We start from the raw sequence: 242128 nt of genomic DNA, 5'->3' as shown, positions 1-242128 counted from the left end.
ACCCAAATATCGACGATACGTCTGACGATGATTACTAATTTACCTAATAGCTCTATCATTCTAATTCTTTAATTTAAATAATTAAAAAAAGGTTCCAATCTGCGGATAGCCTCTAACCTAACCTAACCTACCTATATAGATTTTTAGTGCCACTAGATTATTATTATTTGGTAATGAATGACAAAGCACCTAATAGGTTCGACATAATATATCTGACAATACACATCCAATATCTTTGATAAGTTTTTTTTGCAGTCCCTACTTCAAACCGTTACAAATGACAACTTCGTACCGAGTACTTCCCTGTTATTTCGAAGATATCACAACAAGCAATAACACATTACTTCTCAGGAGGCGCGCTAGAGAGAGATGCACATATAAAAATTCACTTTATGGCACAAGAGAAAAGAGGATAGATAAACATGCAACAGTTTCACATGTGACATAATCTATAGCGAAATGGAGACATCTAAAAATTAACCTTATCAGCTAGGTTTAGAGTATATTTTCTTTAGTGATGTTTTGGTTATAAAGCATTGTGAGCACCGTGAACAAGGAATGAAAATAAAGCTTTCAGAGCGAGAGCGAAGAGTGCAGAATGAGCGAGCGTTTCGCGCCAACAATGCCGTCGCCGCCCATTTAAATACGCCATCTTGTTTGTGTCTCCTTTCGCTTTGTGAAGCAGTGTTTCGGAAAAAGGAAATTACAGGAAATATTTACCCATTTGTTAAGTATACATCTAGATTGCCACCAATTTAATTTTATGTACCCGAATTTCTTAATTGATTCCGTTTATCGAAAATTGAAAAATCTCGTTAAAATCTTCCCGAAGTAGACTTCTAGGAAATTTAAGAAAATTAGAATACCGAAAATATATATCTAATATATTAAAATAACATTACTGTATAAAGTAACTAAACCTTCTCAACATTTCGGGTAATTTATTTTTTTCTATTTAATTCGCTAAATTTTTACAATAGGTAGATACCTAATTCTTGTGTATCTTACAAATTCATCAAATACGTTACCTACTCATTAATAAAAGCTATATATCATCAAAATTCAACTTTATAGTAACTTAATAAGCCTTTGATTATATACTTTTGTTATTTAATTTAATCAAAGAATTGATTCTTAAAAAGTTAAGATTTTTTTATGAAACACTGTCTTCTCTGTGGGATATATGTGAAAAATAATAAATGTTTTACAAACGGTCCACAATTATGAATAATAGTTTTATAATTTCTTTAAATATTATCCATTGTTGCGGAAAATTGAAGTCCATAATATTTTATGTTTTAGGGAGTAGAAAGCTAAAAGTAAAATGATAAAAGAAAACATAGGCATAGGTACATAGAGCACAGACCATTTATCAACCATTCGGTCGCGTCACGTGCGGGTAGTAGTGACGTAAAACAAACGAATTGATCGACAAACAACAACGAAGACTCGACGTGCCCTGAACGCTGAACGAATTCTAATTTTTAGGTATTTGTCCAAACATTTCTACAAGGACAACTTACAATAAGTTGTTTATTAAAATAAAATGTTATTTTACGATTATTTTTATTATTTAACTCAGGAATGTGTTAGCTTAGATACTTTTTTATTAATAGCGAAAAACTGAAGGTACCTACTAACTTAAATTTATAGATAACAACTGATACTTATTTATCGTAATCTTTGTTCTTATTAGTTATAATCTATATCTATATAATCTATACTAATATTATAAAGAGGAAAGGTTTGATTTTTTGTTTGTTTGTTTGTATGAATTGAATAGGCTCCGAAACTACTTGGCAGATTTGAAAAATTCTTTCACTGTTGGAAAGCTACATCATTCCTGAGTGACATAGGCTATATTTCATTTTCAAAAAAATAGGCATCCTTACTAAAATTACGATAACATTAACATTTGTTTATTATTTGATACAATTCTAACAGATGGCGCTGAGTTAAAGGTAGTAGTTTGGCAAGACGACGTTTGCCAGGTCAGCTAGTCGTATATATATCTGTACTTAACCTAAGTATGTCTAAATATCTTATAGAGCATAAACGTATTTTAAAAAAGCTAATGCACAATTAATTATTTTTACGTTGTGTTAAACAGTTGTATTATGACATCATAACTACAAATTTTGTAAAGAAGATAGGTAGAGTCGTGCGAAAATAAAACAGTTGTGGTAGGTATTTGAGGTCGCTGCAGTGCCAAATACCTTTTACGTTCTGTTTTCTATTACATCATTATTTTGACAATAATCTTGATAGGTGATATAAAACAATCATTTTCTGAATACTTATATACCTATATGAAATGTCGGAATTATAAGTATTACTTCGCATAACGATCACGCCGGTTCGCCGCACAGACTGTAAGAGATCTAGTTAAAAACAATCACTTTCAGAAATAGAAGAAAGACTGAAGAAAACATTATGTATGCTTTCGAAACAAGTCGGCCAATATTTAGGTACGTCAGAATTTTTAAGTTCTATTCACAGTAAGCTGTTTTGATTCGGTACCGGCTAAATATAAGTAGGCATTTCAAAAACGACTGGCGCCATACTTTTAAAATAATTTACGTAACATAGCAATAACAGTCCATTTTAAACCGTCATTGTTTTAATTGCTGAGGCAAGGTGAAGGCGGTTCGCCCCGCCCAGTACTTCGCATTGTACACCCCGAACCAATATTCACAATGCCTCCCTTAGTTTCGTGTTTGTATTGTTTATTCGACAACTATGTATTATTACTGTATAACATGCAGGTGTGATGCGTAACACGTTAGTATACAAGATTAATTATTATGAGTAGGTTAAATAAAAGTCTACTGCATTTTTAGTACATCTACTGCAACAGTTTTATCCGAGGACGCAAGATACTCTAATATGAACTCGATTCAAGAGTTTCTGCGAATATTAAAAGAACTAAACAGACATGTAACATTGTCATAGTTATTGGAATCAGCACTTTGTTAGTGTGCCAACTATACCTACCCAACTATCTCGTTAGATTAGATTGCGATATAAAAATAGTCTACGACTATTTCACTTAATTGATATGGATTGCAAAATATTCCTAAAGGAATCCATTCAGAATTAGCTTTTTGCGTTTTAAATATGAAACGTGTTTTTTCATAGTTACCTATATAGACTAGGTATAGCAAAACGTATGATTTTCATTGGTCAACGTGTGACCATACGTCTTTCGGTTTGACAGCTGACAATGCAACGAAACGCGCCATTGTCTTTTGTTGTAAATTGTCACCTCAAAACTCAGGTTAGCTGAATATCTATAAACGAAATTCGTAGCTAGTTACGTAAGTAAAATATTTTCCAGCGTAAACTCTGCGACATTAAATTCGAGGCAAAACTTTGGCGTAATATTTAGAATGTAAATAGCTTTCTTGTTAAATGCCGCCCGCTTCTATATTGAATTACAGACTTTGTGTGGAAAACTGTTCGCAAAATATTTTGGCGTCACAAAGGAGGTATTAACTGCGCGGCGTCCATAATAATTTTGTGATAATTTTATGCAAATCGGGGAGGCGAGCTCCGACGGCGCGGTCGACTTTACTGGCTTGCATGTGTTTATGCCTTATTCAAAAAGATTTTATTACTGTCATATAATTTTTGTTTCGAGTAAAAATTTAAAAAGTCTACGTAAATTGTCTTAATACGCAATATTAATTTGCATGTTTTTCTCACGAGTATGTAAGTGCGTGCTCCTATTTCACCATGCCTCCTGCTAATAGAGGACAAATCTTAGTTTTTAATTTAATTTATTATTCTTTATTACTCAAGATGTCATATGGAATATGGTGTACCTAATGGTTGCAGCTCCTTACAAACATTGTGAAAAAAAAAATTGGCGATTAAAAAGAGTGGCGGAGAGTTTATTGCCAGTTCTTCTCTTCCGGTCTACGCCCTTGATTTAAGAACTGGCAGTAAATGTAAAATTAGAAGCATTTCATGAATATTTCTTTTTTTGACGTTCATAAGTGTTCATACATTATGTTACCAACATGAATAAATGATTTTTGAATTGAATTGAATAACCATTTTCAGTTTTCTGTCGAGAAAGGTCAATCCAATTAAACGATGAAATTAGTTGATTACCTAATACCTATAGGTATCCAAATTCCAAAGTAATACGTTATCTCAGATTTACCACGAGATATATTATGATGTCATAGCTACATACCTATTCCTTACTACCTACGTATACTTTCTACATACATCGTTACCTGCACTAAAAACCTTTAATATATTTTCTTAATATCCTAAAATAACTTTAATAGCTAATAATAGTCACTTAGGTATTCTCAGAAACTATCCCACAAAAACCGATTAATGCATAATATCAAATCCATTGCGACACTTGAACAAGCATTTATTTATTCAGGAAACGATTTTAAATCTTATATTGGTAAAGTAACGTCGATTTTCCTATAAACACGCTTGTATTTTTTAAGGTAACATAACACTAGCGCCCTGCATTCAATGTGTTAGCACCTATTGTAATCCTCTGACACTTTTATAGTTACGATTAACAAACGAAATTAGAACCCAATAATATTATTAAGTGTTTTTTTTTTTTCAAATTATCGCTAAGAATGACGTCCCCTTTCCCGAGTTAATATGAATAAGTACTCGTATTACCACCTACGTTTGTGTAAACACAATAAATATTTTTTTTGGGTGTCGCTTTATCTCCTTCGTAGATTTAAGATAGGAATGTTAAGATACATGGTTAAGATATGAAATTGTCATATTTTGCGCATTGTGTTGTAAGTGCCAATTGTGCTGGATTTGCAAAATTTTTATTTTGTTTCGTAGGTAACTATACCAAAGCTACAAACTTTGGGCCGCACATTTACATATCCATTTCGTGATTATTTGTTTCCTTCTGTCTGTCATAGACAACATTTTTTGAGTCTAAGACATTTCGGAAAACTCACGATGGTCGTCATGTTTTCCTTCAACTTACGAGCGATTGTTTAACGCGCACATAGACTAGTAGAAGGAATCTGAAACTACTTGGGATTCTGAAAGGGTATAGAGTTGCAATCATCAGCACAACGACCACTAAAAGCTGCCAAAGAGTATTTCACATTTAACTGGGGTCTCAACGGTGAAGCACGGTTTGTTGCTATCTTTTTTTAATTTAATAACTAATGGATTAAGTATGGAACTACCCAAAGCATAGAAAAGCTGGTAAAACTTTTAATTCCTACTTAAAATACATGCGCGATGCAAGTTACGTCCCAAGAATTTCATAGGTTGTAATACCTATCTGAACAGCATATAAGTAAAAACTAACGTATAGTTCAAAAAGAAAGTACATTAGCCCTCAAGGATACCCTGTGTCATATTATTGTCAGTAGGTACTTGACATTATAATTTCTATATAACATCATTTTAATTAAATTATTGTTGCACAGTAAGAATACTTTCGGTTTCAGCCTTGGATAGTTTCATATAAGTAGATAGGTAGTAATTAAAATAGTTTTCAATCATTAGTTACAATTTTATTATTAATAAAGTACTTATATGAAAATCAAACTGAACTTATATCATATGTTCAGATTTTAGGTAATATGTAATTGCTTGGTTATTTGGCACCCACTTACAATAACTGCATAAATAATAATTGTAGCGGTTAAGCGCAATGAAGCGAAACAAATCACAGCGGTATCGCAGCAATACATTTCCGTATGAATAATGTAACGTGGCTGATCGAATTAAGCACTCGAGCAACAATGACAGGCCAGGATTAACAGACACTAAGTGGATTACTTGCTTCCGCTCCTTTGTGGGACTCTCCAAGTTGACGCTACTGGTTATGGCCTACAAATGTTTGTGTTAACCACTGCTTACAATGTCTATAAATTAGTAGTCCACTAGTATGTATGAAAGTTGTAAATTTTATTTATTATATTAATAATTATAACAGCACATAAATAATAAAGCCTTAAATATAGTTAATATAAAACAATAAATTAATTAATATAAAAGATGATAAACTGCCTCTAACACCTAAACTTATAATTCTATTCTTTTATAAAATTATTCAACCTAATTAAAGTTTATAAGTTTATAAAAAAAAGTTTCATTCTTTTTTTTTAATTATTTTTATTTTGTGTAAATAAATAAATCTTATCTATGTCTTAATCAAATAAAAAAAAATAACCTAACCAACTATACTTTATACATACATCATACATATAAATAATATGATATACGTAGATACTTATATTATAAAATAACAAAGCCAGTCTCGATTTCGCCTATGTGTCTTATCCTTTGTTTTGATATTGACGTTTAATAACAACTTTTTTACATTTTACGTCAGGCTGTGTTGATCGTTTTTTAATTACTTAAATGCCAATCACGAAAGACCATGAATAACTTACGCACGATGTCACTAAGCGATAATTACTTATTCGATTAAATACTCAAGAGTAATCTGTCGATAATGGCACCAAATTATAAAGAAGCACCCTCGACACTCGGCCTCAATATTGATACAGCTCAATGAGTTACAATGGCTCTTAAAATCCACAGATTAATTCCCATTTGGTCACGGAAGCTGAGTGCTCGAAATAAAAACATTTAGAAGAACAATGCCATTGTTCCGCCGCTGTCGAATTATTCTGTTTTGACAATACGAAAATAGTACATAAATATTTAAACAGCTTAAATTTTAACCCTTGGGAACGTTTTGTCTCGTTTTTGTGCTCCAGTTTTAAGTTTCTGCTGATTACTATTTTAGTAGGCATATTTTTAAACTAATATAGGTTAACGAATTTAATATTTCCTTAAATATGTTTTAAGTATTACTTTATCTAGTCATATTATATCCTAGCATCAAAAACCTTCTGAGCTTTTTAGTAAGTTGGTATTAAAAAGTAATAATTCTTTCGTTACGTACTTAGTTATTTGATTTGGAAGGTATACTTACGACTAGCGTCGGAAAAAACCGATTTCTTTAATAATGAATCGTTCTATGAACCTCACCTGCAATGGCTTAAATGATACCTGTATAAGCCAAAGATTAAACGAATCATACCTACCTATACCTCGCCATCTGCGCGGTCACTCAAATTTCACACCAAATCTTGGTGAATTTAATTGAATTACATGAGGCATGTCCGGCTATTAGACGCATGCCCACAACAATGTATGTTTTGCCAACAATAACTGTATTTTTGAACACAATACATCACATCACCGATGACGGCCCGTCATGATGGTCAGTATTTTTTCTCCACTTGAAAATAACTGTACTTGAGATTGTCTAGGAGTTGCTGGTTATTTAAAAAGCCTACTTTACTAAGAAAATAAGAACATTTTAAATACAGAATACGTAAAAAACATTCCCTCAGACCAATATTAAAATGTTGTCAGCGTGAGAAAGGCGTTAAACGATCGAGAGCAAGCACTAGGTACATTTTGCTCTTATTGCTAATGTTACTTTTTTTTTATTTGCATTGTCTATCCAAGTAGCCCTCATTTCTTTTAATTTTAAGGTTATAAAAAATAAAATAATACTTTTTCTTACGTAAAATACTTATAAAATATCGTAAGAAGTTGAGTATAAATTGATAATAAGGCTTATCAAACGCTTACATTTTCTCTTCAGTGGAAATTATCTCGACTTTAACTAAAGTGACCATGTATTCATTGACACAAAAAAGGACGTTACTTTAATTTAGGTAATAATGTAATAAATAAAAAGTCAATAAAAAAACACTTTATTTAGATAAAGTTAGTTGGCTTAAAGTTTCGAATTACAAAATATAGGTAACAGAAATGTTAAGTTAGTTTATCAGAAGATTTTTTTTTAATATTTTAAATTCTGAATCCTCAAATTTTCATTCGGTTTTTCAGAACCGGACGATTTTGCGTTCCACAGTTCATTTCGGGGTCACTGGGATTTGTAATTGGAAAAAGTCTGGTCACGTTAACTGATAGTAACCTACCTATTTTTGTTTCTCAATCTCAGTTTACATATCATTCGTTCAGTATAACGCTACGTTAAAATCAAATTTGGCTCCTAGACTGCAATGAATTGTATTTGCGCGTGAAGTGTTTATCGAGTCCTGCACAGATAGGATCTTAATCTCGGATTAGTTGAATGTTAAAGAGCATTGTTGGGTCTAAATGCTTCAATTGGGAGATGTTGCCCACCTATACTACACAAAAGGCTTAGTATCTGGGTCAAACTCCCACGCGAAAGAATTAGGAAATCTTTTCCGATAGTGTATCCGGTGAGCGTCAATTGTCGTAATGTTGCCATGTATTTGCATTTCTTTTTTCTCAAATACAAAGGACTATAATTGATTATTAATGTTCAATACGTTTAAGTTAAGTAGCGTTGTGTTCTCTTCGTAGATATTTAGGTTTCCTTGTAGTGTTACTTGCGCTAATAACGAGGGGTTTTCATAACAGAGAGTTTTCAATATTAGTTCATAAAATAGTTCGCTAACCGATTACATATTTACCCCCTGAAAACGTTAATAATGTTGTAACATAACTTAATATTCCTGTATTTTGTCCTCACAAAATTATTAATGACAAAATCAAAGGCCGGCGACGCGGGGTGCGTTAAAATGGGTGTCTATGGGCTTCGATGACTGCGATTTTTGGGTGTCCCGCAGGCTCGTTTGCCCGTTTGCTCGTTGTCTCCTTTTTATATAAAAAAAATCATTCTAGAAATTAAATGTACATATTCTCTTGAATCTTCGAACTATTGTACGAAGTATTGTACTATTGTAGCCAATATGCAAGGAGTGCAATATACAACGACGGCTTCTTCAATTTGAAACGCTTCGCCTGGATTCGGATATTATGTAAAGTTACTTTGTTGTACGAAACCTAAGAGGAGATATCGTAGCCCCCAGTGCAAATTTAACATGCCAAGGCAATTCAAAATCTATTTGGTTAAAATAAAGTCTATTTTATAAAAGCATTTAAACAGCAGCTTCGCTAGTAAGCCGATAGCTTCAGAGACGAATATTTAACGAGGCTTCAAGAACACTATTCTATTTTGCACTGAGAATTGATGTGTATGGAAAGTCACAAATGTCTGCTCAAATGACAATTTGGAGGCGGGTTTCTGTTCGAATTAAAATATTATTTTTAATTAAAAGTTATAAGGACCCAATATACTCATTAATCTCCAGAACTTTATAAATACTTTAGTTACAAGTGTAACGAATAATAAATACAACAATATAACGAAATATTGTTATTTTTTTCATCTATAATGATAGGTATTTGTAAAATGATACTCTATAAAAAAGTTGTGTCCAGAGTTACAACAAACGCTGTGCTGTTCAGTGCTGCCACCTAGTTGCAAGTAGGTTAATTACTAGTAAAGTTTTCATAACTTATTTCAACAATATACAGATAATACATCTTAATACTCGTATCACTCATGTAGCTCCAGTCATGGTTACTATCTATTTCACTGTAATTCCGATAGTATGTATCCTAGACATTACACCAACATGTTTTATTTATTCAAGTAGGTACAAGCCGTGTAAAAGACGGCATATTAAAAAGGTATAATTTAATTTTGATTTTTCAACTTTTGACAATATTTTTCTCATTTTCTCCTACGTGCTAGAGAAATACATCTCTTTAATTTAGCTGTCGCTACGTCAAGCCATAAAAGGTCCAAGCCTTCGTGCAACGTATTACAAATGGACTGGGACTGGGTGTACATATGTACACCTTCGTGCTGACTGTGAATACCTACCTAGTGTACATACGAAGCCATAAATATAGAGCCTATACGTTCCAAAAGAATTCCGACCTCGTGAAACGAAGTAAATGGCATGAAATGATAGTCTGTCATTTTCATTCAAAGAGTTACGAAGCAAAGTACGACAACTTTTAATTCTGTAACAAATCAAGACAATTTTGCTTAGGTTAATTTGTTTTAAGTGCAACGAACATTTATTGATAAATAACAAATGAATGCATCTTTAACATATAAGCCTTTGTTTTAAAACATGTCTATCTAAAATCTGAAATATGGTAATAACATAGCCAAAACTATTTAACGGTGAGGTGTTTCTTTTTAAATCATATTTAAGGTCCGAATTTTATATTTAATTATGAAAACTTATATAAAAAAGTACCATCGTTCGTTACGGTCAGAACTAAATTCAATTTATAGGTATATTATTTTAAGCGTATGAAAAATGTCAAATTCTACTGATTCATAGAATTCAGTGTGATAAGTGTTTTCAATGGAAGCTACAAGATTCGTATTCGTAGAGTTGTGTAGGGAGAAAATAATTGCGAACATTTACATACATGTGATGTCTGTCGCTCCACCGAACGATATTTCATGTAAATGGGAATTAGGAAGGCAGTTACGGGGACGACTCTAAATATTTTGGTTTGCGTTTCAACATTTGTTAACGGATAAACATTGCTATGGTAATGAGATTAATTCTGTTACTATTGATTTAATCTACATACACCATTACAAAAAAAATAAGTTTTAATCTGCTTTCAAAACGTTGAAGGTTTTTCGTTAACTTATGGTGCATAAATGCAGTACAATCGTAAGGACCTGACTTTAATAGCAACATTTTTCACAGCTTGTCAAAATTTCCCCAAAATTCGTTTAGCTAACTAACAGTGTTACGCAGAGCCACCCAAACCTTACAATATATCTTTGGAGGAGTAGTTTCAGTTATAATGTGCCATTTGTAGTCTATAGGCGTATAAAATAAATAATCCAGTTTCAAAACGGAGGTGAAGTATAAAATCAATAATCCAGTTTAAAACAGGCTTAGCAACAAATTCTCTTCAAAAATTCGCCAGTGATTATTTCGGTAGTAATCTGTATCAGAAATACAAAATGCATTAAGCAAAACTAATCAGACTTATAAGAGTTCGTTTCAATAGTTTTCTAATCCGTCTCTCGTTTAGCGCGTTATTAATTTCGTACAGCGCACAAAAGAGCATGTTGCCACAAATACGACACAAAGACGGTGAAGTAATTAATGTTCAGTATTGGTTGAATCCAGCACCCGAGGGGCCTACACAATACGGTAGTTAGAGGGGCGCGGCTTGGGACGTTTAACGAGCAAATTATTTAGTAAATGTTGCCAAATAATAACATTAACTTTCGGGGTCTTCGCATTTCAGTTTTTGTGTGACATGTTATAGTATTTAGATCAATTTAAATCGCAGAATCATTGTGATACGCTAAATTAAGATTTTATACAAATATGTATGTCACAACTACAATAAACATTAAAGTAGTAAATACTAATACATATATAGGTATTATTATTAACCTCTTTTAAGGCCTAGAATTATATTATTATAGAATTCTTTAACGGATTGTTAGTTAAATTTGCGTTTTAAGCGCTTTTTATAGATTCTATATCTATAAAATATTCTATTTATATTCTATACATATATTTTATATAGCTCTTTTCATAGCGCTTCATATACATAATGTTTGTTCCAGTTCCTATGCACGATGAAATATTTTTTATACACGTATAAAGAGCTTTTTACTTAACCTCTGTAGGGGTTAGATGCAATTTGGAGGAGTCAACAATTGTCAATATCACGTGAAAATATCACGTTCGTCGATTAATAGTGAAAAATTCAGCTTAGACATAATACGGGAAACTTCTTACTATCAGTCTAAACTTTTTACTTGTCCAACGTAGGTAGGTAATTGTCACCTGCCTCAGTATCTTTAAATTCTTTCATTTAATTATTTGTTAATCTAAACATTTGCATATAACGTTGTAGTTTTTAAATAAAACATGTAGTTTTGAAATATAAAATGCTTCATACCATGGCGAAGACTCTCATACCTGCAGTCGAAGGTTCGACCCCCGACTATGCACCAATGGACTTTCTTTCTATGTGTGCTTAACACTTGCTCATAAAAATATATTGAGGAAACCGACATGTCTTAGACCCAAAAAGCAACTGCTTTATTTCCATTCCATGTCATTTTTTTTTTGCATCACAGTATGTAGTAGACTTCTGTGATTTCAGACCATTAGATTTCAGTGTGTCATAGAAGTAGGAGTAGGAAAAGTTAAAATAGGCTTTAACTGTTTTTCATATAGTATATGCAATTCACCTAGCCATAGACATTATGTATCTATCACTATCGGTCAAGACAAGATTTGTGTGTTCTGTGGCGCCAAACTTTTATTGAACCGAATTGATACACTGCTATATTATATTAATTGCTGAGATGCTTGCTTAAATCCTATTCAGACTAATTATTTACTGTATAACCTGCTGTGGTGGGACTTCATAAGAACTCTGACCAGAACAAATCTCAATCATGTTGAAAAGTGTGACTGTGAGAAGTAGGGGCTCGTGAATGGCTCCTAATTGAGTGGCTCCTAGTGGTTGATGCGTGTCCATTGTTGATACTGTTCAGTTATGATTAACGAATAATTATTGTCTTCGGTTCAATGAACATAAAAAGTCGAGGAGTCTCCGTATCGTAGGGTGCCCGTGTATTGTTGCTAGTTAATATTTAATTTAGTGCAAATAATGATTGACTTAAGTAAATAGAATACAGAGGATTTATTAAACTATGATAATTCAGTGTGTTATATACAAGAATCAATATATATTAATAGGTATTTAGATAAATTACTATATCAAACGACTGTTAATCTTCCTTTTAACCTTGTCTTTAAATTTTATTCGAGTACATATACTCTATCGCTACTCTTTAATTTTTTTGTAACTGCATTACGTATCCTCCAGTGGGAATAGTAATATTTTTAACTCAACCTACCCCAGGCCGTCTGCTACTCCGATAAACGTGTAGAAATACCAAAAAAAAACACTTGTGGGTACTTCTGAACCTACCGCCTTTTGAAACAAGTTACGTTCCTAAAAATATACGTATTATAGTGATATGAACTAGCATAATTATATATAAAAGTAAATAGCGTTTAAAAATTCCTAAGGCGCTATTTTTTAAGTTCAGATGTAATTGCCAAGTCGTTGGAAGTATTTATCAACGTTGCGCATAACCTCCCGAGGGAACAAGAAGCCCCCGCAAACGGAATAATTCAATAACCGACGGAACGCGAGTCTAATCCCAAAATTAGCAATACGATATCATTAAATAGATTTTGGTCTCGAACAAAGCAGATGTCGAGGGAATACCTAGAAGGGAGTGTTTAGCAAATCATTAGCTTGGCTAATGAAGGGTTGGGTACTTTGTATTTGTCAGCGTTGTCTCCTAAATGGACGTCGCTAAGAGAATATTAATTAACTTGTAATATTCAATAGGACAGACTAGATAAATTGGCTAGAAATACAAGACATAATAAGTATATTTACTAGTAGTAGGGTAGCACTAATTATTATTAGAAGATATCTATTTATACAAAATTTTAATTAACTTTTAAGTACATATGTATTTGTTTTTACCACTTTTACAACGTAGAGTCAAGCTCACAACTGAGCGTTGTATGAAGCAGTTTTTAACGCGCACCACCGCAATGTGGAACCAGCTGCCCACAGAAGAATTTCCGAACCAACCCTATTCAACGACGACGACGGGTTCTTTAAGAAAAGAGTGAGTTTGTGAACCCTCTAGCAGCGCGGTTTAACCCCTGTTATATAAAAATAAAAAGGATACTTCTATATCCTTATTAAGACAGAAATGATAGTGCCTAGTGAACTAAATAGCAATCTCTCGTAAAAGCGTACGCGATTTTGTTCAGGCACACGTTGGCACGTGCATTAACAATGTGGACGTATTGTGTCCACGCAGATTGCTTCCGGGTGATCCGTATCGGATTGCTGGAAAAATGTTGATATTGTTACAACTTCATTGATCAAATGTTGCCAAATTACAAATTGCCACTCGTTATGATATTCAATGTTTGTGCTACGTGGAATTTATTAGCAGATTTTATTGTAAACAGGACAACAAGAGGTAACATTACGATAAATACCTATATAATATAGTATATCCGATTGTAATGAACTGAACGAATCTCGCAGACATCCAATACAATAAATATATCAATGTGGCGTCTTCCAACTCCCTATCTCGAAAACTGAATATCGCGTTATTGAAGCGAATAACACAAGTCAATAAACATTTACAAAGACCAATCGAACCTCCGAGTTTCATATTTCATCGTTTAGTCAGCAATGGGGTGGGCTGACGGAGTGAGGAGGAAGCAGGGAGGGGGAAGTCGACGGAAACAATTAGGCGGGCGCAGGCGCTCTTCCTGCCCTAGTAATTGCCGTATCTATTCGCTTTATATGTTTCGTTATAATTGACAGGCTTGTATTGCAACAATGCGCTTGGAGATTAATAATCTGTGAATAATTTTAATGACTTACAAAACGTTATTGTCGAATATATGTACTAGTATCAGCGCAAACAAATTATAGGTAATTGCTTATTTTCAGTTTTAATATTGTGCATACAGTTTTTTAATAAATCCTAAAATCTACCTACGTAATAACGCCACCGCGGCTAAAATTTAATGCTTAGCAAGTGAGAACAACCTAAACCTAACCTAAGCTAAACCTTTTTGGCTTCTAAAGTGTTTTGATTTTATATAATCTTTAAATTAGATTTATATTTTATATTTAGATTTAAATTAGATTTTATAGTCTCGAATTAAATTATCTTATGTTCCAAAATAAACGTAATTTTTTTTACAAAAAGTGATTCATTTTATATTTATTTATTTAATCATCAATAATTTAGGTTTAGGTTGTCCACGCATGTAATACGAATGTACCATAAATTATATTACAGTAATTGAGAATTTTTATAATCCACGTTGAAAACCGTATTTATGCGACATCAAAGACCGCAACCAAACCCCTTAAAGAAGTTATTCGCAATATACCTTTTTAGCGCTAAATTCTGTAATACGGAAACCCTTTCAGTGAGTCCCGGGGGTAAAGCAAAGCAACATTTGCTTTAATATCTCTCTATCATTACACAATACGGCTTTGTTGGGCTTCATTATTTTGTAATACTCGGATTATCGCAACCCTTTGTCATCAAAAACATTTAATAACGACCAGAGTTTTGATAAGTACATACTTACAATATTATAATATTTATAGTATAATGTATACCTACTTGAATGACTATGAATTAATAAGCGATATTCCTCAAAAAATTCATGTAAAAACAATATAAAACAGAGAGATAGAAAATTATTACGCCTTAATAAGATTTGGAGCAAACAAATTTCCGCTTGCTCCAAATCTTAATAATTAAGTAATAAATATCTTTCTATATCTCCTTACTGTTGGCTTTGACCTCTTTGTTACATATATATGGGTTATATAATTGTAAGCTACGGAGGCGACATAAAATAGTTTCTAATGTGTCATCTTTATCAAGCCAAAGGTAAGACAACATAGAGTGACATTGCTGATACTAGGCATGCATTTTAAGTTCTGTCGTTTCCATGTATCCCGGCAATTTGGAATTTGGAACTGTATATATTCGAATATGCTTAAATTTAGAGTCTCAAACAGTTGAAAGTATTAGGATTAATGCTATTGTTTTGTCATGGAAAATTAATCTTTCTAAGGAAAATGTTACTGCAATAATCTTCTACAACTTTAGAAGAGGACTGACACGGCTTCGGCGTTTTGAAGAGCTAGCATCTGTATTCAGTGATGAAACCCCATGTCTGCGGTCTGTCGAACGCTGGTATTTAGAATTCCAGTGTGGATATAATAGTGTTAGTGTCAAATTTTGCGAAGGACGCCTAAAATCCGCCTTCACTGAAGATAACAATGCTGTGAGACATCTAATTCTCGAAGATCGTCATGAGAGGTATCAAGAGATAGAAGGAACCCACTTTAGAGTGGAATAAATGTTATAATAACTGGTTTGACCGAATAGAAAAGTGTATTAAGCTAAGTGGTTAATATGTACTTTAAAAAACAATAAAAAGTACTATGCGGTTCTAGTTGTGTTTTTTTTCTTCAAATGACAAAGCTGAAAAGACATGCCTCGTAGCTTTGTTAGTATGGATCTGTTTGTTATTGCATATAAAACAAAATTAATTAAAAATTCTTAAAATAAAAGTCTTGCATTCAAACAAACTCAGACAAAACATTTAGGAAACCCCTTGCAAAGCTCACAAGCTACCCGCTTAAATTAAATATTCACATCACACATTTATAAGCCCCTCGCTTTATCCTAACAACCACTTTTACTATCAGTACTGTCAATTTGTATTTGCCTGCAATCATTAATGTGTGGCGTGTAGCGTTTTACTTGCAAGTTGAGCAGAACCACTCCGTCAAATGTTTGAGAACTACCCCGCACCCTCATAACTTTGTAACTGTAGGGGGTGGCGGAGTAACTTTGTGACTAGTGCAAGGTCCAATTATAATGGTTATACGCGAGTTTAACTACATGAGTGAATAGGTGTCAGGAGTAATGCGTCAAAGCGAGCCGTAGGGGAACGGACGTGCCGAGTAACGGGAGCCACTCACTTCATAATGTTACATAATTCAATTGATTCCCCGACACTACCCGCACGCTTCCTTCTAACTTCGTTTATAACGTTTTGATATCGGATACGCCGTTTTGACGCCTCCTTGTGCAATTCTATTTGTTTGGCGATGGTAAACAATGAACGGTAGCATACAGCCTTATTCAGAGTCATACTATTATCATTAATTATTAATTTACTATAAATTTATGTACCTCAATATAAATGCCCGATTAGTTTACGATTGAATAGATGTATCAGGTAGTACCTAAGCTAGAAGCTTGTTGTCTTCTGTTTTCATTAATTGATTATATAAATAGGCCTAGGTCACGTAACGTTATATTATAATATATGGCCGATATATGATTTAGTATTGCTTTGTCATTACAGTATTAAACTGTATGTTCCGTTTGCCTTACTTTTTAATTGATACGTTAAAGGATATGAACCTTTTCAGGCAGTAATAAATTTGGTACATGATTAAAGTATAATTAATCAACAAAATAAATTAGTTAACAAATTCTAGGTTAGTGGTGGTATGAGGCGACGGGTGATGAGAATGTAACATGACCCAGGGGAGCTGGGTATGCTACCTTGGACACTGGGGAGTACACTGGTGCTGAGTAAGATACAGGAGAATATACTTTAGCTGGAGCATATGCGACCTTTGCTGGTGCGTAAGACACTGGAGCGTAAGCTACTGGGGCAGACACTGGGACCTTGGTGGGGGCTGGGATTGGTGTGCCTTCATACCGTACGACAGCATTGAAACCGTGTTCCTTGTCAGCGGTGTACTCTACAATGCGGTGAACGCCATCGGGTTGGACGAGAGAGTATGAGCCGTGGACAGCGTCTCCTTCACGAGCTTCTTGTTGTTGCTTGACGTCTCCGCTGACGCCATCATGGATTGAGTATTGGTACTGGTAGTGGGCTGGTGTTTCAGGCTCATAAGCAACATGGGCTACAGGCACTACTGGAAGTGCGGCCGCGGCTGCCACCAAACCGAAGAATACTACGAACTGAAAGAAAATTATTAATTTAAATGATAGGTAAATTGTAAGGAAACCAATCAAATTAAGACTTATTTAATCCAAAGGAAAATAACATAAAAATACTATTTCGTATTTTAAAAAATAAAGTCTCCTTCAAATAATATTTGCTGTTTCTGAGGAAATAATTCACTCGATAATAACCGATTTCTTTTAAGTTTGATTTATTAAATTTTTAACTCACTTTTGCTGCCATGTTTAATGGTAGAATAGTTATCAGATAATGCATTTTGTTACAGAGACACTGCTTATATATTAAAGTCTTTGAACAAAAGTAGGTTTGAGCAGAGCAGATCAAAAAAACCGGTCGGAGTTATGTCATTACTCATACAAGGTGATTACATTCATTAACAATATTCATTGAAGTATGAAACTAGTACTGTTTAATATTAGCCAAAAAAAAAGTATATTATTGATTAAGATCTCATATTTAGTATAAAACTAGTTATCTGTACTCTCTCTAGTCAAATGCAATACATTTCTAACCTTTGTGATTCTTGGGTTCGTACACTGAATGTTAAGTTTTAGATGTTTTGCTGATTCATCAAATACAGTGATTAAGGAGTGATTTAATTCTGAAAATCTCCATGAAAATCAAGTCTCCTTCGTCTGTAGGTTTTCCTTTTATCTATTATACATCGCAGTTTTTCTTCTACAAGAATTATGTTACGTTTTCCGTTAAGAAAGAAACGTACCATTTCCTAAAATAACGGCTTCGCGCAAGCGAGCCCTCAACCAGTGAGTGTTCATAGGTGGTGAGAAGGCTGCCCTATGTTATCATTGAAAATGCAGCCCGATTTTACCCAGTTCTATAAAAAACACGTCGTCAATAGCAAGTAATAAAACAAATCGTAATAAATCGTATTTTTACCCTTTCTAAATAATATCTCGTTATAACAATTGTTGAATATGACAAACTTTAAAGATTTTAGTTTGATTGACATTCTAAAATACCGCCTTAGTTATATAATCATTTGATCATATTTTATGATAAATAGGCAATCATTTTGCGCATACAGACTTTTTTATTGGCTGTCATAACCCGGACCTCCATTATACACAACCACTGAGCCATGGGTGACTCCATCCACCATAAAATACTAAGGTAATTGAAGATTACACAATCCACATAACCACATTTTAAGATGAATTAAGGTAATAAAACCGGTTGCTTTTTTCCCATCGGCAAGGTTTTGTCATTACACCGTTCAAAAAAAGTTAACAGTCGTTATACTAAGAGCCAAATATATTTTTAGTGGCTTTTTACATTCAATATTATAACTTTCAATGGACAGGGAACAATTCCTGAATTAATTGTCACAAATATTGCACACAAATGTTGTATACTGTTCTGACATACCAACATTTCTTTAAGAGTTAAAATAAGTTGTAATTACTTAGTAGATCTTGAAATCAAACTAATTTAGAAATAAAGAATATTTGTCTTTTTGATATATAAATATTCTCTCTCTTCTTTTTGATGTGAAACATCTATAGCCGCACGTAAAACCGATTTCTGGCGTGGCGACGCATGCCGTGGCGACGCGTCGCCACACTATATGATATACAGTCTAAATGCAGTAGTAAATTTCACATTAAAAACATTTTTAATGAATATAATGTTTATTCAACAAATAGTCATCGTTATCTGGAAAAATTCGTAATATTTTATTTTATCATTATAACATATTTATTTCCTATCACAGTCTGTTCTTTTCTGCATATTACTTTTAAAAAAATAATATCGATGTTTCACATCTGCCAGGCGTCCCGTGACGGCTCACATTTTTTCGTCTAGTTCTTCATTCGTGATGTTGGTGTTGCATAGCTTCCTCTATAATTTCCTGTCTTTGGGAAGCCATAGCGCTTGACTAATACTAAGGCCTTTAAAGACCTTAACTTGGTTGGTACAGCGAGAAGCGGATCGCCTTCGTGGTCTCGTACCACTCTACCAACCATCACAAGCTTTCCCAAGTTATTGGGACGTCTGCGTGCTATATGCCTAAAAATGCTAAAGATCCTTTGCTAATATACAAAAAAATGTTATATTGTGTTTCTTAATCCTAATTAAATGCCTATATTTACAGTGAATAAATTTAGGAAGAAAAACGACTCCTACCTAAAGAGAACTCAATGTATAACTAGACATTTATTTAAATATTTTGGCTCTTACACTAATTTACAATATTGTAATTAGTTATTACTGCTATCTACGTTAATCTCACTTGAAATACGTATCACCTCGTTGATAGATGTTACATAATATTTAATACTAGTGCACTCTTTTATTAAAACATTAAATTTGAATATTTTATAATTATACCGAGTACATATTCTCCTCTATTCTGAGCGGCTGAGATGCAAGATAAAAAAAATATTTAAATTTACTACATAAAAAAAATCGCGTTTGCCTTAGATTTCTGTATCTGTTTCGATATCATGTATCGTTTCGTTCTTGTCATATCTGTATAACATGGGCTTAATGGGCCTCTATGTGTTACGCTTTCAATGCCTGACACACGCCGTCAATGTTTTAAGGTCTATTAATGAGAAAGTATAACACTTGCCTAAATTATCATTAATTTAGTCGAATAATGAAATGTATCGAAATGGACGAAATGTATATGTCTCACACACTACTAGCAGAAATATTTAGTCTGTCAATCAATAAAAATTTATAGTAGGTATTTATCTAAAAAATTACACAGAGACCGCATTATAATACGTTGAATTTGGTCATACGATAAGGAAAATTCATACAATACACTGAATGATTATACTTCGACGCGTTTTTACTTACGAACTAGGTCATATTACATGACCTATGGGACATTTTTATTCGAAATGTTCTTATTTAAGTAAACGTATATTACTTAAAGGTCAAAAACGAAATGATTACACAGACAAAAAAACCTACAAAAGATATATGCTATTGGGTGTCTTTTGGCTCGTTTTCGGATCTAATTTATAATTAAGTACTATAGGTTAAAACTTTTCAAAGTTTTCGCTCTAAGATTTTTATTAAAAGAACTCTTCGATAGATGTCTTGGTTCCTAATATTATATGTGATATATTTTTAATAATAATAACTTATAGCAGTAAACATTAGGACAAATTTAATAAAAAAACCTTACTTTCGTTAGTTTAAATGTATTTATGTTACGAATATTCAGTACGACTAATTGAAAATTAAATCGTTTCTGAGTCATTAAACTTCGAATCTCTTAGCTGTCTAGTAATCACCATATGCTAATCCGTATAAAATGAATGAGAAATCAAATCGAGGAGAGAACATTCGTAAATGTCAGATACATTATTAGTATATTGATCCATAGTAGTTATTGTGTATTAATATTATAATATGTATCCGGTACGTACATCCAAAAAATTTATTTATTCGCATTGTCTGGAAACAAGGTGTGTTTTGTAACGAGTATGCTCGACTGTATATCATGAGATTACTTGGAACCACGACGACTTTAATTTGCCAATATTACAATTAATTACAAGCGATAAATTCCATTTAAGTCGTCTCGATAAACTTTATTTTCGGTGCCATCAAGGCTTGTTAATTGTAAATTTTACACCCTTTAAACTTTACAGAACTAAAAACAAATTGAAACAACATAGATACATTTCGAAAAAGTTTTTTTTTTGAAGGTCCAACAATGGTACATGAGCTAGGCATTTGAATAAAGCCATCTGTGCCGACAAAGACGAGAAAGCTTTTCGTCGCGAATGGAAAACAGGACCTCCAGTTTTTATTGAAAAGAAAATGCACTTTCAGCGGAAAGTAATTTAACAGAAAACCGATATCATAATAGCATATTTGAAAATTATAAAACCTATGTTTGACGTGCTTTACATGAAACAACTAACAGTTAGACCGTTCCGAAAACGATGTTTTAATTTCAAGTTAAGAAGTACTTACTATATAATTTATAAAGTATTGCATCATATTTCTCAGAAAATTATTAAACATTAAATAACACTTGAGGAAGGATATACATAAATTCCTTACAAATTCGAAAGTTTAACCTTGTACCAACGAAATTGGCCACATGTCATATGTCATGTCGTGCAAGGTACCCGTTTCATTCCGATCTACTTACGTATGCCTCTGTAACCTTCACCTGCAAGTCGATTAATAAGTGCACGCCCTACAGCCGCCGGCGAAAATTGTCACCATTGCCGACGAAATAATCAAGTATAAAAACTGGTGCAACTCGTACACAATCATAGTCAATCTTGGACAATCATACCAGTAACAATGGCAGCTAAGGTATTAAAATATATATTTCAATATATTCAATTTAATACAACAAAACAATTTCAGTATTAATTTTACATGATTTAGTCATTTATTTTTATAATTTACTTTGTAAATGAACACAAAAACAGTGTTTAATTCTGTGAAACATAGAGGATATTTGCTAGATTATAATCTTATTTGTTATTTATTTCAGTTCTTCGTCGTTCTTGCCCTGGCCGCAGTTGCCTCTGCCCTTCCAGTGGTTCCCCTCACCAAGGTGGCCTACGCTGAAGCAGAGGCTCCAGCCCACTACGAGTACCAATACTCTGTCCACGATGAGCACAGCGGTGACATTAAACAGCAACAGGAAGCTCGTGAGGGAGACGCTGTCCACGGCTCTTACTCTCTTGTTCAGCCCGATGGTGTCCACCGCATTGTGGAGTACACCTCTGACCACCAGAATGGCTTCAACGCCATCGTCCGTTACGAAGGTACCCCAATCCCAGCCCCAGCACCCGCTAAAGTAGCTTACGCCGCTGCCCCCGTTGCCAAGTTGGCCTACGCTGCTGCCCCCGTCGCTAAGGTCGCCTACGCCGCTGCCCCCGTGTCTCACTACGCCGCTGCCCCCGTAGCACACTACGCCGCTGCCCCCGTGGCACACTACGCCGCTGCCCCCGTGGCTCACTACGCCGCTGCCCCCGTTGCCCAATACGCCGCTGCCCCCGTGGCTCACTACGCCGCACCCGCCAAGGTTGCCTACAGCGCCGCTCCAGCACTCACTCAAGTGACCTTCTCTTCCCCCGCTATCTCTTACCACCACTAAGTACTGATGTGATTTATTTATAAAGTTGTTCTGTTTATTAATATGACTAGTTGTAAATAAATTATTAAATTGTTGATTTTATCGTACTGCATGCTATTACTTACCTACCTACTCTATCTCAGTGTTTGGCAATCACCGCACTGATCTAATCTAGCACAAATACATTATAAATCAAAATTGAAGTTATGCAAACACATCGTAGTGAAATAAACCTATAATATATGTAATGACATGACATAACATCTGATAGATATATTATGGTGGCTGATAATATAATTTCAAATGCTTCCAACGCATAGCTGGAAGGCATATTGGGGGGTTAGATACCCCCCCCCCCCCCCCCGTCAGGTGGACCGCACCTGAATTATTCATAAAGCCGCATAGTGATTTCATCTCATTGAATCGAGCTGCCGGCGCGCGGCCGTGATTACGACAACGATACCTCCGTTCGGTCAGCACTTGCGGACACAATACAGCTTGTCAACTAAGTGCCTGTACCAGCCGTCAGACCTTTTTCAGAATAGAAATAGAAATTGAGCGATGAATCCCTATTGAGCGATGCTACAAAAATAAAACCTATCCTTGATTTTCCACAGAGTCAAAACGTGACTAACTCGTGAAGCGACCAACATTTTATACAGGATAAATAAAGCGGAGAATAGCCGAAAATAAAATCAGCATCACATCAACATTTATTCTCGAAGCGCAGGTAAAAATGAAGAGATTGGTTTTTATCTGTGCCGCGCGCCAAATTGAATGTAAAGTTGATTTCCCGACGGGCCATGCCGCATAATTCCCCACAAATTAAGCCGATACCGATTGACTTGCTGCCGATGTAAATATTTTCGATAAATGCCTTTTCATTATGTCTGCATGAATCGATGTTATTGTATGCAAGCAATATCAGAGTTGTTGTTTGATAAAGCGCTGCGTTTTGTTACTAGCTACCTATATTGGTAGAAAGGTAGTTCATTTGAATAAAATGCTTGTTACGCTTTGTAGATCTAACTAATCTAACCTATAGTATATTAATTAATTAAAATACTTGATTCTTATGTATTTCTATTAATTAAAAAAAATTATTTAATCAAACTTGAAAATCGTATCTTCTGGAAACGGTAGAGTATATTTTATATCTGCAACAAGAGTAAAACATGATTACAAAAAACAAATACCCAGTAGGCATAGTAAAGTTGATAAACGTCAATTTTTGCTTGTATTTAAACTAGGAACAGAGGCCATAGCCAAAAAGTTATTCAAATCACAAACCTATGGGAGAGATGCATAGCATACGAGAATATACAAGGGAACAAAATAATACGATATATCTTTAATTATTTAAATTTAAAAATAAAATTATGGCATAATTATAATCGATAGATACGCTTGTAGGCAACCTCCTTGTATAATTAATGATTATATTAGTTGTTCTTGCAATAGAAATTATAAACCATGTGGTATGAATGTAATCTTTGGTTCTAACACTAAAGCCGTTTCGTTGCGTTATTTCCTTTTCGAAGTGTACCCGGTTTCCCTTTATACATATACATGTGCAGACATGTATATGTATAAAGGGCATGTGTATGTATGTATGTATACGTATATGTGATACGTGTGCATTAGGTCTCGAGAAATAAGTATAGTCCTCTTACAGGTTTTCAATAGTCACTTAATTAAAATGTGTAACTTACCTAAGGTTAAGCCACTTCCTTCGTAGAAAAACTGCTCCCTGACTGCAAAGTTTTAAAATAGGTATGAACAAAGTACCTAGATATAATTCAAATTCAAATTTGCATTCTTTATGTTGATGATTTACACTTTAATTATATTCATATACATTTATATTCTTACAAGATAATTTATTAAGTTGGTATATTATATATCAAGTAGATCATCAGCTATTTGCTTGCTTTCTAAGACATAGTGATTAACATTTGAGTCCAAAAGGGTTTCTTCAGAATCTATAAAAAGTTTAAGTCTGAGTTGGTATTTGTGGTTACTAAAATTTCTTCGAAATAGATAGATAGTGTGTAGTTGACACACTACTTGTGTGGACAATCTTCCATATTTTTCGAAATAGAAAGTTACATATGTGTTATTCCCGTAGTTTTGCCGTGATTGAGTAATAAACACACGTAGAGAGATCTTTCAGCAACAAAAGATACAAGAGACAAATATTTTACGGATGAAATTTTTTCTCAAAAATTACATTTTATTTTCAAGAGGTTGTTTAAAATCCGTTTCGTTATGTTATTTCCTCTTAAAAGTGTACCCGGTTTCACTTTTGTCTGCATTAAGTCTCAAGAAACAAATATAGTGCCTCTAACGCATTAAAAATAGTCGCATAGTTAAGATGTGTAACTCACCAACATCAAATCCACTTCCTTCCTCGAAAAAGAGCTCGCTGTCTGCAAAGATTAAAACAGGTATAAACATATTTTAAAAGTGTACCAGGTTTCACTTCAAATTTCGTGTGCATTAAGTCTCAAGAAACAAGTATAGTGCCTCTTACGAATTGAAAATAGTCGCTTAATAACGATATGTAACTCACCCAGGTCTAATCCACTTCCTTCGTTGAAAAACAGCTCCCTTTCTACAAAGTTTTAAACAGGTATAAACAAAATATATATCATTATAAGCAATTAAATGATGGCTTTTTTTATGTGTGCAAAGGTCACATGTTCGTTGAAGAAAAATAATTTAAACTGAAATCTAAAATATTATATAAAAAGGTACGCCTTGATAGGTGAGACATGACAAATAGATATATTAAATAGATGATGAGCTCTGCTTGCTGTCTAAGACATAGTGATAATATACTCACCGTCAAATAAGCCACTGCCTTCAATGAGTAGGGTATCATTTGAGTTCAAATGGCTTTCTTCAGAATCTATAAAAAGTTTAAGTCTGAGTTGGTATTTATTGTTAGCAAAATTTCTTCGACGTGTGACGTTCAAGTAGTGTGTACACTACCTAATAGTGTGGCCATTCTTGCATTTTTTTCAGACTTGGATAGTTCGTGCCGTGTGACCAAATGCATTCTGCACGTAAGTCCACGGTATATTATTTAAAAGTGTATTGCTAAGAGGTTTCACAACATGATCCAAGACTGTATCTTGATACACTTTGGCTGAAGATTTCACTCCTATTCACAAAATGTAGGTTTGTTACTCTTTGATAAGAGACGCTCCACCAAACCATCACTGACGCAGGATGATGACCACGTTGTACCTTTCCGGCCACTTGAGCACCTTCTTTAGAGCTGTGAGCGTATACGCTAGGATTTACTTATTACCTATAGTGTTCTTCAATCGCGAAATTTTCATCGTTAAAGAGTATATTTCTGTGCTTTTCACCTGCGCGACAGAAGGCCTTTTGATCGATCCACTCTCTTTTATTGTAAAGATAAATTAAGGACATTCTTTGTATATCGACGATAACCACCAAGCTTGTCTTGTTAATACGCGACAGAGTCCTAGCGGGAATCTTCATTTGTCGCTATAAGGGTTTTTTCTGTCTGTAACAGCTTTTGTAGTTCTATCAGCACGCCGCGCCGACCTTTTCTGACGGAGTGTTGTTATATCTGTTAATAGTACGATATAAGTACGAACATACAGCTGATACCAAGCTTTAGAAGTGTTTGGAATATGACCAACGGCTCCATAGCCACTATGTGCAAGGCGATCGTCGCAATACTACTGTCTTTAACACCCAATTCCATTTTGTAATTTGAAAATGAACACGAAAAAGTATGTGATATGACACAAAATCGAAAGAAGTTTTTAAAGTATACGTATTCCAAATTCCAAATAATTAAAGAGTTGAAAAAAAGAAAAACTTTTATGCTACAGTAGTTATGGCCAGACTAGTTAGAGATAAATATTTTACAGATTTTTTTTAAATCAAAAAATACGTTTTTCTCAAGAGGTTGTTGGTTACTAGTAATTCCTATAGTTATAAATGAATGAATTCGTTGCCTTCTTTCCCTTTAAAAGTGTAGACAGTGTCATTTCATATTACGACTGCATAAGGTCGCAAGATATAAGTATATAAAGTGCCTTTTACTGATAAAGAATAGTCAGTTAATTAAGATGTGTAACTCACCAACATCAAATTTACTTCCTTCTCTGAAAAACAGCTCCCTGTCTGCAAAGTTTAAAGACAGATATAGACTAAATAAATATCAATCAATATTAGTCACTAACATATGGCCTATTCTTATGTGTGCAATGGCCACATGTTCGTTGATAGAAAAAGAGAATACTAGCATGATTAGCCAATCGTCTATATATGCCTTGACAGTTGATTAACGTAGCTTACGTTTAATAAGGGCTCGAGAAGAATCCTTATATACTTAATGTCGTTTTGCCGTGATTGAGTATGTAATAAACACACATAGAGAGGGCTTTCAGCAACCATAGATTGCAACTATAGACAAATATTTTTAAAAACATTTTTTTGTAGACATAAGATTTTTTATAATAATAATAATTAATAAATCTATTCGGGTTCGCTCTCTTATGACATTAAAACAATTGTTTTAATTTTGTCAAGAGGTTTTTCGTTAATAGTAACTAGTCCTTTAAATATAAATGTTTAGTAAGGCGAATGTTGTGAACGATGGTTAACGTAGTAACAGACAGGTCCTCAGTTTGATTCGCGGCGAAACAATAATTATTTCGGGCTAGAAGGCAGTGAAAATAAAATTCACCGTATAATCAACATGAAGTAAAAAATAATAAGACACGTATAATTTACCTAGGCTGTGGTGACCCAGGCATATTTTTTGCGCATGAATCTGAAATTAATATTACCTTCCTTAACAATGAAATTAGTACCTATTTAGTAAAACATATGAAAATTAAAACTGAAAATATGATAGATACTTTAAATCTAATCAACTTACACTTCAGGGAGACCTATATAAACTAATTTGAAATTAAATTAAGAGAAAACACTAACCGTCACATGTTTTGTAAGGATTTTCTTTTCTATTCTAAAAAGTTCAACAAATATCTTTCTACGTATATAGCACAAATAAACAAACTAACATATCTTAAAATCGCAAAAGGTTTCGTCGTCCATAATACGGATCTACCTACCTACTTCTTAAACTTCCTAACGTAGAAATAACTTAAAAGAATATCAATAAGACTTACATGACATACAAGTATCGCTATTTGCAGTGCGTTGATAAAAAAAAGTTTCATTTTCGAAAATTAAGCAAATTTTAAACGTATTATAACGTATCTACCTGCAATGAACTTAATATTGGATTACTGAATCGCTTTGGATCGCCTGCACTTATATTTCTGCCAATTTGCATATCTAAATAATTTCAAATGAATGCAAAAACTAATCATTTATCGAAATTAAATTTGCATTACTTTATCAAATGTAATTTATGAAAAAACAACAAAAACAGCGTACCTAAATTGTCATGAAATTAAGGTTATTAAAAGGTACTTATATTAGCGATTTCGACGATCCTTAGAATTATGTGATCTTTACACAGGCTCATCTTCTTCGTAGTCCTCATAAATGTCCTAAGCAATTTGAATAGTGTTAGCGTCAAGCAATAAGATTTAGCGCTAAGTGCTTGTGCTAAGTTGTATGTCAAAAATATGATAAATATATCACTTGAGCCATATTAAAATTGATGACCTATTTACGTAGACATATAAGAAAAGCAATCCTACCATACATTGTTCATAAGGTTTAATCGATATTAAATATAAGCGAAAATTAAATATTACGTTACCATAACGAAAATAAAAATAATCGTTAGTTTTACTGTAGCGCAAGAATACCTAAAGCTAGAAAGACACTATTAGGTATAAGATAACCTCGTGTGAGATATTAAATCCGTATAACACCGTGGCAATCCGCTTATAGCCAAAAATTAATCAAGGACCGGGTTTTGGGGTGCTTTGTACACAAACGAGATCGATACAGACTTCACGAATTCCATTTCACAAGTAAAAGTACAAAGATTTCGGTATTTTTAGTTAAATGTAAATTCTTTGATGTGCGTTGGAGTAGTTACTACGTTTACGAAAGTTTTTTTTTAAATTTATTTAAAAAATATGGCATATGGCATATCTAGCGAAAAGTAAGTCTAGAACAAAAGTTATAGACATCTCGCATGATGTTGAAATATAAACCCTTTCGCCCGTAGTTGCCTGGACATATAGCAAGACGCTGAGACAAGAAATGGCCTTTAAAACAACGATATGGGAAGGACCAAGGAACAAAAGACCGTCCCTAGGAAAGTAAGATTGAAGATAAAGAAATGATAGTAGGAAACGAAAGGATAAAGAAAGCCATGGATGTAAATAAATAAAACGAATTTAAGAGGTAAAAATAAAAATCTACAAGATATTTGGTTCAAATAATATTTATTAAGTAACTAATGCTATCATTCAATTCTCTGTTAATTAGTCTTTAATTTCGGGCACTCGTAAATATTGATAGATTTGTCCTTGGATACTGAAACAACATTTTCGCTCGACGCATTAAACTGTACGCCCCACACCTAAAAATAAAATGAATAACATACAGTCAAATATGTATAAAAAAGTCGAATATTATCTCATTGTCAAATGAGTTATAAGGAGGTGGTGTTACATCGATTCTCTGAAAATATTTTTTTTCGTCTCAAATGACGATAGGCTTCATCGTTCTTCTTGAAGGGTTTTCAAAATAGCAAAAAACTCCTTAGCTCTATATTTCATTCATTGCTACAAATGTTCATTGCATTGTAAGAAATGAAATACTAATTAAAATTTCTTTATATTTTACGTCGTAAATGTGATTAAAGAAAGTAAATGATGACTTACTATATTACTATGATCTTGAAATGTTTTTAAGACCTTCAGACCAGAAGTTGACGCAATGACCACCTCTCCATCACCAGTTCCCGCCGCTATGCAAGCGCCGTCAGGTGAAAAGCCTACATGTAAAACCCAGGTCTTCAGCTCTAAAGTGGCTTGAAGATCACCACTAGCGCTGGAATTTAATAGTCGGTTAACGGTCAGGTGGCAAATAAAATCCTATTTATTTATCGTCGGTGGTCAGCAACGAATTTGCGAGCCTATAAATATCTCTATAAAAAAAACAACGCTATATTGCGAGCTTTGTTTACCACAACTTAAAATGTTAGGTCTTCACATATGAAATTGGCGTTTTATCGTACTGGCAACTATCGCCTCAAATATCTGCTGTTTGGTTAACAATTTCAAAATCAATTTTTTACAAAAATGTTACCATTCCTATTTTAATAATTATAACTGGCTTATATTAGTTTCATGCAAAGTCAGGCACAGAACACTAATTATCCATTAATTTTATTTAGTTATTAAACTCACACATTAAACATCTTAACAAATCCATCGTTAGATGCAGTAACAACTAGTTTACTGTTTGGTGAAAATTCAATACATCTGACATCTTTTGTGTGTGCTTCTACTGTGTGAATTAATTTACCTTGAGTTTCATCAAAGATACAAACATTTCCATCAACACTACCGCTAGCTATAAACTTGCCATCTTTACTCTGAAAAAATTAATCAGCTTAGTTAAAATAATATATATTTTTCTACATCTGCGTGATATAAGCTGAAAGTTTAGTCATCCAATCACTTTGATTACTAACTTGAAAAAGGATATTTACATTAAGTTGATTAAAGAGCAAAGCCATTAGGGATAAATAATATCTCAGCTGCAGCCATTAAATTTCTCACAGCCCAAGTAACGTCATAACCAAGAGCTGAATCCAAAAATATCCAGAGGTTAAAAAATTAAAAAATATTCAACATCACTTCAAATACACTTCTACACTTTTACGAATATATAAATATGTATATATATATAATACAAATCTTCACTTTTTATATCAGTATAGATCATGATTTTTATTAACATTGGTACATGTTATTAAAAAAATTTGCCTACTCAATAGCCTGTGCCACAGCTTGATTATTAGTTACTTATATTATTTGTAATTTTACCTTACCCATGACACACATAAAACAAATTTTGCTCTAGTATCAAGAACTTTTAAAGCATTTTTCGTCACCACATCATAGATAATAAGTTTTCCAGTATGAGTACCTGACACTATCTTAGTGCCATCAGGTGAAAATGTCACCTTCCATGTGTCTATGGAACCAGTTTCAATCTCATGAACTTTGATTCCAGTTGATAACTCCCAAATTATTAGAATTGAGTCTAGAGAGGTTGTTGCCAATGCTTAAAATAGAAATATATGTTTTTCAAGAATTCATTATTTAATTACTTAATCATTTTTTACACATAAACAGGATTATCACAGGAAACATGTTTCACAATTTTTAAGCCTGTCTGTAAAAAAATTCAAACATCCAAAATAATTGGCGGTAATACAAATAAGTCTATAAATATTAGTAAAAATAATAAAACTTACTATATCCATCTGGGCTTATGGCAACTGACACAATAGCCATACTATGTCCCTTGAGTACATGCAATAATTCCAGCTTATTATTCTTTATTTCCCACACTTTTGCAATGCCGTCTAGTCCAGCTGTTACTATATAATCTTTTACTTTTTCACTAAACGTAGCAAATTATAAATCATTATTTAAACAGCAACTATACAAATTTTAAATAATATTTTATAGATGTTACATACTTAGTGTCACCAGTTGGTACAATTTTCGTCCAAGCACAACAGTAAATAGGATCTTCATGTGCATTCTCCTTTTTACAACGAAGAGAATACTAAAATAAATTATAAGTAATATAGGAAAGTTAATAACGGAGTACGGAAAGCGTATAATAAACATTTTACCACTTTAGCCGCAGGCATACTTTACTTTGCAAATATTTGATTATGCCGAATGTTTATACTTATTACTTCGGACCTAGTAGTAATTATTAGAATTCAGATTTCAGATAAGTTTTTAGTTTGAAATTTAATCATAATTCAAATGATTAGCACAGATTACGATTAGTAATATTGTGAGTTATGACTTACAATAAATTTAACTTACCTTTGGCAGACTGACATGATTGACGTATCACGAATACAGATAGAGACGAAAAACGCGGAATGATTTGCATCTAGCTTGTTGTGTGCCACAGCCCACAACTAGTTGTTTGTTGTAGCTCAATATTTCTGAACGAAATCATAAAAGGTAATTTAAAAAATATATGTGCTTTAGGTTCAACTTCAGACAAGGTGGTTCTAGGTGGTTGGTGGTGGTGGAAGGCTATACAATAATAAGAAATGGAAATTAATATACACGACATAGCATTCATCACCAATTTTATAGGATTTAATATGTTGAAGGGTGAATTATTATTACAATTTGTATAGTAAATTGAAACAAATTGTATAACACATCTAATCAATGCAACATTCATTATTTATAAAATGAAACAAAGCATCTATGTAGTTATAAATTATAATTTATAAAATAATTATTAAAACTATTGATAACTATAATGGACAGTCATAAATATTTATGCTTTTATCTTCTGAAACGGAAACGATTTTATTGCTCTCTGCATTAAATCTTACTCCCCAGACCTGTAAAAATAAAGAAAACATAAGTTTGCTAATCTTAAATGATGTAAGTATGTATATGTATTTATTATCAAAGATGACCTGATCAACATGTTCTTTGAATACATGTTGGCACTGCATAGTATCTAAATCCCAAACTCGTACAGTTCTATCAGAACTGCCAGACACAAATCTTTTACCGTCTGGTGAAAAAGCAACAGATAGCACCCATGAGGCATGGCCTGACAAAGTCCCTGCTAAGTTGGCATGTACTCTAAAAACCACAAAAAGAAATGATTATTGTAACATTTGTATAAAAATAAAAATAAAGACTCCTTTCAACACTTTCAACAACAATCATTCTTCTTTTCATTCTTAAACATTAATATCTTATTGTGATGATAAATATATTAGAAAAGGCAATGTTGTTTTCAGAAACTGATCTGTAATAAATAGTTATTCAAAAGTTTTGCCTTACGCGTCATAGAGTTTCATATGTCCATCATCAGATGCAGTTAATAGCAGTTGAGAATCAGGTGAGAAGCACAAACTTCTTATGGGCTTTGCATGTCCTTCTAATGTATGAACTAATTTACCCTGTGCTACATCAAATATTTTTACAATTCCATCTAAAGCACCACTTGCAATGTATTTACCATCAGGACTCTTTAAAAATATTACATATTATGTTTAAAAAATACCATAATTAGTAATATAAATACTTTTTTAAATTTTACACTATAAATTTCAATAAGTATTATACTCACATATGCAACACTCAATGTAAATTTACCCCTAGTATCTAATGTCTGTTCTAATTTACCAGTTTCAACTGAAAATATTAGAATTTTTCCAGCATTGCTTCCTGATACAACATTCTTTCCATCAGGAGAAAAATCTAAAGTCCATACATCTGTTACTCCAGTCTCCATAGTTTTTAATTTCTCACCAGTTTCAATATCCCATAATATCAAAGATGCATCTTGAGAACTACTAGCAAGGGCTAAAAATTATATACATAAGTTCTAAGTAAAGAATGTCACTAGCAATTTCAGTAAAAATGCATACGCAATTTGAAGTGCATGTCTGTTATACATTAATTTAATATGTAGTATAACATTTAAAAAATATATAAAATCCTTATCCTAATCCAATTCTGGTGGTAAAACTTACTTTTGCCATCAGGGCTTACAGCTACTGATATTACACCTAAAGAATGACCATCAAGTTGATGCTTTACTTCTAGTTTTCCATCAATTAGCTGCCAAATCTTTACCATATCATCCAGGCCTCCAGTTATAATATAGCTTTTTGGCTCCTCTTGTTCTGGATTGGAATCCCTGTAAAACAACTTAATTTCAGGAAATAAAATACAATTTATATAATATGTATGTATGCTTAAAATTGTGTGGTTTTTAATATTATACTACTAAATAAAATTGACTATCACTTATATAAAGTCCAGATGAAGGGACATACATAGTACAGATATAAAAGCGGTTTTCGTTAATTATTATTAAGAAGTTATGGTAATAGGTTATGTATACATACTGCGAATGTCCATTATTTTCCTCGTCCATTTTCTTTTCTGGTTTAATATTACTCCATCCACAACACCATATTGAATCGTCGTGAGCATTTTCTTTTTTTAATTGTACATAATACTAAAATAAAATAATAATAATTAGGATTCGTTGCCGGCTTTTTGTTTTATGCAAAATATGTATCTGACTGAATATGACTTACTAGGGTCGTAATGGACATGTTAGTTTAAAATTAAGGTATTAATATTTATATTGAAGTCAGTCAACAAAACGAAATACAATGTTTTGTTGAATATTTGGATCAGAATAACTCACAGAATCTTTACGGTTTTATCAACTTCAATTTAAAAATGAAAATTGACTTTGACATGACTATAATTACCGTAAATAGAGTATAGAACCATAGTCCGTCTACGATAATTACAGTTTCATAGACTTCTATGACAAATCAGTAATGAACTAGGGATTTATTTTTAAAAGCCCCTTAAGTTCACAATTCACACTTCGCAGTAGTTTTCTTCCGTGCTAGCCAGTGATGCCATCTCCTTACGTTAGATTAAATATCGATTTAAAACCCCTTAATGTATTGTTGTTCATTTATTCCGTTTTACAGGTTTTGAATAAGAAATATAAAAACATTTATGGGATGTTCTATATTTTTATAAATCACAACCCATTTTTATCTTTGTAAATTGATATATTTCTTCACAAACAACGGTAATTTATATTCTTATAGAAACGCTCATAGGAAAAAATACATGCTCCTGATCTTAAAAGTCTCTTCTGAGTGACGTCTGTTTTCTTCTTTTCTAAGTGTCCTGTACTTATGTTGCCACATACATCAAAATCGTAAAGAAAATACTACACCATATAGTATGTACATTTTTAGTGCGTATCTACGATACGCTACACATTCAAGTAGTATAAAATAGACTTATGGGATGTTCTATATTTTTATAAATCACAACCCATTTTTATCTTTGTTAAATTGATATATTTCTTCACAAACAACGGTAATTAATTTATATTCTTATAGAAAGGCTCATAGGAAAAATACATGCTCACTCATCTTAAAAGTCTGTTCTGAGTGACGTCTGTTTTCTTCTTTTCTAAGTGTCCTGTATTTATATTGCCACATACATCAAAATCGTATAGAAAATACTACACCATATAGTATGTACATTTTAGTGCGTATCTACGATACGCTACAGACTGATTATAGCTTTTTGATATAATCATACTTTTTGTTTGTTAGTTGGGTTGCGTCTAATAAATAAATTGTATAAAATCTAGCGTTTTTTTTTTAACTTTCTCAGAAAAGTACCCCTTAATATATTCCCGAATAAAGTGCGCTACCTAAAAAGCCTAAAATTGTTGTACCTTATAATATACATTTTATCTATATAAGGTACAACAATTTTATTCACTCGTAAGATTTTTAAGATTTCTCTAGTCTGAGAGTTGCCCTGATGAGTTAACCTGTGGTCATCCGTCATGAAGTGCTTGTGAGTTGTGATGAGTGATGTGTAAAGTGTAAACTGTGGTGTTTCTCCGTTCTCGTTTGTGGTTATTGTGAGTTCTGATGTGACTGTCATTAAAAATTATTTGATTAAATTCGGAATAACTTAAAAAAGATAATATAAAGTTCATAATGCTTCATTACGATTTATCGATAATTAATTAAATTTTAAACCACCGAAGCTTCTGTTTAAGTAACGGTTTCAATATAACCTAGCAACATGGCTATGTCAAAATCTACAAATACTTACAATCGACAAAATTGGGAAGATTCCGTAAGTAAAAACGAATATGTTAAGTATGAAATGTATCCTGAGTCAATTTTAATTCAATTTAAATTTTTTAGGACTTTCCTATTTTATGTCAGACATGTCTTGGAGACAATCCTTATATTCGTATGGTAAGTTGTCGATATACGTTTCATTATTGATTTATATGGTAAAGAAAATAAACATAAGAAATTGATGAAATTTTATTTACATTTCTTATAATATTTCTCATTTATTACAGACAAAAGAGAAATATGGAAAAGAATGTAAAATTTGTATAAGACCATTTACTGTCTTTCGTTGGTGTCCAGGTGCTAGAATGCGTTTTAAAAAAACAGAGATATGTCAAACATGCTCTAAACTTAAGAATGTTTGTCAAACATGTCTCCTAGATTTAGAATATGGATTACCTATTCAAGTTCGAGATGCTGCCTTAAAAATACAGGATGATCTACCTCGGAATGAAGTAAATAAGGAGTATTACATACAGAACTTAGATAGCGAAATGGCTAAGTTTGATCCAACTCAACCAAGCAATTCAGCTCTAAAAAGTAAAGGGTCTTCAGACTTACTTTTACGCCTAGCAAGAACCGCACCATATTATAAAAGGAATAGACCACATGTGTGTTCATTTTGGGTAAAGGGTGAATGCCGCAGAGGTGAGGAATGTCCTTATAGACATGAAAAGCCAACTGATCCTGATGATCCATTAGCTGATCAAAATATTAAGGACAGGTATAGTAATCATTACTGCTAACCATATAAATTCCTTTTCATTAGTAAAATAAACTTTATTAAGGATAAAGTATGGTAAAGAAAGAAATTTTATCCTATAACATTTGAACTTCTTGTCTTCCTCTGGTTTAGTGGATTTCTTATGACGATAATAAGCTTAACATTAGCAATAAGTATATTAAGTAAAGTGATGTTGATTTACCAAAATATTAAAACATTTAGTTAATTACATAATTTAATCTACATAAATGATAAAATAATTAATTGAAAGTTGAAATTTTAAAGCAAGATTTACACTGTATAATTTGAATATACTTTTATACGCCCTGACAGGATAGTAACAAGATTTTACTTGTACATATTTTCGTTTAAATCACACTTAAATACTTTTTAAAATTAGATACTATGGTGTAAACGATCCTGTGGCTGAGAAGCTTATGCGGCGTGCAGCAGCAATGCCTGCATTGCCACCACCAGAAGACAGGACAGTGACAACTCTGTACATAGGAAATTTACCTGAGAATATTACAGAAGATGAACTGAGAGGACATTTCTATCAATATGGTGAAATAAGGTTTGTTGATTTTGGGACTTGGGGATTGTAATATACATTACATAACATACATACTGTAAAATTTTATCATACTTAATATTACTGTGAATTTCTACAAAATTAAAATACTGCTATATTTAAAATACTCTCATTCCAGGCAATTGACCTTAGTTCCAAGGGCACAATGTGCCTTTGTGCAGTATACAACAAGGAGTGCAGCTGAGCATGCTGCAGATAAGACATTCAATAGATTGGTGATAGGAGGCAAGAGACTCACTATAAAATGGGGCAAATCTCAAGGTGAGGGAGAGGCTGAGTTAAAATTAATTTACATTTGGTCTACACATTTTTGTACTATTTATAAATACTGTAATTAACATTAACATTATTTCCTATTAATAGGCCGTCAAGGAAATAATGATAAGAGTGAAATGGCGCCCCCACTAGAACCTGTTCCTGGTTTGCCTGGGACTCTACCTCCGCCACCAGCTTATTTACATCCCTTCCCACCTCAGGTAAGAATTCTTCATAGGACTAACTCAATCTGAGTCTTTAATCATAGGAATTTATTAAAAATAATATAGTACAAAAAACGGTTCAACACAAAGCTAAGCTTGCAAAAGGTACCAATGGTTAAAAAGTAACTTGTAAACCTACTTTCCAGATGCCACCACCAAACCGTCCCAATGACTTCTTCAACCTGCACCACTTTGGTGGGCCTTGGGGTGGTTGGGGTGGACCTCCACTTCCCCCAGGTCCACCTGGCATGCCTCCTGGGCCCCCAGGTATGCCACCTGGAATGCCGCCTGGTCCACCTGGCATGCCGCCGGGACCGCCTGGAATGCCACCAGGTCCTCCTGGCCCACCGCCAGGCCCACCCCTGGCTTTGCATTATCCCAGTCAAGATCCAGCGCGTTTAGGTGCCCATGCGCACGCATCTGCCCCACAAACTTAATTTGTACTACATGTAATATAATAAAATATGACTAGGTATAAGTCTTAATTTTTTTTAATTGAGTAGATGATGGATGTTTTGAAATTTCACAATGGAAGTATCAAAATACTAAATCTAACATGTTGGTTTGCATAAGTTACATTTGTCTGAACATTATGTAGTGAGGTTTTTCCTTTACGAACAAGTATGCATTTTAGTACAGTGTATTTTATAAGGTATAGAAATATATAACTTTTCAAAAATGTCTCAATTTTTTTTACTTTGCTTGTTTTTATAGATGAATCAGTATAGAGATGTAGATTTCAGAGCTATTGGTTTGGTAGTTCCAAATTATTTATAACTAGCGACCCGCCCTGGCTTCGCACGGGTGCAATGCTGATACTAAATACACTACAGAAAATCTGTGAACGTTGTATATAAAAATGTGGGTTATCCATAAGAGATAGACATATACCATCACGGACTTTTCTGTAGACCTTTTCAATGTGTACAATACTTACTGCATTATTTTGATAAAACTCGTAGGGTTCAGCCTGCGTTTGCAATGTAAGCGGAAAAAATCTAATTATTTACGACATCACATTAGATACCTCAAAAATAACAGTACTTCTCCACTATTTAATGGATGTTATTATACATATAAACCTTCCTCTTGAATCACTCTATCTATTAAAAAAAAATCCAAATCCGTTGCGTAGTTTCAAAGATTTAAGCATACAAAGGGACAGAGAAAGCGACTTTGTTTTATACTATTTAGTGATTTAACAGATGTGTATGTCTATTCTCAGTGGCTGCTAGACTTCGAAAAAGCTGCATGTCAACTTGCCTGTTTCTGTTCATTAATTTTTATAATAATAGAACAAATTGGCAAATGTTTCGTGAACTCGTCGAGGACGCCCTACTTCTGCGGATTTCACTAAAGAATGAGGAGGAAATAGATGAGGCAGTCTTGGCATTTACGAAGGTGGTGCAGGATGCATGCTGGAGGAGTTCTGAGGAAGTGGGTCGGAAAAACACCAGACAGCTCTCTGTACCCCACGAAATTCAGGGCATGATCCTAGAGAAGAGAAGATTACGTAGAGTGTGGCACAATAGTCGTCATCCCGCTGACAAAACAGCACTAAACATCTACGCTAAACACCTTAAACAGGCTATAAAAGATAATCTAGATGCTACTATTGAGGAAAACCTGAAGTCGTTAACAGCTACAAAAGACACCGACTACTCTCTCTGGAAGGCATGCAAAAATCTAAATCAACCAACAAACCCTAAACCACCTATACGTCTAGATAGAAGCAAGTGGGCTAGATCTAAACTAGAAAAAGCAAATGCTTTTGCTGACCATCTAGCTAAAGTATTTGTACCAAACGAAGCCACTCCAGGGTCGGATGAAGCAGAAATAGATGATATTCTCCAGCAGGATTTCCAATTGGATTTGCCCTTGAAGACTATAACACCAAGGGAGGTACAAAGAACTATACAACAAATGGAGAATAGAAAGGCACCAGGTTTCGACCTCATTGACAAAAAGGTTCTTTCCGAATTGCCTCGTAAGGCTATAACCTACTTGACAACCCTTTTCAACCGGATTATAAGTGTTGGATACTTTCCAGCGCTATGGAAGGTTTCTCAAGTGATTATGGTCCATAAGCCCGGGAAATCGCCACATGAAGTCTCATCTTACCGACCTATAAGTCTTCTCCCGATTGTCTCTAAAGTACTAGAAAAGATATTACTACGACGACTCTTGCAAGCTATGAATGAAAATTCTGTAACTCCAGATCACCAATTCGGGTTTAGAGCACAACATGGCACCATTGAACAAACTCACAGGGTGTGTAAATTCATAAGCAATAGCCTCGAGCTAAAAGAGTACTGCTCCTCAGCTTTTCTGGACGTTCATCAGGCATTCGATCGGGTATGGCACAAGGGGCTCTTATGCAAGATCAAGTCACTTCTGCCTCATAGTTACTATGGAATCCTAGAGTCTTATATCACCGATAGAATATTCCAAGTGAAAGAGATGGATTGTACATCAGGCTTTCATGATATACTTGCAGGGGTACCTCAGGGCTCTGTACTTGGTCCAGTGCTGTACACCATATATACCTCAGATCTACCATGTACCCCTGGCGTCATTATTGCAACCTATGCAGACGATACCGCAATCCTGGCTTCGAGTAAACAACCGGAAGAAGCCACGTTAAAGCTCCAGCGAAGCCTAAATGAAATAAGCAACTGGTTCGATAAATGGAGAATCGGGGTAAACACGGGCAAGTCAGTGCAGGTGACATTCGCTCTGGGAAGAAGGACATGCCCGCCTGTCAACCTAGGAGGAAGGGAGCTGCCTCAAAGTGATACAGTCAAATATCTTGGACTGCACCTGGACCGTAGGTTGACATGGCAAAGGCATATCGAGGCAAAACGGCTTGAAATAAACTTGAAATACAAGAGGCTGCACTGGTTATTGGGTAGAAACTCGAAATTGTCCATCGACAACAAACTCCTTATTTACAATTCTGTTATAAAACCCGTGTGGACCTACGGAATACAATTGTGGGGAGCAACATGCGACTCTAATAAAACTAAAATTCAAAGAACACAAAATTACATCCTTAAACAAATAAGCAACTCGCCGTGGTTTATTAAAAACGCTGAAGTACATGAACACCTGGGCATACCTACAGTTAAAGCAGAAATAAAATTGTACGCCCAGAAGTACAAGACTAGGCTGGAAAACCATCCTAACCACCTAGCTGTTCAACTCACCCTACCCGAGTGTATAAGCCGTCTCAAAAGACGAAGAACCCTTGAGCTCGGCAACATTGTCTGAGCTAATATTATTATGGTAGATATTCCTATTGAGGAATGTCTCCACCCGTCAGTCTTCCTACAACTCATCTGCTCATAGTCAGAAGACTGATTGCACGATGCGCTCTAGAAAAAAAAAAAAAAAATTTTTATAAAAAATCCTCAAGTTTTAATGCATGCATGAAATAAGTAGTGATGCATGTCCGAACATTAAGAAAAAAATACTAAAGCTAATGCTGGTTAGGAAAATAGTAACAAGTATTTAGTAATAAGATGTTATTCATTCATTTTCTTTTCAATTAAATGAAACTGTTTTTTTACTGGGGCTAGACAGATATTTAATATGCGTTTCATTGACTATAGTCAATCGGATGAACTGTGACATGTCCATTTTTGGATTTCCTTCACCGAACAAGCTATTATTGCGAACATGAAAATACCCATTAGCATAAAATCAGAGTTCAAATGTGCAACTTCAGTTGCAGCTGTTGGGTATTGATTGCCTCTTAATCTTTTATTACAAATTTACGCACAGTTCTTTTTAAGGTCTTTCAAAAAATGCTACGATAATTATTAAAAAAAGATAAAAGACAGTAAGTAAATATTCCTGTTCTATAATGCTGATAATGTCGACAAGTGGTCTTATTTACATTTTCCTAGATTCATTCAAATAAAAAAAAGGGTTCTCACAAATCAGCAGGTTTTTGTTTTTATCAACTTCAACTCATCACCTTATTCAATTAACGACATTAAATATGTCACAAGTAGTATTTATTTATTATTCCACCTTTGCATCAGGTTTTATTTTATGCAAGTAATAACAAATAGTATATTTTATAAAGCGGACCAAAAGTAGTATTTTGGTAAAGTTAATTTATTGAATTTTTGAGTAATTTTATCGAATCTTCTTAGCCCTGTCTTCAATAGATTGTTTTGCCATCACCCCTCTCGGCATACTGCAGGTAGCGTGGTGAACTCGACGCATGGACGCCACTATAAGCAATTTAAGTGAGCATGATAACTTCAACTGTGTTGTTGGTCAGATAAATAGATATAATTGATACCACATGAATCACGGATTGCACCTGACATCAGAAAGTGAAGTAGACGCAGTAGTTGACGATCGCCTCTGAGTTTGGAAAAGCTCCCAAGAGATCAGGCCACTTTACCTATTCTCCAACCATTTTTTAGGCTTCGGCAAGCAGAGCTTTCTTTATTTATTACATACAATGGAAATAATAACTAGTTTTATGCAGTCTTGCGACGCAATATTTTTGCCTTTACCACGTATGAGTATTATAGGTATGAAAAGTAGTATTCTTTAAAATAATTAATGTTTCGGGATAGTTCTCGTGGAATTAAGCGACAGATCGCTGGAATGGCTTGCTTCTGTTCCACAAATGTCGATTTAATATCAGCTCCAATACCCTATAAAAGAACATCATAAGACAAAATACTATGAAAACACCTAAAATTTACAAGCTTTTTATAAAAACTTGCTTTACTGCATAAATCACGTCTATACTTACCAAATGGTATATTATGATAGTGAATATTCACTATCATAATAAAATTAACGTCTAATATCTTGACGGCTACACAAAATGTTTTTTCAACAAAAAGGATGTATTTTATTATATTAAATTGCTAATAATACTAATAAATAACTTAGGTAGGTATGCTGCTGCCCCCGTAGGGAAAGAAATTTTTATATTCCATCGCATAGTTAAAATATTCGTACTGAACGAAACAACAAACAACGAAGTGGCCTAATGAATAAATAATAATAAAACAACATTTTCAGAAATTATATTTATTATTAATCATAAGTTTATAACATGACTTAATCGTTAAAAAACAGTTAAACAAGATAAAACTACGCCTTCACTTACCATTATCTGGGTAAGGACGGTCTGATAATAATTTACAATAAACTAGGCTCAGATATATCTTACAGTGTCAAATTGCTTTACATTTTAATCAAAAATATAATAGGGCTATTACAAGTGTCTGAATAGATTAGCTATCTGTGTAGGTCAGGCATTTTATACTCTGTGACTTTTCAAAATGCCGCCAAACTCTTGTAAATAAGCCTATAGATAAAATCCAGTATGCTTAAAATTTATTGAAAAATGTTCTTCGATTATGGGAACCATTAGTCGAGTGACTAGGTACATTTTATATTATTATATTCTTAAATATTGTGTAGATAAGTCTTGTGCATAATCTAATAACACACGGCAAGATACACACAAAGTTAAGTAACCATTCAAACGCACATATACTACTTTGTCGTTCTACAGCTAGCTAATGTTCGATTTTTTAATCAGACATTACAAGGGTAGACAATAGATTTGGCCGCATAGACTTCAAATATAGAAATAACAATCTTGTCCTTTTTATACAATAAGAGGCACATGGGCAGAAGGATCCTCCGATTTGAAGTTTAAGAAGAATAATTTGACCCCAAATCGAAAACAGAAATACTTCGGTTCCATAGTAGTGGCTCAAGCAAAACGGTGCGTTAATTATAGGGACAAAATATCGTAGTAGCAGTAAGTGTATTAAAATATATAATCTGTATGTATTGGTTCTAAATGCCTGCATTCCAAAATGTTTCTCAAATTATAACTTTTGATCATTACATTTTGGACAATAGAAAAATTGATTTGACATATTCTGTGGAAATTAGTTCGATTTGAGATACATTCTGAAATATGTCATTTATTAGCTAGCTGTGAAACGTGTCCTATAAAAGTTTTAATGAATTAATGTTCTCGAAGGGTCGATAAGCAATATATATACACTGGCCCAAGTGGAATGTTAATTTTGAATAATGAAAAACTAAATTCGAATCTAGTTAAATAATATATTTAGATATTAATACTATAATAATATTTATGCCTCAGAAATGCAGGAATATTTGGGAGTTCTTAAATATTTAAAGCGTCCGTAAGCTCATGTGTTTTAAAATAAATATAGCGGTAAGTAAATCCAGATTTCTGCGCAATAACATATTAAATACTTTTAATATTATTAAATAATCGGAATATTAAATATTGGCAACATATTTCGATAATTTAAATAATTTTGATTAAATTAAATTGAACAAGCGTGCTTAATGTTTTCCTAAATATAATAAAAGGCTTGTCATACATGTATTTATTACTAACACTTAGATTTAAACGATAGGATGTCTCAAGATAGATCTTGAACCTAGGCTTGATCCGTGTTCTGAATATATGGGCCTCTGCGTGTACTGAAGGCCTAAAAAAAATGTTCACGCCTAGATGACACGAATTTCTACTTTGACACTGGCCACATAATCTCAATACATACACAAACTGAAACATGTTTAAAATTTACAATTTCATAATTACATTATTACTCGCCGTGGTCCTTGTCAAAAATCTGAAAAAAAAAAAAACAATTGAACAGGCTCTGAGTGTTGAAACTTTTTCTGATATACTAATTTAAAATATAAAGAAACAAATGCACATCTCTCTTCTCCAAAAACATTGATTGTACGAATTCAAATTAGAAATCATTTGGCTTTATAATATACTAGCTGCCCCCGCGAATTTCGTTTCACAAAATAAATTTAATTTATACTTTAGCCTCAATAACACGTGGTTTTCATGATATTGAATTGTAGCTTATATGTATGACACGTTTGTCGGTTTACCATAGCAGTGCCATCTATTAATTACTAACTCAATCCAGTCGAAAAGTATCGACATCTGTTAAGAATCTTTTAGAGTTAACATATAATTGTGACTGTCAATAATTATAGACAAATAATTTGAAAAATAAAATAAAATAAAATATCTAAGCTATCTTATATCTTAAGTTGGACCAGACTGCTCACGGTGTGCCAATTAAATTTTATATCGGTTAAGTAGTTTAGGAGTCCATCGCGGACAAACATCGTGACAGCAGATTTATATATATATAATGTATATCCGAAGACTCATAGTGTGGCATTGGTTTTTTAATCCTTCAAGTCGATTTAGTGGTTTTTTACCAATTTTAAAAATATGTATTCAAACTTTTAAATTAAATCACACTAGCGACAGAAATATAGAGAGCGGGATATTTAAATTTTATGGACGACTGCAGGAATTTAATTTCCCTTTGATAACTTTCCTTAACTGGTATTTATTTTCATAGATCATTAAAAATACGATTTTTTAATCAAAACAATATAAAATACTTACCCGTTAATATCTGTTAGCATTAGCGTTAATCTGAGCGTTGACGGCGGCGGCGGCAGCGTTCGAAGCAGCGGTTTGCACGTGTTGGTTGCGTAGAATTTCTGTCGTGAATTCTGCTTGGGCCTTTGCTAACGACGCTCCCGTTGAGCGATATATACGGTGGACCTGTGGATTATTTATAATACTTAAAACATATATACATGTAATATAGTATGATTTAATATGTGTATCGACGATTTTTTATCGCACTTTTTTCGCTCAACGCTTTTTCTCCTTCCGAGGCCCATTCATCTTTAACCACTTCATTCAAAATAAAATTATCACTAACATTTCAAAAATCACTTTACATACTTTCACTAAAAATTTTAAAAAAATATCTTGCTAAGCTGTCCTATACTGATACAGAAAACATTCTTATCGTACAAAAATAGTATTGGTATAAATTTGTTAAGTAAAATTAATTAATTAAGTAACGTTTAGATGTAAAAGGAAGAGACTGGCTGCCCACAACACAGGGAATCCTAGTGTGGGGGCCAGTGCACTCTACTTTATAGAAACATTAATGTATTTTGTGTCTTATAAAGTTATTTCTTTCTTTCTTTCTTTTTATAGAACAGGAGGCGAACAGACAGCAAGTTCACTCGGTGTCAAATGGACCATGGATAATTCTAGAAAGCTCTTCACACTATATCAGATAATTATACCCGAGGCATCAATACAATTGTCTACGCGGAAGCTGATTATTAAAACACCTTAGTTTTTTTTTGTTTTCGTTGGTACGCCGCATGCTCGACCCGCTTTCTTTTAACTTTACATTTAACGTTTGAATTGACTGTTCTGATTCTGTGAATTGTTATAATAATTCGTTTTAAAGAAGAAGGAATCCAGCTACGAGAGGAAGCCACAAGGTTGAAGATCTAGATATTGTGCAACGTACAAAAACAATCACGCGTTGTAATTACAACATATATATATAACATACGATATGTGAAACTTTTCGCCAATTGACAGCGATGAAGAAAATCATTATGGTATAGAACATGCAAACTTACTTTAGTCATGAGCAAAATATCAGCTACGACGCAGGTAACGAAACCAATAGTGACAATGAGAGTGACGATTCCCACGCCCACATTCTCACTAAATGATTCGAGGCTTATGATCAGTCCACTGAAATATTTATTTTATCATTAAAACATTGTCCCTCAACATAATAATAAAAACAGAGGAGAATAAAGATTGTAGGGTTGGCTTCAACATTTTTTCCTAAAAGGCAAGTGATCAGGCTTCTGTTTTTTTTTTGTAGTTTTTCCCTATTGTTGTTTCCCTTATTGGTGTTGTCTGGAAGAGACCGCTTATAAGCGATAAGGCCGCCAGTTGCATCCCTTATAATATTTATGCAATGTTTCAATAAGTTTAACGAAGTGTAAATAAGTAAAAATTACTCACCATGAGCCTCCGTTCTTAATTCCAATGGATTGTACCAAAGTGATTATTATTTGAAAAAGGAATATAAAGAAGAACACCATAAAATTAAAAGAGGAGTCACTTCTGAAAGCTTTGTATATCGGTCTGTACCAACATATAAAGCTAAATGGTGTTAGAAGAATGAAGTACAGAATTGATAAGCCAAAGACAGTTATTCCGGTGGTCATTCCGGCAATCATCATGGCCATTCCGCCAACAATGTTTAAGGCCAGTACGAGGGAATGAACTGCAATGAAACAAAAATTATGACTGATATTATCGAACCACGAAATTAATATTAACAGAAAAACACACCAAGTATTTTATGAGTAACATGGATAAATCTAGTTATGCAAATAATAGGAATAACTATTCAATCAAGTTTTTTCTATATTTCTGTGGTCATAGATTAGACAATGATAAGTACATTTTTGCTCAGTATGACTTATTAATATATCAAGTTATTTAAATTTTAATAATACTTATTATGCAAAGAACTCAGTTTTGTATCGCCCTGCCCGGACATACAACGACCACTATTTGGGCCTTGACTTGTTTAGGTTATCGCGGAATGTGGTTAAAAAGTGTATTAAGAATATCTATAGCGCAAAATCACCTACATCATGAGCACACCCCACATACACACCATCACGTACATACCCACACTTTTACACCATCTCACAACACAACCAATTTAGGCTTAGGAAAAAAAATTGAATTACAATTAGTTAAATTTATTAAATACTTTTTGTTTGTTTGTTCCCTTTTGTAAATCTTTTTCTAGTAAAATGTATCATGTATGTATTCCATCTTTGGCTATATTTTCAGTGTATTTTTTTGTAATTATATATTATTTTTTTTAAGCTGTAAGATTACTAAATAAATAAATAAATAGTGCCTTCAATATTCCATAACAATTTAATTGATTGTCCTGTAAATTGAAATAATGAAATTGCATTTAGCATAATTTGACCACAGATTTATATTTTCATCAAATTTAATAATCAAAAACTTACACATCCACAAGTGATATAGATGCCTCACAATCCTTTGAAATTCTAGCGGGATATCCACATTTATGTCTTGATAGAAGCAGGGTTGTACTGGACAGAAAGATGGCAATGGAGGCCAGTTATTTCTTCTGCCTGCCGAGCCAGCACGTAATTCCGCTTCACGTCTTGCTAGTTCTTCTGCTTTTCTCTCTAACTCTTCTTGTCTTCTCTGAAATTTTTTATAAAGAATTTTGGTTCTGGTATTATTGTTACAAGTATTGTAGCGATAAATAATTTCACCAAACTGGCTACTATGAGATAATACATACATAAATATTTATTTTAACCGGTATAAGCAAAGCAATATGGACAATCTACCATAACCGTAAAAGCAGGACATACTGCCACAATATTGCTTAAAATAAGTGTCCATCAAAAAATCTGAACAATGAAGACAGAGCAAGAGATGGGCAGACAATATAAAGAGAATAGGAGGCACAATTCGGACAAGACAAGCTAACATTAGACAAGAATGGAAGCAGCTGGAAAAGGACTATGTATTACAAGACATGATGACTACCAAAACTGGCTCATATCATATATTAGATTAAGCTATGTTATGTAACTTAAATGAGGGTTTTTATACTGATATAAAATAAATAAATAAATATATTATACTGGGTCTCAGAAATAAATGCTTAGTAATAATAATAAAGTGTCCATTATAATATGTACTAGCAAAAATGACAACATTGCAATTAATTATAACATTATATTAATAATGAAACAGTCTTGTCAATAGTGATTATGATAAAATATAGGAATGATGAATCATTAAAATGTGCATTACCTTCAATTCCTTGTGTTGTGCAAGAATATAAGAATTAAATCAGTAATCTAATAAAAGCATGCTATATATTTTTTATGCTAAATTTAGGGTGAGGTTTATGTGCGCTTTTTATTTATATAGGACTGTTTGACAAATTAATATTTTGAAATTGACTACGTTTTTTTTAAATTTGAAAAGAATTATACTTCTACTGTGCAAATCTGCTAGGTGCTATTGTAAAGCAATTTTATATTATATTTTTAATTAATTAGATTATATTTCACACCAATACTATGGTTATAACTTAATAATTTATTGAAATCAGTCATTATTATTCTATCTATAATGATAATGTACAGCTAACTATGTTTTTGTTGAAGTCTATGAATTGAGGAGGGCTATATTATAACATCATAAAACAACAAAAATTAACAATAACAATTTAAAAATAAGAATCAATTTATTAGAAAATTATTGATACTTAGAATATGACAATATTTAATATAAACAGAGTTGGGTTTAACTATTAGATGTCATAATGAACATGATTGCCATTTGCTTACCTGAAAGTCAGCCGTTGTAAAGTTTGAAGGTGGAGCTTGAGTTTGATTTGCTGGCCCAGGTCTAGTATATTGCCCAGTTGCAGGTGGTGAAACTGCTTGCATGATAGCAGGCTGAGTTGGTTGTTGTAGAGGCTAAAAAATGTGTATTATTACACAAATAACCCTATATCACATTGTATAAATAAAATTAATAAAATATTTAATATACTTGATCTAAATGGCAATATATCACAAATTTGGTAAAGTATGGCTGTATTATACTATATATTTAAGCATTGTAAAAATTAAAGGGTATTCTTAAATTTCCAATAAAATTCTGATTGCTACAATTTACAAAAAAAAAACAATTAAATGCTTTAAATATACCTAAACGCTTTACACGCATCAAATTATAATATTATGCCATATTATAATAACATCACTCAGACTCTACGAATAAATAATACTTTCTCGCAAATAACTTTCATATTTTTTACATCACACATCGATGAGCATGAGACTGATTAAATCAGTGTATCAACCCACGAATTTAATAAAAAACTGGAATCTATTTACCGTAGATTGATTTGCATTTTGTTGGCCATCAAATGGGTTATAGTCGTCAAGCCCTTGAGTGACAGCACTGGTATTCCTAGCAACTTGCTGCACTGCAGGGTCCTAAAATAATAAATGTATGATAAATACAAAATAGATAGCGATAATTCCTATAATTTTATGTCTTGATTACTCACAGCAAAAGGATTGTCAATGGCGGGATCACTAAACGGGTTGTCCTCGAAGTTAGACATATTGTTTAATTTATTTACGCCAGTTTATTTATTTATCAATACGCACCACAAAAGAAATACTTTAATCTTAAAAGAAACAGTTTATTTTTAGAAAAATCTGCGACAAATACAATGAAGTCGCTGTAAAAATGACAGTTGGTGATTTTTTTTTTTTTTTTTTTTTTTTTTTTCCCTTTCTTGGCCTGCACGGTTTGTGCGTCAGCCATGTACAAAAGTTAGGAAGTGCATTATTAGGTTTATTGGATAGGAAATTAGTACGGAATTTGGAAAAGGATCAGATAAATTTTATTATAAGTACGTATATACATAAAACATAGGTTATAATTTTATATTGTTATGAAAAATGAAACTAGCTAAAATTTTATATACATCAATATTTATATTAGATAAAAGGACAGAAATAGAAGTAGGAAAAGGAATATTTATGGATAAAAGCGAGGATATAAAAGCGGAACGGTCATGTCTATTGCAGGCAAAAAATATATGGTTAAAATCCCCAACGTCATTGCCACACTCACATGTGTCGTCAGGCAAAAGGTTAAGCCTTGCCAAATGCAAGGGTATGCATGCATGGCCCAGCCTCATACGTATAAGGGTCGAAGTAATATCTTTACCAAGCGTCAAAGTAGAAAACCATGGTTTAGGAGGTATATCCCCCTGAATCATGTTGTAATACCGTCCTTTCGTCTGACTTGAAGAACGCCAAATGTTTATCCAAGAATTTATTAACTGGGATTTAGGAAGGAGAGTTAAATCACAAGAAAAATTTTTGTATGGAACCAGGTCTCCGTCATTGACCGCAGCTTTGGCAAGCCTATCAGCCTTGGTATTGCCAAAGATACCTGAGTGACCCGGAATCCAAGCAAAAGATACAGTGTACTTTTTGATGAAGCATTGATATAATAAATCGCGACATGCAATAATTACTGGGTGATTATTTATATTACGGCTAAAAGGAAATCTTTTCAACGCTTGGAGGACACTTTTAGCGTCAGTTAAAATTATTGACTTTTTAAGCTTCATTATTAAAATGTACTCCAGAGACCTCAGCAGACCAAAGCATTCTCCAGTAAATACTGAAGTCTCTGGAGGTAATTTTATTTTCTGTACAATGTCAAACTGTTGATGGAAAACGCCAATTCCCACACACTCCTCGGGACCGGGTTTGGAAGCATCACAAAAAATTAAATGGTAATGTTTCCATTGGCTGTCACTGTCAATAATATCAGTAAATTTGGCATTTGCAGAAAGATCTTGTTTACTTATACCGAAGTCAAACAAAATAGTAGGATCTAATGTTAATGCATCATAGTTAACACAAAATATAGGAAGGAATTGTGATCTGTGTGTTGGAGCTTGAAGAGCTAAGTATTTTTGGAGACTAATAATAAGGCATGGCGGCGATTTATGAGCCCAGTACGGGTAATTCAAACATTCCAACAGAGACCGTAACTTAGAATAAAGAGGATGATTATATACTTGTAATGCCCTAAACAGGAACCTGTCAGAAAGAAATTGTCGTCTGAGGTGCAGGGGAGCTTCAGAGCATTCGACCTGCAAAGCGTTAATAGGGCTCGATCTCATAGCCCCAGTAATTATTCTCAGAGCCTTAGACTGGATAATGTTTAACTTATGGAGAGCTACTGCATTACAGGGTTCAAGTATAAATGTTCCATAGTCTAAAATACTCCTTATTAGTGCATTATATAGAAGCTTTAAAGAGAAAGGGTGGGCTCCCCACCAAACTCCAGAGAGACAACGCAGTATATTTAGGATCTTCTCACATTTGGCACTTATATATTTGCAATGAGAGCTTCCTGTAAGTTTCGAGTCTAAAATTACCCCAAGAAATGTTGCTTCACTTTTAACAGGAACTCTAATATTATTATAAAATACAGTTACTGATGGAGGAAGTCTCATACGTGAAAATAAGACTATTATACTTTTATGAACTGAAAGGCTTAGAGAGTTATTGTCCAGCCAGACTTTTAGCAACTGAAGGGAATATGTCATAGTATCAGATATGTTGTCAATAGAATTACCTGAGATATATAAGAGTAAATCATCTGCATATTGGAGTGAGTTAACTTTACCCTTAAGGGAGGCTTCCAGATCATGAGAATATATATTGTAAAGTAAGGGACTCAAAACTGATCCCTGTGGTAAACCTTTCCAGGCAATACGGGATTGGTAGGAATCTTCTGACATTACTATAAGCATTCTACCAGAGAGAAGATTTATTATGAAACTTATAAAAATTTGTGGGATATTCATATTAATCATTTTTTGTTTCAGAATTATAAGGTTGACATTATCATAGGCTGCAGACACATCTAAGAATGCTGCTATCACAGGCTTGTTGTATGAAAACGCCAATCTTAAGTCTGTCATAAATATACTGAGACTATCCATAGTACCCCTGCCTTTCCTAAATCCAAACTGGTTTGGAGATAATAACCCGTTACTCTCAATAAACCATTCTAACCTATTTTTAACTAAATGTTCAGAAATTTTGGATATAACTGAAGCTAATGCAATTGGTCTGTATGATGATGGATCATTAATCGGTTTGTTAGGCTTATGTATTAGGATAACTTCGTGGATTTTCCATGATGGAGGAATATTACCTGATGTTAAAATTGAATTAATTAAACTGAGAAAATAAGAAAGGCTGAAGTCATTTAGGTTTTGAAGAAAAGAATATGGAATTCCATCACAACCTGGGGCTGAGTCCCTAAGTTTTGAAAGAACCCCTTTGAGTTCTGAAAGGCTAAACGAAATGAGTGAATCACTACTTCTGTGCTGGGAGAGGAAAGAAGGCTGTGAGTGAAAAGAAATATTATCTATAAATGGCACATATGGTGGAGCTAATTTGTCTAGAAACAAATCAACTGTACTGCTATCCATAAAATGAGATCTAGGAGGTTTAAAGGCAGATCTGAATCTCCGAATATTTTGCCAAACTTCCGATGGAGAAATGTCTGGTGAAATTGAGGCACAAAAAGATTTCCAGCCATTGAATTTTTTTTGCTTTAATAATTTACGTGTTTTAGTTATAAGATTACTAAGAATATTAAAATTTTGTGTTGTAGAATTTTCTCTGTAATTCCTTTCAGATTTCTTTCTCTCTGCTACAGCCGCAGAACACTCACTGTCCCACCAAGGTGGTGATGGAATATACCCATTGCCACTTTTATTTTTAATTGGAAAAACTTCCTCAGCAGCCTGTAATAGGGCTTGTGTTAAAGCTTCAGCACAAAAATGATTATTGCTGTCATTTACTGGAGGTATGGTTGTTAAATTTTGTTGAACTTTATCTCTAAATAATGACCAGTTGGCTTCCTTAAGTTTATATTTAAAACGGGGAGGAGCCTTTGTCTGTTCCCTAATTTTTTGAGGAAATGATACAATTACTGGAAAGTGATCGCTTCCGTATGAAGACGATAGAGTCCACCAGTTTAATGTAGGAGCAAGGGAAGGGCTACACAGGGTAAGATCTGGTGCACTAATACCCTCATGGGGCTGTGTCCTTCTAGTAGGACAACCGGTGTTTAGAAGGCATAAATTATAATCATCTAAGATGTCCAAGATTCTAGCCCCATAATGATCAGACTTAAAACTTCCCCACATAGTATGTTGTGCATTGAAATCTCCCGTGACCAAAATAGGGCGCGGGAGGGAAGATAGAATGCTACAAATATTGTCAAAGACTTCAGTGGAAGGGTGAGGTATATATATATTTACAATACAAATATTATTTACACTAGCAGCAATAATAGAAAATTTATCACTGTGATTAGGGATGGGTATGTGAACAAATGGCACACCTCCTCTAAGAATAAGTGCAACTCCACCATACCCATCTGTTCTGTCTTCTCTAAGACAGATATGTCCTTGAATTCTAAAATTGAATCCAGGACGAAGCCAAGTCTCTTGAAGAGAGACGGCAAATGGTTTGTAATTATTTAATAAAAAAATTAGGTCACTTTTTTTACTATTAATGCTCCGGCAATTCCATTGAATCACCAGAGACTGGTTTTGTGGATGGTCTTGACTGTCCATTAGTTAAAAAACTTTTTGTAGAAGGGGCATCGTTGGACGGTATTTTAATTATGTCAGATTGTGAAAGGTACTGTATTATAGAAATGATGAGATCCTTTGTTATTATTTCTGACAAATCATTATAGTTGTTGAGACAACCTTTAGAAAAGGAAGGAATGTTGCTGTAATCTTGGATAAGCTCTGCATGCGTTTTTTGATCATATCCCTTACTTACATTTTTAGGACGAGCTTTGGGTTTCATGAATACTGTTTTCCTAAATGACTGTGTGGAAGTCTTAGTAGGGCTTGTTAAATTATAGGGACTGGAATAAGAAATATTCGGACCAGAATGGGCCGATGACGCAGAAGCAACAACGTCTGCATAAGATTTAGAAATTGGTGGATGGACTTTACTGGCTTCTGAATATGATATTGACTTTTTAGCCATTGTTTCTTTAATAGCTTTTTGCCTAGCATACTCTGGGCACTTTTTATCCGTTGCAAAATGAGAACCAGAGCATAAGATACACACAGCATCATCCCTTTCAGTCTTGCAACTAATACTTGAATGGTTGTCACCACATTTGTAACACCTTGGAGTGCCTCTGCATTGCATTTTGGTGTGACCAAAACGGCAGCAATTGAAACATTGCAGTGTGGGGTAAATATAAAGGTCTACAGGTAGGGAGTTGTAACATATAAAGACCTTGGGAGGTAATATCTTCCCATCAAAGGTTAAGACTACAGTCTCAGTTGGAATGAACTTGGAATTCTCTCCTTCAAAGATCTTCCTGTTTAACCTCCGAACTTTCAAAAGACTTCCACAATTCTGCGGAAGCTCAATGTTTTCTAAAATTTCTTTTTCATCCCATTCACACGGAACACCTCTCACAATTCCCATGCGGGTGATTGTGAAAGCCGGAATAAAGGCTTTGTATTTATTTGTGTTGAGAGATTTATGATTTAAAAATAAGTTAGCATCTTGAAATGTCTCAAATTGCAATGACAACATATTCCTCCCTATTTTTTTTATACTTCCCTCTACAATGCTTTTTACATAATTTTTTTTAAGGAAAAATCCAAATTGTATGGGGTGAACAGATCCGGTTTGATTTGTTTCCATGATTTTTTGAACATGGACAACATAAGGCGCAGGGTCTGACGCCTGGTAAAGCGACCTAGCAACGCGAGGATTAATTGAAATACTGTTAGAGTGGGCAGCCTCATTTGGGGGTATTTCTGTTGTTTTAACATCAGACTCGACGACTTTAGGAGTTATATTGTCTTTTAAATCATTAGGGAAATTTTGGGAACTTTTTCTCTTTTTTTCATTTCGAACAGATACTCTTTTTCTTTTAACAGACTTCGAGCTATCCGAACAGTCTGTATCGATAATGGAACCTTCCGTTTCCATTCCAGACGCATCGATTGTAACTACATGAGACACCTGGAGGGATGTCCCTCCAGGGTCTTCGGGCTCCATCATGGACGACAAGAGAAAAATTCTTATCTACATATAATAAAATAAAATAACTTACCAGGCTATTAAGACAAACTAAAAATATAAATAATCAACAATAACTACTACTATATACACCTTATAACTTAACTGATCCTGTATTTTTTATTTTAATTTAATTTTCAAAAGTTAAGCCAAAAAAAAGACGCCCGCCTATTTTTACACTTCCCGCGCTTTTTCTATTAATTGTCTTAAAAATCCAGTTGGTGATTTGCCGATTGATCATTGAGTTTGATGAATGGTGACGAAGTGACTTTGACAGTGTTACTTGCAAAAACAGATTACTAATGTATTCACTACGTGTCAGGCGTCAGCTGTTAATTAAGGATATGTATGATATCATTCGGATTTATTCATTTTTTTCAGAAGTTTATTAAAAATTGGTTAAAATAGCATTACAATACAACATACCAAATGTTTTAACCGACTGTAGTTTGACCAAAAGCAAAACTTTAAAAAACCAAGTCACGCAAATCAGTTTATCCTCTGAAATAAGCTGTTTTTTAACAAGTTTTGATTTTGATAGCACCTCATTTCATTTTGTAGATAGTACTATGTTTTTCTTAAGATAAATCTGCTTTCTATTATATTATACAAATACATATATTCAACGTTATTTGCTGTTTGTTAATTTACTTGAAAACTGGATCCAAATTGTAAAATATTTGAAAATTTCTTTGATTTATACGGTTATTGAATTTTAAGTTTAAAGTTACTATGAATACTAATAGTGCCTTGGTGTTTTGATGATCGGCCATCCAGTCAGTTTGTGAATAAAAATATATACTAAGAAACTTTTCTATGTACAATTTTTCAGCTACTGGTTCAAAATAAATGAATAAATCTGTTCTACAAATAATCTAAACTGTTTCGAGAAAAGGATGAATGGCCGTGCTGCTTTTTGATCGAATTGGTGAGGTTACTGAAAAGTTGAGTTAAATTTGCTAATATTATACAAAAAATTTCATTTGCTGCAAAATCTTCCAATAATAGTAATGTGATAATGTATAAAAATATCGTGTAATGAGAAAATATTTATTGTTTTAAACTAGCACGAACCACTGCTGAAAAAAATATATTTATTTTTGTTGTTAATAAAATACGTGCGATAAAACTATCACGTGCAGAAGAATTAGTCTCTTACATTAACACGTTGCCGTTCACTCGCTTTGTAATGTAGATCTTTTTGAATCATTTAAAATTGTCAGTGTGTCAGCTGTCTTTGTTCTGAGATGTCAGTTTATTCGTCGATGCTGTCAAAGTAGGCGGCTGTTTACGTTTTTGTAGTTATTTTGCGATTGTTTCGATCATTTTACTATAATTTATTGTAAATAGATAACTTTTAGTCCACAAGTTTCTTAGTGGATTTTAATTGTGATACCATATTTATTAAATCATATCAGATGTCAAGGGGTGAAAAAATCTGTGTTTTGTGTTTTATCGTGTGAGTGCCAGATTTTATATTGTTTAGAATTTCATGTGATAAACATACGGTGTATTATTACTTCGTTTATTGGAACCTCTCATCTCTTTATGATACAGGTAAGTCATTATATTAGTTAAAAAAATGTTATCGTAGCCTACACGAGTTTATACTTTTTTTTATTTTTAATTATAAATATTAAAAGGTTTGGTAATTGGTATGTCTAGTAAATGTTTCAATACTTGCGTAATGTTGTATGAAATTTTTAACGCGTCTTGGTAAGCTTGTGCTTGGTACGGAACAGCCTGAGGTCGACGTTGAACACTAGGCGAAAGTTGATGCTCTTGAAAAGGAGGAAATAGTAATGCTCAGAATTACTTAACATCTTGTAACAATGCTTTTAAAGTTATAATAATTAAACAGTATTTTCTACCATGACTCTATGACTGTAACATTGAATAAAACTAACCCTTTTTATTATTAGTTGTCTATTTTAAACTATGTAAGTACAATACATTACTGTGTTCATAAGTATATTTTGTAACTTAAATAGTATCTCTTGGATTTTATTCTATTACCACTAAATATAAAAATTCAAGGTTTACCTTAGTAAGTTTATACCAATAAAATTATATTTTATAATAATGTTTTTAAAATCGTTTAATCGTCGTAATAATGTTTTTATCATTTCAATATGCAGCAATTTATTTGAACATTTCTTGTTTAACAGGTACAATTAAATATTATATAATATACTGGGCAAAAGTGTAATGTTTTAGCACACCCAACATTTACTTTCACTGCATATTAATTCAGTACTAGGTTGTATTGCTTGACCAAAAGTGAAATTGAAAGCTAAATTGTATTGTTGATAGATGTAGACCAGTTAAACATAATATGTGAAAATGTTCTTATCAACATATTTTTGGAATTTCCGATAAGGTTAGTTGGTTAATGCTTTTTTTCCTGTGACCATTATTTAAATTATTTAAATAGGCAGTATAAGGTTTAAATTATTACATCTTTTATTAAATAGATTTAAAACTGTTTACTAATTTTAGGGTATATTCAGAAATAAGACTTAACACTAAGTATATGTACACACACCAATATGTCAAGAATGTATTTTGCACTAATTTATTTTGTGCTGGTTCCTGAATGTTATTGTTAGATCTGTGAAATACTCAGCTATGTTCAAATGTCATACTTATTTGAGTTTGAATTATAATACATTATCAGTTATGTTGGACTAAATAAAATAACTTGAATCTTAGACAGGTTAAGTATAAGTGAAAAATTAGTTTGTCATAAGTTTACCTATAAAACCAGCAATACATACAATTTTAGGAGAATAATAAATTAAAATGCTGCCTTCAAAAATGTTTAGATAGATTTTCTAGCTTGGATTAATTTCAAAATAATTTCTGTATCATCAAACATAAGTAGGAAATTTATTAGATTTATTATTAAGCAACTATAAAATAAAAGTAAAGTTATATTATATATATTTATGTAATGATTTATATGAAATTATATTTTTAAAAAGCAAGCCATTTCTTTAAGGTGTTCAATTTCTGAATCAGTGAACTAAGTTTAGTTCACAAGCCAAGAGCCCGCAAATTGTTGTTTGCAAGTAATTTTCACGTTACCAACAAGTTTCAAGCGTGTTTGGTGAAAATATTTCAACCCCCACATTGTACAAAGCAATACTTTTTGTTGTTATATCGTACCTCTAATAGATGGCGCGAGAATATAAGTAAAGCCTACTATGCAAATAAATATTATTATGTATCATCTCACATAGTACATACATCTAATCTACATTAATATTATACAGGAAAGATTTGTTTGTTTTTTAACATTTCTATAGAAAACGGAAGCTATTGTCATTAGAGCAAAGGGATGTAGTAGAGTTTTATAGCAGACATCAATATCTACTAAAAAGTCGGACATTTATGTTATTAAATATGTAATGTTAAGTATTATTATTAATGTCAAACCGAGCGAAGCCGGGATTGAATTTAAATGTATATTATGGCTTGATACTGCTAAAATATCAAGATCTTTAACATCGGCCATATGTTGGTTATGAATATGAATTATTTATTTATTTTGACGAGCCGGTCTTTCCAATGGTACGGTTTGCGTGTTACTCATATATCAAAATTTTCGCCAAATAGCATATAGATGTCAGGTCGCTATATTAAATTCTATCGTGAATCACATATTTCATCGTGTTAAATGAACTAAAACAGATTAAAGGCAGTAAATGTTTGATTCTGCTAATGACCCAATATGTTAACACGGCTCTTGTAATTACTTCAATAAGAATTACTAGTCTGTTATTGTTGTTACTTCCAATATTGCTACTCGAAGAATCTAACTTCAGTTAGATAATGTTACTACTCGGCTACTGATTAGTCGACATGAACTTGACCAAATTTCATAATTAAGCAACACCTGCTTCGGTTTAGTTTCTGCATGGACCGTTTTATTGACCGTGACCCATGTTGAGTAACGTTTTGACCCATAAAGCCTTTTATATATAAAACCTATTTAACATGTAGATATGTATAGCGTATGTAAACGATTGGTTATTAAAGTACGTGATTAACGTAATGCGGATGTAAGTAGGTACCTTTTACGAAACCTTCCTGTTTTAATGTGAAAGGTAACCTTGCTTGAACCTAATTTTCATACATAATCAAGGTTCTAGTTTTTACAATCTTTGACCTTAGGTTAATATACGTTTCTCTTGTTACCGCTATTTCTTTTGCAAAAGTTATTTAATAGTCACATACCGGGCACCGTTTATCGTCAATAAACATCATTTATTTAAAAAATCTACGTTATTTTAGAATTCGAATAACTATCTTTTTCATTGTTGATTATAGTATGGTTTTATCTTTGTCAAAGTATTAAATGCTCGGTCCCGGTGGTTTATAGAAAACGATTAAATAATTATGTCGTCATATTTAGTTTATTGCTGCGGGCCCGACTGTCCAGGCTATAATCACTGGCAGTTTTCGTTTCGTACAGATTTACGGGCTTTTCTGACGTCACAACTTTGCGAATTGCGCCATTAAAGTTATTTGTGTTGGTTCGTCTGTAACCATTACTAGGTTCGAGTTAATGTAATTATAAAGGGATTTTTTTATTTCTTGAGAAATGTATTATTTAATGTAAAGAGTTGGTCTTTCATTTGGCCTTTTTTATTCATTTGTGTTGTTGCGAAGACAGCTCAGCGAATCTTATAAACACAACAGAGACAAAAAGTACTTTTAAAACAGAAGACAAACGGTTACATACCCATGTGTCTTCTGTTTTAACCGTAGGACATATTATATAAGCTAAAAATTATATAAAATATGTGTATCAATTAACTCGGAACATATTTTTCCTAGTTAATTCCTTTAGGCGAATCAGACATACACCGTTTGAGGGCCATTAAATGGTGATTATTTTATGAGTTCATAACGAACAAAGCATATTGAATGCTTAGTTACCAAATTTTGAATGGAAAATAACAGAGGTATTATGCGATGTTAATTAATTTTAATAATGCGAAGCCGTTGCAATAGAATCAAAACTAAAACTAATTAGTAACCTCGAAACTGACGTCATTACGGAAGAGCCAGTAATCTTTCTGTTAAAAGAGGACGGCGGCACGAATGTTATTTGTTTAGTTCTTAAAATATACTTTAAATGCCACAAAGCCTGTACGGATTTGGTTTCTTATAAATCTTTGTCACAGGAAAAGTCGAACGCAACGTTTCGTCTTGCCTCTTTTCTTTATCATTAACTTGCTCGTGATGTAGGATATTGTAGAATATTTAGGTTAATATTTTGAGTCGAGACTTAGACGAGAGAGTGGTACTTACAACTTACTACACGAGCTCTAAGTGTTGACATCTTTACCAAAGTAATTAATGGGTTGGTTGGTTGTTGGTGGTAATTGAACTAGTTATCATAATAAGCAACACAATCATATTTATAAGTCTTATTTTAGTTTTCCAAAGAAAACTTTTTCTTTCTTTTTTACTACAGTAAATATATCTTGAATTGCAATTCTCTTTTATCATGGTGAATACGTATGTATTCTTGGCACGTAGCATTTAAGTTTAAAGCCTTGTCTATACATACTTTCAAAGCAGACACACTACGTTAATAATTTCCATAGTAAAAAACGAACGATAAAGATATACTCGGAACAATTGTGATGCAAGTTTCTTTTGTGAAAATTTTATTTACCAAATCATATTGGTTTTATTCTTATTACAATTTTACTTTTAAATTGGAATTTTGTTTTTCAAATGCGAAACGAAATATTGAAATAATTTTAATACTTGTTATATTATACCTAGGTGTGTTTTTATCGAATCAAATAGATTTTTGTAAATCAGAATTTAATAAACCTCACCGATTAGTTTTTCAGTCCCTAGTTAGCTGTATATTTTTTAATGTTTAAATTATGTATTATACATTTATTACTATACTGTGAGTGTGTAATGATATACCAAAAAACCTTTATATGTTTCCGCTAGTTCTTATGAAAGCAGTATTTTTTTATACAGAAACAATTTGTTTTCATAGAGCTTAGCCGTTTATCATACTTTTTATTTGTTGTATGAGTCTTAATCCGTCGTCAACGCATTATTGTGAGTGCAACACTAAACGAACAAGTATTTGTTATTTAATATCTTTGAGAATTTTCTTTGAGATAATAAAAAAGAAGAAGACCTTTAATTAAATGGTATTATAGTAATCTTTGAAGGTAACTTCTTCGATATCTAGACAATTTATTACGTATATTATATAACCTGTCAGCACATGAATTACCATTTCATAATTATAAACATGAGAATTATGAACGCAGTTCTATGATAATACCTACTGTATACTTCAATGCAATATCATTATCGTAAAGTGAATAATTGCTATGACCTCAATTATGACATGCAAATGCATCTCATTATGTTGCGAATCTATTGAGAATTATTCATAAAACTTATCAGACACTCGCAGCCGAATGTCTGAAGAAAATTCTTTGTTCATAGAATGTTATTAGACAATTTATTGTATGTTTATATTACAATATATGATATTAGTAGCATTATGCAAAATAAAATTAAGTAAAATCACTAACACCATGGCCAGTATCTAGTTAGTAACATGATCGTATTATAACTTTGTTAACTGCAAACCCGATAGGCCTCATTTTGTTTGCCACTAATTGGTCCATAAACACTTATCTAGAACATTCCATTCCTATTTCATTGCCACTCAGAGCCAAATGGGTACAAAACAATTCAAGAGTTATGGACCCATAACTGCTATCAAATTACTCGACGTCTCTTCGATGCAAACGAGCAATATTCTCTAGCCCATGTTGAAAAAACCCACATAATGTTATATTCCGCAGCCCATTTACGAAGGATGCAATATAGGAATTGCATCGAAATTGGTTCGCCTTTATGATGTTATTGTACGTATATTGTTATTATTTTGAACAAATATAACGGAGATAGCTGCGCGAATGACCTAAGAAACTGGAGCGGAGCGTTGAAACATATCATAAATTCTACAATATAAGGTTTCCCCACAGCTAGTTGCCTTTTCGAGTGAACTTCCTTTCGAGGCCGGGAATATGTTCTTTGTTTTGTTGTGTTTGCGAGTTAGCGACGGCAAATTGTAGGATTACAGAACTCCTAAGTTGCACGGTCAACATTACCGTTGAATCTTCTTAGAAAACGGATTTCGGAGCGCTCTTCTGTTTTTTGATTGGCGTAATGTTTATTTTCTAAATGTGGGGGAAACAAGGCGCTAACAATGTAATTTGAATACCGTTTTGTTGTTGTTGTGAATTAGCGGTTTTGTTGTTTTCGCACAAGCATTACTTTTGAATCGCTGTCAGTAAGGAGTATTACGTTATGTTAAGAACTTGTTTACGTAAAGTTTGTTTTTAAAAAACAATATTTTAGACGTTTGCCGTAGAGTAGTGATTTACGTTTGTTTCCTTTTGGGTATCCGACGGACTTCCTCCTGGTGGCGCCGTGTAAATAAGGTGCCGGCATTTGGTTTGCTGGTTTAAAGGCTGTAAATTGTGCCACAAAAACTAGCCGGTGACTGCCATACGTTAGCGAGGCCACCGATTCTTACATATTTATGAGATCGCATAAGAAATATCTTAGCGTTGGACAAGTTGGAAACCGTTGCAACATTAACTTAATTTTCTTAACATTTGTGTTTTTGCGATATTTCTAATGTTCTAGATTTATATTACGTGGTTTTGCTAACGATATTTAAAAGTTAAGTAAGACGTAAGTAATTTTGTAATTTAATTCTTTCTTCAGAAAGAAAATGTTTCCTCAATATAATGTAATATAATGAGTAAAACCGAGTGTAGTTGAACAAAAAATCGATAGGTATTGTTTACCTTTGTGTGTCTTAAAAGTTGAAGCTAAAATAAAAATAATTATTTCTTTAAAAATGATATGTTGATAATTTAAATAATTTTATTATAGCTTAGCATTATGGCCGAATGAAACACAAGAGTAGTTTTTATTTCTTATTCATTCAGTGGTAACATAAAAAAAACTTACGCTTAAAATATTAAGCATTTAACAGGTAAATATAAAATATTCACGTACCGTACTCGAGTGTATAGTAATTGTAAAGTTATATTATTACTTCCCGATACAGTGGAAATTCTAGCTGGTTGCCGGAAGCAATACCCACCTTTGTTTCCCTCAATTTATACCGCACGGTGGAGGAATGTGGCGGGAATGCCTTGCTGTAATCCTGTTCAACAATTTTGCTGTAAATTGTTTTATTACTCTCAGAATTCAATTTGAAATACGTAAATGTAGCAAGTATGTAATGATCTAATGTATTTTTTTAGTAATGTCTGGTGTTATAAAAGATAAAAGGGGCGGACCCCAGTAGGATTAAATCGGTTTTAGCGCAATGGTTAATGTCCAAATAGGCCTCGTGTCAAGTCCGACATCGTACGTAGCGATGAAACTGTGGCTTGGGCTGTGTTGCGAATTTTGAATTTGCCCAGTGGTTGCACTCGTGATTCTCAATCATAGGGTTATACGATCCAACTCCTGCTATACACTCGATTCCTTTCAAAAAATAATTGCGCTGATAGAAAAAATTACGAAAAATCGATATAATGCCACCTTAGTGGATTATTTTCTATTCATAAAAAGTTTTAATACCAGAAGTGGGAGAGTTAAGAAACCTGTTGGAAGCCCTGCTCATCAATAACTAATTTTTAAGAAACGAAGAATGTTTCAAATAGCCACTTCTCCCTTGTATGTTTACCCTTTTGCGTATCATTTTTGTTTAGTCGATAATCCTCGGAATACTTAAAAAACCACTGAGAAAAAAAATAATAACTAATTTTGATTAAATACACATACAGTAATAAAGTAAGCACGACCGATGTTCTAGTTCTAGATGAAGGAGAAACTTACACACTGCGAACATATATTTTAATAATAAATTAAAATAGTCTATATACCCTACATCAGATTTTGCCTAAATTCTGCGTAACCAGTCATGGATACCACAAATATATGTTTCAATCGGAGTCTATTTGAATGTATTGTTCTATTATTTACTTGTTTGAATTGCAAATGAATAACCCGCATGTCAAAAGCAAGAGCAATGATTTAGTGTTAATGTACGAATGTATCATTAAATATGCATTAGCGGTTAAATTATAGCCGCCCATGAATTTGATCACAGTTACAATAAATGGAAATCGTTTCTTAGGATGTGTCGGTAACAAGAAATAAGTATTATTAAACAGAAATTATTTTAAAATGGTAATTCAAATAAAGCAAATATACCAAGAAGAAGGCATTCGGCCAGTCGAAGGAGTTATATAAAAGGAAAATCGTTTGTGGTTGTTGAGTAATATTACAAAAAGTACGTATTAACTCACCTTGCAACCGGTTCGTCGGTCGTCGATATTCACGTGACTTAAAGAATCGTGAATGTAGCGGCATTTTAATTGCCCATGATAGGTTAGAGTGGGCTTAGTCGTGTATTTACGGTATAATTTCATATACCCATACATTGTTAAATTGGAATTACTAAAATTTAATTATAAATAATTTAATATTTTATTATCTCAATTAAATAGGATATGTATACAGTCATAATTTAATTTAAATACCATTGCTATGTATTATTAACGTATTGGTTTACCCCACGAGAACTTTGTAAAACATGTTTTTTCCGCATGACCGGTATGTTACAGAGATGGTTATATACATACACAGTGGTGTTCAGAAGTAATTATGTTATATGTAGACTAATATTACTTATTACTATTTAATAAAAACTAATGTTGAAAATCAAATCCCTACGACCGTAATCTTATATTCTTTCTAACACTACAAATCCATCTCGACGTTGCACTAATACCGCATTGTCATAGACAAGACAATAAACGGCTAGCAGGACATTTGCTCAGTTCCATTTTAAAAGTTACATAACGTGCACTCGGTGCCTTGTAACGTCTTATCTAGGTATCCAAGGGATAACAAAGAACATATGACAGTCTAGCCTTCAGGTGCTATAGCCTGTCACAAGCAAATGGTGTCAGTAGGAATACTGATGATGTCGTTTAGAATGCAGTGAAGGTTCTGTTTATAGTTTCTGAGGTTCATCTCGGCATACAAATGACAAGAACTTTCTCATTTCACTACATAACTGGTGTTTTTGATGACATACACTTACAACGAATATAAATAAAGGTAAACAATTGTAATGTGTTGTAATGTATTATATATTCAGTGTTACGAAATTGTTTATGCTCGATGAATTCGGTACATTACGAGACGCAATATATTTTTTACAGAACAGGGATAAACGGGTAGGAGGCTCACCAGAACTTAATGCTAGAGGGTTCGTAAGGGCATTATCTGCCTTTTAGGAATTGGTACGCTCTTTTCTTGAAGGACCCTAAGTCTAATTGGTTTGGAAATACTTTAGAGTGGGTTCACAGTGGTAGTGATCTCTACGCCAAGACGAAGAAGAAAGTGACGGCACATCGACGATTCAATTTTATATAAACGATTTAATAATCATACTAAACACTGCTTATATTCTTCTCTGTGTTATTAGAGTGTAATTTGATATGAAATAATTATGATTACTAGTCTTACTCCAAAACCTAGCGTGCGCTAATGTATTTAGGTAATGCAGCCACGCAAGGATACAGTTGAAATCATAGGTTAAATGTCTCAGAAAGTGTTTCAAAGCATTTTGATGTAGGCACTTAGCATTTAGCACTGCGTGAAATGTGCAATACGTGTTCGAGTACGTTTTACGTGACATTTTCGCTACTGTTAATAATTTAATTTGTTATTATTGGACGTGAGTTCAACTGTATAATGAGAGCGCGCAATTATAGTGTTTTTTTTTAACTAACGCATGATTTATAAACTGCGAAAGTAATTTAGTGAATAATTATTGCATTTATAAAGCACTTATCAATATTTCATTATATTTTTAACTTTCGTAAATGTAAGGAATATTTTGATTTCTTTAGTTCAGTTTAGAATATCTTTTAATATACAATTTTCAATTAAACATCTAACTGTAGAGATATGGTTATAAATTGAAAAGACAAAGAATTCAGTTCATTTACACCAACATTGTGTGATGGCAATGGATTTGACAGGAAGTCGGGAGAAATAGAACACAGACATGTTCGAAATAGACTTGTCCGTTTGCAGAAATGCTATTTTGATTTCATTTTTACCTTAACGTGTTTCCTATCGTGAGCTATATATAAATAAAATTGTAGTGGAAATTTAAAGAAAATGTTCTTTTAACCCATTAAGATATCGTTGGAGAGAATTGATTTCGCTGTTTTATTACATGGTTGATCTGATATTGAGAGTACAAATCAAGTAGTTCAAATCTCGAACATTATGTTTTGGAGAGATTGTCTCCTGAATTTATACGTACTTTTGCGTCCGTCCTTCGCTCTCTGTAAAATTCTCACGCTTTTTAAACAATTAAACTAAGATTCGCGTCCGCGTTACTTTCACTGAGAATTTAATGTGGGAATAAAAGTATTAACTTATGAACTGTTCTAAAAGGTTTTGCAACAGAAGGAAGTAATAAAAAAAGAAATGTCGGCTTACACCAAATTCACATTGCTATTCTCGCCAGTTGAAGCAACTCACCAGTTTCAAACCAGACATGATTAAGGCAATTTATATACAAGCACGACGCCTATGAATGCTAGTTTCTAAAGAGCAACAGTATCCTTAATGTCAGCAACATAAACATTGCCACAGACAACGAAATAGGTTACCTAGATGATGTATATGTTTAGAAGTACTTAGCGTCAAAAATTTTGACTGTCAAACTATTTGTTTTTAGTATGAAGTATGACATTTTCACAGCACTCAAATCGAGATTCTGACTTTAAATAAATACGCGTCCTCAGATTAATCAAACCATACACAGACATTATACAGTTAGACATACGGGATACATAGCGACTCAGAATAATAAACATTAAATATAGCAGACAGTTCCAACCAGGACTTTTAACGCAGATCATTTGCCATCCACTAGCTAAAACTAAGCAATTTATAACAATTAGAATTAGCTCAAACATGGGCGAACTGGAGCGTATTGCGGTCGCCGCATTAAATATCTCATTTAGTAAGAGCAGAGGACTGAGGAACTAAGCTAATATCGTCGAGTTAGCGTTATACGATCATTGCGAGCTTTACTCGCTGAATAGCGTTGGATTACTGCTCGTTCTAATACACAGCACTTGAAACTTGTAGTTGCGAATGTACTGCGGCAACTGCCTACAGTGTCTAAACTCAAATGCAGTGAGGCTAATACAATGTCTAATACAGCCTTAGCTTGGTACGTTGGTTTTGCTTTGAGGCTGAATTTCACAACTGCTTGTAGTGAATACGCTAGGCTGATACATTGTAAAATATTATAAGCACTACATTGTAATCCGTTCTAACGTTAATGAGAGTTGTCTTATAGTTCGTAACTTAAGCTTTTATTGTTTTCTACCATAAAGGGAGTTTGTTTCAAACAGCTTTGAATTAATCGGCAAATTAAGTTCCATATCGGCTTCCATATAACGTATGTATCTTAATCAGTTTGCTTAGCTGGTTGATTGATATTTTTTGTAAAATTTGTATCAATTTCAATAAATTACAAAGCTTTTATTTCAATTTATACAAGGAAGTTTAAAAAAATGTATATGTATGTAAAAAAAAGTTTTTTAAAAAGGTTTTGTTGCACAGCTGTCCTCTTGTTTGCTTGCTTTTGTGGCGAAAAGGCGTCCTCCAGCTGTTTCCAGTGCTTCCTATCCCTGGCAAGTCTTTGCCACAGACCGACCGCTTCACCAGTAACTTTTATAAAGTCACCCGCCCACCGCGCACATGGTCTTCCTCTCCTTCGCTTGGTATTGTAGCGAGGTGTTGATTGAGTGACTTTTTTCGACCATTTTCTCTGGCCTCTGAGCAGTTGTCCTGTCCATCTCCATTTAAGCCTTTTGAAATTTCCTCCATTTAAAATTTTGTATCAGGCATTCATTAATTTGGTTAAGAAATACCTCTGTATTTTCCTTTTAAGATAATAGAATTGATTAGACTCACTTTTCATCAAACATGATATGAATGTTGTGTACATGACGTTGCTTTAATTATCTTTCCATTTTCGTCGCTTTATTTACCTTTCATTGTCGTATATTCAGAATTTTGTAATACTCCCCTTTTAATCAAACTCATACGCCCGAATTATACAAAGTTTGACGTGTTACAGACAGCCTAATACATGATATTCGCTTTTTCAGATGGGAGATGTTGATTAAATATTTTTTATAAATTATTCGGCGGCCTTCAGATGTCTGAATTGCCTCTTACCTTTACATTATTATTTGTATAGATGAACTCGGCTTCGAAAACGTCAGACTCCTCAAAGGCTGAAATGGGTGTCCATGGGCTAGGATGAAGCCCTTTTTCGATGTCCCTGTCCCGTAGGCTCGCATTAAAAACATGGCGCGCATATTATTTGATAATTCACATACCTTCGATTCTATTGACAGTTATCGTTACTTTTTTACTCAATTCTCCGTTTTACTTAGCTTTGTTGTTAGATAAACGAAAATGTTGTATTTCTAAAAGTACAACGGTATATTATTATAAAAGTGTACTTAATACGACCGCAATTAATTGTGTGACATTTGCCTGGTTTATTTGGCGATAAAATTGTCGGATGAAGGCACGACGCCTGTTGTGTACCCTTACGGGTTATCATTATGATTTACTTCCTATGGGCGTATGATAAACGTTAATGTATTGTATACATTTGATATGACAACGTTACAATTGACACGGGAAATGTGTGAATTCGTAGTCTCGCTTGATGGAGGGTGAAGTATTATTGTTTGTCCCGTCATGATTCACATTATATTGCTAACAAAACTACGACCTTCGTTCAGTGTATTTTTATTTATTACTCCTACTGCTAAGTTAAATTAAATGTAACAAAAAAATGTTTATAATATAGCCAAAGATGAAATACATAATGCATACAAAAAGTTTAACAAATTTGCATAAAAAAATTCAATTATTAAATATAATTAATTAAGTATACCTAGTTCGGATGTGTTGTGTGATGGTGTAAGTTATGTTTGTATTTGTCTTGTATACACACCGTATATGGGTTGTGCTCATGATGCTGATTGTTTAACGCTAAAGACATATCTATTTATTTATTTATTTATAAGTAATCTAACAGCTTACATACTAACTACTAACTTTATACATATTATAAGACAATACAGAAAGCCAAAACAAAGCCAGACATCATTGATACTTCTTTCATATTCAGTTCTTCTTCAATCAATGCATCTTAAATTGAATGCAGAGATTATAAATTATAATTTATTATTGCAGGTACGTAATGCGTGCACATTGTCTATGTAAACACGACCGTGTGATGTTGACACTAGATGAGAATCGACGCGTGAGAAGAGACGGAAACAATTGCAACTCATTGTGGTACGGTAGGTGATGACATTGTTTTATTTTCGTCACGTACCACTTAATTAAGGTAATCCATGGACCGCGCGTGATCTATTATGAAACCGCTTTGGTCAGGCTCCGTCCTAGAGCTTGTTTGTGAATTGTTTTCGTTGGAATTTAGTTTTCAACTAGGAGGCTCTAGAATACCATATCTGATGATAATAAAAGTCTATGTTTTATAAAGGTACAAGCATTAAACACTCGACCTATATTTTAGTTGTATTGTAACAATGATTTGTTACGCATACCGATTATGTGATTTTAAATTCCAGCCTAAACCTATTAAAGAGATTAAGGAATATGCCACATTTGAAAACGTGTATGTATTAGCCTGAGACTTGAAACGGAAGTACTCGAGTGAGGAACATCACGACTCACGCAACCTACCTTACTAAGCTAACACAATTATAGACAATTTCATAATATTCAGCAGGTGTAATCATATTATGCTTACAATGTATTTTATAATGCAAAACTAGTTGAATTTATTAATCTGCTATAACAATGATCAGTATAGCATAACGTGCATTGTTGTGTCCTAAAAAATAGAGGCTATCGAATATACTAGGTTTTTTATTTTTATAATAAAGGGGCAATTGAGCCTACGGGACGTGCAAAAACAGCAGTCATCCCAGCCCATAGACACCAATTTTTAGTAGAGTGGGTGCGTTGGCGGCCTTTGAGGGAGGAGTACGCTTGAATTTTGATTCGTTGGAGGTCGTATCTCTCAGGGAAGACCATCACCGGGAGACGATTCTACAGTTCGCTAGTTCGCAAAATAAAATGTCTTATGTAGCAAATTCTGCGACTCGTAACAGCTATGGTAGTCATTTAGTATTAGATGAGATAGGTAACATGAAAAACGTATAGGTAATTAAATGAAATAATAAATTTTAATACGCCCCACCCCTAAGCAAGTTAATTATGCTCGCAAGGCGTGCCTAGTTACAATTGACATGTGACGCCATTCTAAACGATGAGACGGGATAATGCAAAATGAAATCATCTCCCTCCTTTGTCTATTCGCACCAGAGACAAAGGAGCTGACGTCATAAGGGGCTGAATGCATTTATTTCAACTGAATTCATGTAAATGTGTCATCAAAGTGACGGCGTTAAGTTATTTAAACAACGACTCTTTTATAAATTATGTTGGAATCATATAATGGTATCAAAAATAGAAATTTCAAAAGCTTTTATTTGCACTTAACAACTGAATCCGGAATGGCTCGTGAGTCGTGACTAGCGAAGCGTATACGTAATAAAGTAACATTAAGGGAATATTTTTCAAGTGTCAGCCAGTATTGCAATCTTGCTCTCAAAATAAAGCTAGACTGCAATGATAGTGACACTTACCTGCAGTTTGCGCTTTTAGCCCGGTTCAGGGGTTTGAATCGCATCGTTTTAAATCTTCGAGATATGGCCAGAGATTTAACTGAGAAGGCGACTAATGGGTGCTCATTCCTGTTCTATTATATTTATTGTTGCGTTTCCTAGCACCGTCTTTTGTTTCACGAGAAGCGCAATAACTACGTACGGTATGTGTGGAAAGGTTCTTGTATGATGTCGCTATGTCGTGACATCTTTTGCAATTGGAAATGTTTCTACGAATTCTTTAGATTAAAATTTCGGATGAAGAAAATGTTTCCTTAATCAGGAAGTTTTAGGAGGTTTTTTCTTTCGTGTATTAAAAGGGTTTCCTTATGTAATTGGAAATGTTATAAAGAAAGATTCTTAATACTATGTAGCTTTCGGTGGTAATGCAGTTATTGATTTTGAGTAATAAACGTGAAACTACAATGTCATCAGTGGTGACTTAGTACTTAGTCCATTGAAATTTAATAGAGGACTCAATTTTATTTATGGGACATGTAGGTCAATACAAGCTTAACCTCAAGTTTGTGGCGTTGGCGCCTTTGTCTCTCGGCTGCCATGTTGGGAAAAGTGGTGAAAACACGTTTTTGGCTAAATCTCCTAAACTAGCTATCCATCGTACATAAAATTTGCAGAGACAAATTTCGTAGCAAATTGCTGTGCCTACAATTATCTCTATTTGACTTTTTATCATAAATCCAAAATTCAATAAGTTATAAGTAAAAAGGGAAAAAACTTATTTTTTTGCTTAAAATTTTTTTTCTTTTGATTTTATCAAGAAATAATGTTAGAACGTTCTGCCGTTTTTACTTCATTATTGTATTGTTTTAGCAAAGGTAACATTTCAATGGACTATATGGCGTAATTTTTTTTATAAATGTGTGCCATTGCCCTTTACCATGAAGTCAAAAGCGGCCTCGCAAAAGCTTTCATGTAACCATACCTTAACATCCACGGGTTTTCGTTTTAACGATAGCCTGCGGGTAAATCTGTGTTTCATTAATTCAAAATATGTTCATCTCGTTGGCTTATCATGAAATATTGTGTTAACGAATTCGTATTTTCCCTTAAGGATTTTTCCTTCCTACACTAATTAAGAGATGACTTAACACTGTCACGACATGACCGTATTTTCTTAGTTATGTTATTAAAACCATACCTTGTTTAATTCGATGAAAGTGACAAATCGTGATAAGTTTAGAAGTCACCGATATTTTTCATGTTTGTCGATTTCTATGGCCTTAACATATAATATAAATTAGTTCTTAATACTTTTAACTGTAAGCGAATCTTATATTTATAATTAATAAAAAAAAGTTACTTTTGGAACTGCGAGTTTTTATATTACGAGACGATAAATTTTTCGCTGACAACGCCCTCTTTTGCAGTGTAGTAAACACTGTATGAGACTAATGTAGTTACTTTAAGAAGTACCCTGAGATGTCAGAGCACGCCTGTTAATTCTAAACTGTATAACACATGCAAACGTATTCATGTATCATATAGAGCGTAAGCAACGAAGTATTTCCGTTAGTAAGTTTCCGAGTAGAGGCAAGTTCCGCTATTAAACGCTTGTCAAACATTCCGATAACGTCACGGGTGATGTATCTCGGGCTTATTATGTAACACTTTGGCTTAACTCTATGTATTTGATGGATGATACAAAAATATCTAGGCGCCGTTTAAAGTTTACGGAGTTTAGGCTTGATGTTTTAACTGCCAGTCAGTTCAAACATCAAGTCTTTAGGACTGGCGTTTTGATTGATAATAACGGCTAATCTATGGACGCATGTCAAGCTACGTTAGAGCGCCATCGTGAAACAAATGCCAGCTGAGCCAAGAGTTGTTTTGTTTTTCCAGAATTAACATTTGCGTGTAGAGTGAAAGCTACTTATCCATAATAAGGAACTTTATCAAGGCAACTGTCCATAGACCATCATCAGATGAATACCTAAAAAGGGAGCGCCTATCAATGTTGGACATTCTGAAATCATTAATACATATTTGTATTTCATGTAAATAGTACCGGCTTTTTCGGTTAGGGTTTCTTATTAATTAGACCCTAGACTAATTAATAACTAATTCGACTTAGTACGTACCAATTCTTAAAAGGCCGGAAACGCACTCACGAGCCTTCTGGCATTGAGAGTGTCCATGGGCGGCGGTATCACTTAACGTCAGGTGAGCCTCCTGCGCGTTTGCCCCTTATAAGTACTATTAAAAAAAACCTTAATTTTTCCAATAATGCTATTATTCTAATCACGTAGTAGTTGGTAAGTTATAAGAACAAACTTACAAGTAGCACGAAGAAAGTACGTTACCCACAAATGGAATTTCAACTTTTTTGCGATACGCAAGGATTACGTGATTTTTTCTTATTATATAAAAATGTACATGCAAACTGTGCAATGGATTACCACAATTTAAATAATTGTACGTGCTAAAGTTCCTGATGCTGTACTCATTAATGTGCATTCAAGCAAAATATGAATATTTAAATGTTTTTACCAAGCGTAATTGTGTAACAGGCGGTTTTATTTTGTCTATCCTTTAAACCGGAACAGTGTTGGCCTCGTGGCTTTATCGTGCGACTCTCATCTCCAAGGTCGTAGTCGTATTCGATCCCTGGCGGTCTTTCGATGTGCATATTTAACATTCACTCGAACGGTGAAGGAAAACATCGTGAGGAAATTGGCTTGCCTCACAACCAAAAAGTCGACGTATGTTAGCCACAGGAAGCAGATCATCTACTTGCCTATTAGATAATAATAATGCTGTTTCAATATAAACATTTGTCGCCCAGACTTAAAAAGTATTACACTGAATTATTTCATACTTATGACCGCATCAGATTGCATAGGTTTCTTTGATTGTTTTGTTTACACATGTCGTCGTGTCAAACAGTGCACAGGTTTTGAGCGCAACGATCTCAAGGTTTTAAGTCGCTGGCCATTACAATAATGCTGTTATTTTCGACCTATATATAATGTTTAAGGTAATCCTGATAACAAATTTGAACTAAATTATAAAGATATTTCTACCTACAAAATATACCCAAGACTGCTATAATCCAACGTAGTTACATGATAAATTAGTGTAGCGTTATCACGGTATAAAGATGGAGGTTCGTCTTAAAGGTGTTGGCGTTTGTGTTGGTCTTTTACAGTTAAATGCCTGAGGGCGCTTCTCACTGCGATTTTGTGTTAATGAAACAATGTTAGAGTGCATCTCATAACGACAGCTCAATATTATGATACTACTGTCTGTGTAATATATAGACTGTTTATTCAAGTTGATTTATACTACCAGTACACAAGCTGTGCTTTTGATAAACTTTGCATCGGTTTACACTTTTTTCAGAATTTTTTATATATTCGTAAAAAGAAACTGTTATTACGTTCAGTAAACTCTGTTAAGTGATTGCATATAAAGCAGTAAAACGATGCAGCAATGTAGTATTTTATGATGAAATATAATCCTATGTAATCGCCTTAAACTTTACACAGCCGTATTAGTTAATACATTGAGGTTGAAAGGTCGCGTGTGACCAGTGGCGTGAGCAATTTGCCCACAACACTATTATGGCGATCGTCTAATAGCTCCGAATAAAGTGAGCGTTGTATACAATTTTTGGAAGGTCAGTGGGATATAATCGTGTGTTATTTTGGAGAGAGGCCTATAGTTCCTTTCTATGTATATTATTAGTTAATGCTCGATCACCATAAACATAGGTATTTAAATACTGAGAAATTAGTCGCCTACTTTTGTATAGACTACACAATCTTAATAGAATCATGTTTAGCGGTTAGTTTACTCTTAATCCAGAGTTAAAGGTAAAGATTTTATAATGATGATAAAATATGTAAATTATAGTAAATGGATCGCAACTAGTATTTATTGACGTATGTTTCATTAAAACGGTTAGTTAAGCGTTAAATTAAACAAAACATCGTTACAATTGACAGAAAATGAAGTATCAAAAGTTCGTTCAAAAATTAATTTACATCAAGTCATTGTATTTTGCAATTAACCTGCACTGATTGATTAATTAAAATGAAGTGGTATCGTTCGAAGTAGATTGTAATTTAATAACAGAGAGTAATATTGTGTAACACGATGTAAATAGTCAATTGCCTTTTGTATGTAAGAAAGGTTTTTAGAAGATTACCAGTTTTTAAGTTTTTCGCGACGGACAAATAGACGCGGTGTAAGCATTGTTTTATATAGAATAAAAGTTAGACATATGCTGTCGCTGACTTTATATGTATTATCAAGCTCTAGAACCTAATCACATATCTCTCATCGTTAAGGCAGCGATCGTTTGAAACATTGAATGTTTTTTTTCCACTTTGCAAATCCAACACTAAAAAGTGTTTCCATTTTTCGGGTTAATCTAGCTTATCACGGTAGAGATATCACTGTAGATCCACATATTAGCCCTTACAAGCTCACAAAATTTTTGTTGTTATAATTATTTAAAAAATCAAAGGAACGAACTGTCTAAGGGGCGTACATCGTTTTTAATAAACAAAATGATAAATCAGTGGCGCCACAACCTCTGTAGGTCTGTGCCTCAGATTTCTAAATCTGTTTCATTACCTTTTCAATCTAAGGCAAGCAGGTGTTCAACCTCCTGTGCCTGACACACGCTGTTGACTTTTCGGTAGACATCTCGGTTTTCACCGTTCCAGAGCATGTTAAATGCGTACATAAAAAAAGTCCATTCTTACTCAGCCGGGAATCGAACCTATGAACCCATGGATCAGAGTCGCACGCTGGAGCAAACACGGCTCATTGTTTATTAGGATTATCAAATTACGAGATCTTACTATATAGCTTTGTAGGCGATCATTATGTTCCTTGTTGTCGATCGCCAGTTTTGTAATATATATATTACTTAACTTACGATAGTTTAAGTATGACGAAATAGATTTAAGGATAACATTATTTTAGCTTTTAACCGTACCACTGGCTATTTGTAGCCAGTGAAAGGGTTGAGTAATTTGGTCTTAGTGAAACAGCATTCACTTACAATGGCTCAATGGCATAATCATGAATACAGTGATTTTATAGATTCGAGGTATTGGTATATATTCAATTAGATTGTAAGAGTAAGAGAATGTACAAATTATTATACCCTGATCCACAGGCGAGGTTGGGTTTAATTAACGACATAAAAATATTAGCTCCAACCAACATATTTCATAATTAAAACCATCTGATATTGAGTTATTAAAATAGATCGTAAAGTCAGAAACGAGCAATTTTGTAGTGTAAATAGCTCGTTATATTTTTGTTATACATTTTATGAACCTCTAAAAATGAAATGAGTTCATCTTGTTTAGCGAAATTTGTATTAGTGAAGTTTGTTCTTGGCGTTTGCTTTTTGTATAATTTAATTTCGACAGAAATTCGTAGTAAAAGTAGGTTAATCTAGGATTCGTTGATTTCTAAGATATTGTTGACGTAATATCTTACTTGAATTAATGTTTATTATGATTCGTAAAGATCGGTATTATTAGAAATAGTAAATGATTATAAAACTTCGATTTAGAAAGGGAAGTTAATTATTGTTACGAACGTTAGTTACAGATAGCGATACACAAATATGAACAAATGAATTTGCTATATTTAATAATGTAATCAGTTTTATAACCACACACGTATGCTAACAGAGGCATGGAATGAAGGAATGGAAAAGGATTCTCTTCCTTAGTTACCAATATAAATAATTAAATTTCGATTTTATTTGAAAAAAATAATTAATCCACAATCTCACATTGAAAACAATCTGAGATCAGATCGTGACAGTCGATCGATCTTCTATCTACATTCCAATAACCAAACCCTACTAAGACAATCCATTTTTGGCGACGGATAGAATGCAATCTCTTCGCACATTTTTGATAATTCATTTAAGCCAAATAAAACCGTACAAATAATATTAAAATACACATGTCTATCTTTAAAACATATCAAATAGCTTTTAAATTGTTTAAAAAAAACTGGTGTAAGTTGAAATCTTAAGATAGGATATTGTTGGCACAGTTGAACTGTCATTTTCTTACAAAGGTCTATCCACATACACCGATCCGACCTACCATGGAAAGTTTGTATCGACAGATATCTATTACAATCCGTCGATTGGTTATTGAATAACTTTTATCAATATTTGGATTATGATGTCTATAGATCTCCGATGGTTAAAATGGATTAAGATAGGTTATTGGGTTTGGGCGTTAATGGGGCTGTATATATAATTGTGATATTAAATTCATTGATAAGAAACTTGTTTAGGATTGTAAAAACTAAAAAAATGATATCTTTGATACACATTTTATTTATATTTCGTTAGTTATTCCACAGAGTAACAATTCACAACAGGCCTTGTTTATTGCAATTTGAATAGATTATCACAAAACAGAATTCCTTTTAAATGACATTCAAATTGTTTCAAGCGATATTTCGGAAATTATGATAATTTGGTCGTTTTCAACGTTAACAACGCCATGATTTTATTCATGATTACATATTTGCGTGTAGCTTATGACCGCAACACGAGCCATTTCTCAATGGGCTTAGGAATGAGGAAAATTTTAGGTTTTATTAGAAATTAGAGGTTGTATTATATGACGTGAAGTGATTTATAAGCGCCTAATTAGATGGTGATATTCAACTATTGCTCAAGTTTAATGCGTTAGGTAATTTGACCTTCGAATTTTATTAGTAATAATTTTGCCTATAAGTTGTTTTATATATTAATAATTGATGAAAACGTTAAGCGTATCTTTGCAGGCCTTTTCAGGTCAGGTTAATTAAATAGCTATCGGCACTTCAATATACGTAACTCAATTAATTCGGTATGGGATACTCCATTTTGTTCGATGATTCGCGTGGCTGGCTGCGGATAACCACTATCGAGGGTGGGATAAAGTGGCGTGTTACGCGAGCCTCCGTGACTTGGCGGTACAACACAGCTTGGAGCCCGTCCAACGGCTGATGACGTCTACCCCAAATTGATATTGGCACTTACACGCCATTCACCATGCGATCGGTTTAAAGTTTTTTCAGGTGTGAAATAACTAACGAAAAAATGCTGCAAATTCTCGTTCGAGCTACGATATTGCACTTCATTGTAAAAAAACACAAATTATTCAATAATTAGGAGGCCTTCTCGCCAACAACTTACTTATTCAAGGAAATAAGCAATTTTTTAAATATATTTATTACCTGTAGTAAGGAGCATCATTAAAGCCCCTACATTTCGTAGCGGAAAATAACGCATCAGTGACAATCATTGATACATGGGAGTATGAAATGCTGGTTAAATGAATTGAAGCTCGACGACTGTAAACAGTTTCGATCGCGATTCACTCTATAGAAGTTTGATGTTGACGTCAGCACGAAATTGATATTGCCACTTAAACGCTGTTCTCGTTGCGGTCACCATTCATAGCTTTAGGGATGGAAAATGTTTCACTGATTGAAAAGTCCGTGGAAGTGACGTTTGGCACTTAATTGAAAGGCTCTTCGACCTAACCGACATCGCACGTGTATATATATACGTTTGAAACAAAAAAACACACAACAAACCAACATTTGCCAAAATAAATACTCTAAAAGTAATAAGCTGTTGTCGTGACCGCCATCTTGTGTTACATTACGCTGGCTTTCAGATAGATAGTTAAACCTTTTCAACGCTGCTTTATTTAAATTCAAATGCTAGCGAATTGATTAAATATCGATCTTTAAGTAACTGTCTAGAGATTTAATTAAACCTCTGATTTAACTAATTTACTGCGACATATGCAATAGGTGAAAATAACATGGTCTACTTCTGTTTTTGAATAAACGTATTGTTAGGCTGATATAACCGGACGAGATTTCCCATTCGCCAAAACGAATCTATAATAGTATAGTATATATTTGATTTTAAATATGTATTTGTTTGCTAAGTGCCGTGTAAGTCAGAAAAATAAAATTTGCTTAGCTGGCATGTAGTTTATCTACATTAAAATAAGTCGGTGTAAAATTCTTATTTCCAACGCATTCCTTTTCATATAATTTCAAATAATTTGGACCATATATAATATTTTGGGAAAAAATAAGTACAATATACAGGAAGCTGTAAACTGCTGTCGAATCATGCATCATAACTGCATATGCAGACATTCGCCTTAAATTCCAGTAATTTTATTACCGAATCTAGTTCACCTCGTTCACTTCCTCATCACCCAATGCCATTGTAGACACGTTCTTATTAACATAACGTATGCTCCGCAGATATTTTATGTAATACAGTAATGATGCTTCGTGAGCCGACTGCAAAGGTCACGGTTCGATTGCGCAATTTTTAAGCACGATTCACAGCGTATACTGGTAATCTGCTTCTATTTATAGTACGCTTCAATCGGATTTTCTGTTTTGCTTCCAAGTTTATACTTTCTAGCTTCCATCCTTTTAGCCAGATAAGCGACTTTGTTTAAGTTGCGATAAAAATGTAATCAACCGAAAAGTACCATATATTTTTTCACTACTGACACTATTTCTCTCAGTTAGTTTTGTTTTATTTAAGCTTTAAGTCATTCGAAGACTGAAAATCATTATGAACGTTCCATTAGCAATAATGAATTTATTTTTTTCATCTTCCGACATTCTTATCAAGCGTCGGAAATTTTAGCAGTAACCGGGTCATGTTCTGGACGCTTGCCAACCGGTATAGTTGTGGCAGGTCAGTAAATTAATTTTAACCTCATCCAACCCTCACATATTCGCCATAAAAAGTGGGTACATATTATTTTTATGTCTAATGCATAAAATTATCATTGTCACTATCTTTACGTTTGGATATATAGGGTTTATTGAAAGGGACTGTAATTTATTTCTCGACGTAGTATAATGTTGGTAATGGTCAACATTTACGTAGATAGCGCGCTCATATATACATAAACAATCGCTTATCATACAATAAGTGCAATGTACGAACAATTACATAATCATATCAACACATTCTCTATTAAATGATATCGGTTATCATGTAATAATTCATATGTTAAATAGGTCACTATGTTGAGTGAATTTGGCTTTTTCAGTCCGAAATACGGCTTACATTTCGTGTGGGATGTAAAGGTCCATTCTCCATAGGCCTGAGTGCACAGTTGATTAGACTCGGCACGCAATCAGCTGCCAGAGGTCGGGCTATCTCAATTCGTTATATTCGGTTTTTGCTTACTCATACCTTTGAACACGTAGAAATTCTTCTTTTGTCTTTTTCTACAATATGATACGTCAAGATACGATTACTGATACTCATGTTAGGTAATGTTATTTTTTTCTCATAAAAACGACAATCACAATTTTAGTATAAAATCTGTAATATTTTTTGTTAATTGTATGTAAATATATAGAAAACAAGCTTTATCATCAAATTAACGAGTCTTTCGCCAATGTATCGCAGTAATAAATAAAAATCCCTGTTCAAACGTTATCAGATTTAAAATATCAAACGATACAGTTATTAAAGTAAACGGGGCATGAGTGCAAATGTCGATTAAAGGCAACAAAGAGATAGGAAAGGGCCAATCAAGTAATTGCACATGGACCGGCGCCAATCGCCTGATACTCGCGAATTTGAACTTCCTATCGGCACTAACTGACTATGCTCGCTTTAGATGGTCTTGTAGACTTGTATAATAAGAAGTTGCCAATTTGGAAGAGAGGCAAAAAAAAATTGTATCGTAATAGGATTCTGGAATTATACGAGATAATTTACATTAGCAATGTTGGCCTAGTGGCTTCAGTGTGCGACTCTCATCCGTGGGTTAGATCTCCGGCATTTTTCTATGGATTCTAATGAAATAGTAAAAAAATCTCGCTTTTGGCCTGACACTCGGACCTCGGCTTAAACCGACGCAGAGTATCAACCGCCTTAAGGGCAGGACGGAAGCTCACTGGGGTCAACAACATACGGGAGGTACCTCGCCTTCTTTGCTGCGGTTTTTTACCCTAATCTCATTGGGACTTATCCGCGCGGGCGGCTTTTAATTTGTTGTAAACTACCGGCCGTGCAACAATCGGCTTTCTGTCTATGTGGGCATCCAAGAATCGCTCGTACGGTGAAGGGAAGAAAACGACATGTCTTAAATCAGAATATCACCGGGTCAAACAAAAGCCTGCATATTTGTCTTTGAAATAAAAATGATTAATAAACGGATGGAATCTATGGCCATATAACGGTAGACCGTAGATCCATCATCATTCATTCACATAAAATGAATCGTATATATGTAATTGAAATCAGATATCGGTTATTTATTAATATTTATCATAATCTATATATTATATAAAAGTCTTGTTAGTACAATATTTATAACGGCTCAACCGATTTGGCGGAAATTGGTGGGTAGGAAACTCACAACCAGGAAGTTTTTTTAAGTAGATTCTAGAATAATTCAGATTATTTTACTATTACATGTTACATTACATTTTGTATTTATTGATGTTGGTTATTGCGTATGACGTATAACCGAAAGATACTTCGTTTGACATTTGACGAAATAAAAAAATATGTTTCAGATTTGTAGGAACAAAGGGATTTATTTGTTTTATTAAAAATCATATGCAGAAATATATAATAGTAATGATTCTCAGATCTACTGAAAATTATATTATATATATAGTAATTTATAACCTTCACATGAGTATATAGAGTATAATAATGTTTGCATTTATTACTTACAATGCGCCTTTGCACGCATCGCTCTAATAATTTTGAATTAAACGCAATATTTATTTTATGCAATTTATATTGTATAGTTTAGATTGTGCAATATGCGTTTAATATTTGTATAGTTTTTGTCCTAGAAATACCTTATTTCGGATTGACAACCCTGTTGGTAAAAGACCTGATTGTATTTGTAGAACTAAATTGTTATAATACTTGTAGAAACAGTAGTTAAGGGCTTTTTATCCAACGCATATAACATTCAGCTCCGGGCAAAAATTACAACTTCACCTACTTGCTTATAAAGAAAAACGATAAGAGCAACAGGAATGATAATTCAAGAAATGCAAAAATAACAAAACAAATACAAACTTCTTGAAGAATTGTGTACTTATTTATAATATTACAATAAAATTCTAAATTGAAATTCATTTATTCACACAGAATCAATACAATGTAAACTTATGAACGTAAAAAATATTTTATTTATTTATTCCAATACAGTTTTTTATCTTAACAGTTACTACTAATACGATAGAACTCCAAAATAATTCCCACGCCAATTATCCTAAATAGTAATATTAAAAAATTAAACTTATATGCCTAAATCTTATAACTAACAATATAGCAAGCATCTCTCAATATATATGAACTGCTTCAAATTTTTCTGTTAGACAGACGGCAGAAGTTTACTGTCATTTGTTTCCATATTTTAACATACATAATAATGTTTAGAAGCGGAATTTAATTTCCAAAGTGCAGCAACAAAGGAGCGGAGCTTAATAAAAATCCTTTAATAAATCTTGTACGTAATGAGTGTTCGAGCGAATATAAGGTCTGGTTAGGTGAGTGGCAGAGCGGGGTCAAGTGCTTTGGTCAGCCATATACCTGTAATACTAAGCAATAAGTATAAGACCTGTTAAAGTTTATAATGGTGTTGAAACTCTACAGACATTTAAGTTAATTTACCATAAATATTTGGAAAGTACGGTTTTAAGATCAGATTGTAATAAAGCCAGTTTAAAACTACATTAGCAATAAAGCACTTATTGACCTGTACTGAATTCTGATTTAGAAAATATATAATAGAGAAATAGTATATCCATACAAATGGCGCTACAATCTTTTTGAGTTTCTCATATTCTGTATCTGTTCCTTGATCACTTGTAATAGCCAAGTAGGTGATCAAATTTCTGTGCCTGACACACACCGTCGACTTTTTGGGTCTAGTAGTGTTGAGCCGGGGTTCAATCTTACGACCCCAGGAAAGAATCGTACGTTAAAATCTGTTGGTCAACACAGCTCGACAATGAGTATACAGGGTTTAGAAAATTAATTTGCCAACTCCCTCTATTCATAAGAGCTATGTAACAAAGTTTCACTTAGTTTCTCAATAGAAACCGTTGTTTAAATTTACCACTTGCGAAGCAATAAGTGTCCGTAAGGGCGTCAAGAGCAGGGTCAAGTGGTTGGCTGAGCTCGCAATATTGAACTACCCTCTTTGATACAACGCGGCTGAGTTCGTATACACGTGTCTGAAACTAGTTAATAGCCGTCTCGTATACCGCCGGGCGCTTAGTCACCACTTGGTGAATTCATTAAGGCAAAGTATCGCACAGGTACGGCTAATTGGCCAACGGTAGTTAGTGTCTAACCCACAAATTCTCATAGTATTTGGAATTCAGAGATGTTTATTTATAATTAGATATATAAATGCAGTGTTGCATTAGTGGCTTCAGCGTGCGACCCACATTCGTGAGGTTGCAGGTTCGATTCCCGGCTGAGCACCGATAGACTTTCCATGTGCGCATTTAAAATTCCCTCGAACGTTGAAGGTAATCATTATAAGGAAACCGACATGTCTTGACCTGAGTAATATTGTTCGGAAAAAGGACTTAAACCCTAAAATATCGTGTTTGATGGCTTGTGTGTGCAACTTGTGTATGAAACAAAATTAATAATGTTATTGTATGTGTGTAAATTGAACTCTATGATTAAATAGTTCAGATGATGCATAGGTTTGGTGTCATTTGTTTGCGTGTGGATGTCAGTAATTTGTTTAAACCAAAACTTTGCGGTTTTGATTAGCGCTAAACAGCTTTCGATCTATTTAATGAATTACCACTCCCGTGAATAATGTTGGTGCAATAGCTTAGTTCTTTATATATTTATTATTATAATTAATCTAAAAATATATAAAACCACAGTGTTGCCAAAGGCTTGCACCTCTGAACATAGAGGTCGTACGTTCGCATCACGACCCAATGGATTATTCTTTCTAAGTTCGCATTTAACACGCGTACGGTGAAGAACTGTGAGGTAAGGCATAGAAGGCTGGTCACATACTAGTTGATTAGGAAGAATCAATGTTCACGAAACAGATGATCACTGAGGCCCAGGCCGAAGGGGTTGTAGCGTAACTTATGTACCAAAGAAGATAACTTAGAAGTATTTCTGAAGTGAAACTTCCTTAAGCGCTTGAGGATAAAATTTTTACGGAATGTCATGAAGATGTTGCGTTTTTTCGAATAAAAGGGATAGGGCAATTGAGAACGATTGAGAGAGAGTGAGAAAAGGTGATCGAGAAAACCGATCGCTATTGGTTTAGTAGTACATATTACAAGTTTAGATGGGAATTCTTTCGCCTAACGTCTTGTGCAGTAAATTCAGATTTTTTATTTCTTTAATCATCATCTTTCATCATTAGCACGTATACAGTGTGTAAACTGTGTGAATATAGATAAACAAATACATGGAGCGACCATACACTGGTACATAATCATCTATTGGGACTTTGACTTAGTAATAATTTATTTACAAGAAAGTTTCATTTCTACTATTTGTACTTTGTACGCACGCACTTTTTCCGACAAGTATAATGATTATGATACAGTATTGATATAAGCGAAATATGAAAAATTTTAAAAGTTTTGGTTATTAGATTGCTTGCATATGCTCTCATGTGCATATAATCTAATAGCTGGCTAGTTATCTTAGCAACTGAACAGCACTCAGTCCCTTAGCAAATGCTCAGTGATCCCTACATTGCGCTTGGCTTGTTTGAAATCAATCGTCACGTAGTGCATACGACACGAGGACGCAACGGTGCGTGATTCGATTATTGGAGCGTGAACATCTCGCAGACGTTTCAAGGTTGATCGTTTTACCATCGGGTTATGGTTCTGCCACGGTTGTATATGAGAACTTTGGAATACCTTATAAACACTTAAATATGAAATTATGGTTAGAATTTTAAATACATTTTACACTTTAAGTTAACGTTTATTATAGAACAGGTCTCAAATGGGCAAAAGCTTCATCTGAAGTTGACTTGAAGAGCCAAAACAAATCTTTATAATCGTTTTTTGTTAAAATAACATAACCTTAATAATATAATGAAGCAATATGGGTGTCGTAAGGGTACATGGATAGACTAGTACTTGGATAAAAATTATAACAGTATATTTATAGGTTGTTATTATAATAGACACTTTATTATTTTTAAGCAATATTGTATTGATATAATTAGTAACATATCTCAGAATAATAAGGAAAAATCTGTTGATTAATATTAAAGTTATACAATAGTATATGAAGCAAAACATAAAAACGTTGCTAATTTCATATAATTGTAACAAGTTCTTTCCTCGTCGCATTATTATTTATCTTGTATTATTCCATGAAATATTTTCCTGTTTTGCTAATTGGTTTGTTCCTAGAAATAATGTACATTTCGTGATATATATGCAGTGTTTTGATTGGTTATAAATCATTATCAGAAAAATTTAAAAGTATTTAATTAGCTAAAATCTAAAATAGCTGTACTTGAAAATAAGGGAACAATTAATTTTGACTTGCATTATTATATTTTACTTAGTAAATCATAACTATCTATTGTTAATAGTTTTTTTTATATTTCGTCTATTTTCTAGTCTACAATGGGCACCGTTTCTAACCGAAACCCCAAAAAGGTTACTAATTCGATATTGTTGTTTTCCTTAAGTTGGTCTGGATGATCGAGGTGTCAAACGATTCAAATTTGAGAATAGGCCGCCGCGTTATAATTAATTGCTTATAAGTCCATGGTTTAATAACCATGGACTTATAAGCAATTATTCATTCATTTATTATATAGTTTAAATATATCTAATGTAATCTTAATAAAGCAACTGCGTTGCTCTCATATCTATGTTATATATGTCAAATATATGTCTCTAAAATGTTATGTTACGTTAAAAGTATTCCGTTACTTAAAAAATAAACAAACATGCCCCTCCTTATTGTTTATTTATCTGTGAAAACATAATAAAAGCAGTCTCTAAAACTAAATTTCTAGTTAATATGACTATACCGTTTTTATATTAGCTTGTTAACGATAATGTATTCTTGATCGACGTCTATATAAACTCTGAAAGATAATGTAATTTGATAACGTACGAGACTGGCTGTATTAAAGGAGTAATTTGAAACGATGAAAGGTGATATTGTATTAAGTAAGAGTGGTATCGTGCATGCTTTATTAAATTCGTGTAAGATACGTTAAATAATTTGAGACAACTCCATCTTTGTGCCTTTGCAAAGCGCTCAATGATTGAAGTGGAATAAGATAAACCATCTCGTTATAATTTTCAAAGAAATAAATGGCCACTTTTTCTCTTGGGAATATTGTGCAGAGGAAACGATAATAGCTTTACGACACTTCGTTTTAAGCTTCAGTCTTTTAGTTAAGTTTTGAATTTTTTAATGAAACTACATGTACTAGGTAGTAAAGCGTATTTTTTTATTGTTACTTCACGAATAGATGCAGGTTATTATTACGGACCCTAAGGTGTACAAATATAATTTTGCTTTAATTATTTTTAGGAGAAAAATAAACATAGATGTGGTGTTGGAGGCGGATGCTAAGGGTTCCACAGCCGACAGCTAAGGAAACAAACGCGTTTATACTAAGATGGTAACAGGTAGTCTTTCGACACCCTGTGGTTTTTTGGACATTTAACTCGCATAGATACCAGAAACTCATCTTGACTGGTGGAAGAGAGGCTCCCTTTATGGGATTACGGGTCTTACGTCATTCAGGCGCATAACTTGTAGAAGACAGGGGATAGTAGAATATGTGCGGCTGCAGTAACGAGACCTTCAATAATTAAAGTGCGACTGACGAAGTATTCTTTTAATTAGTCAATTATATGAAAGGTCTTTTTGCTTGAATGGTTTGCAAAACGCTGCACAGCTTGGAATATGGAAAATAATTATAATAGAAATTGTAACTTTGCCATTTGAAATGGAAGCGTGAGTATCAACGCTAGAGAACCGTACAAAGCAACACATTCCAATTAGTCTCCTCTATAATTTTGTCAAAGTTACCGGTGCCGTAAATTCGATGTGTGAAGTGCGAACAAATGAAGAGGCTGCCTTTCAAAGCATTCACCTCAACTCGCAAAGGCGTCAACAGTTTAGCTGATATTGAGGCGGCCCGCATCCCACGTTATATGTTCAACTTTATCAATTATCGAGTAATGTGGGGAACTTTCTAAACACCCGAATACTTTGCTCGGTTCAGGGCTGACTGCCTTCTCTACAAAATAGTCGACTGTTAGATAATTTTGTGTTGAATTATGTTCAACGTTAGATGGGTTGTGTACGTTGGAGCTTAATGAACGTTAGAAGGGTATAGCGGGAGATTTAATATGTCGGATTTCTTCATTACCTTAGTGAAATATTTTTTAGGCAATGCCTTTGAGTGAAATAAATTGTGTTAGCATATTTGCGTATTGCCATACTCTATAAAAGTGGGCACGCATGATATGTAACTGATTTTATAACAACATAAATAAATCAGTGTCGCGACTACGTTTTAGTTAAGTCTGGACCTTATTATCTGGATTTCTGTATTTTTTTCGTGGGCATTTGTCATTCTAACGTCGACTTTTTGATGTTTCCTTACGATGTTTTCCTTCACCGTTCGAGCGTATGTTAAATGCGCACATAGAAAGAAAGTCCATTGTTACACAGCTGAAGGGCAAACCTACGACTTCTGTGATGAGAGACGCGCGCTGAATCCACTAGGCCAACACTACTTTATAATATATGATTATAAAAATCATCCTTTATTAATTGTATTTGATACCCCTAAAAGGTAGTAATATAAGAAATGTTCCACTCATTCCGCACTTTTGGGATTAACGCGGATTGTTCACGAAATCTCTACTTCTTACTTATTAATAGCGAAGTTGGAAACTTGTTCCTATATTTTTCAAGGTGCGGTTTATCTGTTGTTTCTTGTAGTTTCCTATCTTGTCTGTGTTTTCTTGGATTGCCGTCACAGATTACGATGTGGTTAGTGCAAGCTTTACCTCAGCAAGGAACACGTGTTCTTTATTTTTTCTTTGATTCCTAGATGTGGTCTTGGCTGAGTTAATTGGAATGCGCGCAGTTTTGAATTGGATTAAAATCGTTAACTTTCTTAAAGTAAATGGTTACTTTCACTCTCCATTACGTCGATCCCGCGTGATTCGTGAATCTACACAATTATATTGTCTGTTTATGTAGGCTTTATTTTAGTACTTTTACTTTCTATATTTAAAAACATATTATTACTTTTGTAATTTTTGTTAATTTTTATGTTTGTATTATTATTTAATCAATTACCATCTAAAATTCGCAATATTGATGTATTTGACAAATTCAAAAAGATAGTGAAGATACATGTTAGAGTGAACACTGTTGACTAAAATTGAGACGGCTTATGGCGACGTGTATCTCGCTCGTATATACATATTAATATTAAGTTAATCATGTAAATAAAATATATTTTTTTGTAATGAGAAATAAAGTTCTTTAAACATTATTATAATAGCCCCTTATTAAAGCGGCTTTTATAAGTCATCTCATCAGTCAGCGAAGTAAGACAGAAGGCAAAAGATTAGGTGACCGTCAGGTGGAAGTGAAGTGACTCGTAAAATGTCCAGATAGTTTTGTGTCTGTACTCTGTTATAGGAGAGAGAGATTCCATGCCCTCAAAATTGCAGGAGTACGTGGTACTCAACGCATAATATAATGTTTTCTGGCTAACCACGTCGCACAGGCATAAGCTACGGACTGAAGAGTCATAAGTCATGGTAAATAGGGTTGTCAAGTTTATATAAAATTCCGGTCCTTCGATACAATATAATACAATAAGCAAAGTCCTGTTACCATGTACGTCCGTTACTTTGAAGAACAGAAAACTATAAATTGCCAGGTGCTGTTTGAATCACATGTGCAGCAATCTCGAGGTGGCCATCATTAATCAGTGTCACTTGGCGGCGGAAAACTCTTTCATCTCATATTTAAAGTTGTGAAATATTGTCTATGTTCAAGATTTATTAATCATATAATCTATTTAAATTATGTACGTTTTCTTCATATAAACATTACTTGGTGTTAAGACAAATACCTAAAATATATATACACCCCAAACAAAACTTCTGTCAGTAAATTGGTTATCGAGAGTCTTGCTACAATTATTGAAAAGCGCTCGAAACGTCGAATAATTTAAATAAGGTAATGAATGAAGTCGCATTTATATACAACGAACAATGTCTAGTATACTATATACTAATACTATAATACTATGAAAACTAGAAGGAAATAACAGCTGAACCTAATCTTCACTACATAGTATAAAACAAAGTCGCATTTTTTGTCCCTATGTCCCTTTGTATGCTTACATCTTTGAAACTACGCAACGGATTTTGATGCGGTTTTTTTTAGTAGATAGTGTGATTCAAGAAAAAGGTTTATATGTATAATAACATCCATTAAATAGTGGAGAAGTACAGTTTTTTTTTAGGTTTCTAATATGATGTCGTAAATAATTTAAATTTTAAATTACATTTTTTCCGCTTACATTGCAAACGCAAGCTGAACCCTACGAGATTTATCAAAATAATGTACTAAGTATTGTACACATTGAAAAGGTCTACAGAAAAGTCCTTGATGGTATATGTCTATCTCTTATGGTTGACCCATAATAACTTTTTTTTGTCATTTACTTTTTACGACAAATATAACTAATTTTTGAAGCGATTTTAACCAATACAGCATTAATCCTTAACCAATTAAATACCTTGAATACATTGTTCATTTAATATAGATCTAAACAGTCTATTACAGCTTATTTAGCAGCGATCGAACGCGTATATTATCGGTGCTTTCCAGCGACGGAAATAACAATACATAATAAAAACCTGCTTATCATCAGCATTGCACCCGTGCGAAGCTGGGGCGGGTCACCAGTAGTATATAATATTTTCACGTTTATATAATTTTAATCAAATATATAGCAGAATATAAATATGTTGGTATGTATAGGATAGGGGGCAAACGACAACCATTTTAGAGGCTGCGTTGCCGGCCTTTGAGGAAGGTGTATGCTCTTATATGTGTTAATCCTGTTTCTATTATATTCTACTTCTGAATATTGTAGATTCATCTTTTTCATTCGCAATCTTTATTTAAATATGTTCTTAATTTGAAGGAAGAGATTACCGTATTTACGGGATGAATATTAAATGTTTGTTACGACACCCAAGATAATTTTGTATGAGTATTTTATTTTTATTTTTCGGTAATGTTCCAATGTTTTTCTGCGGACACAATTTCAACAAATCAAAAACCATGAAGTTCATACCAGCCTTTCTCAGGATATAAGCGTTCGAACATTCCTGATTAAGATGGCACTGACCACTGTACGGCTTGTACTCAATTAAACCAATACCTATTTTAAAGAAGTGGTGCCGTGGTATGAAAACTTAAAATTGGAATCTGTATTGAAAATTAGTAGACTTAGCAGATTATGTTTAAATTATGTTGTTAAAAACTATTAACAAGCCTAGGCTTGTTCCTAATTTCAAGTTCCATAATACCTATGTCTTGTTAAAAGTTGTAAAATACCGAAGTTAGTTATGAGATATGAACGCACGGCTAGTATTCTTGGTATATTTAAATAATATTTAACACTATCAATATTTATATAGACACGATTGTGTTATCTTCCTTTGTTATGAATGATTTCTATTCTACGAATTGGAATCGATATATATTGTTATTCATGACCACTCGTGCGTGAATACTTAAGTGTTATTTGATTTTTAAATGTTAATAACTTTAATAATTGGAGTATGAATACTTCATTAGTTTCTTATTACATACTTTCAGATTATTACGCAGATACACACATTCATAATCTAATCACTATACAGATTTTATTTAACAACAAATATATATCTAAGTAATATATTTTAAATTCATATCATCATTTACGTAGAACGTCCGACATCTATAAATTTAAAAATACTCTACTAGTAGGTATTGAAAAATTCTTGATTCAAGTAGGAAATGAAAAAAATATTTTTTATCAGTCCAGGAATTTTTAGCTTGATTATGAATAAAAACAATTCAATATTGGGTTCTATTATTGCATTTTTATTAGGATCGGGTCCCTATTTTTTAATGAAAATCTTATATAGCCTATGTAGGTCAGTGAAGATGTAGCTTTCTAATTGTGAAAATTTTTTGAAAGCATGTTTTTGTGTGAAGACATTACAAACATATATACACAAACACGAATGTTTTCTCTTTACAATATTGAAAAACAATTTCGGTTGGAAGGCACCAGCTAATCACGTACTTTTGTTACAGCTTCCAAAGTAGATCTGCGGAAGCAATAGGAATTTATGTATTATATATTTATTTGTAACTTTAAAAAAATTGGGAAAGTTTATGTTACTGTTTCAAGAATTGCATTTATTATTTTGTAATAAATATAAAATTAAATAATTGTTTAAATGATACGTCCTGTAATTGACATATAACTCAACCCAAATATAGTATAACTTGTGAGCTTATACGTGTTAATTTCAAGTTACGTTAGTATGGAACTTGTGCGTGTCGATTACAGAAATCTCTTGTGAATTGTACCGGAAACTTATTAATCTATCATTAGTATAGTACGTTCATAAATTAATCATGTTTCGTCTCGTTTATTTTCAAAGTAAAAAGTGATCACGTATTTGAGGATTGTAAGGGTGGAAATGAATATTTTTTTAAAATTGAGGATGGATTCATTACTTAGCTTTGGGAGTAAAACTGAAAAATAGTCAAATATTTACGTAAGTAACAAATTTTCAAATTTAAGAAAATTAATTTCTTGTTAAATATTATGACTGCGTTTCACCGAGGATCAAATCGTTGTAGCCTTCCAACCTTTTGGAATTCGCTCTGGACATTACGTAAGGGGCTAGGCACATACAAGGGAATAGCTGTTACTATTGGTATTCTTGATCTTCGATATACGTCTTTGACTCCTCACAGCTCGTCATAGGTCCCAAGGGAATCAAACCCGACAGCCAACCGTACAAAGTAAAGTGTAAACAATAAGTAAGTGACTGACTGTACGCATTTTCATTTTTATTCATTATAATATGACTCTGCACAGAGACATTATATAATATTACGTTTTATCCTAATTTAAGACTAATAAGTAATTTAATTCTGACATATTTTTCTATTAAGGAAATGTCTGTTCTTGTGTATTAACTATTGTTTCCACTTACCATTGTATAGCACTTAACTAACGCACACTTACTAATTCGAATGGTTATGCACTTTATAATCTTTTTACTAGGCCCGTAGAAGTTGTTTGTTAAGAAGTTGAAAAGCCTTTATCGTGGATTCACGAACAAAGGCCCTTGGTGGGGCTTCTATCGGTTATTGTGGTGACGTCTTCTACATTAAGGTCCCCATGGAGGTTTTTCTTGCGTATGTACTAGGGAGCATACTCACTTGACAGCGTTTAGGTCTTTTAAAAGCAAATAGGTTTCTACGAAAATACGAAACTGAATTGAGATTTATGGTCCATAGGCGGTGCCTATTTCATTAATTTTAACGATAGAACCGATGATTTCAATTGAATATTAAATCGATTGGATTAAATAAAAAATCGAAACAGAGCTAAATCGGTGACGATAAAGCCGCAGTATGAAAGATTTAAATATTCATGCAGTGCTGTTTAATAAATCAGTTAAAATAAAGGCCTAGTTTGTAGTTATTTGTATTGTACAGTACAAGTATGATGTTTTCACATTTAATACGTAGAGTATTTAAATTTTTTACCGACATAAATTATTTGTACCCAATACTTTATTAAGAAAGGATTATTATTATTGAATATAGTGCCTCAGTTTGCATCCATTTCTTTGATAATTTTCATTTTATAGACAAGTTTGTGGACTAGCTTTCTGCGTCTGACAAATTCCACCACGATGTTTGCCTGCATATAGAAAGAAAATTGGATCGCGTTATAGCCGTGCTTCGAACCAACGCACGGAAGGTCGTACGCTAAAGAAATTAGTAATATTTAATTATTAAAATCGTGTACTCAATGTAAAAATTTGTTTTGTCATTGTGGAAATGGAGAACGTACTTCAATTAAGCTATCTTACGGAATCTTCACCTTGCACTAATTTCATTAAACGCCACGTCTCCTATGCACTAATTCAAGCGTTTTGTCATATGAAAGCTCAAATGCTTGAAATGAACGTGGACCGAGGACAATTTGCTCGTAAAAGGCGCTGTGTGCCAATTACAACACTGATTGAGTGGCTGAGTGCATGCGACAGTCATTAAAGCAAATCGGGAAATAGGACATTGGCTCTACGGACCAGTGTTTATCACAATATGTTTGCCCCCTTGTTATCAATAGCCTTTTGTTACTATTTGACTTCTGGCTGACCTCGTTTGTATCCGATACAATAGACTTGTTTTCTAATAGATTGTGTTTTGTTCGAACTAATATTGAACCTTGAACTGTGAAATATAGCTAATTTTTATTTTTATACAAAATTAACAGTGCGCTGACGCAAATACTTATAGGGGACGGGGGTGTTTCTGCCTATTAATATAGCGTTAGAATTGGCCAACAAAGCAAAACAAGCCATTGTTAACCACTTGTTCTTCTCAACCACTAACACAACAAAACGTAACACAAGTGATTCTCAACCACTGTTCCGCGGCACTTTTGTGTGCCGCCAAATTCCAAAAGTGTGCCGCTAAATTATGCAAGTATATATATAATGATGTTAATATTATTAAATTATATCAAATATTTTTTTTCATTATTAGCTTGCAATTAATCCCTTTTTAAATATTTAAATTTTATTAAAGCATATATTAGTTCATTTCGTATATTAAAACTTAGTTATAAACTATTTATGTAGTGTGTTGTAGTAAATTAATAATTTTTAGCATTTTTTTTTTGTGTGCCGTCAAACTTTAAAATCATTAAATATGTGCCGTGACAAAAAAAAGGTTGGGAATCACTGAATTATATTAAAATACTGTATAGAAATAGGAATAATAGTATATATAATGATGTAGAAATGTAATTAATATGTAACTTAAGTTGACTAACCAAATAGGAAGAAACCACGGCCCGGAGTCGCTCAACGTCCGGGGGTAGGCTATTAGGCTTAGAAAAAATTAGATTGTGTTTTGTTCGAACTAATATTATTGTTTACATTGAACTGTGAAATAGTATAATAGCTAATTTTGATTTTCATACAAAGTTCCAGCACTATCCATGGTTCGTTTATGGTATCGCACATTTCGCATAAGGTAGCTTAGCTGTAGGAATATTTCTGTTTCTATTTTCAGAATTTATGCATTTAATCCGATACCAATAAATGTTTTGCCAAGAGTCGACTTTCATGTACGCGCTAACTGCGCGATGTGCGATAACTATGCCGTACAGTTTATAGTAAAAAGCTATTATAATGATTATCTGTAGGCGTTTTCATGCCTGAAGCTCGAACATAATAGATCGTTTGTATCGAGAATTACCTTGTTTTGTGCTAACCAATATGATGAGTTGTACTTACTGACCTGAAACGCTTCATAGCCGTTCCAATATGATACAATACAGCCAAAGACGTGATAGCATGGGCCACGGCCAAAGCGAACTATCGTATAATTTAACGGTAACTAAACTGGATGAAAGGTAACCCATCTTTCGGTTATTCAGGTATAAAATTGCGATTCGACCCCGATCTACGGTTTTATTGAGCGATAGTCGAACCTAAATTGTAAGGAGCCTTCATTTCATAACGGGTAAAGAGTTTTTGCTTCATTAATAAGATGAGATAAGATGCTTATTTTCAGTTCAGTTTGAAAGATTACTTTAGCGTAACATAATGCAGACGTACAGTTGTTATCACGATTTATTCTTGACGCCCGCATTTTATATTTATATTACATCTAAATATCAAAGGGGTTGCTCTAAAATAGTACAGCGTCTCAAAGAAAGTACATGGATGTTACCGTAATGATTTCGTGTAAGAACAAGTTAAGTGAAGCCACATGCAAAATTTAACATATGTTCTCGGTATGAGCTAATTAATCAAGATCGAGCATAGGATCTTAATTAGAAACACCTGAGCTACAGCGAGCTGGTTAATTATCGTGTAATCGAGACCTACTTTACGTTGTGCCTCGCTTAATTAGCAAAACTTGGCTAGGTTCTGTTCTACAGTTGCTTAGACGGCAGTCAGGCGGTCAGGCACTTGATTATAGATCTTAGGTTTGAGTGCTTAGGAAAATTAATTAGTATGAACACTGACATTTTTATTAAGTGTATTACGGACCTAATTGGGTTTTATAAATTTGTTCAAAAGTGTTCTTTGCTGATACACAAATTGCAGCTTATTTCCGCCAAAAAATCATCCTTTTTAGGGTCACCTATCGAAGCATTTCCGAACCAATTCGACTTAAGGTCCTTCAAGAAAAAAGCGTACATCACAGATTTGCCCTCTCACATTGTGTGTCCATCAGTATCACTTTACATCAAATGGTGAAATTTCTATACGTTTTTTGTTTTATAAAAATAACATTCGAGAAAGTTCTCAGATTTCTGCCTTTGTTTTGCCTGACGTCATGATTAAATGCCACGTAATTAATCTTTTTAAAATACAATGAAGAGAAATAATTTACATATTTCAACTGTTTCCTAAATATGTTAAATGATCTCACTTATAAGGTCGTTGACTCAATTTGTTGACATTGTACAAATGGTAATTAATCTTTGGTAACACCCTGAGATATGACGCTTCAACACAATAGTCTCTTACGAGCTGCTTATAATGGTTATTACGTTGTCTCTGCTTACACAAAGACTCAAATATTCATTTCAAAAAGGATTATTGTAATTTCAAATTTCAATTTATACTTTAGTCTAGCTTCTGTTTTATAGATATGTTACCGTATTCTTTGTGCTATCACTACTAAATTAAATGTTTTTTTGTTTGTTTGTTTCCTATTGTTAATTTTTGAATTGACTTGAACCTTTTTTAGTTTTATTATGTATTCTATCTCTGGCTGTATAATTAGTGTATCTTGTTTGTTATTATCTATAATTTATGTTAGCTGTACTACACTACTGTAATTACAAAATAAATAAATAAATTCATATAGATTTGATGTTAGAAAAGAGAAATATGTACACAGCCGTGTTAATAGATTTTTTATATTTGAGATCAATCATAAAAATCAAATAGTCTCCAACTTCTCTCCTAATCATTTAATTATTCGGTAATGAACAGAATAGTTAATATTTAAGTAGCAATATTCACACCGATAAGCTTATAATGTTATTAACATTTTTACCAGAGCATCTCGCAGGATCTTTTGTGTAACTCTTCTATTGAGACGTCGGGGTCTATCTGGCAAGCGGATATTACATCTGAGGCTGCACATGGCACTCTATTGACGTCCACTGGTGTGCTCAGCCAATTATCTACAGCTAAGAGGATTATATAATATTCCTTCCAACTTAATATCTCGCTAGTCAGCTATGCTAAGTAGGTATTATATCTTTTTCCCGTTGAATGGAACGTTTCATTGTATAAAGCGATTCTATGAAATTCATCTTGCAAGTAATGCTGATAGTGTTTAAGCTTAATACCCTGGATTTAATTTCAATTCACGGGGTCTTAAATACGAATTAGTTTGAGTAATTGATAATGTTGATGCGTCATATGAATGTAGAATAGTTCAGAAATATTCATTTATAAGATGGTTACAGTTTCTGGGGTATCAGTCTTATGCTGGTGGTATTACTTCCTTAGTCTGTACGTCTATTATTTTCACTGTGAGTGTAATGCACGTTTTTTTTTAATCCATGTAATAATAATATTTTTTTCTTGTTACAGGTAATATACTCATTATTGTTGGCCAATTCAGAGGTTAGAATATATTTTTTGCATTTATCTGCTTTCTTTGTTCAATTAAGCTTAAAGATTACCTTAAACACCGAGGTCACAGAAGGAAGATTAGGAATGAAAACCTAATTACATTAACTTCATAATATTTGACGTTAACTTATATAACCTCAAATACATCGTCCCTCGGGTCATACTGATTTATAGCTTAATACAAGAGCGCATTGTGAAGAAATAAAGTCTATTTCCGAACCGGTAAGTAGGTAATTGAAGCGGACAGGCCCAATCTCGTGCGGCAATCCCGACGGATGAGAGGTCGATGCAATAAGTGCTGCCATCTATGTCGCGTTAACGCCAAAATAAAATAGAAAGTACGGCTTTGTACCGATTGAAGCCCAAGTCCGACGATTGTCTGGAACTGGTCGAAATTGGCCTTGTCTTTTACGTTTTGTTCGGGTCTTCGCTTGAGGAAATGCAATGAATGTATCGGCTGATTGACAATTTCAGTTATAATTGTGTACTCATATTAAACTTGGTTACTACAATACAAATAAGAGTCAAAATATTTAATATTTTTTTTAATAACTTGAGAATATTTTTCTGATATGTGCATTCTGAAGTTTAAACGTGATCGTATTGACACGTGTCCAAGAAACAGGAGTATCTGGACATGACTTGCGAACACATTCCATTATTGAAGATGTACTTTTATTGTTGCTGCTGGGTAGTATAAAAATATTATCTACGAAGCCTCATATTCGAAATTTAAAGAACAGAAATATACCCTATTTACAATGAAAGTTAAAAATAAAATTCAACACTATCGGCTCCGAAGCGACACTCATTTTAATAAAGCGATTTGCATATTCTGCAGAACGGGACATGTGATAGTCTGCGAATATTATTTTAAGTTCCGATGCAATGTGGTTATGGCCCGTTTACGGTGACGTAGATCAGTGAAAGTGATACTGAATCAAGTTTGCGAATTTGTCACTCCAAGCTATTAGGACTGAACTCATGACGTCATCGAAGTAGTCACCTTCTGTATCGCAGGTACCAATAATATCTATTGGGTATGTTATTACCTTGGTACTTCTTTTCTATGAATATACTTTGAATTGTCTGTCATTAAATTTTAATTGGTTATTAAAACAACGTTATCATTAAAAACCTATTCAGCAAAAATGAAAGCGAACCTTTAGAATATGAACTCTACATACTATCATTAATTTTCCATTAGCAACTGAAGAGGTACGTGCTTCAAATAAATAATTTATGCACTAATATTTACGGCCGATGCTTGTACTTGCTTTTAAAGTGGTTCATTTTATCTCAAGTTCCGTGTACATTTTAGTGCAAAAACCTTTCACTTTCACTTCGCCTCAGCTTTGGTCCTTGAGTTACTGATTTGGTGCGAGATTTTATTGCTAATAACGAAACAGCAGCGGCGGCAAAAAATTGTTATCGCTTGTGTCCATTTAAAATTGAGATACTTACCTATATTTATTTGCAAGATATTTAGTATGAGATTGTGAATAACAACGGTCCACAGATGCTTAATTAAACATCGTCGCAGGAGTCCAAATAGGAATTAATTATGAAATCCCATCCGTCATATCTGTCAGGGTTGACAATCGATGTTCTAATATCAAACGGATCCACCCTGACGCGTGAATCTGACCCAAGGGAAGGGCCAAGGTAATACATTCCGTTTATTAGGACATGAATATTCGTCCTTTGGGGACATCGCACAATAGTGTCAGTTAGCTGACACCTTGTTAAGGAACTCCTTTTAGATCTTGTTCTTTGTTGAGATGGGTCGCCGTTGATTTTGTTACAAACGCCTTATGCTTCCTTGAGACAAATGATACGTAATATTCAATTTGACAACCCTAGTACACTGTGTTGCGTATTGATACAATTACGACAGGAATTTTTAATATTATGGTTAGTCTTGTATGTTGCGGTTATAAATTACATAGTATTAATATTGAGAAATTGACATAAATTTTAATTGGTTTGGGATTGGCTTACAATCAAGGCAAGCTACTGTTAAATATACAAAAGTTTTTTTAGTAGGCTATTTTTTACCGTCCGTTAATTCGTTCTAAGATTTTGATCTTTTAAACATAATATTGGCGCTATTAATATTGTATTGTATGTAATTAATTCTAGATTCAGTTCTTTTAAAACAATGAAATCGGAAATGACTATTCTATGGCCAAACAGATATTCAGTACCATTAAAAAAAGATTTAAGATTAACAATACTAAATCAGCGGTTGTGTCAATTCATCAACGTCGTGGGCGCCGGTGGTGGGACGTCTCGCCGCAACAAAGGAACGCGTGCGATTTTTCTTCGAGAAATGCAATTAAATCCGACATATTTCCACTTGCACGTACAAGTACCGATGTTGCGGTTTTCATTAATAAAGTTTCTATACGATAAGTTGCGATATTAATTTTGAGAGATTTATCGATGCGATAAATGGGAAGTTTTTATATGTTGGTAATTCATTTTGAGATTCAATCGGTAGTGATATACTTCAGATAGTATAACTGACACGTAGGGCGCTCCGTGAAGCCAGCGAAGTGCTCAAACTTCTGGACTTCTGGAAGGAGGCTAGCTTAATTAGCTAGGACTTAAAGCAGAAGTGACCAAATGTCCTCACTATATTAATACATTTATATACAGGACAAGGCTGGCGATTTTCACTTGTTTTTAGTATGACAAATATGCTTCCGTATTTCTTATGAAGACATTAGAAATACGGAACCATGCCTTGGTTTATCATATTCAATTTATCACTAATATTGTAAGTAAATGGAACTATGAACACGTAATATTTCTTCAACATCTAGACTTTTGCACAGTAAAAACGGTCTAAGAGTCGCTATTTGCTTTTTGTTAATGCTCAGATGATATCCGTAGAATTTTCCATTATCGCAAGTACTTCTTTAAGATTAGCAACCGTGAATTGACTCGTATTACAAGGGAATTCCTAGATCTTACTACTTAAAACATCTTTTTACAGTCTCGGTTTTAATTACAGTTGCTTTAAAATTCTTTGTATTTTTTGTTCTTTTATTTCTTAAGATACAAAGCTAATTTGTTTTATCTGGAGCTTAGACAAAGTAAATATGTAAATAATGTTTTCCAGTTGTATATTGATATAATAACCTTTAAGTTGATTAACACTTATTAAATTTAGTATTTTAATAGGAATTAACTCAACTATTTCCCATATATGAGTCCAAATAAAATATATATCGTTTATTACTTCAGTATTCAGAAATCGGCTACCGGTTTCCGGTTAATCCTTCATGGCACTTCAAATATAATTTCGAATACCGATAATATTTTTAATATTATATTTATTGACTAGAGGCCTGTGTATTCGGGTTGCATCATTTAGATATTGGTTCACCAATAGTTCGCAGAAACGTTGAAAATGTTTGGCAATCGTTCTGATCACTGATAGAGGCAAAAAATCGATTTACAAACGGTATATGTATTTTACGTTCGCGTTTGAAGTTTGAACGCTCAAAGGTGTCGGCATACTGTATTTGATAGACCTGTTGAAAATCCAGTAGGCTTATCGTTGAAATTTAGATGGTACATATTCCATAATATCGTCTAATCTATATCGTGTATATGTACATACAGATGATACAGATTAGGACTTGTGTAAGGAACACTCTTGAAGGTAAAGAATTTTTATTTTAAACTAAATATGATTCCGTATCTCAGGCACGTTTTAACATCAAGACATAAAAAATAAGGATAAGTAGTAATGTATTAAGATGCTAATGAAAAATGACGTAGCTCGCGGTGTCAAGTTAAGCTGTGAACAAAATACGTCGTTCCTATTAACTTCTAGAAGACGATCGTCTTTTTTCCCGTGTGATGTTAATAAAGTATTAGGTATTATTACTACCCCGTTTCCAATTGCACTAATAATCTCTGAGAGACTCGTGTTTGATAGTTACTACACTGAAAACTATGTACCTATGAATTATACTGAATGTAAATACAGTCAGTATAATTCATTTAAACATTTCTAGGGTAGGATTCGTTGATCCTTATTTTTACATACGCCATACGCACTTAATCTCGTCTTTGACTCTTACCTAGAGGTTTAAAAATTCTATTATGGAATTAAATCTCCAACATGAGAGAGTGAAATGGTGTTTATTTAAAAATTTGTTCGAAACTCAGCACACGATAACTTATTGCCCAATAGCAAGGCTGGAATTTATGAGTGTCGCAAAACGCTCGCATCGCAACCTATAATTTGTTAAGCACACAACTGACTTGCAGTTTCTTTTAATATTTTTCATGCACTTCCAACATAATTTAGATTTATTCTGACAACGAAGATATTATTATGATATGCATGTCTGGTTGATTTAGCCCACTGCAAAATTAGTGTTGCTGGTGACAGCCTATATTTTTTTTTGGAATGGAATATCGCGGTTTGGCCTTAAGGGCCTTTATGGTTTAGTTAGGGCTGTTGTTCCCGCGACTACCGCAAGGCGTCTCCTGCGAGTTGGATGTTTTTTTAATAATCGGTTCTTTTATATGTGCTAATGAAATAATTTTTCTTATAGTTGTATATGATAATCGAATTTTAACGCTAAATGTGTATGAAAATATACCAATTAACTAATACACATATCCTTCCATGTACAAACGCTAAATCCATTATCAGATAAATGTTCGCACCAATATTGATACTCGTGCAATAAATAAAGTAATTAGTATGGATTGGTTGCTGGCTTCAATATTGATTTGTTTTTCCACAAATTTCGTTATGTATCAATTTTTCGGGACGTGCAGTTGATGTATTTATATACTGAGTCCTTGCATATTATAATTAATGTTGCGACTCTCCGTATTTTCGCAATAAAATTAAAAACTGCCGAATGCATTCGTAGTTTTCACCATTAAGATATGTGGGTTTAGGTGAGATCATGGTTTATGTAAATTTACTGAAATGTATTATTAAAGAGGTCGCAAGTAATCTCCCCAAAATACACAAAATGTACGCAGACGAATTTGCAAGTAAAAGTATTATATATTATTTTATGTATGTTTATAAATTAACGTTTTGAGTTTATTATAACAGGTGAAAAAGAAAGTGTACTTTTATTTAGCTTACGTTATGTGAAAATGTTAGAACTTTTAAATTTTTCTGGCTTTGACCAAAGATCATCGTTCCAGCAAACAGCATGGTCGGAGCAACGACACACACGTCCAATACATCTCTACCACGAGTTCGTGAAATTTTCTGATGTCCAGGAGAGGTGACATAAATTGGCCTCCATGCAGTCCTGATATATCTCCTATGGATTTTTTCTTATGGGGTTTTCTTAAATCTAAAGTCTACGTCAATAAGCCGCTTCTATTGAAAGAAAATATCCGTCACGAAATGGCAGCTATCACTGAGTCAACCAGCCGCGCCGTCATCAGATTATTGTTTGATTACATGAGTTCCACAAGCGTTAGTGTAGACCACATTTGGACGGTATTTTTAAGAAATAAATTCCCAAAATGTATACTAAAGTATAACGAAAAAACACTCTTTTGATACTTACTTTTTTTTAAATCGATCAACTTAATATGAACTTTCTTTTGAGACACCTTTGATTATAACAACATTATGTAAAATCAATATTTGATATAAAATTATAAGAATGTAACATATTGACTTCGAATCAGTAAAAACATAACAAAACTAATAATGTTCGTAAACCTACCAACTTGTCAGCGTAAATTAATCGTTATTCTTGAAGTGGAAGCCCCAAGGTTCAATACAAGTTTTTCTTTAAATTATGGAAATACTTTACAAAACTGTCTTATAATTGTGATGTTGATAGATATTAAATCATATTTTAAGTTATATTAATGTATACACACGACTATCCGGATAGGATAAAGTTGTGTTTGTACAGACGAAAATTAATGATTTTTTTTGTTAATGGTAATAAATTTACGTTTGTTTAGAGTATCTTTTACAAAATAAAATTCCACGCACCAAATCCATTCAAGCTTTTGAATAATGTAAACGGCGTATTGGCAAACGAATGGTTTATGAGTTCTATTATTTTTACTGGACATGTCTAAACAATTAATTCGGTGGTTACGACATTCTGTAATTGTGCTCGGCTGATGAATAGCCCTGCTTTGTTTTGTTAATGTACGTAGGTTATTGTTATGCGGTTATATGACGTGTTAAACATTTGTATTGTCTTCGAGAACGACAGTCAATATTTTTATTAATGAAGTTTTAAATAAAATCTACTTATCGATAATTTTTATGATTAATAACTACATGAAACAGATGCGTAACGCCACTATCTGGAACCACTGAAGTAGTTCAAAAAGCGTTCTTATTCTTAGAAGCCCGGCAACCCACTTGCGAGCCTTCTGTAAGCGTGAGTGTCCATGGGCGGGCGGTATCAAAGAAGGTGAGCCTCCTGCCCGATCGCCCCCTGTTCTATAAAAAAACTTCTTTTAGCAAAGAATTGTTTTTTTTTCCGTGAACATAATTTATATATAGGTTAAATATATTTCTTTAAATAATGCAGTACTCGCATAAACCTATTGGATAATAAAATAATCTATTACTATTTAAAGGTAATTTATCCGTATAGTCATAGTTAACATTTCTATTCATGCGCATAATTACCTCAAACGCATTGCCACAATTTCAATCTAAACTACAAAGCTTGTTAGAAGCCAGTTAAGTCCTCGCCATGGTCTATTGGTCACTTAAGTATGATGAATTGTCGTATACCCGAACAAGAGTTGATAAGGAACGTCATATTTGTATTAAAATATTGAAAAAATCCCATTAATTGTATAGAATACTAGCGGATCTGACTGACGTTGTCCTATCTTTTTTCTTTTTATAACTAAGTATACCAAGATTTGTTAGTTACGTGTACGTTAGTCTATCCAAACTTATTAAAACTCCATATTAAATAGAACTTAATATTAGCATTAAGAAATTTATATTTGTTAGAAATCATAAAATAATTTTATCATTAATGTTTAAAGAACTTTATTTCTCATTACAAAACAGAAATATTTTATTTACATGAGAAACTTAATATTAATATGTATATATTATATACGAGCGAGATACACGTCGCCATTAGCCGTAACAATTTTAGTCAGCTATGTTCATTCTAACATGCACCTTTAATGCCTTTTTGAATTTGTCAAACACTCCAATATTGCGAATTTGAGATGGTTATTGGTTAAATAATTGCACACCCTCATACCTAATAGATTTCTTCAAATAATTTGTACGCGGCTTCGGTAAGATAAGCAAACTCGCTCGACGAGTATTGCGTGTCGTTGTGTGTTTGATTTTTTTAAACGACAAGCAACTATGGATAGAGTTATTTAAAATTTTTTTTTATCAAGATACAGGTGCTATATACATACAGTTGTTTAATTGTCATAATTTTGGTTTCTTGGTAGATTTTATTAGTCGGTGTTAAAAATTTGTATCATTAAATAACTCCGAACGAAGCATTTTTTTTAAATAATATTTATTTTTCTTATATTATTGTCTTTGACAATATTTGTAGCACACATTCTGACAATGTTATGTCAAACATAAGGTTATATCAAAAAAGTTTGAATTGTAAAAGTAACGTATTAATTAGTAACAACCAGGATTACTTAATTTGGTGGTTTGTCTAATTTTCCGCGCAATTTTCTTAATTTTTTCTTACATAAGAACCTTCTCCTGACAATAACAAACACAACAAAAAAAAAATGCGAAATATGATAAAAAATTCGTGTGATTCCGTGACCAATGACCATAGGGATTCATTTTTATTCATTATTCTAGATTTTGCTTATTATATAATTACGGTAATACTGAATAATTTAATATTCAGAAACGAGAATAATTATTTTCGAGAGTTCTCTAGTCACTTGCGTAACATAAATTGCTATTGAATCTTAATTGTTATGGAACGCGAAACATTCTTAAAATGTAGCTAATTAAAAAATACCATTTTCAATTAATTATCTTGGTAATTAATTACTTTAATTAGATTTTAAATAAACGATGGATTCGGAAATCTTCATACACAAAACTAATAAAACTTTATTTCTAATACTGTTCATATGTATTTCCTGGTAACAGTATTATGAATGAGTAAAGACGTTTAATCTCGCTTATCTATACTTAATTTAGCTCGAGCGTATATCATACGTATAAGGAATCAAATGGATTGCAAGCGCCATTAAATGTTACTAGGATCTGGTTGCACTGAGTTTTTGCGCCTCCTAGGAGTGTTCTGTAAGTGGGACATATTGTTTTACATAAGCCGTGTACTGCTTTCCGAAATTGTGCAAGAACAAGATACAGGTTTTGTAATTTTTATGTAACTGGCCTTCATATTTACGAGTAATTTAGCGATGCGTTTATTGTTGGCAATTGTATGAGATTTAAGAAATTTTAAATGTATATGAACACAACATTAAATTGCAATATATTAGATGTTATTTGTATGCGTTTTATGAAGAGATTGTTTTTTTTTATTTGTAAAGCATGGAGAAATGGTTGCGGCTATGTGACTTCATGTCAAACGTTTTAATTTCAAACAGTTCCTTACAATTTATTTGTACATCATTACTTGACGATTACAAAATACAAAGGGAGTTTCTTCTTCGGCTACTCGTAGTAAGTGTAGGTAAATTTAAATCTTCCTTTTTTTTCATATTGACGTCACTTACCAATATGAATAATAACTTTGATTGGACTGTATAACATATTTTAAATTAAAACTTCGTATAATTTGTTAAAAAATATATAACTTCGTTGGTTTAGAATGATTATTAAAGAATAATTTTATAATATATAGGATATTCAACTTTTTATATTGTAATTGTAAATGAAATGACAATAATCTTTGGTCTGATCTAACATCAAGGTCTGTATATACCATAGCTTCCATCACACTTTTAAAATAAATTTCCTTGAATTTTTATTTTTTATGAATCCGTGCTTTTTCTTCCTGTTTGTTGTTTCCCTATAAGGGCGTGTCACGTCGCGTATATGCGAAGTGTTGCCAATCTTTTGTTATAAATGAATTATTGTATGTGATTAAAATTTGGTTGAATGCTTACTAAAATAAAATTCAACGTATTGCGTGTTGGTCGTTTTTGACGTTACTTTTTGTCTATTCAAATGTGAATTCATACGAACGTGTCAGTCGGGGAATCGATTTTTTATTTATTTACGTTTCCATTTCATCGGAGCGGGAAATAAATTGTTGTTTGTGTAAAATATTTTGCTGTTACAACTGTATTACTAAGTCATGAATAGGTCGGTCACGTGTGTGATTTTGACAGACCAAAGAAATTGAGATTGTTTTTATGAATGTAGGTAACATACATTGATATATATTATTATCAACTAGCTAACTTTAATAATTGTTATGTAATTGTCAATTTGTGTAAAACAATTATTAATAATACTCTTTGTCGGCAATTACACCATCTATTAAAACCGTTCAAGAGCCCGTTTTGATGGTATTTTATTTGCCGCGTTCATGAAGATAGACGTGGGGCATTTTATTTTATATTATGTAAGGGCAGTCTTTAAAGGAGCTTAATATATATTATCATATCAAATTTTATTATAGAAAGACTGTATAGTTTTTGTAGGAGAAATACAAAATAAAAATAGCTTTGACTTCTGAATAGAAAGCTCAAACAGATCATTAGTGCAAAGGTAATTTATTTCGGCGAGTCGTATTGTTGTGTACATTAGCTGATTTTTATTTATTGCATACATAATCTTACATAGAAAGAAATTGGTGTGGTGGTAACACAATCTGGACACAGTTTTTCTGTCCACCTGGGCATCGAAGATGTTTAAATAATTAACTTATATACATACATATATATAAAAATTTTACCATTCAACCATCAAAAATTGCACGATAAACATAATAAACCAATTGCAACATTGTCGCTCCATACATAAATTCGTATTTCCACTTAGAAGTATAGAAATAGTTTGTTTATAATGAAGTTTGTATAACAGAGGTTTCTAGTAAAAGCAGCCTTAGTGTAAAACCTCTAGAAACCAGTTTCATTATATCACGTTCTAGTATCGTTGTCAATTATCAAGATATTTTATTTACATAATATTAGTAATTACCTACCCTAGCAACCTATATACCTACCAATTTAGCGTTACTATTGAATACATATATGAACAAACAAAGATTTTAACTAATTCGCAATTATTGTTATACGTTCGGTTTGACGTTTGTTTGTTGGTGCGTAACTATTATAATTGCGATCTGCGGTTATTGTTGTTTGTACAGATTCAATTGGTATGCTTTTGTCTCGTTTTAGTTGTTAACAGTAATGTACATGTCAGCTTTGACTGTACTGAGCAGAATGCCGCATATATTAATATTCCAATTAATGTCGGGATACATTCGCTTGATCAATCATTTGTATTGATTTTGAAGTGAAAATTCTTTAGGAGCATGAGGGTAAAATTTTACGAAACGTCACGAAGATTTGCAGCGTTTTTGTCGAAGGAAAGGGACAGCGAATAAGAGTAAGTGAGAAAGGGAGATCGAGAAAAATATACGCTATTGTTTGATTTATTTAGTAGTAATAGTCATTTGCAGAAAACGCAGATTTTTTATTTATTTATATTATTTAGTCTGGGAACAGTGTGAATATAGATATGCAAATACATGGAGTGATCATATACTGGGGCTTTTACCTTAGTAATAATTAATTTACAAACGAGTTTCATTTCTGGCATGTGTACTTTGTACGCAGGTACTTTTTTATTTTTTAGACTCATGAAGTCTATAGTAGTATTATTTACACTTTCATATATAAGTAATATAGAAGTGTAAGTAATTAATACTCAAGGGCGATTTAATATAACGCCACCTTCGGCAATTTCCTAAAATCTCATTCGCAAATTGTGTTACCGAGGCACGTAACTACATTTAAAGTAATTTATCGTTAATTCTCACGAAAGTATAACACAATAAAAAAGATTGATGGCCCTGTCGAAGAATTATGTTTGTTATTAAGAAACATAAAATAATGGGCTGGAACAAGCTGGTTATCCTTCATAGATTTCCATCAGCGTGAAAAGGTATCGTGTACCAAATTGCCTCGTAGGAAACGCTGGCGTAAAAAATGAAAATAAGGCGACATCCGGCCAGGCCGACGGTCATTACGTTAATGCGAGACTAAACTTGATTGATGACAGGCTGTGAATCCTCTCCTCTTCACTTCGCCCCTCTGTCGGGGTGGGGGGCTTCATTGCGAGCGATGTCTCGGAAACAGCCGCCGGAATTTCCGCGTGTAATTTAATCGTCTTATAGCAGTAAACTTTCACCGAATGGTTTAAGTGATCTGCTCTTTGATGAGCCGGACAAACATGGTTTTATGTTCGGCTGTTAATAAGCTTTATGGTTAGGCATGGGTTAATGTCTTTCTTGAGGGTTAGGGAGTGTAACCTAGACGCCAACCTTCAACGCAAAAAAGGCCTTTAAGGCGATTACGCTCGTACTTCACTGTGACCTTTGTACTGATTTGGGCAATCCAGAAGTTGGACTCGCACAATGACGGAGACACGGATTAAGGGAAAACTGTAAGCACGACTCCCGTCCATAGTGAACAGATAGGGCTAGTGCGTCACTTTTAAACGTTCTCTAGTTTGCAATAAAAAAAAATAGTTTAGTAATTTAACTGTAACTGTAAAATTAAATTTAAAAGTGCGTGTTTAATGCCATTAGTAAACGCACGATATTAATTAAAATATGTAACTGATATTATTATGTTAAATTATTATTAAATTTTCTCACCTTTTACCGGGTCTATTTAAATCTTTAGAAAATCATTGTTACCTGTGTGTAATCTAATGGTTCGAACTGTCTGCGTCATTAACAGGCCAGTTTATCGCTATCCCGGGAATTATCCTAATTAGTACATGAAGTGACGCAGTAATGGAGCATTCGTGTCGCCCTCTATATGGCGACGAATGAGCTTCCGCTGTTCGAATGGAATTGATGTGTTTAGTGTGTTGAATAATGGTCGATAATTGTGAATAATTGGTAGGTATAAGCTGAAAAAGGAGCCATGAACTCTGCTCAAGGTTTACCCGGGTGGACTCACTGCCCACTAAACTATCATAAAAAGAAAATAAGAATTTCACATTTGAATGGGCTTAATTTACAGATTTAACTGAAGTTCATCATCCGACGTCCAGGCAGATTACGAAATTCCACCAGTATCACCTCGACGTCCGCCGTTCCACAACTGAGAGTTTCTCTAGGCAGTTTTTGCCGCGCTCCACCACTTTGTGGGACCAGCTGCCCATTAAAGTTTTTCCGAACCAATTCGACTTAGGGCCCTTCAAGAAAAGAGCGTACCAATTCTGAACAGGCCGGCAATGCACTCGCGAGCCCTCTGGCACTGAGAGTGTCCATGGGCGGCGGTATCACTTACATCAGATGAGCCTCCTACCCGTTTGCCCCTTTGTTCTATAAAAAAAGTATTTCCGAACCAATTCGACTTAGGGTCCTTCAAGAGATTTTTTCCTTCCGATTCCCTACTGATGAACTTTATAAAACCTGTTCTGTACTTACAGTTCGTCAACTTTTTATCTTATACACTATTCTGAAACAACATTCGCTCTTATTCTTTGATACCGCTATATTGGACAAACGTCGCAAATATAACGTTTGTACAACCCCATCTTTTTCTAATTTTTCTCAACGATCGTTCTCTTTTCTTGGCTGTTACTTATATAACAAACTCAACAAAACTCTGAACATATATGCTAAAACAAAAAAATGTGTAAAGAAAACAATTCATAAATTTTTAAGTACTTTGAGCTATGATGAAACTGAAATTCTACTGGAAGTAATAAAATAATAATTTTCACATAATATGTTCTTGTCATGTCAAACACCCTTTAACACTCACTAACACACGCATGCGTACCCTTCCCCACTATCACACACACTCACATACACAATCCCTTACAAACTACCTTTTTGTTATGTATATGCTATGGAATGGAAGCCTGGTTATCCATATTACAGGTTCTTACCTAGTTTGGAAACCAGTCTCCCAATACTGTTACTATATTAAGAATTATTATTGTTTAATGTTTAAGGGAGAAAAATAAATAAATTATTATTATTATTATTATTATTATTAAAAAAAAAAAAAAAAAATTCTTATAAAACTGTCTTAACACTTGCGAGTCTTCTTACAATGTTGCCCGCATTACAATAAAAATATTTAAAGTGTATATAAGCACTTCTTTACGATCTTAGATCCAGATCCTATAAATTAATAGAAAAACCTATTGCCGCGAATAAAGAGGGGCAGTAGCTAATTAGTTCAAATTATAAAAATTTACTTACTTTCAATGTATTGAATAAGCGCTAAGTGGATTCTAGAATGCGATGTAGATGTCCTTGCTCCACTCGCTTGAATGTGATCGGACAGGATATAAATGATCATGTAAATCGCTAGTTATGTAACTGTTATGTGTTTCAACTAGTACATTACCTGTTTTATATAAGACTAGTTTTCGTGTGTTTATAAGATTTTGTTACATTCATAGCAGTATTAATTTTGTAAATCATTGACTATCGTTACTCTTCGAAGCCCAACCACATTCCTAAAGTGTTGACTTTCCGAGGAAATAACGTGACTACTCTAAACAAGCCTGGTGACGCTAAGTTGTGGCCTAGGCACCAGCTATTGAGATGATGTGGTCTGTTGTTAGGGCGTGGTTCACTTGGAGATAAAGAAAAATAATTCAAGTGTTCGTATAGTGGATAGGCGTGGTACTCCAGCGGCCTACTACTGCTTAGAAAGTTTTTTTCAAAGATCGCCCCGAGAATGAGACAAATACAAGCTATATAATCACTAATTCCTCATAAAATACATAAGCTATACATTACCTAAATGAAATAAATAGGGTCATTATATTATTTATCACCATCGTGTTTGTTTCCATTAGGTGTTTATACATATCACGTATTAGAACATTCAAAAAATTTAATCAAATGACTTAATTTATGTATTTCATAGAAACTTTTCAGTATGGGTAGAAATAAGCACATTTCAAAGAAATATGTAAAGTTTCTGGTACAGTAGTGAACATCGATTGGATTACTTAATTTGTTCGAAATTATAAAGTTTATAACAGTATCAAAAGACAAGAAATGTTTCCACTGAATTAGTTTTTCCTCGGCGAAAAAGGTCAGGTTTTATTTAATTAGGTATCAGCGTTGCCTCCCAACGTGCTATACGTATATACACAAGTAAAAGAGACTGGGGTTTTTCTTGGAAAATTCTTTGTTGGGATTTAACCTTTGTGAAAAAGAATTACGTGTGCCTCTGGTGTTTGAGGAAATGGATGACGTGATGTGAATAAAACCTCGAATATTCTTTAAGAACCGCCATTTTTATTTTTGGCTCGCAACTGCGATGTCATCTTTGACGACAATGTTTCTGTGCGTTTAGAATATACTATATTAATAATAAATGACGGTTTTAATTAGCTTGAAAATGTTTTTTTAATTATATTTGCAAAGTGTAAAGGAAAAGACATTCATTATTTGAGGTTTGTTTTACGTTTGTGATTGGGGTAGATTTTTTTTCTTTCTATGTCTCATTACTATCAGTCATATACGCACTTATTAATGACATACGCACTTGCCAGTCCTCTGGCAATCTTTTAATTTAGTTATTAATTGTGTATAAATAAATTTAATATTTACACAGGACTCGGCAAATGTTATTTGTTTTGTATCAAATTGAATTGTAATTTCGCCAAGTTTATTTCCATATGCGAGTGAGTTAATTCAGATTTCAGACTTGAGGCGTGATTGAACAACAAACAAACCAACAAGTTTGAACAATATTAGCATAGTAAGGATTTGAAAGTGAAAGGATGAGTGATTTACATCCGCAATTTATTTCCACTGTTCGCGAAATGTTTTCTTATGCGGATAAAGTTTCAATGACTTTCAATTGGGGGACTGTATGTATCCGTCCGGATGTGTTATTGAGTTCATTTTATTTCTTCGGGTTTCTTATGCAGCTGTCGTGCGTTCAATGGAATGTAAGTCATCAGTTATTCTAATATTTTATTAAAAATATTAGTAGAAGTAGTTCAATTACTTAATTAAAAAAAAATTGAAACTTATGGTAAACGCTGCAAGCTAATCATGAAAAAAATTGGCAATGTGTGACATAATTAATAATAACTGTAACTTAAATAATGCAAATCTATCATATATATAAATATATATGATAGATTTGCTAGGTTATTTGCAGAATTAAGTAGGTAGAAGAGCATTATATTAAATATGCATTAAAATATGCCGATCTCAAATTCTGACAAAAATATTGAAAAACAATAACATATTTATCACAAATAATGTTTGGGAAATTTTATTAAACGTATACACATAATCCTCATATTTAGAATATATGTATGTTATGAGAATGAAAAATACAATTTGACCGCAGCTGGAACTTCGTAAAGATTTTGTATAACGGCAAAGTTTATAGAGTCCCACTGCTATTTGTTGTTCTCCCTTGCCTTTAATAATAAATAATAGGCATTCGTGATTTATTGCTTCTTTTCGTAAGCACGAACTGTTACGAAGTATTCGCATTTCGTCGAGATTTAAACAATAAAATTTGGATCATGTAAATGAAAATAAATATTTACGACTTGAAACGTGTTTACGTAATTAAATATGGATACAGACGGCAGTGGGTATAGTTTGGATCGGTTTGACTTATATCTTACCAAAGTACTATGCACTCTCTCAGTATTAGGAAAACTCAAAAATGAACCATATATTCCCATGCCAATATTAAAACAATATGAAATCAATATCGGGAGAGAGTTCTATTCATAAAGAACTTAAAGTGAAATATTTCTCGATATTCAAATAAGACACTTCAGTGAGACGACGATTTGTAATAACGACACTATCGAGCATAATATTTATGCCAGTAAACTGAAATATTTCAACTTCTCTTACAAATATATTTCGCTAGAGAGATGCACTTTTGCATCGACGAAAATTCTGAGCATTTGAGGGTGCAGTGTCGTTTGGTTGAGCGAGTTCGAGAAATAATACTCCTAAAGCTGGTTATCTATTGTTTTCCTGTATACGAAATGGATAGTATTGATATTGCACGTAAATATTTTGTACTGTGTAAATCATGCTTAATAATATTTATTACAAATACTTTTACTCATAAACATATTTATATTTCTATTATCTTACCTTTTAGGTATCTCTGTGTGTGAGTGTGTGTGTTGTTTTGTAAATGGCTAATCCCGGCATTCCTGTCTGGCACTCTCACTGTCATGTACCACATACTGTTTCCCTTATCTTGTCAACCCACCATTAAAATGCCTTCCTCTTTTTCGTTTATTGTACCCTCGACACCACTTCTCTGTTCTCCTTACCATGTGCCTCGCTTATGTCAACTTAAGTATTTTTTATTGTAACACCTGCTACCTTATTTGTTCTTCATAAATAGCTCCATCGATGTTTGACAAAACTGTAGCTTTGTATGATTGAGTGGCTAATCATACATTGATGACATTTATGGTAAACGTTATTAGTAGTAAAAAAGGTGGTTAGAAATGTTAAATTAACAATAACATAAACTAGTATTTCTCGTACAATCCTTATGCTAATTACTTAGTAAAGAAAAGCATAACTGTCGGACGTTTCATAAATGAACTGAATTAGCAATCCACTCGCGAACAATAGTTAGATAGCGACTCGAATATAATTCATTTTGTCGCAGAATTTATTTCACTTGCGCCATGTATTTGCAAATGTTCCACGATTAGTTTAGTGTCACACTATTGCGGTACGAAGCTTCGGTGAAATTATGTGTTCTGTAACAGTACGGCTGCGATTCAGAGAGTTGCTGATTTATCGCACGGCGCTCTGCATTTGTTTGCGTGGATGTCGTTGCTGAAGTTTTATTCATTTGTCAATTTTATATTAAGTTATGTAGCACAGTGGCTATATTTTAGGTTATTTAAGCTGTTCTTTCACAACCACATTTCTGAAGGCATTTTTTGTCCCCACATGTATGTGGAGCCCACTGAAATATTTCCGAACCAATTCGATGTAAGGTCTTTCTAGAAAAGAGAGAACCAGTTATTAAAACGCTGGCAACGCACTTGAGAACGTTCGAGAAATGTTTGTGAGTGTAAAGTAAAGATGGCTAACTTATTTGTACGTGGCTATGTTCATAGTTTTTTAGTGATTTCTTATATGGGCAGAGTTTGAATCCGTGAGCTAAGTCTCTGACCCCCTTGAGCATATAATTTTTATAATTTCAAGGCATATTATTATTTTAGAATTATTTTATTCTCTTTGTGACGGGAGTGATGATAAATTAAAAGCATCCTTGACTCAGAAACCTTACAATGTTTCTTATATACTTAGAATAACAAACGGACGCCGAAATGTGTCTGCTTTTTTATAGCTTTTTGTATCTGTTAAATAATAACAATAATGGTTTTTCTAGAACTTAAATCCTGGCCGAAGTGCCGGGCTGTATGTTCAAAATCTATGAAATATTATTTTTCAATGAAAACTTGTTTACCCTATCCATATTTGATTCACGTTTTCTAAGCCATAGAAAATAATACCTTTGAATAAAAACCATGGAAATGTAACATTGTCTGAATACTGTTATACTTTGCAAACGTCATCTATTAGTTGTCACACAACATTGTGGCGCATTTAGTGCCCGCGATGTTTCGTTAACCCCACGGTGCAAACATTAGGCGGAATTGACTCGCTTTTGATTATTTAAATGTTTGTTTAACTTAATTTAAATCTCTGTATTCTGATCATTTACTAAACTAATTTAACTCTAGCCAGATACTAATTAATTTTAGCAACCGACGTTTTCGTTTGGATGTTTAATAAACACAAACCAGTCTATAACCTTTCGGGTCTGGGCCTCTGATGTCTATCCCTTCATCATTCTTCATCTATCATTCGTGATACGTAAGGAATACCTATCTCTTTCGTGATTATTCTTTCTAATAGGCAAGTAATCAGACTATCACACGCCGTCGAATGTTTGAGAGTCTTAAGCATGCCGGTTTCCTTACGTTGTTTTATCCGTACGAACAAGTATTAAATGCCCTCATAAAGTCATTAATGAACAGATAGGTTTCGAACGGGGAAGAGAATCGCACGCTGAATTCAGATTCTATGTTAGTATATAGTCTTTCAAATATCCGTGCTGATAATATCACCTTGGTTTCCAAGAACCAAACGCGTTGAAGTGGGAATTGCTATCGCTATTGAGAGTTACAGAGTACTGTTGTTGTTCTTAGCTTATGAATCTTTTATCGAATAAAAGATCAGTTCTGTATCATGTAATGGTATTTTATGTCTGTAAAATACACAAAATGGCATTGTTAATATATTTGGTTAATTTAGAGAACTACAGTTTAGAGGTAAGTGGATAAAGCTTGTGGCTCGTTGCTCTAATGTGAGCTGCCATGATGGATATATGTATTCCTTACCTGCTTCCTCATATGGAGTTAGATGGAGTGAGAAATATGTATATGGTTAATTAATGTGGACTAGAATGTGGAGTAGAATACGGAAGATATAATTATCTATAATCCCTTCATTGTAGTCAGATTTGCATTCGTCATCATTATCTTCCACATCGTCTGTTCCTGACAGGTGTTAGATTTTTCCAGCCATAAGTTCTGTTACAAATGAAAATGCCTTTTTTAATGAAGTAAATGTAATATTAAATTAAAATTTATACCTAAAGATTTATTTAAGTTTGAGGCAAAAAATTAAAAATATTCTGCTACATCTTTGGCTTTTATACAGGCCTTTAATCTGTTTGACCACAAATTTATGGATCTACGCAATGTTTCCGAGAAATTTCGCCATTGCCTGCTCCAAAGATTTTATGTAACATTATTTATGGCCGGACTAGTTAGATATTCTGGGATACAATATTGTTATTTATCTTAATTGAATGTGCTAATTGAATAGCCCATAAAACGAATCCATGCCATCGTATCTTAAATCTTAATCACTAAGAAACGAAGCTAATGAAGAATTTTGTCACAATAGACGCCCTTATTCCCAAAATCTCGGGTGAAAATGCCTTTCCCCTCGATGGTAGCACTGGTATTTGCGACTCGATCCACACCAGATTCAGACACTTGGTTAGCAATACCCACTAAAACCACCTCGGGTAGTTCCTACAAGGCCGAGTCAGACATCCTCAGGTCGCTCTTATCACATTAATTCTACAAGTGTGAACTAAAAATATAGGCCTCTGATTTCTGAATCTGTTTCATGATCATTTTTAAATCTGATAGGCAAGTAGGTGATCAGCCTCCAGTGCCTGACACACGCCGTCGACTTTTTTCGGTCTAAGACATGTCGGTTTCCTCACGATGTTTTCCTTCACCGTTCGAGCAAATGTTAAATGCGCACATAGACAGAAACTCCATTGGTGCACTGCCGGGGATCGAACCTACGACCTCCGATATGAGAGTCGCACGCTGAAGCCACTAGGCCAACACTTCTCTATGCACAAGTGTGAACTAGATTTCCTTTAACATTGAAAATTACATTTCCATTTATATTATACGTGAGTTGTGCAGAATTTTTAGCTCGAGTTAGTATTGAAACGGAGGAGCGGACAGCTGAGCGATATATCACTCTTATATCGAGTGATTGATGAATAGAGGAATGAAATCCTTCTATTAAATAACATGTCGAATGGCATTGCTTTGTTTTGTTTCGTTTGATATATCGTTAGATTATGGAACCTTGTGTATTGCTTCAATCATTATAATTTACTGCTGTTTTTAAACGGTTTACATTGCCCGGTCAATTTGACTGGTGTTGACGTCTGAAATGTGGTACCTTTAAAATTATTGCGCGTGTATAATTTGTATCAAGTCCACCGCTGTGTCATAAAAAATGCTGTCTGATCTTATGTGAGTGTGTGGTGTGTGTCCATGGGGAGAGTGGTATGATGACCGGTACCTTGGCCCTACTGAATTATTTTTAGTACATTGTCTAGATAATTTATTCTTTATTTTCAATGTTTATATATAAAGAATGTTTATCTTAATTTTTTACTGTTTTGAAAGTGAGTACCTACTCGTTGATAAATCTTTTAAGATAAGTATATAACATTAATTAAGTCAATTTATTAATACAATTTTTTTTTGAATTTAAAGAAGGGCTTTTACATGTAATATATGTATACAGTAATAGTACAGTAATATACATATATACAGTACTCTCAACACAATATACCATATACTCTTATTACTAAACCTTAAAGATTAAGTACCTATTAGATTCTAATAGAACATGTATGTAATGTAGATTTCGAAAATAAAGCTCATACTTGCCGCTTTCAATATATTCATATAAAATCAATTGCTGTTTGTTTGTCTCGCCACAACTCGAAAATACTGCATCGGTTCGGTTAATTTTGATCTTAAAATATTTGTTTAATATAATCAACAAAAAACAAAAGTATAAGTTCAAAAAAAAATATTTTCCAATATAATTCATTTATTACTTTGGTATTTAGCTATAAAACATTTAAGGACCTATCCAGTCGCTAAACTTAAAAAAAGTAAACTGTTTCTTTTCCAATTTTTGTCATCGTTTCTTAAAGTAAGGCGAATAGAGAAATATATGGTGGAGTTGAGTTGTTTATGTATCTATTTTAAAATATCGATATACGATTTAAATAATTTCGCTCGATATAAATCAATACAAAATAAATCCAAACATAGCCAATTTTTGACACTTTGAATTAATTTTATGACGAAAATTTATATAGAACCTGATTTACAACATATATTTTATCGCAAGCCAAGTTATCCATTTAAAAAAATGGACATAATTAACGTAATTACGTTAATTTAATTATTTACGTAACTAATTGTTGTGCACCACAGTCCACCCGAGACACAACAATTCGTGCTGGGATAGTGCCCTGAGCTCCTCGGCATCGCAAAAAAATAACGACATAAAATTTATTTATTTATTTTTTCCATTAAATTTTCCTATCTTTACAGTTACAACTAATGCGATAGAATTCCATTATATTACCCACACCAACTAACTTACATACAAACATTTAATACAATTAAACTAAAATTCCTAAATCTTATAACTAACAATATAGCAAGCAACTCTTGTGAACTCAGCCAGCGTACAAACAAATAGGTCCACCTCAATGGAAATTTTGTTAATGATCTGTATTGCTCGCGTGAGTGGCGCTTTGCTAACCAAGTTGGAATGTGCGCGCGGTACATCCAAAAGCTTAGACGTAAGCCTTAGGTTTCTACTTGGTACCCGTAGACCCAGTTTCTCCATTATATCCGGATTATGCACCCGATAATAAAATATAGTCAGAAAGGTTTAATTTGATTGAGTATATAAGTATATTTCATTTGTTCGAAGGATGCACATTTTACATATATGTAGGTCATCGGGTTATCTAGTGTAATATAAAATCGGGGAAAGCTTTATCGGCCTACCAGCCGCACGTGCAATGGATTAAACGATTTGTATGATTGTTGGTAGGACCTAGGCTAAAATAGTGCATCAAATCTCTTTCAAAACAAAACTATCATTTGAAAATGATTGTTAAAATATAAGGAAATTTTTTTTAGCAACCAAATTTTTATTTAAATTATCAATGGTGTTCTATCGTAACTATTGCATAGTATACGTCTGAAAATGTATATATAACTGATTATTGACGAGGCAGAATTACACGCTGAGGTGACCGCTTGCACATGCTTGCTTGACATGCTTAACGACTAATTCTTTGTAATATATAAGAATACCTTGAAAGTATGTCCGCAAAGCTGATAAAACTAAGCCCTACATTATCCGGTAAATCCTAACATCAGAGCTCCATACGTGTCGAACTGACGCGGAGCCAAACGGCACTCGAACAAAAACGTATCGGCGATTAAACATGATGAACGATCGGAGTGCCCGCTACACTAACGACCTATCGAATACACCATACTATCTAACTTTCGAAGCTTCGTTAAATGGTTGATGATCCTAACATTTGATTGAGTGGTTAATAATAATAGCAGCGATGTATGGCATTTTATATATAGCCGAAACGTTCTGCTGGCGTAATTCTAGAATTCTTATACAAAATTATTTAATGAGGAAATAGTAGTGTGGAGTGTAAAAATAGTAAAAAACAGAGCTAAAACATGTAACAACATATGTTAAATAAATGACAGCATAAATAGCTTAATGGCAAGCAACGAAAACTTAAAAGCAACACAGTAGCATAAACAAAAAGAAAAACGAATAAGCTACGGGTATAATATTTTTCTTTCCGACAAAACTCTTAATGAGCTTGGTAAAATAATTGTTGTAACACTACGGGAGTACAGAAGCGAGCAGCATTAATTAAAAACAGCACCTCGGCTCGCGGACTGAGGGAAATGTTTCATAAATAATAACATAAGGCCCGGGTAGGGACTCGTTACGTAATGAGAGGCGCAAACTTTTGGATATCCCTTTCATAACTTTTCGGGCATCCTTTTACCCGGCCATTATTTCATTTCGCCTCATTTGACTAAAAGAAAGCCCGCGGTGTCCTAGCAAGTGAGTATCTTTCATTTCAAGTATGCATGAAGTTACGCCCCTCTGGCTTCGTAAATAAAACAACCCTAGGAGTTTACAAGTTATAAATTGAATTTGTCCGGTCGAATCTTAGCGCTGTATGAAACTTGTCCGGAGCAACTATGACGGCCCATTTATAACTGACATTGCTTGTAGGGGAAACACTTCTTTAACCAACATTTCCATAGAAATTGAATATTATGAATAGGAATAATTAAAGAGAAAATGTATATTCAAGAAATTTGTGTAGATGGTTGCATTATATAATAATGTTTTTCAATTAAATTGATTGGCGTAACCAAATTTACGTACAATGATAATTAATTGAGGGGAGTATCAATCAAAATAAATTGATCACGGGTACAGCAGGATAATGTGATTGACGAACCTGATACATTATGTCATTATATAATTATCGATAACGATGTTGTTTTGGCCACCTACTTCTTTATTTGTTTAGTTAGGACAACCCTATGTTTTAATATACAATCTTATCATTACTTCTTTTAAAATCACTTCCCTTTGGCTGTACCCCCAAGATCTAAATACACCTTCCTGTTTCCATGTGAAAGAATTCGTGTTAATGTTTTATTAAGTCTGCCTACCATAATAACAATTTTACCAAAGAGACGAATGAACACATTGTCTTATAATGATAATGATTTTAATTAAGACAGTGTTAATTGATTTATGACGTGGAAATTCGATAATACACTTAAATAATATATCAAGTTTAACAAAATTCATTAAATGTGTTTGTACACTAAATTAAAATGAATACTACTTATATAGTATTATATAAGTAGTATTCATTTTAATTTAGTGATAATGATGCACAATTGATAAAAAAATAACTTACATACAGATAAAGTGTAGACGATAAGTACAAGAAATGCAAGTGAAAGTGCATTTTTAAATGTAATATTATGTAACCGAAAGTGATTGTGAAAGTTACAACTTCCTTCAGTATACTATTCTGATTTTCAGATATATTATGTCTTACCGTTTGGAGATTAGTGCGCCTTTATACTACTCTAGTGTCAATAGAAGTGGAACCGAGTTCACAAAATATTATGTTCTATCCTCCAAGCACTAATTGCTATCCAAGATATCTTACAAAAATATGTACCTAGTCTTTTACGATATACCAAAAGAATATGATATTTGGTATTTACTAAGTTTAAAGAAACTGAAAATGCAGGTCCAAATTTATTTTAAATAAGGTACTTAACTTAATAACTTTTATTAAATGTACAGATAATGTGTATTACAAATGATACAAATATTTGTAAAACCTTATTTTATTGGAATTCTTCTGGGAATATGAGATGGTAATTTTCACGAATTCGTTACAAATAATCGCTTATGAACGAAACTAAAATTTCGTCTGAGAGCTAAAGATTTATTTGCCTTGGTTTCCATAGTAACGTTCCTGAGAATATAGGAAATAGCCATTTACTTGCGCTATTAAATGTCGAGCTTTAGAGACGAATAATAATATTATCTTAATTTGTAGAACAGATTTCCCAGGAGACTTCTCTATAAGACTTTACCTAGTTGAAGATGTTTTATGTTTGCAAAGTCGAATTAATTGGTTAGTACGAGAATTTATTTAATAATTGCTATCATCGCCTCGGGCAGTTTTCTCTTAAAAAAATATTTTATACATGTTCATTATCACCCATGTTTATTTATCTGCACTGTTAATCTACAAATAAACAAAAACACTTAAAAATGACTAAGAATACCAAACTGTGTATTGCATTATATTATTCAACAACAATTACATAATACACCCGGTCGATTATAATATTTGTATAGCTGAAATAAAAAAGCAATAATTTTATCTTTTTCTGTAAATGATGTACCTCATGGACATCAATGTACTGGTTTCTAAAAAAAATATACGCATAACTTTCGTTAGGCAAAATATATGTGTTCGGAAGTCTCACAGCGTCTGATATCGTTAGGATTAGGCTGAATGACGAGGGAAGCGGTAATAAGGTGATTTTTCTTTTAAAAGCTCCGTAACATTTCTTGAGCTCTCTTGCGGGTTATCTTATCTCGTTATAATCTTTATTAATTGATGGTACAAATTGGTACTACGCAGAAATCTGTATCTGCTATAGCGATAATCTGATCTCAATTGTTTAAGATCGCATAAGTACTAAAATCTAGGTGTAATGAAAAACTTCGAATTGACTAGAGATGAATGGCTTCTTACCTAAGCTGACTTGTATTCTTATATATTATGTAGTGTGGGAAGTTTTAAGATATATTAATAATATGTCTTATGTAATGATAAGAATTTCGAATTTGCCATAAAAGTACCTGATGTGAGAGGGAGATGAGAGAGATGAGAACTAGATAACAGAGATTTTCATTGTACAAATTAATCTGTTACAAAGTTTAACAAATAGGTAAACATGTTGTGAACAAAATCTTCAAGTTAAAATTTACGCAAATTAAAATCAGTTTTAATACTTACAAAGCGCTGTATGGTTTATTTTTTATCGTATCAAGCCTGGAGCAGCTTAAGTTTGTGCATATTTTAATATGCAAATTGCTTGTAATATGAAGTTTTATTAAATGATTTAAAATTATTCGATATATTTGCAATTTTTTTACTTTCATTGATTGTTTTATACATTGTTAAATGAAAACATATCCGATATTAAATAAGTACGTGCGGCTCAGTTGCTACGAAATCCTTGTTATAGCAATGGTCACGAAACTACAATTAGTAATATGAACTTTAAACCCTAATTAATATAAAAAAATATAATTTATTACGTATGTATGTTTGCAAAATTTTCACAAAAAAAAAACCTATCAAAGGAAGATTGTTCCAAATCTCAATGAGTGTAAGTGAATATTTTTTGTAGGTATAATATGTAAGTGTATGATGGTGACATTCAACAATAATACTATGCTGATTCTATCACTCGAACCATAATGATTAAACAATATAAGCACAATAATAATACAGTGGCCTTACAATAGTCATGACTAGATATCTTCCTCGATAATTTTTATTGACTGACAAGTTGATCATCTTTGTCTGTTCAAATATGTTATACAAATACTGTTTTAATTCTTCTTTACGTAAGGTTGACTACCAAAGTCGCATGCTAGATGCAATTATTCCTACAATTACTATCAAAGAATATTCCTTCAATTTTAACGAGACACAATTCATTGTTGACATAAATAAAAACTTATTGTACTCTGTTTCTTTAACGTTGTAACTAACCACGTTTCTCTTTGCAGGTAAGACATCGTTACTGGTATTGTCTGCAGGCCTCCTCATTATTCGTGAGTTCATTCTACAAACGTCAAAGATACAGCTTTGAGGGTAGACAGCATACAAAGCCCGTGACTTGTATTCAATTCCCGCGTTTTACACGGATCCAAGAATAGTATTGTGGTAACTGAATATAATTTTGCCGATACTCGATAAGATACCTACCGATGTGAGATTAAAACAAAAAAACATAGAGATGCAAGCTGCATTGTGTGTAAATATTTCAGTTGAAGTCTTCATGTTTAATGGAATTAGTATAAATTGTGCTCTAAATTGATACATAGTTTGATAAATCCTAATAACAAATATTTTTAACGAAACCAAACATTTGAATTTATTGTATATTTAATAGTGGCCGACTGAAATTCATAAAAGCATTGTATTGTCCGTTATTTTACAAAATGACATAATAATTAAACGTATAAAAATATCGTATTTCCCAGCTATTTGTAGCTAATTTAATTATCTCTGTTGCACAATAATGCTATATGAATAGCATTTTACAGGGCTTTAAGCTGGCAGCTGTAATTTTTCGTGAATAATTACGATGGTGCAGTATCTACGAAAAATTATGTAGAGTTGAAAATAAAGGTTTATTTTTAAGAGAGCATTATTAACCTCATTAAAATTTATCGCGACGATTACGTACGCCGCGTTAATCGTAAAATCGATTAACTTCGCCTATTAATTGCCTGCACTATTAATGCGACCCGCGAACAAACATTGTTCAATTTTAATGATTATTTATGTTACCATAACACTGTCGTTTAAGTTGATTACAATCGTCACTTTATTCTAATAAATATCGTTATTTACTCTTACGAATCAGGTACGTTATTATTTGCCTTAACTTAAAGTGCGACAGTGTTCTTTGTATCTTGGTACGATGATTATACATTTTGTAAAACACAGTACGACCTACACATCTCAGATGAAGGTACATTTTTCCAGTGTCAAGATCCTTGTACAGGATTTTCTTACAATCGAAGTTTCTTGATTAAATGCTCAGCTTGGTCCTGGATTAATTTTGCCTATGTCTTACGGGACTTTGACAAAATAGTGTATTTAATTTATAGATGGTACGCCTGGGGATATTGGATATTTATGATATAGTTTAGATTGGAATTTTGTTATTAATAACGCAGCACAATGTATAACGTTAATATACATATTTGAAGGATAACGTTTTGAAATTGGCATTTTGTGGAGGTTATGAGGTTTTGTATTACATAATTTTCTAATTTAATTAATAAAGCTGGGAATCTGTAGCACTTTTCCCACTTCCTTAATAGAGGGGTCCAAGAAGCATAAATTGTAATAACAGGTGTCTCAAAAGACAGTTTACATTTAGTTTCAGAGCGTTACGTGAAAATGTTAGACGATTCCTTGGTGGCTGAACTTCAAAACTTTCCTGGCTATAACCAAAGAACATGGTTCCAGCAGGTCGAAGCAATGTCACGCACGTCCAATACGTACTATACTGTGATGTCCACATATATAGGTGACATAAATTGGTATTTACGCATCCTGATTCAACCGCTATTGATTTCTTATGGGGTTATCTTAAATTTAAGTCTACGCCAATAAGCCGACTGCTCTGGCGCAATTGAAAGAAAATATCCCACATGAAATGGGCGTCATTGAGTCATCAGATTACACGACTTCTTTTTTAAATCTTTTTTTTAATCGATCAACTAAATATGAACTTTCTTTTGAGACACCTTGTATAACGTTAGAGTTAAACAGTATCAGTAGATGGCGCTGTTCGTGTATTTCTTAATAGTATTTTGCATTAACTATTTTACCAGAAAACATGTAATGAACAGTAAAAAGTTTTTCAATGCAGTTTTTGCCGCGCGCCACCACTTTGTGAACCAGCTGCTCACTGAAGTATTTACGAACCAATCCGACTTAGGGTCCTTCAAGAAAATAGCGTACCAATTCTTAAAAGGCCGGCAACGCACTCGCGAGCCCTCTGGCATTGAGTGTCCATGGGCGGCGGTATCACTTAACATCAGGTGAGTCTGAGTTATTTAATCATATGGCAGTTTGATGTGACAGTGACGATTTAAGCCTAGGTTGAGGGCAAATTAGATCAGTTACAGCGTCAGCCCTGTCTAATTTACATGCTAATATCAATGTTATAATATGTGCATGAATATTCAATATTGTCATACGCTACAAAATTATAATACAGCCATACATCATGGAACGATTGACTTGAGATTGGAGGTAATAATTTTTCGTTTTATCATTGAACTTAGTGTAATCACTTACTAAAGTTTTGAAGTATTGTTTTGTTAATACACAAATGTACGCACAAATGTGCTTTGATGGCTGTTGAAGTTTAAAATAGTCTTATAAGAATATTTAAATTAATAAGTGTTTTTGTCATACAAAAAGTTGTTATTCTCTCAGCATGGGAGTTCCATTGTTCATTGTGCGCGTTGTCATTATTTCCTTAATTATCAATTCTCAATGTAGTCGATATCGGGTTATTGACCTTTATGTATTTAAATACCAATTAAGAACAGTTTTATTTGTAACAAATATTAGGTTAAAGTAACCAGTTAAATGAGTGGTGTTGGCCAAATGGCTTCAGCGTGCGAGTCCCATCCATGAGGTCGTACGTTCGGTCCCTGACGGTGCACCAATGAACTTTCTTTCTATGTGCGCATTTAACAAATGATAATGATAATGATAACAAAAGAAATACAGAAATCTGAGGCCCAGACTTACAAAGGTTGTAACTACATTGATTAAAAAAAATTACCTATTAAATTATTATAGGTAATCTCAAAAGTCAAAATATCTAGGGAAATGGGAGACATTTCTTATATATTTTATATTCCCATTTCACTTTTCTGTGCAATTACCGAATTCAACAATATTATTTGTCAGTTTATTGTGTTAACTTTATTCTGTTATTCTATGTTAATTGATGATTAAAACAAATTTTATCACGACGAGAGGCTGCTGTTTAAAATAGTATTTAGTAATAGATAGCTCTGGTTTTCACATAAAAGAGAGTATTTAAGTATGGCGTTGATATGATTCATAGATTAGTTTCCAATAGAATAATTTATTAAAGTACAGTCAAAAGTTAGTCTTAAGTTCGACGGGTACTTATTTCTTAAGTCGGTTATTGCTTCGCTAAGCACAAAGTGCAAGTCATAAAACGAACATGCAGGGCTTAGTCAATGTTCTAGCAGCACCCATTTGCTAGCCGAAACACGAATGTTCTCGCTGAAATATTGTAGGAACATTTATTTCTAAATGCAATTTCGCGAAGTCAACGTAACTGCACTAAAAATGTACGTCTTGCGCTAAATCAAATTATGCTAAAGAAATCAAGCTTCAAAAGCTCTTAATCAGTCCAGGATCTCGCAAATTGCGGTGAAAAGGAACGCAGTTTGTTACTTTGATATTTGAATACGATTCAGCTAGAGTTATACTCGGTGTCATTATTACAATGACATTGTCTTGATATAATTTGGTCTATCGCTTTTTTTTAATAACTACCCACTACCCCATAAGTCACAAAGGCTCATAAAGTCCTGGACTGGTTTCAAAAATTCTTTCAACATTTGAATGATACATTATTACTGGTTAATACATGTATAGGCTTTTTAATCGCAAGTCATTGCAGTGAAATGTTTTTAAAAATTTCCCGTCGATGTCATTTATTTTGTTATCTAACGTAATTGCTTTCATCAAGTCCCGTACACAAAGGGAGCCAGCGATACACTATTGCAAAATACATTATTATTTAGGTATATCCGCATTATTGTACGTTTATACCACAATGTTTAAAAAATAAATGACCTCCGATAAATGATGGGACTGTCTTGAACTTTCAAAGTATAGAGCTACAATCAAATAGGCCGGATATCATCCAGTACTTGAATATGTATGGACATGCATACGGAGACTGCGTTCCTTGCGTTGATTTATTCAGATCAATTTCAAGTGGACGCCTGCAATCATGACGTGTGGACAATAACTAGAATTGCATATCAATGTTGTATACGTTATTTATGTTAATATTGTCCTGGCTATGTCTATATACACTAGTAACTTTATTATTATTATTTTATTCCTTTTATCCTTTTCTTTCTTTTCTTTGCGACTGAGACGCAAATTAGCTGCTCTGGCAGAATGACCAGCGCTGTGGAACATTCTGCTCCTCAGAATAATACTGAGCCAGGGTCAATTACAGCATACTCGTATTTCACATTTGAAACGAGTCGAATGGGAATTTAAAAAAAAAATATTGTTTTTCGCATTTTTTGAATTAATCTTATTTAGTGGAGTTATGTGTGTGTGTTTTGTTTGTGATATGTGTTATGGTTGTCTGTCTGTCATTTTTTTAGCTAAACACTTATAATGCTTGAACATTTTTGCGACCCAGAATGATAATGTTCAATTTTTAATTGAGTCGATATGCCCACAGGTTTCTCCGATTGTTAATAAACAAAACTGTAGTACAAGTTTTCCGTATAAATATAATTATATAATATAATATACATAAATTCAACACTGAATTTATAAAACACTTAAATCGCTTTCTTATTAATGAACATGTACACCCGCGCTTAAAGGCTTTCATTACAGTCAACTTAGTTAAGATTTAAGTAAGCTTCGCCACCATAGATCCACTGGGAGAGGTATACTTTTACATTCTCCTGGTATATTAATAAAATGGTCACATATATAAGTCTATCAGGGCATCTATCATTACAGATATTTGCCGGCTCTAAGTAGGAATGTCACATAAGTACTTTAATATTTTACAAAAAGTAAATTCCCGTGTATAATTTGTAATCCCATAATAATTGTTTTAATCATTTCCCAAATATCTTTTTCAGTACTTTTAGTTTAATATTTCCATAATAGTTTGCAAAGTGTATCTAAATCTGTTTATTTAAACTTATCCATACATCAGTAACTCAATTTCAACATTGCTTTGCCAATACCATCTAACAAATCGATTACATATACAGCGTAATTGTCTATGCAAACATTTGCTAGGCTATTTATCAAAATCCATACAAGTGTAATGGGAGGGTAAACGATTGGTAGTTAGTTAATCAGGATCCAGGATATATGGTCAGACTAGGAGCCTTGTGGCCGGCTTATCGGATCTTACAGTCGTGTCGGGAACATTTCGGCCCCAAAGAGCTTCCCAACTTCTTATTGGCGGATATTCGAACATGAAGTCGTAAAACGCTGTAAACCTAACGTATTGCATGGTCGACTGCTTGATAATAGAGTTACATGTGTTCATTGTTAAACGTTTCTTTAGAGGAGTGTTAACTGAACGCAATTCAAATTTTAATTATTTGAGTTTACGAGTATTAGACGTAAGTAATAGACGCTTTTAATATAGAGCAAAATGTTGACAATTTTGCATATCCAGTTTAAAATAAAAAATAAAATAATTTAATCCAGTATCTTCGAATCTTAACAGTAAATCCTACAATTTAACAGAGTTATTAAATAGCCTCCTTTGTCAGCAAACCTTCATCGTATCCGACGAAAATAACATATAAAAATGTATAGCAAAACAATCCTGTTACGAAAATAGGGCTTCATATACTTAGAACACACAGCAATGGTGCTTATGATAACTCGCTAATGTTCATAATAACTTTCCCGAATGACATATATCACAATTAGTCTAACAAGCGAAGTCACGCGATGTGTCGTGTTTGGTGTGAGTTGTGACAGAAACTCAGGTGTAATTACAACACCGATCCCGGTCTCAGATAGCATCCTTGCTACGTATACTAGAAGAGTAAAGCTTTGATTTTATTATAATTTTTTATTCTTTTGAAAATTTTAATTTACATTTTTAGAGTAAAAATTTTAATTATAGGATATATATCCTATATATGATAGGATAAAATATTATATTTTACCAGGTTGAAAAGCGAATACTAAGCTATTGTTTATTTTATGTTGAAAGTGGTAAAATGCTGTCACGTATTGTCAATGTCATTCTCAGTTGTCATTGCAGCGATAGTCGAAGTGTTACCAGCATCGCTGTAATGCTATTAGCCCGATATTAGTTATTATTGGCTTACACGGTCAGTTTTAATAATAGTTCAGTGAGTGTGCATTTACCTCTTGAACTCTTGTTTTACGTTCTTGTCTTTCCTTAGTACTTCACACAGTCTCAGTATGCTTGGGGTTGGCATATCGAAAGAAGTCCAAGTGGGCGTCCCATAGGCTCGTTTGCCCCCTATTGTGTGTCAATGTCAATTATTATTTTTTCCTTCATTGTTAGTCTGAGTTTTTATTTTTAGTATTATAATGATATTTAAAGCTTAATACTGTATATATGTAAATCGTTAAACATGAGAAGTTGATACAAGTGATAAAGAAGGGTGTAAAGTGACACTTAATTTACCGCGTAAAGTGAAGATTTAAGCAATTTTGGCGCATTCAAGTGTGAGAGCGCATAGGGGTGCCAAAGCCGGTTGAAAATAGTCTCAAGCATTATATCAAGCATATTAATTATTAAAACTCCGTTTTTTTTTGTCTATGGTATTGATACCATGTCACTGGCTTAGTAATTAGTTGAATAGGATGTTTTATTCCATTTGTTAGAGCCGGAGGTCCTGGGTTTCCAGCAAAACCATAAGACGTGTCAAGTAGGTAAAGAGAGATCAAAGTTTTGCCTTAAAACCTGATAAAAGAAATCAACGTAAGTATCTATAGATGGACTTTAATAATATTAAAACAACAAGCTGACAATTGAAAAAAGACGCCCACTGTGGACGGTTTGATTCCTGATTGTCAAGGATTATAGAGAAATAAAAATAATTTAGTTTACAATAAGTAAATTTATTTCCCCATTGCGGAAATTAAAACAAATTGTATTTAATAATGTCGATTCTTTGTTCCAAGTTTTTGCAAGTCACTGCGTTCGTTGGATATTATAACATAGAGATAAACAAAGACGTATATTGTTAGTACCTTGAAGACTCATTGCAGTATATACTAAAAGTGTTACGAGTTATATAAAATGTCACTTTGTATAGTTAAATATTTTTTAAAATCCAGCATTCGTTGAGAGCTCGTAGACAGCTCTCTCCGAGTCTCGAGGGCACCTCTCGTCTCCTTTTGTATTTCATTTGGTCTTATACCTCTATAACACTACTAGAGTGGAATTCACCTCTATTTGGATCTGAAATTAGCTCATAAATATCTTGAATTCAATACTGTTAAGTTGTTTGTAACGGTTTGTAATAGTAGCATATGCACGTACTTCGGCCTCCTTAAGCATGAGGTACAAATTTTGGATTGGCATTGTTATGTGTCATTCACGAAAAGGAAAGGACTGGCTTATGAATACACCTTCCGCAGAGTTGGAGATGCTCCTGATACCTATTATGTAGTTACACATTACACTCACTCACGCATATGCACCGACACACTCATGTACTCATGCGTGTTGTAAACATTAAAAAAATATATTATAGATTTTACTGCACATTAATTTCGTTACGGAATAGCTGGGAATCTCAAATATGTACCAAAATACCTGTATTTTATACTTAAAAAAGTTCTAAAAAAGTTCCCAGATCTTACACATAATATTTTTTTTTTAATAAATAAACACATTTTTAATTTTTTTTTTATAATTGTCGTAACTGCTGATTAGCGGAAAGCGTTAAAAAATTAATTTTCCACTAAAATAAGACAGCACCAAAACAGTGTTTGTTTTGACCTATAAAACTACGGGTTACGAGAATTGATGAGTCCATCGACATACACTCAATTGACACCCGCCTATACTCGCGTGACAAAATTCCACTGTCGAATAAATATTCCATTTTGGTTATCATTAATCTTGCCCAGTGCGGGCAACCCATTCAATTGGCCCGATATTTACATGAGGTAAATTATGAAGTTCGATTACTGTACACCCCGCGTCGATAAGGCACGTGATATATGGTCAACGGTGCGGGTAGTTTAATTTCCTAGTTTTTTATTCATTTCAAAAGCACTTTCGGGAAGTAATCGAATGGAATCGATTAAATCAGTAAATTTTCATAGATTCAGCTTCTAGTTTTTCAACAATCGGTTTTAATATGGATGTTCGATTAACATTATTATTTTAAGTAATCTTTTAGATCGAATTATTAAAGACTTATAATTAGATGCGTGGTGTGTTGTGTCCTTTATTTTTTAATCTTACAAACGTACGTTTTTGTTGAATATATTTAAAATATAACAAGGTGTATTAAACAGTTGACATACTGCACTTAAGATGAGCTTTAAGTTCATGCCTGAAAGTTTGAAGCTTTAATTATTTTACAACTAATTTTACGTACAACAAACTTAAACAATATCGTTTAAACTTTTTTAAGTTGGCAACTTTAACTATGCTTTATTGCTGTTTGAAATTATTTCAGGCATTAATGCCGGTCTGGATGTCAGGGGGCACAATTAAAAGTTGCCTGTGGTTAGTTACACCTAGCAAGTTACCTCATTAAAACTTCGCTAACAATAATTGCTACACTTTCTTGTGTGTAACGAAATACCACTTACGACTCCACCTAAGGTTTGCTTGCCCTTTGAAATTTACTTTTTAATGAGTCTATTTTATTTGTCACTTGCTGAATGAATTCGAATTTCGAATGCATACAATGAATTCTAAATAGAAATTTGAGTAATGGTCCTATATTATAGTCGCTTTAGGATTTCTAAGCTGAAAGTGTCAAGGACACGCAGCGCTATGAAAGGCTTCACACAGTGCTGAGGACACTAAAGGAATGCAGGTGTTACCACTAAAGCGGCGTAAGCTCGAAGGGTTCATTCTTCTCATTTTTGCGGCGCTCTTAAAAGAAACACCGCGAAAGGATCAGAGTGCTTTGCGGCGGTATAGGGCCACAGGTGGTTGTATTTTTTGTTCCTTACGGATGTGTTGAGAGTTTAAATGAACGGAAATGGAGGCTGCTCTCTCGTCTGTGTGAGGTTTTTGTGGTGTCTATTTTGTGTTTTGTTTTTCGGTTTTTATGTACAGTTGCTATTGAAAAACTTAGCTACGCGGTGAAATTAAGCTTAAACGTGGGGTTAAACGGGTTTGTAAGTGTAAGTTAGGTGTTAAAAGTGGAATATTTCTTATCTTTGTGTTATTTACGAACTCAAATCATCTTTTAGATTAAAGTAAAAGTGAAATTAATCCCCTATCATTATCTTTGTATTTATCAATTAAATGATAACTGTTACTGGTCACAGTGTAATTCGTTATATTGTAGAACACAAACATAGATTTTAATAGACACCGCATTACTCTAAATCTAATCTGGTATTTAGCAAATTCTGAAAACTCGGCTATTTCTTAGTTGCACGAAATACATAGTCGTGATACATGCTTGCAATTGTATAGGATTTTGTTTTGAACTAAATAAAAGTGTTGCTAAAGTTTGTCCACAAAGCAATTTGGGTGAAAGCAAGCGTGCTGAGCCGGCAGTGGAGCGAGTAATCGTTGAGTATGTTTGCTCAGAGCAACTCACACTCGGACACCCGCCAAAAACTTACTTTGATACTTATACTTGACCGTTTTCATACTCAACATTCGTAGAACTCAATACAGCCGGGGTAGGGTACGCGATAATTAATTTGTTGAATTCAGTGACAAATCCTTTAAAGTATGTCGATATATTGTATATTAATGAGATCAAAACTGTGACTTCGATAGTTAACAGTGTGAAAGAATAAAGAGCCTTTGAATTTGCGTTTACACATTATTCTGATTATTATCTTACGAAACGTAGTAACCACGTATGTAAGAAATTTTATTATCTTATAACAACTTATCCTTATGACATATCTTTTGTAATATCAAAATATGTCTTGTCATTAGTGTCTAAAAACCTTCAAAACCTTAAACATTTTACTTAGAGTTTTGTGCAACGTTTCTTTAAAACATTTTTTCCATTTACATTACTCTTATTTCGGAAAGACTAACGGGCGCGAGTTTTGGCACCAGGAAAGATTTATGTGTGCGGACATCAAATGCACTCATAAACATTCTAACTGCTGTAAAACTTTGCAACGCTTTTATATTTCGAATTTCAGTTTTAAATAATATCTAACTTTATTTACTTTAACAAAATAGATTACTCCAATTCGAGTGCAGTTTACAGTAGAATATTTTTCTACGTTTAAAACATTTTGTTTACCCTACTCCAATTAAACATTTTGTAATATCACTTTGTAAGTGTTCACAGTCCGATATACACCTACATTTTAGGAATATGATTAAATCATCAGCAAATGCAAGGTACTGGACTGTATTTAATAATTTTGGCTAATAATTAAAGATAAAATTCAAAGGTCCAAGATTGCTACCTTGTGTAACACCGGCATCATGCGATATGGTATCGCTCCTAATGAACGCCATTAAATTCTGGAACCACATACATCATTCACAAGGTGCTTCTTATTTCATTTTATTTAAATCGACAGAAAAGGAAACTTTAGAAAATTCAGTACTAGACAAATCTAAGGACAATATTAATAATTTCTGCGCACTCACTTAATTTAATTGAGACAATATATTATATGCCAATAATATATTTATTTAGAAATCGGAAATATTATTAATTATTTACAATTTTGTTAAGGAATAGTTGCATGCTATTGTCTATACAAATTTCTTTTTATTTGTTTATACTTATACTATGTTGGTATTTATTATAAGTCAAGTCAAAAAGCATCTCTTATCACCCAAGAAAATAAATGATTTGACACACCAATTTTATTAATAGCCATACATTATATCTTTTCCCTATCCTTCTAACTATGATCGAGTAAAAATCGGAATTCAAATCTCTGTAGATTTCAAATCTGTATTTGAATTCCGATTTGAGTTCATCAAAACTTTATGAAATGACCTAAAATTATTAATCTTCCAATAAGCGAAGTCAGCTCTTACATCAGATTGACGTGCAATTAATGAAAAGCTGATTCAGGAAAATGTCCCAAAGATAAGACTTGCGAATTAGGTGTCGGAGTCAAAGATATCTATCGCTCTCATTTATATTTCTAATGTAGACGCTCTAATATAATTAGGAAGATTTTATCGATAATTGCGTCCTTTTTCCTTTTCTATTTTCAGCTCCGAGTCGGGTCGGAATTGAATATAAGGTTGCGTGAGATGTGTTTAATTAGATTGTTTGCTAATAAAGTTTATTCTTGGCTTTGTCTGTTGTATGTATTGTCTGAATCGTTTTGTTTTATTAGGTAATGGCGATTTTCCTCTTTCCTGTATAAGTACTTTTCATATATCCTTAGTGGTTGTAATGTAGATGTAGATATCTACCAAATCGATATACCAGAGAAGTTAAAGTGCCATTTCGAAAAAATATTTAATTATAATTGATTTTATTTTTAGGTAAAAGGATTCTGGCCTATAGCCAAGAAAATATGTTTTTTGTTGGGTATGTTATGTAACAGTCATAGTTTCTAATGTGCAGATAATAATAATTCATAATGAAATCTCTTTTTCCTAGAAACAATACTATTATAAATAAAAAATAGAAATTGAATTGGTTTATTTTTAAGTGTAATGTACTTTTGACAATTTTGACTTTACGGACGCGATGACAGCAATGAAACCTTTCTTAAGAAATAAAACAAAAATATCCTTTCTATCAATCAGCACAAGCGCTGATTAAAATGAAACAATTGCCGATCAATCTCATTCTTATAAACAGAGTTTAATTAAAAACGTATTTAACCGAGCGTCAATGCACCATGATTAAAAAATATAAAGCATTCTCACAGCTATCGTTTATTTATTCGACTCTACAGTTTATGTAGCTCATTTCCCTCAGTTTCGAGCCGTTTCGAGCAGTTACGATCAAGGTTTTCATTACGAAATTTCCACAACGCTAGTCTTAATTTACCCCTTTATTTCAATCTTGGCACTTAAATAAACCCGCGCGAATGAAACGACTATGTTTCAAAACGTTGAGTTAGTTCGCGCTGGATGTATTTCGAATAATGTAATTTCAAAAAAGGTTAACAAGTGAAAGTAATTTATATTGTGATATTTTTTACATTTAGTAAGTGTATATGGCTGTAGCTAGCTGGGAAGACGACATCAACAGTTGGTTCCAACTGGATTCCAATAGCCCGATCAAGAGAGGACTGGCTATCTTTGGAGGAGGCCTTACAGAGGAGTTCTTACAGAGTGAAGAATAATAGTTTATAAGTAGGGAAAAACTAACACAATTAAATTTAGGATAGGATTAATTTAATTACTGATAAAACTTACAATTGTATGTAAGTAAACCAACTTAATCCAAGTTCTTGTTTTAAAAGCGGAAAGAATTGAAGGCTTTTTTATTTTTACTTTATTAATCTAAATATTTAAATGTTTAAATGATTCGTAGTGCCAAGCTTTAAAGAGTAGAAAATAAATAAACAACTCAGTTTTTAGTACGAAGGACTTTATCATTTGTATTTCTCTAATCCATTATTTATGTTGAATGTATCTCAATATAAATTAATGTGACGAAACAATATTTATATTTATGAGTATGACAGGTTAAGAATATAAACAAGTAGACGCCAAATTATGAAATTGTTATCGATTTTTCATAAATGCATACTGTACTAAAAGTTGTTTTTAATACTACCCTTACATAGCAAGTGTGTCGATGTTATAAACACGTATTTATTCCACTTTCGTAACTGAGATGCAAAGTGTATTGACGTAATACAATAAATGTAGGATAACATTACTTGACATACATTCAGACTCGTATTTGTTTTATTTATATGATAATGTATATTTGTAGATTCACTTGGTGAACACGATGACACGCCGGCTGTGTTTATAATATCAGTGACAATAAATAAAAAATATCAGTGCATCACCTTTTAAGGTCAAGGCATCATATTTATATATCTGTTTCATGATCATTTGTAAATAAGTAGGTGGTCAGCTTCTGTGCCTGACATGGCTGTCAAGTTTTTGTGTCTTGAGCAAGCCGGTTTCCTCACGATGTTTTCCGTCACAAAAACACATTGGTGCACAGCTGGGGATCGAACCTACGACTGTAGCGATAAGAGTCAGAAGTTAGCCACACACTAAACTTTAATATCAGTCACAGTACAAGTTTATTCTTAATATTATTATTATTATTATTTTAGTAAAATTTGCGTGCATTATATAATGTTTGATTTGGTTATAGATCTCCAATATAAACATTGCAAACTAAATTTTACGCATTTAAAACTAGCATTTCCATTGTCTACCAAGAATAAGAATTCATTACAATACCTTTTGACAACAGGAGCCGTTAAAAATAAATAAGAAATGTCCGCAGACATTGTACTTATAGACAACCTGCCGTTAGGGTGCAGTTTAGCTCGTAAGGCGGTCGCCGTTGTACGACAGTCATTAATGTTGGATGACGGTGTACTTTTGCTATTATTATCTCGAAAGGCGTGAAAAGAACGAGGACCGTCATTAGATCTCGACTATAACCGTAAAGCCGGAGAAACGCTGGTAAAGGGTGACTTTGTCACCTTTTAGTGTAACTTGAAAACCTTAAAGTTCAGCGGGCGTTTTTCGATGTAAGATGAAAGTATTTACTTGTGTTTTGTAGTAAAAATTTGCAGAAACGGGCCTTAAAAATAGACTTTGTTTGCTAGTAAATAGTGGTTGGTTATGAAGAGGAAAAGCAGTAAATTGAACTAAGTACTTTTGATTTTTTTACTCCACAATTTATCTTTGTATGCATAGTATTTTATAATGTTTCATAAATAAAAGACATTATCGTCGGAATGAAAACCATTGCCATATTGGAACTATGTTACAGTGTTTAAAAAAATACTTCATAGCCACTAAAAATAGGTAGGTTTTTTAAACCTATCTAGGTTTTGTGTGTTATGTTACAAATGCTAACAATATTTATATCATTACGTACGCCTAAACGTAACTTAAAACAATTGACCCAAATACAAAGACAATTTCAAAAGTGTGTTTTGTATTTTACGTTCACTTTAGTATTTAATTTTTAAAGGCAAGATACTTTTTCCTCCCAAGCTCACACTTTGTTAAATAAATACGACCTAGAGGAGTACTTCTTAAAACTGTTTAGTTTAAAGACTAGTCTCTTGAGCGTTTTTTAAAATTATCTTCTCGTTCTCGTTTATTTCACTTTTGCTTGAATTCATATATTTTGTTATTTTTAAATCACTTATATATCTAACTAGCTTTTGTGGCTTTTTTCTGTTTAAAATATTTTTAACATTCCAGGATTTGTCGAATACTTAAAAAATATACGCCTTCGACTCACGACGACGGTATGAATCTTCTTTTCTCGTTTCGTCTATGTGTAAAGTAACCGATTTTATACATGCAAGTTATCTGTGGAAGCAGGTAATGTTTCCTAAAAGTCGCCGACGTTATCGAGTTACATTAACGAGTGCAATGGCAGTAATTGAGTATCGCATTAATGTCGCGTAATTAGCCGTTTGTCGTATCTAATTGCATTGGCATGCTTCTGAGCGTCGCAGTGATTCATTGCACCTCTTCCTAGTTCACGTTATGCTCTAACGATTCTAATGGCGTTACGATTCTTGATTAAACGGACTCAGGCTTAGGTAAGCTTTGAGACGAAGATAAATAAAATATAAATGAGAAATAGTAATCACTTTATTTTTATGACCACAAACGCAAGGACGTGAGAAGTACTTTGTTATGTATAGAAGATTGTTATTAGTACATAAATTTATTTTGTTTTTATTTAATTAATGCTGGATATTATGATTCAAAATCAATACGTCATCGTTGACGTAAGGTTTTTACGTATTCAAACCTGTTCTATGATTTTGTATCGCTGTTGGTAATTTTCTTTTAATAATAAGGTTTGTTTAAATAAAAACACTTTTTTAACACCTTTATCTTCAGTCACCGTGACCACGCACGCTGTAAAGCGCGCGAAACGTCGGTTAAATTTAAATTATGTTTAAATAATTATAATAATACATAACTTCAATCCGTTAAAAAAGTGATTTTTTTTAAATGTGTTAAGGTTATGTTAATTAAAGACAATACTAAATACCGTTTGTTGCTAGGAAATATGTTACGTTCCGTTCTCCGTAATTTGTTGTTAGTTTGAGTGTCAGAAAACATCGTTATAACCGCACAGTAAAGTATCTCCCTTTAATCTTTGCCCCAATAACGTGTGGTGATAAATTATAACCGACGCGGATGGCTCTCCCATATAGATGCAGTAACGATCCAGAAATTGCTATAGTCATATGTCACTAAGCAAACGAATGTGTTCGTATTGCACGATGTTTTCCGGCGTTATGTCACAGATTTTCCTTTGAAATGCTTTTGATTTATCATTTGATTGCGTGAAAATCACACTAGATGAATGGAGAACGATCAATGTAGGTTTTAAAGTTCCTATATCAAGCCTGATGAATAGGAGAAATACCTTTTTAAGTTCCCTTTGCCATGCTTATTGTGTGAATTAGATAATTAATATAGATATACTAGATGACCTGGCAAACGTCGTTTTGCCATGTATATCATTTTTAATAAAAAATAGGGCTTGATCGTAGAGGGGGGTTTTATGTATTTACTAATGCTGTATCATAAATTTTTTTTTAATCTAAAATTGAAAAGAAAAATTAGGGGTGGATTACGCTTTAGATTTAGGGGGATGAAAAATAGATGGTGTCCCGATTCTCAGACCTACCCAATATGCACACAAAACTTAATGAGAATCGGGAAAGCCATTTCAGAGGACTTTAACCACAAACACCTCGACACGAGAATTGTATATATAAGAAGTACTATTCAATACAACATAATCATCCAAGCCGAAAAAACCTATAGACGCTAAACATTTATGTATATCTGTTCTGGTTAATCAAATGATGACTTTACCTTTGAGACGGCGACTGTTTGCATTTCGTCTAACAAACCAAACCTTAGCAGTCGAGGGACTTCTAATTGGAGCCTAGTTCAAATTGATCACGTACTAAGCACACTGTTTGGATATTGTAGTGTGATTACGTTTGCAATTTGAACTTGAGCCAGTAATGTTAGCTCGTTACACGTGGTTTTATAATGAAGACAAGTTTAGGCGGTTGCTGCATTACGTTGACCGCAAATGTTTGTTAAATTTTAATTTGTATGTAATGACGGCGATACATTTGTGTAGTTTAGCCGGTGTCGTGTAGTGAAGTGCTTGTGTTGTTTTTTGTTGGTTTAAGATTAAGTATTTGTTTAATCGTTTCCTTGTTGGATTTTTAAGCGTTACAGAGTAAGTGTAAATCCTGAGCAGTCATTATTAGTTTTGATTATCGTGTCATTATAATTAAAAAAATCATTATCATTGATGGAGTATTGTGGCACCTAGCGTATTACCCGAAAGTTACTGATTTTATTATTGGCAAAAGAAATCATAAAAAAGTAAAGGCTGTTCCCGCATACCATGAACCGCGGAAAGCCATATTAGTGGGTGGGTTGGCGCCTTTTAAGGAGATCGTGTACGTTTTTTTAAATTGGAGGTCAAATCTCTCAGGGAACTCGTCCACTGGGGTTGTGCACATGAAACCTGAAATTATTTCGGCTAGTACGGCAATGAAACGAGGGCACAGTCGAAAAAATTCTCGGAACATTCTCCATAACATTAATGTTTTGGAGTGGTAGTTCAAGAAGAATAGAGATCGTTCAAGTATTTTGTAACGTTTACCGTTACTATTGGGTACAGAAAACGTTACGGCGCGTAACATGGGGGAGAAGGACGGGGGGGGGGTTGTATCCAAAAATTGCTGACATGAACGTTCCCTTATATATTATTGATATATACATTTATATTTATAATATATATATATATATATATATATATATATATTCATTGATAATATGTAATACTCAAGGAATATATATATATATATATTCATTGATAATATGTAATACTCAAGGAAAAGTAAGAGTACTAATTTGGTTATACAAAGAACTCAAGTCCAAAGAAAATAAACTAATTACATATGACGAAAACGTTGAATGTGCCGTCACCGACGTAGCTTACATTCTCCAACATTTCAGTCGGGCTAAAGCGATTCAATTTTAAACGTCAGCTCGTAAGTATGCGGACTATTCCCATACCGAGCTAACTGCAATGAAATGGTTGAGGATTTTCATTTTGGCACACCAGTTGTAAACTAACGGACGCGTTCTAGCTGAAATCTGAATGGTCGAAACGCTGATCGTGATTGGACTGGGAAGAAATTGCTATTGTTGTATTTTTTATTCAGAACGATGAAAGCTAGACTTAGATTTACATGTTTTCTTTTTTAGTTTTAAAATTGAACAAAAAATGCACTTTAGGACTATTTTATTTATAAATAAATTTTTAAATAAAAAATTGGCAAACAATCGTTCGGAACGCCCCAAAATGGAGGATTTGCCGTGTGAAAAACTTCATTTTCACAATTTGTAACGATCGAATCCAATTATAAATAAAATTATTAACACTTACTTACATTACAATATAAAAATTAAACATAATTAAATGAAAAGGAAGGCAACTGGCGGCCTTATTGCTTTCGAGCGAATTCTTCCAGGCAACCACTGTGAGTAAAGGAAAAAAATGTATTAAATTACATAAGGTAGGCAAGAACTGCAAAAATACATATTATAAGGAACTGCTTCAAGCAGTAGGTAAGACCGCTCATTCACATAGTTTGTCTTCATTTATTTATATTATTTGTCTTGTGTTAGTTTCATATAAATGTCTTATTATTTATTATCATTGGACCTCTTAATGATGTTTCACGTTAATCACATAGGTTAGTTTTGCCAAAACTGTTCTATTTTAATCCTGACAGTAGTTTTTTATACGATAAAAAACTGTGCAAATATGTTCTATATCACTGGCCAACATAGATATAAGCTTCACAAACTCGTATTCATTAAACTCATAACATGATTTGGCTTGGACCACGAAATGTATAACCGGTTCCGCAATTAAAAGTTCCATGCGAGGGATATTGCGTTACATTTTGATTTAAAGTTCTCGGATTTGACAGGGGCGTGAGTTTTTACGTGGCGTCAAATTAGATCGGACTTTCGGCAGCTTAATTGGCACTAGCGAATTGGCTTCGGCAAAAAATCGAAAATAAAATTGAATGTTGGTAGACCTGTATGGCTCAATATAGGATATTGCTTAGGCTGTCAAAAACGTTTTAAAAAAATATATGTTTATTATGGAACATAAGATCACTTATTCCACGTCATTAAATTTGATCTGTAGGCATCTCTACTAGGCAATAAAAAAACTCTCGGTACTCCTTTAAAAAAACAAATATCGCAAGTTAATTAGAAGTAGCCTGTCTAGCACTAGTCCCAGGCCCTTTTATCAACTAGATTAGTCGTTACCTTTATAGTAAGCCTTTTTTTACTTTTACACTTTAATAAATATATTAAAAGGCAGACATAAAACAGCCTCTGCGATTTTATTAAAGAAGAGTATCCCATTTCCCAAAATAGAATTACTAACTTTAGATCTAGTACGGGTAAATTGCAGCCTGCGTTTGTTCTGAGCTTCAACGTCTTAGCAAGCTTCATCGAGCTTTTTACGACGCGGGGAATTAGAAGATTCGTAGTTTGTAGCTGCTAATAATAGCCTTAAAAACAAATTTGTGAATTAAGTAATTACTATGGGCAAGTCTAGATCCATGTTCTGTGCTTTTCAATAAAAAGTTAATAAAATTTTAAGGCGGACAAAATCCCTGGAATTCATTGCCTCCGGCTTAAAAACGTTGAATAACAAACGCAGTGAGCAGAAATACGGGGGCTGTAAAGTAATTTAAAGTACCTTTATTTATGAAGTCGCAAAAGATGGGCGTAAAAATGGCAATTAATGACGTGTAATAAATTATTATAAAGATTTTAGTAAAACATAATAATAATAATAATCTTTTTTTATTTTTATGTGTGTATGTCTGAAATAAATAAATAATTTTTCTCACAAAACTTTATACATAATAAGTTACAACTATTTATTAATGTATGTAAATAATTGTCATCCTTCTTTTGAGGGATAGTTATTGTTTATGTGAGACTGATGCCGGCTAAAGGTTAGAGCACCTATGTTACAGGTCATCAGGCCTCCACCACTTCGGATAAGGATAACCACGACAAAAGATAATAAATAATAGAGAATAAACAATTATGGTTATAGTAGGTTGTAACTTTAACAAAATAATAATTTTGTGGAACAATGAGATTTATTTGAAAATTTGTGCATTTTAGGTTTTAATTTTAGTACTCTCAGCATTCAAAATATACTATTTGTTCAAATGTGGCAGAGTGATATCGCGTTCAAATATGCCAACCATTATCGCAGAGTAGTTTGCTTTTAGTAATGTCTGAACTAATGGACTATTGAGCTCAATATGAACCTAATGAAAACAGTAAATGTTCCCTATTTATAATTGTTGAAATGTGTTTCCAAAAGTTGCTATTTGACATGAAAATATTCACATTTCGGTTACCAATTCCCTTCTCTTATAAGCATTAAATATTATTGAATCTTTATATATGCCATATATTTACCATGGTGAGTGTTCAGTGGAGTTGTTTGGTCTAATACCTGCAGCTGAGTTTCATTTGGATTTCTACCTTCATATCCGATGATAAATATAATGTCATGCGTTACACCTGGACAACCTTCGTTCCACAACTGAACGTTTTTAATGCAGTTCTTGCCGCGTACCAACGTTATGTGGAACCAACTGCCTACCGAACTACCTCCGAACCAATTCGGAGTCGAATTGGTTCGGAAGTACGTAAGTAAGTTTTCAAGAAAAAAGCGTACTAATTCTTGAAAGACCGGCAACGCACTTGCGAGCCTTCTGGCAATATGAGCGTTCATGAGCCTTGACTTTAAATCAAATGAGCTTCCTGCCCGTTTGGCTCCTTTTAAATAAAAAAATAATGTGCACTGCTGTTTTTGCATGGCCCAAAGGTATCCAATCTAGTCGCGGCTCAAATTTTAATATAAATTCTTAATAACTAGATCCTAATATTTCCTAATAGAAACTCAATAAATGGAAACTGGAATACGTAATGTTTCACAAGTGTTTCATGTGTCAAAGTTTTCACTTCACGTCCTCTGCGTTCGGATAATATTTCGGACTTGCTGATATGAGTTTGTTGAGTAAGGCTGTTTCTACTATGATGTAATAATTTTCGATTATATATATACATACATACAAAATACAAGCTATGCATGGTAGGTCGGATCCGTGTATGTGGATGGATAGACCTTTGTATCAACTATGACAGTATCCTATCTTAAGATTTTAACTTATACCAGTTTTTTAAATTATTTAAAAAAATGATATGTTTAAAACTTAGACATGTATATTTTAATATTATTTGAACGGTTTTATTTACTTTATTTGGTTTACATAGATTATGAAAAATGAGTGCAAAGAGCGATTGCATTCTATCCGTCGCCAAAAATGGATTGTCTTTGTAGGGTTTGGTAATTGGTTATTGGGATGCAGATAGGAGATCTATCGACTGTCACGGTCTGATCTCATACTGTGGATACATTATTGGGTTCGGGCGTATATGTATATATGTCCTGTCGTGCCATGTGCATAAGTCCTTACAAATCCCGGTTAACACGTATTGAATGTAAAGTTTAAATCTACAATGATGAATGAGGCTTTAGAAATCACGTAGTTTCAGTAAAGTGTTATAATATTTTGGGGCAGTGGTTAAACATTTAACTCTCAAACCCGAGATCGTATGTTTTAGCTTCGACGGTGGGATTTTCTATTTGCAAATTTCTGTCTAGTAAGACGAGGATTTGTTTTTATAATATGTGACGTCGTCGCGTCGTTGAACTAAACAAACTAACTGATCACGTATGGTTTACAAATCTATGTTTATTGTTTGTGATAAGGATACAGTTACCGTTATGTGGGAATCTTCTTTCTTTAGCCGCGTTATCCATTACTAAAGTTTGGTGTTGCGTATATTCCTCTATTGTCTTTGGCTGCCCTAAGCTCCTGTTTAATACTAAAGCCTGTTAGCGCTTTTGAAGGCACTTTCTGCCGCGCAATACCTATTTGTAGAACCAGCTGCAAGTATTTCCAAACCGATACAACTTAGGTCAGGTTCACACGGCGACGGCATGATTTTGGCAGTATACGTCTACGTTATATACGTAGACGTATACTGCCAAAGTATTAGTATACGTCCTAAGGAAAAAATAATGGCGCATACAGTGTGCTGCAAAAAATCGTATACAGTTTGTATATTGAAACGAATACTAGTAGGATTAACAAGTCCGGCGAGTAGAGTAGGAAATCTAATGAACGTTAACGTATTCGGTTTGCAGTGGCACATATGGCGAATAAACGCAGTTTTAACACACTCTTCGTTTTTACACGAGTAAAATTCTACTATAGCTGATTGTACGTTAAACAAAGAATAAAAAAAACGTACAGAACTATGTCGTGAGAACCTGGCCTTAGATGCCTTGCGTAGAATTAACTAAAAGGTCGGTAACACACCCGCTAGCCTACGGCTCTACAGGCGTCCATGGGCGGCGGTTATAACTTTATTTATAATGACCGGCCTGCTTATCTCCTGGCCTCGGGGTCCTGTGCCTTTCAATAACCACAACCTTCTCCAAGTTATCGGGACACATGTGGAAATTGTAACTGAAAATCAAATGAAGTATATTTCTTAAAAGCGGCCTTTTTGTGCAAAAATCGATACGCTTCAAATGACAATTGAAAATTGATACAAGGCCGAAGTAATTTGTTTCCATACTAAAATTGTATAGCGAAAGTTCGATTATAGTGTAGCTGGCTGCTGGAGTTACAACATGTGGGTACGTATAATATTGAATTTCAAATTTTGATCTATTTCTTAATAAAGTAAATGCGTGCGGTGTTATATATACAAAAACTAGTACAAAAGTATGTTCTGTTCATTTAAATCATTTTGTCTCGTACTTGTTATGGTCAGATTACGAATGGAGCAATTCATGAATTTTTTATAGTACTATAAAAATCTAAAACTAACTATAAAAAATATGTTATGACCAAGTCTTGATCAGCGGATGATTTGCCAATTTAATTAACGAACGAGCGTGTTTCAAGCATGTTTTCAAATGTAATAGAAACATGCTTTATACAAAGAAACCTTGACACGTTGTTTTTCTTCGTAGTAAATGAGAAATGCTTCCTTCCTTGTGACATATGACGACGCCGTCCACACTCACCAAGTGGCTGGGAAAAACAAAGAGTTATTTGACAATCTGTTTGCGCTACTTTATGTCTTGAAAAAAATTCTTTGAGATTATGTGTGTTGAGATGTATGGATAATGGTTGAATTAATATTTATCGAGTTAAGGTTATATCATTTTTATGGAAATGTTAAGAAAATAATGTAATAATCAAATATAACATATTATGTTATGTAAGCATTTAACATAACATAATATATTATATTTGCATAGTTTATCAAATCAAAATTTCATTCTTAAACCGTTGCTAACACTCGCTTAAATTGCAGTCGACCGTTTCGGGTTGGCATTATTGTTTTGACAGTCAATTGTTTTGGCAGTCGATTGTTTCGCGGATATGACCTTTACCTCATGGTCAACATGCTTGTTGCTTAAACTTTTAGAATATTTTTTAGGACGCCAACTTTAGCAGACCTCTCAACCCGGCCACATAACTTTGATTTAATTTCCCATTTCAGTATTATGTTTTTGCACAGCCTTAGTACAAATTCGAAGTTGGGTTTTGTCGATGACGTTAAAACTTATTCTTAGTTAGGTCAAATCGACTAACGAAATAAGTTGTCAGTTTTTGAAATTGAAATAGGTTTTACTGGCTGGTTATTTTAATTTAAGTTTTTGCTGTATATCGACCCACGGCTCCATACCCACTTTGTGCAAGAAAAATCGGCAAACCTATTCGCTTTAACACTCCATTCCATATTGTAATTTGATACTGTACACAATGATTGATGAATTTGATATGACGGAAAATCGAAAGAACTTTTAAAAATAATATACGTGTTCCAAGTTCAAAATACATCATTATAATAGTTTTTATGTAACATTATTTATGGCCAGACTAGTTATATCCTTAGCAGCCGAAATAACTTCGCTAGAGTTTTTCAAGGTATGACGCCTTCGCAGTGTTTTGTAGGCACATATAGTAAGTGTCGCAGTACCATAGACGTTTTTGAATAATGTATTATTATGTCTATGTAACATACATTAAGTTGATTGGCTGACCAATGACCTCGGCGTCATTAGGCAGATCGCTTGTATAGGCTTTTATGCTAAGCTAATTCGGCTTAGTGGTGAAGCGTTTTAGCTTGATGTGGAATGGCTTAAGTGCTTATAACGTGACTAGCTAATTATGGTAATGTATTGTGACTGATCGATTTAGTGTAGCTATTCGGTAATGACGTTTAACGCTTAATTTTGCCCTGTAATATATATATATAAGTATATAAAGAAAAGCTTGTGATAATTTCTTACATGATGAAAGTCATATTTTTCAGGGAATGCAGGGCTATAATTTTAAGTTTTCATAGATGTCTCTATTACTTACAGTTTTGCAAAGTTTTGCAATATCTTATCATTTATATATCGCTTTTATTACATATTCAATAATAATATTTTTTTCCGGCAACGCACTCGCGAGCCTAGCATCGAGAGTGTCCATGGGCGGCGGTGTCACTTAACATCAGGTGAGCCTCCTGCCCGTTTTCCCCCTGTTCTATAAAAAACAAAAAATAATATTCATAGTTTGTAAGAATTATTTTAGTTAGCTGTAATAATTAAGTATAGAGCATTATTTGTTTGCCTTTTAAAGGGCGTACGAATAGTTTAAGCAAACAAAGGCGTACATAAATAAATATTATGTTTAAATTAAAACACAACAGTGTTTCACTAAATGTTATGACGATCCGCTCGTCCATAATAATGTTAAAAAGTAATTAAACGGTTCTAATAATCCATCCATATGTATATATGTGGGACAGCTATTCCGACAAATGGTAACTGCCGCCCGGGGCGCAGCCAGCGATAACATTTATGTAAAAGCTATGACCTATGGTCGCGTAGATCAGTAATTTATGTTATTATCCCTGAGTGGAGTGAGGGTGTAATGCAAATTGCGTGCAAGTGTTTTTATCAGATTTACATATTCATGTAAAGAATTTATTTCTACGAATGCTCTTTGAAGTTGGCAAAAACAAATGAGTTGCGACTATATTGTCCACACGAGTATTACACATTTTAATGGATATATCCAGAATTTATTACTAAATTGACGAGTCGAGTGCTTCACAGAATTGTAGTTAGGTAGTCTCTTCGGGTTTTTTGTAATAGACATGGGAAGCACCTAATATCACTGACGGACACAATATCATTAGTACACAATATAGTATTATTTGTAGAAAGCATTATGTTTTATTGATACTACATATTAATAAATCTGAGCTAACAATAAGGCTTTTAAAATGACATTCTGAAGTGTCTAACAATATGACACGTAGAATATTTGCTCGCTGGTAAACGCCTCTACGATCCATTGACAAGAGGTTGGACAGGTTCAAACATAATGTTGGCAGGTTTAGTAGATGAAAATGTGATGATTTGCATTTTTTAACTTTATGGTCTAAGAAATGTTTAGGTTAATTTTTGTAATATTTGTCTCGTGTGTTTGTTTGTGGTGACATGTAACTAATGAATAAATATATGTATTACTATAAATGAATAAAAATAGTTGTTTTTTTATCAAATATGTTATCGAAAAGCTACTCTTGCTAAGATTATTTTCAAAATATTATAACCAAATTGTAGTATTTTTTATAGTTGTTAAACTATAATTAGCTTTTTTTTTTTTTTTTTTTGAATGGAATCTCGCTGTTGGCCTTAAGGGCCTTTACAGCTCAGCACGGGCTGTTTGGCGAGCTTAGCTCAGCCGGAAAGGGGGGGTTTCCCGCGACTCGCGCAAGGGCGTCTCCTGTGAGACTCGAACCTCGGCTGGGGCCGTCGCGGGGGGGTCAATCGCCTGAAGGGCAGGACGGAAGCTCACTGGAGTGAGCGAAGTGCGAAGTAAAGGTCCTCGCCTTCCCCGGTGAAGGCGGTTTTTTACCCTAATCTGTCTATTGCTACTGCTATTATTATTGGCCGCGCGGGCGGCTTTTAATTTATCGTTAGCTACTGTGATTGGATCATCCGGATCCGTTAGTACGTGTCGGGGCCTCCTACGAGCCTTTTTAGTCGGGAAGGGGTAGTAATTGATGCTTTTACGCACCAGTGGGTTGGGATGGTGTTTAGCCTTGTCGAAGTGGCGTTTGGACGCCAACTTCAACCATTGGGCTATGGTAGGGAGCTCCAGGTCATAGTGGAGATCGACGTTTCTCACGTAGAAGGGTGCGCCGGTCGCGATTCTCATGAAACGCGACTGTAGCACCTGTAACCGGTGGATGTACGAGGGGGCACAGTGCGCGAAGACTACGCTAGCGTAAGTCATGCACGGTCGGACGCAGGCCTTGTACAAGGTTACCTTGTGTCTAAGGGACATGTGACTCCTTTTATTTAGGAGGTAATGGAGGCGAGAGAGGACAAAAGCGGCCTTCTTGCGAACGGCGGCTACATGCTTACGAAAATACATGCCGCTGTCGAGCGTGACTCCTAGATATTTGACGGACTTTTGCCATGGAATGGCTTGTCCGTAAAGGGTGACCTCTTTTTTGAGGAGAAATTTTTCCCGAGTATTAGCGTTAGCACCGGGGTTGCCCCTGGCGAAGAGAACTGCAACGCTTTTCTCGGGATTTAATTGGAAGCCCCATTTCCGGAACCATTCGCCTAGCGACGTGGTTGCGGTCTGGAGTCTATCCACGATGACACCTCTGTCTTTATGAGTGGTATAGAGAGCGGTGTCGTCGGCATAGAGGGCTAGCTCCACATTCGGAGCCCTAGGGATGTCGCCGGTATACAGCGTGAAGAGAAGGGGCGAAAGGACCGAGCCTTGCGGTACTCCGGCCCTGATTGGACGAGGAGACGATAACGTTCCTTCCACGCGATAGCGAATTGAACGGTCGGACAAGAAGTCGTGTACGATACGCACGAGTCTCGGTGGCACTTGAAGGTGGTAGAGCTTGTAAATCAAGCCGTTGTGCCACACCTTGTCGAACGCCTTCGCTATGTCGAAGAAGAGCGCACCCGTGGCTCTCGGTTTCAGTGAGCTGTTCATCCCTGAAAGGATGTGCTCCGTGATCCGATGGACTTGATGGACGCATGAGTGGGCCGGCCTAAAGCCAAACTGCTCATCGGGGATGAGCCCCTTCTCTAGGGCATAGTCTAGGAGGCGCTTTTTCACTACCTTCTCGTACAGCTTGCTCAGCGTGTTGAGAAGGCTGATAGGGCGGTAACTGGTGGGATTGTTACGAGGCTTGCCCGGCTTGTGAATACCTATGACAATGGCCTCTTTCCACTGCGCCGGGAAGGTGCAGTTTTCGAGTAGGCAATTGAATATGGCCACTAGCAAGCATATCAGATGGGGCGGGAGGCACCGGAGGACCTTATTCGAGATGGCGTCGAGACCTGGAGATTTACGAGGCAGTGAACTCTTGATTAGAGTTTTGACCCCGGCGATCGACGTAGGCGGGAGCGGCTCGGGAGAGAGGGGCAGTGCGACTATGCGTTCGACTTCGCGGTTCACGTGTTCGACGTGCGCCGGGTCGCTATGGTCGAGATACGGCGTGCACTGCTCCACTAGGTTGACGGCTAAGCACTCGGCTTTTTCGTCGTCATCGAATGCGTCAGGCAGATTTGGACGCTTGAGAGGGGGCATAGAAGCCACCGTGTCGGTTTTAAGGGAACGCGCGAGAGACCAATAGGCCGTATGCGAAGGTGACAATTCGCTGGTAAGACGGTCCCAGCGTTCGTTTCTTATTTCACGCATGCGCTCTTTGACTCGGCGCTGCGAGGCGCGGAGTGCTCTGCGGTTATCGTCGGTCGGCGCTCTGGCGAAGGCGCGAGTCGCCGCGTTCTTCTCGGTCAACAGACGCCTCGCGTCCGGGGGAAGCTCCCAGCGTTGAGCGAACTCATCTGGGACCTTCCGGGACGATTCGGCGACCTTGGTCTGAATGTAATTTGTGACCGAGGAGATCGCGTCTAACGCGTGAGCGGACGAGACTAAATCGTCGGGGATGTTAGAGAGGTCAGAAGTTTCGACGGGCTTGAGGGCCTCGTCTAGCTTCTGCCAGTCGACAATGGACTTGTATCTCTTCTCTTGGGTATTAGGTGGGCCGAATTCAAATTGAACCGGGAAATGATCTGAGTCTAATTCGTGTAGCACTTCTACGCTACGCGGCTGTAGTGCTACGTTTCGTAGAACCGCTACGTCTAAGACGTCCGTTGAGAGAAGGCCGTTACAAGTTATGCCGCGACGAGTCGGTTGAATGGGGGCTATGACATTGAAATTGAGCACGTCAATAAGCCTACTGAGGGCTCGCCCGTTAGGGTTTTCTTTTGAGCTATTCCAGTCCCCGTGCTTGCTATTGAGATCCCCGACCAATAAGACCGAGGGGCCCAGCGCAAACAGAGTCCTAAGATCGCTCTCTAGGATGTCCTTAGATGGAGGGAGATACACCGACACGATAATAATCGGCTGATGACCGGTCATAGCCACGCGTAACACAGAGCACTCTATGTTTGTTAGCGACGGCGGGTCTAGCGGCGAGCAGTGAAGCGCACGTCTATAGTAGATGAGCGTTCCGCCTTTCGCCGTAGGTCGGTCGTTTCTAACCGCGACGTAATTCGCGAATCTAGGTGCGCGGACGCTGGGTTTAAGAAACGTTTCCTGTACGAGGAAAATATCTATTTGGTGGCGAACGAGGAAATCTCGGACCAAATCTGCCTGCGGCTTGAAACCGTTTGCGTTAAATGTCACTACGGACAGCGATCGAGCCTTGACCCTAGACGTGGTCGTAGCTATTTCGGTGTGTTAGATTGTACAAATTGCCGCACGGATTGTAGTAGCAGGGCATGCTGAGAAACGACGTCAACCTTAGCGTTCACACCTTTAGCTGACGTATAGGCTTCGTGGAATGCAACCAGGGCATCCAAGTCTAACGCGCCTACAACGCTAAGCGCAAGATTAAATGCGCTGTGAACTTTTGCGGACTCCGCAGATGCCTCCGCGGGAGGGCGGGGGGCTTGAGGAGGAGGGCTCGCCTTAGGGGTGGTCCTCTCCGTTATGGCGGGTGTTGGCGCTGGCGCCTGGGAAGGCGCCGCAGGTGCCGCTTTGGTTGGTAGAGGCGGGAAGGCCTCTGACGTGAGCTGGGGAGGGCCCTCCGTTGCCGGGGGCTTGACCCAGGGGCTATTTTCGGGCTGCGGGGCCGGCACGTAAGTGGGCTTTGCTCCCAGGCCACGGCGGGCCGCGTCACGCCCCGCCGCGCGCCTAGACGCCGGCTTATGCGCCTTGGGGGCTCGAGGACAACCGCGATAATTCGCTGGGTGCCCCCGTTGCCCGCAAAGCACGCACGCCGGCGGCTCGGCGCACGGAAGTGTGCGCTTGCAGTCCGCGGTGCCATGGTCGCCTAAGCACTTAACGCAACGCGCCCTGGCGAAACAGTTACGAGCTGCGTGCCCGTAGAGTTGACAGCGATGACACTGTCGTGTAAATGAATGTTTGAGGGGAGTTTCGACCCTCAGTCCGGAGAGCTTGCAACACTCTCTGAGACCGAATATCTTTTTCCCGCTCGGAGTGAGATCTAGCACTACGAGTACCATATCGTACTCTTCCTTGGTAGTGCGTTGGAGCATTCTAAATACCTCCCTAACGGGGTACCCTTGCTCAACTAAGTCGGTTTGGACTATCCCGGAGTCTATTTCCTTCGGAATGCCCTTGACAACTACCCTGAGGACGCGCTCCTCGGGTAGGGGGAAAGTATGTCCTCCGATACCTTCAGAGCGAAGGTGGGAGGTTAAAAAGCGGTGGTGATCCGACGAAAACACCTGTACGCATAAATTATCCCGCAGCGTACGGGCTTTGTAATTTATCGACTTAGTGTCGAGGAGCTTAGAGAGGGCGGGCCATACACCCTTGTCCCTAATGTAAACGGGCGGCGGTGTTTTAATACGGTCCGCGGGAGCGGACGGCGCGGGTTTTCCCGATAAAAGGGAGCTAAGATCCCTCTTAGGAGGGCTTGAGGGCTGAGTTGGCCTCTTGGCCGGAGGACCGCCTTTAGCCGAGCGCTTTTTCTTGCGCCCTACCGTTTCGAAGCCGTCTGACTCGTTCGACGACGTTTCGTTTAATGATTCCGCCCGGGCGGATTGAGTCGACATGCGCGACGAAGGCCGTGATTGGCTTATTAACTCATCGCTTACGCTTTCCGCACGGAGCGGTGAGCGCGAGCGCGAGCGAGACCCTGATTGGTCGGTGCGCGAGGTGGTACCGCAATCATCGATGCGCGTGCGAGAACCGGATTGGTCGATAATTAATCGCGATGCCTTCGCGGAGGCATTTTTATTATTCACCTTACGCGGCGGCGGTGACGGCGAACGCGGCGAGTCAGCGACAACGGACTCATTAAAGGCCCGAATAACGTCTGGATAACGTTTGTTTAAAAAGAGCATTAAACTGCTCATGTCAGGTGGGTCCTCGGACGCCATTCTGAAGGCGGGAAGCCAACAGTTTGACGACGAGTGTGTACCTAAGCCTACTGGTAGTGAGTACCTAAGCTAGTGATTTGCCCTAACGTGTATGCGTCTCCGCTGGTGATAGCGGAGGTGTGGTTTGTCACCGACCTAACCAGCCCGTAGGAGTTTGGGTAAATAGAGCCCCTACGGATGTGACAGGACCCGTCCAACAGTGGACCTGTTTTTAGCCGGTTGCTAGGAAAGTAGTTGGAGTACCTACTCCCTATCGCGTGCCTACTAAGAGGCCCGGCCGCCAACAGGACTTGGAGGAAGCGGAGGGGCTGTTACGCGCCTTGAAAAAGGCACGGTGATTGCACCCCGGACAAAACACTCCCGCACAAGGCGTTAACCGACAGATAACCGTTTGGCACCGTTAGGTGGCTATCTGAGCGGCCGCAGGTAAACCCGCGATCATAAATTGCAGCCTTCAAAGCCCGTTGTCCACCGAAGGCGCGAAGCGACCAATGAGAGCGCAGCAGGCGGCAAAGGCAGCAGTCGGAGAGCGCGTGCGCACTGTACACAGTGGCAAGCGGCGATGACTCACACGGAGCGAGCGAGAGAGCGCTGGAGCAGACGTCCGCACGGGACGACGGTCGGTTGCAGAGTGTGAATTAGCTTTTGTTCATATCGCAACAGTACCTTGGTCGCCGACTCGCCTTAAAACAATTACTTTAATAGGCGTATGTGACTGCCATTTTCTATTCTCTTGAATAAGATCTTGACAATCTTTTAAAGATTACGGAAAAAGAAGTATTATCTTATAAAAGTTATGGTTCTTAGGAAATAGTAGTCATGGTAACGAAAACAGGACTATATTTAACGCATTTTTACTATTACGAATAATTCAAACTATGACTGGTGGTAACTGGTTGTAAGAAAAGATATCTTCACAATCGCTCACAGCCCTAAATTCAAATTCAAAATCATCTAATCAAATAGGTTATACTTATAACTTTTTAATTTTGGATAAATGATAAAAAATCACACAGACATATGCAAAGCGATTTGCTATGAAATATGTTCACACAAATTTTTTGTACAATAGATAGTTAAGGAGATATAGCCAAAAGCGTATTTTCACCCCTTTTCCCTAGATGGCGGCCGAGAGACAAGGGCGCCGACCCACAAACTTGGGTTTCAGGACCCCCCCCCTACAAGTCTCATAAATAAAATTGCGTCCTCTAACGTTCAGTTTGGTCCTCAAATTGTATCTTTTCAATGGACTAAATTAAAACTAATAAATTCATTGTATAATAAGATCAAGTGAACTGCCAAATTGTCAGTAGGTTAAAATACTAGAAGCAAAGGGTCGGTGCACTCTGATTATTTCAAGTTATTTACCCGGCTTTAGGAGGGGACTCCCGCCTCGTATTATATGCAAATATATGCTAAAATAGTTAGCTCCCCATTATTCAGATCTATCATATATATTGATAAAGATATACAGTATTTTACTCAAGCTGGTCACCGTGGGATAGCCATCCCTGGACCATCACCCCTAACCCTGTTAACGTAGTCGCCTAATTAGAAAGAACGGAAGTGGGAAAATACATGTTAATATATTTGCTACCTTAATAAATTTACAGAATTAAATAAAATAAAAAGAATAGATTGGTATCTACAAAAAAATTTTGAAGCCGGGACAGGCCGCTAGTAATAACTATAAATTTTAAAGAGCTCTTAAAAATGCTTTTTTTTTTTTTTGGAATCTCGCTGTTGGCCTTAAGGGCCTTTACAGCTCAGCACGGGCTGTTTGGCGAGCTTAGCTCAGCCGGAAACTTAAAAATGCTTGTTAGTTGTTGTATAATAAAGTTTAAGAATTTTTAACTAAAAACACAGAATGATCCTGCAAACAATATTGATGTCATACTAACTACTGTCTAGTACCCCATTAGACATTCATTAATTGAAGAAAAGCTAAAGTTACAGAAAAATAATGATCATCTATTATTCTTTATTTGAAAAATTCTTGGAAATCTCCAAACAAGGTATTTCGGTTTGAAGCAGTTGAAACTAGAATTCCGCTGTATAGTGGAAAACAATAATTGTGTGGGGTCCACACTAGTTTGCTTGTTTGAAAACTACTCGTTAGGAACTTTTGGGTACCTGTTGTCAAAACTAGAAGGCATCGTTATGGTTGTTCATAAAAGTTTTAGTTATGTCGACTTTAAATCATTGAAATTAAATTTATGAACATGAGATGGTCGGTGGGCGTTTGTTTGTTTTTAATTATACTTTACTAACTGACCCGGCAATCGTTTTGCCATATACATAAATTGGGGTTGGTATATGGTAGAAGGGTGAAGAAATATACTTTAAAGCCAAATCAAAAGATAAATAGCGTTAAGATTTTTTTTAAATTAAAGGCATAGTTTTTTATAATGTGTTAGAGCATTTAGATCATGTGTTTTAACATCAACCATAAATATATTTACTGTTTTTATTATTATAACATTATGATTATTGATATGTCAATATACCTTTATTATACGGCTGATTGTGCGTTTATTTAAATAACTAATCAATCTGAATGTACCAATTTCTTTGCAAATAAACGATTTATTATTATTATAAAAATAATTATTATCTGTTCAAAATGCCTTTAGTTTATGATATTTATTTTAAATTATAAAACATAATACTTTCTGTTCAATTGTTCACCTTTATTATTGATTGACTAGCGGTCTGGCTGTACACGGTTGGATATTAATGTTTTTAAACATTTTGACATAAAGATACAGTAACTGCGGACATACGTAAATAATCATGATTTTAGATATATGTAGTGTATCGCTGGCTCCCTTTGTGACACTTGAAAACAAAATGATAATAATAAATTACGTCTACGGGAAATTTTTAAAAACTTTTTTACTGAGGTTTATAATATAATTATTTTTCTTGCAATTAACATAGCCTATATAAATCAGTGTTCAGTAACACTACATTCAGACGTTGAATGATTTTTTTAAAACGGTCCAGTACTTTTTGAGCCAATTGATTACAAACACACTTACATACAAATCGCTCCTCTTTATAATATTATTGATAAAAGATTTTGATTTGATTTCATCTAAGTTTTGATCAAAAATCGCTTTTGTGTAAATCTTGGCTCTTGACTTATGAAATAGAATGGGAACAAAGGTATTATAATGAAGTGCTAACGCCATAATTCCCCGTCAAACACAGAATTGTGAGATTGACGTAAAGCTTTCAACCAGGAGCACAAGTCAACGCGCATCGCTTTGTGTGAGGTATTAAATTATAACCGAAATTTGCTCTCGACAAACTGATTTACGTCGATATTCAAATGAACCTGGGAAAGTCTTCGTCAACTGTGATAAGTGCTCGCAAATTACCATTAGATTATCTTAGCGGCAAGCTTTTGTGCCTTTCTAACAATAGTGGATTTTTATAAACTTATATATACATAGCTTATTACGGGGATATATACATTTTGCTAATAAGGTTTTAAGGGATACCCCCTTAAATATAATAATAATGTATTCCAATTAGATCTCATAAATCCATTTTTGTTAAAGTTAAAGACTAATTTTAAATATAAAAGAAATAAACAGCGCATCCCAGTGGCGAGAGCGTACGCACTAACTGCGCAATTTGCGACTGCGTACATATTATACCTACTATTTGATATAAATTCCTGGAAACCTATTATGATAGATATTTTTATAAAACATCATCGAGCATCGGCTGATCTAATACATAACTGATAATTTAAAAGTATCATAAATGTGTTTGTAACAATGATACAATCTCGCACGTCATGCTAAATATTTGGTCTACACATCACTCGCAGCAACCGCACGAAACAACAGCTGTCAACTGTCATCCATCTGAAAATAGAGTAAAAGTGCTTTTGACGGATGTGGGATATGTATATGTATATATATATATATATATATATATATATGCTCACGTTCTGCGCTTCAGTATATCTTTTTTAAACTTTCATATTGATTCTTGTATTAGAGTGAATCAAAGGAAAGCTATTGTCGACTGTTTTATGTTTAGAATTAGCTAGAGTTTAAAGCATGTTCTTTTGCTTCAGTTTAATGTACTGCAATGACATTGGTATAAATATTTTATGTTAATCGGCCTTCTTCTTGCCCTCAAATTTTCTTTCAAGATCTGGAGATGACCAGCCTTTTCTGCCTAGCTTTCTCATGTTTACCTACCGTAGGGGTAAGTATTAAATGCGCACAAGAAACGAGAAATCCTATGGTGTACGCTGGGAATTGAACGCATCGGGCAACTCCCGCTCATAGTCTACTAATCTAATAATGGTCTAAATATGAGACGGGCCAAAATTTTAGTAAAATGTATCTTGTCGTCTAATATTAATGCTGATAGTGATAATCTATTAAAACATGTTTTTCATTCTCATTCTATATAATGTTTTGTTTTCATAACTTCAATGATATTCGTACTTAGAGTCTTTATACAATAAATGAGACATCTTTACGTTTTCACCGTCTATTTGTAAGAAATTGAATTACACCTACACGGATTTTATATCTATTAGAGGAGCGTTCAGGGGCTCGGGTGAGGATTTAGATGACGATAACTTTCTCATTTCCTTCGGGCAACGGACACGACACGTTCCAGTAATCCTGGTTAGAACGTCCTGTTAGCTGTCTTCTTCAAGGAGCTTGATGTACCTACTAGGTTTTCTTTGGCTACACAATATTTTACCATTGTGTGGGTTATAATTATAGCGATAATTACGCGTTTGAATAGGATTTCTTTATCTGATTAGCTGAGTTTGAGTAATATAACTAATTTGAAATTTTATTTAATTGTGTATTGTTATTATAGAAACTTTTATGTTGATTTTTTTCTGTATGTAAGTATAAAATACCATAGCTGCTCACGATATATAAAGCTTTTCCTTTTTTCCTATTTATTGTCTGACTTTAGTTTGAGAGTAAAGATTCGTAGATTATGTGATTAAACACTTGCACATTGCAAACGTCGTATATGTTTAATGTTCTAACGGCAATATCATTCTCATAAAAAAATATGGCTTTCACCAAGTGTTGTTGATTCGGATGCAACCAAAAATATGATGAAAACAAATATGATTATTGTAAGGGCTCCGGATGGTATCAAATAATTGTCTAGTTGAATACTATCAAGATATTTTATTACTGTACTTAAATAAAAAGTATGTACGTGGTGTGAATGATTCTGATTACACATACATAAAAGCGTGTCTCCGGTGACACGCTCCAGATCGCGGTACGATTGAACCATCAATCTTTTACCTGACATCTACTTAAACATTTATTAGCTCGGCCCGGTTTCCAATTTCATGATTTTTTAATATATGTTCTGTTTTTTAATTAAAATTATATCTTTGTGAATAACTCTATTAATGTGTTTTTTTTTATTTCAGGTAAATGATTGCGGTCGAGTTTATACAGTCGACATAAATAAACAATTGTTTTAGGTAAGGTATTAAGAAACCGAAGCTGTTATTTTTCTGATATAAGTTTTTTTTTGTATAAGAGTGGGCAAATTGGCAGGAGCTTCACCTGATGTTTAGTGACATCGCCGCCCATGGGCATTCTGAATGCTAGAGGGCTCGCGAGTGCGTCGTTAGTCTTTAAAGTGATAAATATAATAAGACCTCCTTGTTTATAAACTTTCTGTAATCGAAAAATAGCTATTATGTTTTTATAAAAAATTACATATTTTTTTTTGTTTTTATAACTGAATTGTATATAAATAAGTTCCTAATTAGTGCCACCAGTGACATTAAAGGAATACCTACGATCGGGTAGTTATTATTATCACTAAATTAAATAAATAGCCTTTATTCTCTGACCGTTGGTTACAATAAAATAACAAATAATTGTATTTTTTTTAGATTTTTTGTAGTCCGTTCACGTGTCCCGTATTTTATGATTAGCATACTTTTCTCCTCTATGTTTCGAAGGCAAACTGTTACATTTTCATAGTTTTTCACATACGCTGGCCAAGTTTGTTCCCTTTAAGTTACACCTGGAATGACAGATGTGTTATATAATTTGCTTTTTTAGGTAAGGTATTAAGAAACCAAAGCTGTTATTTTTCTGATATAAGTTTTTTTTTGTAAACGAGTGGGCAAATTTAGGCATTGTGTTATTTTAAAATATACACATTACTCATACTTTTTCAATTTATCAAGGAAACATTATGAAGCTGTTAAATAAATTATTGCGTATATAAGAATACTCTTTAACCTTATTAATACGCATACAAAAGAAAACCGTAAAGTTATATTTGTTAAATTGTTGCTGTTTCGAATAGGAAATCACAAGAGCTCGCAGGAATGCCCGTGGCGCTTGCTAAACTTGGCACTTTAATGTGTTTCGGATTAAGCAGTTTTGCCGCAGCATGTGATAAACAAGACGTTGCACTTGCGGCCTAGTCACTCTTTGTTACCACGATATTTTGTATTTATAGAACCTTGATTAAATTGTTTTTAACTATTAAATTTAAATGAAGATATTTTGTTATTTTAAAAATATAACTATACTACTACTATAGGTAGTAGACCTATAACTACAGTGTCCGACTCTTGTTCCTGAGATTCGATCACCAGCACGATATGTTGTGCACATATGTATTTTCTTTCTAAGAGCGCGTTTAACTTTCGCTCGAACTGTGAACGAACACTTTGTGAGGAATCCGGCTTGCCTTAGACCTGCAAAGTCTTCCCTGTGATGTACGACCTTCATTTGTTTAAAAAAGAGAGCATTTAAAGGCCAGCACCCACTAAAATGGGTGTCTACGGACTGTGATTGCCGCGTCATGTAGGCTCGAAGACACTCACACACGTGTACACGTCAAATGAAATCGCCTATGACTTAATTATATTTAGTGTATGAAAAGGCCCCAAGGATAAGTCATGATAATATTTCATCGATAAAGTCTCATTCAATCTTCAATAATTACGTTGCGCCTTTAATCATGAAAGCGCTTATTACTACTGATCTTATCTGAACCAAATTACGCCGACATTTACGTAATAAAAGGCCTCGTACGTAGACAAAGAAAATTTAATCCTAGCTTAAAGCGGGAGACGAAAATCCTTGATAATCCACCTTGTATCGTGTGCTGGGAAACTGCCGCGAAGTATACTAGCTTTGTAATTAATTGGTGAGGGAGGCTGGAAAGTTCAAGATACAATATTATTTGCGATAATTCTTGAAAAATTACTTAATCGACGGTATTTAAGCTTTTTACGTCTCATCGGAAGTAGTTGCAAATAGCTTGATCATAATATATCCCAAAGTTAGTGTGCTGTTGTTGCATATCACAAGTGACCATTGTTTATGGCTAGTAGTTGCGCGTTGAATTTTAACAACGCTTAAAGCTCCGCCCGTCTAATCCCACCGCCTCGACACTTTGTGTAAAGTTTTCCATTATCGGAGGCTGCTATTCCACTTATTGGGCTACGATAATAATAATATTTTTTTTTTCAAATGATCCTATTTCATATAATTGTTTATATATAGAGCACGGCAAGCGGGCTGGAGGCTCACCTATGTAAAGTGATACCGTTGCCCATGAATTTAGTATTCATTTAGTAAATGGAGAATACTCGCGAGTGCGTTGCCAGTCTTATAAGAATTGGTACGATGTTTACTCGAAGAACCCTAAAACGAATTATTTTTTAAAGATATAAAATAGTGTCCATGGGCGGCGGCGGTATCCATGTTGCCAACATCCTATTATTTAAAAACGCAACAACTAGGTCTGGGCGTTAGATTTCCGTACTGTATTCGCGATTATATAGATATCTTAATATACTAGTTGGTGATCAGTCATCTATGCCTGACGCCGTACTTACGTCTTATAGCGAGTTAAAGGCGCACAAAGACAAAGTCTGTTGGTGCACAGACGAGAATCAAATCCACGTCTTCAGGAATGAGAGTCGTACGCTGGAATTAGATGATACTTATTCTATCGTACACAAGACTTTAAAATTTCTTCAAATCTAATAAAAAAATTGTTTGTGTTCAGAACAGACGGAGAAGTGTTACGTGTTTTAAAAATGCAATTATTAAGAATATTTTGTTTAATAATTCCAACTTATGAGGGTAGAATTATTATGATTACGACGTACACCAGTATAACACTTTTTTCATTTGAATTAATCAACTTAAGGTAATTGAATTTCAAGTCTGATATACATCCAGTCCTTTTAATTATTCGTAGTCCATATAAAACACAATTACAGTACAATTGTTTGTGTTTCTCGAACCTTCATATATATATATTCATTTGTGTTCAACACAGCCATTAGATTGATTTGAAATTTGGCCGCCGGTACTGGAATATATAATGTATTTGGATGAGCATCCAATCTTGTATAAGACATATTGCTAGACGTACCACAACTTGTATTGTTTGTTAACTAAAGTAACTCCTCAACAGACTCAACTTAAAACATCGGAAGAATCGCCTATTTGCCTCGTGTAAAAAAAGGTCGGATATATTATAGCTTTGTGTGTAGTAAGACAGTTAAAAGGAGAGTGCAGTTCACAAACTAGAACAAATGGGAGACGCTCGGATATCGTTACTGCGACTGTTATTGTAACGGATGTAACTTTGGATAAATGTCAACCGTACTTGAATTTACTGCGGCACCCAGCTCGCTTTTATTAGCTCGTTTTGCATACATTACGTTACTCCGATACAACGCGACGTGTATAGCTTCACTTATACAGACAATGTACTTCGAACCGCTACGCTTGCAATTATATTGCCTCTATAAAGTCACTACGTGTTGCGAGGATTCGTTTGTCTTAAGATATTTTCTACGATATCAATAATAGTGTGAATTAAATTTGTATGAATTGAGGCATGAAGAGTTAATGCTGGTTAAAAGAGGAGGTACGTCATCACAAAAACCTATAACCGTTCAGTATATGTATATATAAGTTGCAAATTCATGAAAAAATTTAAACACAACAAAATGATTCAGTCTCATGTCTGTTAAAGGATAAAGTTATAATGAAGATCAGAAAAACAGGAAATTAAAGATTGTTTAGATAACTTCATACTTCCGAGTTGCATGCAAAGCTTGGCTAAGTTGTGATTGCTTAAAAGAGCTGCACAAACTTCTCCCACTAATTAAAACTTGAGCCTCGAAAAAGAGTATTAAATCAGTGGATGTAAAAACAGTTGCTTGGGTGTAGGGTAACCATACGGTATAAAAATTAAACACATTTTCTTTCTAAACTGAACAAGTGAGGTCTGCCACGGTAGCGACTTTAAAGTTATGATTTTATTTTCTCCTTTTAATTAAAATATCTGAGTCAGGCATCAAGTTTGAACAAAAATATTTTACTGTACAAAATGTCAGTAGACATATTTTAGCCTCTGTAGCTGTATTCGATTATCAGTATAACTGATTCAGAATAAACGAAACTATATGCTTTATGCCCCTCTAGAATCTAACGAGACTAAATAAGATAATATACAGTATACATCGCATAGAATGCAAAAATGTAAAAAGTTATTTCTTGGTAAAAAAATGTGTTAAAACTACAACATAATATTTAAAATATTTTCGGCTGTCTCTCTGAAAAGTAAAATATATTTTATTTGCATTACACAAAATCATGGCTTTCCCACTTTGAGGCGATAAAGTTGAATAATTTTTACGTTCGATTAGAAATTAAATTACCTTTTAAAAGCTTTCGAGGAGTTCCGCAACTGGAAGTTTGCTGCTCTTGTAATCGCCTGCAGTTCATTAGGTCACTCCGCTTGAGTTTTAATCAATAACTTTTTTATATGATTAAGTTCGGAAAGTACTTTAGCACTAAATGTTCCGCATAATCGAACTCCCTGAGTTTATCAGGATAATTTTTAGTATGTAGAAATGACATATTGATATGTCGCTGTAACATAATAGTATATCAGGAATTGATTGAAATCGCTAATATCATTGATGATATTAGCGATTAATAGCTGCAATGAGTGGTTACTTGGTAAGTTGCGACTCATCACATCTTCTTCACGATGCTTTTCTAACTAGTTAAAAATATCGTTAATATACTTCAATGCCTGAAAATAAAATCCGTACATACCTCCGGAAGGTTCGCAAGTGCGTTGTCGGCTTTTTAAGATTTGGTACACTCAATTCTTGAAAGACCGTAAGTGGAATAGGTTTGGAATACTTCTGTGGGCAGGCGCGGCTAGCGGCGAGCAAGCGACTAAAATGCCATAAATATAAATCGTATGGATTTAATACTAGATATTTTCTTAAATATCCTGTTTATTTGGTAAAAGTTAATAAAGGGCGCGCATGTACGTGTACTTTTGTCTCGGGCGAGCAAATAAATAGCCAATATCGTAATAATTTATATTTATTATTTATTATTTATTATATAATAATTTTTTATTAACGTCCTTATTTGTATTCGAGTGTCGATATAGTCAAAATATCTATCCCTGTAAGTTTTCAGTACTGCATGTATTAATAACCAGTGCAAGCTACTGTTTCAGATTTCTTTTATTGGATTGTTTGTATTTGATTATTTGAAAATTACCGATGTTACTCATAAAATTACTATACTTTTTAGCACCGACTTAAGTGATAAAACGTTGGCTAAAACGTTTTTAAAAACTTACTCTAAATGTTAATTAAACTTTATTCTATAATTATTTTAATTTTCCCGACACTATATAGTGGGTGTCTAGTGAACAAGGACTAGTACAATAGCGCCGCCGTGGCGCGACCGTGCTACGGCATAATAAGCCTTCTTACCAATTCCTTTTCCTTTTAAATGCTGTTCGCCTAAATGGACATTTAAAAATATATTTCGGCATACAAAAGACTAGTGTTTCACTGTAGAATAAAACTTGATAAGTATTTTTAACTAATGTATGTTTCCCTTAAATTAAGAATTTCTCAAGAAATCTTCCCTGAAATAACTTTCTTTTTGTTTGATTAAAATAAACACATAAAAGTATATATATATATATATATAATATAAACAATATGTATATATAAATAATCGTATTATGTGTTAGAGGAGTGATGGCCTAGTGGCTTCAATGTTCGACTATCGTCCATGAGATCGTAGATTCCATCCCCGGCTGTGCACCAATGTACATTCACTTGAACAGTGACAACACATTAAGTGTGTTAACAGTGAGAAAACATTGAGAGGCTTGTCTCCAAACAGTCGACGGCGTCAGTGACGGCAGGCACAGGAAACCGATTAGATGGGATTATCATATACCATGAAACATACAGAAATCTGAGGACGAGACCTAAATAGTTTTTAGCGCCACAGATTTATTTTATAATATGTGGATTGGATGTGGAAAAATGAGGAAGAATATATGCCTCATTTTTTATCGAGCCTTCTGAAACCATTAGGCACTTTTTGTAATAATATGGTTCATACGAATCCTATGTTTACCCACCAAGGCTCGCTCAGGCACATAATAACAACTTGGACGTGATTAATGGGCCCCTAATGACCTTTATAAAGGGACAAACAATAGTCGTAAGAGTATCCAACGGATACAAAGAGTGCTAACTGCCAGTCGGACTGTTTTCTCTTTATTTTCGCGAAACTTTAGCACAAAGTTCTCGTGCTCTCATCGGAAACAAATTATTTTATCTTTCAGTGATTTCGGCGCTATGAGATTAGCGATAATAATAGTGTCTGAACTAAAAGATAAGTTGCGTATAGCTTAATCTGTTTCAAATTCAAAAATCATTTATTTATGTAGGTAACATAATGTATACTTATGAATGTCAAAAAAAAAAAATATACCGTGAATGCTTCTAATTTTACATTTACTGCTAGTTCTCAAATCAAGGGCGTAGAACGGAAGAGAAGAACTGGCACTAAACTCTCCGCCACTCTTTAATCGCCAAGTTTTTTCTTTTACACTACGTTTGTAAGGAGCTGTAACCATTACACCATGTTACCGACATAAAATTTACAACTCCTTAACCTTACTCCTTTCTTCGTTTCTGATGGTCGTATTAGTGACGCAGTTTTATTTCTTCCTTTCTCCCCTCTCTTTGGTAAGCGTATCCACTGGGGTCTGGTATGACCTGTATGGGTCCTGATCGGTACAGCGGTCCTAGACATCTACTCCCCTTCACTCTGACAGCCTTGCAAATTGAATAAGTTTTTCTAAATTTTCAGGACGCGTACCTAGCTATTAAGAAAATTTCGTGTTTTGAATATTTTTTTTAATTTTTTTTTTTAAACGGTCAAATTATAACAATGATAGAAACGTCGTTCATACTTGACAGCTTTGAGAGTGTGAATTAGACCGCGCGCACATTTCATTGCCCGACGGGGTCGGACGTGCCAGCGTTCTGTCGTCAATACAAAGTTCTGGGCCAATGAACACATAGTAATGGAGGTTCCTTTTAACCGTATTTTCCTATTGTTATTTTATGATCGCTGCCATTCCGAGCACTTACCTGAACGGCGCTACGTGGTTGACATCGCAATATTGAGTCCGCCCGGAGACGTTTTCTTACTTCATACGGATATTGTTATAAAGACTAGCTTTCATATTTGAAATGTGACACATTTCTCGTATATTTCTCTTATTTAGAGCATTTCCTTATATCCGATCAATCGATTGGCGGTTTGATGTTTTAGTTTTATCTGTAATATAAAACAAATGTGGGTTAGGTAACTAATTATCTTACCATATATGTATATTAATTAAATTCCATGATTTCCATACAGCAATTTGCAACAATTTACGGTTAGAACCTAGAGAAGCTCGTGATTGCAAACACAAAAAGCTGATCAAGTCAAAGTATGTTCTTAGTCAAAACTATACACTGTGGTAAGAGAAGCAACCAATTCGACTTAGGGTCCTTCAAGAAAAGAGCGTACCAATTCTTAAAAGGCTGGCAACGCACTCGCGAGCCCTCTGGGATTGAGAGTATCCATGGGTGGCGGTATCACTTAACATCAGGTGAGCCTCCTGACTGTTTGCCCCCTGTTCTATAAAAAAAAACAGTGGTCCGAAATTAGTGGACGATAATTCTTCGCGTCAGACCTTACTATACGACCACGATATTCAGACATGAGTTACCGACTCAGAGAGAGATATTAAACGTTTTGAAAAATACACCAATATCGGCAAAAGAACTGCCTTAGCTGATACAGTTCGCCGCTAACTGAATGTTCTATTTTACCAAACACATTACTTTCTTGTTACAAACAATACACAAACTCGCATTCGATATTAATAACAAAGTACAAATATTTATGCAGCGCTCCGCTCGAAACTGTTCATTTAATTGCAACTCGATTATACAGAATGCACTTGTATAATTAATTAAACCGCAGTAGCAACCAAAACTGTAATTAATCCTATTATTAGCGCTCGACGATTGTCGTGTCAACATTGGCAAACGTCTTATTTGAACTGTGTCACGCTGTCTGATGTTTTAGCAGTCTTTTCCCAATCTTTTTGTTATACAATTCTTATGCACCCTCCCTTATGTGACATATGTATTTTTTTTAATGAATTGTTTTTTTTAAGTAACTTAAATTATTGGAAAATTAGGACATTAATAGGAAATTGTTAATGAAACTTTATGACAAACTGAAATTCAAATTCCAAATAGTTAAAAAATTTGGCCCGCTTATTGCTATTTGACCCCTAGTTATTTATAATTAGAAACATATTATTAGTATGAGTGAAATTACGTTAAATACGAAATTTGAGAAGTTTGAGTATAGCTACGAAAAGACGTTTTATATAAAAAAAGTAAATAATTTCTATAAATTAATTAATCGAATCTATTATTTCTATAAAAAACCTGACGATCACGTAGTTACCCATAAATTCAAATGTGGAACCGCAATTTCGTGCTAAACTAGTATCCCACCTTTTGTTTGACCTTACCTCGACATTTGTAATCTTCGATCAGTGACGTAACGTATTGAGAGATATTCTGGGATCAAGCGGTCTGGAGATGTCGATACAGCTTCAATTCTGAGCAGTATGTTTTATTCATGCCGCGATGGCTCACCGGCTTGTAATTATTAAGCTATACGGTGAGATTTCGCCTCGAGGGGATTCCCGGATATCTTTCAAGTTGATCACGGTTACAGATTTACATTTATTTTAGCTCTGATTTATTGTGAATGAATATCATTACTCGATCAAAAGAGAAATGTTAAAAAATTGATTTGTAATAACATCAATCTGATCATAACTTTGTACTGTAAACGTTTAGTAATCTACATTTTAGTTAATGTAAAATATGATGATTAATTATATCATTCAAAGACAAGCATCGGTGGTTCAGTGGTAGAATGCTCGCCTGCCACGCGGGCGGCCCGGGTTCGATTCCCGGCCGATGCAGTCCTTTTTATTATTTTTTATTATTGATAATAAGTAATTATGAATGTTTATTAATAAGTATAATGATTCGAGAACATAAACGATTTTGACGAAGTAATTAATTTTTATGCTGTTTTACGATTTTCAAGAATTTATTACGAAGATTTATTTGCTGTGATTAGTTCCTCATATATTATTATCACAAATCCTAGCACAAGAAGATTCAGCAATTCTTAAGACCAATCAAAAGTAACACCCCACTGGATTGCGACTGTGGCCTGTCTTACATAGGGCAAACTAAACGCAAAATGTCCAGCAGACTCAAGGAACACATCGCGGACATAAGACATAGACGACACACAAAATCAGCAGTCAGTGAACACACACTAGATAGGCCTAATCACTACATACGCTTTGACCAACCGAAAGTACTTGCGAAAGAAAAAAGATTCTTCCCAAGATTGGTACGCGAAGCCATTGAAATAAAAAAACACGCCAATTTCAATAGAGAGGACGGCCTAAAATTATCAAACACCTGGGATCCAATAATATCCAAATTAAAATCTCAAAATACACAATCCGCGAAAATGGAGGACACCGTGAGCAATTTCTGCAAAAACCCTACATCTTTTAGTCGATACCAACTCCGGGGAAATAAATACAGATAACATAACATTTTCTGCAGCTGTAATACTTTTTGACATTTAACACCTTTGTCTTCAGTCACCGTGACCACGCACGCTGTAAAGCACGCGAAACGTCGGTTTAAATTTAAAATTATGTACAAATAATTATAAGTTTAAATACAATAATACATAACTATAATCCGTTAAAAAGTGTTTTTCTATAAATCCTGTAAATATACCTAGTGTTTGGAAATTATTACTAAGGAGCCAACTTTTCTTAATTTTAGACTACGCCCCGGCCCAAAGTTGTCAAAGAAAGTCAACAAGTCCTAAGTTCTCTCATAAGTTCCTCCACTCTGTTAAAATTAATGAAAACATATTATTATGTTAGTTTAGTATCCCTTAATTTAGTGCAATTTGTTATCTCCTCAGTATTAATGAAAACGCCTTCTTTTATATCACTATGCCTCCTCCAAATCAAGCCATTCCTGTCTGTACTGTGCCCCTCTCTGTCATGGACCGTCTGTTTCCTCAAATTGCTCTTTACACGTTCTAAATTGTCATTCTCTTTTTAGTTTATTATTGCTTATATAACTGTCTAAAAATGTAATGCAAAAATACTGCATTTCTTCTGTGCAATAAAAATATACAAAATGCAACATTTTAACATTTCAAATAAATATTTTATAAAATACTTATGAGAAAAAAATAAATATGAACGGAAAAAATAGTCCTCTTAATCAATTCTCGGTTAGGGAAGCACAAAGTGACGTATTGCCTTATAAATTATATTTTTATTAATATTCATACAATACTATAACGAAGTGTTCATAGGATGAATATCTATCTGGCAAATAATATGTTATAGGATATTTGAATCGCATTATTCCTTAAACAGGATCTCCGGACTCATATGGTGAATTGGTCAAATCCGGTCTCAGATTAAACAACTATTTGGCCTGGCTATTCGAGTAGGAAAGTCGGAGAAATATGCCTGAGCATCACTCTGATTTAACTCTACCTCTAAAAGCTTTTGGAACTCGTAAATCGGGTTTTATTAAAGTTGATATGGTTACAAACAATTTAATTGGTTTACAAAACGGTTTTAACTGATTTTAATGAAGGTTTAATTTGTAAATTCTTAATTTTTGTTCTGCGATTATAATCAAAATCAAAAATTATTTATTCCTGTACGTAACATATGTATAAGGATTGGGAAAATTCTAATTTTTAACGGTTTTGTCTAAGTATTTGCGATTTAATAAATTATCCTACTTTTTAATTTTTAAATCTAAATTCTACAATATATCTTATCTTAACGTGTCTGACAATATGAGAGACTGCTAGGTATTCAAGAAAAAGAAGTTTCTAGAAACTAAAACTCCCAATATAACGGATTTTTACAAACGATACTTTTGATTACTATGTCAATAGATGGTGCTAGTTAAGTAGTGACATACAAACTATAGCATGTTGGTTTTTGTAAGTGAAGACCAACTCTTGAAGAAGACGGCTGGTAATTTTAAACGCATTATTTCTTCTAAATAGACTGTATTATATATTAGGTATTTAGCCGAAAATAGAAATATAACGAGTTTCGTTATTGTCTACGATTAATCAGTTAAACGTATGCCTATTAAAATGTATATTTTTCAAATCTGAATAAAAACTTTATTCAAGATATACGCGGATATGAAATATAATATTATTTCAATAAAACCGTATAAAAATCCTTTGAATTTCCAATTGAAATTTATGTACGTATGGGAATGGAATTTTTACTGTTAACGAAATTCGGGCCGTTATTATGTCATAAACATTTCTGCACCTCGACCCAGCCTAATGGATTTATACCTTCGATCGCTTTTAATTAATTTATCTACCCTTTTAGATTGTGGTTTCTTCGTTAAATATCACACAGACAATTAATGATTTAATAGTAATACACGTTCGCTTCGTTACTCGACGTTATGCGAAAGTTACGCTTAATTTAATAAACAAGTGAAGCGAACATTCGTTTCGAAAATAGATACCTCTTTGACGTTTAAAAAATCAAAAACCGAAATACACTATAGATGTTTTGAAATTTGAATTTGAAACTTTTTTTTATAGAACAGGGGGCAAACGGGCAGGAGGCTCACCTGATGTTAAGTGATACACCCATGGACACACTCGATACTAGAGGGCTCGCGAGTACTTTGCCGGTCTTTTAAAAATTAGTACGGTCTTTTCTTGAAGGACCCTAACTAAATTATAAACGAATAATATAAATTTTGATGCACCGTTTCAAAACGTCTGAGAGGAACCTAATAAAGTGTTTTATCTGGTAGAATTTTCTAGATGCTCCAGAAGTATTGTTGATGAAGAAGCGGGCATTCCTTGTTTATTTCGTGGAAGCTCTTTGACGTAACCTAACTTAACTCGATGCAATATTTCCCAGTACTCTAGATAGACAGCGTTAAAGACAAGCTTATGATATTTACGTCCTCATATTTGTTAATTCATAGCTTGTTATTAAATTCCGCAAATATTTTCAACGTTATTTCACTGTAGGTTTGGAACGTTCTTATTTCGTAACGCTTTCATATATTTCCATTGAAAATCCTATGTATAACTCGCAAATTAAATAATGTTTATTCACGCCTGAATTTGAAATAAGCAGTACGCGCGTAAATTCACTTCTATGATCATAGATCCGCGGTTAATATACCCTATGGTCGATAATATTTACTATGAAACATATATTAAATATGAGTTTTGTCTTGAAAATTCTTAGTATTAAATTCCCTTAACATGAAAAGTGACATTGGAGGAGAATCAAAAAGTTTTTTTTCATGATGTTTTGATTCATCGTCCATTGATGGTCAGCTGTGCCTCGAACCTACGAACTTTGGGATGACAGCCGCCTGAACCAATAGGCCAATACTTCGCTATTTTTTCTATTCTATTTATGAAAATTATTAATTAATGCATTGCATGTATTTGCAATTGCATTAATAAATACATGTTTATTTCATGCATTATTTTTCATTTCTTTCAGCAGGATGGATATTATTAATAATTTAAAAAAAAATAAAAAATATATATATTTAAGTATCCATATTTGTATATGTATAAATATTTTTGATATATTCACGGTCAGACCTTTTAAACATTGCTGGCGTGGCTTATCTGGATAATCTCGGGATTCCCGCGGATTTTTTTTCGCATCCGTTTATTGCGTATCTGACGTACGTCAAGCCACTGCAAATATGTTTGTGACCTTTTCCATCCTTAGCGTATTAAATTTACCCTTGCAAAGGGCGCGTGACCTAAAATCTAAATTTATGTATCAGTCCCACCCTTTGTGTTACATGAGATGCTATAATTACGAGATTCATACGGGTCATATCATTTTCCATTGGATTTTTTTAACAAATACGGTCAATGTTGAATTTTATCAAGGTCTATTTTAGTTAGTTCTTTGACCGATCGGGGTATCAATTGATTCTTACCTAGTATGATTGTCATACCCTATATATATATATGAATAAATAAATGATTGTTTAGTACATTTATCTATCTTAGCATACACGACCAATCAATAGAAATAAGACATTTTGTTATTTAATATTTTTAATGCATTTTTAAGCCGCTTTGTTTCTAAGAGTTTAAAAAGTTTTAAATAAATTAGATAATTAACTGAATAATTTATGTATCTTAATAAATAAAAATAGAAATAATTTCCAAAGTAATATATTTTTTATCTATACTAATATTATAGAAGAAAGTTTTCCATTTTGAATTTTTGTTAAAGCTTAATTCCCGAACTGATTAAACAAATTCCTTCAATGCATACTTGAAATTAAGAATTCAATACCTGTAAAGTATTTTAAAATTTACTTATGTATGTACATTCTAATTAAAAGATGATACGAATTTAAAAATGTATTAGATATACATATTATAAACGTTGTAAAATCTGTATATTGATAAGATTATGAATATAAGTGTGTATCTAATATTCTGAAGAGAAGTGATTAAATACAAAGAAAACTAAGCAAAACAAAACTTTTATGATAACAAAACTATATTTATAGTCCGAGTAGATTTTCCACTACCACGAAATCGGTATTCACGCGAGTGAAAATCCCGGGCAGTATATAATAAAGCTAAAGTTTCATTTCTTTTTCCAGGTGCTTCAAGGAATGAGAACTAGTAATGAAACACTGCTAACATAAGAAGTGTTCTGTGGTCGCGGTAGCGGCTGATGTGATCGTGTTACAATGATGATGACATGGCGCTGGCTGGCTCTGATAGCCGCGCTTGATGCAAGCTGGTCCCTTCCGGAGACATACTACCACAACCACTTTGCCATTCAAGTTCTAGACGGACCAGAACATGTAGATGATATCGCTTTAAGACACGGCTTTGAAAATCATGGCCAGGTGAGTTGAAAACTCGATTAAAGATATCCTGAAGATTATATTATAAATAACCTGTAATTATTTTAGGGTCTGTTTCACTATGTCCGGATAAGTTCCAAATAAGCTATTTATTACTGGTAGGATAAACAGTATTTTTGCGTTTCACGACTGTCAGATAGCGCTATTCTTTATGTAACGCGAAGTATCTTATTTTGAACTTTTATCTTTCGAAAAATTTATGTGTTGCATAGCTATTAGGTACTTTATCCATACATTGTGAAACAGGCCCTTAAACTTTTTACTTTATAGTAAAAAATTACATATTTTTCAAATTATAACTGAATTTCTCAGACACATTACAGTTTTGTAATCATTTAAGAAATACTTTAACATTATTAGAATCGTATTTGTATTCAAAGCACAATTTTCGTTAGAAACGAAGTGATCTTGCTTAATATCAGTTAATGCAGCTTATTTCTCGTGTCTGTTGGAAGGCGGCGTCCAATTAAGCCTTCTAGTTGATTAATGGCCATTACTCGCAAAGGTTTACTTTTCAACTACGCCTTTTCACTCGGAAAATCTCGGCATGCATAAGTAATAACTTGAAAGAAATATAGAACGCGATCATTAATTTTAAATGGTGTTGACGAAAGGATCAGTATTCAGAAATGTACCCGAGGGAGTCAAGATTTTTTTTATAAATATTTTTAGGCTATTACATAGATTTTAGCTCGGGATTTTTTGAGCGCGGCGACCGAATCAAGAAATTCCATAACGAAAATAAAAAGCTAACACACGATGATTTATACCTATAATGGCTCGAAAAGAACTGGGCTGATTTTAAGAACTCTTGCACTATTTAAATACTACATTATCATTAATTAATATTATTGCAAGAAAAAAAAATACTTTAACTACAATAATGTTACCCAAGTTGTGAAAATTCCTATAAAATATCATTAATCGTATGCGCTGCGAAAACCATCGATGATAGAACAAAAAAATGTTCCACAATATTAAAGAACATATTATCTACGGTTAGAATAACTTTATTTCTCATATGAATTACAAAATTCACTTACTGAGAAAACATTACAAGACTAAATAATTATTACTAGAACGCACAGAAGGTACCTATACAAAAATTCACAAAACAAATACAGCAACAAAAATGCAGGTAGACACAACAGACTCGAAACGGTCAACCAAGCAAAAACATAGGTGTTTGGATTGGATTTATTACTAGATGTGGCATTGATGGCATAGCCTGATATAACAGGTTTATATTAATTACTTTTTATATTTATACATTATTTATTATATATATATATTTATATATTATATAATATTATATTATATTATACTACATTATACTATATATATATTTAATAAGACTATTTTATTTTTAGTTTATTGTTCTATTTAGATATTTCTATCTACGAAATTTAAAAAAAAATATCCACCCATATGAAGTCGATATTTTATATATTCAATGGTCGTCGCAGACTGAGTAGCAATTTAAAATTAAACAATAATTGTGTGAATTGGTCAAATAAAACGCGTTTTAGAATTGATTACGGACATTCGGTCTGTTTAGCCTTTGATCGCTCAGGCCTATGCATAGTTACTCCTCGTTTAACATATTAATGATGTTTAGTTACACAGCCTACGGTACCTGATTAATTATGTTTGTATTTAACTAACATTGTATTAGGTATTGGAACATTCAAAGATATTCAATAGCAAATCGAAACTCCTTAACGTTAGGACTTTGTTTAATCAACGCGCTTGACCTAAAGGTTTGATTTAGAGAAACAATGAATGTTGATATATCGCCACAGACAATCTTCAATATACAATGTACATTGAAATATGTATGAAAGTTATACAATGTTATGAAAGTTCGATCGCTATCTGGTGCGAATTTGAAAGATTTATTCGTTTTCATTTCATTCGTATAATATTATTTTTAATAAAAAAAACACTTGATCATGCAAGAGCATGCGTGAAAATTATGTCCATAAAATAACATACTAGTATTTGCCGACGCATTAGCACTTAGTATTAGACGAATGTCTATAAAATGTTCAGTATTTGGGAATAAACAAAGTTTACAGATGAATACGACGTCGCTCCCGTTTCGCAAATATATTTGGGACACTTCAAGGAATCGGGATCTCGATCGCAGTCTAAACTAAAAGGCGCTCGAACCCCGACTGGGAATAAACCGAAGGATTCCATGAATCACATTTGAAACATTCCCTGTCGTATTATCTACTGCTCTTAAAAGTGAAATATTAAACCGTTTGAATAGAGAAACGCCAGATTTTAGATGTTCAGAGTCGCTTTGAAGATTAATGGATGGATGTATTGATATTTCCGATGCCTTGTTCTTATATAATGTCGCACTCTATGCACAGTTCTTTTTGTTTTCATTCAATGTTATTACAATAAATGCACTGTAATAATATAAAAGTAAATAGAAGATATTAGAGGTAATTAGAGAAATGTCTTTAAATTGCTTCAAGATTATTTTTTATTTTAATGCTAGAAATTACACCTAAAATGAACTGATATGATATTAATTATAGGTTCCACCTCACCAAAATATAAATCAAAGAATTAAGAGAAAAACTTATGACAATTTTGGAATAATATCTTTCACTGACATGACATGATGTGACATGATGACACATGAAGTTCTTGTCTTGAAGCCCAATGTAGACCAGTATGCAGTAGTATAGAGTAGTATGCAGAACACTGACGTGTAAAGAAATAATCGTGATATCTGGAATACTCACGCTAAAATTAAATTTAATATAACCCAAACTTAGAATTAGAAACATGAAAGCTAACAATATAACGTATATATTACTAACCATCAGGTTATCTTAAGTCCTTAGAGGTGGCTATTACCATAACATTCGACTGCTTGCGACTACACCAGTAATAACTGAAATAGCCAAGCAGACATGTTATTTTATATAACGAGGAGTCGACGCTCTATACAAAGTTATTAACGAAGATTGTCTCGTCTTGTAATAGGAGAATTTCTATTACGATCAAATGACATTCTCTTAGTTTGAATTTATATTTATATTTGATGCAGTTTTGTTATGGTATTATTAATGAGAAATTTGTTTTGTATTGTTTGTATTCCGATCTTTAGCTAGCTTTATCTTTACCATATGTAGTTTTTTAAATCCTTATTCAGTGATTTTAATGCAATTTTATGTCATGTCTAGTAATGCCAATGTGACCAGTCGATGTAGAAATGACTAGTAAAAGAAAAATATAACAAAATAGCAGCTTCAAGGAGATTCAGTATACAAATGCAAAAGATTTCAGATTACATTTCGAGAGTAGCATTATGTGCATCTTTTGACTACATCTCGCTTTTGACCGTAAGAAGTCTTTGAAACTTGAATCGCTGAATAGTTCAACTGTTAACTTTATCAGAATCCATTTAATATATCCAATACTACGTTTTCTATACCTAGCGACTTTTAAAGTACGTGACGCGTTTGTCGTAATCATATTCTCTTTTAGCAGATATTTCTCCGTGCAATACTCTCTCTCACTCTCACTCTCAACATAGACATCCTGTTCAATATAGAATAATCGGTTTGTACATGAGTATTAAGAATGTCCTTAACGTTAAATCACCTGCATCATGAGCATACCCGACATATTTACCTTCACGTAAATACCCTCACTGTAACACCATCACACAACACAGCCAAAATAAGTATTAAAAATTAATTAATTAGTTATGTATTGAATAACTTTGATTGCTTTATATAATAGGGGGCGGCAAACGAGCCAGCGGGACGCCCAAAAAGGCAGTCATCGCAGCCCATATACACTCATTTTTATTGGTGCGTTGCCGGCCTTTAAAGGAGGAGTACGCTCGAATTTTGAATTGTTGAAGGTCGTATCTCTCAGGGAATACCGCCGCCGGTAGTCGATTCCACAGTTTTATCTCTTTTGTAAATATTTGAAGCTTTCTGTAACTATTATGTACTGTTTGGCTATATTTTTAGTGTAATTGTTTGTTTTTATACTTATATAATTTTTGTTAGTAGTAACGAAATAAATTAATACATATGTATAAGGAACATATACATGTATAGCTTATTTCTTTCATTCTTTCCGGAATGAAGAATAAAGGAAACAGTTGCCGTGCATCGAATAACATGGATCAACGCATTAAGATACAGAAAAACGTATATCATTATACGTTTAACATCCGGACTTTGTATTGTACATAACATAATTACTCTTCTGAGATATATTTGGTCTTAAACGCTTGATGACGTGAAATATGTGCTTCACTTCCATATCAAACATTGATGTCTCGTGCCACAAGATTCTGAGAGCTTACCCACACCTCTGTGTTGCTTGAGTGTTGATTTTGGCTGAATTAACCCTCTTGAGCTGTTTCGCTTGTTGGTGTACAGGTACGTTGATTAACATCTCGCGTCGGCACTGTTTGCTTAAGCGCTAAGTGATTATGTAAAGAGGATTCGCTTATTATTCAGTTCTGAAGTGTTTATTGTTTTCTTTTACAATATCCTAGTAGAACATTACGGTATATTGCCGCGCATCACCAGTGGAACCAGCGGCCCACTGAAGTATTTCCGAATAAGTTTCAGTAAAGAGCGTACCAATTCTTAAAAGGCCGGCAACGCACTCGCGAACCCTCTGGCATTGAGTTTTCATGGGCGGCGGTATCACTTAATATCAGGTGAGCCTCCTGCCCGTTTGCCCCGTCTTCTATAAAAAATTGCAACAATAGTGGCTTCAGCGTGCGATTCTCATCCCTGAGGTCGTAAGTTAGATCCCCGGCTGTGCAGTAATGAACTTTATATGTGCGCATTTAATACTCGGTCAAACTGTGAAGGAAAACATCGTGAAGAATCGGCTTACATTAAACCCAAAAATTCGACGGCGTATGTCGGGCATAGATCTGATCACCTACTTGCCTATTAAATTGAGAAATCGTGATGCTTACCCAAAAATCTAACGCCCAAACATAAAAAGGTTGCGGCATGTATTTATAATTGTCCCTGTGTGTATGAGTTTCATTTTTCTACTTATCGATGTAGACGAAAATTGTCACAGTACGATATTGCGCGTTTCCTGCAATTTTAGTTTCGTCTCACGTACGCTCGATGCCTCTCTGAGGACGTTCTGTTTGAACGCTTTGCAAGTGCTGTGTTGTGGGACTGTGGGATCTTAGCATTTAGACTAAGAGATAAAGCCTTATATAACGACGAACATTAAAAAAAGAAAAAAACATGATATCATATTTATAAAATGTAGTATCGAACTCTTTGTACAATATCTATGAGAATAAGAAATAGGTTATTTGTTCAAATAAAAAACTTTTACTGCAAACAATCAACCCACTGTGAAAGGTGTCTAAAAGATTACGTATAATTTACCTAAAGGTATTTGAATCTGGATCAATTATTTTATTACATAGATATCATTTTGCAGCTATATAATAAGGGCCTGTTTCACAATGTATGGATAAAGTGCCAAATAGCTATGCAACACATAAATTATTCGAAATATAAAAGTTCCAAATAAGATACTTCGCATTTCATGACGTATAGCGCTATCTGACAGTCGTGAAACGCAAAAATACTATTTACCCTACCAATAAGTAATAAAAAGCTTATTTGGAACTTATCCGGATATCACACAAACTATATTTCTTAATAAGCCTTGGTGGAACCAACAAATCCACTATATAATCACTAAAGGGACACGAAATTCTATACTTTTGATTAATATGTGTGATATCTTAGCCTATTGGAAATGGCCTTAGTGGCGACTCGGAGCGGATAACAGGCAGTTTATCGCTCGTCACATGCTACCGGCTTATTGGATGTTGTGCTTGTTTGGGACCCACGTCTCATACTCGTGACTGATACCTCTCTGTTTCTTAAGACATTGATTTATTACTCTCCATTGTCCTGCCAATGCATGTACTGTTTGCGCCATAAAACATACGATACGCTGGTGTATTTAAGGTTGTTAAAAATATATCTTAATATATATATTTCTTGTGTGCGTGTGTATGTGACTGAACTCCTCCTAAACGACTGGACCGATTTAGACGAAATTTTTTGTGTGTGTTCAAGGGGATCTGGGAATGGTTTAGATTCACAATTTTGTCCGCTGGACAATGTTTTTTTAATTAATTTTCAATTTATTAGTTGTTGTTGATTTTGGAATGTTTTACATTGGATCCGACAGACGGCGCTACCATCGCAGTGTCAAATTTTAAATAATATTCGAATTTTAATTTTAGTCTGTCCCGAAATTTAAAAAAAGTTTTGTTATCATTGTGTTATATCGTGTGTGACCATGTGCTGGATCGTTAGATATTGTCATAACATTTGAATAATAATTTTCATCAAAATGGCTTATTAAAAATTGAAATTTTGAAATTAAAGACGTGAAGACAGGATAACGTCTGTCGGATTCGCTAGTAATCTATATATTATTTACTTTCACGTTGTTCTTATGGCTGAGTCAATTTGTTATTTTAGATACAAGCAACCCTAAACTACCGTTCCCAGAAAAATGTTATGCACCTAACAGTTGTGTACCTAAGTATAGAATTTTAGGTTTCAATGTAAAAAAATCTGTACCGTAGTTAACAACCAATGTAATCTTTCCTACTTTATATTATTAGTGTAAATATATGGAGAAAAATGGATCACATTTCTCCTTATGTAATAATATCATAATGTTGGTTACCAACGTGCTTATTTATATAACCCCTTGGCTTGGCAGCAAAAATGCCAATAAACGTTTGAGTTAATAAAGCAAAATATCTGAGATGTTAACATTGCGTCGTAGTAAAAATAACATTGGTTTAATTTCAGTTTCACTGAGATTCATTTGCTCTGACATGAATATTCTGATAAATTCTCTGGAATCGCACCGTGTTTAATTCGACGTATTGAAGCGAATAATTCACTTCTTGCTCAGGGATACAAAGCCATAAAACGTTTCGAATTATAATTTGTGTATTGAAGAATTTTCGTTGAATTTCATATTTGAGATATTATGAAAGACTGCAGTTCAAGGAGTTCAATGGAGATGAATATAGTTCCTCTACATATGAAAGTACATAATAGTGCCATTTAATAAGTTTGTAATAAGTTGAAGTACAAACGCCTTAATAATTAAGCACCCGGCGCGACTTACAATTGTATTTTACTCGAAACAGTAGGTCTGAACCTATCCATTACTTTGCGATAAAGAACTCGCGTCGCCCTGATGTACTCCGACAATGGCGTTCTGAAATAATTATTAAATTAAATAAATGGATATCTTACAGGGAGCATAAATAAAGTAATAACCGCTTTAGTAAGTTAAATAAATTTATAAAAAAAATTGTGCACAGAATTGTGATTTTTTTTTGTAAACACTATTCAGTAAAAATATTAGTTTCATTTGAGCACTTATTCCCGACGCCTTTTACCTCGTGTGCCATTTGCGTACAGCTTGTAACAAAGCTGGCTGCACGTATTGTACTACAGATGCTGTTTTCACGCAGAAACAATAGTCCATTTACGACTCACTCATACCGCATGATCTAAACGGCATGACGCGCGAAATTAATATTTGTTTCAAATATCAAACAAAAATTGCTAGAAATTTCATATAAGTTGTCTATTTAAGAATACATTTTAAAAGTATTTCAATAGGAAAGGAATTGTTAATAACGACGTTCACATTTTCAATCCAAACATCACGTCTTGATTCGAATAATTTAATATTCTTATGAAAACCAGGCAGATGGGAACGTACTCGAATAGCGCTCTGAAAGTGGGTCTAGGATTATTATATTACGTCATACGTACGCCGAAACATGTCAAGCAATAGACGCGCAAATGGATCGGATTCTTTGTGTACTGAAAGCCTCGTACAGCAGATGCGCGAAGAAAATTTACATTACATTCTTCATGGGTTTATTATGTGCTCTTTCTTCGTAAATATGATTTCAGTGTAGTTAATAAAGTCGCGATATAAACGTCGGTACGGAAGGAAGCGCGGACCTTTCCTTTCCCGAGGGACACAAATGTGGAGAGATTTTAAGAAGATACGAATGCTAATTGAGCTCCGAGCGAACCGAACTAATGGTTAAAATGCTTGTTCACCAAAAATACGTTTTAATGCGGAGAAAGCTTTGTTCTCCGCACAGTATGAGATTTAGATGAAAATATGAGATGGACCGGATAATTTTGCGGGTCGCAAAGTTCGAAACAGTGTACAATTTTTAATTACAAGCTTTAGGGACAGAAGTATGTTGGGGCTTTCAAATAAACTTGTGTCGCTTTATGGGAAAGGTGGATCGTGTAAGTGAAGGCGGTATTTCGAAATTAAACTTTTATTTAATTAAACAATAACGGTTTAGGTTTATAAGCTGCAAATTTTAAAAGCTCGTGTATTTGCCTAGATATGGGTTTAATGAAGCTTATTTACATTTTACAACCCGCAGTATCCCTGGCTTTGCAATTTACATGATTGCTTGGGTGAAGCAGCACGAGATAATCTTTTATACTCTTTAGCGGGAGAAATTTGATCACAATTTTTGTGTGCGACAATGTGATCAGGAGTTTCGTCGTCGACTGGTATTCGTGCCCCTAAAAGCAAGTTAACGGAAGACCTCTACTCAAATTCGTAAGGCACGTCTAAGCGACGCGAAACGCATGAAATTATACGTGATAAGAACACGTACTCACAGCCGGAGGCATTATAACAAAGTATGAAATCTGATTAGCCGCCTCTGAACTAAACAAAGCCTCGGGCGGTGGCGGTTATAATGTCGGAGCGTCGTCTAATTAATCGGATTTGCGGAATGTTGTATTGGTCTGCCAGTTTTCACGTCACTGCAGTGTTCCGTAACTGGTGACGGACGGAAATGTCGCCCGGAATGAGACTCTTATTTGTAGTGCTTGTTTGTTCCGGATTTGGACTGGGTTTATTCGTGTACTGTTGCATTTGTACTGTTTTAGAATTGCTTTTCAGCGATGTGATCTATTGAATGTCAATGATGTTATTTATAGCTATTAGTTTTGTTACAACGGAATAATACAAAACACTCGTTGTGGGTTAGTGCTAACAGGTATTTTTGTGATTAAATAATCTTAGTAGTAGGTAGTCTGAGATTTTGTTAACTCTGTTTAATTATAACAAATAAAGTATTTTGACTAAAGACTTGTTCTTTCAAGAATTTATTACAGTACTCTGAATAATCAAGCCTGCTGAGAGTATTCATCTATAAAATATAGATAGATTTTAATAATTTAATTTAAACGATATTCCAGACAAGACATTTTACAAGTAGCCATTTAATTCGATGTAGGCTTTTGAGCTCACGCCTGAAGAAAATTAATCGAGGGGTCCTAAAGATATAAGTGTCCCATCTTCCAAGCCACTTGGCGTTCAGAAGTTTTGCCTAATTGAATTGAATTTAGGCTCAATCCGGGTTGGCGCGCAACCGTCATTTTTTTGTACGAGAGTGTCATTTGTTCTTACACCTTTTTCAATCCCTCAGGCAGTTTGCATACCATGTTCGGACTTGTACGTAAAATTTATCCTTGCTTTAATTTATTTGGACATTTTAAATTTTATTATTTTATTTATTTGAACCTAAACCTTTAATGATTATCAAAAACAGCCAAGTAACACCAATTTTAAGCATTGATTACAGCGAATATTATCTTACATGCCCATGACATTTTTTAATTGACTCATCAATTTTTTTTAGCAATTTTTTGACATTCTTATTTTTTATATTTCACTGATATTTGTCTTTTGTGTAAGCTTGTCCTGACCAACTCGATTACTAATAATGATAAATAATGCGTCAAGTTACCCGTGCATAGTAATCATGCTTATAATCCTTGATTATTACACTAGGGTATCAAGATAAACGATCCACCCTTCTAATATTAATCCAAGGTTTTAAGGTGGATAAAATGTATTAAGATAATGCCAAGCATGTCGAGGTGAATTCTTGAGATGGGGCACGTCAGAATATGTGTTAATTCAAATTGCTTACCATAATTTCAGCCCCATGATATAAAACCGACCACTGAACAGCGTTATTTATTCACACCTCTATGTAGGGATACCATGTTACATTACGAACATAATAAGTTTTTTGAAGAGATTTAATAGAGATTAGTTCTGAAAAATAGTTGAAATTTTCTTCATGTATGTAAAATATAGATAGCGTTTGTTATATTTATTGTTCTTGTGCAGGCATTGCATTCACTGGTGCAGGCTTGGAGTTCGCGAAAGAGGTTAATTTGGTTTAAGTGCGCTGTGTCAGCCAATTGGGATACACCTATTATTTTTTGTGTTACATGAATTCTGGCTGATAAATAAATTAATATACTAAATATATACCTTATTTATTATTATTATATCAAATAAACTGGTTTTCTTTCAGCAAAGGCCTCAAATGTCGCAATTTTTTTGTTCATCACTATTCTATTCCGGCCAACGTTCTTATAATAATTCCAATTTATTAGTCTACCATGATGATTAACTTCTTTGATAAATTAATAAATACTTTGAATAATTAAAAATGTGGTAACCCTACGAACTCTAGTATTATGTGAAACAACAGATGCTTAGCTTCGTACGCGTACACGCGACTGATACTTCGTAACGTGATACGCAACAATGTGTTCAGACACTCTTTATGTATTCAATTGAAATGTGAAAGAAATTCCGGATATCGTGATAATATCAAATGGAAAGATATATTCGCCTGCCAAATCTTTTATATCTATAGTTTATTGAGTAAAAGTGTTATAAATTAATTAGCAGTATTTAAATTGATATAAGTAAGAAATAATCGCAAAATATTTTGCTAAGCGCAAAACTCGAAGACGGCTGGATTAATTTGTGTAATGATTTAAATTTATTTCTTGAAGTCTGTGAAAGGTTGTGGAGAGAAAAATTAGAAGAATTGCACGGAATAACCTAATAACCAGTTTTTATTCCGAAAAACGTCTCTGGGGTAGCATAGCCTGATGTTGGAAATGTAGCTAATTAAAAGGTAAGCTAAGAAAAAAATATTATTAAGGGGAAATGAAGCTTACGCAGCTAGTTGTAAATAATGTACTTAATTAATTATGACAATTACAAAAAATTGGTTTGATAGTTTATTAAGTTAAGGGCTCAGATTTCAGAGCTGGAATCCGATTTCACTATCTGTTTTATGATCAATTTTATAGGAAAATAGGTGAGGCTACCTACCCTCCTTTGGTTGTGCCGTCGAAGCAAATGTTAAATACACATAGAAAGAAAGAAAGTCTATTGGTGGGTCGAATTCACTACCTCAGGGATGTGAGTCGTCGTGTACCCATCACTGTTCCTACGCATATGAACGTGAACTCAAAAACGATGATCATCTCCCTATTAAAAATCAATGAAACACACAGAAATGTATCTTGTTGGGCCTCATAAATATACTTAAATGATTATGTAAATATAGGTAAGTAGGAGCATTACGTGTTTATACTGTAATTAGTTTTTATCGCCTTCGAGTATACGACCGGAACATGCATTGCGTGTAACACGTCAATTATAATTGTGGTCTCGTCAACGTTGCTTTTGAAAATTATCTGCAAGCTTTAATTATACTAGCGATTGATACTATCTAAGGCTACTGTATCAATTATTTTAATGTTCTGTCGAAGGTAATTTGATTAATTGATACGATAAAGGCAGGGATAATGACTGCCCGTACGTTATGAAGTATTTAAACAGTTTTTATGTCCGCGCAAAGTTAATCACTCTGAAACTATTAAAAATGTATTGTATCAGCATTACGATGACATATACATTGCCTTTGTAGGCTTTCAATCTCTAATTATCTTAATAGGTTCATTATGACCACTGGTAGAATGCGAGGGCGACCCCACAGCCTCTGTAACGTGGCTTTGCAGGAACTACTTGTGGTTTTAGTAGGTTTGGCTCACCCAATCTCTAGACATCAGAGATTCTGGTGTGGGTCGAATCCCACATACCTACCTATCCCTGCGTACAATTGTATTTTCACCTCAGAAAAACAATGGTTTATTATGCGTCTGATTGCGGACAGACAATGCAGCTAAGATATAATTTAAAACACCCAGACAACTTTACAATTTCGCGTGATTTTATAATGAGGTCCATCTTTCACTTGTTAATTCCTCCTATTAAAACTTTTGCTGCATTTTTAATTTACTCTTATTTATACCTGAAAAATTTCCTCTCGCTTATAAACGTAGGATTTATCATGAAAGTTAAAGAAAATAGTTTCACATCCTCATTCCATCTTCGCCGCAAGAATTCGTCTGAAAAATATTTTGTTCGGGATATACGCTTCACAAATTTGAAGGTTCATTTTATTAAAAACGTGTTTCACCAAAAAGAGTTTTATTGCGAAGCCTTTATGGCTAAAAGTACTCCGAAATGTAATAACGCAGATTCAAAGCTCTGATTATGTTAATACCACTTAAAATACATAGTAAACACAATAAACGTAAAAGATTCGCTTATACAATCCCGCTAAAGCTCTTCAAACAACGCGAGTCATTACGTTACATCGCTGTCGAGAAACAAAATTTTCTTCAATTTAATTTAGGCGGACTGCCTTTTGGAGACTCTTCGTATACTTTCGTGGCGCGGACTTTACCAATATATTAAATACATTTGGGAGTGTACTTGAATATTTTTTCATATCTATACCTACGAGACTGCTGTCAGAATAGGTTCGGTATATCTCACTAAAGATGATCCTACATATTCAGAACATTTAGACGAATCGTATGTAGACATATTTCACAATATTTGCAGTTATTGCCACAGCGTAGTTGTTTAAATTTTCAATTCATTTAATTATTTTGTTCAGTTTTTAGTAAACAATGATTAAACTATTTAAGTCTGCGTCAGCTCTGCAGCTCTATTCTATTCTATTCTAGAATTGTGCCTTGGTCTTCTATTAGTTTACCAAACTGTATTTTTAATTTCCGAAGTCATGTGTAGCGAAAAGAAACGCGGAAGGACGTGCAGAGTCCCCAGGGCATTGTGTCTAACATTAGAGGTTATTTTTGCTTTAGCCCCCCATAATGCGATATTCATTTATTTTATTTCCCGCCGGATGAGCGCGCCGGGCACGCTCGCAGGAAACAAAGCCATTTCCGAGATATAGCGGCAGCTTGGGGAGGTGACGCGTGGACTGTTTGTACACGCTTTTATCGTCTTAAATAAACAGATCTTGTTCAGTTGCTCTATATTTTGCGATAATGTTTTAATAGAGGTTTAAGTCAGCCGATGTTGTAGGAATAATAAGGCTAATAGTAAAGCATGTCCTCCCACAACATTGCTGTGCCTAACCAAGGTCCTTATTGTTATAAATTATAATGTCTCACGTGTAACATATTAACATTAAGAATACAATAAAGGTTTGATTTGATTAATGTTATTAATTGAATACATTAAGTTTGAGTCAGGTTGCTTATTGGTATTGGCAATGGTTTAGGAAAGCGTACATTTTGTGGTATTTGCTTGTATTATATATCATAATTATTTATTCTATGCTCTCCAAAGTTTAGATAATTGATCGATGCTTTAAACGAACCGATTCTGAAGAAATCTTAACGCCGAGTCGCGTGTGCTACAAGCCTGATATTTCCTTAATACATTTAGGATCGCATAAAGCGCTCGCGTCTAAACGCCTTATTTAAGCTCGAAGGGAACTAGCCCGGCGTCGATTTAGCGCCCCCGAGTGTATTTGACAGGCAAAATGTTTATTGGCCTCCTTTCTTGGAATCTTTTCGCTGAGAATAATTCATGCAATTTGACACAATGCATATTTATTAGGCGGGCCCGCGTAACCTGACGGCGGAAATTTTTGACGTATTTTCCTAAGGAATATCTTGTTTGTTGTTTACCCGCGTATTATATTAGAACTGGTTGCGCTTGGAAAATTGAGGCTGTGTTTGTTAGGAAAATAGCTCCTTAAATATGTGGGTTCATATTTTCAAAATAAGTGTTATTATTTATGAAAGTGTTTACTTATAAAATATTTTTACGTTTATTATTAAACTTAAGAGGTTTTTTATAATAAAAATTGTCGCAGTAAATATATGAATTATGTTATGTTTATTAACATTTAACGTTTATGAAATTTTAACAGGGCTGAAACATTGTGATCCCGTTTTATTTCTCTCATTGCTTGTAATGATACGAGATTAATGTTAAAGCTTCAGTAAAAATACGTAAATAACTATGATGAATTTCATAGATTAAACGGCTAAAAACTTTGGCCTGAAAGAGTTGATCTTAACTCTGTGTAAACAAGTAGTATTTCCTTCAATTTTTATTTTGTTCAAGTGCACAGGCTAAAAGATTTAAGTTGGCGCCTGGTAGATCGCACCGGTGACCCCAGAGCTGGTGTATTCCTAGCTTAACGATTAGCATTCACACACACTCACACACACACGCACACACATACACATCGAGTCACACACAAGCGCATGCGCACACACACACCTAATTTAATTTTACATCTCTGTTTGCAGTGTTTTTCTTTTAGCGTTTACTTTTTTCTTCTATTGTATATATACAATGTATATACAATGACCTATTGTACGTGTTCCGGTCCGGTGGTGGAGAGGCTGGCTATCTGTCACTCAGGTCTCCTGTTACAGAGACCAGTCTCTCACATACACTTTCAAATGTTATCTTAGTTTTAATCATTAACCTTGTATGTATATGTGAAAGAAGAAAATAAAGATTATTATTATTATTATTATAAGCATTACAGATACACTGTCTTTTCATATTTGTTTTAATTTTCTTTTATTATTTTTTAATTATTTTCACTATTACTAGGTTAGACAATTGCTGTTAGTAGGTTAAATAATATTTTAAACTCTGTATAGTCGATTGATATGTTTTGGTTAAAATAAATATTTATTTAAATAATACTTAAATGCATTATGTAATTGTTTGTCTGAAATCATATAACTTTAAAATATGGTGGAGCTTTTTATTGAACAAAGGAATCGAAATTGCAATGTTTTAATGAAAACCCGTTTTCTTACCCTGCCTCATTCATATTCTAAAGAAGTATTGTAATTATTCACGAGTTCCGTACATAGTCAAGTGAGGGTGTGGTCATACTGCTGAAAGCTGTTTAAACCTCCTGAAAAACATTGCGGAAGTTCGGTATTTGAAAGCTAAAATCTGAAGGTTTTGTAACGAACAGTCAAGATATACATATTTTTGTATTAAATTATATAGGTAAAATATTGTTATATGTTGTGATATAAAACAAAATCAAGTTATGATATAAAATGAAACAAAATCATCAAAACTGGCATGCCTTCGACTGATCACCTACTTGCCTATTAGATTGACAAATGAAACGGAATCAGAAATTTGAGGCCCAGATCTATAAAGGTTGCAGTGCCACTGATAAAATCTATTTCATATTTGAAATTACTAGTTTCTCAGAATCGTGCCTCCATTCAATATAGAATATTCATTTTCAGAGACAATAAGCCCATCTGGTTATTGTTGACGCGACGACACTTAATATTAAGGACTTATGTACTTTTAAAAGCTCCCGGTTTTTGTATTTTTGGAAGCTTGTAATTGGATTTCCTTATTTACATGTCTGCTTTGTTTAACTGAGCTGAGATTAACCAATGTTTACCAGTTTGTTAACTGGGTTTATTGGGGTCAACTAATTCACTCTTATTTTTGTCGAGATTTCTTAGTTATGTATAGTTTTAGAATGTGTAAAAGATTTGTTTATTTTAAAAATGAAATATTACTTAAAGCATTTTTAAAGGTTTGCATAAGAAAATAAAATTTCTATAACATTGCCTAAGTTTACGCACTGAATAAAATGTAGAATCATAATTTCTACATTCCCTTAAATAGTTCAAGGTAAGAAAGAAAAACTTTCTTTTATTCTAACACTGGTATAAAATTTTGAAACAGCACAATTTCAGTGTTGAATTAACTCTTTACGAATACTCATAGCTTCTCTAGCCTCTATTATTTATTACTCAAATACTCAAGGAAGAATAAATTGTTTATAATTTAAAAAATTTCATTGTAATTTTACAAAATTATTAGTGCATAATGTTTCTGCGTGTGTCATTGATTGTTGCTCGGCGAAGGAAAATGGCATAACGTCTGTGACCAAAAAGATAGTAAGGTTTTAAGATATTGATGAGTTCCAAATGTCTCATTTGATTTAACATTAACATTATCATTAAAAGTGTGAAGAGAAAAATCTGTTATTGATACGAATAAGATTCTTTATCAAAACAAAAGCAAACGTGTCATCAATACAATAGGTAATGACAATATATGGAAGTTGAAACAGCTATTTACACAGCGTTCGACATATTATAATTTAAGATAACATCACGTATTCGTACGCTCGTGAAGCACATTCAAGCGGTTAGCAATCAATGACAGGCCCCTATAGCCAGCGAGATTATCTTAATGGCAGCGGTGTTGAACACGAATTATGTATTCGTGAGGCACAATCGGACCCAAATGAGAGGCCAATCAGCCTCATGCCATTCGACGGTAAACGACCATGACGTGATGGCAAACCCAATCGATAATTGTTTGGGTAAATACTTGTCGATTGTTTGTATACGGCTTAAATATTTTAAATATCGAATGCGCTTTTGTAGTAACCATATTGGTTTGTTTACTATAATTTGCGGTTCTAACATGTTTTTTATATTTTAACTATGCTCCACAACTCTTCCTTACCTTTATGGTAATAAGGAACAATGACGTGATCTATTAAAGTTTTATTATCGCTAGAAGAAATAGGGATTACACTATCCACAAACAAGCTTAGAGGCCGTTAAACCTACTTCCTAAACGAATTCGACCGTCCCCAAAAGTTTTTCTATGAAAAGTTTTTACGGCGTCCGCATTAGCATGTGGGCGTTTATGTGCCACATTCCACCGATAAAACTCGGGCTGGGTCTGAAAAGCCGCATACGGGCACTTAATGTGTTAAAGTACGCCCCTATTACTGCCTTTCATAGGGGTCTTTTTGACCGTTTTGTCCTAACTATTTCTAGATAAAGTTTGTTCAAAGTATTTAATTATCTATAGAACTAGGTGATATTACTCCATGTATGTTATACAGAACGGGTATTTTTATACCCTTATAAATCCAAATTTATGCTGGTTTATTTATTTAATTTTAAGTATAATTGTTTGGGTTATTTTTTTATGATTTGATATTAATTTTGGCCACGGCATAGAAAAGAATAATAATTATTACAAATAAAACATAGAATCCGAAACAGTTCATATATATATAATTCATATACATAGTTACTAAGACTAAAGAAAAAAGTGAATAAACTATGAGGGTAACATTTATGTTGGGAAGCTAATTCAGATTGCGTAGAATACGTTATCTAAATCACTGCGGGTATGACGCCTGAGTTTTATCTCGACTCAACACCTGCCTACCCTTGAATTATGGCCCAACAGTGTCCTAGGCTAAGAGATAACATTACCTATTTTGTGATACACATTATGTTTATTAAAAATTCAATATTTCTAATAACAGAGATAAAAGAAGTTTATTGTTACTATATTAAATTTGGTTCATGGTGTTATCGTCGCAATCTTCATTTAAATAATAGAAAGATAGACTGAGTAAAGTCAGGGTAAACAACTTGTTGGTAGAAGGTAAAAATCATCGTAACATTAGGGAGTACCGTCCAGTGATGGAAAGGCACCAAAAGAAGAAGAATTTTATTCATTCCATGCTATGGTATGATAAAAGTACCCCTAAAATATTTAGCTCTTAGATATTTTCTTAGTCGTGAGTGAGTTTTTCACGTGTCTCGCGGACCGGGTTCGGCACACCTGCTACTTCTCAATATTTATTGTGCTCTGAAGAGAAAGCCACATAATATCTCTTTGTACACAGATTTTTTGTATAAGGGCGCGTTTTAACACACTATAATATACAAATATATGTATATATATATAAAGAAAAATGTCACACTTTCTTTAATTCTTTATTAAATTTTATAAGAAACTGTTAACATAATTAAAGACTCTGAGTAACGCCGCGAGTTTTTTTCGGACAAATAGTGTTAATGTTACATAACTTGTTTAGGTATAAATCGTTAATATTAGATGCTTAAACTTCTTTGAAGTCGTTTAAAAAGTGGGTAATTCTTGATCAAAAATAATTCTCCAATTTCTACTAATCTCTCTCTTTTAATCACAGCGTAAACTTCATTTGGTAGAGAAAGATGAGAGAGTTGTTAATAGTGCAATGAGATTATTTTATAAAGGCTAGTACCTAAAGCATTCCACCTTGACTAAGACTTCACCTTAAATTGAAGAACTCATTAACATATAAAAGTAAGGAGAATTCTTTATTTAGTTGTCTTTGTACAATTGTGAATTTTTGCCTAATGTTACGTTTCGCGAATGTGATGTTTTTATTATAAAGACGTGTCGGGACTAGAAAAATATTTACGGATGTCGTCAAAACGTGTGCTGATGTATGGACGTAGTTTGCGTTTGAATCGCACTATTTGTTCACGCACATTCTCTATGGCAGTTTTTATGCTGGGGATTGATGACGTAACCTATGGGGTAGAAAATTTTATGCGAGAGGATAGTGTACTCGTATAAGGTAGTAGGTTTTTGAAGTGTAAACTGAAATATCAAAATAAATATTATCGCCGTTTAGTTAATAATAATAATATATTCTCAAATAAAGTGGTGCAGTTAGATTTATTAATTATATAAAACCGCACAATTAGCCATATAAAAATAGACATACGATTGTCATATTAATTATCGTAATGTCATAATAATAAGATCGGTTAAATTATTGTAAAAACTTATAGTTTATATACACTCGGCGTGGAATTAATGTCTTTAAAACTTTAATAATTAAGTTCCAAATTTACTAAACTACAGAAATATAGACTTGCATTGCTTTACAATTCTTTACTGTGTAGTTGTATTCAGCGAAATAATATTGTAAATTTGTAATTTATAAATAATATCGAATAGAAAACCATTATATGCAAAAGTCGAATTGTATGCACGTGTAATGTAGTCTTTAATTTGTGATTTCTAAATCTAATCACTCTACTAATGACTGTAATGACTACAGCATCCATTTGGAAACAGAATTATCAGTTGCAACAATCTTGTGCAGTTATCGCGTACTGTGCACATAACACCATTTTGCCTTTAAAATCTCGCTATCAAAACTCAGGATTTTCCTAATTAAACTGGAGTTTGCTTTAAAGTTTCTTTATAAGAAAGGCACGAAGGCACTATTAAGAGGTGCAGGGATAATGAACAGTGAAACAATGAAGGTTTTCAGCTTCACCCTTGGTACACTTTTCTTAATGGATTTTCAAATTTTAATAATTGCTTATGAAAAGGCTTTTGATCTAACAAAGGCTTAAACCGTTGACTTTTAAATAGATGGTGGAAGTTTGAAATGTAACCTATATACTTAAACATTGAAGAATAAAATGTAGGAATATATAGTAGGCAGAAAATGTGCAAACTTGTGTCTTCTTGGGGTAAATTGGAGTAGATTTAGTCTACCAAACTCTACTTAGCAGAGCATATCGTTCAAATGCAGAAAAAACAGGGTCGGGGATAGGTCACAGCCTTGTGGGACCCTAGCGATCTCGGGTTTAAGGTCGGAATATGCTCCGGCGATGACGACCTTGATGCTCAGATCGGCCAGAATGCTGGAGATCCAGTCGCATAATTTCTCAGGGAGCTCGTAGGCTGTATGAAATTTACATCACTGTGGGAATATTTTATGATGTAATCGTTTTCATTTCGCTAAGTACACTAACTGCTCCCGGCTCGACTAACGGTTCCCGCTGTTAATAAATGAATACATGTGGATGGAGTTTAAAATTAGTTTCACGTTGACGTGGCTATATTTTAGTTTATTGTCTATTGTTTTAACAGTGGCAAATTCAAATTAAAAGTGCTTTTGTTTGGAGCACTTATTATGTTTTTTTTGTCAAAATGAAGAGTTATAATATTTATATGGGATATCATAATACGAAGCAGTTTTATTAAATACCTTTTTCTAAACTAAAGAATAACAGATCACAGACAGTCTTTCCTCTCGATCGCAGTTATGGAGACTGTCAACTGTAGAACGATCGAATGCGCGCGTCAATGCCTCTTTATCTGTGTTGGCAATCATTTTCTTGTTAAGTAAAGAAACTATCCTGAAGATACTATTGATATCAGAATCGACTACGCTCTGCGTTGAAAGCTGAAGGCGTTTTAAATAACTGCTGGAATATACTGATAATTATATTGTCGTTAGTTAGAAACAATACGATAATTAGTAAAAGTAGAATTTCATGAACCATATCTTAAATCTTAATACTGATTAGGTAATTTCCTATTGTTTTTGTTGATGAAACTATACAGCTAATTTCACAGTCGCGTGCAAATGTACAAGCTATTTGGACAAACGTTACATAATATTTCAATATTCCTTGCTCCTAATGCTTCGGAACATTAAGCTCGGATTATCGAAGTCTTAGCCGAAGTACTGCGCTCAAACAGTACCAACTATATGCCGTTTATAGAAGATAAGCGATTTTCAAGTTACATAGAATGATTTTAGGTCAAATCATCCACGTAAAACACTAGATAAATTTGTGGTAAATTAAAATGCATCTTTTACATATTTACACACTCAAACGAACACATAATCTACGATTTGCACATTACACGTATTTATTTATTTATATATATAAATTACAGAAGAGCTCCCCTGACACAGCTAATTTTTATTATCGTACAAATTTAATTATATTTTAGTTAAGGTATGAAATAAAAATATTGAATTTGGATTTTCATTATTAGAATATATTTATAAACGAAAATATATATCCAGCTAATAAGTAAATGTATCTATATAATCAAGTATATGAGACGGCAACGGAATTATAAGTTTTCCATTAATAGCAATGTTCGAAAAAATTCTTGCCTTCATTAGGAGATTTGGTTAGCAGTTGCAAATTGTGTTATTTATAGCTAAAATCCTCAAAGCTTTGAATGATAAATTGCAGCTAAAACACTTTTCAAATTCAAACATTTTCATTTGTATTCCCAAATTGCACTTTTATTTCTGTCCGTTCGGACTTTGATCGGATTTGGTACTTTTACAATACTAGGAATTTGCCGAGCGTTCGTTGCACCTGCGCTACCTTTTTTCTATGGCTTTCGTTATTCATGGTTAATACGAGCCTTTGAATATATTACAACGTGGACACGTTCACGTTTCTTTTATTTGAATTTTTACTACAAAGTGCGTTTTTAAATTAACTGCACCATTTGTAAAAGAATGTGTTCATTTATTTATGTTTTAATAAAAATTAATCAGTGGCGCTACAACCTCTTTAGGTCTTGGCCTCTGATTTCTGAATCTGTTTCATGATCATTTTTAAATCGTATATGCAAGTAGGTGATCAGCCTCCAGTGTTCCACACGTCGTCGACTTTTTGTGTCTAAGATATGTCGCTTTCCTCACGATGTTTTCCTTCACCGTTCGAGCAAATGTTAAATGCGCACATAGAAAGAAACTCCATTTGCACAGCCGGGGATCGAACCTACGACCTCAGGTATGAGAGTCGCACGCTGAAGCCAACACTGCTCCATTTATGTTTTTAATACCTATAAAGTAAAGTCTCTTACCAATTGGATAAAGCGGTAAGATTAACCATAAGTCTCCCTATTACGAGAGTGTTATATGATATTAATAGTAGTATTCTATTATAATATGAAACTTACTATTTGTTCACGAAAATATATTATGTATATTCTAATTTGCTATACCTTGGTAATTGTCTTTTACGTTTCTTTGTTATACCCGTTCTAACAAGTAGTTGCCGTGAGAAATTTTATCCAGATCGTAGCACGACGTGTAATGTGGAAATACAACACCGCAGGTACTTGAAAGGAACTCAATGGTAACATAAACTGAAATTGTACCCTACATTTTAATCCAACGAGCAAAAGAGAACTTTGTGTGTTCAAGAGCTTTTCAAGCTCTAGTTGAAGTAAATAGTTACACTACGCTCGAGACCCTAAACATTCAATACACTCACTATATCAACTATATAGGATTGAAATATTTCATTAAATACTAAAATAGTAGTTGTATGCAAAAACATACCAGACAATTCTGGACGAGCGTCTACTGTCTCTACGCCGTAGAGGTATAGAAACTCGTAGCAAGCGTAGCTTTCTACGAGTTTCTACGACGGTTACAATAAACGCCACTTTATTTAATATTTAAAAAATGGTATAATTAATTAGTAATCACACATAATAAACATTCTAATTGCATACATATAAAACGAAACTATAGTCTCATAGTTTAAATTTTTAACTCGACAAGCGCTAGTAGGATAACCTATTTATTTAGAAATATACATTCGAGCGTCACTATTTATTTGTCAAATATTTGCAAAAATCAAAACAACGAAGTGGAATACATCGTTTTTGTTTGCTTTTCAAGCTTGGTTGGAGGCTTGTTTTGCTTTCGGGTCGTCAATTTTTTATAGAAGTATTGTATAAAATTGTAATGTATATAAAACGTTGTTTTATCTTATATACTAGCTTTACCTCACTCTATGTAGCTCCCTGTAGTATAACCTGATTAAACGGACTATATAATACAATAATATTTTTTTCAACGAACAATTATTACCGAAATTATAACTCAGAGTTTAAATCAAACAAACTCCTCGACGTTTTAGATCAAATTCAACTATTTTTTGTTTTTAATTTTTTTTAGAACAAAAGTATTTATGCGAAACGGTTATTGTTATCCAAATTGTAATATAAAGAGACATAACTATACAGAAAAAATTGTAGCATATACCTATTTTTTTTTTTTTTTTTTTTTTTTATGAGGTGGAAATGCACTTCTGCAGGCCCGCATCAAGAAACGAACTTAACGCGGGGACTGTGGGGCTGGATCTACACTCAAAACCCTCTGCTATTCAGAGGGGTAGCGAGACCCTACCCACTAAAACCACCTCAGCCCATCACACGCCCTTAAGATGGGCCCTCGGGGTTCGCTAGGCATTCTACCCAAGGGACCCGGGCTTATATCCGACATAGAGAGCTAATCATGACCTGCGGTTCCGGGCTACTCGAGGTCGAGCCCCCAACCTTGAACTACCGGTCCTTCTACAGGCATCCCCAGACCTCTCCCTCAGTCGCTCAGCTGCCTCCTTCTGCAGCATTACATGCTCACAGAAGGAGACCATTGCACTCCAGGCCTCCTCGCTCCCTAGCATTGCTATTATAATACCCGGTAAAGTGAGGTCCGCCCCTATAACCGATACCAGGTCATGACGCTCCCTTGTCCAGGTGACACACTCAGCCACAGTATGCTCCGCCGTGTCATTTGGAGCGCCGCACGGTGGCACAACGGATGTATCTCCCTTCTAGGCACCTTATGAAGATACCGACCAAAGCATCCATGCCCAGACAATATCTGCGATAGCCGAAACGTCACAGCACCCCAATGTCTATTCACCCAGTCTTTTAGGACTGGGCGGATTGCCCCTACCGTCAATGCACCAGCGCGGGGCGTAGCAAGATCGTCAGACCACCTTTTAAAAAGAATGTCTCTGGCATGACGCCTCACATGCCCCGCTATTTCCCCCCATGTGACGTTCCCGCTATCCATTACCTCGGCCTTCGCGCGGTATGAGGCAGCAATCACTTCTACCTCCCGCTCCCAAGGAGGAGTACCAGCTAACACACAGGCCGCCTCAAACGATACTGTACGGTAGCAGCGAGCTGCCCGAGCCGCGATCACTCGCTGCGGCCTCCGTATAAGCATACGGTTCGTCCGCCTGCTCAGCGCGTCGTCCCAAATGGGGACCCCGTACAGGGCCATACTGCGAATGATTCCGCAGTACAGCCGGCGCACGCTTTGGCATGGGCCTCCAAGGTTAGGCAAGAGCGTGCCAAGTGCTCCTGCCGCCCTCACAAGTCTCCCCTCGAGAGATTTAAAATGGGGCTCGAAATTCCAGCGACCATCTAAAACAAGACCGAGATATTTCATGGAGGGGGCCACCGGAATCCTAAGGCCTTCAATCACCAATGCCGCCCCCGAAGGAGGACCCATCTTTGGGCCATGAAATAGCAGGGCTTCCGTTTTGTCAAGGGACACCTTGAGACCCAGGGCCTGGATCCGCCTAACAACAAGCCTTGTACCGGCCATCGCAAGCTGAGCCACCTCCCCAAATGACCCTCCGCTCGCTACGACTAGAGTGTCGTCTGCATAGCAGAAGAGGCGCATCCCAGGAAGCAGTGCACCTCGCAGCACCCAATCATAGCTAATATTCCACAGAAACGGTCCAAGAACTGATCCCTGTGGAACTCCGCACATCACCGGATAGCGAACGATTTCTCCCTGTCCGTTCACAATAGCGACCTGTCGTCCTTCCAGATAGCTCCCTACTATTCGGCGCAAGTACAGGGGAACCTCGAAAAATTTAAGGGCCTCTCTGATCACGCCAAATGGAAGGCTATTAAAGGCATTAGCAATGTCGAGAGACACTGCTAACGCCCTCCCACCCCGCTCGACTACACTCTTGGTGTGCTGTTTTAGGTCCGTGAGAGTATCGATTGTAGAGCGACCAGCCCGGAAGCCATATTGGGCTTCGTCCAGGTCCGGCCCGACGATCGAGAGGTGACGGCCCAAACGAGAGGCAATAATCCATTCCAACGCCTTACCAGCTTCGTCTAAGAGAATTATGGGCCGGTAAGCTCCAGGGCTGTTCGGCGCACGACCTTCCTTTCGGATGAGACACAATTGGCCCTCCTTCCATGCTATCGGGAACCGTCCACTACGTAGACATAAGTTAAACAGACCCCGAATGGTTTCCCCCATGTGGGGAAAAGTTACCGCTAAGACCCTAGCATGCAAGCCATCTGGACCTGGTGCCTTCTTTCTGCTCTTCAGGCGACAAAGTATGGACTCTATTTCTGGGTCAGTCACCTCAGGAGCTTGCTCTCTATCGACGTCCCCCACCACCACCGAGGTCACCATTCTTGGAAGGACGATGTTCGGAGGCAAAGGGAAAAGCCCCGAGATCACATTATCAAGCAAGGTGGGCTCAAGAGTCTCTGTTAGTGGAGCCCCTGCGCCCTTCAGCCTTTTCCGAGCTGCTCGGTAAGGGCGCCCCCAGGGATCACTGTCTAACTCCTTTAAGAACATTTTATGTGCCTCGTTCTTGGCGTCTAAGATGGCCACCTGAAGAACCTTCTTGTGTCTACAGTAGGCCAACCGCAATCCCTCTCTGACCTGCGGATCATCACTTCTTCGTCGGCAACTCCTAAGATAAGTCCTCCTAGCACTACTACATACCCTGCGAAGCTCTTCGATTTCCCGGGTCCACCAGTAGACTGCCTTCCGCAGAGGTGGCGGTCTCCACTTAGGCATGGAGGCGTTGCACACCTCAGTCATGTTCCGTTGGAGTCTGCGGACGCCTTCTTCTACGCATTCAACCGGGGTTGAATCCGCACACCACGCCTGAACAATGGCAACCTCTTCCGCTCGCTCCCGGTTAAGTCGACCAACAGTCCAACGCGGAAAAGTCCGACGACTGGTCCGCGACCTCAGAGGTGGTCCTAAAGAAGCATTTACGACAAACCTAATGTAACGGTGATCTGAAAACGTCTCCAAATCCCTCATTACCTCCCATCCAGACAATCTCCATGCGAAGTTTGAGGAAGCAAGCGTGACATCTACCCGTGACACTCCCTGTGGTCGTACACATGTAGGCTCCGTCCCCCTATTTATAAATATAAGCCCTAACTCCGCCGCCCACTCCTCCAGAAGCGGCCCCCTTGGGTTTACAGAAGTGTCACCCCAGGCGGTGGACCTAGCATTTAAATCTCCCATCAGGATAACTGGCCTGGGCAAGGCCCGCTGGATCGCACGACCCAAGTCACCAATAAAGCTTTCGAAATCTCTAAGCGGCTTGTTAGGGGAGAAATAAGTGCCTATTACCGAACAAAGCCCCCAGTCAACCATGACAAACCCAGGCCCCCTTTCTCTAAGGGTAATAGCCATATCCATCGGACTTACGATAACAGCCACCACCCCCAAAGTGTCTCCCATCCAGTGGCTCCGCTGAGCCACGTAGTATGGTTCAGAAACAACCGCAACTTTCGCCCCCAGCTCCGCCATGGACTGCAAGAACAAGTCTTGCGCCGCAGCGCAATGGTTTAGGTTCCCTTGTAGAAAGCTGGTGCAATTTCTATCCATATTAATCAGACATTGCACCAGACTCCCCAGGGATGAACACCTCCGGCGAAGAATGCTCCGCAGCCACAATAAAACCCCCTTTGCTAATCGGTGGAGGCTTGCAAGCCCGTCCACCCATTTTATGCCCCGCTGGTACTCCAGCCGAAGCACAGACCACGCAATGTGCCTGCAAACCGCAATCACCAGCCTTATGTCCAACCTTCCCGCACCTATAACAGGCCATTCCTAAATCCACTTCTGATGTACACACTTCTCTTGTATGCCCCAGTCGCATGCATTTAAAACATCTTAAAGGTCGTTCTTCGCGTATCTCTACTCTGGCCGAGCTCCACCCAATAAGAAGCCTCCCTTCGGCTACCTTCTTGGCAGCAGAGATGGGACATAAGATAAATATGTCCCCCATACCATTGTCACGCCTAAGAATTTGCCCGGGCTTTATTTGGTGAGCAGAGCAACCACCCTTAGCTGCCACGGCTGCCACCACCTCCTCAACGGTAATGCTGTCGTCGAGGTCTCGGATGTAAAGATCCGCACATTTGACGGGTCTCTCCACCCGAGCCACGTCCGCCAGCACCTCCCGAAGGCTCGCCGCGAGGCGGTCGGCCTTTTCCCCCCTCTGGGAACCCGGGATTTCTAGCATCCGCGCCCCTGTAGCAGTTGTACGCACGCTCACCCTTTCAATGCCCAAACCTGTCAGGCTGATGTCCTGCTTGGCTCTGGACAGAAGGGCGGCGTACGTGAGGCCCCTTTCTGCCGCCTCCTTCCGCAACGTTAGAACAACAGCAGCAGTAGTAGGCTCCACGAGCGTCCGCGTAGTATTGCGCTCAGCCTGCCCATACTTTACACCCCCAAGACCATTTTGCCTCAGACCAGGTTTTGCTTGGGATAGTCCTCCAACTGGCAGCCTCAATGGTTCAGGAGGCACGGCCTTCACCAGGGGCGTTGCAGAGGATGCCACACCAGATGTCCCGCAAGTGTGTTTAGATGTGGAAACCGCCTTTGATTTCTTTCCCTTTTTCCCCGTCACCGTCGACCAATTCTCAGTCACCTCCATGACAACATTGCCTACCTCAGATGTCTCCCGCCGCGCAGCAAGCCCCTCGACTCCACCAAAAGAACCCACATCTACTACCCGCGAAGCCGCCAGTGGAGGACGAATGGTCGGCATCGGGAGGAGGCGATCTCCAATTCCAGCTAGCTTAGCATCCATCATGCCTCCCACCGCCCGCATCATGTCCGCCAACAACTCCCCTTTAACTTCCGATACAAACCCCGCCATAATTTCGCGGAGTCCATTCACCGATAGACCCGCTAATTCGTCCGACTGCTTGTTTCCTCTCGACATCTCCATTCTTAGAGCGACCATTTGCTTTTCCTGTTCTACAGAACGGGCTGTACGCTCGGTAAAGTCCCGTCTAAGGGCACAAATTTCCGACTCAAGGTCAGACACTCGGGCCCTCAGCCGGTTATTATCTCTTTCGAGACGCCTCCCCTCATCACCCTCCAAGCACCGTTCTGCAAGGTTTTCCACAATCTCGCCCAGGTCTTTTGCTGCGACCTTGAGGTCACGGACAAAGTCCCCTTTTAGGTTCTTCGACTTCGCCGCAATCTCCACAATACGACGAACCTGGGCCACCATCCGTTCCCTCAGTTCAGGCACCTCTTTAAAAATCACGTCATTAATGTCACTAGACATTAATGACGTGGTTCCCGTCCTCTCAGCCTCTAAGGCAGCGCCTGAGGCGCCCTCAGAAACATCCGCCTCTTCCTTGCGCCTAGCCTCCCTACGATCACTCCGCAATTGGCGTTCCAAAGCTGAACGAGCCACTTGCTCCACCATCTCCCGCTCAGCCTCCTCGAGACCAACTGCGTGTTTCACAGCCTTCTTCTTACTCGCCTTCACCACAACAGAGGGGGGCGACAGGTCACGTATAAATTCCCGCCTCCGGGATCCAGAGCGAGACCTACTCCTTCTGTCACTCTCGGCCATCTTGCCGACAAAAATTGGTCCAGGCCCCTTATGGAGACCTGGCCTTGCCCGTCCAGTAATGTGTCTTTCACTATCACACCAAAATTAGTGTAAGACCCATTACCAATAGAAAGAAAGAAGAAAAAGCTTACTATCTAAACAATATAAATACTATAAACTTAAATTCTAAAATCTTAATCTATACACACTTAGAATTCATACGCTTAAACTGAAATCACCGCCGCTAGTCGAGATGACGTAATCACACACAAATGGGGTACCGCCAATTCCTCCCAGCCGCAACTGACACACACAATGGGTCTCTATCCCTTATACAAATATATATACACACACAGCTTATTACGCCACGCCCTTGGATGACGCAATACGCGCAGATGGCGTAATTCACCCCCGGTTCCACCAGGCCGCCAACGACTTATCCAATGACCAATCGCTTCAACAGTAGTGGTTATTTCTTAATAAGGACCAATACTCGCACACAGTGGGTCACTGTCCCTTACACAAAGTGTAGATACCACACAACTTATTATAAATCTTCGCGCTTCAAGACACTATCGTCACGCGCAGACACAGATATAATATTTATTGTGTCCAGCTCCATCCAGACACCAAGGTCTTAATAAATTCCTTGCAATGATTTAATCTGGACCATACAGACACATAGAATGGTCACTCCAGCACGTAAATAACACATAAAACACATCACGCGCTTACGCATTCACAAATAACTAAGCGCATGCAGAGCGCGTACCACACGTGCATTCTGTAGGCGCGTCGGACGCGACTCCCAGCATATACCTATGTACATACAGGGTCAGCATACGGTCGACATCACAAGTATGTAATCAGCAGAATATGCAGCTGCAATTAAGTAAAGCGAGTCTCATAACAAGAGGGTTTTGTCTAAACTAAACACAACGAGCATTTAATTCAGCTCGGTTTGTGAGGCAGGTAACAAATAATTCCGCTTAGTAACTGTTGGACTAGTCGAGTAACTATTACGAATTGCGATCGTTGGAATGAGTGAGATGGTATGCACCTGCTTTCACTACGCATGGCCAGTGTATAAGGAAGATTTGTACGTAGAATTCTATTGGAAAATAGTTTTATTTTTATTGAATTAATAGTTTCACTTGTTGATTATTACTTTATCTAGGTATAACATCTGTATCTCGATGTATGTTCAAAAACATTATTTGGCTTTTTATTTTACATACCTTGTCACTGTAAGTGAATTTAGCAGTTGTACATTATAACAAAATACATAAGCTGCCCACTGAAATATTTCAGAACGAATTCAAATTTGGGTCCTTCAAGAAAAGAGCGTTCCCATTCTGAAAAGGCCGGCAACACACTTGCGTTTTGAGAACGTGAATATTCAAGGGCGGCTTTTTTGGCGGCCGTTTGCCTACTGTTCAATAAAAAAAATATTGTTACTACCTTATTAAAAATTTGTATAAAACTACACCTTATTAATATATTTGTAAATATTAATTAACTTATTTTCCTAAAACGCTTAGAAATTCAAGTAATAATTAATAATTACATATTATTTGATTTCTCCGAGCACACTTTCAACGTGCACAATAAAATTCCTTAGATATTCTCGCAATTTTCTTGTTATAATTTTTAGTACATTCCCCTTGCTGATAATATGAACAAAGTTCGCTTGCTGACAAGGGTCCAAATCAGAGATATTAATTTGTAGGGTGCGTTGTAAATTAACCGTCGTGAGTTAGTACGCAACCGAGTTACCCAGGGTAATTTGTAAGGCCGGCAAGCAATAATTTTCGACTCCGGGTACCGTGCGCCCGGATTAAAGTAATACCCGGATTAGCTGTGCGTGTGTCCACTGCTTTAAAAAAACTGTAATTGCCGTGTCTATGCTCAATGATTCGAAAATGTGTATTTGAAATTGGAATTTTGAATTGATCGTTGTTTTAGTTTGAAAACAATTTGCAATAACGATTGATGAAGTGATTGTTGAGAATTCAATTTATTTTTATCTGTTATTGCGGTTAAAAAAGCTTCCCGCGGATTTCAAGTTTAAATAGAGATTCGTCTTGTTTCTTCGAATATAGTTACCGCTATGGCTAGGTTTTGCTTGAATTCATTTCTCGGATAAGGTGTCGTTAACATTATTATAGTATTCAATTATAGGCATCTGCATATTAATCAAACTTTTTATTTATTAATAATTTTTAAATTAATCATGTTCGGCTACTAACGTTTAATTATGCCTCGGTTAATGGTCTACTATTAAATTGGGGTAACAACATTAAGCATTTGGTTATAACTTCAACAGGAAAAACGCAATTTCAGAAAAGAGGCATAAAATTATGACTTCATTTACATTTATTTAAATGTACCTTAACTATGCTGGCTGAAGCACCCTTGGCACATTCAACACACCAGTCGTATGTTAACTATGAATAGGTGAATAAAAAATGAATTACATAAAACGGTGGAATATGTAAAGCCAAGAGATAAAGCCAATTTTGTTCAGACTTTACGAACACATGGTTTTTGAAGTGAAGTGGTGAACTTGGTTAGCGGCTATATATTTAAAGTTTGCTGTGCTTTTACCAATAAATAAACGTCAATAACATATTTATTTATTTTATTATTTACAGGAAACATAATATTTAATATATTAAATACGAATAAATTATCTGTTAAACGCATTTTGAATATAACAATATAATTTAAGTTACAAATGAAAATTATTAGCTAATGAAACTTTTAATAGGAACAATATGATATGAAAGCTAATACGATTTGGATTCATTAGTATTACGAATTAGTAATATTATTTATATAATAATTCAGACTTTAACAATACAGTTATGAAAGCCACCACGTGTTTACACGTGCGGCTGACCTAAATATAGTATATGAGGAGTACACGTGTCTAGTGATCGATTACTTCAGAAAATGTATATACAGTATTAATCTAGTTTTCCCTTATCTTTTCTCTTAAGTCGTGTGACGGTGCGGTTCTGAACTAAGGGCACGTTTTCTAATTATGGCCATGTATCAATGATATTAACACGTGGTGAAAAATCTATCCTTGCAGGGTCCTTCAAGAAAAGAGTACCAACTCTTAAAAGGCCGCTCAACGTACTCGCAAACAAAGAGTTTGAGTGTTCATAGGCAGTGTCACTTAACATCGAGTGACCCGCCTTCCCGTTTGCTATAAGAAGACTAAAATAATTACAATTTTAGCTGCAATAGTCTTCTCTTATCTATCATCAGCTAAGTTAGTCAGAAGAATTTTAGAATGCTTACGTGACTCCAAGATTCCTCAATATGACGGTGAAGGTATACAGTAGATAGGCCTGTAATTGCATGTCCCACACTCTAAGAGAAAATTTTCTTTGTGTGTTTGAAGGCGTCCTGTATTATTTTCCGTTTACTATTCAATTCAAATACTTTGGAATAGCAACAACGAATATTTTAGTCTCCAAAGATTTTATAGCAGCCGTCCAGTCAATGAAAGCGTAGTTAAATGTAGACCAGTGCTGCGTAAATTCTCAGGTCAACGAGCAATGCGCTAGTTTATTTGTTTCATTCACCCGTGAACCATAGAGTAAAGCTAGTGATGTCATACACCCTAATACTATGTTGGGTACTGCCGTGTGTAGCTACAATGCATTTAGAAGTTACTAAAAAAAGCTGTATTAGTGCCCTTTTAAAATTATAATTATTTATGTAAAGTGACTTTATAGTAAATTTTAAAGTTCAATATCTGAAATTATTCCCATTATAGCCAAACCTATAGCAACATGTATTTAATCAAAAACAAATATGCGCCTACAAGCGTCATACATTATATTATAAGAATCTTACCATACGCGTCTGATTCTGAACTGAGGTAGTGCTTTCTAATTCCGAACAAATCAATGAGATATTAAAACTTGCATAAATAAAGCTTCCTTTATTTCGCAACCAACGCAACGCAAACTTGATACTTAAATCGCTAATAAACTATTGTTGATTGTGTTATACTATATAATAGGACTAACCTTTTTTAATATGCGCTTCTTCTGTCCTAAAAACTCCAATTTAAAAAATAACAGTACTCAACCCTAACTCCAATTTTACAATTTCGATTAATGAATGTTTTTTGCAGTATTGACTGTCAATCTATTTAACCTTTTTGCATCTTTATCAGAAGAAACAGCAATTCTGAAAAAGAGCTCGATTGTTGTATTGTATAACGATATTAAGTCAATAAGTCGGCGCCCTGAGCTTGGTCTGAGAGAATCGGATCCAGCGCAATCTAATTTATTAATAGCAAATAAAAGCTTTGTAATATAGTCTGATGCGCTTCGATGTTGTTCCCAATGATTGGTGGATATCGTAGCCAATTGTTCTCCTCTATTGAATTTCCTCTTTTCCAATGAACTCAGGCGTTCAGGCGTTTTTCATTACGATAGAAATGAGTACAATACCTTCTAGGAGAATGCAAGAAAACTTGTTTTGTTTTAATTATAATGCTTTGAGAAATAAAAGTCCTTAATGGAAAAATATATACTGAAAGGGCGTTGAACCTATTCCTTGTTTAATAATATGATTTTCAATTACATAACCGAGTACACATGTCAAGTTCTTATTAATTCTGGTACTATCTCGATTATATTTGTACGAAAGTTAACATAAATAAAAAAATACGCAGAAACAGATAAAACAGTATTTTATGTAGGTATATATGTACTTTTACATATGGGCCGTACAATTTTGTATGTTTCGTCATTATTTGTTTTTTTTTCAAACGCTAGTATGTGGTCAGCCTTCTGTGCCTGACACTCGCCGTTTGACACACTACAGTATCCCGGTTTCCTTACGATTTTTACCTTCATCTTACAATCGTGTGTTCATCAACAAAATATACTTAAGTAGTCAAAATTAAATGAAAACGCTTAATTATTTAATTTTTTTTATTTCAGATTGGATCCTTGAAGGGATTCTACCTTTTATCACATCACAAGGTGCATAAGAGATCTCTGGAGCCCAGTCATGAACATCATAAGAAGCTTAACGACGAACCACAGGTATGTATTTAGTTAATTATATAAATCTATGAAGGTTCTCTGTCGACGTTGTGAAACTTTTTGATGTAAATTGGGCGTATATTTACAAAAATTAGTAAACTAATGTAACAACATTGATAATGATCTGTAGTCGAGCTCATCATTTCTGAAGGTCTTATAGTGACGTCACCAAATTTCCTCTGCTCCCCCTGTCCTGGGCCTAAGTACCTCGATATCGACTACTCTGGGTCACAATAAGTATTTCTAAATTTTTTTGGACCACGTCACGTTCAAAAAAACTCAGAATTCGTTTGTTACTAAGTGTCGAAAGACAAGTAGAAAGAGGAATGTAGATAATATATTAATATATAAAAATCGACTAAGTTTTTCTTTTTTGAAAGGAAATGGTTTAATGCTAGCAGTATGTGGGATATATGTAAAACAAATATCGTTCGGTATCTCATTTCAGCTCAGATATTATTGGGCCCGATAGTAATAAACATTTATGAGATGATACTTCGAAACAGGAATGCCAGACTTGAATAAAATCATAATATCAAAGTTTCACGACATCAAAGTGACGATTCCTATTCTGACATTTTGCTATTCTAGATTTGACCCCACGTTAGTGTAGGCACTTGTTTTCTAATGAATGTTTGCCACAGTATGCTGGAAATGATTATTTGTAATATTTGAGGATATCTTGCCTCGAAAAATCTTTCGTGTTACTAAAGCTTTAGCGTACTGAAATAACTAAGTGATTTCAGCATTAACTATAATTATCTGACGGTACAAAATTATAATTTGCTAACTTCATATTTAGGTAGATATAATATAGTCTTACTGGGTTAGTTTGGAGAGATTAATAGTGTGCTATAACTATAGTGAGATAGGTCAAATCTAAGTGTAATTCAAAGCAATTACGGCGTGATGGAGTAGCAAATGGCATTACCCAGTGCATTGCCTTCAATTAAGGCTACAAGGATAATGCCGCGGCCTGACCGCCAAATGAGCTTTGCGCTTGTGGCTAAGTGCGGCCCGGTTATTATATTTGTAACTAGAAATATTGATCTGAAGTTAGGCATGGATCCAACAATGTTACTGTTGTCTAACGCTGTCTTGGCTAAATGCGTTTTATCGATCCCTGTTTACCAGAATGATTTGTCAAGCTTAAATAGGTTTTCTTTTTTAATGTAAAAGCAGGAGTTAAGTGATACCGCCGTGCTACCGCCGCTCGCAAGTGTATTGCAGGCCTTTTAAGAAATGGTACTATCTTTTTGTAAAAACTCGGATTCGGAAATACTTCAGTGGGCTATATAATATATAGGCACTATATTATGGAGAAGAAACTTATTAATGCCATGGTTTTAGTTAATGAATATAGAATTGAATTTCAGTTTTTTGTCTCAAGTTTATAATACGTATTCAACGTGCAGATCGAAATGAAATTATTATTATAAGTAACGTATAAAAGAAGTAGTTCCTTACTAAGAAGGTATATCATATTAAGATCAACTGTATGGCAAAGAGTGGCACAGTGCTGACAGATATGGCGGGATTTACAGGAGGCATTTGCTCAACTAGGGCACACAAATATTAAAAAAAATTAAATGTTAGAAATATGTTTAAGTGTAAAAGTATGTGCGTAATTAAATGTTAACAATGTTTCAGAGGTTAAGATAAAAGAGTAAATAAAATACATCCTAGTACTTATTTATTTTACTTTTTCCATTTCATTATTGAAAAAGCCTTTATGTATTATAAACATAAAATACATTCCAACTTCTGGGACGGAATAAGTTGGCACCAGAGAGTATATTAACTGGGCGAAACTTTTAGTTGAGAATGTCTATCAATGACGTGTCGGATATAAAACGTCCAGTTACAATAGTTCAGCGATCGGATCGCAAAGACGAAAAGACGAAAAGTTCGGCCCGCGCTATACCGATTTTCTTTTGTCCGATAACTTTGTAAACCTTTGTGCGGACCGACAATGTTGACTAACGCTTAGTTTCCGCTGCGCTTTTTAAATGTCGAACTCAGTTGTCTAGAATTTCCAATCTCTTCCAGTTTTATGAACTTTGACGTATAGATTAGGAGCTAACAATCCGAATGTGTGTTTCTTTTTATTTCATGTGTAAAGTATATATCAAGAAGTTTAAGCAAACACATTTTTACCTCGGAATTCTATTTTAATAAAATTTCGTGCATGAAGTTGGGTGATTTTGCTATTCTAAAAGGCCATAGACAGATAGATTTTCTGCATCTTGTTGCTTATTATTTAATGTTGCTTTAAAAAATATTCCTTATTAACCAGTATTCCTGATATTAGCGCGTTCAAAAAACAAACTTTTAAATAAAATGGAACATAAATCAATGTTGACCTGTTGTACCTACACAGTTGAAACAATTGTTTCACTCAGATTGAAATTCAAAAGCCCTGTAAATTGATTCTATTGTTATTGGTATGCGGGTTAGTCGATGTATTAAAAAATAATTGACCAAGATTTCTTCAGTGTAACAAAATCTTTACCGACTTGGCTAGGCCAACCGACTAATAAAACTAAGGGGCGTTACATTGCCAGCCTTTCTCATGTTTATCAGTACCAACCCTCACTACATGATATACATGTCTCATTCCGCTTTGAACCCAATTTTCACCCAGTTTTAGTTAGAATTTCTAAAATTTCTCATTCTTTAATGATGGTGTTTCTATTATGAAATAAATAATGTTTTCGATAGTGTTTTATTTCGTGAATTATAAGGTGTATGTATCTGTTATAACAACTACATAATAATTTCTCTCGGTTTGAGGCCACGTTAAATGAATTAATGTCAATACAGTATACGCGCTCGTTGATTTTTTTTAAGGTGGGCAATTAAACACTCCAATAATGTTGTTGATTCACTACACTGACGTTACGTAAACTGTTTAACTTCAAACTTCTACCAAGGAATTGCCCGTACGCATGTGACACAACTTCTTTTATTATCAATATCGTACTCCTACTCGACCATCCCATTTCGGGCAGACGTTCGACTTCAATTCGTAACAATTCGTAAACAACCGAAAGAGTCAAACGAGCACACAACATGCGCACTTATACTAGCAATATTCTTAAGATTAATCTAAAGATTTAACATGGACAAACAGATTAAGTCCTGATGCTGTAGCTGAATTGTTATAACCAGGTAGTGCATTATATGTCCGAAGGTATTGCAGTTGTTTTTATATTAGATAATTAAAAATAATATAATTTAGAAGATTTTACAACATGTAAGTACTCGTGTTTTTAGGTAAATATTGATAAAAATATTTAGAATTTAATTAGATAAATATTAAAAAAAACTAATAGTGTATATGTGCAATCGTTTTGGTTTTTTAATAGAACAAAAATATTTTTTTCTTAATTAAATGAAAACCAACCTAACAAAGTAATTGCCTAATAGAAAGAATTGGGAAGTTTTTAACTAAAAGGGTAGAATTAAAAGAAATTCGTTAACAGCATAGCATGTGAGTACAAAAACCTTTGTTATTTACAAAATTTAAATAAAGGCGTCGCCGTCGCTTGTTCTATAACAGGGTAAACGAGCCATTGTGGGTACCATTGTGCCCGTCCCTTCAAACCTTTTCTTTTAGTGTTAGTGATGGGCCGTATTAGTTTAGGACCATCTCAAATTATGGATAAATTTTTACACACACTATAAAGAAAACATGTTATAGCTTAGTTAAGATAATATTTTTTTAGGCTATGGTCAAGCAAAAGTATATGGATGTTATTTTTTTAAATTCTGGCTTCGAAGGAAGTAGAATTAATTTCTTCTTTATAAAGTATTGAATGTCGCGGACTTATTCCACATAATTGACTCGCCTAAACAATTGTTTTTTTTATAAAAAAAATAAAGATCGTCGCTATCGATCGCTAATCCGAACAATCGAATCGAAATCCTACAGCGGCTACAAATCAAATAACAACGAAATCTGCAATCCATTAATAGTTTGGAAGTACCACTGTCGAGGAAGTCATTAAAAGATCAACCGAACAATACAAAGGGAGACTTTAGCAACACCTCAACCCTCTAGTTTCGGGCTTCTTAGAAATAGCAGACTGCGTGTTTCGGCCTAGACGGGCAGCTTGGCAGTTTGGTAGATAGGAAAGAAATCAAATTATTGGATTTGCATTCGCTAATTGCCTTAAATCATTTCATAAAATCTGATGGTTAAAAAACCATGTTAATTATGATTTTCCATAAATACAAAATTCAAAATAGTATTTATAAATACACAAGATATAAAATTTGAAAAAATAAATCTATTTCCATATCACAGTTTTCCAATAAAACACTTTGTGTAATCCACGATACGTATTAACGAGTTGTTAGTATGCCTATTTTGTTAGATTATAGGTAGCCGTCGTTTCCTTAGTAATCACACTTCTACGTGGGAAAATAACATAACCATGGCAACGAAAGGGCCTCTATTTTGTAATAAGGCCGATAAGGATTAAGCTAAACAAATTGTTCGTTATTCGCCGTTTTTCATACAGCATAAATATTAACTATGTTTGACCCCGGCGTTTGCTCAGCTGGACGCGCTAACAAGCGACGGCAAAACAATATGGCCGGGTTTTGTTTATGTAAAAAGTTTATCTGGGAAAGATAAATCGGCGCACGTTTAGTTGGAGAATCTAAAATATTTGCATTTAAAGTTTTATTTTAGTTGGAAACGGGCGATTTGTGTATACGGAAATCCCTTAGGTGTAAACAGTTTCTTGGAATAGAAATATTTTAAAATAAAGTTCGTCGAATATTTACGTTTTAACGTTGACCCTGGCGCCATCTTGTCCTCATGACGCGATCAGTTATTGCCAGGTTTATAATTTGAGAATATGCACTTTTATTTTATTTTACATTACTTAGTCAGGAATAGCTATTCTACTTTTACTATTAATTTCGATATATTTCAACAAATGAGTGAAATGTGCCCCATGTTACAATGAAACGGGACTTCATACATGTAATTAAATGAGATTAATCAAATTTTTTCTACTGAAACAATTGAATTGTATTTAACGAAGATTAGTCAGTTTTAAAGTCATCTCCGAGGGCTGAATAACCCTTTAATTGTTATTCAAAGTTCATTTGGCTTTTGTATTTAGTTTATCTCAGTTACGGGTAGGTATTTTATATATTTAAATTGTATATAAATAGTGTTTTTATAATAGAAGACCGGGTTTATCGGTTTGGTACAATTTGACAAGTTCAAGTTGTTCAATTCCAGACAGTTCAATCCCTGGGGAAACAAAATCAGTTCTGGAAACCTGTGAAATACGTGCAGTATTTCTGTCTCATTCTATAATGTGTAGTTTTCTGAAGTTGTTAATAGCTTATCAAATTAATAATAATAAGAAGGCAATATTCTTCTATATTACACACCAATATAACTTTTATGTTAAAATAAGTCCTTTGATTTCTCTTATAAAGCCAGACAATATAGGAACAAATGCCAGGCGAGGGACTTTATTAAATTACTGTATCATTATTTATTTTCTGAAATCACCCAGAGGGCAGAGACTAAACGGGACATAGGCGGTTTACACGTAGTCGTAATAAATACTGATTTTTCGTATATTGGTTGAATTTTCCCAAACCATGTCCGGTACTATCGCTATCAATAACGTAAAAGAAATCTTTAAATAGAAGACGGTTATACAAATTAAATATTTGTTACCTGTCAACATAATTAAAACAGTTGAATGTTTAAAACTAAACAAAGGAATCTATTTGACAGACGTTTGAATTTCGAACAAGTTTCAAAGGAAATTAATTTTAAGTAGTCAAAAGTTGGGAAGTGAATTTTTGCAACTTACCTCGTCGCTTAAAAATTATTTTCCCTCGCAATGAAATACAGAGTCAGCATGGCGGCCTTTCTCATGCTAATACGAGTTCGTGCTATTTTCTCGCTGTCTATTGCTTTCCAACAACTGTGAAATTGCACCGTCCGAACCGTACATAAATGTCTTGTTTAGCGAGAGCGTAAAGAATTGTTCCATTTTACCCCGCTGTTCTTATAGATACGCTTCTAAGTATACAATTATATATCAGTGTTATTTAAATAAGTTTTGCTATTTTTATTGCCCGGCAATTTCAATATGGGAGGTTATTTCAACGCACAGCATGTGTTGAAATTGTTACTAAATAGTTTTGGTCATCTTTTTTCAGCGTTAGGTGTTACTAATAGACAATTTAATCACTATATGGTAGATATAAATGACGCCTTTACTAGATTAAGATTATCTTTTATACATTTCACAGTAATCAGGCATTCTCTATTTATGTAATAACATACATAGCTCATACCAAATAATTTTCATGTGATCCTTGCGTTAAGTATTTCTTTTTAGGGTTAATACTCGTATACATTCCAAATATACTGCATATTTGACTGTATTGTTTGTTATTATAAGGTGCGGTGGTTTGAGCAACAACGAGAGAGACGTAGAGTTAAAAGAGATTATAAACCATATGAAGGAGCTCTATGGTCTCAATTAGCGAGGCGGCCGGCATCACATCGTACGAGACATCGTGCAATAACACCATCCCTTTTCCCTGATCCATTGTTCAAAGAACAGTGGTATTTAGTAAGTTTTTTAATATATTTTCTGGTAATAATTAAAAATCTTAAAAGAATCATAGAGATTTAGAAGTTCAAAGAAAATATTCAAAAGCATGTCTTGAAAAGGTATATCATTTTCAACCTATTTAACATGAATGCCGGATTTTTAATATCTATTCCAACTGGCAACGTTTACTTAATTGAAAATTTGTCTTTAGAATGGCGGTGCAAAGGATGGATTAGACATGAATGTAGCACCGGCGTGGCAAAAAGGTTATACAGGGAAAGGCGTAGTGGTCTCCATTCTGGACGATGGAATTCAAACTAATCATCCGGACCTTAAGCAGAATTATGTAAGTTATTTAGATGCGGTTGAAGTTATTTCTGAATATTGCCAATTATGTCTAAACTATAACCAGTTTTCCATATTTGATAACTAAATTTATAATATTTTAGGACGCGCTTGCATCAACTGATATCAATGGTAATGACGATGACCCAATGCCTCAAGATAATGGAGATAACAAACACGGTACTCGATGTGCAGGAGAAGTAGCTGCAGTTGCGTATAACCAATACTGCGGTGTTGGTATAGCTTACAACGCAAGTATAGGCGGTGTTAGAATGTTAGACGGGATTGTCAATGACGCAGTAGAAGCCAGAGCTCTAGGTTTAAATCCTGATCACATTGACATCTACAGTGCCTCATGGGGACCTGAAGATGATGGCAAAACCGTTGATGGTCCAGGACCTCTTGCAAGAAGGTATAATTTTTATTATTTTGAAAGCGTAATAAGATTGAAATGACATATTAAATGTGTGACCTATGTTTACAGAGCATTTATCTATGGCGTGACAAGCGGCAGAAGGGGCAAAGGTAGCATATTTGTTTGGGCTTCCGGGAACGGAGGCCGTCATACAGATTCCTGTAACTGTGATGGGTATACAAACAGTATATTTACCTTATCAATATCTAGTGCTACTCAGGGTGGTTATAAACCGTGGTATTTAGAAGAATGTTCATCTACATTAGCCACTACATACAGTTCAGGAACTCCTGGTCATGACAAGAGTGTTGCTACGGTTGACATGGATGCCAGATTGAGACCTGATCGTATCTGTACCGTAGAACACACTGGTACATCTGCGTCAGCGCCATTAGCGGCTGGTATATGTGCGTTAGCCTTAGAAGCAAATCCAGACTTAACATGGAGGGATATGCAATATCTCGTAGTTATGACTTCCAGGCCTCAACCGCTCGAAAAAGAAAGTGGTTGGATTGTTAATGGGATCAAAAGGAAAGTAAGTCACAAGTTTGGTTATGGCTTAATGGATGCTTCTGAAATGGTAAATTTAGCAGAACAGTGGATATCGGTTCCACCACAACATATTTGTAAATCACAAGAAATAAACGAAGATAAAGCTATAGATTCTTCCTATGGATACACTTTAAAAGCACATATGGACGTTACGGGGTGCAGTGGAACTGTAAATGAAGTTCGATTTTTAGAACATGTGCAGTGCAAGATATCTTTGAGATTTTTCCCTAGGGGTAACTTGCGGATACTACTGACATCTCCCATGGGAACAACATCGACATTATTATTTGAACGACCTCGAGATGTAGTAAGTTCTAATTTTGATGATTGGCCTTTCTTAAGTGTACATTTCTGGGGTGAGCGTGCAGAAGGTAGATGGACCCTTCAAATTGTAAACGCTGGTAATAGACATGTTAACCAGCCTGGTATTTTAAAGAAATGGCAGTTAATATTCTATGGAACTAATGTTGATCCTGTAAGATTAAGTACGAAACGACCATCGGCATTGGGTCCTCCTTTCGGTTTCCCAACTGGAGTAGATGGCTATGATACAGTCGGGGATTCTTTTTATAATACTGACGCGTTTACCAATTACCAGAACTTTCCTTCATTATTTGCTGCTGGGTCAGATCCAGAAAAAGCAATAGCCCGTCTCGACGGACATAATATCCCTTCAACGCATGGGGAGAATGTCCTCGCTGATAGTAATGATAAGCGTGTCATGCATGACTGTGATCCCGAATGCGATGCCCAAGGATGCTATGGAAAAGGACCTACACAATGCATCGCCTGCAAGCACTATAGACTTGACGATGCTTGTGTTTCTCGATGCCCACCGAGAAGTTTTGCAAACCAAGGAGGAGTATGCTGGCCATGTCACGAGTCTTGTGAAACTTGCATTGGACCTGGGCAAGATTCTTGTTTGACTTGTGCACCCGCACATTTATTGGTTGCTGACCTAGCCGTCTGTTTGCAACAATGCCCTGACGGATACTATGAAGACAGTGATGCATCTGTTTGTCGGGCGTGCGCTATGCATTGTTCAACATGTTCTGATAGAGCCGACGCTTGTACGTCATGTGAACATCACCTTGTTTTATACAATGGTACTTGTGTTGCGTCTTGTCCACCCACAACATACGAAACTGAAGATGATTCTTGCGCTAATTGTCATACGTCGTGCGACACTTGTATGGGACCAGGACCAGTTCAGTGCATTACTTGCCATCCATCAAATTACATCCTTGACGGTCGCTGCGTTAACTCGTGCCCGAGTGCATATTACGCCGATAAAAAACGGAAAGAATGTTTGAAGTGAGTTCAACCTAAATTCCTTAATGTCAATAGTAATTTTTAAGCAAATCTTTTAAAAAATAAATCGTTATTTACTTTTTCTTGTAGATGTCCAGTTGGTTGTTCCAATTGCTTAAGTTCATTTTGCTTAAGTTGCGACACTAATTGGGAATTAAATAAAAAGGGTAAATGTCTCCCCGTTGGCAATGATCGTTGCAGTGCTGGTGAATTTTCTTCTAGCAACACTTGTCAGAACTGTAATGAAGCGTGTGATACGTGCTATGGCGAAGACGAAAAGAATTGTTTAACTTGCCCCGCTCCAAATCTCTTGCAGAACTACAAGTAAGATTAAAATATATTACACTATTATTAACACTATGATAATTTATTATTAATCGTTAAAAGTATTAACGTTTTCAATTGATAGGTTTCAATAGATTTAAAAAGTAACCGTCATTTCATCATCGTCAAGTCTTCTTTATAGTTTTCTTTGTAATTATCCCAGCTTAATAATCAAAGTCGATTCCCATCATCTCACGGATTCAATAGAACGTTAAAAAATGTTTTGGTCCTAACTACTTTTTTCAGATGTGTGTCTGAATGTGGCCGTGGGTACTATCCAGAAGCGGGTAGGTGTGCGAAATGTGTTCATGGGTGTTCCCAATGTGCATCAAGACTTAATTGTACCAGCTGCGAAGGATCTTTGCGATTACAATCAGGGGCTTGCAGGACTTCGTGTGCCGAAGGGTAAGAATTATACTAAAAGTTGGAAAATATTTTTATAAAGGAGTAAATATAGAAAACATATTACAAAGCAATCAAATATCAATCATGAAAAGATATTGGTGTTTCTTTGTGAAAGTCGTATTATATTACGATATCAATTCAATTTACTTACATGTAAATATGAAGATTCTGTAATATATATCCTTTTCTACTTGGATGCCAAGCTTTAGAACGATTTAAAAGCGTTCGGAACCAAAACTTAAGGCTATATTATGGCAGGTACTACGCGGACCGTGGAGTATGTTCTAAGTGCTACCTGTCATGTCGGACCTGCAGCGGTCCAAGACGGGATCAGTGCGCTTCATGTCCGTCAGGGTGGAGGCTAGCAGCTGGAGAATGTTACCCTGAGTGCCCACAAGGTATTTAACTTATCTATAGGTATACGAAGTAAAGTCTTTTAGAGCTAGAGACTAAACTACTACACGAACAAATCAACTTGGCACCTCCGTTTAATGTGCTTCTCTGTGGAATGGAAAGTTATAATATCTGATTTGGGGAAAAAAAATTTTTTTTGAAGAATATTTATATTGCAATATGTAATATAATTCATTCATTCAACATTTGCAATTTAATTTATTTAATTGACATATTTTACCAGGTTTCTATAAAACAGAGGACGGTTGCCGCCACTGCCACCACTATTGCCGTGAATGTGATGGCTCTGGGCCTCTCCATTGCAAATCGTGCCCCCCTGGCTTTATGTTAGATGGCGGACTTTGTATGGAGTGTCTGGGCTCGCAGTATTACGACAAAAGCAGTGGAACGTGTCATAGCTGTCACGATTCGTGTAGAACGTGTTCTGGGCCGGGACAGTTTAGTTGTACCGGGTGCTCGCGACCTTTGAGGTTTGATAGGTCAGTATTTTATACGGTACGGTTATTTTGTGCCGTAGTTATTGTATTATGTTTTCAAATATAAAGCATGAATTTGTCTTTGTCACATTTGAATATTGCTTTCCTACTGTCACTTAAGCTTTAAGGTAATTAACACATACTAAGGCCACTTTCTGAATTTTTAAGTCCTTCAATAATTAAAAAATAATAATAATTAAATTACAAACTTCTTGGTTATAGATTAAACAACCAATGTGTACCGTGTTGTTCTGAGTCTAGTCAAGCTGCCAATTCAACCCCAGCATCGACACCAGACTGCTGTCACTGTCATCCTGACACTGGTAAGAAAAAAATTACTTACGGTTATTAAAAAATATTACTTACGTACTCCGTTGTGGATGTTTTTAAACGACAGCAAGAGAGTCTGTGGCTAGGAGCACAACGTGACTTCGCGTTTATTTAAACTATTTTTTTTTATTTAGTAATCCCATTTAAGGATAGTATCATTGTATAGCGATACTATAGAAAGTTAATGGTGATTTTTTTTTATTAAACCGATTAGATTTCGGATCACAAATTCTACTTTAAAATATTATTAGACAGTATTCATTTATAATAAATTCAATATTTGATGAAAACAAGAAATATTACTTTATTATTTAAAACATTAAAGTATTGATATTAATATAGATTATATTGATATACAAAAATTCTTTAGTTAATGCTTGTAAATCACAATAAAAAATTTCACACAAAACCATACTAACAATGAAAACGTAACACAAAATATTTGATATTGAAATATTCTGGCGTCAATGGAAATTACAAATTATATTTTCTTTCGTCTACGCGAGCACGAGACCAGGCAGTAATCCGACCTGCCTGAAGTTGCGGTAAATCATTAATTAGATCCAAGTTAGCACATCATGTAAAATAAGACAAATTTAGACCTCCAAAGGTTCGCGTACTTTCGACGGTACCAGTAGCTTTTAATTAAGAGACACCAAAGGTAAAATTAAATAATAACAAAATTTATTTGCCTCTTCACAATATTGCATTTTACGGGTCAACATTCCGCCATCTTTCATCTAAAGAAGTCCTCTGGTAACAGTTCACCAGTCCATCATCCAACAGAAATATACAAACACTACACACTATAACTAAACCAAAGTAACAAACAAAATAACATTACATATGAGTGGTTGTGGGTGTGTGTGTGATATTAATTTATTAAAAAAGTGTAAATTCAATATAAATATTAGGCAATGTTAATTACATGTTCAGGTGACTGTATAAACTCATCCGTGGCGGGAAAGCGGCGTATAGCAGAGTGGGGTGCCCTTCAAAGCTCTAATGACACTCCATCAAAAACACCTCTTAATCCAGGAATGATGTTTCTGGTATTTATCGCTGCTGGAACTATTGTGGTCGGGCTTATGGCTGTACAGGTAATTGTTGTAAAGATTTCGGAAACTAGTTATTCCAGCTCTATACTAAAAACCCTCATCATTTATGAATTAATGTTGACGCCATTTTAAATATAGGTATATATAAAATCAGTTTCGCTACAACCTTTTTATGTCTGGACCTCAGATTTCTGTATCTGTTTCATGATCATTTGTCAATCTAAGGGACAAGTAGGGGAGCGAATGTTAAATTCGCAAATAGGCAGAAAGTCCATTGGAGCACAGCCGGGGATCGAACCTATGATCTTAGGGTTGAGGGTCGCACGCTGAAGCCACTAAACTAACACTGTTCTTAATTTAAATATATACTAATGAATATATTTTGTCCTTTTTTAACAATCTATTTATGAGGAATAAATTCCTTTTATAAAATATAACCTACTCCAACGACTTTAATTTATTAAAAAATAAATACACGTCGAACGCACTCTTTCAGTTATTTGAGTTCGATATTTTACTAAAATTATTTTTTTCGCAAATGTTCAATTGCAATATTAATGAGACAGACACAAAAATTTGTCTTTTGCCGTTGTGGCAAACCACAACAGGTTTTTCATATGTCAATTCTAGACTTTGGTCTCATCTAAATCTGTATCACTGAGGGATAATGCTAGCTTATAATTAGTGCTAATCAGACTAAGCAACATTCCTTATAGTTAAGTAATAAATTCAGTCAAAATCTGCGATTATGCGATAACGACATCTATGCTCATATTTGGTCTTAAATACCAAAAGTCGTAACAACTGATGACGTTGTTATTCAGTATCTAATACTTATTATTCAATACCATAATATGCAGTATGAAATAAAACTAAATTTTAATTATTTCACATGAAAATTATAATAAAAAGACATTACGTACATATAATAATAACTTTTCTACATTAAAAAAAAACGTTTGCGTACGCGTGTGCGTTAGAAGTTATACTTCTTAGGCGTATGTATGTAGACAAATCGACAGAAACAATAGAATAGAAAAGAATTGATTGAAAAATTTACTAAACTATATCTAATTAAATAAAGTTTATTTAAATATCACAAATAGTATTTATTTATTTACACTGTTTAATAGTACTGTTACGAAACACGTGTTGTAAATATAAAAAATACTAGAATATACAACTTGAACGTAGTTATCGATTTTCTTGCCACCTAGAACTAACTTTATGATGTCGAATTTAGGTGTTGGCGTGCGCGCGCATCGTAAAAATTTAAAATTGCGCCAAAATAAGTACATATAACTTTAAAAATCTATTATTTCTTTTATAAAGCGATCTAATTCAGCCGTGGCCTTTGATTTTGGTCATTATAACCGGTCTGTTGTTCTAAACAATGTTGTTTGTCGGTTTTGACTGTCAATAAAATATCCTCCCCAGTAAATGTACAAAAAACCTACGTGAAAGTATATCTTTGTTAATATGCTTCCATAAAGCTCCAGGCTTCAAAATTGAAAATCCCCGGAGAAGATTATAACGTATTTATCTCAGTTTGCGTGATGTTTGTCATTTCTTGCTTTCCATCTCATTTAGTGATTACAACTCTCCCTGGTCTCAAAGGGATACGTCTTTTTGTATCTTTTTAACATAACATTACATTTTTTCCTGTTAAAATATGTTTATGCTAGATTAATTTTTTTTTTGGGTTTTAATCGTCCTGTGTTCCTCATAATCGATTTTTTTAACGCGCAAAGATTTCACTGTTGACAATGCATTATCGAGTAAATATATCTATATAATTACTCAAGATTTTTATTGGTTTTATAAGAACCAAAGTTCTAGTAATTTTATAATATCTATGATTCCATAGTAAGAATTTAAATGTTAGGGAATAAACCTTGACATTAAGGGCCTGTTTCACAATGTATGGATAAAGTACCAAATAGCTATGCAACACATAAATTATTCGAAAGATAGAAGCGCTATCTGACAGTCGTGAAAAGCAAAAATAAAGTTTATCGTACCAATAAGTAATAAATAGCTTATTTGGAACTTATCCGGACATTGTGAAACAAGCCCTTATATTTCATATTTCAAAATGTAATTAAATTTATTTAATTAAATTATTTTATATAGGTATTATTATAATATTGGTCATAATTTTCACGTCATGTATTTTTACATTGATTTATATAAGAGATACCCATATTTCTTTTAGTTGCAGTGGACGAAGCGGCAACGCCGCGACAGCAAGCAGGGGGCGATTTATTCGCCGCTCGCTTGCAGTGATGACGGTGACGTCACGGTCTTTGCGTCCCGTACTGCCGTCCCAGTGTGCGAGCGGGACAGCGAATGTCTCGAACACGAACAGGAATCACTCCTAGAACATTCCATATAGCGCGCGCTGTGATGTTAGCTGTAAGTTATATTTTAGAAACAGCTGGCTTTCAAATGTTTACATTACGTATGGAATATTAGTGACATTTCAAATTGAGTTTTTTCTGATTGTATAAAGAGTGACACGGAATATTACTTAAGTAACGGTTCGAAGCACTGAATGAATGATTTTGTTTTATATTCAACTTTATAATGCACGAAAAGTTAGTTTCTGTAGCTAAGTTTCTCTTATATTTTACCAATTTATAAAACTATTGTTTTGGGCCAGTTGTTTCGCATAGTTTTTTGTGTCATATGTATCTACAGCTATCAACTGTCAGCGCTAAGGTACTAACGTCAGAGGTTTACAATTGACATTGAAATGTCATCACTCGAATATATTTTTACCGAATCTTCCTTTACGTTTGAATGTAGATATAATATGAATACTATTTAGGCCAATATAAGTACTCAAATATAGATAGGATGAAAAACTGTGTACAGGTAGAAAATTAATATTTTGATAATCCTCTGAGTGATGACGTAACAAATTTAATGGAAATAAGATGTTATATTTTATTCGTAATTAGGTGTAAATTGTTAATGAACAAAATGTTCTAAGCGACAGGGCATTGCCCTCTGCCGTCTACAATGTGATATAAGCGCTTAGAGGTGAATACGTATAATTACTGCTGTTATTATTTGTCACTAGCGAATCCTCATTGAAAAGCGAAATTTCAGCTGCACCATATTAAGAAAAAGTATTATTAAATATTTAAAAAGAAACGCTATTTCTAAAACCGCAAAGTTAATACACGGATATAATATAGTTTGAACACGGAACAAACAAACAAGTCACAAACATAAGTTCCCAACTCGCACACAAAACGGTGTCAAACATTGCAGATACGAAAATTCGCTTGCGGTCAAACTTTGGGGGCAGTAAATTTAAATTATGGCCCGCACCGAATCTGCTTACTGTGTCTTGTACCCTCAAGTCAATAGTTAAACACCAGAAACTACGCAACTTTGTTAGGCAAGATTCCAAACGGGACGGACTTGGTGCCTTTGGAGCCCCAAAATTGATGTCAATTTATTTAATAAATGTGCGTAAATTTTGAAATAATACATCGTCTTTTTTCTCATTAAAGGAATTACTAAAATTGTTAAAATAATGAATTGATTTTATATTCCTAATCTGTATTTGTCCAGCGTTGATATTCACATAGTTTTGTATTCCAACTCAAAGCCATCAAGTCTTTAAGAAACTAAACTGTAACCATCTTTGTAATGTTGCCATTTCAGTGGTAATCCAATATTTTAATTAGACCAATCTTAATTGATTGGTTCTCAATGGGGCCCCTAAATTAATGAAGGGCCGTGTCGACACTTGATAACTTAGAAATAGTTTGCACAAGAACGGTTCATGTAACAGTGACCCAAGAGTTTATACTTTGTGTTGCCAACTTAACGCGTCAATTCGATATGCTGACGACAAATTAATTTGTATAAAAAATTTAAAGGTAGTTAAAGGAACATGCGTTCAGTTAAAACATACACGAAAATATTAACAATAATTGTCGATGGTGACAGCAATGTTTGGAATTAATGAAATTAATACTGTTGACAGTTTAACGATAACAGCAGTGAATGAATAATTTAATAATAATAATTACACACGGTATCTGATACTTTATTAATAACAATAACATGCCATATCGATGCCAGATACGTATTTTGCTCTACAGCGACGCAATTAAAATAATTCTAAGGATTCGTAGGAATTAGGACCGATAGTTACCATACCGTACAATATTTACATTAGAAAACATTTTTTTGCTTGCTGGACTACATTTTTGCACTTATTTAAAGGTATGTGATTCGTTTTTTTAATTATCTATGATGTGATGTTGCGAATACATATACAGTCCAGTATGATCGGACTTTTTTACGATTTTCCGTAATCTTTTGTTATGAGTAGGAAATAAAGCTTTCGCTTTTTATAATGTTAAAGATCTAATATGGATTTTTCTCAGTGAAGTTTTATCTTTCTATGTGTCTGTCTCAAAATTTAGTTTAGTCTTTTGTACCAGGTATTGTTACCATTTACCATCACAAATTAGATAGGTCGTAAAATTATATTACATATAAATAATCAATTGGTAAATTTTATATATAGGAAATTTATTTTCTTGTTTGGGATTATTTGTGTACTTATTTAATCGGAAATCTTGACATCTGATTTATATTTTTTACTAAATATGCATAATCTTTTATAATTAGAAAAATTTCATATCAATTTTCAATTTAATTTTTATGTGTGTACGTTTTGTAATTTGTTTTAGTGATTATTTTTAATTAAATTGTATTTTTGTATGAAATGTTTCGTGAAATTTGTATTTATAATAAAAAAAATATGTCAAAATGCTTGTTTCTTTTACCCGTCCTTTAAAAGAGATATTTTATTTCTAGAAGCGTTGTTTATTATTAAAAGGTCTAAGAATAACACTGTACAAATATGTTAGTAAACAGATCTATAGAAACTGGGATAAATTAAAAATATGTTTTTGAAATATTTACCCTAAATGTGTACTGTGTAGTCTACTGCTGTTTTTGCAAGTAACACGAAAATGACAAGGAATTAACATTTATATGATCACACAAATCAATCAAATAAACGTTTAAAAGGTAAATTAAAATTAATAAACTGACACGAGAAAAAGGAGTTTATACCTTTTTAGTCACCTGAAGCCTATGGCTCCAGAAATCTTGCCCCGTAGCGCGTCATCTCTATAACATTGAATATAGAATTAAAGTAAATTCACTATAATATTTAGAAGCTTAACTAAAACTTTGACTTAAATTGGACACGACACACGCAAGTATGGTGAGATAATAAAAGGAAAGACACAATCGTGTGTTTACTTCGACAAAATGACTACATATTATCTACGCGTATTTGACTAGAGATTGACCAATCAAAATCGAACGATACGGGCCATTGCTTCGTTATTCGTACAGACTCTACTTGAGCGTTGATTTTTTTTCCTTTACAGCAAAGACCTGAAAATACCTAAACCAAAAATAAATTAGCTAAGTGTAGCAATGAATGCACTTGTAAGTTGCACTAACTTCCTCGGTTTCTTAAGAAGTTTCAAGTGCTCCTGAGAAATTATTGCGCCGTGTATGTAAATAACTGCATCTTAAAACTTTGTACTGTTGTTTAACATAACATTTAAATATATTTACAATTATGTTAGGAATTAAGATAAGTGCAGTTCGTCTTAACACACAAAAGTATCTTTTTATATTTAGTGCAAGTGAGGGCTGAATTTAGGACGTTTCATCTACTTTTATTAATCCAAATTTTCATATCACTGTTTTACTAAAATACGCCAAAACTGTCGGTTCTTAATTTGAATGTCTGGAAGAAATCGCTCTAATAATAATAAGGCCAGCTGCTTTTCATTGAATTATGTTTAATATATTTTTTTTACCTTTTATGTAATGCAACGAAGTAAATAAAAACAAATATAAAATCGCCAATTTATCGGCAGTGAACCACAGCCGTTTTATTCATAAACAATAAAAGAAGATATTATATGTGTGTGTAAAGTGAAATAATGTTGTCACATTTAAAAACATATCCCTTTCTTTCTAGGAATATGTCAGGCGATAAATATAAAATAATCATTACTAAAAAGGTATGTTTACAGATCAGTCAGTCAAATCGGTTTATGTTAATATGCCTCAATGATGAGAAGTATAAAATGTAAAGGTTGCAAATTCCCAACTCACAAAATGTTCCGATATCCAAGCAATTGTTTCACGAGTGGTGAATCCAATTTACTAAATTCATTCTTCTATTATTCTTTCAATCAAAGCCGTAAAGCCTCAAACAACTGTATTTTTCTTTCCATGATGGATATCGGTTTATTAAAGATCTTATTTTTATTTCGCATTTAAATAAAAATAATCGTTTTATGTTTTTAGTGAATTAGCGATTTCTTGCTACTAATAATCAAAGGTTAATTTGGGATGTTTTGTCAAGCAAGTCTATTCATTTATTTATTTTGTAATCCTACAGCTAACATAAATAATATATAATAAGAAAAAAAAATAAAGACACTGAGAATATAGCCACAGATGGAATATATCATACATACTACAAAAAGGTTCAAAAATTAACAAAAGGGAAGAAAAAGTATTCAATACATTTAACTAAGTGTTAGGTACCACTTGGGTTTGTTTTGTGATGATGTAAAAGTAAGGATATCTACGTGAAGGTGTGTATGTGGGGTATGCTCATGATGCAGGTGATTTTGCGCTATGTATATTCTTAATACACTTTTTAAATACATTCCGCGATAGCCTAAACAAGTCAATTTTATATTATATCAGATGTCCAATCAGTCTGTTTTTATACAGTACGTATATTGTATACAAAATGAAGGATTTAAAAATATAAAATTAGCCCTTTATTTACTGTACCTTTCGTTTGAAAAGATAAATTAAGGGCCCTGACGGGCTCTAACCACCAACGCGGTAAATTTTTAGTAAGGTATTCTATAAACGAACGTAAAATAATACGAAATTCCACCCGTATCACCTCGACGACCGCCGTTCCACAACTGCCCGTTTTTCAAGGCAGTTTTTGCCGCGAAACAACACTGTGGAACCAGCTGCCCACTGAAGTATTTCCGAACCAATTCCACTGAGGGTCCTTCAATAAAAGAGCGTATCAATTCTAAGAAGGCCGGAAATCTGGCATCCAGAGTCCATGTCAATGGGCGGCAGTATCACTTAACATCAGGTGAGCCTCCTGCCAGATTGCCCCCTGTTCTATAAAAAAATACAATGCATTTTATATATACGTTTTCTGGTAATACCATCAATGCAAGAGTTCGAATCATACTTCATACATTTTCCTCGAGATAATAACATGAATTAACTTGGGCTGACGAATAACGAAACCTTCTAAACCTGTAAATGTACTTCTTCAATCTTATTTATAACTACTTTTGCTATGCAAAGTAAAAAAAATATTATTACTACATTTATACATTGTATAATTGAAGCATACAAAACTAGCATTCATTAACCCAGATTCTGAGATAAGGAGCCGCTACGTTCTCTGGTTTCCTTAGAGATCGCCTGGCAGGTAACCTTTGCACAAATAAACGAAAAGAATAATTCGGAAATGTTTTCAATTCATTCTCTCGCGGGTTAATTACCTAAATTAAAATGTTGGACGCTTTGTGCTTTTTGTGGCTTAATGGCCACTGAAAAAAAATGTATTTTCGTTTACACTCGACGTTTATTTTCTTTATGGAAGATTTCTAATTAAAATTTTAATTAGTGAATGTTGAAAATAGTGATATTTTATTTTTATAGTACAAGACAAAAAGTCAACGGTGTAGTCTCTTTTCACCTCTGAAAATGTTGTACAGATAAAATATTTAATTTAAATTTGAGTCTGAAAAATACTGGCTGGTAAAATGTAATGTGTAAACTAGAACCAAACTGATATTGTTCAGCGTTATAACCAATATGTGAATTTAACGACTATTAATTGTTTGACTATTAATTCACACTGGCACGTTAATGTTAATTCACATCTTAATTTATTGTTGGCGTGCTACAAAATCGAATTCAACGCTATTGGAGAGGAAATACAGGCATTGCGTGTTTAAGCTTTCATTTTAATTGAAAACGGCTGGTTCCAAATACAAAAGTACCTGCTATGACGAATGAAATCTACTTTTTAAAACGTTTTCTACGATTACTAAGAACTGTACAAATTTAAAATTGGAATGTATCAAAATTATTTTTCTAGGCAGTTTTTGCCGCGCACCACCATTTTGTGAAACCAGCTGCCAAATGAAGTATTTCCGAACCAATTCAACTTAGGGTCTTTCAAGAAAAGATCGTACCAATTCTTAAAAGCCCGGCAACACTCGCGAGCCGTCTGGGATTGAGAGAGTCCATGGGCGGCGGTATCACTTAATATCAGGTGAGCCTCCCTCCCGTTTGCCCCCTGTTCTAAAAAAAAAAATATATATTCAAGTAGAAATATCGCGTTTTGAATTTCATCACCAATCTATTCCTATTATGTACAATTAAAAAAATATATACTTCTGTTTATATTGTTTGGGGACTACACCGCAGATGTATAGGCTTGCTTTTTTAAAATTCAGTAGATAATATTCTCAAATAAAAAAATTTTATTTTCTGTCATGAGTTTAGCCAAACGTATCGCTTGGGTCACATAAATTAAATTATGTATCGGCGTCGTTTGACAAGCCTCGCCCAGGGACGAACTTATTGAATTTATTTACATATACAAGTAGCGATAATGGTAGTATATGGCTCTTCAAAATTTTATGTTGGATAAGTAAAAGGGCGGAATTTAATAATAAAAAAAGGGTTTTTGAAATTATGGAATTATTTTTTTATATTGAAGTCGAATACACATCAATACATCGTATAAACGAGGGGTTTGAACGAATGGAGAATCATTGAATATTTTGGCTAATAAAACGTAATAACGTTGGTATGTATTCATTTTTCATTACTCTGTGTATGTTTCTTTGCCGCTGGATTGAAACGAATATTAATGTGTGAAAACCGCACAACGTCAAAATGTTGTGTTATTTGACACAATCATTTTTGTTCATCGTAATTTGGTATAGTAAATAGATAAGTATATTTTTCAGTGATTTTAACACTGGTAATTTTATACGAAGTATAACATTTTACATATACGGAGCTTTCTCTATGAGGTATGAATGTTGACTGTAACTTAACCATATAAATCACAGAAACAAATTATTGTTAGTTGAAGAAAACCAGCACCAAATACCGTTTCAATACCATTTATGAAAGACAAACAAACTATTGTTTGCGAACCGTCACCGTACCACCATGGTCGAGTATAAGTTAGAATTTCCTACATTTCTATATTTAAAATCATATGTTTTTTTTCTCAAAAATAACTCTTGAATCTTTTTCCATTAAAATATTCAAAAGTACAGTATTTTCCCTTTTACGACTATGGTTACACGTGATGTGTATAAAGTACAAAATATTTTCATTTAAATGCGTAATACTTTCGTAAAGAAAAGACAACATACTTTATATCAATATAAATATATATAATTACTGAACCTACCACTGACAGTGATAAGGGTCCTTTAAATCTGTTTGACGTACTCCTGTTATTTTGTTTTGTACCTCTTTAATTTGTTGACCCAATAGGTATACGATATTAATACACAATATACTCTCACAATGAAGAAAAGAATAGATGAAGTAAAGATTACATCATTAAGAAGACTAACTAAAATAGCAGATGTCACAATAAAAATAAAGAAAAAATTTAAGGGGAAATGGGCGGAGAAACAAAAAAGTGGAGCAAGTAAGTATTAATCTGGTGAACAATATACAACAAACGCAAAGGAGGAAGAATTCTTAAAAGGCCGGCCACGCACTCGCGAGCCCTCTGGCATTGAGTGTCTATGGGTATCACTTAACATCAGATGAGCCTCCTGTCTGCCCCCTGTTTTATATAAAAAGGAGGACAATTTTGAAAGATAACGATTCTAAGGAGAAACCAGTCAAGGAAATAGCAGGTACTACAGAGACTCGCCAAAACAGACAGATATGGCGGGATTTGGAGGAATCCTTAACAAAAAGGGCACACAGATATCTAAAAAAGATGAGAAGATGTCTAAAATAGGCTTTTATTATTATTATTATTCTTCCCAATACGATTCTGGAAACTTAGGTCGCGCCTTCGAATTGTGCATTACATACGACGGCCTTTAGCTAGTAGTCAAAACATACATAAATAATACATACCAAATTATATACCTCCTTATTAGTAAATAAAACTATTATAAGTTGTACACTCGTGCAATGTAGCACCAATAATATAGTATCGATGTGACATATCTCTCTCCAACTCCAGCAATTTCTGTTACAAATGAAAATGCATTTTTTTAATGAAGTAATGTAATAATAGTATTAAAATTTATAACAAAATATTTATTAAAGTCTCAGTAAAAATAAATTCTATTTTTTTTGCTTGGCTGGCTTTTCCAATGGAAATTTCTACAGTGATTGCACCAAAGGTTTTTTAAGAGACTCAATGTCGCCGTATCGTTTAGACCAATTTTCATGTCCTCTAAAACTGACCATAATTTGAAGTCCAAAAGATTCAGGTCTGGACTAGATGAGGGGTAGTCTTTAGCTCTTATAGAGTCCGGAACATTAGTTTCAAGCCAGGTTTGGGAGTTCGTGCCTTGTGGCCAGGTGCAAAATCCTGCTGAAAAGTCCACGGTATATTTTTAAAAAGTGTATTTCTGAGAGGTTTCACAACATGATCCAAGATTGTAATTTGATACCCTTTGCCTGAAGTTTTCACTCCATTTTCACAAAAGTTTAGTTTTGTGACTTCAGGATAAGACACGCCCACCAAACCGTCACTGACGCAGGATAATAACCACGTTGTCCTTTCCGATTACTTTAGCAGTTTATTTATAACTGTGAGCACACATTTCACCATTTTGCTTATTGGAGTGTTCTTCAAACGTAAATTTTTTTTCGTCGGTAAATAGGATGTTTCTCTGATTTTCATCTTCGTTGAATCATCAATATGATCAATATGACCGACGGCATACCCACTTTGTGCAAGGCAATCATTGTTATCCTATTTTCTTTAACACTCCAGTCCATATTGTAATTTGATAATTTACACGAAAATATATATGTGAAATGGCGCACAAATGAAATAAGTTTTTAAAATAATATACGTATTCCAAATTCAAAATAAAGTTAAGTATTTATAATATATATTAGCCAGACTAGTTATAATATTATATTATCATACTTAAATTTCATTCAATTTTCTATTATGAAATAAAATTATAACTTTGGAAGTTACGTATAGCGCAGCTGTTTAAAATTACTTTTTAACACAATTATTATGACTTTGATAAAGTTTCTCAATATTCTCAGTCTTGCAAAGTATATAAACAATGATTCTGTAATATTTTAAATTACAATTTCATGAAACGAATTAACATATTTGTCTGTACGTACGATAATTCTGAGGATTTTTATAAAATGCAGAAATGTTGCAGCGGGGTATTAGCCGGCTACCGTCTTAATACAGCTTAGGAACGTTTGCTCTTTCGCTGCATCTGTCTGCCGACTTGCAAATAAAACTATTCTTTTTATTTTAGACCTTATGATCAAGGCAGTAAGGGCTCTGTGACAGAAAATGAAGTACGGTTTCTTAGACCGTATTCAGTGAATCGCATTCTGTTTTTAGCTATTCTTTTGAACGTCGCTTCGTTTTATGAATCCCACAGGTATCTTACCTTAAGCTGAATACAAATTAAAATCAAGCTTTTGCATATTAAGAGGAGAGAGAATAAACAGGTGTTCTTCATTCCTTGGTATTGTTTATGTCAGTTTGCTCTTTGTATTGTCTATGAAAGCGCATTCACGTATTGTTATAAAACCGTTTTTTTTTTATATGCATTCATTACGTTAATGTACGCTCATAATAGTTTGTTTAGTTTGAGTGAATGTTCTACTTTTAAACAAAGCCATGATGAAAATGAAAACTGAATATAATTACGTCGAAATTATTTCAAAGCAAAATTCGTACCGACAAATCCTGGCTTATTAATGCTGCACTCTGTATGTACACATCTGTATATGAAGATTATTTTGCTAGTAAGGAGAGCATCGTTATGACATTGAAATCACGAAATCTTAAAACGGCACTGTTCGTTTATGTATGTCCACAGCGTCTACGCGAGACCGATGCGAGCAGTCTTAACACGTGCACTATGGCGTCGATGTTTCGAATACAATTCGGTTGTATGGGGCTTGGAAAAGTCTGTAGACGACTTACGTTCTTGGCGGGTTGATGTGCTCAGTAAACCAGCATCGTGCGATTCGATGTATTGAAACTCAGTCCTATGCCAGGTGATTGGTTCCGATGAGATTGGTTCCTTGTTTGTATTAGTTTGTTGTTCGTTGGTCGATGTTTTGGTGTTTGTTTGATTATATAATTCGCCTCGCAACACCGCCGCAAAACTACACCACAAGACTACACAACAATCTTCTCAATCAAACTTGTTGAATATAATATTTGATATATATTATGTAATAATAATATTTCTGTAGTTTCTTTTAAATTCTGATGTAAACTAGAAACGTATCACTATCATACAAACCTTAGCTTTATAGTTTGTGTCATAACAGTTTAATACAATGATACTTATTTATGAGTACTAGACTAGACTAGACCAATTTAAATAAAAAAATTTAAAAAAATCGAAAAAAATAATTGAGATATTGTTGGCAAATGAGTCAGTGGGTCTGATAGTTGAAAGTGCTAACCGCTGCAAAAGCACGCCTATAACGCCAGGAGGCTTATGGGCGTTGCAGGCTTTTAAGGACTAGAGGTATTTTTATCGGTTCATTGGTTTTCTAAATGGTACATAATAAATGTGATGCCATTACAAACTCCACAAGGGCAACTGTGTCATTTAACATGGTGGCCTCCTGCTACCACCTGTAAAAAATATAAACTTGAAGCATAATTTACAATTTAAGTGTCGCAATACTGCGAGGAAATGCTGTCTACTTTAAAGGTACACAGCCATAGGAAGCAAACTTTTTAAATTTGTTTTAATATTTAACTATGCATTCATGTTGATTAAGAACATTGAAAATACTGTATATCAGAATGTTATATTTATGTTTTAATAAACAATAATTTATCTATGAATCAATTATTAATAAGAACTAACCTAAAAATGTAATAACTAAAATATATTATTAAAAGGAGTCCCTTTAGGCAAGGTTTCGAAGATACTGCGGCGTTTCCCCTTTGAATAACTATACTAATTCTTTGTCCGAGGTAGCTGCCTGCTCTTCGGTCTCCTGTGATGTCGACTAACCTTTTTGATTTTTCCTAAAAAAGCCTTATAGCGTTAGGACCCACGGACCAAGAGTCTCGACACAGAATGGCACAAAATCATATTCGGAGCCTCGATCCCTTTAACGGTAATTATATACACAAATTAACATATTGACAATAGTTTAATGTAAACGTTAGTTGTTGACAGGTGTGAAATATGGTTCAGATGAAGCCCGCATTCAAAGTTAACGAGAAAACCGCGTATAACTATGATAAACTATTCATTGTCTTCATTAGGTTCTAAAACAATAGAGGCTCTGTGAGAAGATGAATATCGCTCTTGTATGTGACGTGTTCAAGATAATACTTAGACTAGCCGGCTATGGTCTTCGGCTTACTCTTGTAATAGTGAACTATAACTGCCTTTGTTGTGATATATAATTCACGTTCAATACTTTGTGTTTTTCAGAATTGAATTATACAAAATTGTAGAATAAAATTACGCAGAGATTAATTTTTATTCTGTGGGCTTCAATGTTATTAAGGCAAATGTAAGTCTTCAGACCAATTGCTGATTTCATCTGCTTTTGTGTTTTTAAAATTAAAATAAAGTATTAATAAATGTAATGTACAAAAATGGTAAATTTTATGTTCATTATCTATGTACAATAATAGAGTTTTCAAAAGAACGTTTATAATTTTATTTAAATATTTTTTAAATCAGTTATAATTCAGCTCGGTGCATCTTCCTGGTAAATTAATTAGGTTGAGATTTAGCGATTACTAATCTTCAACGATACTTTCTATTCATATCACAGATTTCAAAGTAACTAAATATTAAATTCTTGGAGAAGGAAGTTTTATTAACTCGTAAAACTTTACAAACATTAAACTCCGAGTTGGACCAATAATAACTGCGCTAGTGCAGACGGTGTTACAAAAGGCGCCAACTTTAAACTTCATAGTTCTCGGTACTGTGATAGATTCATATTTTATTTCTCAATTTTATGATCTATAGGTTGGATGATAAGGGTGTCTCCATACTAAAAAAAAGCCGTATTCGAATTATTCATAAGTTTTTTCTCATCTGCTTTGGACTCAACGCACAATTCCCGTGTGTTTAGTTATTTATTTTGTACTCCTACAGCTAACACAAAATACATTTAATAGCAAACAAATACACCGAGAACATAGCCACAGATGGAATACATGATACATTATTATATAACAAAAAGATTTACAAAGGGGAACAAACAAACAAAGTATTTAATACAATTAACTAACTGATTAAATTTAATTAATTAAGCCTAAATTGGTTGTGTTGTGTAATGGTGTAAAGTGTGGGTGTGTGTGTGATGGTGTCTATGTGGGTCGTGCTTATGATGTAGATGATTTTTGTTAAAAACGTATTTAATTTGACGTGCAGAAGTAATGAATGTAAGCCGGATTACGTTTATTCTTTACAATACATCTTAAGTATGGAAACAAACACAACTAGTTCCCACACTCTGAGTTCTTGTTTTACAATAAAGCAGTATGTAACTGTTTTAATTAAAGTTCACGTCAAAGAGTACAATAACTTATTCATTAGCGCTTATAATACAGGCGGAATAATATGTCAATTGTCATATTAGACATGCAGACTAGGCAGTTGACATATGTATTATGATGTGTAATTATATATTTCCCTTGTACACGCAGTAATGCGATAATCTAATTATCGTATTAATTGATGTTTGTAATCAATGAAGTAAGCAGCTAGTTATATTATCAAAGGTTCAATTATCGCCCGATAGACTGAGCACCACATACTTAGGTTTATTAACTGCGGCATTAATTTATTTAATTAAGTCTAACTGTAGACAGTTCTGGCGTCTGCATGAATATATATATATATATTATGTAGTGTGTATATTATATGTGGCCAGGCAGTCAAGTTAGTTTAAAGTTTAAAATTCCAAAGATAATAAATAATTTGCTCTTTGTTCATATCGTTTAACTAGCGCCAGCACTCTGTAATTTCCAACAGTCGCAGTTATACAATTTTGTATGCAGTTGGATGTAGTTCTCTCAATATCCCAGCGCTGATGTCCCACCAAAAATCTCATTATGATCTGGATGGATATTGAAATTTATGGAGTAAGGGCTCAGTTATTTAATATCATTATGTCGCTTATGGATAGAACGATACTATTTAGGTTGCGTGCTACAAGAGGTCGCGAGTTACAAAATACCGGTGCTAAATGTGCCGCCCTCAGAACACTACTGTACATGGGCGGTAGCTTAACCTGTGATATTGTTATTTTATCGCTATTCACTATACATAAGGCCTATGTTTCGCGCTACTATTTTAATAACCATCCAAATTAAAATGGATAACTTTTTAACGTACATTTCGTCAGAAATAAGTGACATTTCAAGTAACGTATATATGTAACAAACAAAGGTAAGTTTCTGTCTTGATTCGAAATTGCTGTTTGCAATGACGAAGTTGTTTTGTATCGGCGAAGATTTTTTAGTTTGCAAAAATGTTGTAATTCTTTTCTACTTTTGTGGATAGTAGCGGGACAAATTTGGTCAGTACAACGCAAAACCTGAAGGCTAAGTTGTTAAAGCTCTCGACTATGCGTATGCGACTCTATAAATGTAAAAAACCGCCTGACTAAGCAGATTACTAAGAAAGATTTATAAAAAAGGAGTCTAGCTGGTTCAACTAGAAGAGCGGGGTAGTAGTTATAACAGGAGCAAGTATGTTTTACCTTTATAATAGAAGAATATTAATCTGATTTTTAACCTACTTTTAATACGCGTTGTATCACATGATCCCAATTTATATCAACAATAACAACAAAACTCAATATATTTTATCATTTGTTTACTTCTATTATGTTAACTGTAATTTTAGACCAAATGTTTCTAAGCTAACTGATTCAGTCAAACGTGAACATCACCTTGGTATAAAGACCAGACCTTAAAATATTAATTGACTGAAAACAGCCTAAGTTTATGCCTGTGTCTAAAATATTTAATGCTCAAAATGATAATTAAATCTTTAACAAATAAAAACTAGTCTACAATTCAAACTGTAATAAGTTGTCGCAAGTTAAGTTCCCAAGGACGCTTCTGTAGCAATGAACAACAGTTGTTAAACAACTGATACAAATTGAACATAAAGGAATCATTTGAAGTTTTGGCACTAAAAAGAAATTAATTTTGGAAATAAAAACATAAAACAAATAAAAAATTTTGAACCGCCATAAGTTGCAGGAACCATAATATCCTATGGTATACACGGTGATTACATCACACCTGTTTATCTATACTCTTGATTTGAATATAAATATGTTCATGTGTTGTTGGCTCAAAAGTACTGGACCGATTTTAAAAATTCTTTCAATATTTGGATAATACAATATCACTGATTAATATAGGCTATTATATTTCGAACAAAATAAGAATATACGTGGATTCTAAGCCTCAATAAAATGTTTTATAAATTAATTGTTGATGTCATTTATTCCGTTATTATTTTATTTATCATCAAATCTCGTCCACAAGCAAGCGATACACTATTGCTAAATACATTATTATTTAGGTATGTCCATATTTACTTTACGTTTCATTATACTATAATAAATATCCAACCGTGAGAAGCGGGGACGGGCAGCTTGTAGATATGTCCATGAAAAAGTCATTAAAAGCTAACACTACATACAAAATATTCGTAATAAAACTAAAAATATTTTATTATTTATCAATTGGTCAATCTTCATTATGAAACATTGAGGTTTTTTTTATAAAAAAAGTTAGTCTGTTGGTAAAATTTAAATTCCTTAAACGTCACAAGTCTTGAAATTGTTACACAGGAAATTACTTAACAATTTAACAGATAAAAAAATATAAACTTTTTGTATAATTACTTTGAAATGACAAAAGAATAAGAAGGGACGCCGAGCATTAAATATCATTTTGCAAACTTAGTTAAATGATTAAATCAGCGCAATTATGCGTTGTTTCCAATTGTGGTTTGAGTAAATTGACTTTATATTTTATTCATTAGACTTTTTAAAATATAGTTACAAACTTACATAGTAGATTCAGAGCAGTGTTTGTCTAGTGGCTTCAGCGTGCGACTCTCATGCCTGAGGTCGTAGGTTGGATCCCGGGCTGTGCACCAATGGACTTTCTTTCTATGTGCTCGATCGCGAGGAAACCGACATGTCTTAGACCCAAAGAGTTGACGACGTGTGTCAGGCACTGGAGGCTGATCACCTACTTGCCATGGATGGAAAAAGGATCATAAAACAGATTCAGAAATCTGAGGCCAAGACCTAAAGAGGTTGTAGCGCCACAGATTTTTTTTCATAGTAGATTCATCGTATTAGATTCGTGTGAATTTTCATCAACCTAAAAGTTTTCAATCAGATTCTCGACCAGTCCGCAATGACTGAGGTCAAGACGTTGAATATCTCGTTGAAAAATCTTTAATTCTTTTTTTCAGTACATTATAATTATTAATTTAATACCTGCACTTTATAGCTTTATGTCGCATACGTTTTGGATTTTAAGGTCTTATATAATAATTTTATACACATACATAAATGTAATAAAGAAAAGAGAGTAAATTGAATCTCAAGACAATTAATTATTTAATGTAAATGGTTAGGTTAGGTCAGTCTTGTTGCCTAGGAACGTTTAGGAAACTCGTTAAACGCTTCGTTCAGTCACTTGTCTGACGGAACTTTAGCAACTTGATTGAATATCGAGCTTTAATTAACTGTCTAGAGATTCAATCAACTCTCTGAATTCAATTAACTACTTTACTGCGACATGTACATAATATTCCGCTAAAGAATTTAATTTATAGAGTACTATGCCTACCCATTTTGATTGTTAAGTTATCATTAACAGTAATAATTCGAAAAATAGCAACGCATAAATAAAATGTTATTCCCGGGTCATTCCCCAAATATTTTAGTAAACCCATTTTTCGTTACGGGTTAACGAATAGTATCGCCCGACTACACAATGGCCGACTTGTGGGGTACAATGCCGCTTTTTCAAATATTTATCATTCAATTCCCGCCGCTCCTTTCATCTATGCAGCTATATATTTTTCAAAGGCATACTAAAACGTGGTACATTTAAAACGAGACCCGAAAACAAGGTTTTTATTTCGTTTTTCGATACGAGATTAATGTATACTTAACGTAGCTTTTATAGTTTGATTTTTTTAATTTGCTTAATCATTTTTTTTACAAGTCAAGTATATTGTATCAGTTTTGACTTTGATGCTCATTAGCCTTTTTAGTCATCGTACACAAAACTTTTCAAAATAACCAGTCTGGCCATAAATATTGTTACATAAAAACTTTTCTTTTTTTTCAACTTATTAATTTGAATTTCGAACACGTGTATTATTTTAAATTCGATATTGCGCTATTTCACATATTGCAGCGATCGCATTTCAAAAAGTAGGTATGGAGCTATCGGTCATATTCCAGACATTTCAACAGCTGCTTCAAAAGCAAAAGTCGAAACCCCACTCGGAAGCAAAAACTCATTCAGCGAGAAATGAAGATTCCCGCTAGGACTTAAAACCAATGTTCCGGATTTTATAAGAGCTGAAGACTGGCTCATCTTGCCCAGACCTCAACCCGTCAGACTTCAAATTTTCGTCACTTTTAGAGAACATGGTCTGCTCTAACGACAGCTTTTAAAACACTAAAGAGCAAGCAGTAGCGAAATTTCCCTTGGAAACCTTTCATACATAATTCCATAGATTCGTGGCCAAAAGGATTAAAGGCCTGAATAAAAGCCAAAGGTAGCCATTTCGAATAGAATATTATTTTATTTTTTGCTGAGACTTTAATAAATGTGAAGGTATATATTTTAAAAATATTAAATTTTCAATTGTAACAGAACTTATTGCTGGATTAGGTTCCTTAACATTTAAAAGTTAGTTAAATTAATATAAAGTTGGGTTATAGTTACCCGAAATGGTTAAATGCAGTCAATCTAAGTTAATAAGAGGGACCGTACCTCAGGCATCCAGGGTCAGCGGGACTTCAGTAATTAAGCTCCAACTCGACCAATTTGCTGTTAAACAGAACAGGTGCTTCACAATTAGTTTTGTTTTGTTTTGATTAATGTACCCTTAATACCTTAATGGAAGCCTTGTTTTATCCAATTAAAATTGTAATCGAAAGTTTTCTTAAGACTGGGAAAGGGAAGTTCTCTCAGGGATTTAGGATTGGTTGTAATATCGCTATAGGTGAAGCGTGACTTTTAATATATTTGACAGTTATAAGTGGCCTTTTTTAAATTGGACAACGAGCAACTGCAGCCCATAGACACCCTTGTTAGTGTTTATATTGTATAATGCAATGGCTTGATGGAGATAATAACTTTTATTATTATGGTATTCTATTAAACATTTTTTTTAATTTATTTATAACAAAAATATTTACATTATCCTTACAGACTATGCCAATACGATAATATCGAGAATCATTTAATATAATATAATAAAGTGCATATATAATATTAACATTTATAGTATAGATTTATTTTAAGTTAAAACGCACAATTTTTTATATTCACTACAATAGTAGAAAATTTACCGTGTGTTGGCGTTAACATGGTAATTGTCAATTGTTATGAAAACGTTAATTTTGTTTAAAGCCGTCCTGTTTAAGTCTGTATTTAGGGTTAGTCTGCATAAATAATATTCTTGTCTCGGAAGAACAATCTAGATAGGGGTTTATCTGAAAGTGACTCAAGATAACAGCTCTGAGGAGATCCGCGCTAATTTGAATTAAATTTTCTCGGATTACGACAACGTCCACTAGATTACACCGGATCCATCGTTTTACATAACGTTTCGCAAATTTTGCACTTTTCTTAAACGACCTAAGAGGTTTCGACATTTGTTGGTATAATGGTTTTAATATATGACTTTAATAGACTAAATATTAATAAGAATCAATATTCTCGTTGTATGAACTTTAAGGAAAAAAATCGAAGAAGTACAATTTTAATAACACCCAAACCCAGTAACCTATCTCAATCTATTTTTGACCATCTGGGATAGACATCTTAATCCTAATATTATGCCAATAATCAATCAATTGTAATAACCATCTGTCGATATATTAAGCTATTCGTGGTACGTAAAGAGCGAAGAGATTAAATTCATTCCGTCGCCAAAAATGGATTGCTACGAAGAGAATCCAAAGGTTTGGTTATTGGGATGCAGGTAGGAGATCGATTGACTGTCACGGTCTAACAATCGAAAATCTGAGATTGTAAATTAATTATTGGTTTCGGGCATAAGACATCATCGTGTAATTGTGATTCATTGTCAAAAAATGCGATTTACGTCGGCAGAGTATAACCTGCAATGATGGTTTTATAAAAATTAAATTATATTTATTATAATTATTAAAACAGGAAACAGACATTTCCTAATGTATAAGATTTTTTTATCAAAACGATAAAGCGAAATGTGCAGGAAAACACTTTTTCTAAGCTACCACTTAATTGAAAGCCCAAACTAAGGTCACTTAATAGGCGTTTCCTAAATGAGGGAATTATGCAAACAGCTAAATTTCCATTATGAGAAGTGTATAATAAAAAAATATTTTCATCCATAACTTCTCCCTGTGTAATGTAATTAAGGCACCAAAAGTTAGAAAATTAAACACGATGCTAGCCTTAGCCAAATTACGATGACATATTTTAGTACAGGAGTCAATATTTAAATTTTATTATTATAATTTTCTTCTGAAATTTCGTCTTATTTTTAGTAACTAAATAAATTTATTGTATTTTTAATACTTCAATTTAAGAGGTACCTAGTTAAAAAAAATACTTAAATCACACATTGTTTTAAATATTTTATATAGATAAGAATAAAGTAACTTAAGTTTATCATTATTGTAAACGAGGAGTGAATGGTTCTTATATACAAGACTATCTTTCCTTATTTATATACTACAACGCAACAAGAAAAACAATGGACAAATACACAACAAAAATGATTTTAATGAATTCTACGTAAGTCTACGTAGGCTCCTTGTATGCTTGCTCAACATAGGATGGAGTGGTAGGAGTTATAAATAATAATGTTTCATATATTGTTAGGTGTAAACTTGAATAATAGATGAAATTAATAATTAAATATTTTACCCGATAGATGGCTCTTATACTAAATAGAACTTTGAGTTGCAATATTAAACTAGATACATTATTTAATAACGGTATGATTTATTAAGCGGCGTGTTTGAAGATGGATGTTACTAATCGCTTCCACAAAACTTCGCTAACTTCACGAAAATTTTAAGGTAATCCACTAACTTTGTAATTTATTAATTTGCAAGTTAAATTTTCTACCTACATTGTTAATGTTATAATAAAAATAAGGGTTAAACTTTCCAATATGACCCGTCGATTTTTGAGGTTTTTTTGATGGGAGATGGAAGAGGGGATGGAGAAATACCCCCTGTGTCATTCCCAACCTGCGGAAACCCATAGTTACGGAGATATTCATGTTTAAAATTTTAAGGCTAGAATGGTAACAATTTAGAAATGTGTCCCTGAATGTGATAATACTCATTATGTAAGTGTCTCTTTACCTTTAATGGAACACCTCCAAGTTATTTTTTCTGCCGGAGTTCCGTCTAAATATTAATAAAGATTATTTAAACCTGTATAATGTATAGAAATTCGTAAATAAATCGTACATTTGCCATTGCTTATTTTTTTTTATTTTCAATTTATCCCTAATGGGAAAGGCAAAGAACTTTAGCCATACAGATTCCATTAGTTATTAGAGACGTGACATTTTGCATCAAAATCGTTTTTTTAATTTGTCGATAGTTTTTTTAGAATAAAAACTTGAATTTTATTCAAATATAATATAATAATATGATATAAATATTAGATTTTTATATGTTTATTGATGATTTCAGAAACAGTTCTTAGAAAAAAGAAATTCATATACTAACCTAACCTAACCGAACTAGATAATAATTCGGTTTTTGAACGGCTCCGGCGCTACGGAAAACGCAGCCCCTCCACCCTTGCGTACCAAAGCACAGGCATTTCATGCCTGTGCTTTGGTACGGCGGGTGGGGGCTGCTCTTCCTCCGCGCCTCCGATTATTTATATACACTCTAGGGGTAGGGCAGACAAGACCACGTGGATAGTGGGGTGCTCTGATTCGATGTGGGTACTTTTAGGTTATTAAAAAAAAGGTTATTAAAAGAAAATATTCATATACTAACCTAACCTAACCGAACTAGATAATAATTAAGTTTTTTGATTACAAATAATTAATTTGATCATAAGTTACAAATAATCTATGGTCCATATTGGAAAGTTTAGTAGTATCGATACGTCAAATTTTTCGAACCCTTCACTAATCGATACGTGAAATGGTTGATGTTTGACATCAGTTATTTGTCAAATTCATTGTGTTATGGCGTGTTATGGAATGATATTTGTCCATTTGTATGGAAAGTATAAATAATTATATCTCATGAACCGTAAGTTTCCGCAACTTAATACTTTACAAAACGCTTTCTTATGGTGAGTACTATCTACAAAAAAAATTTGAGCATTCAAATCGACGGGTCATATTGGAAAGTTTATCCAAAATAAGACTAAGTATGTAATTAGACTTTCGTTCTAGTATTACTAGCACAAACAACGATAATGCTAATTCACTTTCTGTCAGAGCGACAAATATCAGTTTTGACTTTGACACGCATAAATATAATGTTATACCTGACAGTACCAGTGGATATCTGTGGTATCTTAAACTGTCATGCCTAGTCAGCCCTTTACATAAATTTAAATGTAATTTTTACACGTTAAACATTTTCGTAACGATAAAACTATTATGACCTTGCATTTATATTACTTACATTATTAAAACTACAGATTAAAGCATTTTATTATAGCTTTCGACTGAAGTAAATCAATACAATTTTTTAGAAACCTTTTAGCTTTTTAATATTCTGGTCAGTAAAGATGCTCTGACGTTGATTCAGTATTAAATAAGTAAAGAAAAGTAAGGGATCTTCGATTGATAAACACGAGTTCGTCGGTTTGTTGAAACGGGCTAGACTTGTGAAAATTGTGTTTACGTGTCTCGAATGAGGCAAATAAACGGAAATTCTGCTGAATTTTTGATTAAAAAAATGCTGTGTCATGGTCTATTCGGAATTTTAATTTAGAATGTATTTTTATGTATAACATCTTCGTATATTAACATTAGCTGTATATGATACATAAAGAATAAATCAGTTAATGTACACAATACACATAGTACTCCAAGTACTGTAGTTGAAAAAAAAACTGTAAATATACTAATTTAGATTTTTGTAAGGAAATATTATATAAAATGTATTATCTCACCCAATAGTCGTTGTTCTATTGTAGTATAAATATACAAAATACTAAATTGACTTCTTTATATAACAGGGGCCAAACATACAGGAGGCTTAACTGATATTAAGTGATACCACCTCCCAATGCTCAGTTGTGGAACGACGGATTAATTAATTTGTATAATTTATATAAATCCGTTCATCCATTCTAGCATCATAGAGCAAGAACACCCATATTTCCAATAAGTTTCCCGCCAAAACGCAAAACGATAACTTAGGAAACGTCAAATGTCAATCCAGTCTACTTGTCACTATAGCTGACTACAGTAATTTAACTTTACATGTAAGGACATTCATGCCGAGTAGAGATCAAAGATACATTTTAATGACGTCATTACAGAATTTGATTTGTATTTTGAAAAAAAGAATAAAAATTCTTCATTTTCATTTTTAAAAATAACCATTGGATTTTTGTATGATTTGTAACTCAAATGGAGACTGGCTAGTAGTCATCAATTAGTATTTTGACTATTCTACCAACTAGATGAACTAGAAATATTTTTTTAATAAATGCAGCACACAGCTGAAAAGAGCTATAGACAATGAAAACAAGACTTAAGCCTAATGTTTTGTAAAAGCTGTACATATATGTAGGTGTACTAGCATTAAATTATAAAGTCTCATGACACTCCGCCCTAATAGCTTTCGT

General features: G+C 34.3%; 7 protein-coding genes, 1 long non-coding RNA gene and 1 other non-coding gene across 9 annotated transcripts; 4 read left to right on the top strand and 5 right to left on the bottom strand.

Annotated features, from left to right (window-relative positions):
• Positions 1-16981: 16981 nt before the first annotated feature.
• Positions 16982-17788, bottom strand: LOC111003996 (larval cuticle protein A2B-like). The gene is made up of 2 exons (XM_022274794.2): positions 17742-17788; positions 16982-17527 (listed from the first exon to the last, which is right to left on the bottom strand). The coding sequence occupies exons 1-2, from the start codon at positions 17784-17786 to the stop codon at positions 17036-17038; spliced, it is 537 nt and encodes a 178-aa protein (XP_022130486.2). The 5' UTR covers positions 17787-17788; the 3' UTR covers positions 16982-17035.
• A 3965-nt stretch (positions 17789-21753) lies between these two features.
• On the top strand, positions 21754-22718 carry LOC111004006 (cuticle protein 7). The gene is made up of 2 exons (XM_022274806.2): positions 21754-21839; positions 22024-22718. The coding sequence occupies exons 1-2, from the start codon at positions 21828-21830 to the stop codon at positions 22630-22632; spliced, it is 621 nt and encodes a 206-aa protein (XP_022130498.2). The 5' UTR covers positions 21754-21827; the 3' UTR covers positions 22633-22718.
• Positions 22719-29011: 6293 nt separating this feature from the next.
• LOC111003998 (WD repeat-containing protein 61) lies at positions 29012-31628 on the bottom strand. Its single transcript, XM_022274796.2, has 7 exons — positions 31463-31628; positions 31304-31392; positions 31076-31224; positions 30647-30882; positions 30000-30187; positions 29472-29640; positions 29012-29167 (listed from the first exon to the last, which is right to left on the bottom strand). Exons 1-7 carry the CDS (start codon positions 31478-31480, stop codon positions 29066-29068), a joined length of 951 nt encoding a protein of 316 aa, XP_022130488.2. The 5' UTR covers positions 31481-31628; the 3' UTR covers positions 29012-29065.
• A 434-nt stretch (positions 31629-32062) lies between these two features.
• LOC111003983 (WD repeat-containing protein 61) lies at positions 32063-34081 on the bottom strand. Its single transcript, XM_022274777.2, has 7 exons — positions 33926-34081; positions 33731-33843; positions 33353-33519; positions 32947-33182; positions 32658-32845; positions 32282-32453; positions 32063-32203 (listed from the first exon to the last, which is right to left on the bottom strand). Exons 1-7 carry the CDS (start codon positions 33941-33943, stop codon positions 32114-32116), a joined length of 984 nt encoding a protein of 327 aa, XP_022130469.2. The 5' UTR covers positions 33944-34081; the 3' UTR covers positions 32063-32113.
• Positions 34082-35232: 1151 nt separating this feature from the next.
• Positions 35233-37999, top strand: LOC111003994 (pre-mRNA-splicing factor RBM22). Its single transcript, XM_022274789.2, has 7 exons — positions 35233-35516; positions 35588-35641; positions 35752-36245; positions 36646-36819; positions 36956-37098; positions 37201-37313; positions 37463-37999. The coding sequence occupies exons 1-7, from the start codon at positions 35463-35465 to the stop codon at positions 37751-37753; spliced, it is 1323 nt and encodes a 440-aa protein (XP_022130481.1). The 5' UTR covers positions 35233-35462; the 3' UTR covers positions 37754-37999.
• A 4362-nt stretch (positions 38000-42361) lies between these two features.
• Positions 42362-49556, bottom strand: LOC111003978 (secretory carrier-associated membrane protein 1). The gene is made up of 8 exons (XM_022274770.2): positions 49361-49556; positions 49185-49286; positions 48630-48761; positions 47262-47466; positions 46228-46492; positions 45831-45948; positions 44782-44943; positions 42362-43975 (listed from the first exon to the last, which is right to left on the bottom strand). The coding sequence occupies exons 1-7, from the start codon at positions 49415-49417 to the stop codon at positions 44785-44787; spliced, it is 1038 nt and encodes a 345-aa protein (XP_022130462.2). The 5' UTR covers positions 49418-49556; the 3' UTR covers positions 42362-43975; positions 44782-44784.
• Positions 49557-56176: 6620 nt separating this feature from the next.
• Positions 56177-222409, top strand: LOC111003975 (furin-like protease 2). The gene is made up of 14 exons (XM_022274767.2): positions 56177-56519; positions 171809-172060; positions 205377-205481; positions 211928-212101; positions 212295-212429; positions 212533-212840; positions 212913-214709; positions 214797-215030; positions 215277-215435; positions 215694-215833; positions 216073-216328; positions 216548-216648; positions 217592-217755; positions 219929-222409. The coding sequence occupies exons 2-14, from the start codon at positions 171899-171901 to the stop codon at positions 220106-220108; spliced, it is 3915 nt and encodes a 1304-aa protein (XP_022130459.1). The 5' UTR covers positions 56177-56519; positions 171809-171898; the 3' UTR covers positions 220109-222409.
• Positions 166958-167028, top strand: Trnag-gcc. The gene has a single exon. It is a non-coding gene; the product is annotated as a tRNA-Gly (tRNA).
• Positions 222410-239449: 17040 nt separating the features above from the next.
• On the bottom strand, positions 239450-239946 carry LOC123689203. The gene is made up of 2 exons (XR_006750229.1): positions 239662-239946; positions 239450-239544 (listed from the first exon to the last, which is right to left on the bottom strand). It is a non-coding gene; the product is annotated as an uncharacterized LOC123689203 (long non-coding RNA).
• Positions 239947-242128: the final 2182 nt, after the last annotated feature.

This window comes from Pieris rapae, chromosome 5 (assembly GCF_905147795.1).
Source record: "Pieris rapae chromosome 5, ilPieRapa1.1, whole genome shotgun sequence".
Lineage (NCBI taxonomy): Eukaryota > Metazoa > Arthropoda > Insecta > Lepidoptera > Pieridae > Pieris > Pieris rapae.
This window is presented reverse-complemented; position numbering and strand designations above follow the sequence as displayed.

Excerpts from the sequence above, each read along its gene's own strand:
- LOC111003975 (XM_022274767.2), top strand. The coding sequence starts at position 171,899 with ATGATGATGACATGGCGCTGGCTGGCTCTGATAGCCGCGCTTGATGCA. Across the intron at positions 205,482-211,927 it reads AGCTTAACGACGAACCACAG|GTGCGGTGGTTTGAGCAACA; the intron begins GTATGTATTTAG and ends TGTTATTATAAG. Across the intron at positions 212,841-212,912 it reads CCAGGACCTCTTGCAAGAAG|AGCATTTATCTATGGCGTGA; the intron begins GTATAATTTTTA and ends CTATGTTTACAG.
- LOC111003994 (XM_022274789.2), top strand. The coding sequence starts at position 35,463 with ATGGCTATGTCAAAATCTACAAATACTTACAATCGACAAAATTGGGAA. Across the intron at positions 36,820-36,955 it reads TATCAATATGGTGAAATAAG|GCAATTGACCTTAGTTCCAA; the intron begins GTTTGTTGATTT and ends CTCTCATTCCAG. Across the intron at positions 37,099-37,200 it reads AAAATGGGGCAAATCTCAAG|GCCGTCAAGGAAATAATGAT; the intron begins GTGAGGGAGAGG and ends TCCTATTAATAG.
- LOC111003978 (XM_022274770.2), bottom strand. The coding sequence starts at position 49,417 with ATGTCTAACTTCGAGGACAACCCGTTTAGTGATCCCGCCATTGACAAT. Across the intron at positions 49,287-49,360 it reads CCATTGACAATCCTTTTGCT|GACCCTGCAGTGCAGCAAGT; the intron begins GTGAGTAATCAA and ends TTATTATTTTAG. Across the intron at positions 45,949-46,227 it reads ATTAAGAACGGAGGCTCATG|TGGACTGATCATAAGCCTCG; the intron begins GTGAGTAATTTT and ends TAAATATTTCAG.
- LOC111003998 (XM_022274796.2), bottom strand. Across the intron at positions 30,883-31,075 it reads CATAAGCCCAGATGGATATA|CATTGGCAACAACCTCTCTA; the intron begins GTAAGTTTTATT and ends TTCTATTTTAAG. Across the intron at positions 30,188-30,646 it reads TTGTTTTATGTGTGTCATGG|AGTAAAGATGGCAAGTTTAT; the intron begins GTAAGGTAAAAT and ends TAATTTTTTCAG.
- LOC111003983 (XM_022274777.2), bottom strand. Across the intron at positions 33,520-33,730 it reads GAAAATAATGGACATTCGCA|GGATTCCAATCCAGAACAAG; the intron begins GTATGTATACAT and ends GTTGTTTTACAG. Across the intron at positions 32,204-32,281 it reads TCAAAGAACATGTTGATCAG|GTCTGGGGAGTAAGATTTAA; the intron begins GTCATCTTTGAT and ends TTATTTTTACAG.
- LOC111003996 (XM_022274794.2), bottom strand. The coding sequence starts at position 17,786 with ATGCATTATCTGATAACTATTCTACCATTAAACATGGCAGCAAAA. Across the intron at positions 17,528-17,741 it reads CATTAAACATGGCAGCAAAA|TTCGTAGTATTCTTCGGTTT; the intron begins GTGAGTTAAAAA and ends ATTTTCTTTCAG.